At 38.5% G+C, this 288,358-nt stretch overlaps 1 protein-coding gene and 3 pseudogenes across 1 annotated transcript; 3 read left to right on the top strand and 1 right to left on the bottom strand.

The window, feature by feature from the left end:
• The first annotated feature begins 30,989 nt into the window (after positions 1–30,989).
• LOC110214788 (guanine nucleotide-binding protein G(I)/G(S)/G(O) subunit gamma-10 pseudogene) lies at positions 30,990–31,178 on the top strand (annotated as a pseudogene).
• Positions 31,179–45,402: 14,224 nt separating this feature from the next.
• LOC110214766 (F-box-like/WD repeat-containing protein TBL1XR1) lies at positions 45,403–47,836 on the bottom strand (annotated as a pseudogene).
• Positions 47,837–67,165: 19,329 nt separating this feature from the next.
• LOC110214844 (splicing factor 3B subunit 4-like) lies at positions 67,166–112,537 on the top strand (annotated as a pseudogene).
• Positions 112,538–116,821: 4,284 nt separating this feature from the next.
• DNMT3L (DNA methyltransferase 3 like) lies at positions 116,822–283,655 on the top strand. The gene is made up of 14 exons (XM_020995934.2): positions 116,822–116,826; positions 118,739–118,855; positions 242,663–242,967; positions 243,675–243,764; positions 244,113–244,157; positions 245,772–245,851; positions 245,964–246,076; positions 248,860–249,034; positions 261,460–261,547; positions 263,053–263,141; positions 274,280–274,355; positions 277,320–277,459; positions 279,239–279,324; positions 283,329–283,655. The coding sequence occupies exons 1-14, from the start codon at positions 116,822–116,824 to the stop codon at positions 283,486–283,488; spliced, it is 1,569 nt and encodes a 522-aa protein (XP_020851593.1). The 3' UTR covers positions 283,489–283,655.
• The last annotated feature ends 4,703 nt before the right edge of the window (positions 283,656–288,358 follow it).

The raw sequence follows: 288,358 nt of genomic DNA, 5'->3' as shown, positions 1-288,358 counted from the left end.
TCCAAAGATTTTCTGGTGTTTGTATTCCACAAACATGGAGCCTGATTTGGTAATGTTTTTCCTTGTGAACTTTGAAAATCTCATGCTCTTTAGTTATATCTGCTGCCATCCTGAGGGAAAAAAAAAAGACGGTTTTGTTTTTATTTTTGTCTGTGCCAGATCCAGGGTGCTTTTTTGACCCATGCAGTGCTTTCATGGTTATACAGCAACGTGATCTGTATAACTTTCTGGTACCATGTTTAAGATTAGTCTTTGACTTCTGCCATTGTCCTGTCAAACAACCAGAAGTTGAATCCTTTAGCATTATTTCCTTTCTTCCGAGCGTGTATCACTTCTCTCAGTCCTTTAGTCAGCTGTTCTCACCACTAGCCATCCGCAGGCACTTGAGACCAAAAAAAGATTGGTTCGATATAACAGGGTTGACATTTATGACTGGCATGCCATCTGGTGGAAGCCCCAAACTCTCAGCTATATTTATACTTGATTGTGGTCCACCTTCCTGAGTATCACATATAGCTTTCACGCCTGCTTTTGGTATCACTATAGCTTTTGGCATCATATGGCTTTTGGGGAAGAGTATATGCATTTACATTCGTCTTGCCTGGCCTGTTGTGTATGCTGAATTTGTTAGATGGCTAGGGCTGCTACCCATGTTTGCCAAGAAGCATCTAACTTGGTTCTAGTCAAAAGTAGGTCAAATGGATTGTTGTGAATCCATACTTGGAATTTCAGTCCATATATATTGTCTTTGTATTACTTTGTGAAAATCCATTTCAAAGCTAAGGACTCCAGTTGAATACAAGGATACTGTATATAAAGTGTGTTGCAAAGTGTATAGTTCTAGATAAATATCAGCTATTATTATTGTTGTTATAGTAAATGTAGTGAGGGCTGTCCTCGCTATCTAGCATGAGGGAAGGTGTCATTGTGTGACCCAAAGGGAGACATGGTAGACATCTCTAGCTTCTTCTCCCCTCACCTTTCTCCAAGGGAGATTAGAATTCCTGCCAGGAGAGGAAGCAGTAGGTTGAAACCAAAAGCATGACCACTCTGCTCACCTCAGAAAGAAGGATACTAGACTAGAACTATCTGCTCTCTTAAATATAATTAGTCTAGGAAATGTGGTTTTCAGGTTCAAGTTAAACTTCTGATCACTATTAATTAATGGAGAAAGGAAGACCCCAAACTTTATGTCCAAGGCTTGACTTCATTCCCACCAAATAGCAATTCAATAACAAGCATACATAGTAAGTAGCAAAGAAGCCCATTTATCTAAGTTGATAGTAAAGCAGAAATCAAAGAAAGTGTATATATGAGAATATGTACCAGGAAATACAAAGTGAAAGTGTTCTCCCGTTAGGAGCAAGGTAACAGCTTAACCAAGAGAGAGTGTCCCAGATTTTACCCAAGGAAAGCTCCTCAAACTCTCTAGAGTAGCAGGATGGATATAGAGATGTGATGGAGACTATTAGCTTTTTTTATGCCACCTTCTTCCCAGAATCTTATTTTCCCTTTAGCATGAGCCTGAAAAGAAGTTTGGCATCACCCATCTTTGCTCTCAAAGCTAGAAGCGAGAAGCATCCAAAGCCATGGCAGCTCCTGAAGGATACTTGAAGAAACTGAAGAGACTGGAACTCTCTCCCTCTCTCACCAATTCTGCCACTTCTCACACAGGTCCAGGACATTGATCTCCACCAATGAGCACAGAGTCCCATGCCAATGGGATTTGGAACTCAGGTTACAAAGAGATAGAGAATTTTAGAATTGTAGCATTTTCAGGCTACAAGAGACCTTACACATCATCTAATTCAACTTCCTTTTCTTGCAGATGACCAGCTGAGGCTCACAGAGATAGTTGGAACTTCCTTCATATATTTATGTATCATTTTGTGTGGTAGATATTTGCCTATGTATAACAACCCCTTATTAGATAGGAGATACAATTGTGAGCTCCATGTTCCTTTCCAAATGTGCCCCCTCTCCCCACTCCTTTATACAAATACTGAGAGGAAATCGAAATCACCTCATCCTTATCTAGAGACAAAACCCATTATAAAAATACAGACAAAGTTTAAAGCAAGTGAGACTCCCTGAGGGCAAGACTAGGAAGGGAGAGGAAGTAGAAAGTACATAAATTCACCAAGTTCCACCATTGACAAAGCAGGTACACTCAGGGAAAGAGTAAAATTCTGTCTAGGCCAATCATTCTTTGAGTGGGTACATCATTCTGTTCACCTTGGGATAACACAATCGTTCTACCATTCACTTGCAAATGGATTAATGCTGACACACCTCTGCATCCAGGGCCATTCTCCTCTCCAAGAAGCTCAAAAGTCCCATGTCTTCCCCTGTTCCCCCAGTGATCCTTCAGGCTTCCAGTTATGAAAACTACATTACCCATCAATTTCTTTGCTGGTAGAGAGCTTATAAACACAATTTGAGTGGGGAGGGGAGGAGATTAGGGGAAGTTGTTTGCTGCATGAAGACACATGGTTTCTGGAGGCGAGGGCAGAGGACATATACAAGGAAAACAGAGTACTGATTACCTTAAAGTCGAACTAAACCTGCTCTATAATTTTGGCATAGGGCCAGCTCTAGACACATAACACCTACCTCATAGTCACAAATGGGAATTAGAAGACAATGTCTTCCATGTCTGCTAAGACCTTCAAGGCTCCTAAATTCTAAATTCCTCAACAGCAATTACCTCTGTGACCCTGGGCAAGTCACTTCAACTGTCTGACTCAGTTTACTTATCTGTAAAGTATTTTGCACACTGCAAAGTTTTATGCAAATGCTAACTCCTTAGCTATTATATTGAAATACGGTTATCAATTTTTTTAAATTTATAAACGCCAGATTAAGAACATTAGCTGATCTTGGGGAAATCATTGGAGTAAAACCATAGTAAAAACCTTTAAAAGGCCCTAGACTTTCCCACATGGCCCAAGTCCCTGGCATTCACCTGGGCACCTGGACTTTCCCAGTTAATAATCCCTTCTGTTACCTTTAACCTAGCCACTGTTACCTCTGGATTGCCCCTAGCCACTTCCCAACCTTAATTCCACCTAGACCCCTTCTCTGACACCTTCCAGGCACCCTTGACTACTTGGCCACCTCTTAATCATATCCAGATCTTCCCATAGTCTTTCTGTATAAAAGGTCCATCTTGCCTCCATTAAATTGCTCAGATTTTTAAAATCTGCCCAATAACTTGGATTCTTAAAAACTCATCCACCTCAATGGTGTTTTAATGAACCTCATCTCTGACTGAAAGAAGGCTTGAGTCAAGTTCTTTTGAGTTAGGACCCATGTCTTTTGTCCTTGCATTTCAGGGTTCCCAGCACCCCTAGACCTCAACATATGTTTACCTGACTGAGAAAACTGCTTAATCTCAAACTCTTCTCCAGCCAAGATTGGAAGGTATGTAAGCCTCTCCTCTCTCCCTATCTCTTTCTCTCTCTGCAATTGGGGTCACTCTTCACGCACATAGGAAGGTATAGTGATGCTTTTCAGGCCTGAGGCTCTCAGGGATCCATTTAGTTCAGACAGTTACAAGGCTATCTCACAGCACTCAGCCTGACACTCTCAGGCTTTCAGTCCGGCAGTTCAATTTGAGGCCATGGACCTGAGCCCACCTTCTGCAGCATAAAGGATGAGGATGGGTTGGCTTTTATACCAGGACAAATTTAAATTTAAGATGTAAATCTTGGAAAAATTTTTCCTAAGCTGCAATTAGTGAAACATGCTGCTTGAGGTAAAAGCTCGTGGGACCATGACTGATTTTATTTTGAGTCATCTGATGGATCATAATAATCTATTCATAATCAATAGTCAATAATCCACCATCTGAGAGAAATACCATAAGCTACTCAGAGAGAATGAGGTCTGCATTGGGAAAAGCTGAGAGGATAATTTTAGATTCAGTTGAAAATAGAATCCTCTTAGCTCAGTTTCCCCATTGTGTTCTTCTGAAAATGAATGCTATCCATCTGGCTATTCCTTAGTCTGGCTATGAGGTGGAATTGATACTGCATGGTTGGAAAATGGTGAATTCGAACAGATCTAAGAATGTTTTATATTGTCATACTTAGTATGAATCTTGTCTCTGTTTTATCCTTTTATAGCAAATTTCCATAATCAGAGCAAGTGGTCAGTAGAAGATATAAGCACAATGCAAGTGTGTGAGATCTTGTTGTTTTGACCTGAATGTGCAGTCATTCCATATCCCAAATTACTGAAATTAAATCAGAAACATCTTCAATTTGGTTTGGGGAAGAAAAGAAATTGGAATCAGAGTGGAAACTTGGGGTAGTAACAAGATCAGATAATCCCACAGGTCAAATGTAAATGATTTTGCTGGGGCTCTTGCACTTTTACTTCTCCCTATATCTGGGCCCTGCAGACTTGCTTGTCAGATTTGTGTCTTCCAGACTACAAGTCATTCACCTACAGTTGGTAGCAAATAGTGGGTACTAGCCAATGTCCCCCCAATGTCCCCTGGATGCATCCTGTGCTGGGTTCCAGTCAACCTCCTCTCTGAGACCCCCTCAAAGCAGGGACAGCTCTACACCCCTTGCCAGCAGGTAGCAGTTTAAGAAGCTGAGATCTTCGCCCTTCCCCAAAAGAACTGAGGTCCCTTTTGGGAAGGGAATGATGGGGTACTAATGATGGAACCTTGAAAGTCCCTGGGCTTTCCCACATGGCCTAGGTCCCTGGTGTTCACCTGAGGCACCTTCACAGTTAATAGTTCTTTCCGTTACCTCTAACCTAGCTCAGACTTTCATTGTCTGTTACCTCTGGATCACCCCCAGCCACTTCCCAACCTTAATATCATTACTAAACATATATGCACCAAATGGCATAGCATCCAAATTCTTAGAGAAGAAGTTCAGGGAGTTACAGGAAGAAATATACAACAAAACCATACTAGTGGGGGACCTCAACCTCCCCCTCTCTGAACTAGATAAATCTAACCACAAAATAAACAAGAAAGAAGTTAAGGAGGTGAATAGAACATTAGAAAAGCTGGGTATGATAGACCTCTGGAGAAAACTGAATGGGGATAGAAAGGAATATATTTTTTTCTCGGCAGTACATGGCACACACAAAAATTGACCATGTACTAGGGCATAAAAACCTCACAATCCAATGCAGAAAGGCAGAAATATTAAATGCATCCTTTTCAGATCATGACAATAAAAATTATATGTAATAAAGGGCCATGGAAAGATAGACTAAAAAATAATTGGAAACTAAATAACCTAATCCTAAAAAATGATTGGGTCAAACAGCAAATCATAGAAACGATCAATAATTTCATTCAAGAGAATGACAATAATGAGACAACATACCAAAACTATGGGATGCAGCGAAAGCAGTTCTTAGGGGAAGTTTTATATCTCTAAATGCTTACATAAATAAAATAGAAAAAGAGGAGATTAATGAATTGGGCATACAACTAAAAAAACTAGAAAAAGAACAATTAAAAATCCTCAAACACCAAATTAGAAATATTGAAAACCAAAGGAAAAATTAATAAAATTGAAATTAAGAAAACTATTGAACTAATAAATAAAACTAAGAGCTGGTTTTATGAAAAAACAATAAAATAGATAAACCTTTGGTTAATTTAATTAAAAAAAAGAAAGAAGAAAACCAAATTACTAGTATCAAGAATGAAAAGGGTGAAGCTACCACCAAGGAAGAGGAAATTAAAACAATAATTAGGAATTATTTTGCCCAACTATATGCCAACAAATTTGACAATCTTAGTGAAATGGATACATATTTACAAAAATATAAATTGCCCAGATTAACCAAAGAGGAAGTAAAATACTTAAATAACCCCATCTCAGAAAAAGAAATTGAACAAGCCATTGATGAACTCCCTAGGAAAAAATCTCCAGGGCCAGATGGATTTACATGCGAATTCTATCAAACATTTAAAGAACAATTAATTCCAATACTATATAGACTATTTGGGAAAATAGGTGAAGAAGGAGTCTTACCAAATTCTTTTTATGATACAAATATGGTGTTGATACCTAAACCAGGAAGAGTCAAAATAGAGAAAGAAAATTATAGACCAATTTCTCTAATGAATATAGATGCAAAAATTTTAAACAAAATACTAGCAATAGATTGCAGCAACTTATCACAAGAATAATACACTATGACCAGGTAGGATTTATACCAGGAATGCAGGGTTGGTTCAATATTAGGAAAACTATCAGCATCATTGAGCATATCAACACCAAAACCAACAGAAACCACATGATCATCTCAATAGATGCAGAAAAAGCTTTTGATAAAATACAACACCCATTCCTATTAAAAACACTAGAAAGCATAGGTATAAATGGAGTCTTCCTTAAAATAATAAATAGCATATATCTAAAACCTTCAGCAAGCATTATATGTAATGGGGACAGGCTAGAAGCATTTCCAATAAGATGGGGTGAAACAAGGATGTCCATTATCACCACTGTTATTCAATATTGTACTGGAAACTTAGCTTTAGCAATAAGAGAAGAAAAAGAAATTGAAGGCATTAGAATAGGCAAAGAAGAAACAAAGCTATCACTCTTTGCAGATGACATGATGATATACTTAGAGAATCCTAGAGAATCAAGTAAAAAACTACTTGAAATAATAAACAACTTTAAAAGTTGCAGGCTATAAAATAAACCCACATAAATCATCAGCATTTCTATATATTACCAACAAAGCCCAACAGCAAGAGATAGAAAGAGAAATCCCATTTAAACTTACTGTAGACATTATAAAATATTTAGGAGTCTACCTCCCAAAATGAACCCAGGAACTCTATGAACACAATTACAAAACACTTTTCACACAAATAAAATCAGATCTAAATAATTGGAAAAACATCAGTTGCTCATGGGTAGGCCGAGCTAATATAATAAAAATGACAATCCTACCTAAGCCAATTTACTTATTCAGTGCCATACCAATCAAACTACCAAGAAATTATTTTATAAAGTTAGAAAAAATAATAACAAGATTCATTTGGAAAAACAAAAGGTCCAGAATATCAAAGGAACTAATGAAAAGAAATGCAGGGGAAGGTGGCCTAGCAATTCCAGATCTTAAATTGTATTATAAAGCAGCAATCATCAAAACTGCTTGGTACTGGCTAAGAAATAGGGAGGTGGATCAGTGGAATAGGTTAAATATGCAAGACACAGTAGTCAATGACTATAGTAATCTATTATTTGATAAACCCAAAGACCCCAGCTTCTGGGATAAGAACCCACTCTTTGAAAACTGCTGCTGGGAAAACTGGAAAAGAGTATGGCAGAAACTAGGCATAGACCCAAATCTCACACCATATACCAAAATAAAGTCAAAATGGGTTCATGACTTAGATATAAAGGCTGATACCATAAGTAAACTGGGAGAACAAGGAATAGTTTACCTATCAGATCTATGGAGAACAGAAGAATTCATGACCAAACAGGAGATAGAGAACATTATGAAAAGCAAAATGGATAATTTTGATTACATTAAATTGAAAAGTTTTTGCACAAACAAAGCCAATGCAACTAAGATTAGAAGGAAGGTAGAAAATTGGGAAAGAATTTTTACAACCAGTCTCTCTGATAAAGGCCTCATTTCTAAAATATATAGAGAATTAAGACAAATTTATAAGAACACAAGCCATTCCCCAATTGATAAATGGTCAAAGGATATGAACAGACAGTTCTCAGATGAAGAAATTAAAGCCATCTATAGTCATATGAAAAAATGCTCTAAATCGTTATTGATTAGAGAAATGCAAATCAAAACAACTCTGAGGTACCACATCACACCTATCAGATTGGCCAACATGACAAAACAGGAAAATGATAAATGTTGGAGAAGATGTGGGAAAATTGGAACACTAATACATTGTTGGTGGAGTTGTGAAATGATCCAACCATTTTGGAGAACAATTTGGAACTATGCCCAAAGGGCTACAAAAATGTGCATACCCTTTGATCCAGCAATAGCACTTCTAGGGCTATATCCCAAAGAGATCAAACAAATGGGAAAAGGACCCACATGTACAAAAATATTCATAGCAGCTCTTTTTGTGGTGGCAAAGAATTGGAAATTGAGAGGATGCCCATCAATTGGGGAATGGCTGAGCAAGTTGTGGTATATGAATGTAATGGAATACTATTGTGCTATAAAAAATGATGAACAGGCTGACTTCAGAAAAACCTGGAAAGACTTATATGGTCTGATGCTGAGTGAAGTGAGCAGAACCAAGAGGACTTTGTACACAATAACAGCCACGTTATGCAATGGCTAAGGTTGTTAAACTGAACCCTTCTCAGCAATGCAAGGATCTAAGACCTCTCCAGAGGCCTCGGGATGGAAAATGCTGTCCACATCCAAAGAAAGAACTATGGAAGTTGAATCACTATTGCTTATTTGTACCTTCTTTTGAGTTTTGTTTCATCTTTCTGATGGTTCTTCCTATTGGTTTTAATTTTTGCTTATAATTTCACTAATGCGAAAATATGTTTAATAGAAGTGTAAATGTAAAGTCTATATCAGATTGTGAGCTGTCTTGGGGGGGAGGAAGGGGGAGAAAAATTTTCAACTCAAAAGCATATGGAAGTGATTGTTGATAAATCAAAATAAATTTTAAAAAAAATCTAAATAAAATAAAATAAAATAAATCTGGTCTCTGACTGAAAGAAGGTTTGAGTCAAATTCTTGAAAGACTCAAGCCTTCCTTCAAGGCAGGACCTGCATCTTTTGCCTTTGAATTTTGGGGTTCCCAGCACCCCTAGACTGCAACACTTAGATCTCCTAACACTTACTCTGACACTCTTTGGATTTGGCCTCACCAGAAAGGCCATCTGATATGTCATCCTAGCCTTGTTTCTATGGGAATAAAAGAAGAGCATAAAGGAAAAGCTGTACATAGATTCTATTCACGAGCTGTCACAAATATTGTTATTTAGAAATCATTGCTTATTCAGCCCTCCTGTACAAAGCAGACTCAATTTGAATAAACTGAAATGTTTACTTCCAAATCATTTTTCTCCCAAAAACACTTGAACAAAATCCTGTTCTAGTATATTCTTATTGGATTAGAATCACAGAATCTCAGAGTCAGCCTTCTACTTTGATATGTAATTATAGACTAGGGATCTTTAACTTTTTGCACGTCATGGACCTCCTTGGTAGTCTGGTGAAGCCTGGAGAACTCTTTTCAGGATATTATTTTAAATGCATTAAATAAAATACACAGGATTACAAAGGAAACATATTCCCTTGAAATGGTTATCAAAATAAAAATTAATGGACCCCAGATTAAAAACCTTTGTCTCATTGACTATTGACCATTTCCACCCTTTTTTCATCTATGCCCATTTTCTGGGAATGGAAGAAAAATTCAGATATGTTTTGATTTGCATTTTTATTATTATGAAGTGTCCCTTATTATTAAGGCAGCTAGGTTCTGCAGTGAATAGTGCTGAACCTGGACTCATGAAGTTCAAATCCAGCCTCAGACACTTTTTAGCTATATGCCTCTGGGCAAGTCACTTAACCTGTTTGCTTCAATTTCCTCACTTGTAAAATGGAGATAATAATATATCCATCTCTTAAAGGTTATTATGAGGATCAAATGAGATACTATTTGAAAAGTGCTTTGCAAACCTGAAAGCATTCTATAAATTCTAGTTGTTGTTCATTTGGAGCAATTTTCAAGTAGTTGTTAATAGATTATGATTCTTCTATTGAAAACTTTTTGCTCAGTTTGGAACTATTCTCAAATGACTATAAAACTATGCATGCCCTTTGACCTAGCAATACCACTACTAGGTCTGTATCCCAAAGAAACCAAAGGAAAAGGAAAAGGACCTAAATGTACAAGAATATTTATAGCAGATCTTTTTGTGGTGTCAAAGAATTGGAAATCAATTAGGGAATAGCTGAACAAGTTGTGGTAGATGATTGTGATGGGATACTATTCTCTAAGAGATAACAAACAGAAGAGTTTCAGAAAAACCTCAGAAAACTTATATGAATTGATGCAGACAGAAGTAAGCAGAACCTGAACATTGTACGTAGTAACTGCAATATTGTAATGATGATCAAATGTGAAAGACTTTAGCTACTCTGATTAATGTAATGATTCAAAAACAATTCCAAAGTATTTGTGAGGAAAAATGGTATCTAGCTCCAGAAAAGGAACTGATAAAGTCTGAGTACATATTGAAGAATAATTTTTTCACTTTATTTTTCTTGGGGTTTTTTTTTTTTGCAACATGGCTAATTTGGAAACATGTTTTGCATGATTTCAAATATAATTGATATCACATAGTTTACCTTCTTAATGGGTAGAAGAGGAAGGAAGGAAGGAAGGAAGGAAGGAAGGAAGGAAGGAAGGAAGGAAGGAGACAATTCAAAACTAATTTTTTAAACGAATGTTAAAAAGAAGAGAAAAATGAAAAAATCTATTTGCTCATATCCTTTAATCACATCAATTAGGGGAATGTCTGGATATTATACATTCCTATTAATTCCTTATATATCTTGAATATTATACCTTTATCAAATATTTCATGTACTTTTTCCAAATCAAAAATTCTCATCTTTTTCTAGTTGTGTTTTGTTCATTCATTCACAAACTCTTCAATTCCACATAATAAAAACAGTCTATTTTATCTTTTTTATAGCCTCTATCCCTTGTTTCATTAAAAGCAGCTTTGAAAAATACCTGTTCTTGTTCTCCTCTATTTTTTTTTAATTGTGTGACTTTTTATATTCAGGTATCTTATTCATATTTGGCTTTTTGTAGTTGATATGGTATAAAAAGTTGGCCTAAGAGTAGTTTACCCCAAACTGCTTTCTAGTTTTCCCAGAAGTCCCTACCATCTTCACCAGGTAATTTATGTTCTTAGGTTTATCAAATACTGGATTCTAAATTTGATTGTTACTGATTATTCCTTATCTAGATCATTCCACTGGCCTACTTTTCTCTTTTTAAATGACATCAAATTATTTGTTATGGTTATTTATTTCTAATAGTAATCATTATTTGAAAATGCCGCTACCCCTTCATTTTGAGTTCATGTAATTATTTCCTTTGATAGTCTAAATATCTTTTCCTCTAAATGAATTTTTGTTGTTTTATTTAGCTCTACAAAGTACCCCTTTGTCAGATTGATTGGCAAAGCATTAAACCACTAAATTAATTTAGGCAAATTATCATTTTCACCATATTGTCACTAAATATCTTTTTAATTATTTGTAATTTTTTTAAAAGGATGATTTGTGATTGTGCTTTTCTAAGTTTTGAGTGTGCATTGGTAGATTGATTCCTAGATACTTGATGCACATTATAGGAATTTTAATAGGATTTCTATTTCTATCATCTGCTTCTGGGTCTTATTATTACTACCTAGATTTGTTATTGGTTTTTGTGGGTATATTTTATAACCTGAAACTTTAAGTTAATTAAATTAATTGTTTCAATTACTTTCTTTGCTGTTTCTCTGGGTTTTTCTAGAGTAAACCATCGTGTTATCAGTAAATAAAGGAAATTTTTTCTTCTATTTGCCCCTTTGCCTTTAAAGACACACACACACAAACGTGCACATGTGCACACACACACCTACATGTGTATATATATATATATATATATATATATATATACACACACACATACATATATATACATATATATACATATATATACATATATATACATATATATACATATATATACATATATATACATATATACATATATATATATACATATATATATATACATATATATATATATATACATAATCTTTTTGCTGCTGCTAGCACTCTAAAAACTATGCTAAATAATAGTAAATCAAGGTGAAATTTCTGGCTTACCCTTGTTTTTATTAAGAAAGATACAAACATACAAATATCATATATATACAATATTCATACGCATTTTACTTCTACCATATTAAAATGGTCTTTTATACTTAAGATTTTTAGCTTTTGCATAAATGAGTATTGTCCTTGATTAAAATATTTTTCTATTTCTATTGATGTAATCATGTGGTACCGGGAATTTTTATTTTTAATATGATCTATTAAATATTTTTCCCTAATATTGAACTGCCATTGAATCACTATTATAAATCTAACTTATTCTTGCTGTGGTGAATAATTATATGTATAGTTATACATTTTATATATACATATATATTTAAATATGTATGTTTATATATTCTTTTGGTAGGATTTAAATTATTTTTTTAAATTAATATCAATTATTGGTATTAGTCTATAGTTCCTTTCCCTGGTTAAGCTTTAAGATTACAAAGACAGATAGATTGTACTTTTTTTAAAAAATTAAAGAATTATTGTGTGGTATAAGCATTAATTTTTCTTTAAATGTTTGATAGAATTCACCTCCAAATCCATGTGGACCAGGATTTGGATTTTTCCCCTTCAGTAGTTCCTTTATGGTCAGTGTTCTTTAATTTTCTAAGATTGAATTAAGATTTCTATTTCACATTCTGGTAATTTTAATGTTTTATGTTTTATATGATTTCCCCTTTCTTTTTTAATTTTAAAATTTTTCTTAATATCCCTTCTTGTATCAACTTCATTTCTGAGTGTATCTCTTTCTATTCATTTTTTCTAGCATAGAATTGTTTTTAGAAGGGGTTGATAACACTTTCATTTCTTCTGTTTGTTTTAATTTAATCTTGTTCATTTTTTATTTTGGTAATTTGGTTTTCCTTCCTCTTTTTTTTATCAGGTTGATTTTGTTAGTCTTTTCAAAGAACCAATATTTTAATTTTGTTTATCCCTTCTATAGTCCTTTTGTTTTACTATTCTGGATATTCACAAAATAAAACTTTAATTAATTGCTTTAGAATTTTGCCATGAACTGAGCTACAGATCATCAGTCTACAGTCTGAAGATTCCACAGAAATATTCAAGTCCCAAGTCCATTGGTATGGGATTCTCTCTTTATAAGGTGAAGATAATGGTCCTGCCCTGCATGAAGGGCAGGGTGGAGTTAATAAAAGCCTTCATCTCCACCATACCAGTGATAACAGCTAGGTGGCACAGTGGATAGAGTGCTAGGGCCTGAAGTCAGGAAGACTCATCTTCCTAAGTTCAAATCTGTCCTTGGACACTTACTAATTGTAAGACTCAGGGCAAGTCCTTAACCATTTCCCTCAGTTTCCTCATTTATAAAATGACCTGGAGGAGGAAATGGCAAACCATTCCAGTATCTTTGCCAAGAAAACCCAAATTGGGTCACAAAGAGTTGGACACAACTAAAGAACAATAAATATAAAATGAATACAATGTAGTTATGGGAGGGAGGACACTAGCATCTAGAAGATCAAGAAAGGCTTTATGTAGAAGGTGGTATGGAGGAAGTGCATTCTAGGCAGGAGGAGAGCCAATGTAAGGTCATAGAGATGGAAGATGTAGTATCCTATGTGTAGAACAATAATGGGCTAATGTGGCTCTACCATTGAGAGCATGGAGGGTAGTAACATATCAAAGACTGAAAAAGCAAGACAAGGTAATTTGTGAAGAGAGTCAAATGCTAAAGGTTTTTGTATTTTATCTTAGAGGTAATAGGGATTGTCATATATTGAGTAAGATTGGGGGCAGGAAGGGCTGTGGAGATATATATGACATGTTTAGATCAGCACTTTAGGAAAATCACTGTGTAGAGGTTGGATTGGAGGTTCCTCTTCAGAATTATGACTTTGCTTTTCAAGCGACTCCCTTTCCCACTCTTTCTGGAGGTGGTACCTTATTTTCCAGACCAGCATGGGCTGCACCACTGGCCTTTCATCAAAATGGGAAAGCTTCCCACTCCCTTGCTTAACCACTTCTGGAATTTTTTCTTTCTTTTTTTAAATGATTTAAATCTCAAAGGAATCTGGTCTTGAGGACTGTACTCTCACTTTCTCCCTTTAATGCACTCTCATCTTAGCTAAATATGTGGCTCTCCAACTCCCAGCCAGATTGCTTTGTCAGTTCTGACTTGGATTTACAAATCCTCAGTAATTTAAATTTACTCCCTTTTGAATTTCTTCCCTTCCTTCTCAATATTCTACATTCAAGTGAGCAGAATTGGCACAGATTCAGAGAGCTATTGGGCTTTCAATACAGGGTCACATAACATAACCAAAAAGCCAAAACAATACTGCTTAAAGAGTTAACAGTTCTAAAGGGATGCTCAGTAAGGGGGAGTGGTGGTGGGAGGGGAGAAACATTCTAAATCTTAGAAGCTGGAGGGGGAGTGCAAAGAAGGAACAGCAGAACTGATCTCCTTTTTGTCCCACTCTTCATAAGAAAGACTGGTGAAGGCAGAGAGTAGATGAGGGCAAGTGTGTGGGGAATAGATCTCAGCTCCCAGAGGAAGGGGAGGAGAGGTAGGATTCTTCAAGTCAATCTTACCAACAAAAACCTATCCCTGTACATCAAATTGGAGTTGGCAGGCTCTGGACTGTCCCCTCTACATCCAATATTCCCTGCTCCTCTTCAGCACTCTTGTCCTCAGGAGCAGTGAATTACACAGTCCATCCGCAAGATCTGACAGCATGAGATGTCACCAGATGCTGGAGAAGAAATGCTTCTTGAGAAAATGAATGAGTTAGAGGCAAGCTGGAGAGAAAAAAGAAATGCCAAAGCTAAAGAAAAAGAGAAGAAAAGGGAGTGCTGAGCCCAGAGCATGTCAGATTTAGCACTCCAAGATATTTCTCCTCACCTTTACCCAGCCAATGCTGGTGCTAAGAGGAGGAAGCAAATCCCACGAGGAAGCGACAAAACCTCAATTCTCCAACATTCGTTATCAAATCTCACTATTTTCCAAGCACCCAGTGTGTATCGTTTGTCAGATGGACAATTCGTTACATTTCCCCTGTTCCCTAGCTTGCAGGACTGTGATGATTAGGTGGCATAGGAAGCTCAGAGAAATGGACTGGGTCTTGGAGACTTTTGGGGTACTTCCAATCCTAGCTCTGTGATCCAATGATTCAAATCCTTGTATGATATGAAGATGGGAAATGGGTGGTAGGAAAACCTGTTCCTTATGTCCAAAGGGCAATCAAACTGTGCATACCCTTTGATCCAGCAATACCACTACTAGGTATATATCGCAAAGAGATCACAGAAAAGGGAAAAGGACTTACATATACAAAAAATGTTAATAGCAGCTCTTATTGTGGTGGCAAAGAAATGGAAATTGAGGGAATGCCCATCAGCTGGGGAATGGCTGAAGAAGTTATGGTACGTGAATATAATGGAATACTATAATGCTATAAGAAATGATGAGTAGGCAGATTTCAAAAAAAGCTAGAAATAGTCACATGAATTGATGCTGAGTAAAGTGAGCAGAACCAGGAAAATATTATACACAGTAATAGCAACATTGTGTGATGATCAAATATGATAGACTAAGCTCTTCTCAGCAACACAATGATCCGAGATAATTCTAAAAGATTCATGATATAAAATGCTATTCACATCCAGACAAAGAACTGATAGACTCTGAACGCAGATTTAAGCATACTATTTTAACTTTTTTTTGTTTTTTCTTTCTCATGGTTTTTCCTTTTGTTCTGATTCTTCTTTTTCAACTTAACTAATGTGGAAATATGTTTAACATGATGGCATATGTATAATCTTTATCAGATTGTTTGCTATCTTGGGGAGTAGCAAAGGGAGGTAAGGAGGGAGAAAAATTTGGAACTCAAAATCTTATTTGAAAATGAATGTTGAAAACTATCTTATATCTTTAAGCAATTGGGAAAAAATATATTTAAAAAGAGGAAGCCCCTTCCTCCTTCTTTGTGACTAAGAATACCTGGCTATTTATTTTGTATTAAGTCCCTCACCTCTCTACTATATTGCATGGTTAATTCTGTCTAGATCATGGAGATCACATTGAAAATTGAGGTTAATGAGCCACAGTTTTCCATAAATGATGGGCTCAAATATATTCTAGGGACCTGGATGGCTTTTTTAAACGTGCTGTTGAGTCATTTCATTCATGTACAACTCTCCATGACCCCTTTTGAGGTTTCCTTGGCAAAGATATTGGAGTGGTTTTCCATTTCCTTCTCCAGCTAATTTCACAGATGAGGAAACAGAGGCAAACAGGGTTAAGTGACTTTCTCAGGGTCACATAGCTAGCAAGTGTCTGAGGCCAGATTTGAACTCATGAAAATGAGTCATACTGATACCAAGCCTCTATCATTGCATCACCTAGCTAGGGGCACTACAGAAGTCCCAAGGGTTCCTAGTTCCTTCTGTTTTTGAACCTCACATATTTTAAACCTCATTTCTAAATTCCAAGCCCACACAAGTAATATATATATATATTCTATAGCTATATATATTTATATATGTGTATAGTCTATAGCTACAGTAAGGCTAACTAAAACACATTGGAGCTATAGCCATAGCACTTTGTTTTAAGCTATTGAGGGGTAGCTAGATGGTGCAGTGGATAAAGTGCCAGGCCTAGAGTGAGGAAAACCTGAGTTAAAAATTGGCCTCAGACACTTATTAGCTGTGTGACCCTGGGCAGGTCACTTCATCCTGTTTGCTTCAGTTTCTTCATCTGCAAAATGAGCTGGAGAAAGAAATGGCAAAGCACTCCAGTATCTTTGCCAAGAAAACCCCAAATGGGGTCACAAAGAGTCAGACCTGACTGAAACAACTGCACAGCAATAACTTAGGTATTGAGAAATAATAATTAAGCTGCCAAGAAAAGAGAACTAATATTAACGTTTAAAAAGAAAACATATGCCATTGGTCACAAAGAAACATGGGGAAGAGAATGAGAAGGGTAAATCAGCCTACATTCTGGTTTTAGTGTGATGTTAACAGATTTCAGCCTGGCTCTGAATTCTAATTGTGCTGCTTGAGCCTGCCATGTCAACTCTGTGAGCCTCAGTTTACTCATCTGCAAAATGAGTGAACTGGACTAAACAATCCTCACAGTCCCTTCCAGCTCCAAATCTATGCTCTTACACAGAAAGCCAGAGAGTGCCCAAGGAAGGGACCATTCTGGTCTTCTAAGCAAACTTGCCCAAAGCAAGTTGATTTTTTTAACATGTAGAAAAGATTATAAATCTTTCCTCACTGTGCATTCAAATGAGAGAAGTGCATGACTTCATTTTTGTCTCTTAGGAAAAAAAAAACCAAAAAACTCATGTCGTTTGAATTATCCTTCTTAATTCCCCTAGAGGGATCATACTAGACTCAAGAGACAAGGGAGGGGGGTAATGTAGTGCTTTTCCAAACTTCCAAATGTGGGAATCGTTGATGAAGAAAGTATACTACACGAGGACTGAATGAGAAAGGGCATCAAACTATGAAAAACCACCCAGAGACAACACAGAATTGGGAAGGGAGACTCATTGGGGAGGTTCAAGGACAAGCATGTTCCTAACTTCTGGGTGACCTTGTGTCTGAAGGCCAGATCTGTGAGAACAGCAGGAAAAAAAGAATGTCAGAAACCACATTTCTCAGGTGTGACTCAGTATTTGTGAAGAGGGATAGTTGGTCTCCTGGCAAAGGAAATACTGGGCTTCTGGGAAGAGATCTATAGCAAGCATGAGCCATAGAGCCAGAAAAGATTGCAGAAAGGTCACTGCAGGTGTTTCACAGGGAGAAGTAACCAGCCACATCTGAGAATTGCTAGAGACATTACATACAGGAGAGAAGAGGCACAAAGTAGAAAGCCTGGGCAGCCATGTCGGGAATGCCACCATGGAGGAATAACTACTGGGCACCTTCTGTTGCAGTCTTATTCAGGGCAATAATTAGGATGGGGGGGGCGGGATTCATTGGAAGGTATTGGTATATATTCTAGATTCTGCTATAAATTCTACTAATTTTCATTAACGTGTGGATGAAGCCTGTCCATTTCTGGAGCCTTATGAATTTGTATGCTATAAAAGAGTAGCTGAAGCAAGTGAATATGTCCTGAGGAGAGGAGAGCACATGGAAGTAACCAGGTCATCTGGGGAGATGTAGTAAGCAAAAAGAGCTGGAGGTCTTCAAAATATAACCAGTCCCTTTGCATCAAGAAGGGGAGAGAGAGAGAACCTCTGACACAAAGGTTATTTGTGCAGATGAAATCTCCAAAGCATAACCAGTCCCTTTGCATCAGGAAAGAGAGAGCTTCTACCATAAAGGCTACTTAATGCAGATGGGGGCAGCTATGTGGCTCAGTGGAGAAAGAGCCAGGCCTGCAGGCAGGAAGACTCATCTTCCTGAGTTCAAATCTGGCCTTAGACACTTACCAGCTGTGTGACCCTGGGAAAGTCACTTATACCTGTTTGCCTTAGTTTCCCCATATGTAATATCATCTGGAGAAGGAAATGGCAAACCTCTCTAGTATCTTTGCCAAAAAACCCCAAATAATGTCACAAAGAGTCAAAATGACTGAAACATCTGAACAACAACATTGCAGATGAGGAAGCCAAGGCTTAAGAGAGAGGAAATGACTTGCCCAAGAATACATAGCTGCTCCAAGGTAAAACAAGGACTATAATCCAGCTATATTTACTTTGATCCCATTGGTATTTCTACTATGTAATTTATCACCACCATTGGAAACAGTAATGCTGAATCAGAACTATCATTTTTGTATTTAGAGGATTTCATTAACATTATCGCATATTATCCATGTCATTAGATTGTAAACTCCTTGAGGGCAAGGACTATTTTTGTATCCCCAGCATTTAGCACATTGTCTGCCATATAGTAAATAATAAATAAATGCTTGTTGACTGACTGACTATATTAATATAATATATTATTTTAATTAATTAATGTAATTGAAGTAAGGATTAGTCAATTTATTGTTTCATTTGCTTTTGCCTTAAAATACTTAATTGAAAAAAAGTTTATCCACATTGAAATGACAACATCCTGCATAAGTGTTTAAATTCTGAAACAACGTTCCTTTCTTCTTCTGAAGTAAATTTCTGGACCATCTATGAAAGCCAATATGGGAAAATGGAACGAGTGTTGGATTTATACTTGGGAAGATTAGGGTTTAAAACCTGGCTCTGGCACTTAGTCCAGGGCCATCTCCAGTCATCCTGATCTCTGTCTTGCCACTGGATCCAGATGGCTCCAGAAAAGAGAGGGAGGCTGGTGACTTTGCACAGCCTTCCCTCACTTAAATCCAATTAATTTTCAAGCCATGGCACCACCTTCCTGATGCCATGGATCCTCTTCTAGAACAAAGGACAAACAACAATGACACTTAGTAACTATGTGACCCTTAGCAAGCCATTTCACTGCTCTAACCATCAGGTTTTTTTTCATTTATAAAATGAGCAAAAGAGCACCTACTTGAAAGGGAAGTTGTGAGGATCAAATGTAGGAAAATACAGGGTTAGGGTTAAAACATATCCTACCTGGCTGTATTTATATGTGAAAGCACCAGGAATGCAGCTGGGCAAGTAGTACAATGACCTATCCCCTAGGCTTAACTGGTTTGGTGCCTTCTATTCCTCCACCCTCTCATCTACTTGGGAGAACAGAAGAGATTTAGGGTTTGAAAACTGGGGAACCTGAAACCCCAGAGCTAAACATGAATTACTGGACACATAACCATTACCAGGTTCGTAGTCTCATCTTCAGAGATTAACATTGGGAAATAGATGGAATACTTACTATAAACTAGCATGCAGCCTCTGACTGGAACTAAAAATCCAGAATCAGGAAGAGAAGTCCAAAGGAAAGATAAAATCTAAGGGTTTTAGCTAGCTGAGAGGACTCTGCTTTCTGCTCTTTGTTTGAAAGAGTTTGATTTAGAAGCCTGAGGCTCTCCTCTTATAAACAGGACAGTTCTCGGTAGCCAAGATTTAGAAGCAACAAGATAGCAGGATTTGGGGAATGGAGGGGTTAGCTTTTCACTGATTCCCAGATAAAGCTATCTGCCATTTCTAAAAGACCTAAAAAAATGTCTATGACCTTTAAATTAAAAAATCATGGCAGCTTCCATTCTTCCCTAAGGACGAATCAAAGATTTCATTGTAGCCAGAAAGTGGAGACTATAGCCAAGCAGTGTGTCTATATATGCAGTAGAGACTAGTAATACAATGGAACAAGGAGTAACTGGTGGGGTAGTGTGCAATAAAGCAGCTTCTAAGAGCAAGTATTTCAACTGGCTTAACTGACCATGTCATCATTCCTCACTCACTCAGTACACTGCACTGTCTCCCAGTTGCCTCCAGGATCAAATATAAAATCCTCTGTTTAGTGTTCAAATCCCTTCCTAACCTGCTCCACCTTTAATGTTCCAATCTTTTTATTCCTCACACCCTCCTCTCCCCATGTTCCTTCCACAAGACATTCCATAAGAAAACCTATCTCACAACTCTGGAGTTTTCACTGGCTGTGAGCTCACAGCAGGCAGTGTGGTGTAGTGGATTGAGGACTGGAGTTGGAGGGACAGCCTGAGATCAAATTTTGCCTCTGACACATACTACTTATGTGGAATGTTCTTCCTCCTCATCTCCATTTCTTGGCTTCTTTGGCTTCCTTCAAGTCCTAGCTAAAATCCTCTCTTTTACTGGAAGCCTTTCCAGATCCCCTTAATTCTAATGCCTTCTCTTTGTTGATTATCTCCAATTATCTTGTATATACCTTATTTGTACATACTTGTTTGCATATTATCTTCCCCATTAGACTGAAAGCTCATTGAGAGCAAGAACTCTTTTGCCTTTCTTTGTATGCCCAGTGCATAGCACATGCATGTAATGAGAACTTAATTAATATTTACTTACTTACTTACTGACTGACTGACTGATTGGAGGCTATAAGACCAATGGGGAGGACGCCTGGCTAAAACAACATGAGGATATCACTTGAAGACATCAGTAAAGAGGACATAAGTAAGAAAACATCAGTGAAGCATCAGAGAACCGCCTTTCCTCCCTATGTGTGTGCTCTAGTTCCATATGTTGTTGTTGAGTTGCTTCAGTGGTGTCTGACTGTGACCCCATTTGGGGTCTTCTTGGCAAAGATACTGGAGTGATTTTCCATTTCCTTCTCCAGCTCATTTTACAGATGAGAAAACTGAGGCAAACAAGGTTAAGTGGCTTGCCTAGGGTCACACAGCTTATATGTGTCAGAGGACAGATTTGAATTCAGGAAGATGAGTCTGACTAACTCCAGGCTTGGCACTCTATCCACTACACTATCTAGTTGTACCAGCTCAATATGTGTGTCACTTTTTATATGTAGCCTGATCATATGTTCCCTATTTATGTTCCTCTTCACATATATGCCCTGGCCATTCATATCCCTAATGTGTCTATCCATGTACTCCTTCCCTGTTGTCTTTTCTTAAGCAATTGCAAGGCTGCAGTTCATTGGCTAAGAAAGAGTCACATTCCTGGGAACAGTTAAGTGAGGAATTGGGGAGAAAAATATGAAGATTTCAAAGGTAGAGTTAAAGAGAGAATGTCTGTACGTATTATTCGCTAGCAAAACCTACAAACCTTGCCAGATAGTGCCACTTAGTGGTTACATGTAGAATGAGAGGGCTGACCAAGATAATCTCTAAGGCCACTCTTCTTACTTCAATGGTATTTTTGGGTAAAAAATTTAAACAAACATATTTATCATTAAACTATAGAGGAATTAATGAGAAAAACAAATATTTGAGTTTACCATATAACCCTTTTACCTTGCCCTTTCACATGCCTCTTTAATAAATCAGTAACCCTAACAAAATTCTAATAAAATATGCTAATTCCAGAAGAGCTATTAAAAGAACATTAATAAGACAGGTCTTTTGGGAAAGTGTTAGTGCTATATGTTATTTTTTGTTCCAGATCTATTATTTTGTCTGTGTAAGGATATCTTTTACCATGCAGATCGGAAGCTGCTCTTCAATTTGAAGTCTAAGAAAGTTTCCTAAGACACTAAGAGAATAAATGACTTGTCCAGGATCACATAAATAGTATGTGTCAGAGGCAAAATTTGATCTTAGGTTGTTGCTTCAGGTCCAGTCCTCAATCCATTGCACCACACTGCCTTCCACAAGCTCATACTTCTTACACTACTAAATTAACATGCATAAAGAAGATCATTTTAAAAAAATCTTGCTTCTATCTGTGATGCTTTCTAGGTATACTTGTATAAGTAAGTGAACATTTGAAGAATATTCTGTACTACTGTAAATGGTTTTTTTAAAAATCATTCAAAATGGACCTATTTAATAGGCAATATATTTGAGAGGCATTGTGGCATAGTGGGCTTGTCAGACACTAAGAAAATCTGGATTTAAATCTAGCCTCCAACACATATTGGCTGAACAATACCTATTGGTGACTCAGACAACTTTCCTAGATTGTAAACTGCAGTAGTGCCTACATATATATATATATATATATATATATTATTATATATATAATATATATATATTATATATATATATATATATATATATATTGGTTGAAGGAGTTTCATCACTTCAGTGCTCCCTCTACAGTTGAAATAGAAGGTCTGAACTTAAATCCAAAAGTAAACAAAAACAAATTTGTAACACACTTAAAAGAAAATAAATTGACTTTGCTAATTGCTCAATTTGATTTGTTTTAAAAAAAATAACAAGAAGGAAATGAAGTAATTAAAATCCTTTTCACATAAAACCACTGCAAGAAATATAGACCATTCTTTTAATCCAATACAATTCAAAAACATTGATTAAATGCATACGCAAGGCACTATGCTAGTCACTGGAAATACAGGCACAAAAGGAAAATTAGTCACTGGCTTCTGAGGAGCTTATAGTCTATATACATTCAAAGGAAAGACCTTTCTCATCATAAATGATCATCTGCACTTCTTACCACTTATGTCTGGGATAAGTTTCTTTGAAATTTCTTATCTATTATAAAATGCAAAGCCTAAATATGGGAGAAGGGAGGAAGAAAAACAACAACTGTTAAATCATCCCTGCAGTTTAAACAATAGTTTATTTATACCTTGATGGGATCATGTACTCTTAGCAATTGTGTTTCTTAACCTTTTGTGGAGATGTTAATTTTGTTTATGTGTGATACCAGGGCATTATATTTTAGGTGACATTTCCATTCATTCTCAGATCTTATTGTGGGCACTTAGAATTTTTTGTGCTTAATTTCAACCTTCTGTTAAAGTGAACTAAATAGATTTCTAAGTATCTTGAATCACTCTTTTCCTTAATCTTGTGGTATTTTGGGGAAAGTACTCAATTCATAGTGCTATTCATGTGGAAGTTGCCTTATACTTCAATAATATTGATAATTTGATATTAACAAATGGAAGAAATTAGTCACAGGAATCAAAAGTGAACAATGTCCTTGTTTAATGGGTTCCTATGATATTTTCCAACCTTTTTTTTTTTTAAGACTAACAGAGGGAGACTGCTAGGAGCCAAAATGGTGGAGTAAGCAGTAAGTTTCCATAACTTTCCCATATTCACCTCCAAAAACCATAAAATAACACCCTGAATACCACCCCAAATCTAGGATTTGGAACAGCAGAACCAGAGAAAAGGTGGGGTGAAACAATCTTTTAGCCCAAGAAAGTTGGTAGATTGACAAGAAAGATCTGTCCCACTTGAGTAAAAGGGGAGCACAGTCCAGGACAGGAAGCATCCCAGCAAGCCAGCATCAAGTCCCACCGTAGCAAACTAGTGGGTGACTCTGAGCCCCAGTGAGTCGGAGCAGGCAAAGCCAACATCACAACATCACACGTGTCTCATCATAGTCAGTGGAACTGGTATATGCCAGCTCTGAGAACCACCTCATGTTTCAGTGTAGCCTCAGGCAAATAGGCAGCCTCCAGCAGGCAGACCCCTATGGGCTCTAGAAGTGCTAGCCATCCCTTACCCTACCCTCTCAGCACAGCACCAGACATGAGGGTCCCCCTGTGGGACTCAGGGCAACATCAGTGCAGCACCAGGTAAATAGCCAGAGCCTGCAGCTCCTGGTACAAGAAGCCTGAGACAGTGCCCCTTCCACCTGGGAAACAGAACTCAAATATAAAAAAAAAGGTCAAAAAAATAATCTGACCATAGAGTGTTATTACGGTGACACAGAAGACCCAGACACAAAACTCAGAAGAAAATAACAATGTCAAAACACCTATGTACAAAACCCCAGAGGAAAACAGAAATGGTCTCAAGTCGAGAAAGAACTCATGGAAGAGCTCAAAAAGGAGCTTAAAAATCACATAAGAGAGATAAAAGAAAATTGGGAAAAGAAATAAAAATGACACAAGAGAACTATGAAAAAGAGTCAACAGCTTGGAAAAAGAAAAAAACTGCTTAAAAAGTAAAATTGACCAAATAGAAAAGCAAGTACAAAAGCTAACTGAGGAAAACAACTCCTTAAAAGTTAGAATTGGGCAAGTAGAAGCTAATGACTCTAGGAGACATCAAGAATCAACCAAACAAATTCAAATGAATGAAAAAAATAAACAAAAATGTAAAATACCTCACAGGAAAAACAACTGACCTGGAAAATAGATTCAGGGAAGAAATGTAAGAATCATTGGACTACCTGAAAGGTAGTCAAAAGGAAGACCTGAACAGCATCTTTCAAGAAATTATCAAGGAAAATTGCCCTGATATCCTGGAACCAGAGGGCAATATAGGCATTAAAAGAATCCACTGATAACCTCAGGAAAGAGATCCCAAAATGATAACCGCAAGGAACATTATAACCAAATTACAGAACTATCAGGTCAAGGAAAAAATACTGCAAGTGGCCAAAAAGAAACAATTCAAATATTGGAGAGCCTCAATCTGTATTACACAGAACTTAGCAGCTATTGGCCAATTGATAAATGGTCAAAGGATATAAACAGGCAGTTTTCAGATGAAGAAATCAAAGCTATGTATAGGTATATAAAGGAGTGCTCTAAATCACTTTTAATTAGAGAAATGCAAATAAAAACAGCTCTGAAGTACCACCTCATACCTATCAGATTGGCTAATATGACTGGAAAAAAATAGGAAATTGATAAATGTTGGAGAAGATGTGGGAAAATTAGGATACTAATGCACTGTTGGTGGAGTTGTGAACTGATCTAACCATTCTGGGAGAGTAATTTGGAACTATGCCCAAAGGGCAACCAAACTGTGCATACCCTTTGATCCAGCAATATCACTACCAGATCTATATCCCAAAGAGATCATAAAAAGCTAAAAGGACCTACACGTGCAAAAATATCTACAGCAGTCCTTTTCGTGGTGGCAAAATATTGAAATTGAGGGGATGCCCATCAATTGTGAAATGGCTAAACAAGCTGTGGTATATAAATGTAATGGAATATTATTGTGTAATAAGAAATGATAAACAGGCAGATTTCAGAAAAACCTGGAAAGACTTGTGCGAATGGTTGAAAAGTGAAATGAGCAGAACCAAGAAAATATTGTACACAGTATCAGCAACCCTGGGTGATGATCAACTATGAATGACTCAGCTCTTCTCAGGAACACAATGATGGAAGACAAGCATGAGGGACTCATGAAGGAAAATGTTATCCACATCCAGATAAACAACTGATGGACTCTGAATGCAGATCGAAGCATACTTTTTCACTTACTTTATTCTTTTCATGTTTTTCCCCCCTTTTGATCTGTTTCTTCTTTCACAACTATGACTAATATGGAAATATTTTTACATGATGGCACATGCATAACCTATATCATGCTTACCATTTTAGAAAGAGGGGAGGGAAAGGAGGGAGAAAAATTTGAAACTCAAAATCTTGTAAAAATGAATGCTAAAAATTGTCTTGACATGTAATTGGGAAAAAAATAAACTACTATTAAAAGCTTAAAAACAGACTAACAGAGGGTTGACTCATTTTAGTTACAGAAAATCTTTTACAAGAGCTTTCAAAGTACTATATAGTGAACGGGACAAGTAGGTGATAGATATGAGGATGTTTAACTGAAAAAAATCTTTGTCTCTAATTTTGGCCCACATTTCATCATGCCTATCCTATAACTCTACTTGGATGGGATTCAAAACAAGAGCATTGTAGTGTGGAAGCTCTGGTAACAATGTACAGACTGGGAATAAATCAAAGACAGTGACTTCCAACTTTATAATTTTTTTTCATTTTTCTCATAGCTTAATTATATAGAACAACTGGACTTTATTAAGCTCCTCCTGTTCCAAGCCCTAAAGGATGCAAAGATGAATAAGACACAATCCCAATCCTGAAAGAACTTAAAGTCATGTTGAGGACATTATCAAAGGAAAAATAAATCATCTTTTACCGTCACAGTGATTCAAGAAAACAGAAAATGTGTAAACCATTTTCTTCTCTAAAGCGTTATTCTATAGAACTCTGAAATGTCAGAGCTGAACAGTACTTGGCATTCAAATCAATAAACACTAATTGAGTATCTACTAATTGCAGTGCACAGTTTTAGTTGCTGGGTGAGATAGAGGGATGAATAAGACATGTCCCCTCACAAAAAAAAGTTTTTAATTTAATAGGAGGGATATGACAAATACAAGATCAACTCTAATGCCAAATGCATCATGGTGGTATAAATGAATAAGGAAAGATAAAAATACTATGAAAGATCCAAGTAGGAAGTGATTTCTAATTTGGAGGGGAGTTAGCATATGACCTGGGTCTTAAATGATGGCTAAGATTTTGACAGGTAGAGATGAGGAGGTAATTCCAGTCATAGTGAATGACAGGAGCAAAAGGTATGTAAAAAAGAAATGGTGGGATGTGTCCAGAAGAGAGAAAAAATGATCTGGTTTGCCTAAATCGTAAGCTGGAGATGGAGCCATTTGAGCTAAGCCTGGAAGAGTAAGTTGGAGCCAGACTGTGGAGGTCTAAGGAGTTTGAATTTTATTCAATAGGGAGGTATTGAAGATTTGTTAGCATTGAAATGACATAATCAGATCTATACATTGACATGATTAAGATGGTACTGAGGTGCAGGATGAAAAAGAAAGTGAGCACATTTAGCCAAGTAAACCACAGAATGTTAGAGCTAGACAAAACCTTAGAGGTACTCCAGGCCAATTCCCACATTTTACAGATGAAGATATTTCAGTATTTTCCAACGAGAGAAGAGAGAGAGAGAGAGAGAGAGAGAGAGAGAGAGAGAGAGAGAGAGAGAGAGAAACCTAATTTCTCCAGGTGAGTGAGTTAAGAGCAGATCTATATTAGATTCTCATCATAAAAAGAACCAATTACTAAAAAAAAGGAAGAGGAAGATTATCTGGTATCTTTTGAGATCATATCAAGCTTTAGACTGATGCTTAGAACTTGTGTAGAAAAAAGAGACTTGACAGTGTCATATGAGATTATTTTTTTCATTTGTATAATGTTTTCATTTATTTGTTTTTTGTCTAGAGCTGTTATTTCATTGATGTAGAAGGGATCTCTCAGTGTAGAAATTATCTCTACTGATGTAGTCTAGAAATTGTCCTGCAGCTTAGAAAGTCTTAGAAGTTGCCTTGAGTTCAGTGACTTTCCAAGAGTCCCACAGCTAGTATGTACAGAGGTAAAACTTTAACCCATGTCTTCCTGACTCCAGTATCTACAGTCTGCCTATTTCATTATGAATTCTTTCAGCACTTTTAAGCATTATGTTTCATTTTATGTATTGCCAGAAGGAGGACTTCTCTTTCCCTTCAGAAAGGGATGTGAAGAAAATCTTCCAGAACACTCTTGTCTTGGCCCACAGGGCTTGGCTTTGGGGGTTGTCTTCTCTCTGTCTACAGCCCTTATACCCTCTGTCTGCCTTCCAGAGATTAGAAGGGGTAGATGTCCCCAAACTACCTTTGTTCAAAGCTGCTGAGGATATCAGATAAACTCATAGTTTTTTAACCCAGAGTAATTGATCTACAGATTCATGAGTTCTTTTTCTCTGCTATTTTTGAAAGCTCATTAATTAAGATTATTAATAAAATAACTATGCCCTGCTAAAATAGTAACTAATAAAATAATAATAAATACTCTGAGTCTGTAGGCCACCTCTGGACACCAGACCAGAAACTGTAAAAATATGTGTAATCAAGTAGCCAGTGCTATTTCCTGATTTCTACTCTGTGCTCAAAGACAAAACAGTAAAGAACAACTGTATCTTTATGAATAGTTGTAACCAAAAGAAACACATTTAGCATTTTAAACCTTCTCTCTTCCATGTGTGACCCTGGGCAAGTCCTTTAACTTTTGTCTGCCTCTGTTTCCTCAATTGTAAGACAGGAATAATAATAGCAAGTGCTTAGCATAGGTGGGCACATAGCAGACAATTAATAAAAACTTGCTCCCTTCTAGTTGGAAAAAGAGGATGGGGGAGGAAATAGAGTGGGAAGGAGAATCCACCAGGCTGCTGTCTTATCCTCCAGGGGAAATTTCATCAACTCTCAGGCTTGTCTCACACTTTGGTCACTATTGAACTGCCTGTTGCTGGTGGATGAAGACACTGGCCAATATGCTGGAGCCTGTGTAAGCTCAACACCATTCTTCTCAGACTCTGCTGTCCGCTGGCTTGTGCATCTTCTGTCCCTCATGCGCTCCAAAGCAACCCAAAAGTTTACAATAGCTTTATCTCTCCCTGGACTGGGAAAACTATATGTCCCAGAGTCTTAAGGGACTTAGCTCCCCTCAAAAGGCAACAAGTGTCAGACTTGTCTAATTGACTGCTACTTTTTTTGGTTTTGCCTTTAGGCAATTGGGGTTAAGTGACTTGCCCAGGGTCACAGAGCTAGTAAGTGTCAAGTGTTTGGTCTGAGGCCGGATTTGAACTCAGGTCCTCCTGATTTCAGGGCTGGTGCTCTATCCGCTGCACCACCTAGCTGCCCCTTGACTGTCACTTATGTTATATATTCTCTCATTTTATTTTAAACAACCCTATAAGGTAGTTTGATTATTTTCCCCATTTTACAGGTGAGGAAATAATGGAAGAAAGAAGTAATATGACTTATCCATAGTCATATAGCTGTTTAGTAGAAGAGCTAAGACTATAGTCCAGTTCTCTGACTTCAGGTCCAATGCTTAAAGACTACATTGCCCAACACTTTTAATTTATTTATTTTTTGCCTAAAATGGTAAAAAAAAAATCTTTTAGGAAATTAATTTTTTTTTATCCTTTAATCTTATGTGGATAGCCAAGGCGACTCTAAACAAAGCATTTGACAGATCAGTACCACAAATAAAACCTTCAGAAAACCTCCTTCCAAACTTCCTTATTTCTGTCAGAGAGACTACTGTTCTTCTAGTCTCTCAAATTTATAACTCTAGTGTCAAACACAACTTCTTACTCTTTCTTATCCCACATAGCTAACCATTTGCCATACCTTCCTGGTTTTACATCCATAACATTTCCTGCTGCCAACTCTTTCTTTCTACCCCAACCACTACCACCTCTTAGTTCAGATCCTTAACACCACTTTTCTAGATTATTTCAACCTCCTAAATTATCTCCCTACCTCAAGTCTCTCTTAACTCTAGAATGAAGCAGAACCTAATATAAAACTCCATACAGCCACTACAGTGACTTACAGTACAGATCTGACCAGGTCTCTCTTCTATTCAGGAGACTCCTTAGGCTCCCTATTGCCACTAAGATCCCATATAACTTTTGTTTAGCCTGTAAAGTTCTTCATAGTCTTGTTCCTACCTATCTTTCCAGGTTCCTCCCAGATCCCTGTCTCATAGTCTCTAATCTAGCCAAATCAGCCTTTTTTTTTTTTGCGAGGCAGTCGCAGGTTAAGTGACTTGCCCAGAGTCACACAGCTAATAAGTGTTATGTGTCTGAGGCCAGATTTGAATTCAGGTCCTCCTGACTCCAGGGCCAGTGCCCTATCCACTGTGCCACCAAGCTACCCCCTAGCCTTCTTTTTTTTTTGATGATGATTTCAGATTCTTTTAATGAGCCATGCCTAAGCACTCATCACTTTTAGTAAGACTGAACTTTTGAAAAATGTATGCCTCAGCAATATTTCACAGTATTACTTAAGGTGCTCTCAAATATAATATAAAGCACTCATGATTGGAATGCTATAGTGATTAGTGCTATATCATTTCCTGACCTTTCAACAAAATCAGTAGAAACTAAACTAAGGTTCAGTTTACTTAGTTTAGAGACTTCCACTTTTATGCAAAGGTATCAGAGGAGGTTAAAGCTGGTTCTATCCTCTTATTTTAATGTGTGAGGAAACAAGCTAAAAGATGTAATGCGACTTGCTTAAGGCCACACTTATTAAGTGATAGAGTCAGGATTGGGGGCAGCTAGGTGACACCGGACTGAATAGAGTGCTGGGCCTGGAATCAGGGAGATTCATCTCCTTAAGTTCAAATCTGGCCTCAGACACTTTCTAGCTGTGTGACCCTGGGCAAGTCACTTCACCCTGTTTGACTCAGTTTCCTCATCTGTAAGATGAGTTGGAGAAGGGAATGGCAAACCACTCTAGTATCTTTGCCAAGAAAACCCCAAATGGGGTCACGAAGAGTAGGATACAACTGAAAGGACCCAACAAAAATAAGAGTCAAGCTTTGAATTCAAGTCCTCTGATTCCATGCCCTGTGCTCTTTTCACTGTGCCACGTTAGATTTGTTATTCAAAAATCCATTGATTAGGGAATGGGTGAGCAAATTATTAGCTTATGAAGTAGTACTACAAAATAATTTTTTGCTTCTGTAGTAGAAGGTTGTGAGGGGGAAATGGGAGATGGAAGAAGGACTTGAACCAAAAAAAAAAAAACAGAGAGAGTAATGTGTGTGTGTGTGTGTGTGTGTGTGTGTGTGTGTGTGTGTGTGTGTGTTTGTAAGCCAGAGAAGTTTGGACTTGTGAATAAGGCTAACTATTAAATCTGGCAAAGGGAGTTTAGAAAAATTTGAAGGTGATCATTAATTTGAAATTACCATTGGCTTATGTAAGAGAAATCTGAGGTAGTCACAGAGGGATTAATAATGATTACACAAGGCCCTGTAATATGTCTTCTAGCCTTAGCCCCATGCAACATTTGATGGAGCAGCTGAAATTGGAAGCATGGGTGGAAAGGATCAAGGTTTCTCAGGGTGCTACAGAGCTCCAACAGTATTGCACATAGGATGCTTTGCTGGGAGGAGTCCCAACAGGAAGAAACTCCTTCCAGGAACCCAGATCCTGTGCTTTACTTTGATGGGAGGGGAGAAGTTCACTGAAGATTTACTTTCAAGTGTGCAGTGATTAACAGCTGCCTCTGAGTCTTAAGAAAACATTTTTTGCCTGTGTGGCCAAACAACTTTTAGGTATTTGAATCTTTTCAACCACCAGTCCCTGCAGGCAAACTACTATAGGAATAACTGAAAGTTTCTAGAGCTATAAAGAATATGGGAGTAGATCCACTTGTAATAATTGACTTGCTTTTGGGGGGTAATACTCGTAAAACATATCATACTTTAAAACACACACCCCATTCCACCACTGACAAAATTACCATCCTTTTATAACTCAATTATAACTGTTCTATGTTTGTAACACACAGCCTATTTTTACCTAGTTGGCTACACTTTAGCAAAGGAAAAAAAATTTCTGTCTATCAAAAAATTTATTTTCATTGCAACTTCACCTAAATTAAATATTTTTTTTTAATTCTCTAGCAACTATCAATTGTTTCTTTCCCTTCAGAATTTACGGTTTCTAAAAAAAACCACACCCAAGTCCAGATTACTGGCTTTGTCATCAAGCAGTGTCTTGATTTCTCTAAATGAGAAGATAAAATATTTTATTTTAATCCCTAAACATAAGAGATATTTCTTATATATTTTGTTTTGAAAGACAAATATTTTGATTTAAATTGTTTCATTTAAATATTACTGATCTTTTATAGTCTTAAGTTTATTTCATGGTTCTATTTGTGCCTAAGAAGGCACATATTTTAAAATTTGTTTTAGGGGAAAATATGTAAAGCGTGACTAGGAGACCATGAGAAAATGGATATAAACAAGAACTAATAGAAAACAATCAAAACTTGAAAGAAGTTAGAATACTTAAGCATTTGTCTCTGCACTTATTACATAAAACTTAAATGATACAGATCAATAACAAAAAAAAATACTATATCATTCCTTCCAGAATTGTACAGAGATTGGCCCTGAAATAAAATCCCAATTCAGAAATTAAGGCAGCAAAAAACAATAAGTATGAGAAAACAACAGTGTAACATATGCATAGAAATACATATATACACCCAGACACCCACACATATATACATACAGGAGTGTTTATGTGTATATTGTGTCTCTGTCTATGTGGAATCACGGAGGATTAAGACACAAAGCCAAAAGAAGATAATAACTCCATATCATCTACAAGCAAGGCCAAAAGTAAATAGTTCTTTAAAATTAGATTGTACCAGACAGGGATCATAGTACCCAAACTGGGGAGAGGTAAAGCAGAGAAAGAAAACTTAGATTATCTCATCCAGTGGCTATCAATTCAAATATTTCTATGAATGAAATATTAGCAAAGAGGCTGCTGAAACATATTCAAAAGATTATACAATATAAGCAAGCCTTATTTATGTATTTTATGAATGCAAGTTTGGTTCTAAATTAAGAAAATTACTAATATAGTACTCTATATTAATAGAAAAATAATAAAAACATGTGATTCTATACTTACTTGCAAAAAAAGGCTATTGACATAATTCTTCAGGTTAAAATTTAAAAAAAAAACAGCATTTTACAAAAATGCTTTTACTTTTTGAATATGGTAAGCAGTATCTATTTAAAACCGAAAGCTAACACAATCCATAAGAGAGAAATGCTAGAGGCCTTTCTAATAAGACCAGGGATTAAGCAGGATGTTCATAGTTACAAATAACATTTGATATAATTCTAGAAATATTAAAGAAATAAGGCAAAAAAAGAAAATGAGGGAATTTACATAGACAAAAAGGAAACAGAATTATTGTTTTTGCATATGGTATCACAGTTTACTTAAAAATCCTAAAGATTCAATGAAAATTTACCAGAAAAATGCCAGTATATAAAATAAGCCAACAAAAATGAGTAGTTCTACATATTACCAAAAATGCCTTTTCTATAGAGATTACTAACAAATCCTGGTAGGAAGAGAGAGAGAAAAAGAAATCCTAGTCAAAATAACTACTGAAATATCTTACCCCATGGGAAAGTAGGGGGAAAGGGGATAACAGAGGGGAAGATGATGGAAGGGAGGGCAGATTGGGGGAGGGGATAATCAGAAGCAAACACTTTTGAGGAGGGACTGGGCTAAAGGAGAGAATAGAATTAACAGAGGGTGGAATAGAATGAAGGAAAATATAGTTTGTCTTTTACAACATGACTACTATAGAGATGTTTTGTATGACTAGACATGTATAACCTATAACAAATTGCTTGCCTTCTCAATGAGGGTGGGTGGGGAGGGAGGAAGGGACAGAATTTGGAACTCAACGTTTTAAAAATGAATTTCAAAAAAACTTGCAAGCATCTGGGAAATAAGATACACAGGCAATGGAGTACAGAAATCTATCTTACCCTACAGGGAACTAGAATGGAAAGGGGATAAGAGAAGGGGGTGAGGTGACAGACTGGAGGGCAGACTGGGGGAAAAGGTAATCAGAATGCACACTGTCATGGGGTGGGGGGGAAGGGAGAGATGGGGAGAAAATTCGGAACTCAAAATCCTGTGGAAGTGAATGTTGGAAACTAAAAATAAATAAATAAATGTTTTTAAAAAATTAACTACTAAAAGTATAAAATGTCTAGGGATCCAAATGCCAAAACACACCATAAGAATCATATGAGGGGCAGCTAGATGGTGCAATGGATAGAGCAGTGGCCCTGAAGTCAGGAGGACCTGAGTTCAAATCCGGTCTCAGACCAAACACTTGACACGTACTAGCTGTGTGACCCTGGGCAAGTCACTTAACTCCAATTGAAAAAAAAAGAATTATATGAATGTAAATTCATATAATAGTCTTTTGGTGTGTCTATAAAACACAGAAATAAAAACAGGAAGATATTTAGAGAAACAATAATTGCTAATGGTTGAGCTATGCCAATATGATACAAATTATAATATCACATAAATTAATTTATAGATTTGGAGCCATACAATTAAAATTACCAAAGGATTACTTTTTGAAACAAGACAAAATAATAACCAAATTCATTTAAAGGAACAAAAGATCAAGAATCTCCAAGGAAATAATGAAAATGAATTAGGAAGGAAGAGAGCCTAATAGTAGTAGATTAGAACAGCACTGCATTTGATAAATACTTAGATTGCAGCTACTTGGGTAAGGACTCATTACTTGACAAAAACTGCTCAGAAAATTGGAAAGATGATTGGCAGAAATTGGGTTTAGACCAACATCTCTGCTATATACCACAATAACTTTCTGTATCTAAACATAAAAGGCCATGCCATAAACAATTCTGATTACCTCAAAAAAATTTGGGGGGGAGAGGGGGGTGGATTATACAAATAAAATCAATGCAGTTATAACTCGAAAGGAAACAATTAAATGAGAGGAAATTTTTACAACAAATTTTTCTAATAAAGGTCTAATATTCAGGGTTCATAAGGGTATTGATACAAGCACAGAAAAGCAACAACCATTCCCCAATAAATGGTCAAAAATATATGGACAGTCAGCTTTCCAAAGGTATTAACAACTACATAGAAAACTATTCTCAAAATTACAAGTAAGAGAATTACAAAATAAAACAACTCTTTGATTCTACTTCACATTCATCATATTGATAAGGAGGTCAAAAGAGGAAGATTGCAATCATTGGAGAAGCTGTGGGTGCACTGTTGGTAGAATTTTGCATTCTGGAAAGCAATTGAGAAATATTTGCAGAAAGCTCTTTGGACCATTAATATCACTACTAGGCATATAATCCAATGAAATTAAAGAAAGGGAGAAAGGATTCATTTGTACAAAAATATTTATAGAAACATTTTTTTGTAGCAAAGTCCCCAGTTATCATTCATTAAGTACTTCCTGTATGCAAGCATCATGATAAAGGCTAAGGGACCAAAGAAAGACATCTCCTTTGAAGAAGCCCAAAGCAATAACCATAAGCAACTTTAAGGACAACATTAAGGATAACTTCAAAGACTACAGGCCTGGAGCTGTAGTAGCAGGAGGGAGGGACAAATGTGGAGGAGATAGATAGGGAAAATGCTCACTAGTAGAGGGAGAAGTGATGAGGGCCCAGGACAGAGCCTTGGGAGACAGTTACAATTAGTAGGCATGACATGAATGAAGATCCAGGAAAAGAGAGAGAGAAGGAGCAGTCAGATCAGTTGGAGGAGAATGGAGAGAAGGCAATGTTAGGAAAACCAAGAGAGAAGAGAATATCAAGGAGGACATTGCCATCATCAAAGGCTACGAAGGCTTAAGAAAGGTGAGGATTCAGAGAAGACCATTAGTTTGGCAATAAAAAATCACTAGTTACTTTGAAGAGAGTAGTTTTAGTTGAATGATGAGGTCAGAAGCAGGCTGCAAAGAGTTAAGAAGAGGTTGAGAGAAGAGGTAGTGGAGGTGCTAACTGTAGATGGCCTTCTCAAGGAGTTTAGTCACAAAAGGAAGAAAAGATGAAGGGTGATAGCTAGTAGAGATGGAGGAATCAAGTGAGGGTTTTTTTGAGGGTAGAGGAGACATCTGGATGTTTGTAGGCAATAGGAAACAGCCAGTAGACAGGAAGAAATTAAAGATTAGTGAGAGAGCAGACTTGATAGAAGAGCAATCTTCTGGAGAATATTGAATGGAATAGTATTACTCATGTGTGTAGAGAGGTTTGCCTTAGCAAAGAGGACCACCTCTTCAAGAGAAACAGGGGTAAAGGAGGAGATACTGGCAGGAAGCATCTAAGTGATAAGAGATGAGGAACATGAAATACATTGGGTTCCCATAAATTATAGGATAGTTGAACAAATTAAATTATTTGAATATAAAGGAATGTTGTTGGGCAGTTAAAAATTATGAGTGGGGAATTCATAGAAACCTGGGAGGACTTGTATGAACTTTTGCGTAGTGAAGTAGACAGATACCAGGAGAGCAATTTATAAATCACTGAAATATTATAAAGGAAAACAACTTTGAAGGATTTAAGAACTATACTCAATGCAAATGACCAATGAGGACCCCAGAAGACCAGTAATTAATCATATTTCTCACTTCCTGGCAGAGAGGTAATAGTAGAGGTACAGAATGAGATACACATTTTCAGATATGGCCGTTATGTGAATGTATTTTGTTTGAATATATTTAGTTATTACAAGGGACAACTTTAATTGGGGGAGGGGTGTTTTGGAAAAGAATAGTTATAGTGATACCAAAATGAAGAAAAGAAAAGAAAGAACATCGATTAAATATTTTTTTAAAATATAGGGAAGAAAGCAAAAGGAAGTTGAGGAGCAAACAGGGTAGTGTTAGAACTACCCTATTAAATTTAATAGACTATGAAGATTAAGGGGGCATAATGGAGAAAAAAATTAAGGGATGAGAGAAGATTATACTAGGAGAAGAAGAAAGGGAGAGGTAGAATGGGGTAAATTATGTCACAAAAAAAACAGAAAAGAAAAGGCTCTTACAGTGGAGGGGAAGTGGGGGAAGGTTAGAGGGAATGAGTGAATCTTACTCTCATAGGATTTGGCTTAAGGAGGGAATAACATACACATTCAATTGGGTATGGAAATCTGTCTTACCCTACTGGAAAATGGGGTGGGGGAAGGGGACAAGAGAGAAGGGGGATGATAGAAAGGAGGGCAGATTGGGAAAAGTGGTAATCAGAAGCAAATACTTCTGAGGGACAGGTTCAAAGAAAGAATAGAATAAATGAGGGGGCAGGATAGGATTAAGGGAAATAGAGTTGGTTTTTCACAACATGTCTACTATGGAAGTGTTTTGCATAACTGCACATGTGTAACCTATATTGAGTTGCTTGCCTTTCCAATGAGGGTGGGTGGGGAGGGAGGAAGGGAGAAAATTTGGAATCCAAAGTTTTAAAAACACATGTTTAAAAAAAATGTTTTCACATGCAACTGAGAAATAAGAAATACAGGCAATGGGGTACAGAAGTCTATCCTGCCCTACAGGAAAATAGAAGAGGAAGGGGATAAGAGAAGGGGGGGGAGATAGAAGAGAGGGAAGACTAGGGAAAGGGGTATTCAGAATGCATGCCATCTTGGGGTGGGGAGGGGCGAGATGGGGTAAAAATTTGGAACTCAAAACCTTGTGGAAGTAAATGTTGAAAACTAAAAATAAATACATTTATATTAAATTTTTTTAAATTTAATAGACTATATACTCATGTAGCATGGCACCTTTAGGCCCCATATTCTTTCTGGGCTAGGTCTGTTACTTCATTTATCAATATATATGCTAGGTGGCCTTTCCTCCTTTGTCCCCCATTCTACCCTCAATCTGTCTGTCTCTTCGTCTGTCTCTCTGTCTCTGTTTCTCTCTCTTCTCTCTCTCCTCCTCTCTGTCTAGTTGTCTTCTAGTTGTCTCTCTCTGTCTCCCTGTCTTTGTCTCTTTCTCTCTATTACCTTTGAAGGATGAGAGCATCCTTCAAAGAGTAGAGAAACCAAGGGGCAGCTAAGTGGCGCAGCGCGTACAGCACCAGCCCTGAAGTCAGGGGGAACTGAGTTCATATCTAACCACAGACCAAACACTTGACATTTACTAGCTGTGTGACCCTGGGCAAATCACTTAACCCCAACTGCCTAAAATAAAAACAAAGAGAAAGTGGAGAAACCAAGGGAAAATTCTATTTCGATTCTAACACCAAAGAGCAGGATGCCAGGGTAGAAATAATGAGTACCTTGAGCAGAAGGTATCACTCCCTCCTAGAAAAGGAGACAGAGGAGAGCAAAGCTGGGCATAGTCTGTTTTTGACTCTAGATTTTAGAAAATTGAACTTCAAAGGATTTAAAGAAAAGAAAGATAGGATCCTACGTACTAAAATTCTACAGGTAAAGTCAGCCAAGCCCTTTCCCCCTCCCTCCAGAGGGAGGAGACAGAAAATTCAAGAATGAAATTCTAATGACACAAAGAGAAAGAATTTCAGTGGGGAGGAAAAGACAATGTTGTTTCAAGAAACTGATGAGGATAGAAAAGGTACTCACGAAGAAAATTAGACTTGAACTTGCCCAGATGAAAGCAAAAATAAACAACAGAGGATAAATATAATACTGTGGAAGGGTCCTATAAAAGTAGTGCCCAGATTGCTAAAGCTCTTTAAGCTGAGGCTGGCCAAGGAAGTTAACTAAGGACAACAAAAAGGATTTTGATATTTTTATTTAAAGCTACATTGGGAAAAAGGAAAAGAAAAAGAAGGAGTAAGACCAAGATCATGAAAAGTGACAACAGAAAATTGCAGAACTGCTCATTTATTTGCTTATTTTGCTCCTATTTTCTCATTTGAGGAATATGAACCTTACACTAGAAGTGTCAGAACAAAACTAGATAACAGGAAGTTGATACCTGAGCTAAGTGAGGAGACAATACTAGTTGCCTTTGATGAATTCAACGCACCTGTCTTAAGTGAATCAGTTAAGTGATTCACTTGGGTCCTGAAAACTGGCAGCTGCAGTTACTGAGGGCTGACAGTGACTCCTAAAGCTCATGGAAAACATGAGAGGTTGAAGAGGACAGGCACCTGTTGCGGCAATTTTCAAAAAAAAGAAAAGAAAGAGAGGTCAGCTAGGTGGCGCAGTGGATAGAGGGCCTGCCCTGGATTCTGGAGGACCGGAGTTCAAATGTGACCACAGACCAAACACTTGACACTAGCTGTGTGACCCTGGGCAAGTCACTTAACCCCATTGCCTAACCAAAAAAAACCAAAAAGAAATAGGTAGTGAACATCTGGGGAGAAAAGTGGTTAATAGAAAGAGCCAGCATGGCTTCATCAAGAACAAGTCATGTCAGACTAACTTTATTTCTTTTTAGACTGGATTAACACATTAAAATGATTATTGCAATCATAGCTATTATAATTAAATTATTGTTTAATTTTCATTAAAATTAAATGATGTAGATATAATTTACCTACATTTTAGGAAAACATTTAATAAAGTTTCATACATTCTTAACGGAAAATTGAGAAAAATAGATGAAATGATCATATAGATACAGTAATTGTTGATGTTTTATTTTCAACATGACATAAGGTGTCCAGTGAAGGGTCCCAGGAATCTACTTTTTTCAGTGATTTGGATGAAGAAATAGATGGCATGCTCATGAAATTTGCAGATGAAGCAAACTGAGGTGGGTAACTATGACACTCAATGACAGAATCCAAAAAAGATCTTTACAGGCTAGATCAGTGGCATCAGGACCTCTTCACACTCTTAAAAATCATTGAAAATCCCCCCAAAGAGCTTTTACTTATGTGGATTACACAGCATTCAAAATTGAAATATATTAGTAGTGTTATCAAAATAGTTTTTAGCACAAGGGTCCCCTGAAAGGGTCTTGGGGATCACCCACAGTCCCCAGGTCAAGAATCACTGGGCTTTAGCATTGGGCTGAATTAAAAATTCAGAGACATGTCTTACACTTGAATTTAAAGAATCAATTTTTTAAATGCAGGATAGGGAAGCCATGGTCAAAGTGCAGTTATTCTGGAAGAGACTGGGGATGTTATTGCTCTACAAGATCCATGTGAGCTAGCCCTGTGATGCGATAACCAAAAAAAAAAAAGTGATCTTAGACTGCATTAAACAAAGTATAGCTTTAAGGAAGAAGAATGTGGTCATCCTACTGTACTCTGACCTGGTCAGACCATATCTAGAGTATTTTATTCACTTCCGTACCAGTTTTTAAAGGACACTGATGAGCTGGAATATGTGCAAAGAGGAGCAATCAGGATGGTGAAAGCCAAGTCACATGAAGATAAGTTGAAGGAACTGGGAATGTTTAGTCTGGAAAAGAGAAGACTGAGGGGAGGGGGATGGGAACCTTGCTCAAGTATTCAGGGGGTTATAATGTCAAAGAGCAATTGGGCCCCAGAAGGCAAAAGATAAAAGAATGTTTAGAAGTTGCAGAAAGGAAAATTTAGGCTTGATGTTAAAAAAAAAACAAAACTTCCTAACAATTAGATCTATCCAAAAGTGGAATGGACTGCCCTAAGAGGTAATAGATTCCCATTCATTGGAGGCCTCAAAGCCCAAGCTAGATGAACACCTATTTCTGTGACTCTGTAAATATACATAATGATTATCATATTTGAAAATCATACTTTATTGTTGTTGTTCAGTCATTCAGTTGTGTCTAACTCTTCATGACTCTATTCTCCACTGTCTCTCAAAGTCTGTACAAGTTCATGTTCTTTGTTTCCATGACATCATCTACCTATCTCATCCTCTGCCATCCCCTTCTCCTTTTGCCTTCAATCTTCCCCAACATCACAGTCTTTTCCAGTGACTCCTATCTTCTCATTATGTGGCCAAAGTATTTAAGCTTCAGCTTCAGTATTTGACCTTCCAGTGAATCGCCTGAATTAATTTAAGTATTGACTCTCCTTGCTGTTCAAAGGACCCTCAAAAGTCTTTTGTATACATTGTATAATATATGATCATATTATATGTGAAATAACATTTGATATATAATGTTTTTAAAAGTCACCAAACTGATGAATTCCTTTAATTTTTTTTAATATCAAAATATATTTTATTTCGGACCTCTTTCAGATCTGATTCAAATTACAGTTGCCAAAGCAATACAATGAAAACGGAAAGTATAATAGGGACATTTGCCTTGGACAGATGGGGACGTTGTGATGTAGAACTCAGTGTAACTCACATGGTCCAGGACAGCCTAGAACATCTCTCTATCAGTCTTCCTTTGACAATAATCATGAAAACTGAATAAAAGTCTTTAAAGAAGTAAAACAACTGTCATGGGCTGTTTTACACTTTGACAAACAGTTGTAAGTTAACTGGATAACTAAAGAAATGATGCAGACATTTGAATCCAGTGCTATGGGTAGACTCAACAGAATTAGACCCAAAGGATTTATAAAATTAAAATTAAGCCATTACAATTACAATGTCAAAGTCAGAAGAGGAAAAAAAAATTTCTTCTATATTGAAGGATTATACAAGCACAGAATGCAGCCTTCAAAAAAGAAAAGAAAAATAAAGAAGTGGATAAGTACCCTGGACTAGATACAACATGCAGAATGTTTTCCTGAACTTATCCATAAATTCCAAAAAACATTATGAAATAGTTTACTAGGAAAAAAATGCAGGCCCCAAGTCGTCACCCTGCATCAACACTGTAAACTTGGAGGCAGAAACAGAATGCTACATCGCCTCACACTACTGATCTAAGATGCTCTATCTCTAAATCAGTGTATGAAAAAAAACCCACAAAAAACCAACATAACTTGAAGTTCTCACTTTAAAAAATTCTTTTTTCTACCTTTAACCAGATTTATGTTTAAGAAAGAAACTCTTGATACTAAATTGTGATACTTCAGAGCTATCACTGGAAGAACAGGTCATTCCTAACTCCCCTCCCCACCTTCTACCTCTTTTGACCCAAGAGAAAGCTTTCAGGGTCTCTCATTGATTTACTGCTGTTTCTTAAATATGGACATGTATTGTCATGCCACAGTGTTGGTCTGCCAAAGAAAGGTTTCCTGGGAACTTTCAGATGTGAATTCCTATTAGTATGCATGTATCTGTCACCTAAATACTGTCTGCAACGTTCTAGAGCAGAACATAGGATACACAGAGAAACATGACATGCCGTAAGCTGAATAAATGGCACTGAACAATATTTGAGACATCATTTCAGCTCATCTAGTGAAACCCCAATTCCCCTCTGCCCACATCAGCTCCATGTAATTCACATAGAATCCCTCTGCAGGGCCCTGGACTCATATTGCCCTTTAGGTCTGTCTATTCCACAATTATAATTATACCCTCAACCAAACCATTCTACCTAAACAAAGGTAGCTCCCTAAAAACAGTCATTTCTCATTAAATAATCTATTTTTAAATAAAGCAGAGAAAGGGAAAAAAAGGAGTGCTTTAAAATTGCAGTTAGATTAGCACAAATCTTTGGCCTTTCTCTTGACATTTGTACATGTCAAAAAGCAAGAAACTTTCCTGTACTCCTTCCATCTGGTGATTCCTGCATTTTGCACCATAATTACTTGTTAAACCACAAAGAGAAACTCTTTTAGCATTTGTAAAAGTTGTTTCATCCTAAACCACATCTAACTCTAGAGAATTGGTCATCACAACTGGATTATCAACAATAACCTAAGACCTACGTAAAATTTATCATGGTCTAAAATACATCAGAAAGTCAAAGATGGGACCTGATCCACATTAATAGAAAAGGGAACGAAAGCAAAAACGTGGCTTCCTTCTCATACGGATATGAACAATGAGATTCCTGCATAAGCTTTAGGAATGAATGGGAAACATGACAGCCCCTCTTACTTTACTTTCTCCTTTAACCAATCAGTCCCCCAAGCTTTCAGCTCCTTCCCAATGATAACAAATTCATCATTGTAGTCTATATTAAAGTGTAATCCTGCTCCGATTGTAGTGTGGTCATATTCTCCTAGAAGAACTACTAACATTTCAGTTATAACCCTTGGGGAAGATATGGGGGGGGGTGGAGCGAACAAACAAACAAACCAAGAACTCCATAAATACAGTACCTTCACTTAGTCTCTGGCCAGTACATTTATTCTGCAGACTTTTTTTTTTAAACAGCTTAGGAGTAGCATCGCGGAGTATAAGCAAGCAATGATGATATTGAGAACTGCAGCAAAAATAAATAAATAATCCACTATTCATTAAGAGCCCGGGCCTACTGCTGGATATCTCCTGGTGAGACGGTACTGCAGAGTGATAGAACTATGTATTTATAACTGTGTAGGCTTCTTATTAGGGATGCTTTTTGTAAGGAAAATAGCCAAAGATCAAAAAAGGAAAAGTGACAATAGCATAAAAATGTAGCTGTCTATTCTGGCAGCCATATTGCAGAGTTCCCTGCCTATCTTTTTATAATCAGCTAAAAAAAACAGTCAATAACTGTAAGCAAATGAATAAATTGTCCACACCAAAATACAAAAGTACTATCAATAATCGCTTCTGACTTTCAGGATTTAAATTCAGTGCAGTTGACATATGCACTGCTAAAGGAAAACACAACATAAACATACTCAAAACATTTGTGTTTATTCCTAGAAGCACATTTAAAAAATTATTGCACAGATTTTTTTTTGCTTTTTTTTTTTTAATAACAACAGAGGTCAGTCATAGAAAAATATCTCCATCAATAAAAACAGGATGTTCCAATGCTAGATAGTCTATGAGACTTCCTGCACAACTCACAAGGTAATTATTCTAAAGAGCTGGCATACAACCATCATGAATGACTATGTTTCTGGACAGGAACTTTTAAAAATGCTGGTATTCAGAATAGATTCCCCACTAATAATGGGGTACATAGAACAATAAATGTGGAATTAAGTGTATTCTCTTTACCAAAGGCCAATGCTACGCTACCTCAGCAAAATGAAGATTTGCTTCAAGTCACATTAGTTTGTAAAAATAGCAGAAAATCAAGGGCAAAAAGCTGCATTATTTGGATTAAACCAATTTATGCCTAAACTAAGAACAAAGTAGATTAACTTTTTTTAAAGTAATAATAATCACAAAATTATTAGTGATTGAAATAATGTTATAAAGTGGTTAACTTTGCAAAGTTCTACGATAGAAGCCCTTTCTTAATTAAAACATCTGTTACATAAATTTAATAACTATACTTTTTGAAATTTATAGCCTTGGAATCTGGCATGAAACATGAAGTGACTCCCTTCAACAGAACACACAAACAAGATGTGCTGAATTTACAAAAGAAATTTTGGTATACCCTAGTCATGTGAGCAGAACAAAAGTTTGCTCTCTGTTAAAAAAAATACTTGATACTGTGAACAGACTAAAGGACAATATAGTAATGATTAATAAAAAAATGGCTTACAACTACTCATACTTGAAAATACATAGCCAAAGTTAAAATAAACTGCAGAATCAAAGCAGCAGAGACATTAGTGCAAGTGTTTTATTTAAGAAGCTGAATCACTGCTATTTAAATACACCTTAAAGCAAGTCTTCTGTTCTAAAGATTTCTTTTGAAACTAAGGTAGTAAACATTTTGCCACATAATAGCAGTATCATAAAATATATGCTAAAGGTATTTTGATTTATATTAAGAAAATTGACATGAGAGATTTTTTTTAATACTAGAATTTGGTTACATTATAAATCAGAGCTCCTACACATACAATGGATACTCCTGGTAGAAGCTAATAAACTTTGTTTAGAAAGATTTCATCTCTTAACAAACAGACAAAAGAAACCCCAGAATGCTACTTTGCTCCTTTTCACAATGGTGCACAACTAAATCGTAATTAGCTGTGGTCTTGAAGCAACAATATTTTTTAATGCAACTTTTGTATTTATAATTTTTAAATTTTGAAATATGATAAATAGTAACTAAAAAATTTGTGTCCTTTGATTCTTGTTTGGCAAAAATATGTCCCAAATAAGAAACTTCTGCATTTCAGCCACACTACCAGAAAAAACCAGAGCAGAATACCCTTTGCAAATAATGTACTTTCTTGTTTAACACGACCAATGTAACATTTTAGATTTTTTTTTAAATCACTCCTTACCCCAATACGCAACCAATGTGCTCTGAGAGCCGCAGAATGGACCAACCATCACTTGGCCTCTTCAGAAGAATGCATGAATATATTTTTCAAAGAATTTTTAATGTTTGAAAGGTGAAAAATAAAAACAAACAATAAAAAAGAGTTATTCCTTTACTTCTTGCATCTGTAAAAACCAAAAAGAATATTTGAAAAGCAAGAAACAACCCATGGCTGTATATTTACATACATCCGTTTTCCCTGTATACATAAACTGTTCAACCATTGAGGGAAATTTTTTAAAAAAAAGAATATGATCCATCATATTGATTAGATCCGGGGAGGGGGAGGGGGAGGGGGAGAGAAAGCTGCCGTTTGCCTCTTGATTTGGTGCATGTATAATCTGCTTTTGCACAGTCTCCTTCCTTTCCTCTTCTGCTTTTCATACCCCAAGCTTCTAAATAATATTTGGGAGCATAGCACATAAGATGCCAACACTTGGTGAAGGGGATTCACAAGCAGTGACAAAACTCCATCATCCTCTTCAGGGTATAATTTTGCTTTGTTTCTATACAACAGAGGTAGGGGGTTTCTTCTAGGTTTGGCTGTGGTGGACTGGCCGTGGTTCTAGTGGGACCAGAGCAGGGACTGTCATTCTGTCTATGTACACATTCATAGTGGGTCCATGGCTTCCAATTAGTAGCACTATTTCCATAAGTCTAGTGCACAAACTGAATCATATGATGCTGGCTCCAACTTTGTCTCCTGCTACCTTCCAGCAAACCTCAAATATTCCACCTGTTCCTCTATAGTTATGAACTAGGGAGCCAGTCTGCCTGTTCCAGATGTGCACACATTTGTCGAAGGAGCTGCTCACCAAGTGCCTGCCATCAGGACTGAAAGCCCCACTGTACACAGGCTCTTGGTATTTTGTCAAAGTGTGGACGCGTATGCCCAGGCCCACATCCCATAATGAACAGTAAAATCAAAGGATGCAGTGGTTAACATGAGGTTGGCATTTGGATTGTTTGTTCCTGGTCCTGTTGGTAGTTTAAATGTCTTTATTATGCGCTTGCAAATCAGGGACACAACTCTATTGTTTCATACTCCGTATCTTTAAAGTCATGTCATCAGAACAAGAAGCCAGAAGGTCAACAGTTGGGTCTCATTTGATAGCATTTACTTCATTTATGTGTCCCTGGAATGTTCAATAGGCTTGTCTTGTCCTAATTTACAGACATGAATGCACACATCAGTGCTGCAAGAGACAAAGGTGTTGCTGCTCTGTCAATCCACGTCCAGCGCTAGTGCTAAGTGAAAAGGGAACTGCCACTTGGCCACTTCTATCCCAGATAATTGTGGTCTTGTCCACTCCTGCACTCGGGAGGAAATTTCCTTTCTTGTTCTATTTTAATGCAAAAAATAGGACCTATATGTTGCCCCAAGGTGCTAGCAATATTCTCATCTTTAGTCCATATTCTGGCAAATCCATCATGACCCAGTGGTAAGAAGTGTGCCTTCACTACTCCAATCGAGGGAGGTCATATCGTTGTTGCTGGCCACATCCTACCCACCTTCCTTTATACAATGGCCAAGGTCTAACTAGGTCAAGCCACTTGTGCTGTTCTCACTCAGATTCCATATTCTTGCTGTTAAGTCACCAGATCTTAAGGCTAAAAGGTCACTAACAGGATTCCAAGTGCAGATGACCCCGTAACACCACAGCTTTGTTTGGGGGGATTTCAACATCTCCATACACCTCCACCATATCTGTATAATTATTTGCTATACTATGGGCTCCATTTTCTTCTCCATTTGCAGTGATTTTCTACTGATTTTCCACTGAACCCTGCTGATCGGCTGTGGTGGCAGTGCGTCGTTGGACAAGTTTATCTCTCTACGCTTGCTGTCTGCTTGTACCCCACCAGGCATCACAGCACTGATCAGTGACAAAGACTCTATAGGTCCTCCACTGAACGAGGTACCAGCCTTATTAATACTGACTTATGTCTCTACATACTGCAGGCCTGTCTGGCTGATAGATATCAGAGCAGCGGGTGGAACCAGACCACCTTTGATATTAGACTGGCTGATATGGCTTTCTTTACCGAAGTTATGTGCTGAATGAGAAAACCCTGACATTGATGTGGGGAAGCTCAACTTATTTGGGACTTCTAACAGTATGGAGTTGATACTGGCACTGCTCCAGGCTGGGCCAGCCATCCAAGCCTACAGTGGAGGTTCAGCAAGTGACCCCCTGGGCCGGCTGGCCTCAGGAGCCTTGTGGGACCACGCAGCCCTGGTGGAGTGGCCTGGGCTCAGGGCTGGGCTGTGGGCAGGCAGGGGAATGAAGAGCCCTCCCAGCTGCCCCCGCCTCTGGACTATGTGCTGGGGCATCCAGGGGCAGGGGTGGCTAGGGCTGGCTTAGCCCAGTGCCTAGCACATAGTAGGACTGATTGACATAGCCTCCCTACCAAGCAAACAGTTAATCAATCAGCTAATAAACATTTATTAAGTGCCTACTATGTGCCAGGCACTGTGCTAATGGCTGGAGATACAAAAGGAAGCAAAAAAATAGTTCCTGCCTTCAAGAAGCTCACAATCTAATGGGAAAGGCAGCTGGGGGGGGGGGAATCCCAACCAAATAAATACATACAAACAAGCTATATACAGGAAAAACAGGAAATAATTAACAGAGAGAGAAGAATTAAGAGGTTGAACAAGGCTTGCTTTAGAAGATGGGAATTTTAGCTGAGACTTAAAAGACACCGGGGGAGCCAGTAGGCAGAGTGAAGAGATAGAACACTGCAGGGCATGCAGGACAGCCAGAGAAAATGGCCACAACTGAGAGATGAATAGTCTTGTTTGTGGAACAGTCAGGAGGCCACTGTCATTGGCTTGAAGAGTATGGGGCAGGGAGTAAGGTATAATAAGACTAGAAAAGTAGGAAAGGACTAGGTTATGGAGAGCTTTGAATGCCAAGCAAAGAATTTTGTATTTGATCCTGAAGGGGATAGCAAGTCACTGAAGTTGCAGTAGGAGAATGACATGGTCAGACCTTCAGTGGGGGATGGATTCGAGCAGGGAGAGACGTGAGGAAGGCAGACCCACTAGCAGGCTTTTGCAATAATACAGGCATGAGGTGATTGAGGGCCTGCAGTAGAGCTGTAGTGTTGTCATGGAAAAGAAGGGGCATATTCAAGAGATGTTGCAAAGGTGAAACCAATGGGGCAGCTAGGTGGCGCAGTGGATAGAGCACAGGCCTTGGATTCAGGAGGAGCTGAGTTCAAATGTGGCCTCAGACACATAACACTCACTGTATGACCCTGGCCAAGTCACTTAACCCCATTGCTTACCCACACCCCCCCACAATAAAAGAGGTGAAACCAACAGGCCTTGGGAATAGATTAGATATGGTGGTGTGAGAGATAGTGAGGACTCCAGGATGACACCTAACTTGTGAGCCTCAGGGAAGACGAGGACAGTGTGACCCTCAATAGTAATAGAGAAATTAGGAGGAGAGGAGGGCTTAGGGGGGAAAGATAGTGAGTTCCATTTTGGGTATGTTGAATTTAAGATGTCTGCTGGACATCCAGTTCAAGATGTCCAAAAGGCAATTGGAGATGCAAGTTTAGAAGTTGGCAGAGAAATTGCAGTGGGATAGGTAGAGTGGAGAATCATCAGCAAAGAGATAATAATTAAACCCGTGGGAACCAATGGGATCAACAAGTAAGTAGTACAGAGGGAGAAGAGTTGAAGGTCCAGGACAGAATCTTATGGTTAGAGGACATGATCTGGATGAGGACACAGCAAAAGAGACAGAAAAGGAGCAGGCAGATGGGTAGGAGGAGAGCCAGGAGACAGTAAGAGGCACCCCAAAAGCCTAAAACAAAGGGTATCAAGGAGGAGAGAGTGATGATCGACAGTGTCAAAGGCTGCAGAGAGGCCAAGGAGAATGAGGATTGAGAAAAGGCCATTGGATTTGGCAGCTAAGAGATCATTGGCAGTTCTGGAATGAGCAGTTTCAGTGAAATAATAAAGCTAGGAGCCAAAGTGTAAGGGGTTAAGAAGATCGTGAGAAGAGAGAAAGTAGAGGCCTCTACTGTAGATAGCCTTTTCAAGGAGTTTAGCCACAAAGGGCAGAAGAGCTATAATGTGTGTGTATACACATATATGTGATATATGTGTGTATCTATCTCTCCATGAGATATAATTTTGAAAAGTCAGGCAAAACACTCCCAGTTTAGACTAGCCTTCTATTAAAAATAATTATCTAGCTTGGGGTTAAGACAATCTGACACACTCCCAAGATCCTTTCTAACTTAGCTGCAAATGAATTTGGGCCAAAACAAAAAGAAGGCTAAAGAGCCAAGATCAGTGTTCTCCACTCAGCTCAAATTGGGTCTTTCTCATACCCATCTCTATGTAGCAAAGCCCAAGTGCTTTGGGGCTATATTTTGTTCTGTGAAAACCCCAGGCTCTCCAAAGATGCATGTCTATTATCCTAAACTTCTGGTATTTACTTCATGAGTATAGAAATATTAACTACAGAGTTGAAAGGCACTTTAAAATCCCTTTCATGCTGCCCAATCCCTTCCCAACACATAGATCTTCCCTACAACATCTCTGCCGAGGAATTGTCATCCCTTCACTTTGAGACCTCTAATGATATAGGAATCACTCCTGGAGAGGGTCAATATCATTTTTAAGTAGGGAAGGAAAGAACACATATATCGCATGTGCTAAATGCTTTCCAGATATGATCTCATTTGATCCTCACAACAGCTCTATAAGGTTGGTGCTATTATTATCTACATTTTACAGCTGAGGACACTGAAGCAAACAGAGGTGGAGTGATTTGTCCAGGGTCATACAACTAGAAAGTATCTGAGGCCAGATTTGAACTCTAGTCTTTCTGTTTCCCAACCCAGCTCTCTAACCTCCTAGAGCCTAATAGCTTTTATTGTTAGGAAGTTCTTCCTTTTTTTAGAAAAAAAGAATCTAAGTTTATAATTTCATTATCATAGGGTACTCTTGGTTAGCAAATTCTTTCTACCAAAGCAGAACTGCATCTGCTCTACAACTCATGATTGGGACATAGAGAGAAGTAATCTGCCGAGTGTCACATGGACAGTATGCATTCGAAGCACGATCTTTCCTGCTTCTGAGATCCCCATCCACTGCTACAGGCTGCATTTCTTCTTCCTTCCACTGAGCCTAAATGTGGCTCCCTGTAATTTCCACCCATTGAAACTAGTTCTACTTTCCAGGACCAAACAAAAAAAGTGAAGTCTCTTTGCCATGTGACATCTCAAATGTTTGTTGAGAGCCTTAACTTTCTTCCTCTAAGTCTTTTCTCTGAGTTAAACATCCTCGGTTCTTTCAATTGAACTTCATATGTCAAGATTTCCCATTCTTACCATCCATTATGGTTACTGCAATAGCTATGAACGAAAAATACTGAAAGTCCTGCTCAAATGTGCTCCTAAACTGAGAAAATGATCTAATGAACAAAAAGGGATCATCTTTATCTTGCACTAAAAACCATTTCATCACCAAGAATGATAGGGAACTGAGTGGGTGGATGGAACACACTATGTCAACTATTCACCTCTAAGTATACAGCCATTATATGAACATCATGGCTACAATTACACAGCAAGCTGGTTGGGTGAGGCTGGGATTAGGAAGAAAAAGACTATTCTCAGGCTCTTCATGAGCTCTGATCCCTCCGGGGCTTAATCCTAGGTGTGCCAATGGAAGCAGAACTCTGAGTTGGCCTGTCACTTAATCATCCCTTCATTCTTTAATGCAACCAAAACAATTATTGAATAGCTACTGTGTGCATGACATTATACTAGCCAGTAATGGTGGTGGGGAATAAAAGAAGTATCATATGTGGTATCTGCTTTAAAAGAATTGACATTCTATCTGAGGAAACAAAAGATACATTCACAAAATATGAGAAAGGTGTTAAAACTCCAGGAAACAGGTTCATGATGATGTAGTATAAACTGTATGTATAAATTGCAAGAGGGCACAAGGAAGGCTTCTTGGAGGAAATGATCAGAGGCCTTGCAGATACCAAAGCAGGAGGGAGTTGGATATTTGACGTAAGTTTGGGACCATGATTATTTCAATCAGGTCTACTTCAGTTTAGACCTGTACCTCCCAAGCAGCCTTATGTGCTGATGACCTATTAAGGAGATCAACCTGCCAAGAAATCCAGGTATAATTTACTAGAAAACACTGTGTTTAGCTAACTTTAGACCTTGGCCTAGTAATGCATGTTGATGTTACTACAGTTCTATGTGATGTTTCCTGGTAGTTAAACCCAGCTCCTTTCTTGGGTTAGTGTTGTTGATGGTGATATAGTTCACATCCTTCTTCTTGTTCAGTTGTTTTCAGTTGTGTCCAAATCTTGGGGTTTTCTTTGCAAAGATGCTGGGATGGCTTGCCATTTCCTTCTCCAGCTCATTTTCCAGATGAGGAAATTGAGGCAAACAGGGTCAAGTGACATGGCAACTAGTGTCTGAGGCCAGATTTGAACTTAGGAAAGTAAGTTTTCCTGATTCCAGGCCCAGTATTCTATCCACTGTGCCACCTAGCTCACATGTCAGTTTACATTTTGAGGTTGTACAGTATGTGTTATGGGACTTGAAAGTGAATGTTGGAAAGTTGCTGGACTGGAAAGGAAATACTTAATAATACATATTAAGTAATTAATTTAATTTCTATTAAAAACTGTGCTGATAAATGGACAAACAAAAACCAATCCAGGTATTTGGAAATCAGTGAATGTATTCCTCCAACGCACAAGTGAAGAAGCAAACTGTCTTTTTCAACCCTGAAGCTTATAAAGGCAAAGACAGAAGTCTTTTTGAAAAGAATGCTGACCCAATGTTGTATTTATCTGGCACAAATATTACTGTACTCAAGACAGATTATGGAGATCAAGCCAAGAAGCTGCTAAGTTTACTGGAAAACTTTTCAGACCATGCTCTGGGAGGCCACCCTGTGAGAAACAGGTAGACTTAACTAGGCAGGTAGCTATATATATAATGTTTATACAGTATAGAGTGTATCTCATATTTGCCTTAATTTTTAAAAATATCATTTTATCATGTATATCTCATCTATGTGATTAGATTGTAAGTTGTATCAAGGGCAGAGGACATATCTCCTTCTTCCTTTGAATTCTCTCCGGTCTCTAAATCTGAGTATACATTTAATGAGCGTTTGTTGAATTAAATGCAATTGGCTTGAATTTAACTGATTCTGACCATTTCGTTATAAGTACTTGCAAACTGAATTCACAGAATCATAAAATTTGAGAGTGGAAGGGGACTTAGTGGCCAGTGGTCAATTCCCACACAGATGGAATCCCCACTATAACATCTGCAAAGAGCATTTTAGCAATATAGAAAAATTAGGTTTTATGGGCCTGTCAGTTACAGTCCTTCTTTAATTCAACAGTAAATTTACTCTTTTCCAGTTTTCAAACCTCCCCAGTCCTCAGTTATATGTATTTTATTGGTTGAATTTCGTATTTCATGCTACCTATTCCTGATTGCGTGGTTCCCTACCTTTTTTTTTTTTGAAATGAGATGTCCATTTCAGTCAGCACACTATTAACATGTTAGATAAAGACCTAGTGGAAAAATTTTTAAATCTCCCTTATTTTGATGTCAAGAATTAACAGCTTTTCATTACAATCTGTGTAAGGACAGAATATTCTTCCTTTTTCCCCTTTGGTTTTGATACACTGAGATTTTTTTTTTAATTCTTTTTGTATCTTTGGAAAATCACACATCAATTCCTGTTTTTGTTTTTCTGATTTTCTGCCTGAAAGCTCCCACTATTTCTTTGAACCCTTCTTTGTTGATTTGGCTTGCCTTTCTCTGATTTGGCTTTCTTATTTGTTTCAGTTCTTCCAAAAGCTCTTATTTGAATAAATGAGTCTTTTCCCTTCCCTTTCTACAGAATGTTTCTCCCACATACGGTTAGGTTTTTTTTTAAATTTGTTTGTTTATATAATTTCCATATATTCCTTGGGTTCTTTTTCTTAACCAGTTAAACAAAATTTAAAAACTCTTTTTCATTTAAAAAAACTACTATGTGCAAGGTACAAGGCTAAGTGCAAGGGATAAAAAGATACTCCCCCCCATCCCTCAAAAAAAACCCAAAACAAAAAATAAAACAGACAAAAAACTCACAGTACCTTTCTCCTGTTTCCCTGTCCTATTCATTTTGGAGGAGGGTAGGTTTAAATCCTTTTTTTAAAAATTCTGGGCAAACCCACAACCAGAGAGCCCATCAACACAACCAGTTCATAGGTTTTCAGCCAAATAAATAATATTTAAAGTTAAAAAAATTCTGGTCAATTTTTGATAGTTCATGTGAGCTTCTGAGACAGTGATGTAGTAAGATCAAAATTAAAAGTTAAAACTGGATTACAAGGGGCTTTGAGCCTGACAATGTAAGACAACTGGATTGTCTTTATTATGCAAGTTTTATTATTATTATTATTATTATTAACAACAACGAATCTAGCTTGATCAAATATCAGCTTGCAGCTCCCTTATAAAGGTTGTCTCAAAAGTTTTAATATTCAATAGCTTTGCCTTATTGTGCTTTCATTCATTTAAAAATTAATAACCAAATTTTATATCGCCTTTATTTCCTTCTGCCCTTCCCTAATTAAAAAACTATCCCTTGTAATAGAGAACAAAAAAGGGAAAAGACCATTCAGTAATACTAACCAATATATATCATCCAAATCTGACAATAGATGTAACATTCTACCTCCAAAATCCCCCAATACTGTAAAGAAGGGAAAGAAGCACATTTTATCATCTCCTCTTTAGGAGGAAGTGTGGCTATCATAATTACATAATATTGAGTATCTATTTTCTTGTTCTTTCTATGTAGTTGCAGTCAGTTCATATATCTTCCTGTGATTCTCTGAATTCCTCATAATTGCCATTTCTTATATATCTTGTATGTACAAAGTCATTTGTTGTCTGTACTATTAGATCGTAAGCTCCTTGACAGCAGGGACAGTTTTTGTCATTCTTTACATCCTCAGAACTTAGTAAAGTGCTTGGCACTTAAGTAATGCTCATCTCCATTGCTCTTAACCTTTTTTTGTATGTGTGTCACAGACCTTTATGGCAGTCTGATGAAGCCTGTGGAAACTTTCCCAGAATTAATGTTTTTAAATGCATAAAATAAAATACCTAAAATACAAAGAAGCCCAATTATATTGAAATAGTTATCAAGATATCTTTAAAAAAAAAAAAAAGCCCAAATGCATGAACTTCAGGTTAAGAACCCCTGCCTTAAAGGAACAGAAAAAAAGTCCCATTTTTGTGCAAGAGTATTGAGTATGCCACCCTTTTCACTGACAATGGCTTTGACCTTCCCTCTGCTCTTGTTGGCACTTTCTCTCCCTCTCTCCCAAATTCTCTTTTATGTCCCTAACCTATGCTAATCCAACTTTCTATTGTAAAAGAGATTAGCACAGGGAAAACTTGCTGGTGAAATCCTGATTTGAGGTTGCTTAAGGTTGGCCCCTAGTTGTGCTGGTAATTGATTTGATGAGAATATAGCATGGAGCAAGCCTCATTCCTTTTGCATGAAGCACCAAACTTGTCCAGAGATGTTTTGAATTGTCTCCAGACCATACATACTCAGATCAGTTAGGGCACGATTTGTACCTGTGCTTCCAAGTTAACACCAGGACAGTCTCCTATCTGATGTCTATCTATGCTGCCTAGAGAATTTGGAGCTCTTTAGGTGCTATGCATGAAGAGGGATTGGCACGGACTTGCAAGCAGATTTACCGACAACTACAAGAAGTTAACTTTTTTAGGGACCAAAAAGGCATCTAAGAATGAAATGTGCAGCTCCCTAAGAGGAAAAGAAAGATGACTAACCTTTAACTCACATTTAATTCACAATGTAGTAATATGTCAATTAACAAATTCTTTAAAAACAAAGCTTTAAAAAGCTTGTATCTCCTCCTAAAATATAAGGATTGTATCTTAATGATATGTGTGTCTCCCTTTAGAACCTGACACAACCTTTATTTGCAGTAGAAACTTAATAAATGCTTGTTGAATTGGAAGCTCTATTCTCTTTACTTTTGAGTTGGAGATAGCAAAATCTGAAGAGAAGAATGTAGTGTAGGCATATGTAGAACCGAGATCTGAGACAGGCTAAAGGAAGGGCAATATTTTCATAGGATCGTAGATGTAGAAAAGGACCTTAGAAACCACTGATTCCAATTCATTCACTTATGAAGAAACTGAGGCACTAAGAGGTTTAATGACTTGTCCAGGGTCACACAGTCAGTAAATGATTGAGGCAAGATATGAACCCAGGTATTCCTGTCTATTCCTCGTTTTCACATAATAGAAGTAGGAAAGACAAACAAATGTAGTGCAGCCCTTGTCCCTGGCAGTGTTACTGTCCTGAGAGCTTTGGGAATATTTTCCAGTGGACTTTACAGGAATAATAAGACGTAAAACATGTCACTAGAAAGAAGGAGAAAAAAGAGTCTTCTCCCAAGGTATGGTGGGAAGAGAATTCATACACATTCCAATGCCTACTACCATATTCCTCTCTTTCCATCGCTAGTAATTAAGGTTCTGCCAATGAAATACACACTTTGAATGCGTTCTTGTTGTAAATAGCGTTATTGATATGTTTAATAACTAAACTCTCCCTCCCATCCCCCCCCAAAAAGGTTTAGGTATTTTTATGCAATGTCATGTTTCTCAATTTACTATTTTTTCTGTTCATGGTTAAGAAATTAGGTTCATTGCTTCAATCAATTACTGTTTATTGAGAGAGATGATTTGGGAGAACCAATGATGAAATATTCCTGCCTCTTCTCAGCATTGATGGGGGAGACTCATGGAACAATGACACATATGCTGTCACATTCAGTCACAGGTTGTCTTTTGTTTTCTTATTTTTGCTCTCTTACAGATGAAGGCATATTCAGAAATGACTCTTTCTGTTAAACAAAAGGTTTCAATCAACTTACTTTTTAAAAATGCTTCCTTTGATACAGTAATACCTCTGCTAGGTTTGTATCCCAAAGAGATTTTTAAAAACAGGCAAAAGGACCTATTTGTACAAAAATATTTATAGCAGCTCTTTTTGTGGTTGCTAAGAATTGGAAATCGAAGGGATGTTCATCTATTGGAGAATGGCTGAACAGGCTATTGCATATGATTGTGATGGAGTGTTATTGTGTTCTAAGAAATGACAAGCAGGATAATTCCAGAAAAACCTGGAAAGACTTACATGAACGGATGCAAAGTGAAATCAGTAGAACCAGAAGAATGTTGTACACAGAAACAGCAGTATTGTGTGATGAAGAACTGTGAATGACTTAGATATTGTCAGCAATATAATCCAAAACAATCCCAAAGGACTCATGATGAAGCATGCTATCTGCCTACAGAGAAAGAACTGATACTGTCTGAATACATACTGAAGTATGCTGTTTTTCACTTTCTTTCATTCTTTTTGTTGTTGTTGTTCAAGTCTTCTTGTACAAAATGATAAATATGGAATGCTTTACATGATTGCATATGTACAATATATATTGGATTGCTTACCATCTCAGGGAGGGCGGAGGTGATCAAGGGAGGGATAGAATTTGGAACTCAAAACTTTAAAAAAAAAAGTTTAAAAAATTGTTTTTAACATGTAATTGGGGGAAGAGTAAAGTATTACTTAAAAATATACTGAGTAAGGGCTTACTATGTTTGATACCATTTCTTTGCCCCATGTTTCTGGCTCCTTTTCTCTCTGGTTTATTGTTGTTGTTGAGTCATTTTTCTGTTGTGCCTGACTCTTCCTGACCCCATTCTTGGCAAAGATACTGGAATGGTTTTCCATTTCCTTCTCCAGCTCATTTTACAGAAGAAGAAACTGAGGCAAATAGTATAAAGTGACGCCCAGAGTCACATACTTAATAAGCGTCTGAGGCCAGAACTGAACTCCTGAAGAGGAGTCTTCCTGACTTCAGGTCTGGCACTCTATCCACTTCACACCTAGCTTCCCTTTCCTTTCCCCTCATATATTTTGCATTATGTCTGGTAGAGCTTATAGCTGCACTGCACACGGGGACAAGGTACCATCAAAGGATGACATCGCAATAAACCACCTATTATAAATACGACAGGGGTAACTAATGGTGAATTCTATCAGACATAAACACGAGCTGATAGACTCTGTCACACTGCTTCGGAGGTGGTGGTGGTGGTGGTGGTGGTGATGTCTTTTTCAGGACAGATCTGGGCAGATAACACTGAAATGATGTTCTGTTCCTGTCCATAGTAGCTCCTTCAGAAGACATTCAGGGGCCCCTGAAGAGCCAGAGGTCACAGCGATGGGGAAATTGATTGCAGAATTAGCTTAAGACAAGGGCAGAAATCAGTAAATCAACAGGAAATAGAGGACAGAGCAAGGTGGTCTATCAGGAGTCTAGACAAACAGTATGGGCAGTGGACGTAGGACACCGTCAATGACAAGGAAATCTGAATACTAATGTAATGTTTGGCAACTGCCCAGGACACCTCCAATGGTACCATGCACAAGGGAGACACTTGGGACCTGCTCCTAGGAGCCGGGAGAACTGGATCATGGGTGGACATTACGCCCTGTTTTACCATCATTGGTACCTTTTTCCATTGGCTGTGCAGCTGGTTAAATCTATTTAACTAAGCACAGTTGCTGTTTTTCCCAGCATTAACCTTCAGTCTAGATTTGAGGGACTCATTCACTCACAGGAGGTGATGCCGTGTAATAAAGAAGGTTTAAGTGCCAACTTCACCCCTTAACCCCTAAGGCCATGTGGCAAGTCACTTAATCTTGTTTGCCTCAGTTTCCTCATCTGTAAAATGAGCTGGAGAAGGAAAGGGCAAACCATTCCAGTATCTGCCAAGAATGGGGTCAGGAAGAGTCAGACACAACAGAAAAATGACTCCAAGACAACAACAAACCAGAGAGAAAAGGAGCCAGAAGCATGGGGCAAAGAAATCGTGCCAATGAGAAACGGGCTTAGGATTTTGGTCTTGTTTCATTTCTCCTTGTCAGTTCTAAATGCAGGGAATGGAGTCCTTGGCCCAAAACCTCAAGCTGAAAACAGAGCAGATGTTGCAGCCAGCCCAGCAGGGAAGACCCGAGAAGCCAGGGGAATGAGATGCTAGCCCAAGGTAACCTTGAATGTGAACTTGGTGGGACTAGTATTATGTAGTATAGGAAATGAGCTAAGCTAAGACCCTAATACCCCCTCTTCCTCAGAGACTTCGATGTGAGAGGGATTATTCTCCCAAGGTGTTGGTGGGGAAATGTTTATGTTTGTTCTTGCTATACATTTGAAGTAAATATTCCTTTGTAAAGCTAATCTGATAATAAGTGGTTAAAAGGAACTGGGCTGCTAATCACCAAGCCCCTTTAAAAGGGAAAATACAATTGTTGGGAGCTCTTGCTAATGGCAAAGAAGAGAGACTCCTTAGGGTTCTGGAGCATCTTGAGGGAGGGGTGAAATATAAGAGTCCTCAGACCAGGTAGCTGGATGGTACAGTGGATAGAGTGCTGGGCCTGGAGTCAGGAAAACCAGAGTTCAAATCCAGCCTCAGACACTTACTAGCTATGTGAATATAGGCAAGTCACTTAGCCTCTTATCTCCCTCAGTTTCCTCAGCTGTAAAATTGGGATAATAATAGCACCTACTATGAAAGGTTGTTGTGAAGATCAAATGAGATAATATATGTAAAAGCACTCAGCAACAAATAATCTTAATAGAGTCTACCGGTGTTATCCCAAGTTAACCTTTGATAATCAAGATAATTTCTTATATTCTCCCTGTTTAAAAAACAAAAACAACAACAAAAAATAACCAAACAAAAAAACCCAGAAAACCAAGATCTGATTATCTAAGGCAAAGTCTACCACAAAGCCTTTAAGAAGCCAAGGAACTGTCAGAAAGTTGATTTGTCCAAAGCGGATACTGTAAAGAGAGAAAGAAGAGAAGGTCCTGTTCTAGGTAAAATAATCCACCTCTCTTTCTAGGGCTTTCCCCAAACTAGGTAAATTTGAATTTAGTCTAGTCTATCTAAGATTAGGCCCACCCAGGCCCTCTTCCCTAGAGCTGCCCTGGGAAGTAACTTCCCCCCTGAGTTCCGTGAGAAGACTTGCACCATATATTACATAGCCTACCATTGGCTCTAGAGCATGGACTCTATTGCCCCATTGCAGGAGATGGGTTGTTGTCCAGTCACTCCTACTGTGACATTTTTGTTGTATTCTGAAAGATATCGATTTTGATGACTAGTTCCTTTTCACGTCCTTATCATGATGTCAACCACAACCCTTTACCCAGTCAGAAAAAATATCATGCCTTGCACATACAGCAAATTCTCTGCAAATATATTTTGGCTTTATGACAGTTTTATCAAAAGATGATGTTTCAGTGAAATACTGTAGTCAGGTATTGTCTTTTTGAGTCACAAATTGCTTCTGCGGTAGATAAAAATATGTGTTGGCATCCCTTCTACCTGGCAGAGTGACAGAGGGCTGCAACACACAACTCCTTAACAAGCTGGCAACCAAGGAGAGAAAGGAAGGAGGGAATGTTTGGGGGGAGAAATAAACATAATAACTTACTTCAGTTATTCAAGATCTAAGATTTTTGCCTGTGAGGATACTCCTTCCACAGAACAAATCTTGTCCCTGAATTAGCAGAAAGTCTGTATGAGTTATTATGGATGAAAACCGCATCACCCTAAAGTCAACCCAACCCAACCTGGTGTTGAGTTAGGCTGATCTCAGACGAAAGACATACAACTCAACCTCTAATCAAAGCCTTTCCAGCTTGATGGGACCTTTTCATTCATTCCTTCAACAAGCTTTTAATTAAATACCTGTTATGTGACAAGCACTGTACTAGATGCTGAAGACATAAAGATAAAAGTGAAAAGTGCTTTATCCTCACATTATCCCTGCTAAGTAGGTAGTGTAGGTATGAGTATTTTATAGGTCTATTAGGAAATGATAAGCAAGAGTAGTTAAATGATTTACTGAAGGTCATAAATGTGGGTCTCAGTTTTCTTATCTGTAAAATGAAGAGGTTGGACAACATGGTCTTAGAAGCCCTTATCAGCTCCATACACTATGATCTATTGACTTGGACTCAAGTTTTGGCTCTGATAATTACTGGCTGTGTGACTTAGAACAAGGCATTTAACTTCTCTGACCTTCAATTTCCTTTTCAGTAAAATGGAAATAATAATACTTGAATTAGCTACCTCATAAGGCTGTTGTAAGATAAATACTTTAAACATATTAAATTCATGCGTCCAACTTTAGTGGGTCTGTATGATCTCAGTGATGCCGGTTTTCTCACCAATGGTACACATCACAGCCCATCAACACCTTCTCGTTCGCAGTGATTCTTATCTGTGTGCAAGTACACCTCGTTTTATTGTTCTTTGCTTTATTGCACTTTGCAGACATTGCATTTTTTTTTTACAAATTGAAGGTTTGTGGCAACCCTGTGTTGAGCAAGTCTGTCAGCACCATTTTTCCAACAGCATGTGCTTGTATTATATCTCTGTGTCACATTTCGGTAGTTCTTGCAATATTGCTAACATTTTCATTATTATTATATCTGTAATGATGATCAGTGATCAATAATTTTTTATGCTGCTATTGTAATTGTTTGGGGTGCCACAAACCACACCAATATAAAACAGCAAACTTAACTGATAAATGTTGCATGTGTTCTGACTGCTTCACCCTCTAGTAGTTCCCCATCTCACCCTTCTCCTTGGGCCTCCCTATTCCCAACTCCCTATAGTTGAGACATAACTATATTGAAATTAGGCCAATGAATAACCCTACAATGGCCTCTAAGTGTTCAAGTAAAAGGAAGAGTCAATTAGTGTGACAAACTTTATTGTTGTTTTATTGTAAGAAATTTCTATAGCCACCCCAACCTTCAGCAACCACCACCCTAATCAGTCAGCAGCCATCAACAGTGAGGCAAGACCTTCCACCAGCAAAAAGATTATGACATTGTAAGCTCAGATGATAGCATTTTTTAGCAACAAAGTATTTTTAATTAAGGTATACACATTTGTGGTTTTTAGACATGATACTATTTCACACTTAATAGACCACAGTAGAGTGTAAATATAACTTCTATATGCACTGGGAAATCAAAAAAATTGTGTGACTTGCTTTATTGTGGTTGTCTGGAACCAAATTCACAATCTCTCCAAGGTGCTTATACTCCCAGAGAAGCTCCATAGGCTCATTCCCTACATAACTTGTTGGGGTCCTGTAGGACTTTCTGCATTTTATGGGTACCAGTACTCAGGCTACACATCTCTCATGTCTCAATCCCACCTCCCTTTCTGATAATACATGTCTATGGTGATGTCCTTTATGCTTCTGCATCCTTTATACGCATAGGTCATCATTGGGAGCATGCTACAAAGACTACTTACATGCACTGTGCATCTAACCATTGCCTTTTAGTTACCTGGAACAGCTTGTAGATTACGATGTTTCAGGATTTAGAACCACATAGCATAGAGATGAGTACATCTGTATTAAAATGATGGCATTTTCTATTGAGGAGTAGATTAGCTTCATTGAGGTCCAACTTTATCACTCAACCACCCTCTCCAAAGTTCCCTGTGATCCTATAGCTTCCAAATCTGTTGGCTTATTCTCTATGCTGGCCCTTCTTGACCTACCTATGGCATTTGACAGATACTTTTAACCACCATATCCTCTTGGATGCTATCTCCTTCCTGAGTTTTCATTGCACTGCTCACTCTTCGTTTTCCTCCTAACACTCTGCCTGATCTTTCTTAGTTTCCTTTGAGGATCGTCATCCATAGCATGTCTCCTCACTTTGAGTGGACACCAACGTTCTGTTTTGGGCCCTTTTTTAAAAAAAATATTCATTTATATGAGGCAATTGGGGTTAAGTGACTTGCCCAGGGTCACACAGCTGATAAGTGTCTAAGTGTCAAGTGTCTGGTCTGAGACTGGATTTGAACTCAGGTCCTCCTGACTCCAGGGCCACTGCTCTATCCACCTAGCTGCCCATGGGCCCTTTCTTTATTCTCTCTCTCTCTCTCTCTCTCTCTCTCTCTCTCTCTCTCTCTCTCTCTCTCTCTCTCTCTCTCCTCTCTCCTCCCTCTCTGACTTTATCTGCTTCCATAGGTTTAATTAATTTTTACTACTATACTACATTTTATTCATTTATTTATTTTATTCTGAACTTAAGAAATAAACATTTCCATAACAAAGTAAAATAGGAAAAAATGTGACTGCTCATGAAACTGTAAATCTATTACATACAACTTGCTATTCCTTTTTAAATATATTATAAAGTTATCATGTAACTTTCTTTTTTCTCCCCCAACCTAGAGGTGGCTACCATTAGACAGACATATGTATATATTTGTGAAATCTTCCTATATATACTTCTATCTATCAGTTCTTTCTCTGAATGCAAATAGTGTCTTCCTTCATAGGTCCTTTGTAGTAATTTGGGTATTTATAATAGTCAAAATGACTTAGTTGCTCAAAGTTAATTGACTCCCAGGTCTATTTTTTTGGCCTTCCCTACATTTTATCCTGAGTCTCAGTTTAGCATCTGCAGCTACACAGTGGACATTTATTTTTTGGCAAGGCAATGGGGTGAAGTGACTTGCCCAGGGTCACACAGCTGGTAAGGGTCAAGTGTCTGAGGCCAGATTTGAACTCAGGTCTTCCTGAATCCAGGGCTGGTGCTCCATCCACTGCACCATCTAGCTGCCCCAACAGTGGACATTTTAAACTGGATCATTCATATGCACCCCAGATTCAGCATGTCCAAGATACACCTCATTTCCTTTCTTCTCAAACCTACTCCACTTCCAAAGTTCCTTATTTCTGTTGACAGAACCTCTATCCTGACAGCCACTAAGGTTCACATCCTCTGCTATGTTCTTGACTCTTTACTGTCACTCACTTCACATGTTCCCATAGAAGACAAACCTTGTTATTTCTGGCTCTTCATCTCTAATATACTTACCCCACTTTCTACTCATACATCCAAGTACAGGACCTCATCATCTCTGACTTGGACTATTGAAATAGCCTCCTAATCATCTCTCTTTCTCTACCCACTCCACATACCTGCCAAAGTGATTTTCCTATAGCACAAGTCTGACCCTGGTGCTCTTCTACTCAATAAATTCCACTGGTTCTACATTGCCTTTAGGAGCAAATATAAATTCCTCTATTTGGCTTTTAAAGCTCTTTACAACTGGCTTCAACTATTTTTTCCTGCCTTATTGTACGCTACTCCCTTTACTACACACAATGCTGTTTCTTACATACAATGCTACATACTCTACCTCCGTGTGTTTTCATTGGCTGTTCTTCATGCCCTCCCCCTCATTAACTCTCTCACAGAATCCCTGGTGTTCTCCAAGGCTTAGCTCAAACATCATCTTCTACATGAAGCCATTTCTGATAATGTCTTCCTTCTAAATATCCCCTTCTATCTATTTTGAATATGGATCCCTTCTCTCCCGCCACACACAGAGCATATATCAGTATTCTCTGCCCACTTCTGGTGGACCATGTGGGAACTCTGGGCGGCCAGCCCCTAGGCACATAGGACAGATTGAATTCTCTGATAGGTTCCATGGATACACTAAAAGAGTCACCTGCCCCTGGAAGCCTCTTACAGCTATAAAGTATGAGGATGACTGAGTTGTCTAGTGGATTAAGTGGGGGAAGGGCAACTAGCTAACCTCCCAACCAGGTGTAAGCTGTGAACATGTCCTGCCTAGGCAAGCCAAGTCCTAGGGATGGGCTGCCTAATTTTTGTGTCTTGTTTGCTTGGATACAGGACCTTGTGAAAACTTGAAAGGCCTGGAGACCTGTTGTTGCAATGGCATGCCCTAAAGCAGCAGTGCCTGATGGCAAGGGGATGCACTTTCATTAGACAATTCAACCACAACCAGGAGAGAGTACCTAAACATAGGCATGAGTGCCAAGGGAGGAGTTGGAATTGGAGAGGATTCATCAGAAAGATCAAGCCTGGCTGATTGATCAAACAATACCAATAAAGATGAAATGAAATATTGTTAATTAGCAGTTTTACAAAAATGGTTCATGTCCCAAAAAGACTTGAATATTGGCCTCCCAGCTTTTGGTGCTAATTATCATAAGTAGACTGCCAAACTCAGTTTTGTTTATTATGTAATACATGCTATGATCCTCTAGTGCTTTTCAAGGCTTTCTTTGAGTAGGAATAAATAGTTTGTTCTCTACCTGATTCATGATTGTCCATTGAATACCTCTGTTACTTTCTCATATTTCATCAAGGACATTTTCAATGTGTGTGTAGAGCTTTCTTAAAAATAAAAAAGTAGGTATTATTGGTGGTAGGTAGATAGTTCTTGATGTCACAATTACCTTTGGGAGGTAATAATATTATCCCTAAGTTTTTCCATTCTTTTGTTGTTTTCTCTAGTATAAGATATCTTATAAAATGATCCCTTGATGTTTTTTAAATTGTGTCTTTTCAAGCATGGATTTCTTGTGTGTATTTTCTCTGTGTTAGTGGCTTTTTCTAACCTCGTTTCTTTAAATACCATTTGTACTTCTTCATCAAGGATCGTTGAGTCTCTTGTGTCTAAATGTGGTGATTCTACTGCCATGAATAATGAAAATGGATAATTATATAAATAATGACAACTCTGTTCTATTTACTACGTGTTGCTCATCTGCCAGTTTTATCTGTGAATGCCCTTGAAATGATATGGCTCAGTTGCCAAGCTTTCTTTGGAGCTGATATTTCTCATAATCCTCAACCATCCTTCTCCATAGTGTTTTCTAAAGGAGTTTTGTATTCTAATCTAATCTTGGCTGACTGATAACTCTTCTTGGCAAGGAGATGAAATGTTTACTAAACACAGCAAACACATATAGCAGTTCTGGATTCTTTTGACCTCCTGATTGTAGCAACTGCTTCACGGTCATTAAACTTCTGCAGGAAATGATAAAGTCAAAGTCAATATCTTAGCCTTTCCCCATTTCCTGTTTTTTATTCATCAATAACTCATTTGAATAGGTCAGGTTAAAGCTGTGCAATTGTAGACAGTGTCTTCTTATTTCAATACTTTCTTCTCATCTGATATTGATTTTGTCCAATTAGTCGATGGTCAGACTGCACGGAGACAGCTGCTTTTAATAACACTTCCATTACAGTATAAGAAATCATCTCCTTTTTTTTCCATGTTTTGAGATATTAAATAGTGCTCAACATATCCTCTGCCTCCTGACTTTCTTCTGGAAGCAAGTATTCATGACACATTGGTGTAAGGCTTTTGAATACCCTACAAGCCTTTGGTCTCTTTCATTTCCAAAATATGAGCCAGATTTTCCAAGACATTTTACGATCTTTCAAGCCTACCTTCACTATGAAGTGACTAAATATAAAAAAAAATGTAGAATTTCTTTGTAGGATCTTGTTAAATTCTTTGTCGAGTTTCTTTACATTGAATGCTATAATAATCCTAGGTCTTCTTTGCTTCTGTTAATCATAAGAATTGTAAAACAAATTTCTTATTTTCCATGAAATGATGTTTCTTTACAGCCTTTGGGCACATAATGAAGCTAACTGATAATTTCTTTGTTGATTTCTCCAAAGACAATCCATAAGTTATCCTTCCATTTAGGGTTTATCCTTCTATCCTTTTTGTCTTCTGATTTTCTTTATTATGAGACTATCAACATAAATGTGGCTCAGTTCCTCCAGTAATATTCCAACAGTTACCAGTCATTGCACAAAGATCTCACAGTTAGAATAACAATAGTTATGTTAATGTTTATAAATAGTACTAAAACAGTGATAAGGTACGTTTGCCTACTTTTCCACCACTCCACCATTATTACTGGTGTTACAGAATGGAGCCACACAGGGCTGAGACCCATTTAAAAAACATGTTTCATTGGCTGTCAAAGACAAAGAATTCATCACCAAATAGCTAACCTGCTGGTGATGGGACTAAACCTGCTTAGCTATGAGGTCCTCATACACTACACTGTCTGTTGTACTATGTAAATCTGAACCACTTTAATCATCTACACACTCAAGCATAAAAGATTTCATACAATCTTTACAGTCACTTCTAGGTCTAAATTCTATGATACTCTTTCCCCACAAGTGAATTACCTGAATTTCCTGGAAATTTTAGTGTCATGTATTCCTATTGTTTTTCCTGATTCTTATTGCTTGTTCATTCACCATCTGCAAGCCATAGTTTAGTCTATTTAATTCTCAACTCTGCTTGGTAGCAATGAATAAAATCCAATAGATTCCAAGTCCATTTCCAGGCTGGGGATGGGAGTGGTAGGGTTTAGATGAGGGAAGGGAAGACATGCTTTTCTAATTTGTAGTCAGTAAGAAAATGAAGGTTGAAATGACTTTCAATATCACTCAAAGTGTAGATTTGATTATATTATTTGCACATAGACATTCCATTGAAAGTATCTGGTCACACAATATTTGACCAAATTAGCCTAGAATGGTTCTCTGCAACCTGAAAGAACAGTTCTAAAACTAGTCACTAAGTAGGAATAGTGTAATACAGAAACACGTGTTTTAGATTAGGCATCAGAGGACCTGGACTTTAATACAGGCTCTGCCATCTCTTTCCTTTCTTACCTTGAACAAGTCATTTAACATCCCTGGGGCCTGGCTGTATTCCCTTTTCTATAAAATTAAGGGATTGGGTTAGATCAGCTTCAAAGTTTCTTCTAGCTCTAAAACTATGATTATAATGCTATAGTGGGAAAAGTGCTGAACTTAGCATCCAGGCAAATAACTTTTTAATGCCAGTTCTGACCTCTTTCCAAGAACATGACCCTAAGCATCCATTTCTTTATCTAGAAAATGGTGTTAATCATACTTGCATAGCAGTTCTTTGAGTACAAAGGCTCTTTAATTTTTTGCCTTTGTATCCCCAGTGCCTAGGACAGTGTTTTGGATTTTTATTTTTTAAACTAGACATGTGATTTCATTGACATAGGGAACTGTTTTTATCAATGCACATCAGCACTTGCTCTGAATGTAGAGTCAGAGAGAGTTGCCTGGGGCACTAAGAGGTTAAGTGACTTGCCCAGAGTCACTTAGCAAGTGAATGTCAGAAGCAAGTATTCTTCCAGACTCCCCAGATCTGTATCCACTGTTGCCATCTGTATCTGCCATGTTGCCTCACAGTCTCTCACATGGTAGGCACTGTTTACTGTTTGTTGAATTGTTGGTAAAAGATAAATTCTTGGCTCAAATATGTTTCCTTCTTTGAGCATCTTGTATGGAGAAAATTAAAGATTTCAGTGTTCTTTGGTCTCCAGAGAATTTTAAGGCAGAATGGTTAAGAAAAGAATCACTCCTCTCAAGACTAAAAGCAAAGAAAACACATTTGTAGGAGGACACTTTGTAGTCTGGAAGCTACCTAGTGAACCTGAACCTCAAAGTGTTTATGAAACCTACAGGCCCATAGGTGAGTTGGATCAATTCAATTCAATCCAACACACTTTTAATAGTGCCCACCATGTTCAGGTTTCTGTAATTGACTAATGTTTGACATAGGAGAAACAAACAAAAAACAAAAACTCACATTGGAATAACCTATCCTTCAACTCTTCACCCTCCCATCTCCTGTCCTTATTCTTCACATTTCCATGCCAGGCCAACCCTGGAGAGGAGAGGACAAGAAGAGCAAAAAAACACAGAAAAGAACCTCATTTTTCCTTGCCCTTTTACCCACTGCACCCTCAAATTCTGGTCTGAATCCTGTACACAAGGAACATCACATTTGCCTCTTAAGTTGCTTGTTTTCTTGGTGAATGTTTTTGGCATAGTCTTTGCCTGGGCTTTTAGAAAGGCACTGATCCTTTGTCCTCATCCCAAGGAAACCTCTGTAGCAACTGAACTTGGACATTGCAAGCCCTGGGCCTCAAACAGGGGCGGCTAAGCAGGAAATGTTAAATGAATAACTATTGTATTAGATCATACTCTCATTTCGCAATGCCATGATAATAAGACATATATAGCCGAAAGACATGGGAAGTTAACTAGAGGTGAAAATTGCTCCAAGTCCAGTATCATTTCACTCTGCTCAGTACTGACTCAAGCTTCATCAGGAGAAAGGGTCAAAGAAACAACTTTAGACATTTCAGGGTTCCCTTTCAATGAGATCTGGGGCATCAAATGGCATTTATGAAATATTTTTAATGATTCATGAGTAAATGAGTCAGAAACAGATGGACCCGATTTCTCTGTTTTTATAGTCATACTTTTTTTTTGCTTTAAGAGAAAAAGGCATTTAAGACAAAACCATAGATTCTATTTAAAAAATTAGGAGCTGGAGGGTACACTAGAGGTGATCTAGCTAAACCTCTTCAATTTAGAGATGAGGAAATAGAAGCCAGAGAAGATAAATAGCTCACCAAGATCACACATGGTTTTAGCTACAGAGCCAAGGCTTTAAACTCAGATTTTCCTGACTCTTAAGCAGATGCTCCTTCCATGACCCCTCTTGGTTTCCTCTTTCAAACCCCTAGATGCCTGAAGATTAGATTATTATGTCATAGGACCCAGAATATATTCCCCAGTTTAATTTTGTCTTTTTTTAAAATTTTTTAGGTGAGGCAATTAGGGTTAAGCGACTTGCCTGGAGTCACACAGCTAGTGAGTGTTACTTGTCTGAGGCTGGATATGAACTCAGGTCCTCCTGACTCCAGGGTCAGTGCTCTATCCACTTTGCCATCTAGCTGCCCCTTATTTATCTTTTTAAACTAACATCTTGAATGCTAGACAATCATTAACTAAATTTCCTCTATTTAAATAAATTTGCCTTAATCATAACACTGAGCTGTAGATTTAAGAAAACTCCTTGTGGAACCCTTCATTCTGTTTGTCCCATGTAGACTGTGGTACAAGGGAAAGAGTATTGGATTTGAAATCAAAGGATCTTGGTTCAAACCCCAACTCTTGCTACTTGTGTGACTTTGGAAAAGTGACTTAATTTCCCTGGGTCTAAGTTTCTTAATCTGTAAAATGAAAGGTTTAGAGATGATCTCTGACATCCATTCTAGTCCTAAATCTGTGGTCCTTTGATCCATTATCCCACTGCAAATGTCAAGTACATGTTATTTCATGTGGAGTGTGTAGTTATTGTGGAAGTCAAACAAAGACACTGGCCGGGTAAGTCGGGTCACAGAACAGGTAAGTGAATGTCTGTACAGTATTAGAATGAGAAGGAACCTTACAGCACATGTGCATTATAAATGCAACTTCTGCAGGAACTGTGATCATCAAAGTTAGTATCTTTGACTTTTCCTGTTCCCCATCTTTCTGTACAGAGAGCTGGTCAGATTAAGACAGTTGCGATAGATATCTAGTTTCTTCACTGATAATAATGACTCAAATTAATATGCTTCCCTAACAACCCTACTGGGTAAATTTTGTTATTATTGATTTGTTGTGTCTGACTCTTAGTGAAGGTTTTTGGGGTTTTCCTGGCAGAGATGCTGGAGTGGTTTGCCATTTCTTTCTCTAGCTCGTTTTACATACGAGGAAACTGAGGCAAACTTAAGTGACTTGCCTAGGGTCATACACAGCTAATAAGTATCTGAGGTCTTTCTGACTCCAGTTTCAGCAGTCTATCCACTGCATTGCCAATCACAGATTTAGAACTACAAGTAAACTTGAGCCTTATCTAATGCAACCCTTAGGGGCAGCTAGGTGGTGCAGTGAATAGAGCACTAGGCTTGGAGTCAGGAAGACTCATATTCATGAGTTCCAATCTGGCTTTGGATACTAATTAGTTGTGTGACCCTAGGCAAGTCACTTAGTTGTTTGCCTCAGTTTCTTCATATGTAAAATGAGTTAGAGAAGGAAATGGCAAACCACTCCAGTATTTTTGCCAAGAAAACCCTGAATGGTTTCACCAAGAGTCAGACACAATTGAAACTACCGAACAATGCAACCCTTGTAGAGAGGTTAAGTGACTTGTCTAAGGTAAGACAGGCAATAAATGTCAGAGCCAAGATTTAAACTCTAGTCCTCTGACTCTTGTCTTTATGACACTCTTTTTGTTGTTAAGTCTTTTCAACTCTTCATAACCTCATTTGGGGTTTTCTTGGCAAAGATACTGGAGTGGTTTGCCATTTACTTCTCCAGCTCATTTTACAGATGAGGAACTGAGGCAAACAGGGTTAAATGGCTTGCCTAGAGTCATACAGCTAGTAAGTGGCTAAGGCCAGATTTGAACTCACGAAGATGAGTCTTCGTGATTCCAAGCCTGGTGCTCTATCCACTGCACCACCTGGTTGCCCATGACCACCTTAGCATTGTTCTTTTGGGTTGCAGAGAATCATTCTGGGCTGATTTGGTCAAACGCTGTGATCAGGTGCTGTCAATGGAATGTCTGTGTACAAATAGCAACCAGCTCCAGGTTTTGAGGGTGCTGAAAGTCATTTCATACTTCATTTTCTTACTAACTACATACAACGAAACTCATCCTTGCCTCCTCTAAAATCTCTCTGGGACATAATTTATATTAAAAAATATGCTTGAAAAATGTAGAAGCTTTTTTTCACCCCTTCCACAGAATAGTTCAACTTTTAGGTTACAGATCTAAGGAGTTTAACATTCACAAAGACTTTTTGAATACACAAAAGTATAGTTGACTGAACATCCATCTGTGTTTTCAGTTGAAAACTTTGCTGCCACACCCTAAGAGAGCAATTTTTTAAACTATCTGCATTCCTTTACCTGGGAGGGGAAGGAAATGGTGTAAAAAGTAAATAAAAGAAAGAGTTGGAAAGGTTTTCCTCCTCATGCTTTACTTTTGTGCCCTGGGGCAATGAGAGGAGAGATCAGCTAGCTTTCCAAGTGTTTCTTGTTAGGAAAAACTATAAAGGGACCCAATCCTGAGATTAACCTATCTAACAAAGAGGACTGCAGCTAGCTAGGCTCATGGGGCTGTGACATTGTGCCCATATGCTCTCACCTCTGGACCCATAGGAGCTCAGACTAGGTTTAGTCTCCAAGGAGCCTGGCATATCAGGATGGGGGTTAAACTGCTTTTTCTCATACTTTTTGGCTCATTATGTCTCTACCTGACGTGAATATTGGGGGAAGGATGCATGGTAAACTGCTTAAATCTTTGAGTTCCTGTCTAGTGGTTTTCCCAAAAGGAGGACAGGTATTTATTTTCTACATACAAAAAAATTCTGAATGCTCACAAATGCGTATTGACAGAAAGAATTAATAACAGCTTAGAACAGTCCTACTCCTTCTGGGAGGCTGATCATTAAACCTCATCAGAAAACACAACAATTTGGGGGACTGTTGAATAGGCATTGTTACATTTCATTTTGACTCTGCACTGTCTCCTCAAATCTGTCTATTGGCTGGGCTCCTCTTATTTATGGCCAACAAAGAGTCACTTGCTTGGCCCATATTCTAAGTTTTCTTGTTTATTAGGACCTGTCAGTTTAAATTCCTTGGTATGGTCTTTGAAAACCTGTGGTTATATACAGCTAATATAAGTTACCAGAGCTGTTGTTGTTGTTTGTCCTTCATTCTCAGAGGGCCATGACATCAGGAGGGACTTCAACAAAGGTATATAGAGAGCTGGCCTCAAAATCAAGAAGACTAGATTCAAGGCCAGCCTCTTGCCACATTCTCACATTATGACCCTGGACATATCACTTAAACTCTCAGTGCTTCCAGGCAAATAAGATTTCAAGTTTCAGAGAAAACGTTAACCAGCATTGGTCAGCATTGCCTGCCTGCCTGCCTGCCTTCTTTCCTTCCTTCCTTCCTTCCTTCCTTCCTTCCTTCCTTCCTTCCTTCCTTCCTTCCTTCTGTCTACACAGGATTATCATATACTTACCTGCAGATGCTGTACTGAAAGAAATGTAAATTTTGATTGCTGAAACCTTTTTTTTATCCCTTAAGGAACACACTTTAAACCCAAATCATTCTGGTTCTCATTGATTGGCCAACAATAGGTCCCAGCCCAACTCCCCCCACCCCCTTGGTTATTATTTGGGTCTGAGTGAATATAAATAGCAATTGTTTCTCTTTTGCCCAGAAACCCTGATTAATATTTTTACCTTCCCAGATTGATTTTTTTTGACTAGGTAAAGAAGACATTCTCTGCCTCATTTCTTACCTAACCTTTATCACCAAATGGACATTACCTCAGTCAAGCTGAGACCTGTTAAAGACCTTAGCTTAAAAAGGCCAAGGTCTCCCACTACATCCAGGGCTATCTCCAGTTGTCTTGATCTATTCATATAGCCACTGGACAGAGGCTGGTAATTTTGCACAGCCCTCCCTCACTCAAATCCAATTCACTTGCATGTCATGGCACCACCTCCCAGATATCAAGGTCCTCTTTGAGAATGAAGGACAAACAACAACAATAACCAGCATTGGTAGAAGTTTCCTTCCCTAATAAAATCACAGATCAGAAATGAGTAAATACATATTAAGAAATTTGTTCAATAAATTGATGAGAAAAAAAAGAACTCTCCAATGTTTCCCTTTATCTAAACTTTGAGTCCTCATTCTTTTCAGGAAAACAAAAGCATTTCCTTCTCCTTTGAGATTCTTGAGTTATCACTTCTGTTAAATCTCTTAGTAAGATAGCTAATAATGCCTCTGAGAAATGCAGCAGGAGGTATGCTTAGATATCTGCTGCCTCCTAGAATCAACTGTTGTTAGAGATGATGAAAAAAATCAATGGGGACAGGAACTATCCAGTGGCAAGAAATTTAGACGAAGCTAGAGGATAGGACCTCATAGAACAAAGTCAGGATTTAAAACTTCCATGCAACCTTAAAATGGCATTATTCCTCACCATCTTTGTGACTTCCCCTCACCCCTCCCAACTATACCTGTGACAATAATAACCAGGCAACACTAACAGTCAGATATGCCAATCATTTCTTCTATGATTCTTCTCACTTCCATGCTCAATACGTTTCTCCCTAGCTACCACTCCCCTATCTATGTTGTCTTCCTCTACTAGAATTTAAGTTCCTTGAGGTGAGAGACTGTCTTGCTTGTTTGTAAGCAAGGTGGCTTAGTGACGTATGGAGTGCTGGGCTTTGCGTCAGGAAGATATGAGTTCCAATCTAGCCTTTAAATACTTCCTAGCTATGTAACTCTAAAGTTCTCTTAGTCTCAGTTTATTCAACTATAAAATGGGGACTACCTCCCAGGATTGTTGTGAGGATCAAATGATTTGATCTTGATATTTAAAATAATTAATAAAACCCATTGTTATAGTTATCTACAGGGTCTATTTATTTTGGAAGACTTAATAAAACCAAATAAAAATAATGGCTCTTTTTTCTCACATTTACGAGCAAAAAGGAGGTGAAACACTCTATAATCAGGCAATTATCAAATGCTTTTTGAGCTCTTCTATGTACAAGGAATTATGGGAGATATAAAGATACATAAGTATTTAGCATTAAGTAGGTGTGTAAAATACTCTGAAAATAGTGGCTACATTTATATTAATAAATGGAAAAGAGACAGATAAGGTTTAACTCTACCACCAATTACACTTATTTACCCTTAATTTTCTAAGTCCTATAGAAAGAAATATCTAGCAATACCTCTTGTCTCTTTATCTGGTAGTAGGTCTGGGATTTCAAGGAACAGAAGCACAGCCCCACGCTCTGTTGATCAAACTTCTGTAGTTTATTGCTAGCATTTTGTTGATGCTCACACAGTGGTTACAATGAGATATGTGCTCACTTGTTTCTTGCCACCCTAAGTTTCAGTTTTGTGTTAGTTCTGAGAGACACAAAATCACATGTATCAGTTCCACGAAACCAAGCTTAGCCAGACCTGTTAGATACTTTCAAATGGCTCTAGGTCAGGATGAACACTGCCTTATAATTCAAAAGGACAGCAGAAGCTACAGTTTTATACAAGTATACAAATCTAGGGTAAATATATTTTGGGTGTCTTTGAATATACTACTCATTATTAAACGAGTTATCTAGTTTAGTAGATAACCCTTATGATGAACATTAAAAAGTTAGCAAAATTCCTTCAACGTCCCAGTTTTTGCACCTATAGACATCAATTATTCTAGATGTTTTTGCTTCCAGAGAGGCATCTAGGAGCCCTGAACCAGGAGTCAGGAATATTTGAGTTCAAATTAAGCCTCAGACACTTACTAGCTGTGTGATGATGGACATTTCACTTAACCTCTATCTGCCTCAGTTTCCTCAACTGTAAAGGGGGGTTAAGAGCACCTACCTTCCAAGATTATTATGAGGACCAAATGAACTATTTGTGAAGTGTTTAGCACAGTGTCTGGATCACAGTAGTGTTTTATTATTACTAGCTATTATTATATTGTATCCCTAATATTTAGCACACTACATAGTATATAATAAGCACTTAATAAATGTTTTTTCATTCATTCATTTTTTGATTCAGTATCCTATTGCTTACATAATACTGAATCCTTGATTCCCAAATCCTGGACCTCATCTTCTAACCCCTTTGAATTTGGTTACATTCCTGGTTTTGTCCCACTTTTTCCAGTAAGACACCTCTATACTTTTTTTGGGGGGTTGAGGGGGGTGGGGTGAGGCCTTCAATTCACAAGTATGCAGTCCCTGTTACCAACCCTGGATACCTTTCCAAATATGGAAAGCCCATGATCATTTCACTCCCAAGATTGTTATCTTTAGTCACCACCCTTTTGCTCACTCATCCTATGGTGCTTCCCAATTCCTTTGGTTGTCTTTCTATCCTACTACCTTGCTACTCCTGAAATCTATCTGTCATGATCAATGATCACCCCACAGCTGCAAAACCCTGGGACACTTAGAAATCCATGAAGATGCAGCTCCAGCTAAGAGGACCATCATATTGACATACAAAGTTTGGTCAACATTTTTAGCTTTATTTTATCATTCCCAGATTTCCATGTGAAATCTGTAGTTTTAAATTAATACCGAAAAGGCTCGTGTTCTGTGTGATAGAGACAGCAGATGCTGGGCTTGTAGTCAGGATATCCTGGTTTCAGATCCTGCTTCTGAGACTTACTAGCTGTGGGATCCTCAGAGCTATAACTCAGAACTTTTTCACCTGGAGCAAATAACAAGTACCACAAGCCGTATCTGTGGTAAATATTGGAAGACTGTGTATGGGACAATGGGGAGGAGCAGGAAATGGCAAGAGGAAACCTCACAACAAACTGGTATTTTTTTTTCCATTTTGAATAATTGTGCTGGGATCTACTGGTTCAATGATGTGTAAATAATAGAAGTACCATCAATGCCGTCTAAATTTGTCTCCTTGAGTACAAAGGCCTTGTTGCCCAGTCCTGGTTGTGGCTCTAGCTTCAGGCAACTCTGAGGCTTATCAGCTAGTTGAGAGCTACAGCCATAGATGGGCTATGATGTGAATTGATGGGAGATCCTACATCTCCACGCGGCTTTCCAGAGTTGTATCTCCAATGTAATTAGTCATGGCAAGGTGCAAGTTGACAATGATTTGCAGAATAAGTGACTGTATGACCAAATTTGTGAAAAATTCTCCTTGTGTGTGTCCTAGTCTCATCTCCCCAAGCCTGGTAAAAGCTGTTTCTGGACCAGAATTTATAATTGCCTAATAGTTTTTCTTTTAGGTGGACATGCAGCAAGGCCTCACTTTTCATGCCAATCATGTAGTATTAAAAGTCACTGGAATTTATTCCAGTGGGAGTTTTTGTTCATTTGGTGAAGCTGGGGTTTGAATACGTCAACTTTTTTTCAGGATTTTGTTTTTAGTCTAGGTTGATCATGCAGCTAGGTGGTTTAGTGCTAGACCCAGAGTCAGGAACACCTGAGTTCAAACATGACCTCAGACACTTACCAGCTGTGTGACCCTGGGCAAGTCATTTAACCTCTGCCTCAGTTTGCCCATCTGTAAAATAATAATAATGACAGGGTTGTCAGGATAACCTTGTAGGGTTTCCATAAAGTCAAAATTAGATCATGTTTATAATGGTGATGATGATGATTATGCCTGTAGGGTTCTTCTTGGAATTTCTATATGTAAAAATAAAGTAGAACCTTAATAAGTGTACTTCATACCCCAAATTCAGGCAGCCAGTTAAAAATTGATTTAGTGTTCTGTATAGGAAGAATAAGCCGACTACATGGCCTGATTTAAGGGGATTAGGAAGAGGCCTCTGTCCAAAAAAAAAGTCTCTCCCTGATTACACACATTGCCTGAAATTTTATGTACTTAAATATTTATTCATTGAAGATTTATAATCTGCCTATGGAGTGTTAGAACAAGAATGACCTTAGAAATCATTTAATCCAACCCAATCATTTTATATATGAGGAAATTAAGTGATTTCCCCAGGAACACAGTACTTACCACCTAGGTCTTCTGATCCTCGGTCCCATTTGGAGACTCAAAGGTTAAAATGTAAGCCCTCTGACATTCCTTCCCATGCCTTTCATTCCACACTGAGAGATAAGACTTAAGAGGTAACCACCAACAGGAAAGGTATACAGAGACAAATCTATATGAAGGTATAAATGACTAATAAATGTCAGGACCCTTCTGGAAGGTGAGCTTTGCATAGGAGAAGCATTAAGGAAAAAGCAGACAGACATTGCCAAGGCAGGTGGGTGAAAGGTGGGATGAAAATAAATGCCAAACAACAACTTTGCCTGCTTTACAATTTTGCTGTAGGCAAGAATCAGTTACCTAGTGTTCTCCTGGAAAAATTGCTGAATGAAGAAGAAAAAAATGATAGTAAATCCCTGACTCCATGAAGTATTTTGCAACAAATCAGTCTCTGTAACTAATAACAACACAGGGCTGCCACGCAAGAATGTCTTTGGGTGCTCCAGGTCCCTGCAAATTCATTTTGCTTCCAGGGAAAACTACTCTGATTTGCATTGATTTATAATGAGTTACTGCTGGCATGTACCTAGAGGCAATCCTGCCTGTTTTCAGGCAGAAATATGCCTATTTGCTGAGCTTGTCCTTCATCTGAGGCTGTCAAAGGTAGCCATTCTTCCCTTCTGTGTCTCATTTTAGTCTTCTCTGCTGTGAACCTACTGGTCTTCTTCTGAGTATTAGTCGTAATTCCCATGGTCTGTATTACTTGGGGTTTAATGCAGCAATTCTCGGCAGGACGAAACTGAACCAAAGATGATCCACAACCATAGACTAGGTGCCAAGAAGGTCACAGTGACCTCAAGCCTGATGAATTGATCATCACACTACTTGGCTTCTCTCCAAGTCCTCACCAAGGATATCTCTGGGAGGAGTCACATGATTAATTTTTGATAGAGGAAGGACCCTCCAAACTAAAGAGAAGTGAATCAAGTTAAGTAAAATTCATGAGAAGTAGATAATTGGTCTTCTTTGGTTAACTGAGTCCTTGAGGTGGCCAAATTTACCACATAAGATGTATTCCTTGTTACCTAGGCTCTAGTTCTGTTACCTAGCCTTCTGCCCTGTCAGTTCTTTCGCTAGAACTACCAAGTTCTTTTACATCAAAACCAATGATATGTATGTGTATATGTACATGTACATGTATATGTATATGTGTATATGTACATGTATATGTATGTATATGTATATGTGTATATGTACATGTATATGTATGTGAATGTATATGTACATGTATATGTATATGTATGCGAATGTATATGTATATTTATGTGTATGTATAATCAAATACAAACTTACACCAAGCTTTCTTTTCTAGGAAAAGAATGAGTTTATTCCTTTGAAATTACCTTGAGGCAAATACATTTCTGAGCCTTTTATTCCATCTGTCAATATCTATCTATCTACCTATCTATCTATCTTTCTGTATTTTATAGCGTGAGCAAAGAACCTTAGCCAAGGTAATGTGTAAATTGCAAGGCTAGAATCAATCATTAGCCAAAGCTTAACCAGTATTAGGAGGATCATGGAAATGTGCAGACTGAAAAAGAGAATCACTTTAGGTAGTATAAAATTCAAACACATTTCTGAATTACCTACCCAAAGTAAATCTTTAGGGTTTTTAGAGAGAAGAGTATATAACTCTTGGATCAAACCACTAGAAAAACTTGACTTACTGGACTTGTTTACACAGTAAGAATCAGCTACAAAGTAGTTATATGGAGGTACCTTCCAGTTTTTCTGCATTTCCCAGAATCACAAAATTTCAGAGTTGGAATGACCTTAGAGGCCATTTGACTAACACATGCGTGAGCAAGAATTCTCCATATAGCATAACCAACAAGTGGTCATCCCAGCTTTTGATTTAAGATCTTTAATGAGGGGGAACCTACAACCTCCTGCAGCAACCCATTCCATTTTTGAACAGCCCTAATTATTAGTAAGTTTTCCGTGACATCAAACTTAGATCTTCCTTTCTGCACCTTCTACCTATTGCTACTCATTAGCCTCTCTGAAGCCAAAAGAATTGAATCTTTTTTCTCCAATACTCAAATACTTAAGAACAACTCTTATGTCCCATGAATCTTCTCTTCTCCATGCTAACTCTCCCTAGTTCCTTCAACCGATTCTCTTATGGTATGAGCTTTCCATCCTGGCTTTCATCCTCTAGGCCAAAGCTTCTTAACCTAATTTGCTGAATGCCTTTGGCACTTAGATAAAATCTATGAACACCTTCTCTGAATAATATTTTAAATACATAAAATACACAAAATTACAAAGAAAATCACTTCTATTTAAAGGCAATTTTCATTTTTTTAAAAAGATGAATTATAGGTTAAGAACCCCTGCTCTCTCTTTTATCTTTAGGGTAAATTCTCCAATTTACTAAAACATATCGACTAGAATAGAACATAATACTCCTGATGTCATCTGACAAGAACAAAGTACAGTGGGACTATCACTGCCTGCTGTCTCTCAACAATACTGAAAATGGTTTCAGAACACTAAAGAATTACCCAATTACTTCCATTCACCAGAACATGCTGGGCCCTTTTATATTAAAGGAAGCAATGGAGTGAGACCTTTAAGCAAAAGCTGTGATTGAACACGAAATATGGTCATCTTTCTCCACCTCCAACTGTTTTATGAGGAAACTATCCTCAATTCCAGAAAAAGTTGAACATATGTTTTGGCATTCATCCTATTCAAGAAACTTCATGGCATCTCACTTGGTATTCAGTGAATCCTAGAACAATGACTTTTTAAAAAATTTCTGCCCAAAGGCAAGAAAAGCTATGAAAACTTTGAAGAGAAAATCCTGACAAAATACTACCTCAGCACTTCTAAAGTTTGAAACTTCACTCCCAATCCATGATATCATTGGTCACCAATAGATATTTGTTATACATGAAAGATAATGCTTCATAAATCAGTCATCACTTGAGCTGGTTTATGACTGAATCAAACTCAAGTTTCTTATTAAACTGATTCCAGCCATTTTAACAAAAAGCAACTTCTTATTAAAACGGGAGTAATAAGGGGAGTTATCAGTTAATTTGAAGAGTTCATCCCATCAATCTGATGAGATAACAGGGTATGGGCCATTGATTGAAGGACCATAGCTAATGGGATGTGAGCATGTCCACTAACACCATACTGATTGGATTTCTGAGACTAGAGCAGCTTCCTGATGATTGGATAACAGAGAATCAGGAGACACTCCCTCCTCTTGGTCAATAATAATGAGCTAATTGTTTTTTATTGATTTCTAAATGACTTCCTGTAAGGCTGGAGGGAGAGGAGGATGTGACAAAAGAGAAATTTTACCTTCCATATTCCCAGGAATAGCTAATGCCGATCTGTGGCATAATCATATGATAGGACATTTCAAGGACACTGTTCCAGATCCCCAGTCTCTTCTACAGAGGAAAGGCAATTTTGAATTCCCTAGGCAGCATGATTCCAGAATCTCTGGCCTTCTAGCCACAGAAAGATTTTTCAGGCAGCACAAGCTTTGGAATTTGCTTTGTGGGTAATACCAAGTTTGAGATTTCCTGAGCTGAAGAGTTTAGTCACTAAATCGCCTAAAGATGACAGATTTCCTGATCCATCATGCTTCTTGGAGGAAGAAGAGAATAGTCCATACAGTTCTGGTACAACATCCTACTTCTAGAGCAAAGCCAATGAATTAGTCAGTGTGGGCTTGAAAGAAAAGTCGTTGCTTATTCAGGAGCAACTTCCTTCCCTCCTCCCCCCTCCCAATGAATCAACAAATATTTATTAAGCACCTACTATGTGCCAGGGGCTAGCTATACAAGTACAAAGAATAAAACAATCCCTACTGACAAAGAACTTGAATTCTGATGGGGAAGTATATTTATCTCCATGGGTCTATCTAATAATTTAAGGTAGCATGATAAATTTGAAGTGATGGTGTATGATCCCTTGAGAGAGGGATTTCATTGGTAGTTCTAGTATCACCCCATTAGGAACCCCACCTTTAGTTAACTTAGGGGTGGGGTGGGGCTAGCTAATGGGATAGTTAAGTGTTCTATGTGTTCTCCTGTATGCTGATGAGATACTATAAGGCCTTTGTATCTTGTGCATTTTTTTTTGTGGGCAATAAAAGCCACCTTATACTTGCTATGCATTTACTGTCTTATGTTCCTATTAAGGCAAAAAAGGTAGGAACCTTTTCTCCACATCTGAGGAAATCCAAACATGAGCCATACTTTGAGTATATTAAAATCTCTGGGAAGAAGTCATTGAATCAAGAGGTCAGGATTTCTCTCACTAAGTCCACAGAACCCAGGCCTCTGTATCCCTTGACTAATGATCTTAGACCATTCATTCAATTATAAGGAAGGTCAGAATGTTTGATCTAATCTTAAATGCACCCTACATTACGTATTTCATTTAGATTGTACATTCTTAGGCACTATGTCTAAAATTTCCTTTTCCCCCACTCATAGCAAGTGAATGGGCAGTACTAAAATAATTAATAGAACCAAGTAAAGCATACAGCACCATGAATGCCTTTGCCTAGTTCACAGAGCCACAGTTTAGGAAGTGAACCATTCTCTGGCATGTAGCTCTAGCTGATATCATCTATTCTGCATTAAGGCTCTAACCCATGAACAAGCAACTTTTTGATGAAGAAATCAAAATTATATATAGTCATATAAAAATGCTCTAAATCATTATTGATTAGAGAAATACAAATTAAAACAACTTTGAGATATCATCTCATACCTGACAGATTGGCTAAAATGACAGATGCCCTTCAATTGGGGAATGGCTAAGCAAGTTGTGGAGTCCAACTGTGATTTAAGAAATGATGAGCTGATGGGTTTTAGAAAAACATGGAAACACTTGGACCTATGAAAGAAGATGCTATCCTCCTCCAAAGAAAGAACTGACAAATTGAAACATGTATAATATGGTCTTACATATATATATATATATATATATATATATATATATATATGTGCACATATGTATATATGTGTATATATGTTGTGTGTATGTGCATTTAATTGTAGCCTTCTCTAGCACAGGAAGAAATAAATAAAATAAAAAGTGCACAGCAGAAAACAAAAGAAAACTTAGAAGGAAGCACAGAAAATCTGGGTAGCTTTGAAACCAATGTGTAGTATTTATTACATAGTCTTTTTAAAAAAGTAAACAATTTGAAATGGGAATTTATTGTTTTATATTGAATCCTCTGTTTTATGTCCTGCTGTGCACATGGAATTTTTTTTTCTCATTTTGTGTTTAAGTTTAAAATGAATAAAAAACTTTAAAGAAAAGACCCTAGCCCTGACTTTAGCTACAAAGTCCAGAGGCTTGCCATCATATCCCACATAGGCTCAAACACTCAGGGGCATAGAGACAGGGACAGTTCACCTTGGTGGCCAACCCTGTGTCTCACCTAATCTGCTTTGTGTGTCACAAACCTTTCCATTCATGATAATGGCCTTAGCATGAAGGGAGATAAGTAATGAGAAGAAAATGGTTTGAAGAGAAAGCCGGTGTGGACCAGCAGTTAGAGAGCCTCAGAGTCAGAAAGGCCTGGGTTCTTGGCCTTCCTCCATCCTATCCTGACCATATGATCCTAGACAACTCACCTGTCCTCTTGGTTCCCCAGACAACTCTCTAAGACTACAAAGTTACATTAACAGGTTTATATTTGAATTGGTAGGGGGAATTTCCTTACTGTTGTTATTGTTGTTCAGTCGTGTCTGACTCTTTGTGACTCCATTTGGGGTTTTCTTGGCAAAGATACTGGAGTGGTTTGCCATTCCCTTCTCCAGCTCATTTTACAGATGAGGAAACTGAGGCAGACAGGGTTAAGTGACTTGGCCAGGGTCACACAGCTACTAAGTGCCTGAGGCTAAATTTGAACTCAGGAAGAGGAGTCTCCCTGACTCCAGGCCCAACATTTCCAACATGGCACACTGTGCCACCTAGCTACCACAATTCCCTTACTAGGAATTCCCTACGCCAATGAAATCTCAAGTCCACTTAAAAAAAAAAGACAATTGAGATATGGCTGGCTGTGGAGAATACTATTTTCTTTAGCACTACAAGGATGCATTTTCAATATATGGCTCAGATGTTCAATCTGCTCTTGGACATAAGGAAGCCTCCTCCCTTCACCATCCTGCATAGAACATAGGAGGCAGCCTAATTATAGGGTTTCTTGCTACAGTCAGTTCCCCAGCAGAAGAGTCACATCCATCACTTCTCAGTTCTATTGAAATAGTCATGTGAGAAAAACATCTCTTTTCCTCCCTCACCCTTTTCAAAAGCACCTGGGTACCATGGTGACCAGCACAATAATCATAGGTAACTGGGAAGACCCGTGAACATGGAAGCACATGCTGTTCCACAAACAGAAGACAGGTCGTTTGCATACAAGTCACTCAAAAAGAATGATTCAAGGACATAGTGAAGTGGAATTTGGATCAAGGCAATATTGGTATCAATAGCAGGGTCACAGCTGCAGTTACAAGCAGCTTCTGGTTGGCACAAAACAATCAGACAGAGCATTTAGTTGAAGTAATAACGTAGGTGTGTGTGTGTGTGTGTGTGTGTGTGTGTGTGTGTGTGTGTGTGAGCACTCGCACATGCACTGGAGCTAAGTTACCCTTTACCTATAATTTGGGCAACATTGTAGTGCAAATAATCCCCTACTAATGTAAGGAATGGACAGTGCAAGGTCATATTCCAGACGTTTTTGATGTGTGTGATTGAATTCCATTCAACAAACAGTCAATAAATGCCAAATGATTATATGGTCCTACGAGCTTTAAAGCCCCTTCCAGCTTTAATCAAGGGAATATTTTCACTACCCACTTCATGGAACATTTGAAAGGAAAATGCTTTGTAAGCCTTGCAGTGCTATAGAAATGTCAGCTGTTATCATGACTATATGATGGGAAAAGCATGCCGTGGCCAGTAGCTTAATCTAATTCAGTAGTAACGACTAAATACTGTCCACTCCAGTGTTTATAGGCACTGCCCAACAGTAGGAAAGAGCTTTAGGGGTGACTTCCATGAGCACTCTCTGACTCTGAGTGCTGGCTGCCTCCCTGCCCTTAACTTTATTCTTTTTGCGGGTGGCAACATTCCTCTCTCTTACAGTTTGGCATAAGGACATACCCAATCAGATCATGGGACAGTTCCTATTCTACTACACTAAACACCTCCTTAATACCTTCCCTGCTGCATTTCGAATGAGGTCTTTTCATTTACAAAAATATAATGGGATATAATTATTTAGTCATAACATTAGAAATAATTTTTTTTAATTTAAAAATAAAATTTATCAATGCACCCAAAATAGATACTGCTCACCACTTGGTTATATAATTCTTGGAATAAATGAAACCTCACTTTTGGTAAATAAGCCAAAACTCCAGAAACTTAGTTTTGCCTCATAGCTGCTTCCACAGGAAGCCAGTAAGACATCCGCCTTGGAGATTTCTCATTCATGGCAATACCTACCACAAACTCAGCGTCTACCAGTGGAGGTGGTTAAGGCATTCAATGTTCTTTTGTTCTGTCTTTTCAAGGCAGGGAGCTCAGGCTCCCTGCCAACCTCATGCCAAAACACATCTCCTTCCATAGATCCCAGCTCTTTTATCATGCTTCATTTAGCTGCATCTATCCCCTTTCATACCCTCAAGTATGAGGGGAAGAGACCTGCTCCCATAAATGAAGGATGTATAGCCTCTTTAATCATGTGTCATTTCCCCAAATCTCTCTCACACATTCAGTTCAGCCCCTCTTAAATAACTCACCTTCCAGCTTTATTTCATCGAAACTCCAGTTCTGAAACTTTATTGGTGGGGTCCATGGGCAAAATCCCTGCCTAGGTAGATTCTATCATTATTATCTCCCTATCTTTACCCACTCATCCAATAGGTGAGGAGAGAAAATAGGGCTCAGAAACATTATGGAAGTTTCATCAGCTATTTCAGCATATATAGGAAATCGCTGTGTCATCAGGTAAACCTATGGAAACACTGAAAGATGATGCTATAAATGGAACAACATGGCTGGAAGAATTGTGAGAACTGTGAATGATCATCCATTTCACAATAGGAAATTTAAAAAATCACCAATTAGCAAATAAACTTTATTTGTGGGTGTTCGCCTATTCTTTAAATTACTCTATTTGTAGTGCTAAGAAAGGGATAGTTTTGATGCCCCAACTCTCATCTGTAAGTACACTGGCAATGTGCTCCTTAAGATGCAGAAAAGAGAGGACAAAATCCCTTCTAGGATGCTCTAAGTGGCCAAACTTCCCCCCTTCCACAACCTCATTTGTTGATGTCCTCAGCAAAGTGTTCCAAAGCTGGTTTTCCTAAACTAATCTGTAACATTTTGGGACTTCAAGTGACATATATTGGTAGAATCTACAAATAGCAGTTGCCAGTGTCTTGGGATTATGAACTACTCCTAGGATAAAGGTGGGGTCCATACCATTGCGAAGCAAAATAAAGGAGATTAGCAGGGGTATGCTAGAACCAACTCAAGCCACCTTGGGAGAGCCTATTCAGAATTAGCAAACACCATGAATCAGGACTTGATTTATTGATTTGTTAATTGTCTAGATCTAGGTCTGTCACCTGTGTAACTCTAGGCAAGTTTCTGGGTCTCAGTTTCTCAACTGATAGAAATGATGGGGTTAAACTAGATGATCTTTAGATAATCTTTCATGTTCTAAAATTCCATAAGCCTATAATGTAACATTTTAAAGGGGAATATTGTTGATGCTGAATTTTTTTCACAGAACCCTTTTTACCTTACGCAAAACACTAGGGTTTCACAGAACAATTTGGGTTCTAATAGGACTCTAATAGAGGAGGGAAGGGAAGGAGAAGGGGAAGGAGAAGGGGAAGGGGAAGGGGAAGGGGAAGGGAAGGGAAGGGGAAGGGGAAGGGGAAGGGAAGTTGATTAAGATAGTATTATCATGTGTGAAGAAGTGTTGGAAGGCTGGGAACATTGTAGGTTTGCGGTGAGAGAATCAGAAATATGTGAAGAGTGGGGAAGTAGTTTGTACTAGAGAACTGGGGATTGATGTGTTCAAAATTATAGTGCCTCCACCTGCATTCGATGAGACTAGAACTAGGAAGATGTAATGAATAAGCTAGTCAGATTCTATGTGAAATAGTATATCCGAATGGTAATATTCTGGTAAAACCCATGGACTTCTGGTCAGAAAACATTTTTAAATATACATAACAAAATATGCAGTATTATAAAGGAAACCAACTATATTGCAATACAATTATCAAAGAAAAAAATTAAACCCAGGTTAAGAACCCCTCATGTAGATTCTATTTTAGGAAGAAAGTGCCTAGGAGCAGGCCAGGGACTTGTGTCCACAAAGGCTTAGAGCTCAGGTCTCCAGTGGTAGCTTGTTACAGGTTTCTAAAACCATTGAATCACATGAAAACTTGGCAAATGATCCTTCTTGCAGTTAGCTAATTGGAGATAAGAAAAAATGAATGTGATGATGAAGAGTTTTTAATAGATGACAGGATATAATAAATGCCTCACTAATTGAGACCCCATTGTCCATTCAGCTTTGAATTTTGATGCTGAAAAAGGCACCAAGAGACATATTGTGATAAGGCATAGTTGTCTCAGCTGACTCCAACCTCAAAGGCTAGGTTTTCAGTTGCAAAGGTGCTTAGATTCACTTAAAAGTCAGCTATGAATCTGTCATTTATGAATCTTCCTAAAGAATTTTTAAGCAATTTGTATTTTCTACCTTAGAATAATAAATAGAAACATGGGGTATGTGGAAAGAATATTGGGTTTAGAGTCAGAAGATTTTGGTTCAAGTTCTGGTTCTGATGCTTAGTAGGCAGGGGTGCACTGGAGCCAACTCTTACAGGCTTAAGAGAGATGATTGTTAAATTTTCGGTGTGAGCATTTATACCTCAGAAAATGGCAAATATTAAAAATCAGGGCTTAATTTATTGCTTTGTTGATTGCCTAGACTTAAGAAAATAACAGAGAAAATGTTAGTAATGCCTATTAAACTTAGAGGCCTACTATTGGTACCTTTTTTTTTTCAGAGGGTCACTTGTTAAACATTTACCAATGTACCCCTATGGATAGCTATGAGTCCTTGGGCAATAGCTTTTTGGTTCTCAGTTTCTTCATCTATAAAGTAAGGAGATAGGACTAAGTGATTTCTAAGTTCCCTTTCAGCTCTAATATTCTGTGATTTATGAGAGTTGTAAATACAGGAGAGAAGAGACAAAGATTAGAACATGAGTTGTCTTCTAGGTTTTCTCAATGACTTTCATCTAAATAGTCAAGCAAGTTAAGTTCTTGAGCACAGGGATGGAGAACTTGGACCACTGTCATCAAAATTTGTGGGAGCAATTTAAGGAAAAAGAGCTTCTGGGTTCAGCACCAAGGATGCCATTCATAGGATCTTAGATTTAAATCTTGGAGTACAACTCCCTAGTTTTTCAGATGAGGAAACTGAGGCTAAGTGAGGTTGTGATTTGCCCGAGGTCACACAGCTAGTCATTAACCAAGGTGGAATTAGAACTCAAGTCTACCTGACTCCAAGTCTAGCATTTGATATGCTAACAACATATTGCTTCTCAAGGAGATCCTTCCCCCTAACTCCCATCCTATTTCCCCTACCTCAGCTTATACTTTAACATAACCTTGGAAGCTTGGTTATAACAAGAAGGTCATCAAGTAAGTCCATCAAGTAATAGGACTTTGGGCTAGAAGGGACTCCATGGATCATCTAATGCAACTTCAGAAACAGCTGGGTGGTACAGTGATCACTGGACCGAGAGTCAGGAAGACCTTGAATTCAAATCCAGTCTCAGACACACTTGCTAGCTGTGTGGCCCTGGGCAAGTCACCTAACTTCTTGCCTGCCTCAGTTTTCTAATCTGGAAAATGGACATAACAGCACCTAATTCCCAGGGCTATTGCCCTGGATCAAATGGCATAATATTTGAAAAGTGCTTTGCAAACTATAAAGCCCTCTATAAATGCTGACTATTATTGTTGTTTGATGATGATGATTCATTTTTATAGATGAGGAAACAGAAGTTTTAGGTTCAAACTCCAGATGTGCTCATTAATATCTCTGTTACTTAATTCCTCCAGACCTCAGGCTCTGTATACAGTATTCCTTTCCAATACCCTACAATTTGGTTATGCTTCTGATCTATTCCCAACCTTCTTGCTTGCCTTCAGACCTTAGGCATCTAATGTTGACCATAGTCAAACTCTGAGATACCTGAAATAGCAACTCTTGTCCTTGAAACATTAGAGACTACACTTCCCTCAGGACAGAGGAAGTCTATTCTCCTGTGACTCAGAAGGAGGTGAAGATCACTTTTCCACAGATTTTCTCTCCTTGGTAGATAAATATTAGAAAATTTATCTTCCTTATAGGGAGATTTCCATAATCTCCAAAATGAATTCTATAAAATGACAAGCCGTTTATTAACATGGCATTTGAATCACATACATGCTTGGAAGAGAAAATTTGGGCCTGCAACTGAGACACAGAAAACTCTGAGATTTTTGTAGTGAGCAGAGTCCGTGTCTCTGATGAGATTATGCTTGCTCGTACATATTCATTAGAAACTTTTATAAATCATCATTACATCCTCTCAAGTCTAGCAACATCCAGGATACATGGCATTTTGAAGACTTTAAGTGGGAGGTAAAGCTCTTCTATCTCTTTCCCCTTCCCCCATCTGAAACACTTCCTCTATGGCAAGAGTTTTAATATTTTCTATGTGGAGAGAGTGGGAGGAAAAAGGATGAGAAAAGAAAGCTGTCTATAGAAACAAAAGAATGCAATGAAAGCATTGCTTATTATCCATTAAGACTAAAATAGTGTGGCACACACCCAAAAAAGAAAATAGACTTTTGTCTGGGATATGCTTTTGTAGGTAACATCAGGTAGGAATGTTCAAGCTGGATGAATGGGCTTTGGCTAGTCAGTGGCAAAGCCAAAATGAAACCCATATTTCCTGGTACCCAATACATCCAAAGTTAAATGGCCTTCCTGATACTCATTTTCTCCAACTCTGAAATAGTGATGCTACAATTTGCTATTTATCTACATCATAAAAATGTCGTAAAAATCATAGAATGGTTAGAGGGGACAAAGAATCATGAAGGAAAGTCTTCCAGATACTCTGAGATGGCAGAGGAAGGGATGTGGCTGCTAAATGTACGTATCATCCTATTTTTGAGAATAGAGGATTTAACCCTTTTGCCTCTAAAACTCCTGCTCTGGGCACTTTCTTCCAGTATTGATTGGTAAGTGCCTCAAATAGCCCACTAAATCTAGGAGGTCCTAGCCATGTTTCATTTTACTCCTCAAGCCATCTATGTACGCTCTTTCTCTCTCTCTCTCTCTCTCTCTCTCTCTCTCTCTCTCTCCTCTCTCTCTCTCTCTCTCTTTCTCTCTCTCTCTCGTGCACACACACACACACACACACACACACACACACACACACACACACGCTTTCTATTATCAGAAGCATAATTGAATCAATTCTGCCATTGCTACTGGAAAAGTTTAGTCAATCTACTCTCCTATGACTTCAGTCACCAGCCCTGTAACTTTCTAAATCAAAATACCTAGCCCTGGCTACCCATTCCTTTATATATGCTACGTCCTTCATTAGACTCTAAGCTCTTTGAGGGGAAATACTGTCTTCTATTTCTTGATGCAGTCCCTAGCACTTAATAAGCACTTTTTCATTCATTCTGTTATTTTATTCATTTATTCGTTTACACAAGAACAAGCTTGTAAGTTGGATGCTTCTGAGGTATAGATGAGCATTAGGATTTCCTGGAATGACCAGGGAGTGGCATATTCCCTACAAAGGCCAAGAGACTCATATGTAGGGCACTCAGCAGGCCCTTCTTAGGAAAAAAGGGATAGAGTCTAAATTCAAGCAAAAGCACAAACCAAAAGCCAGACCTCTTCAAAGACTGACTTTGAGGCTGAGACCCTATTCACTCCATCATGCCCAGTCCCCAAAATATAGGAAAAGATTTGAGAGTTAGGTCCGCTGAGAAATCTGAAGTCAAACAGCCACCACAAAAAATGTTCCAATGCTTTGATTTTCTTGGAGATGTGGTAATACAAGATGTCCAAAACATCTTAGTGCAGTTTTAAGCTTTAATAACTTCATAATCATAAGTGCTACAAATTTATAAAAATGACATTTGAAAAATTAATTCTTTTTCATTTAGAAATATTAGTGTGGCTTTTTTTTAGATTGAAATTCAACATAACCAGTGTCTCAGGCTTGCTTTAGTCAGTTTTCAAACTTTGCAAAAACTTCCATCAGCTACGAATCAGTGACTCAAAGATTGGTTCTGTGATCCAAACTTAAGATCACACAAAGAATGAGGTTTTGATGCACATGTGGCAGTTTTCATGTAACCCCCAAAAAAAAAGTCTAATAGAGACAAACTCAGGGGCCTGAGGTTGCCAAACAGGATAAAATCTTCTACCAATTCACAGATCTAAGACAATGTTATAAAATGTTTATCACATTTTATCCTCACAACCCTAGGAGATAGATGCTATTATTAACCCTATTCTACAGATAAGGAAACTGAGGCAAATAGAGGTTAAGTGACTTGCCCAGAGTCATACAACTAGTGAGTGTTTGAGGCAGGATTTGCACTCTTTCTGACTCAAGTCCAGAGCTCAATATACTGCACTACACAGTGGGTTCTCCATCCGAAGTTGGTGATATTCAAACAAGAGTTAAGTGATCACTGGAAAATTTTGTAAAGGATATCCATGCTCCAAGTAGGGCTCTGATTAGATAACTTCTGAGGTTCCATCCAGTACTGAGATTCTATGCTTTTATGTGTTGACTTGAACTGAATGTATATGTGTGTATGTGTGTGTGGAGAGGGGAAAAGGGGAGTCAGGATGCCAGACTGCAGAGGGACAGATGGTCAACTACAACTTAGTAGTGAGAGCCCGTCTCATCTATATATCTAAATGTCATGCCTATAGGACATGCAGACTATTGATAGGATATGTCAGCAGTGCATCAGAGTAGCAGACAGAGGATCAGGGTGGGTATACCCCTAAAGAGAAATAAAGCATTTTTGTGCTATACTCTGTAGGGTAACCTTTACTTTGTACCATATGGAGAATGAGTAGCAGCGAGCTCCACCTTTGTAAAATCTCCCCATTGGACAAGAACTATGAGAATTTGCCAAGCTTCCTCAGTGGAAGCTTCTAGTCCCAAGGAATAAATAACAAAATCTAAGAAAACAAGAGGATGGTGGAGAATAATAAGGCTACAGGGCTAAGGTATGGATAGTGACTAAACCAGAGTTAAAGAAAACAATTTCAAATAGTGTACTCTGGAATGACCAGAAAGGAGCTGTCACATAGATTATGGAACCATTTGCCTTTGTGTCTGTTCTATTAATAGATCTGTGATGATTAATGAGCAAGCAGCATGAAAGAATAGGAAAAATGCTGGGCTGGAGGCAGAAGACCTGGGTTTGAGTCTAGACTCCTTTATTTGGTCAGTATTTATTTATGGATCAGCCACCTTACTCCACCGAAGCTCAGTCTATTCCCCTGTAAAGTGGGAATCCTGGTACTTGTACTGCTTATCTCACAGAATCATTGTGAGAAAATTGCTTAATGAACTTCAAGGTACCACGTAAATGTGAACTATTATTATATTTTTCTAATTGACAGACCTGTAATGTAGTTGTTACAATTATAAACTGTATTTTACTATTAGTAATTTACTATAAATAGTAATACTATGTATTATTATAATAGTTACTATAATAGTAACAACTGTTAATATATAACTATACTACTAACTACATTATTACTATTGCGATTTTTAACTATGTAACTATAAACTCCATAGCAACAAGAGACATTCAAATATTTGTTGATTGACTTGTTATGAGGCATGTACCTTCCTATGTTTTAATAAACTCATTTCTATTACCTCCAGATCAAACATAAAAGCCTCTATTTGGCTTTTAAAAAACATCATAACCTAGCCCTTTCCTACCTTTGAATCTTCTTAAATTTTACTCCCCTCCGAATTCTCATAGATCCAGTGGTATTGGCCTTCTTGCTGTTCCTGGCACAGGAAGCTCTTGTCTCCTGACTCTGGGCATTTTTATTGGCTCTCTGGGCTTCCCCAACCCCCAACTCCCTCCCCATGCCTGAAACTGTCTCCTTCCACATCTCTGCCTAAAAGCTCCCCTGGTTTCTTTCAAGTCTCAGCTAAAGTTCAACCTTTTGAAAGGATTCTTCCCCAGTTCTCTTTAATCTTCGTGTGTGTGTGTGTGTGTGTGTGTGTGTGTGTGTGTATACATATATATATATATATATGTATACATATATATATATATACATATATATATATATACATATATACATATATATACACATATTGTATACACACACACACACATAATTTGGCTTGTATATACAAGTATACTTCAGCGATATTGAGGATTTGGTTCCAGATCACCATAATAAAGTGAGCCATATGAATCTTTTGGTTTCTCAGTACATATAAAATTTATATTTACACTATACTGTAGTCTATTAAGTATGCAATAGTATTATATCTTTAAAAACAATGTATATACCTTAATCACAAATACTTTATTGCTAAAAAAAATGCTAACTTCATCTGAGCCTTCAGTAAGTCATAACCTTTTTTGCGGATAGAAGGTCTTGCCTCGATGTTGATGGCTGCTGATTCATCGGGGTGATGTCTGCTAAAGGCTGAGGTGGCTGTGGCAATTTCTTAACATAAGACAACAATGAAGTTGGCCATATCAGTTGGCTCTTCCTTTCACTTGAGCACTTGGAGGCCATTGTAGGGGTATTAATTGGCCTAATTTCAATATTGTTCTGTCTCAGGGAATAGGGAAGCCCAAGGAGGGATACAGATAGACAGACAGACAGATGTGGAACTGCTGGTGGGAGGAGCAATCAGAACATACGACATTTATTGGATAAGTTCACTGTCTTACATGGACGTAGTTCATGGCACACCAAAACAATAAAGTAGCTGACCACAGATCACCATAACAGGCACGATAATAATGAAAAAGTCTGAAATATTGCAAGAATTACCAAACTGTGATGCAGAGACACATTATGAACATATGCTGTTGGAAAAATGGTGCCAATAGACTTACTCAATGCAGGGTTGCCCACAAACCTTCCATCTGAAAACAAACAAACAAAAACCCTGCAATATCTGCAAAGCACAGTAAAGTACAAGGTGTGACTGTACTTGTTCACATGGTGTCTCTCCCATTAGATTATGAGCTTGTTGATAGCAGGGAATGGTTTTTCTTTTGTTTCGGTTTTTTGGCCTTGTTTCCCCAGCACTTGGCACAATACTTGGCACATAGTAGGTTCTTAATGAATGCTTGTTTAATTGGCTTGACTACCTAACTTTACCATAAGGTGAAAAAACAAATGGGTCTAAGAAGGCTAGTAAAATGTAGTGTAGGAAAACTCCTTTCTTGAGTGAATGCAGGGGAAAGATACTATTTTTTTCCCTCCACACCAAAGTGGATAATTTTAAAAATTAAACATGTATAACTAGAACAGATGGACAAGGAGCTGGGCCCAAGGTTGAAAAGGAAGAGGAGGAAGAGAGTGGGCTTGAATTGCTTTGGGGAAATTGCAAAGCTCTTTTATCGACCTCAAGTTTCCTATGAAAGTGGAGGCCCATCTTGTCAACACCAACATTTTACTACTGCTGCTTCTGCATAGCAACAAAACATGGAACACCCCTGCCTGCAAAGAACTAAAAATGAATGTCACACAGAGGTAATGAAAAAGATCATGGTGGGTGTAAGTAGGCTGCCACACATGACCAATGAGGAACAGGAGTAAATAAGGCCAACAAGGAATTGTGTGATGGAAAAGGGATATGGACAGGCCACATGGCAAGAGCAAGGGATAATAACAGTAACAATAACAACAACATTAAATAGCACTTACTAATGCCACAGACTGTGCTAAGCACTTTATAGATGTTATCACATTTGAAACTCACAACAATCCTGGGAGGTAGGTGCTGTTATTATCCACATTGTACAAGTGAGGAAATTAAGGCAAATAGAGGCTAAGTGACTTGCCCAGGATCACTAGCTAGTAAGTATCTGAGATGGGATTTGTATTCAGGTCTTCCTGACTCTCTACCAAGAACTCATCATGTCACCTAGCAGCCTAAATGACAGATGGAATGTTCTAGTGGCTACCTGATAAGTTCAAGGGAACCGAGGAAAGATTTCAGAATGTTGTGCAGACCCTTTGCAAAGAATCTTGGGGAGATGATGAACAATAATCACACAGAATGTACAGGTATGGATAAGTTGCAAACTGTGTCAATTGGAGGAAACTCCCAAATCAATGAGATCACAGGTTCATTTAAATAATTTGAGCATAGAGGGAACCAAAATCTTCATCTTCAGGCAAGACTCTCTTTCTCAGTTTAGGCACCCAGCATAGCGGTTAGGAGCCACTATCTCTGAACCTCTCCCATCTCCTCCTCCATTGTTTTAGAGATCTATCAAGAAGATAAGAAATATAAAGACAAATTTAAAAAATAGCAATCCTTCCCACACTCCAGTATTCCAAGATATATAGGCAGGAAGAATATGGTTTTTCCCAGGTTTTGGGGTGGGGAGAGAAGGCAAATGAGAAAAACTGTGAGCAGACCTGGAATGGAAAACAAAGAATCCTTCATGTGGTCCCAGATAGATGAATTTCTTTTTTTTTAACTTCTGAGTTTTTTTTTTAATTTGTGGAATAAAGAAATCATTTCTATAACATAGTACAGTAAAAAAAAAATGATTGCCCATGAAACTGCAAATCTACTATGCACAACTTGCTATTCCTTTTAAATATAAAACAGTTATCATGTAAATTTCTTTTTTTCTTCTTTTTTCCCTTCCTCCCCCCCACCCTAGAGATAGCCACCATTACGCACATACACAGACACACACACACACATATGTAAAATTATTCTATAGATGAATTTCTGCAGCCTCCAGAAGAGAACCTTAATAAAGAAGGGGAGATTATTAGAACTCAGTACAAATAATAGGAATAAGACTGATATTTGGAAAGACCAACAGTAATCTTGCTTGGTAGATATGAAAGAACTGTTACATTGTAAGGCTTTTTCCACAGCACAAGCATGATCTGTGGTAGGAATAACTATAGGGAGTGACAGTAGTTATGGGAGCACCTACAACAATAGCTGTTAGTGTAGGATAACAATGATGATAAAGACTTATGGCACCAATTTGGAGTGGAGGCTCAATTAATCAAACAATAAACATCTATTAAGTACAGTGGAAAACCAATGGGGAATGGTAGCTGAAGGAGACCTGCCCAGAAAAAAAAAACGTAGTATAGATAAATAAACTTCAGGTGAAGGGAGATGAATACAGAGGGATGATTCCTGACCTCCACCTTTCCCATGCCTTGTGAGGGCCCCACTCATGGCAGTATGGTAAGTCACAGAGACTGCATAGGTCTCTGGAAGGCAGGAGGACGGTCCCTACTAGTGGTTGAAGAATTTAGTCACTTCTAGGTTCAGTTCCAAGTTCTTTTTGTATCCTTTTACTATGTTAATCAAACTGTTCTATGTTGTAAAGCCCTACGATATAGAATGCTTATCTTTAGGGGATCTGGAGACTAGCCTTAGTGGAGGTAGTGGGCAGGTAGAGAAATTTTCAGGTACCATCTTGATGGGAGCAATAAGCTAGAGATATGAGAGATATACAAAGTACACATGAACCCTTCATATCAGGAGGAACCTTTGGAGTAAGAGTTAAACATATAAATGCTAATTCCTTATTAAGTAAAGTCAACAAATAAGAAGGGGGTGAAGCAAATAGGTATATGAAGAACAACCAGTCAAGGTCATTTTAGTGCAAGGATTCTTAACCTGGAGTACAAGGAGTCTATGAATAGAATTTAGTGATTCCATGAACTTGGATGGAGAAAAATCTTTACTTGCAATCCTATGTGTTTTATTTTATGCAAACATAAATGTTTTCTAAGATGAAGTCTACAGGCTTCATCAGGCTGCCAAAGAGGTTCATGACACAAAAGGTTAAGAACCTCCACCTTATGTAAGTGCAAGAAAGAAAAAAAAATAGGCACTAACCACTATTTGTTGTTTATTTAGCCTTTTATTTTGATGAGGAAGAGCAGTCTCTCTGGAACGCATCAGGGCTAGACCCAAGAATTGGAGAGGCCCTAGAATGCCAGAGCCAGCCTCAACAAGCCAATTGTTAAAGTTTAGTGTTAGCATTTACACTTCAGAAAACAGCAAACTACCATTCTTGATTTATTATTTTGTTGTTTGGCTAGGCTAAGAAAGTAATGGAGAAAATGTTATTAATGCAGACTAAATTAAAAAATTTGTTTGCATTCATTTCCCCCCACCCCTCCCAGAGAGCTGGTTGTTAAACATTTACCAATACATATCTGTGAGGCTGCTTTCTCAGCATTCTCTGAAAATGATCTCTGATAGTGGTCCAAAAAATTGGTTGGGGTTACCCTTTCCCTGGAAGCCTCCGGTAATTCAGGAAAAAGGCCATTTGCCTGACAAGATAGGGAACGAAAAAAGCGATTGTGGTATGGTGCTTTTCCTTGGGCATGCTGAACTGACAGTGATGGACACAGATAAGTATCTATAAGCTGCTCCGAAATATGAGTCAGAGAGAAAATTAAGTAGCAGCAGCAGCAGCAGCAGCAGCAACAGTTCTGACACCCCTGCTGAAGAGGGAGGAAGTAGGAGGGAAAGATTGCCTTGAGATCTGCATTTGTGGTTTTAAAGCCTTCAGCTGCTCCACAAGCCCACACTTCATGCTGGAGTAATTATGCGGGTGTAAATTGTGGGGCTGGGGTGGGAACAGGGAAACTAGATTGAGAGAGGTCTGACAGTGGGGAAACTATACACAAAGGATTTTAGGAAAGGAATTGGTCATTTGAATTCTCCTGAGGGCTTAGCCTTAGCAACAAACTCACAGATGGTGGAGTTTTGACTACAGGTTCAGAGAAATCAACATTTCAAGCTTTCCAGTCCAAAGTGATGAAGAGCAGACCTTAAGGAGGGTGGAAATTTGAGAATTTTGATGATGTTGACACAGAATAGCACAGTACCTATTTCTCCATGACAGTAAAAACATTTTTATAAACCATGATACTCCCGTCCCTTAGGGTTGTGTTTTGTTTCATTTCATTTTGGTTTTGAGAAAGGGTCCCCTGACTCTTCCTTAGCAAAGTGTCCTCTCGTAACTCCTTACGGGTTTCCTAAGTTATACAGTAGAAAATTCCCTACCATTGCTAATTTACAAATTCAGGCACACGGGGCAAGTGGTAACAGCCTCAAATTCCTCTTCATGCACCCTTGACACTACACCCTCTGTCCTGAAATGGTCACATGGGAGAATTGAGTCCAAAGAACTATCTTGAGTATATAATAACTTCCCAACTATGCATATTGAACTAACATAAAATATTATATTAATAGCTGATTATAGCTTAATTTCTTTTCCCTATTTAATAACATTTGATTTTCAATAGTAGCCTTAAGTACTTCTACAAAAAAGGTAGGAATTGTGTAGAAATTCCAATCAATTTCAGTTGGTTAGAAGGCCATTTCAAGTTCTCCTCAAATGCAGTATGAAGGCATACTACTCTATGTGTAAAACCACCTTAACTGAAAAAAATGAGTAACAAGATACTCTCAAGTGCCCTTTTCACATTGAGAAACAGCATGGTATAGAGTAAAGATGGGAAGGAAGGGAGGAAGGAAGGAAGGAAAGAAGGAAGGGAGGAAGGAAGGAAGGAAGGGAGGGAGGAAGGAAGGAAGGAAGGAAGGAAGGAAGGAAGGAAGGAAGGAAGGAAGGAAGGAAGGAAGGAAGGAAAGGAAGAAGAAAGGAAGGGAAGGAGGAAGGAAGGAAGGAAGGAAGGAAATAAGTCTTTAAGTGCCTACTATGTTCTAGGCACTATGCTAAGTACTTTATAAATGTTATCTCACTTGATCCTCAGGACAACTCTGTAAGGTAAGTGCTGTTATTGTCCCCATTTTAACTATGAAGAAACTGAGGCACACAGAGATAAGTGACTTGCTCAGGGTCACACAGCTAGTACATGCCTAATGTCACATTTGAACTCTGGTCTTTCTGACTCCAGGCCCACAGCTCCCTCTACTTGTATTACCTAACTAAACTGTGCCAGTCATTAAATTGGGAAAACATAGTGTCTAGTTCCACTTCTAGTCTTTTTATTTAAATTTTTTATTCATTAAATTCAAAAGGACAAAAAAAGAGAACATTTCCATGTGCACAGCACAACAACAAAAAAGGATTCAATATAAAATCATGGATTTCCATTTCACACCATTTACTTGTTTTGAAAAACTATGTAATAAATACTACACATCATTTTCAAAGCTACCCTGCTTTTCTATGCTTCCTTTTAAGTTTTCTTTTGTTCTTTGCTGTTCACTTTTTATTTTATTTTCTCCCTCCCTCCCTCCCCACCCCATCCTAGAGAAGACTACCATTAGACACAAATATGCATATATATATATATATATATATATATATATGTATATATATGTGTATATATATATGTATATATATATATATAATCATACTATACATACTTCTATTTATTAGTTCTTTCTCAGGAGGTGGATAGCATCTTCCTTCATGTATCCTTTGTAGTTGATTCAAATATTTATAATACTGAAAATGACTTAGTCATTCAAAGTTGTTCTTAGAACAACATTGCTGTTACTGCATATAGCATTCTACGGGTTCTGCTCATTTCACTCCATTAGTTCATGTAAGTCTTTCCATGTTTTCTTCTAAAATCCACCATCTCATCATTTCTTATAGTACAGTAGTATCCCATCACAATCATATACTACGGTTTATTTAGCCATTCCCCAAATGACGGCATCCCCTCAATTTCCAGTTCTTTGTCACCATAAAGAGAGCTGCTATCAACATTTTTGAACATATAAGATCTTTTCCTTTTTCCATAATCAGCTTGGAAAATAGACCTAGTAGTGGCATTGATGGGTCAAAGGGTATACACAGTTTTATAACTTTTGGGGCATAATTCTGGATTGTTTTCTAAAATGGTTGAATCAGTTCACAATTCTACCAACAGTGAATTAATGTCCCACTTTTTCCACATCCCCTCCAACATTTGTCATTTGTCTTTCTATCAGTTCTAGTCTTAAAAAGCCATGGGGCTTTGGGGAAATTCTTTAACCTCCCTAGGCTTCAGAGAAACAGATGTAGCTCTACTGTATGCCTTTTCTTTTCTCCGGCTGCCATTTTGTCCAGGAACTCATCTATTTCTCTGTCATTGCCATGCTATTGATGACAGTTTGCATTCCTGTTGCTCTCAGTTGGGTCCCAGAATGTCTTGTGTCTCTCCTACTGACATTTCTGTGTCCACATGACCATTCATCTTCTCAGACCACATAGTTCTCGGAGGGGGGGGCTTCACATCTATGTGGGTTTTCTCATCAATTAGAGTCTCTGTGTGTAGGCCCTTCCTGCTCCTTCTCTTCAGCTCTCTCTCTCATTTTGTCTTCTCTCTCCTTTTTACAGGACACTTGTAAGCATGTGAACCAGCATGAATTTGCTGTGATACAATCATCTTTAATGGTGGGAGCTGCATTTTAGATCAGGGGAGTTCTGGTCAATTTTAATGAGTTCCCCTATCAATATAATGCTGTTAGAGGGAGTACATTTTTGGTGGGTTCTAAGGGGGTACCTCTCCATTGAGAGCATGGGGATCCCAATAACACATTGCTGAGAGAATGCCTGCTTAGTTCCCAGTGATTCAGGCTATTTTCAAAGTGATGAACTGGCTTCAACTCAGGGAGAGGGACTCTTTTTGGAGGAGTTTCCCCTTTCTATGTTTTTTTAAAAAGTGAGCTGATAAACCACTGTCTCTTTGACTACCCATTTCACCTTCTTCTATTGGAAAAACATACCAACAAGCAGTGTAATGTGCCCAAGCAGTCTTCTTCCTGCCAGGTAGGTGTTGCACTGGAGCACCACATAGGAGACAAATGAGAGAAGAGATTCTGAAAATGGGTGCTCTGAATTCAAACGATAGCAACAACTCTATTAGGATACTAAGAAACTTGTTGCAGAAGGACATAGCAGAGGGAAACACAAGAATGCCCGCATTGTCTGGGAGGCTAGTTTATAGATAATATGCATGATCCTCCAAACTCTTTTCTAGAGAAGTCCCTCCTTTCTTTCTCTCCATCCCCACCTCTGCAAACCCCCTGAATGTTCTTAAAGTTAGCCTTCCATCCAGAGAAGAAAGATTTCCAGGACCTTCCTGGTAGCCTTAGGGGTTGCCATTCATGGGTAGCCCTAAGTTCAGGAGTTTCCAAGTCTGAGAGCTCTAATTTCAAGTCTTTAGAGAGAGGGGGGATTTCCTGCTGCAATGTGCTTCATAGCAGAAAACAAACGGATAAATAAATGAAAATCACTCAGATCTCCTGAGCAATATTCTAATTGAAGAGCAAAGTCAGTAGTTAGCATCTAATGGGAATGGGATTTGCTAAAACTGCAGGGTGATACTTTGAGTGCAAAATTTCCTTTGGGGGTCTGTTGAGTGCCTTGTTTATTCTTTGTTTTGGGGGTGGGGTGAAGGGGTAAAATAATTGCTATCCTACCTATATGTGAGTTATGTGAGTGCATCTAGGTGGTACAGTGGCTAGAGCACTGGGCCTGGGGTCAGGAAGATCTGAGTTCAAATTTGATTTCATGCACTTAACAGCTGTGGGACCCTAGGCAAATCACTTAACCCCTACTTGCCTCAATTCCTCATCTGTAAAATGGGGACACAGGAGGAAAAAAATAGCAAATCACTCCAGTATCTTTGCCAAGAAAATCCCATGGACAAAGGTCTATGCCATAGGGGTGGGGAACTTGCAGCCTCAAGGCTGCATCCCTTTAATAAAAAGATTTGTTCTGTAAAACTTGGATTCTGTCAAAAGGCCACACCCAAGGACCTAGAAGGCCACATGTGGCCTCGAGGCCACGGGTTCCTCACCCCTGGCTATGTGGCAGGCCTACACAACATATGGCTTGTGACCCACCAAAGGATTTTGGGCAGCCCTTGAAAAATGTAGAAGGTGAAAAGAAAGTAAAGATGTAATGAGTGCTTTGTCTGTTCCCCACTTAACCCACCTTCCACTAGTCACTACTGTGCCCATCATGTAAGGTGGGGAGTAGGTTTCCACTGCTCACTCTCTCCTGTTTGTCATGTGACCCACAGCAACCAACCATTGTTAGTCTGTCTCTAGTGACTAGAGTATCTGCAGCCCAAAGAAGTTTAGTCTATTTTAATTTTCTCCCCTACCTACTGCCAAGTTGTACAGGTCCGCTCTATGGCGTAATGTAGTGTCGAACAGAACTGAATAACTCAACAACAACAACACCTAAATGCGTTGCTACCTTGGGTGCCTATATAGGAGATGGGACTTTGTTATCTACATTTGGAAAACTCTAGGCATGAGTCAAGTATAAGTTACACATGGAGATGTTTCTGGATTCATTCTAGGTAAAAGCAAGGAGCCAAAGAAAAACAATGACCCTTTCTGGAATCAGCACCTATGATTGAACCCTGTCTCTGTGAGCTTAGAGGCTTTTGTGGGGGGGTCCTGACCATGGATTACAATAGTGTCATATTAAAGGGGCAAAGAAAATACTCAAGGTAGGTGAGTTAACACTTTATCAAAAAGATAATCTTGTTAAGGGATTATTAACATATATTAAGGAAATATAAGAGGAATTAAGGAGGGGTTTCTCAGGCTCTTCTCAAATACACTTGCTATATATATACACATATATATGTGTATGTGTGTATGTATGTACAGTGTGTGGGGGTATATATATACATATACACACACACACATATTTTAAAGTTTTAACTTTCTAATTGTGATTTACTTAAGCTAATATTAAAGAGAGCTCTCATGCCTGGCAGACCTATCTCTTGGGGTGGGGAGGGGGAGGAGGAATAACTTGCATTGAAAATTCCATCACCAATAATCCATTCAATCAGCAGCTCCTTTATGTCCTTGACAGCTCTCTTGCCTACCTTGAGTGGGATGCTATATTTCAACATTTTCATCTGTAATTGTTTTCTGAAAAAATAAGAAAAAAACCATCCTTTAGCTCTGTCTGGAATTTATTGTACATGCTTATTCTGCTGACTCCCAGACTGGGGGGTATAAGTTCCTTCTCCCTCTCTCTGTTCTTTCTTTCTCAAGGAATTCTTGAGCTCACTTTGAGTTCAATCTCAAAACCAAAAGATTTACATCTGGTGAAAAAAGCAGTTCAGGGATTCTGCCTAAGTTCTGCCTAAGCTTTCAACAAATTAAGGAGATCCAATGAATGGCCCAGTGCTCTCTGGGGAGGAAGTTCTCAGTTAGAAAAGTCACCATCCTGTAGGCAGAAGAGTGAGGCTTGGATTTATTGACTCAGGCTTCATCCACTTTTCCTGTACAGTGTCAGTGAAATGTGATAGCTATTAGTCACCTTTAGGAGACAATGAAAGTATGTTATTCCTTTATTTCTCATATTCAGTTCATGTCAGTGTATAATGATGTCATTAACAACTCCATCCTCAGCTTTTTATCCTTCCAATTTAAATTCTGCTGGGGTAGTTCCTAAAAAAGTCCTTGCATAACTTAACCATCTTATATAACATTTTAACAAATGGTTAAGACTTCCACTTCCTAAGATCACTGTTAATTTGAAATAACCTTCTAGGTTCAAAATATTTTTGTAAATATAACACACACACACACCCCACACACACCCCTATGTATTTATTTATAAGTTACCATGACAAAAGCAGACTCATGTTGGATTCTTTCTCTTCAAGGTGGATGAGTGGAGAGGACTTAAGAAATGTCCTTGTAAGCCGTTGACCAGGTATTCTTCCTCCTTCAGGTTTTTCCCTGACAATAAAACAAAAAGCCTGTTATCAGGGTCAGAAGAAAAAGTTAATGATGGACAGTTCCTCTTTTTAAATAAGAAGATTCAATCAATTTATCAACAAGCAGTCATTAAGTGTTTACTAGTTCTAACCACTTGTCTAGGTACTGGGAATGAAATGTAACTGTGTGCCCCTTTTAGAATTTGGCAAATTTGCAGGTTACAAGAGACAATTAATAGAGACAATGAGATGTGCATTCCATTCAGAATGCATTTGCATTTGTACCTTATAAAGAATAAACCCTTTTCGATTCTGAGCAGACAATTTTGAACCTTATAAAAGATATAAGACCTTGAATAGCGTCATTTACACCATGTAAATGATATGAGACTTTAAGTAGCTAATTTTCTTATAAAAGTACAAGAAAGCAGTTGAGTAGACAGTTGAGACAACCCTTAACTCCAGCTTATAGATTACCCTTTACCATTTTTCTACCCATTCATTTGCATAGACCAACAGGAAGGACTTAGATTATTTAAAACTGCCTAATTCTGAGCTCTAGGGGAAGTTTGATGATTATTAGGCAAATGGTCATTGCGTAGTTATGGCCTAGCATGCAAAGACGAAGTTATGGAAAAATATGTTCAATGGCTACCATAAACTAGAGTGAGGTCCTTCATCAAGAGCACTTAGTCCTGGACCACAAAGAATTGTTGCTTAAAAACTGGGAGAGCAAGGAATAGTTAACCTGCCAGATTTTTGGAGAACAGAAGAATTCACGACCAAACAGGAGATAAAGAACATTACAAAATGCAAAATGGATAATTTTGATTACATTAAATTAAAAAGGTTTTGCACAAACAAAGCCAATGCAACCAAGGTTAGAAGGAAAGTAGAAAATTGGGAAAGAATTTTTACAAGCTGTATCTCTGATAACGGCCTCATTTCTGAAATATATAGAGAATTAAGTCAAATTTATAAGAATACAGGTCATTCCCCATTTGATAAATGGTCAAAGGATATGAACAGGCAGTTCTCAGATGAAGAAATTAAAGCCATCTATAGTCATGTGAAAAAATGTTCTAAATCACTACTGATTAGAGAAATGCATTGCATAATGTTCTCTATCTCTTTTTGATCATAAATTCTTCTGTTCTCCATAAATCTTGCAGGTAAACTATTCCTTGCTCTCCCAGTTTGCTTGTCTGCTCTTCATATCTTACAGCACAATAGTCTTCCATCAAAATCATATTCAACAACTTATTCAGCTATTCTCCAATTGAGGGACATTTCCTCAATTTTCAATTCTTTGCCACCACTAAAATACAAATATTTTTGTACGTATAGTCCTTTTCCTTTTTGTTTTTTATCTCTTTGGGATAGAGACCTAGCCATGGTATTGCTTGGTGAAAGGGTATCCCTGGTTCTATAGCCCTTTAGTCACAGTTCCAAATTGCTCTCCAGAATGGCTGGATCACTTCACAACACCACCAACAATGCATTAGTGTTCCAATTTTCCCACTTCTTCTCCAACATTTGTCATTTTCCTATTTTGTCATGTTGGCCAATCTGATAGGTGTGATATGGTACCCAGAGTTCTTTTGAACCCAAGAAGAGTCATGAAGAGTCAGACACAGCTGAACAACAAAAAAGTAGATGCTTTGGGGCTAATATCTCAGCTCTCACTCTTATTGAGGAGTCAGGTCCCCAGGACTCAGGTAGCTACTTGTCTCCTTAAGACTCTAGGGTTAGGGGAAGCTAGGTGGCACAGTAGATATAGCAGTGGCCCTGAAGTCAGAAGAACCTGAGTTCAAATCCAGCCTCAGACCAAACACTTGACACTTACTACCTGTGTGAGCCTGGGCAGGTCATTTAATCCCAATTGCCTAAAAAAAAAGACTCTATGGTAACCCTAAAAGACTGGAGGATACTTTTCTAATACGACATTCAAGAACCTGCACCAGTGTGCTTCCTCCTATAGTTATCAATTGGTATCAGTTAGCCATATTTAATCAGTTTTTAGAAAAGAGAATTTTACCAAGCTAATATAAAACATCTACCCCAAATCTGTGACACTCTCCCACACATCCAGATTTCAGGGAAAGGAGGCTCAGCCTTGGAGAGCACATGTGGCGAAAGGGTCTTTTTTCCCCTTGGTGGGGGGCTGCTCAGCTTTTTTGCTAAGTGCCTTGTGGTTTTCCCCAGTGTGTTTATTTTATTCTTGGCTCCTGATACAAACTATATCACATCAGCTAATGAAGGGGTGTTGCTAGAATAAGGGCACAGATGTTAAGTTCAAAATCTTTTGAACTTCTAAGATTCACAGAGTCCTTCTCCGGTCAAGGAGTTCAGTGGATGAGAGGGCTGAAGGACTATTCCCAACCCCCCACTTTTGTCCAAATTTTAAAAAATCTAAAAAAGCAATTCCTTCTTGGATGCTGGGCTGGAAGCTTCCATGACTAACCTGTCTGATTCCCACCTAGCTTCCAGGTTTTATACAAACTCCATAGAGTGTGACCGGGTCCTTCAAATAATGGAAACAGACCTCCTCTCCCACTTAGTTGAAATGTTTTTGATTGATTGACTGTTTAATTCAACTGAGATGGCCAGGCCTTGTTCAATCCTCTGATTGATTCAATCTAGGTATGTTTTCAACTGATAAAGATATCAGCACTAAGTGGGGTGGGGTGTGTGATTGACTGGCTCAAATGACCCATCCTCACCCCCAACCCCTTACAGGTAGAATAGAGTTAATTCAAGAAGTTCAGTCATGATAGCTACTGCCATTTTGTTTTTCTCTAGCTTCTTCTAATTTTCTGTTTTCAACCTGCTATACCTCTGGGAGTGATGTGGAAGGAGCATCTAAACCATCTGTACCTTCAAGTTGAAATCCTTATCCCTATGGCTGCTCCTCTCTTCCTAAAGCCAACTGTTCTTCCCTCACAAATTCTCCAAACCTAAATACACATGGAATTACTTAGTCTTTCTAATGCCACAACACACGGAAACAGGGCTAGATAGGGTCTAGAGGTGGGTGAGCAGTTCCAAATTCAAACTTTCCTTTATTTCAGGCTCTGGTTTTAATATAAAATAGAATGTAAGATCACACCCTGTCTTTATAGCTATAGGCATATTGAAAATACAGCTGTCCAAAACATTTAGTGAAAAAGGACAACACTGGGGCAGCTTAAAGATGCCTCTCTGTTCAGGCCTAAGGAGATGGCTATTTGAGCCTTCAAAACTCACTAAAAAGAACTTTATTACAACACCAGTTGTGGTCATCTTTCTCTTCCTATCAGAATCACACCACACTTATGCTATAAGATTTAATAACTAAGTAATGTACATATTTAGGGGAGTTAATGTACATATTTAAGGGCAGTTAAGTGGCTTAGTGGATAGGGTACCTGATTTGAAGTCAGAAAGGACTCATCTTCTGGGGTTCAAAATGACCTCAGACATTTACTAGCTGTGTGACCCTAGCCAAGTCACTTAATCCTGTTTGCCTCAGTTTCCTCACCTGTAAAAAAAATGAGCTGGAGTAGGAAATGGCAAACCACTCTGGTGTCTTTGCAAAAAAAAAAAAGACCCTAAATGGGATTACAAAGAGTCAGAAACGACTTAACAACAACAGTGAACATATTTGTTAGAGAAGATACAAGGTATTCAAAAGTATTAGTTAATCTTAGTATTTTCATAATATACATATGTCAACCAAGTCATATTAGGCCTATAAATTGTTTATTAATATGATATTATTACTGTTTAAAGAACATCCTGGTGAATTGCTCTGTATTCACCAAATCATATCAATTCGGAAGACCAAAAACAATGCAGGAAGGTTATATATTATGCAGGTGAATTTTTTCAATGTTGTTTATTCAAAGATAAATAATTCATGTGTCAGTATGTCTAACATGAAAATGACATGTAGGCTGTCTATAGTCCTCATGACAATCTTCATGCTGTAACGGAAAGAATATTTTACAAGTAATTAGGACACCTGCATTCTACTCTTGCCAGTTAACGAGCTGTGTGTTCTCAGGAAATCACTTCTCCCAGCCTTCAGTTTCCTCTGTAAGATGGACTAGGTCAACTCTTTAGTTCCTCCCTTTTCTATGATTCTAAAATAATTAGTAGATTCTATTTGCCACAGTCCAATTGAATGACTCCAATGATTGTGGTGTCAGACTAAAACAATAAGAGTGAAACTTATATTTGGGTTTTATTTCACAATATCTTTAGTCCAGTATGAGACAGGCCACTGAAAATAGTACAACTCACTATCGATTAATTGGGGACCAATGGACTATTTCAAAGATCCTCTTCTTGCTCTTGCTTGCTGGATTGTTCAGTGCATTAAATGTTTCTTGACTTCATAGATTCATTAATTCATGAAATATTTGTACCCATGGTATAGAAGGTCAGGAAGATCAGTTAAAATTATATACTGCTACTCTTTGTATCTTTGGATATGCAGCTGCTATTTGTCCTTTGTTCTCAAAGAGGACCATGACATCAGGGAGATGATGACATGACTTGCAACTGAATTGGATTTGAGTGAGGGAGGGCTGTGAAGAGTCATCAGCCTCACTTTCTCCTCCAGAGTCATCTGGGTCCAGTGGCAAGATATAGATCAGGAGGACTGGATGCAGTGGGAGACCATCTTTGGATAAAAATATTGACAGAGCTATAACAAGGGTGGGGTGATCAGGGCTTTTTCCCAGCATACCAAAGTTTAGTGGGCTTTAACAGAGCTTTCAATATTTAAGCACTATAGAAAAAAAAATTATCTTGGTATCTATTTGCAAAGACAATTAATTAAAATAGGAAGATGGCAACCAGTAACTTCAATCAACGTGATCACTTCCTCAGCAATATTTGAGAACCAATTTCATGTCAGTAGTCCCTGTCATGTTACTTGACAGTTGGCTCCAGCCACAAACATGTCTTATCATCTAGTTAATTCTATGATTGATGGAGCAGGAAGTATAGTCTGGTAAAAGATATAAAAAGAATCTACTAAGTTTTTCTTCATCTCCAACTTAAATCTTCTCCACACTCTTAATGGTCACTTTGGAAGAAAGAAGGAACTGGGAAGAGGGAAATAGGGATAAGAAAAAAGGAGATGAGAGGAAGAAGTAACTTGAAGCAAGAGCATGAAGGACAAGTAGGAGGAGACATCTGAAGCAATGTGTATGTACCTGCTCCAAAGCAGAATCAAACTATTTGTTATGTGGAAAGATTATTGCTCTTCCACTAACCCCACCTCAAGCACTGGCAGAAGCTGGAAATAAGTGTCTTAGATGGGGTTTTAGATACTCCGTTCAGTTGCCAAAGTGATTTTCCTAAAGCACATGTCTGACTGTGTCACTCCTCACTACCTTGTTCAACAAATTTCGCTGGCTCCCCATTACCTCCATGATCAAATATAAAAGCCTCTGTTTGACCTTTAAAATCCTTTGCAACCTACACTTTTCTTTCCTCTGCTCACTCTGCAATCCAGCTATATTGGACTACTTTCTGTTCCTCTCATATGACACTCCAGACCCATTGCTTTTTCACTGTCTCTAACAGCACAAATGAAGCAGCTAGGTGGCACAATGGAATAAAACCCTAACCCTAACCCTAACCCTAATTGTGCTCTAACCCTAACCCTATGTTACGAAAATATTTGTTTTATTTCTTAAGTTCAGAATAAAATCAAGAAAATTTAAAAAAAAAAGAAAAGATGTGGCAATTGCTTGAATATGTGGGTTGAATGCATCAAGGATTTTGTCCAGTTTGCAAACTTGGATGACTTAAAGGATGGGATGAGTTTGACAGATATAAAAAAATTGGGGGGGAAAGGTGGGTGTTGGGAGTATATGAAAAGAGAGATGAGATGTAGATTTCAACCCATTCACCCTGCTTATCCTATGCAACTCACTTCATCCTGTTCATAACATAAACAGGGTTCACCCTCACTGGTCGCTGGCCCATGTACAAAGCCTTCCCCTTGAGAGGCACCTGTCTGGTGGGCACACTACAAAGGAGTGGATTTTTTCAATGGTACCTGCACAGTTGTTGCTGTGAGAGCCTAGATATTGGTTAGGCTACAGCTTCCCTAGGGGGCTGATACTTGACATGAACTCAGGAAGACCTGAGTTCAAATCTGACCTCAGACACTTCCTAGCTGTGTGATCCTAGGCAAGTCACTTAACTCTGTTTGCCTCAGTTTCTGTAAAATGAGCTAGAGAAGGAAATGGCAAAGCATTCCAGTATCTCTGCCAAGAAAACCCCAAAAAGGAGTCATGAAGAGTTGGACACAATTGAAATGACTGAATAAAAGCAAAATATCCAGAATGCTCTTCTCTCCTGTGCCTTTGTCATTTAGCGGGCTTAACATGGAGATTTCAATGATCAGTACTTAATGTATAGCACAATAGGACTTAATGATAGCAGAAGTAAATTACTAACATTCTTCCTTTCCTGGTTTGTCTCCTACTCCTCTCCTTGAGATATTCTAACTTCCAGTCAGGGTGCTCTAGGAGGAATAACTCACCGTTCCCTGAATGTAAGCAGAATATTTTCCTACTTGCATGCTTCACCTCTATTCACAATGCTCCCTGTCTCAGAAAGGTTGTTTACCTTATCTCTCCATCTCCATCTATTGAAAGCTTACTTATCCTTCTAGGACCAGATAAAATCTGACATTCCTCATAAATTCTTCCCTCATCCCAACAAGCTGAACATAATCTCTTCTCCCTCTTCTAACCCCTATAGCACCTGGTTTGTACCTTTCTTATGGCACTTATCATGCTCAACATTGTTTTGAAGTTAGTCCTTTAAATCAGCTGTCTCCTAACTGGGGCCATGGAATGACCCCATGGAGTATGCAATCAACCATATAGGGGGTGGAGAGATGGAGGACATGCTATTTTCTCTACTATGGCTTATTGTGGGGCTTATCTCCAACATAACCTCCAACACTACCTTTCATCCATTTTAGCCCCACACTCCCTCACTCCTAAGTAAGCTTCCATCCTTGCCCTTTTCATGTCAAGTATCAGCCCCCTAGGGTAGCTGTAGCTAACCAATATCTAGGCTCTCACAGCAACAACTGTGCAGGTACCATTGAAAAAATCCACTCCTTTGTAGTGCGCCCACCGGACAGGTGCCTCTCAAAGGGAAGGCTTTGTACATGGGCCAGCGACCAGTGAGGGTGAACCCTGTTTATGTTATGAACAGGATGAAGTGAGTTGCATAGGATAAGCAGGGTGAATGGGTTGAAATCTACATCTCATCTCTCTTTTCATATACTCCCAACACCCACCTTTCCCCCCCAATTTTTTTATATCTGTCAAACTCATCCCATCCTTTAAGTCATCCAAGTTTGCAAACTGGACAAAATCCTTGATGCATTCAACCCACATATTCAAGCAATTGCCACATCTTTTCTTTTTTTTTTTAAATTTTCTTGATTTTATTCTGAACTTAAGAAATAAAACAAATATTTTCATAACATAGTAGAATAAAAGAAAAGATGACTGTACATGAAACTGCAAATCTATTATGTACAACTTGCTATTCCTTTTAAAAAATTACAAAGTTACCATATAACTTTTTTCTTCCTTGTCCGCTGCGCTAGAGATGGCAAGCATTACGCACAAGTATGTATGTATGTATGTATGTATGTATGTATATATATTTATACGTAAAATCATTCTATAGATACTTCTATATATCAGTTCTTTCTCTGGATGCAGATAGCATCTTCCTTCACATGTTCTTTGTAGTTAATTTAAGTATTTTATGAATTACTTGTTCACTCAAAATGGTCTTAAAACAATATCATCATTACTGTAGGCAATGTTCTCTTGGTTCTGTTCATTTTGCTCTTCATTATTTTGTGCAAGCCTATCCATGTTTTTCTAAGATCATTGAGCTCATCATTCCTCATAGCACAGTATTCTATCACAATCACAAACCACAATTTTTTCAGCCATTCCCCAATTGACAGATATTCTTGTAATTTACAATTCTTTGCCACCACAAAGAGAACTACTATAAATATTTTAGAACATATAGATTCTTTTCCTTTTTCTCTAATCATTTTGGGAAGCAGACCTAGTAATGGTATTGCTGGACCAAAGGGTATAGGTAATTTAATAACTCTTTGGGCAAAATTCCAGATTGTTCTCCAAAATAGTTGGATAGTTCACAATCCGCCAACAATCAATTAGTGATCCCAATTTTCCCACATCCCCTCTAACATTTGTTGCTTTCCCCTTCTGTCATTTTAGCCAATCTGATAGGTGTAAAATGTTCTTTCAAGGTTCCTTTAATTTGCGTTTCTCTAATCAGTAATGATTTAGAGCACTTTTTTTCACGTGACTATATATTGTTTTGATTCCTTTTAAAAAGAAAAATAGTATCCTATTCAGGCTTTCTTGCTTCAGCTTCTAGGAGGCAAATAGTTTTCTATCTTTAGACTTCTCCAAGGCAATGATAGAATGTACTCTTTTTCTTCATCCTAACATTGCTCCCACATAGAATCAACTAAGTGAGTCTTGTGCCCAGATGCCTTTTTCATTTTGTGTTTCCTTTCTTGAATAGGTGATCAAGTGGGCATTTTGAGATACCTTGAAGTAGATTCCAGGATTGGAGTTCAGCTCCTAAGTTTGAGAGATCCAGAGTTCCTGGGTCCCATGAGTGCATCACCTGAGGTGAAATGTCTAATGAGCAATATCACAAACTGCTTTATGTTCTTAGGAGGTTTAAGTATCAGTTTCTCAGAAGATTTTAACAATGGGGGGGAGGAGTGGGGAGATGAAACAAGCATTTATATAGCACTTACAATAAGCCAGTGTGGGAGAAAAGCGGTATTAGGCTGCCTACCAAACTGAAGGTCGATAGAGCTGTTGTTGCTGACCTCATTCTATGCCTTTGAAACCTGGAGAGTCTACCAGTGTCATGCCAAAAAACTGAATCATTTCCATTTGAATTGTCTTAGGAAGATTCTGAAGATCACCTGGAACAAAATGGCAGGAGTGCATTCAGTATAGCCGCAGACCTCATCTCCAAACAGATCAGGATATCACTTTTTACATCAGGGGCCTGGATGGTCAGTGAGTCAATCCGATGGGAGCTCTTTCTTCAGGCTGGGCCTGTGGTCAGCACCTACATACCCAAGGACAGAGTCATAGGTCAGCATCAAGGTTGCAAATTTGTGGAATTCCTGAGTGAAGAAGATGCTGACTATGCCACTAAGATTATGAACATGAGATCAAACTGTATGGGAATGCAAGTGAACAAAACATCAGCTCACAACAAGAGCCTAGATTTGAGGGCAATATTTTCATAGGAAACATAGATCCTGAGATTGATGAGAAGCTGCTCTATGATACCTATAGAACCTTTCAGTAATCTTGCAGAATCCCAAGATTATGTGGGACCCTGACACAAACAACTCCAAGGGCTATGCCTTTATTAATTTTACCTCATTCGATGTCTCTGATGGAGCAATTGAAACCACAAATGGGCAAAACCTGTATAATTGACCTATTACAGTATCTTATGCCTTCAAGAAGAACTCTAACACTATAGTTCTGCAGCTGAGCATTCTGGCAGCACAGAACCCGTTGTCTCAGGCAGATTGGCCACATCAGCTATTTTCCGATGTACTACCTCCCCTTTCTGCCCCTAATCCTGTTGTGCCTTCCTTGGGATCTGGGCTTCCTCCACCAGGAATGCCCCTGTCAGGCTCATTCCCACCTCCAGTGCCACCTCCTGGAGCCCTTCCTCTAGGAATACCCCCAGCCACACCTCCCCCACCTAGCCTCTTGTGGTTAGAGCCCATGGCCCTCCATCAGCAGGAACCCCTGGAGCTGGACGTCTTGGACATGGACACTCACATCCGCATCCATTCCCACCAGGTAGAATGCCTTGTCCTGGTATGTCTCAGATGCAGTTCACTCACCATGGTCTCCATGGCTTGGGACATCCTTGTGCAAGGCCTTCAGACCCAACAGGACAGCCTCCTTCACAATCAACACCAGGAATGCCTCATCCTGGCCCCCCTCCTGTGAGAATGCCACCCTGAAGACCCCCTTTTGGATCTCCCATGGGTCACCTAGGTCCCATGCCTCCCTAAGGTGTGAGAGGACATCCTTTCATGCACACAGCTCCCTCATGCATACAGCTGTCCCCCTTGACTTCCACTCTATGGCTACCAAAGAGGACCCTTTCCCTGACTTCAACCCTTCCCCTGTTCCCCCAGAACTCCCTAATAGTCCACTTTAGGGTCCTCTTCATCAGTAGAACCAAATTTCTCTACAACCTACTGCACTCCTCTGAGACTCTCCTTGTGTCCTGGACCAATCAGAGGAACTGTTGCTCCCTAAGCCTAAGGCATTCCTTTCCTCTTCAAATTTGTCCTTTTTGCCTGTGTGATTTTTCACCCACTGGAATTTTTTTCTATATTGGGCTTCACTTCTCCAAATACAGAAAAGCTGGGATCAATCAGGTTTCATGGGGAGCAGGGGAAAGAGGAAGCTTCACTAAGGAAACCTCTAGGGAACCTGGGACCAAAGGAAGTTGGGGGTGAGGGGAGAAAGCTATACCAGGGTGAATGAAGATGCATCAGGAAACTACTATCCCACCACAAACTCTATCACTTAGCAACCTTTGAAGTCCACTCAATCAAAATTCCCTCCTGCCCCAATGCAAATCATGGGGCTCTTGTGTACTGGCCCCTAAGTCATTCTCCTTCCTTACCCAAAGAGTTCAGCACTGGATCATCATCCTTCCTCAATTCCCCAGTGCATAACCCTATATTAGGTGACTGCAACATTAGGGGACTCATTCCCTAACCTCTCACTTCCTCAGCCTTTTTAAATCTCAGAATGACTGCTACACTCTACTTGAGTCACACATATGGATGGTCGTGCACTTGATCTCACTATTAACCACAAGTGTTCTCTTTCCTTAATTAGACATCCTGACATTCTTCTATCTAACCATAACCTCCTATCATTCAACCTTATTGCCCTCCCAATAGATTATAATAGCAGTCATAAGTTCAATTACTGAATCCTGTTTCAAGTTTATTTTTGTCAAATGTACTCTTATCCCTCCATACTTTCTCAGGCCATTATCCCCAGTCTGATTTAATTTTCCTCCTTTTCCAATCTCAATTATAAGGTTAGCGTTTTCAACTCTCTACTATCTTCTATTCTCAAATCCCTCATCCTCTTGTCCTATTGCCTCAAATATTTTGCAAAATCTCAGCCCTATCTTATTCTAACCATCTGTTTCTTCTTCTCCTATTTAGAGGCAGATGAAAAAAATGAAGCAAGTCTTTCTATTGTGTTAAATGGATACATTATAAATTAAAATTATCCAACTTTAACTGGGCCCTCACTGTAGCACAGGCCTCTTATTCCTCTATAATTGACTCCCTAATTCCTTTCTTACAGAAGCTCTTCCAAAACTTCTCTTCCTTCCTCAAGCTCCCACTGTGCCCCACACACACACACACACACACACACACACACACACACACACACACATTTTCCTCTACTCCACTCTCAGCCAAGGACCTTGCCTTTCATTTTGCTGAGAGAAGCTAGACCATTCAATGTGAACTCTCTTTTCTCACTTTTTCGTCATCTCAAAACCCCTTTGATATCAATCCCCAATCTCTCCTCCTTTCCCCCAGCCCAGTCTTTAGCAAAGAGTTGTTCCACCTTGTCAAGGCCAACCCTTCTACACACACGTTTAATTCCATCTCCTCCCATCCTCCCAAGAAGATTTCAATCTCAATCATCTCAATCATCACAAATTCAACACGCCCAACCAGAACTCATCTGTTCCCTCAAATCTCCCCTCTTCCAAGGTTTCCTATTTCTGTTAAAAGCACCATCACCTTTCAAATCTTCTGGATTTGTAACGTCAGTATTATCTTGCACTCCTCATTCTCCCATATGCCACATCCAATCATTTACCAAATTTTGCTATTTCTATCTCCACAGTATCTCTTACATTTATTCCCTCCTTCCTTTTTTTCTACTTAACATAATTACCATGTTAATTTGGGCCCTCATCATCACCTCTTATCTTTATTTTTATTTATTTGTTTGTTTGTTTCTTTATTTTTACCTCTTATCTTTGTTATTGTAAAAGGTTCCTAATTGATCTCCCTGTCCCAAATCTCACTTTCCTTAGGCATATATCTTACCATGTCACTCCCCTACTCAATCAACTCCTATGCCTCCCTAGTGCTTCTAGGGGAAAATATAAACTCTACCTTCACAACCTACTCCTAAACTTTCTTTATAGTCTCATTGTATTCATATTCCTTATTGTCTCATACTCCTCCTATGCTTTTTGATCCAGCCAACCTGGCTTTTTCTCTGTTCTTCACTCATGATGCTACATCTCCCATCTCCAAACCTTTGTACTGGGTCATACCCCATGCCAGAAAAGAAGTCTTTCCTGAACTCCACATGATAGAATGTTTCTTTTCCTTAAAAACAAAATGTGTATACAATCTTCTTCATGAAGCCTTTCCTGATTCCCCCAACTACTGGTGCTCTCCCTTCAAAACTATCTTATATTTAACTACTTTGTATTTATTTGTATTTATTCTCTATATTTTAAATTATGTATAATATAAAATATGTATAATTATCTATAATATGCAATTATAGTCCATTATATAATTGTATCTAATGTACAATTATATATAATATACAATATATTACATATAATTATATATGGCAATTGTATAGTATATATAATTTCTAATTGCATATAATTGTGCACATCCTTCTTGTCTTCCCCATTAGAATGGAGGCACCTTTCAAGATCAGATTAATTCATTCTTTGTACTACTCTATCCAGCACCTACCTCAGTGTTTGGCACAAAGTAGGCACGTAATACACTCCTGTTGACTGTCGATTGAGAAAAAAATATGAAATGAATACGAAGTCTTTAAGGAGGAAGGAAGGGTATCATCAGTTGTGGGCCCAGGCCACACTTTGTGTCAAGGGCGATACTGGAGCTAAGGGATTCTTCCAGATTGAGGTGAGGAGAGAGTACATTCTAGCAATTAAGAATGGCCTGTGTCAAAGCACAGAGAAGGGCAATGGAGAGTATGTGTGAGGGATGAAAGGAAGGACCATTGTCTGGGCTGTAAAGCTTGGGAACGAGTAAAGTGTAATGAGTCTGGAAAGGGTGGGGCCAGGTTTTGAAGACCTTTAAAAGCCAAACAAAAGAATATATATTTTATTCTAAATCTAATAAGGAAGCATTGGAGTTAACTGAGTTGAGGAGTGACATGATTAGATCTGTGCTTAAAGAAAATCATTTTGGCAGCTGAGTGGAAGATAATTTGGAATGGAGAGAACAAATAATTTGAATCCAAAAAGCAAAGGATTTCCTGCTAGAATGGGAGGGAGGTCTTAAGCCCATGCCTGATCTAGTACTTTGTCAATGCCTCAGTTTCCTCATCTGTAAAATGGACTAGAGAAGGAAATGGCAAAGCACTCCAGTATCTTTGCCAAGAAAACCCCAAGTGGGGTCATAAAATCAGAAATGACTGAACAACAACACAATTTATATTTTAAAACTTTGTCAATGAGCCCTTAGAAAGATCTATATCTATAAGGATAGCTATATATACATATAAATTATATATATATATATATAATATATATTTATATTATAGGTCTATATATGTATATAACATTATATATGCATATATTCTATATTCTATATATATCATATATGCACACTCTATTACACATGCATTTTGTATATATTATACACATATAAATATCTCAATCCATTTTGTATGTAAACACACACACACACATACACAGTAGCCTCTGTGATATTGATGTCCGTAGTTAATATTAGTGCCAAAAAGCAGCATCCCATGAGCTCTTATTCCAGTTGCCTTTTAAGGCATTTGCTGAGGTTGCCAAGTGAGCTCAGGGCATCTCAGCACTTCCACTGTACTCAGAGTTGAAATTGAAACTAAAGCATCTTAGCTCTGAGAATACCATGGAGTTAATTTTCCATTTACCTTTAATTCTCACAGCACTTAAAATGAGTGTTATTGATTCATTTGAAAAAACTGGAGGTGGCAGTGCTCCTGATAATGAGATTAATTAGGATATCAAATCAAGAATGCCAACTGCTAAAGAACGTGTTCTAAATCAAAAATGTGGAAAGAGCTGGTTAACTTTAAATGCCTTTGGAGGGGGAGAGGAGAAAAGAAGGAAAGAAAGCTATAGTAAAACAGAAACAAGAAAACAGGACCAGAAACTATGGTGACGGCCAATAATCCCAGGGCTCCGCCTATCCTAATACAGCGAAGAGTGGCTATTTGATAGAGTTTAAGAGGAGTGATTCCACCTTCTGGAGCTCTCCCTTCCCTTCTACTAAGTATATGGGAGTTTTGTGAGCCACTCATTTGCATTTCTTAGGGTAGGATTCCTCTTCGCTCCAGAACTGTGACATCTGCTCGCACATGGCGTAACACACATGTGCTGTCTGGGTGAGCCCAAACCTGGATCTCAAGGCCCTCTCTACCTCTTCTGCCTTGTGTTTTTTTCCAAAGTATAAGTGACCAAATGGTAGTCTTGAAGTGGAGATTTTCTAGCCATGGAATCAAGACTTCTAAGCACTGAGAGGTTCAGGTTACTATGATGCTCTTTGAGTTGAATATTTCTACTGCCAGGAGAATGGGCCCAGGTCATGCCATGGCTTGCCAGAAGATATGGACTTTGAGGGAATTGTTCCAACAGTGGGCCACCAAGATTAAGGTTACATTACTATTCATTCATCCCACAAAATATTTCATGATTTAAAGTTTTAAGCACCAACCTTCCAGGAGAATAGGATAGGAGTTGTGGGATACTATTTATGTTTTAGGGGCAGTTAGGCGGCATAGTGGATAGAATGCCTGGAGTCAGGAAGATTTATATTCATGAGTTCAAATCTAGACTCAGACACGTACTAGCTGTAGGACCCTGGGCAAGTTACTTAATCCCATTTGCCTCAGTTTTCTCATCTGTAAAATGGACTAGAGAAGGAAATGGCAAAGCACTCCAGTATCTTTACCAAGAAAACCCCAAGTGGGGTCATAAAATCAGAAATGACTAAACAACAACACAATTTATGTTTTAAAACTTTGTCAATGAGCCCTTAGAAATCTTTTGTGTAGAGGAAATAGTTGTGTTTTATTTGACACTCTCCTGCCCTTTGCACATTGAGTGCCTTTTTTACATTTATTTATTTTTAATTTATGGAGTAAAACAAGTATTTCCATGCTTCTATCGCACAGCACAATAAAAAAGATGATTGCACATGAACCTGCAAATCTATTATGTACAACTTGCCTATTCCTTTTAAATATATAATAAAGTTATCATATAAATTTCTTTTTTTCTTCCCTGCTCCCTCTCCCACCCTAGAGATGTCTACCATTAGATACAAATATGTATGTAGATATGTATATGTGTGTATATATATGTATATGTGTGTATATATACATACATGCATATAATTATTCTATAATACTTTTATTAGTTCTTCCTCTGGATGCAGATAACATCTTTCTTCATATCTTTTTTTTTTCGCAGTCACTGCTGCATTTTAATCATAGATGGTAAGAAATTTCATGCAAATCTGCATTGGAGACATCTGAACAAAGCAATTAAAGTTTCACACAAGCTTTGAGTTAAGATTAGTGTTTAATGGTCTTGCCAAGTATGTTTCTACATGTAATCATTCACATCTTTATGTTCCTAGGTACCTGAGCTATATCCTAGGAAAATGATTTACTTAGCAACCCCAATTATTTCACAGGCTAGGCAAGGTCCAGCATTTCCCATCTTTTCACTCTCTACATTTCCCCCTTTGCCCAAGTCATCAGATTTCTCATGGACCACCATAGTATGGCCAATGATAGATATTGGTCCTGCAAGTTCAATTGGATGATCTTTGATAGACACTTTTGCCACACCATATTTGTCAGCAGTCACATTGCCAAGTTCTCCAACATGTCTTTCATCATCATTGTAGTTATTCATTATCATTTATAGTTAATTTGGATGTCTATAATAGTTAAAATTACTTATTCAAATTCATTCTTAAAATAATATTGCCGCTACTATATACAATGTTCTCTTGGTTCTGCTCTTTTCACTCTTCATTATAGCAGCTCTCTTCATGGTGACAAAGAACTAGAAATGCCCATCAAGTGGGAAATGGTATGTGATTGTGATGGAATACTACTGTGCTATAAGAAATGATGAGCTCAATGAGCATAGAAAAAAATGGAAAGACTTGCACAAAATATTGAGTATCTTTCTAATCTCTACTGGGAGAAACCCTAGACTTGATCCAGAATTAAGATTTGAGTGATTTGTCCCTGGGATTCCAGAGTGGGAGCCATAAAGAACAGGAGACAAAGAAAAAAGCTTTACCGCCTCTTTAAAGGCCAAGTTCCCCTGGTCCCGAACCTGCCGGGTGTGCTGCAGCCAAGAGCTGAGGCCCTTTGGTGAGAGAGGTATCCCTGCCTCTGGGCTAGCACTGGTCTGTCCTTACATTATTTTGTAACAAGGTAATATGGGGGAAGCTAGTTGGCACAATGGATAGAGCACTGGCCCTGAAGTCAGGAGGACCTGAGTTCAAATCCTGACCTCAGACCAAATACTTGATACTTACTAGCTGTGTGACCCTGGGCAAGTCACTTAACCCCAATTGTCTAAAAAACAACAACAACAAGATAGTATGGATGGCATGCTGGCTGTGGAGTCAGAGGACCTGGGTTTAAATCCCACTTCTGACGCTTCCTCCCTTGAGAAAATCACATAGGGGGTTGGACTGGATGGTCTCTGAAATTTCTTCTAAATCCAGATCTATGGGTCTTAGGAAGGTTGGTGGGGAATTGTTAGCAATGTAAGAAAAAGCATCAAGAGTTTCTAAATTCAGACTTAAAGTTAATATCTGTATAAGTCAGCCTTGAAGGTAGCTAATAGAGTGGACTAATTAATTTTTTTCTTTCCTTTCCTTTTTCTTTCTTCCTTTCTTTCTTTCCTTCTTTCTTTTCTCATTCTCTTTCTTTCTTTCTTTCTTTCTTTCTTTCTTTCTTTCTTTCTTTCTTTTTTCTTCTTCTCCTCCTCCTCCTCCTTCTAGAAATTTGGTTCTTAGGAAGAGGAACTTGGACAATTTGGGAACTAATTCGTAAAATTTACTTGAACAAATTGTCAGGGATGCTCTCATTTCCAAGCTGTGGGCTTTAGGAGTTCTCCTCCAGTCTGGGGGTTGACAAAGAAATGATGATGTGGTAGCATTCACTGAGTGCATCCTGCTTTTCTTTGTAAAAGAACCTTCTGGGAGACATTGGGAAAGTGCGTTCTGTGCTTAGTTATTATGTCAACACTTCAAAGATCTGTGATTTCATCAGTGTTGGTATTTCTTCCACTCACACAATTCATAAACCCTCCATTAAGCCACTAGGTGGCACAGTAGATTTAGAAAGACCTGAGTTCAAATCCAACCTCAAGATGCTATCTGTGTAATACCTCATTTTCTTCATCTGTAACATGAAGATAATAGCACCTGTGGGATTCTCTGAGAATGAAATAAGATAACATTTGTAGATTGCTTTGCAAAACTTAGAGCACTCTAAAAGTGTTAGCCATTTTTGTTATGGATTAGTGGATGTTTTCAGGAGATGCTGTGGCCCAAAAGAGTCATCCCCTGGTGGGTAAGCTTCTTGTGGTGAGCCTCCAGGAACTTAACGAGACTGGCCTTGATACAATTGACACACAGACCCATCCACAGAATCTATTTAAAGCTTTTCCTGTTCCATAAGACCTTCCATAATTTTCTCTCCACTAGCATATCATTAAAAAGAACTCATGGCCACCTCCATACCATAATGAGGTACCAGCAGAGAACTTGAGGGAAAGCCTTAATTGTTACTAGCAGGCAATAATTCATATTAACAGTTGATTTTAACTAGTTCCCCAAATAAAGTCATCTCTGTGCACCTTGGGGACTGCCTCCAGAATTCAGTCTTCAAAGCTTGATTTTCATCTCTTTTCCAGAGCATTTGTCCAAAAATGTCTTTGAGTTCAATTTGCTAGCAAATGACTGTAGATTAAAGGCTCTACTTGCTATAATAAGAAATTCATTCGTAGTATATGTAACATAATACAAAACGATCTAACAAATTTTCTTTAGCATTTATGGTGAGTCAGAAGACTTGGGTTCAAATTCTATCACTTACCAGCTTTGTGACATTGGGTCAATCACTAAACATTCCAGAATTTCACTTTCCCCATATATAAGATGAGAGAGTTGTCCTAGATAACCTCAGAGGTCTTTTTCAGCTGAAAAATCTATGAAAGTACTGAGCTGCTATCTGGAGGAGACACAGTCTGGATACAATAATATCTCTGCCCTCACAGAGCCTGCGGTCTGCTCAGAAGGTAAAGTATCAACAAAGAAACTTCAATATTTCATAATAAGTAAAGGTGTGTTAGTAAATCACTAACAATCATCTCTCTGGAAAAATGCAGAATAACATTTGAAGCTTAATATGAATTATTAACATTTTCTTCATTACTTCTTTACATCTAAACAACCAACAAAATAATAAATTAAGTCTTGATTTGTGATATTTGCCAATTTTTTGAGGTGGCAGTTGGTGGCACAGTGAATAGAATGTGGTTCTGAAGTCAAGAGGACTAGTCTCAGATACTACCTGTGTGACCCTGGGTTTGTCACTTAATCCTATTTGTCTCAGTTTCCTCATCTGTAAAATGAACTGGAGGAGGAAATGGCAAACCATTCCAGCATCTTTGCCAAGAAAACTCCAAATGGGGTTACAAAGAGTCGGACACAACTGAAAAATGTTGAGACATCAACAATGAGGTATAAATGCTCACAGTAAAAAATTTAACAATGGACTTTCACTAGCTAGTTTGAGCTGCTGCAGCACACTGCTGAGATAAATGCATTAGAGAGTTAGAAAAGAAAGTGCTCAGTGAGATTTGAGAATAAGATGTTGAATATTGCTATGAAATTTTTTCTGGTCTAGTTTTGAGCTCAGTGTCACAAACATTCAACAAACACACTTCTCCAAACAGAAAAGTTCACAAGAATGTTGACTAAATCAACAATCTGGTGAAAAACTAAACATAGTTACAAGTGATTTTGCAATACCATCAACTGACAAAGATTTATGTCAATAGAGGAAATTTAGGAATACAGATTATCACCAACACCAGTGTATGGATCATGGTATAGTCAACATAGTATAGTCAACATCTAGAAATAGTTCATGCATTGGATAGATAAGCCATTCTTAACATTGTTTTTGTTTTCTTTTGTTTTAATTCACTGAATGATATTTTTAGCTGCAGATTTACCTTTCTGGCTTGGGAAGGAGTCCTCGTCTCAGTTGAAATAGCCACAGAATGTCCCGAATATAATCATTACGTATGGAGGAGGTGTTAGGGATTTTTCTTTTGCTACTGCAATGTGTGAATAGCTTCCTTTAATCACCTTGAGAAGATTATAGGTCTTGGTCACAGGATGAAAGCAACTGACACCACAGAGGAAACATCTAATGATTGACTAAGAAAATCAGTCACACTTGTTGAGTCCTTATATAAAGAAATTAGCCACTCAGCCATTGAGTTTGAATTTGGATTTGAGAGTTTGAGGAAGCTGTAGGAGGAAATGCACGTGCCAGTGCCAGAGGACAAAAAGGAGGAGATGGGATTTTATTTCCTCCCTCCCTCATTGTATCTACTGGAATTGTAGGGAACACTGCAACTGACCCATTTATACACTCCAGACAGATGCAGGTACAAAGAGACAGTCACACCGAGTAAGAAACAGCTGCTAATCAACAGTTAAATATAAGGAGGAACATACCCCAAGAACCCAGGTGAGCAATATCCCAGGAGAAATAGTGTCCCCAAGGGGTCCTGAATGAGAGCTGTGAAGTGGGAAAGGCTTTTCAAGCTCCGCATTCCTAGAAATTATGAGGTGCTTTTACTACATGTGTATCCCACATTTCTACCTTCACCATCATTGCACTCTAACTTTGAACTCATTCTTCTTATGGACTTTGTCTGTATTCATGGGAGAATGAGCTCTACAGTTATAAGAGGAATGGTTTATGCCTACTGTCCTTACTGTAGCGTCTTAACAAATGCCTTTACTAAAGCTTACAAAACCTACTAACTGATTTTAAATAGGAAGCATATTGTCAGTGGGGGCTCATAAACTGCAGTAGTAGGGGTTATCACCTACAGGATTACCCCTAGAATGCAGGATAGTAGGCCCCTTCTGGGGACCCAACCTGTGAGTGTGAGTTCAGTTTAAAGGAATAGTCCAGAGCAGGTGTTAATACTGAAATAGGATTGCATTTCCAGAACCTATACTAATATACAGTAAGGGGGGAGGGGGGCACTTGAGAATGCTTAGGTTAGATAAAAACTAAAGATGAAATTAAAAAATAGTTTTGGATAAGCCACATTCACAAAGAATACTTTTTTTCAGTCATCTTCTAGAGTACGCTCATATCTAACAGCATTGGCATGGTAGAAAGAGCATTGTCTCTGATGTTTACCACCTCTGTACCCTTGGACTTCAGTTTTTCCATCTGTGAAATGGGGATGGAAGTTTGTTTTAGATTGACTCTGAGGTCTCTTCCAACGTTATCATTCCTTTCTACTCTGAAAGTTCCATGATTCTGTGATTTGAAAAAGACATATATGGTACTGCCCAGTAGTTCATCGTATGAGCAGTAGAACAGGTGATAGTGGTTTGTCCAGAAAAAGATCTGTGGATTTTAGTGAACTACAAGAAATCATCAGTGTGCTGGGGTAGTCAAAAATGCTCATGCAGTCTTGGGCCTAAGTAAGAGAGATATTGCTTCTGGTATTAAAAATATTCAGGGATGCATTGATAAGCACAGCTGCTAATCATAGTTAGCAACACACAGAGACATTTTAATAACTGGTTTATTATATGCTCAGTTTAGGCTCATGATATCCAAATAATCAATGGGACCCAGTAGGATTTCCAAAACTCTTATAGTCTTCAATTATATCATCAAGAAGGTTATGGTTAGGATTTTATAGTAGATAAATGGGAAGATAAAAGTTTGTACATCAAAGAACCGATAACAAAAGGGGAAGATGTACATATCAGGAAATACTTGAGCTACAGCTCATTATCTCAAGATGGAATGCTGCAAACAGCCAACAAGAAAAGACCAGATAGCAATAGAACTAAAGTTAGATGATTCAGCTAAGTTCAAAATGCTTCCACTAATTATTGACCTGCTGTCTCAGACAAAATGGTGGGTGTACTAAAATTCTCTTATGCCACGGCTTTCCTTCTCCAGTAAATCAAAGCAAACAGAAGTTAAGTGACTTGCCCAAGATCACATAGCTGAGGCTGGATTTGAACCTGGGCTTCCGGACACCTGTGTGGCACAGTAGATAGAGTATTTGGCCTGGAATCAGGAAGACCTGAGTTCAAATCTGGCCTCAGACCCTCACTAGCTGTGTGACCCTGGGCAAGTTCCTTAACTTCTGTTTTGTTTGCCAAGAAAACCCAGTGGATGGCACTGGTATGTGTGCTACGGTCCACAGGATGACAAAGAGTCAGATGCAACTGAAATGACTGAACATACTCAAAAGTTGCCTTTTATGTTGGGAGACAACAGTCCCTCTATACTCCACCCTAATCAAATTTCATCAAATGTCTTGTGTTCTAGGTGCCACAGCTTAAGGGAGACATTGATAAACTCCACTTCAATCCTAGATTACTCCTACCATCTACCTCTTCCTACTCCTATTCATGTGCAAAGCTGATTATTTAACCTTACCTGAGTCCTTTACCAAAAAAAGGCAATTCTTTAAATAAGAACCCCTTTCCCACTCCTCAGGGACTTCTCTAAACCTAGCACCATACCCTGGGATTAGGGATTGTATGTGTGGTACAATGTACTTGAGATACCCCTCTTTGATATCCATGGACCTCAGAGAGTAGAGACACAAAGAGAGAGGGTGGAGATGATAGAAGCTGAACTGTCCTAAATAAAATCTAATTACATGAAAGTGAAAAAAAGAGTCTTGAGTCATGACCTTCCCAACACATCTTCCTAGGATAGCAAAAGCAATTTGAAGCAGTTTTCCTGCCCTTTTATTTTCTTGCTATGCTTACAAACTTCTAAACAGGTATGACATATATTTGGAAGGGAAAGGGGTATTGTGTCCCACTGACCAAAATTGCTGTGGGGAAAAGGATAGGAATTTGGTCTTTGGAAAGAATTCCCTTGGCCATGGTAGTGCAGAGTGATGAGAAGGGGGAGAGAAAAGCACCCCTGTGTGCAATCTTACCCCAGAACCAGGACAACATGGATAGATATAAAGTAGAAACACAGACACCTGAGCTGGAGAAGCTTCTGTGTTTATTTACATCAGAATTAGAGCTAAAGCACCTAGCAAAGTGTATTTGCCACTTCAGAATCTATTAATCTTCTTTAGTTTAGGGATAGAGGTATTATTATTAGGTCACATAGGGTTGAAACAGAAAGAGAAGCAAGTCATAGCATCTCCACCTGGAAGGGACCTGTCCAAAGTACCCAGTGCCATTTTACAGATGAAGAAGTTTGACCTTTAAAAAAATGTTGCGTGTGAATGACGATGCAAAAATCAAAGAACACCATCTGCTGGTGTCCTTTAGCCAGAAGAAGCCTAAGAAAAGCCAGTCTGCTGCTCAGTAGCAATATACTGCAAATGAACATATGCTTGCAGCCTAACTTTTAAAAACTGCAAAGTGATAAGAAGAAAGTATCCACTTTATCACATGGTGTTATTCATAGACATGAGAGCTGTTATGTAGAAATACAAAAACAAACTCGTGCTCCTAATTTGCTGATGAAAAAAATACCCTCTTCTTGAGGCTTCATAATTTCTGTCCCTTTACCTATTTCTGGGCAAATGACTGAAAAGCTTGCGTTTGCTTCCCAGTTGGCTAGTTCACACATACATTGTTGAGAGAGGGTTGTTCAATTTAATTTTCAAGTGTTCCACAACAGTAACAATAATAATCAACCCTTTGTCCATGTCATAGAGGTGGGTGGGAACAGCCAAGTAAGGAAATACTGGTTGAGATGGGGACTTTGTGCCCCCTGAGGCTGCTCTAGTAGCCGGAAAGGCTTGGTAGGAGCACAAAAACGTGAGCCAATTGGTCCATGGCAATACCACTGATTAGGTCAGCACCTCGGCCAATGTGATTAACTATTATTCCTAAGAATCTAAGGAATAGAAGGGTTAGCATAGGACTGCAGGCTGGCCCTTCTCAGAATTGTCACGATAATCATTTTGACAAAAGGGGGCATTGAAGCAAGCAGCACTCTTTTGTGCTCTGGTAACACAGAAAGGCAAGATAATAGTGGGACAAATAAGAAATAACCCACCTGCTGGAAATGCTTCAGTGCAGATGGCCCTGACCACCAAAGCAGGTATAGCCTTGAGGCACCATTGCAGAGTCACCACAAGGTCTGAGATTATCATACCCACTCCCTGTTCTGTACCCACACATGAAACTTGACTGGGTTCATTCCTTGGGGAACCTGCCTCTATGAGAAAGGAATGATCTTTGGGAGCTAGGCTACTGGAAGCTGAAACAAGGACTCAATTGCTGATCATGCCACATGTGGACATGAACATTAAATCTTCTGTAACTAACATGAATGAGCACATTCTCCCACAACGTTTGGCAAAAAGTACTTTAAAACAGGTTTTTATGACAACAACAACAAAAAAGAAACATGAGGAATAAAATCAGATTAAAAAAAAGTGGAACAGAAATGCTTGATACCCTTAATCAGCTTTTGAAAGTAAAAGCCAAAAGTTTAAGGTGACATAAAGAGTAAAAACAGCATAACCACCTCCCCCCAAAAAATCCATATCAATCAAAAGATCCATAGTCAAAAGATTATAGATCAGGGGTTCTTAACCTGGGGTCCACAGATCATTGTGAATTTTGATGAGAAAAAAACCTGTATTTGTATATTCATAAAATAAATGAATTATGCATTTCCTTCAATTATGAATTTAAAAAAAATAAGCATGATTCTGAGAAAGGGTCCTTGGGTTTCACCAGATGCCAAGGGGGTCCACAAAACAAGAAAAAAGTTTAAAAACTCTGATATAGAGGCTTGAAAAGAAAAAAATAGAGAAGAGATAACCCTTAAAAAAGGACAATGGAAAATTTCTATATGCCTAAAGGAGTCTAACACAATGAAAATGCCAGTTGGATCAAATGAGGAAAAAAATGTACATACCATTAAGATAATGGACAACAGAATAGTTACATCAAAGTTGCTGAAATTTTAGCCTATCTGCAAAACTGTAAAATAGCAAGTTTAGTTAAGGATTTACAATTTTTGCTTAAGCACTTTAGTCATGCATAAATTACTAGCAAAACACTTTAAAAACTGCCTCTCCAATACAATCCTTCTCCCATTCTCTTAATAGAAGGCATCACATATTTATTACCAAAAGACAATACCAGAGGCCCCTCAATAGGTCAGTTAGTTGTTTGCATACTTTATACAAAGCATTTTCACTTGTTTCACTCAAATATGTACATGTATTTAAAAGAAAAAATGTATTGGTCAAAAAGGGTATGCCAAAATGTCCTAAGAATAAAGAACAATTATCAATTTAGTGGTTATTGAATAAGCCATCCCAAAAGGCTCTTCACCTTTGTTGACTTAGCATCAAGCCTTTGACTCAGTTCTGCACTTAAGGATGAGACATTGGTATGTGGGAGGAGAGAAGGAAGAAACCAGACCTATGATGTCATTAGTATATGGAGCTACCAGTGAGGATCTTCTTCTGCCAACACAGATTGGCACCTACTTTGCAACTTACAGTCTTAGAGAATTGTCTGCTTAGTCATGTACTGAAAAAAATATAAAAATAAATAAAACAGATCCCAGCCTAGTTAAAATGCTAGAGTATTTGATGTCCAAAAGGAAGATGATTCTCTATTTAAAACACATCACCAACGCAATAAAGTCAAGAACAATTGATATAATATATGACATCTTCCAGGGAAACAATATTATCAATGCTATATTTTTGCTTAATACCAAATCCATTATATCACTTTAAAAGAAAAATGAGTATGGCTTTCAGGTCAAAAGGAAAATCATATGACAACATCATTTTAATTATAAGGTATGTTTGTGTACATACAGCTAATGTGTATATCCACATAGGTTTGTCTAAATGTGGCTCATAGGGAGGTATGAATAGATATCTCTGGAATTTTGTCTTCTCCCCTGCCCCCCCCACCACACACACACACCTTCAAGTGGCAGGTAGGTGGTGCAATGGATAGAGCACTGGGCTTGGATCAGGAAGACTCATCTTCATGAGTTCAAATCCAGCCTCACACTAGCTCTGTGATCATGTACAAGTCACTTAATCCTGTTTGCCTCCATTCCTCATCTGTAAAATGAGCTGGAGAAGGAAATGGCAAACCACTCCAATACTTTTGCCAAGAAAACTCCAAATGTGGTCATGAAGAGTCAGATATGACAAACCCCTATCATCTTCGAAGAAGACTTTGACTCTGGGCTAAAGTGTGACAGAAGATTGGGATCACAAGGTCAACCACTCTATTCCCCTCAGAAAAAGAGTTACTGGACTAGAATTATATCTACTCTATAACCCCCAATACTGCTAGTCTAGGGAGAATGGTTTTATTCTTAGTTTCAAGATGCTCTCTTGGCTGTTATCCCTTTAAAGGGAAGGAGTGCGCTAAGCTTATAATTAAAGACTTTTCCCTTTTCACCAAATGTTAGTTACCCAAAAGACCACCTCAAATAATGAATAGCAAATAAATTTCATAATCAAAGCAGATAGCAAACAGAATTCAGAGACATTATATAGATTAGAATATTCCAGGCAATATGCAGATTGAATGAGCTCCCCCAGTGGGAATTACACATATCAGTCGAACTGAGAGAAAGACCCCACCATCATCCAAGGAAAATTCCCAAAGTCTCTAGGGAGGAAAGCTGGCAATCAGGGAAAGTCATGGTGCCAGCCCCTCTACATGTGTGCTGCTTCCTAAAGTTTTTTTTTTTCTCCCTCTCTACAGTGATCTCTCCCTGAAGGGAGCCTGGAATCATGTATTCTCCCTCAAAGCTGGAAGCAAGATAAAATTTTCTCCTCTTCCAAACTCTCACCAACTTTGTCCCTCATACAGATAGGTAGAGTTAAGTAATTATTCTCTCCATCAGTTAGGAGAGTATTATGTAAATATTCCAAGCTTGAGCCCTGAATTACATCTGCACTTGACTACATATATGACATGACATCAAGTTATATTTCTCCATAGAACATACTAAACAGTTATTTCACCTTGTGGAAACTTTCTCCAGTGATATAAAAATGTCATTTGAATCTAATAAGTTTAAAATTAGTAATTTGTAATAAGAAAGAAGAGAGATTGAAGGCTTTCTGCTTGAACCCAAAAGTCAAATTGACTTTATCTCCTTTAGGAAAGATAGATTGAACACAAAGCCAACAAGGAGAAGTTTGAGGGTTAGTATTTTCAGAGATTGACTGGCATCCTAAAGTCAAGGCATAATGGAAATGATACATATAAAGCAATTAACACTTACACAGTAACATTCGTAATATATACTCTGAACATAGTAAAATGGACAATGAATCAAGAAAGTGTCCAAATAAAATACCATAAAATGTTAACAAAACCTAAGCCTCAATATGGCTATAGAAACAGTAATACTTTTTCATCAAAAAGAAGAAAGGATTGATAGATGTTCACAGAGAACAGGATAAACAGGTTAAAAGTTTGTAGAAATATTTTGAGAACAAACAGACTTCACTTCACAAGCAATAGTAAAAGTTGAGAGCAGATATATGGCACTGGTTCATATGGCACAAGACGCGCCAAATGTGACCAAAAATAGTTTATCTCCAGATGGAGCTTGTGAAACAGTTAGGACCTAAGAGTGAAATCAAAAGGTACTCCAAGGGGAACATCTACATGAACCTAACAATACGTCAACAAAGAAGCATTAAACACATTGCTGTTGTACAGATTTTATTGTGGAAACATAAGAGTTTGTAATGGCAATTCAGGATCAGGTGATCACCAGGCTGAATGTATTTATTGATGAATACTAGATAATAATAAAGTGGTAGAAACTGTACAAAATATCACTGCAGGTTGCAAAAATTTAGCATCTACCAGATGCCTAGAAAAACACCATCAAATGGTTAGAATTATACATGAGAAGCTTTTCTTTAAAAATAAATAACAATAACAGTCAACAAATTCAAACCCCAAAATACAACAAATACAAATACAAACCCCAAAACCACTTTGGAAATACAACAAATAAAATGTAATGGATCTGGAGCATCATGACAGAATTATTACCCACAATTTCTTGATATTAATCTAGAAAATTTTAAAAAAACCAATATTTTAGATAGAGGTCTTCATGATTATAACCCCCAAACCACTTGGAATGGAAAGTATTCAAAATATGGAATCTTAGTAGAAAAAAAAATCAAGCCAGGTGAGAACATGGCATTCCTATCATTCTGTATGATGCTGGGGTTATTCAAATGGTGCTTTTAGTGAGTCTATAGAAGATGAACTTACATCTCTATATTCTTATTTCATTATAAAATGCATTTTACTCACCTTTGCAATAGTCTGCAAGATAATATATGAAAATATTGGCAGAAAAGGGATTTGCTCTTCAGTCATTTCTATCTGAATCCCATCATAAAAATGAGAAAAAGACAAGGATAATGACACTAATGATAGGAAAAGTAAATAAGTAGATAACATGTACACTCCATTGCACTTATCTAACATAACTGAAAGCAGTTTACCTCTGAATGGAAGCTATGAAATAGCTAGGGTCCAAGAATGGAATCAAAAGCCCCATCTGAGCGACATTCACATGAACTCATACAACAACATATCAGCGACAAAGTATACAACAAATGACTGAGTTGTGAATATTTGCATATGGAAAATAATAAAACTTCAGCTTAGTAAGCAAAGCCAAAAAAAGCTTCAATTTAGCAACCAATGCAGATTATGAAAAGAAGCAATAGAAATTGTGTAACGTATCATGCAGGCTACAGAATTTAGCACTTATCAAATATCTAGCAAGACATGACATAGTGATTAGAATTATACTTTTAAAAGTTGCTGTCTTTCAGAGGCTGACAGATGATAAATCCACATGTTACAAATATAGACTTCAAAAAATCCTTGAGAATTCTACCAATTAAGTGTACTGGAACTGGAATGTTATTAGGGACCAAACTATTGCCCACAATTACCTTGGAGGTACCATCATCTATAAAAACTTAAGAATAATATTTGTAATAGATATTGTCGTACCAAATACTCATAACTTCCATGCTCCCTGATGCAAAAAGATTTCAAAATATAAAGACTTAGCAGAAAAAAGTCAAATTTATGTGAGAATGGTGTGAGTACTTATCATCCCCATCATCTCATCTGTTAAGGGAGTTGTACCAAGAATGCTTTCAGTGAGCCTGCAGGGAATGAATTTACATCCTAATACTTCCTAAAATGACTACAAAAATAGTTATTTTATCTAACTATGTATTCATCCACAGAACACTAAATATAAAAGAAAAATAAAGAGTATAGTGACTTGTACCAGGACGATTTCTATCTGAACTCCATTGAACAAGATGAGAACAATGATCTTTCCATAAAAACACTTTTTTTGCACATTAGATCTAGCAAAACACTTTACATATTTTTTTTCCATTTGATTATCAACAACTTTGAAGTCAGTGCTATAGGTACAATTCTTCCCATTTTACAGAAAAGAAAATAAAAAGCTTAATAAAGGTTAAATGTATTGCTAGAATCGTTCAGCTAATCTAAGTGTCTCAGGTAGGATTTGAACTCATCTTGTCTTAACTTCTAGTTTAGCACCATATTCACCATAACACACTATAAAAAGCAGCTAGGTTTAGCCAGTGAGGCTCAAGGGAGAAAATTCAAACTTTTCTGATCCAATATGAGTGACTACCAATATGAAAAAATAAAAAATAATCATTGCTAACCCAATTGAAAAAGCTAAAATTAGGTGGAAAAATTTGTGTTTGCGCATGCATCTTGGCAGTTTTCTAACTCTGATGAGGACCCAAATGTTTTACATCATTCAAGTAGACAAAGCCTGATACAACTTTGAAAGATTTTATGAATCATGATTCATATCATATGATTATGAAACTGATCTTGCTAGGAGTTACCCACTGCTGGAATTCTAATGTGCATCAGTTTTGAAGGCTGAGCCAAACATCTGTTAAGGCATACCATAGTAGAGTGCCGCCATGCCAGGCCCTTTCCAGAACCTTTTTCCCCCATCATCCGCTACTTCTAGTTTCAGTGTCTCTAGCCTTACTCACTAGGGCTTCCCACTTCCTCCATCCAATCTGAATGCAAATCTGAAAAAGCATGACTTTGTGGGAGCAATCATAGTAGCAGTACACATTTATACAGTCTTTAAGGTTCGCAAATCACCTTACATACATTAGTACATTTGATCCTTACAACAACTCTGTGATGTAGGTGCTATTATTATTCCCATTTGAGAAAAAGGGGAGTTGGACCAAGCCAATAATTTCCGTCCATGTAGGCTACACCTAGTGAGGAAAGTGCCACTACTAGACAGGTTACTACCTCCTCTGCAACCTAATTTTAGAGAGTTCTCAGGGTTACATAGCCACATGCCAGAGGAAAGACTTGAACTCAGGACTTTATGATTTTGAGACTAGCTTTCTATCCACAATACTATAGTGCCTCCAGATGGCTCAGAAACATTAAGTGGTTCATCCCAGGTCTCACAGCTAGAATGTGTCTGAAATGTGATTCAAACCCAAGTTTTCCTAATAGACACACTTGCCTAATAGATACAAATCTATGCCTCTACAGGCCATGGGTTCTTAATCTGTCTTGCATCATGGACCTCTTTGGCAATCTGGTGAAATCTATGGACTCCTCAGAACAACGTTTTTAAATAGCTGAAAAAACTGTTAAATTTCAGTTAGCAATTGGTAAAAATAAAGATAAATTTTTTTCCTAAGTCCACTATCTATGCCTGAAATCTATCCACAGACCACATCCATGGACTGAAGACTAAGAATCATTGCAACAGACAAATGATACTTTTGGACTATAGCCTGTAAAAAAAAAAAGTCACTTGATCACAAATTATAATTGCCTACAGACATATTTTTTTTAATGCAGAAAAAATTCCATGGTTTTATTTTTATATTTGCAAGACAACATTCATTTCTTCCCAACATTTGCCTGTGGTTCAAATGGTTAAAATTCCACCTCCTGGAATTTTCCTTTCCGTGGGTGGAATGAAAAGCAGCTCAGGTTGCAGAACATTCTTTAGCTTTTGAATTCGTTTTGATCTCCCCGCCTTCAGGCCAGGGAAAGTACCTACTGCAATGTGCACTGTTGTTTTTGTTTTGTTTTGTTTTGTTTTGTTTTTGACTCTCTTGGATTAGATACTAGTCAATAAAAGGGTGAAGGCAATGAGAAAGGAAGACTCCCTAGTTGCAGTCCATCTTTCAAATTATCATTTGATAGGGAAGAAAGGTTGTCATGTTAAAGCAGAAACACCATAATGTGCAATAAAATATAAATAATAGGTGATAATAATAAGCTAAATAATAGAAAGGGGGAAGGGAACAAGTATTTATTAAGCACCTACTATATGCCAGGCTTTACAAACACTATATAATTTGATCTTCACAACAGTCTTGTGATGAAATGTGCTAGTATGATCCCTATTTTACAGTTGAGGAAACTGAGCCAAGGCTGAGTTTGAGATTTACCCAGAATCACATAGCTGGTAAATATCTGAAACAGGATTTGAACTCAGGTGTTCCTGACTCCAGGTCCAACTAATTATCTATTGCATTACCCAATATTAGGTATTGGACATTAGATATGAAAATACTAACCTCTGTAGGACTTCTTTACCCTATCCCCTCCATGAATTTAGTTCAAGTTTGTCTGACTGCAACTGAACAGCTCTGACTCCTACTCCTTTTCAACAGCAAGAAATTATAGGAGAGAGCCTCAATTTTGTCACAAAAGTGTCAAGCTTTGACTTTAAAAAAAAAAGGCAAAAAGATGGGGAAGTTTAGGATTTAAAATGCAGGTTTTCCTGATAGCTTACTTGAGATATCAACAGCAGCAACTGAGCTTGCCTTCCTAAAACCTTTTGTCAAAAAACTAGAGTCAGAGCAAAAGTCTCTGTCAGACATGATAATACCATTTGGAGATATATTTTCCCAGTATTAGAACAAAAGAAGCTATTCATTTTCCTTCTGCCCCATTGAAGTCATTGATTTATCGCATGGGTGAGTTCAGGTAGACATGTTGCCTCCTCTGCAGGGATGTAGTTAACCCTTTAATTCTCAGTTGATATGAGTCAGACCATGTACATTCCTGCATATATAATTAATCATCATAATAATAGCTATTATATATAATTAGAATATTTTTTACACTTATATGGACTTTTCTGCCTAATCAGTATTTAGACTCATAAGATGATAGACTTAGAGCTGGAAGTCATTCAGTCATTTAACGTAGTCCAGTTCCTACATTTTACAAAGAAAGAGACCGAAGCCTAGAGAAGTTAAGAGACCTTTCTAAGATCATACTGGTAGTTAATAGCAGAGCCACAATTCAAACCCAAGTCATAGGCTCATAGATTTGGAGTTGGAATAGATCTTAGAGGTCATCTAGTGTCATCCCATCATTTTACAGATGAGGAAAGTGAAGCTCAAAAATATGAGTGGGTTGTCCAAGGTCCCATAAGTAGTAAGTTTCGGAGTTAGATTCGAACTCAGATCCTTTGATTTCAAATCTAGCGCTCTTTCATTTCCACCATAAAAAGATTAGATGCCCCCTCACATGCAACAGTTATTGGAATGTGAGTGCAATATTATCGCCATTATCTTTCATGCCATTGATCACAAGGGCTGATTTGATTTATTTGGCTATATAGGTCCATGTTCCCTTACACTCTCTACTTCATAGGCATACCTTCTAAAGGTTGAAGAGAGATGAGGATCTTTGGTAAAAGATATATGAATAGTTGGACTCTCCAAGTGCTCAGAAGGGAGGGAGGACAAAAGAGAAACTCTTGCCCAAGGGATGAGGGGGACGGGATCCACCATAGACTCATAGGTTGTTATAGCTGGAGGCGACATTTCAGATCATCTAGTTCAACCTCCACATTTTAAAGGTGAAAAAACTAAGGCACAGAGAAGGGAATTTACTTGCCCAATAGACTGGGTATTATCAGTGGAATGGTTACTGGGTAGCAGATTTTACTGTGTCTTGAAAGACATCTAGGATACACCAAGCAAAACTGTAGTGGGGATTGCTTACAATCAGAGGGTGTGAATAGGTCTCAGTTATCAGTTTCTAAATTTTCTCCAAGACAGTAATGGAGCAATTGCCTCCACTCCTATAAAAAATAGTAGCAGTTTACCATAATCAATCATATCAAAGGTCACTAAGAGACCCTTAACGAATTAGTGTGGGCTCCTATGCAGTAAAAGGAAACTATTTGCCAAAAAGATCCATGTAGAACTAAGGTTGGGTAAAGAATGAAATGAGACAAAAGATAACATCTCTCAGATATAAAATATACAAAAGCATTTGCCCCTACAAAATTTCCCCCACAATTATTCTGGGAGGTAAGTAATGACAATATTATTTATTATCTCCATTCTACAGGTGAGAAAAGTGAGATCCAGAGAGGCTAAGTGCTAAGCACAGGGCTACCTAGATATTAAGTGTCAGTGTCTGGCCTCTAACTTGTGTTTATCGGCTCCAGGGACAGTTTTATTTCCACTATTTCATCATGACCACATGATAATAGCTCACATTTATGTAACTCTTTAAGATTCACAAAGTGCTTCTCTCACAACAATTCTGGTATAAATATTGTCATTTTGTAAATGAGGAGGCAAAAGCTCAAAGAGGTGAAGATGTCTTTTCCAAGTTCATGAAACAAGTGGAAGAACTATAAAATCTAAGACCTCTAGTTCTGAGACAAATGTGCTTTCCACAATACTACTCTAATCTCCAAAAAGAAGAAAAGAAACTAGAAATTTCTAAGGGGAACCACACTCTTACCATAAGCATCTCCATTAAGACACCCAATAAAATGAAATTTTGAGGGAAGACATATTTGGACACTATTCTCAAGAGATCACAGAATCACAGGATTTTTGAGTTGTGGAAGGTATCTCAGCAGCCACCTAGAGGCCAATCCATACCCCATTAGAATATTAGCACCTACCTCCTGAGGTTGTGGTAAGGATAAAATGAGATCATATTTGTGAACCACTTTGCAAACCTTAAAGTGCTATATAAAGGTTAACTATCCTCATCACCACCACCACCACCATCATAATCACCACCACCATCATCATCATCATCACCACCATCATCATCATCATCACCACCACCATCATCACCACCACAATCATCATCACCACCACCACCATTATCATCATCACCAGCACCATTATTACCACCACCACCACCATCATTACCACCACCACCACCATAATCAACATACCTGACAAGTCATCATCCAGCTTCTACCTAAAGATCTCTAGGGAGGAGAAACCCTCATTGAGGCAGCCCATTCTACTTTTGGACACCTCTAGTTGCTAGGAAGTTTTTTCCTAACATCGAGTCTATACTTGTCTCATCACAACTTCTACTCACTGGAGCTGTGTAATGAGAAAGGGAGACTGAAGCAGTGTAGTGGGATACAGCAGGAAAACCTGTGTGAATCCTGCCCAAGATGCTTACCAGTCCCCTTAACCTCTCCTTTTCAGTCTCTTCACCTGAAAAATGGGGATAATAATGGCTTGCAGGGTAAGTTAGAAGGGTCAACTGTGATAACCTACATAAAAGTGCTTTGCAAAATTTAAAGCACTATAAAATGGTAACTATTGTTATTAATTGATGTCAGGAGAAAAAAACTTCCAAATAATTGGAGCTGTCCAAAAGAGGATTGTATGATGGTTTTGGTTTTGCTGCTGCTTCTTGGAGCCAAGTGCTGAGATAAAAACTTGCCCAAAGGTCTCCAAAGGCTCTTCTTGGATTTCACAATTTCTAACTTCCTGCTAATACCATTCCTCAAGAGACCATGAATTTCTTTTCTTTCTAGACTATGACCTTGGGATCAATCTTTTTTTTATCCAGTATCCTTCCTCAGCTATTGGTTGCTCATGTGACACATGCCAGTTACTAGGCAAGGCTCCTTTACTGAAGATAATAATGATTGCTAATATTTATATAACATTTTAAGGTTTTTAAAGCATTTTACAGATATTCTCATTTGATCCTCACAACAGCCATGGGAGGTAGGTGCTAGGCAAGCAGAGATGAAGTTATTTAGTATCTGAAGCTAGGTTTGAACTCAGGTCTTCCTGACTTAAAGCCCCGGTAAATACTGAACTACCTCCCTAGTTTTCTGTAGGTTGCAATTTTTTTTTGGTCACACTGAAGAGATAAAATCTCCTGGGTTAAATGACATGTGTATGACATGTGTATAACCTGTCTTTAAGTCTAATTTAACTTAGTTTAACACAATGTTGAAACTTACAGTTCTTTCTCTGCATCAGTTCTAAGTCCCACTCTTACTTTTATCCATACTGTAGGATAGAACCCTCAATCAATCACAGTGCTCATCCCATACCAAGTGCTCAATAAATGTTTTTTTCATTTATTCACCCATTCCATAGTGTAATCCCACTCCTGCCTCAAGCATGGGGAAGTTCCCTGAAGAACAGGCCCTGAAGGATGTTATAGAAGCATTTATCAAGTATTTGCTGTATGCCACCACTGCTCTGAGCACTAGGGATATAAAAAAAAGTTGCTGCCCTCAAGGGGCTTACAATCTAAGGGAGAGACATTTTTCTGAACATATACATTCAAGACACACACAGAATAGTTATGGTAACCTTAGAAAGGATGGTACTAGCAGCTGGAGGAGAGAGGAGGCAGGGACCATGGGAAAGGCCTCTTGAAGAAGGCAGTTTTTGAGCTGAATCTTCAAGGAAGCTGTGACTTCTAAGAATCAGAGATGAGGGGTTAGGAATATTCAAAGCATGGAGGATAGGCCAGTGCAAAGTGAAAAGACATGACTTAAAGTCAGATTTTGATTATTTTCCCAGCTCTGCTTCAAACCAGTTGTGACTTTAAAACAATCATTTCTTTCCTGGGCTCTGCTTTTCATCATCTGGCCCCCAATGCCGAGCTCTGTTTTCACTTCACCACACCCCAACTAAAAAAATATTTGTTAAGTTGGCTCTCTCACATCACATTGTAAAGTAACACCAGGGCCATAGCTACGGGTGGAGTGACTGGTTTTGCCCCATGATGCTAAACTGAGAGGGTATTGACAGCAGTGAAGCAACAGAGATTAGCCACTAGTTAGCAAGAATCATGAGTGAAAATAAGAAGCTACCAGATGACGGACTAGGCTGAGCTCCACAACTGCTCTCCCTCTCCATCCCCCTCTCCCAAAGAGTGGCCTCCCTAGCTCAGCCTCATACTGAGCAACAAGAAGATCTTTCTCCTCCATCTCTTAAGTGAAGGAATACTGTGTTCCACTTGCACTGGAAAAGGTTTGTGGCATTTGCCAAATATTCCCATTTATGATTCAACTAGCATAGTGGCAAAGTCAGCTATTGAAGTGCAATACTGTTCCCACTGCCCTATGCTACCACATGATCTGCCATGAGTTTGGGTCAGAAGGCTATGGCAGCTAAGTGGTGCAGTGGATAGAGAGTTGGGCCTAGAGAAAGGAAGATCTGAATTTAAAAACAGACTTAGACACTCACTAACTGTGTTACTCTGGAAAAAAAGTCATCTAACCTCACTCTGCCTCAGTTTTCTCAACTGTAAAATAAAGATCATAAAAGCAACCAGTTCTCAGGGTTGTTGTGAAGATCAAATGAGATAACATTTGTTAAGTGCTTAGCATAATGCCTAGCACATTGTGGGTGCTTAATAAAAGCTTTTTCCTTCCCTTTCTCAGTGATTTGTATCACAAATGGGAAATAGTTGGGAGGCCCTGATTGGCTCTTCTAATACAGGAGTCAGTTTTTAGGTCAATGATGAGTGATTCTTGGGCCAACAAAAGACTATATTTTTAGTCTTCCCTTAGTCCTAATTACATTTTAACCAAGGTCACATAGTCCTGTTCTTCCCTCACCCTGCTAAACCCTCTGTACACTCCATTATTCTACTTGCCAGCTATGAATGACCAAACATTCCATTCGTGTCCTATACATCTCAGTATATGCCATGTCTCCAAGACCTCCCCAGGACTAAATAATTGAAATGTATTTAAAGAAAATAATAAGCTTTAAACTCCTTGATATAAATCCTCCGCTACCATGGTGACAGTCAATTTTATCCAGGTCTCGGCAATTTTAGCTATAAGTAAGTAGAATAAGCCCATTCCATTTACAAGATGAAAAACACCAAACAAATGCAAAATCAGTTTTGCAAATTACATGTACTCCCAAATTTGAGACCTCTATTTTTTTTTTTAGAAACAATCTATCATTTCCTCCACTAAATTCCTCCTGTGATGTCTTATCAATCCATGGAGATGATCCTGGGTTCCCAGAAGCTATGCTGGTACAAAACAAGTTCTGCCAGGTCCTATCAAGATAGAGAACCTCTAAGTACAGGCCCATGACTGCTATTGTTGGGCCAACCTAGCTAAGTGTCCAGAAGAGTTTTATCACCAGAATGTTGCCAAAAATATGGTGATTTGTATGTGTCAATCAGTCAGACAATAAATATTTATTAATTGCCTATGTGCCAGGCACTGTCCACAGTGCTGGGGATTCTGTGGTGGGTGAAAGATGAAATGACCAAGGATACAAAGGTTTGAGCTTCTGAACATACCAATTTATTAAGCAAAGCATGCCAATTACCTAACAAATCAGGACCAGTTGCCTTCCTCAACTTTGGGACTGGATCTTAAATATGGGGGGAGACAGACTTTTATACCTTAAAAACAAATAAGACCAATTAATTAAAAGAAAACAATAACCAGGATACAACATTAGGTAATCTGCTTTCTAATTGGAGGGAAGATTAGGGACTTTCCATGTTGGGAGGGGGAGAGAGAACAGGTACAATTCCCTGAAATCAGAAAAGAAGGCATCCCACTCCCCATAAATATCTGTAAACAATCAAAGGAACATGGAAACAATAACTAATTGATCAGTATGAGAGCAGTTTTCAGATAAGACATATGGGTTACTTGAGATGTATAGCTGTGAGAAAACTTGCATCAGTTTTTAGCTTTAACTGGTCAGCATACTGTAGGTCCTTAGTTAAAGGTCTCTAAACAGCAGGTAGAGATAGTCTACCTTCCCAGCCACACAGGGCCTGGTTCAAATAATACAATGAGATTTTCTCCCAATTCCCACAATTGAATAAAGTTTTCTCACAAGACAGAATTTGGACTAGACTTATAATTGAATAGAAAGGGAACTGAGCTAGCTCCAGAACTTAGTCACAAGATAGAGTCACTGTGGTTCACTTAATTCCCACAATTAATTGCTTGCTGTCCTAATCCCCTCAATACAAAGAAAGGCAGTGGGGCAGCTAGGTGGCACAGTGGATAGAGCACTGGCCCTGAAGTCAGGAGCACCTGAGTTCAAATCATAACACTAGCTGTGTGACACTGGTCAAGTCACTTAACTCCTATTGCCTCACCAAAAAAAAAAAAAAGAAAAAAGAATACAAAGAAAGGCAAAAGACAATCTCTGGCCTCCGGGAGTTCATACTGTAAGGGGAAGACAACACATAAAAAAGCTTAAAAGTGGAGGAACAGGGAGAGATAGGGTACAAAGGGCAACAGGGCATGATGAATCCCTGCAGTGCTGGGAAATGATGAGATGGTTGCTCAGAGCCCTCTCCTTAAATGGAAGGTTGGTAAGGAACTCTGATGCCCACCCACCACCTTCTCCAAACAGAGACAGGAAGGGACCCCTGGGATATAGGGGTGCTGAGGAGTCATGAGTTTCAACTTGATGTGATCTTGCAGAAAGAGGAATTTCTGGAAACAATGATGAAGTTGAGAAGGTCAGCTCTGTTGGAAACGGTAAATGTGAGAATGTGTGTGTGTGTGTGTGTGTGTGTGTGTGTGTGTGTGTGTGTGTGTGTGTAGAAACTGTGAACTGTGTCAGATACTCCCGCCCTTGTAGCAGATTTCAATTCCTCTATGCCTTCTTCTTGTTGTTATTTGTCTTTCATTCTCCAAGGCGACATCAGGAGGGTGATGTCTTGACTTGCAAGTGAATTGGATTTAAGTGAGATCAAGCAGTGTAAAGGTTGATGATTATGATGACTCATAATCCAGTGGCAAGACATAGGTTAAGATGACTAGTGATGGCCCTAGATGCAGTGAGAGACATTGGTCTTTTTAAGCTAAGGTCTTTCTATGCCTTAGTTTATAATCTTATGAGCCTCCAAACTCAGCTATGCTTGTCCTCAGAAGATAAACATACATTTCATCACCATTTTCTGACTTGCTGGAACCTACCACAGCTTGGGCTCTGCTGGGATGGACTTTGCAACCAGGCTCAGCTGCATACTAGTATGAAGCTAACTTGCATAGCACAGATGAATATTCACAAAATCAGCTTTTATTTATACTGGAATGGAATGCTTCATCAAGAAGGTGGGATATGCACTTGACTGTGAGGGCTAGGTATAGTTTGAATAAATTAAAAACAGAGACAGGGGCAAATTGTGATCATAAAGCATGGAATTCTATATTATCCTTCTTTTCCCCATCTAAATACCTTTTTCTTTCTTCTGTTCCAAAGTACCCTTCCTTCTCCATTACAAGGTCAATCCTTCCACCTATGCTGGTAATCCTATCTCCTTTTGGTTCCTTTGGGACCTTATTCTCTGATAATTCTAGATTCCTTTCTTAAGCACCATGCCTCAAACCCAAATCACTCTGGCTCTCATTGATTTGCCAACAGTAGGTCCCAGGCCAAGCCCCTCTTGGTCATTGTTTGGGCCCTGATTGACTCAGAGTGAAGTAAATAGCAATCATTTCCATTTTGGCCAGAAACTTTGATTTTTTTTTTTAGGTAAAAGAGACCATTCTCTGCCTCATTTCTTACCGAGCCTTAATCATTGAATGGGTGTTGCCTCAGTCAAACTGAGACCTATTAAAGACCTTAGCTTAAAAAGACCAAGGTCTCCCAAGGTCTCACACTGACTGCATCCAGAGCCATCTCTAGTAGTCCTGATCTGTATCTCACCACTGGACCCAGGTGGCTCCAGAGGAAAAACTGAGGCTAATGACTTTGCACAGCTCACCCTTCCTTAAATCCAATTCACTGGCATGTCATGGTATCACCTCCCTGTTTTCATGGTCCTCTTTGATTACAAAGGACAAACAACAACAACAATGACTACACCCTCCAGTATCTTCCCTTACCCCTGGCTTTTCCCCCTTTGTCTTCAAGAGTGCTAGGGGATCTACTACCTTCAAAAAATCTTCTCTTGACTTGTATCTGTTTGTTTTCTTTTCCTTTTCACTTCCAATCTCCTGTGATGAGTGGTCTATACCCAGTGCCGCCACATATTCCTTACTATTTGACTGAGCCACATGGAGTGGTGACTGTAACTCACCCTCACAGTTTGCCAAAGTTCAGGTTGGGGAGCCCAACCTTTCATGTGGTTAAGGAAGCTCCCCATTCTCTTAATTATTGGACCCTGGGCATTCCAAGGGCAGTTTATTTTTGCCTCTGGTCTAAGTGTTCTCTCCAGCAAGTGGAAAAGAGGGAAGACTTAAAAAAGATGCCCAGAATACAAACATGAATCAGATGTGGAACTGATACTTCTTTGTCCCAAACAGAAAAGGGATGCTAAGTAATAAAGAAGCATGGAATGATTAGGACAGAATCTAGTACTTATTACTACAGTATAATGTTTTGAGAGGTCTCATTCAAGTTTCATTTGGACATTTGCAAAAGGTTCCTTTGGACGAGCTACTAAATTACCATTTTACATTTTTGCCTACACTACATATTCCATTTAATGCCAAGGGTTCTTGTGTTCTGGTGGTTTTTCTTTCTTCAGGCAACACTTGGTCAGTCTTCTGCAGATGTTGCCACCTCAACTGCCATTACTTTGTTGCTTGGATGCCCAGGAAGGGCATTTTGAGATGTTCCAAGGCCCTATGTTAAACAAAAGAAGACACAAACAAGAGGAACAGGTTTGTCTAGAAAGCAATGCTCTTATGGGCCAGCCGTAATACCTCCTACATGACCCCTCAGAACAACACAAGAGCTGTCCCCACTTTTCAAAACCAGAAGGAAGAGGATATCTAAAGAGTAGAGGCTGCTCCTTTAGTATATCTCCTGAATTCCATCTCAACTGTAACTCCAACACAAAGTCATTAGTATGGAACTCTCTCCTTATTGGTAGAAATCAATGTCCCACACCTGAGTGAAGGGCAGGATGAAATTGGTAAGAGCAGGAAAGAGGAGAGCTGTTTTCAGTCTTGTTTGATTTTTCTTGGAGTCACTGAGTCTCTACAGACTTTGGGTACTTCTGGCTTCAAGCTTTGAGAGAGAAGAAGAAAGATGCCAACCCCACTGCAAGTTGCTAAAGGAAAAGACTCTTGCAAGAAATCAACACAAGAGGAGGGCAGTCTCCATCATGCCCCTATTCCCAGCTTGTTAGACTAGAGGCTAGAAACTTACTCCTTGGGTGAGATCTAGAACCCTCTCTCTCTTGGTTGACGGGCTTTATCTAGTTCCCAATGGGAGAACTCCTTCACTCTGTATTGTGTGGCCCTGTAAGTCCTCAAGTGTGGCGCTTTGACTGAATCCAAACTTCACACAACAAATCCCCTTAATAAAAGTATTTGTTCTGTGAAGTTTGATTCAGTCAAAGGGCTGAACTTGAGGGCCACATGTGGCCTCAAGGCTGCAGGTTCTTTATCCCTGGCTCTGGTATATATTCTTGTATGTATACTTTCTCTGATTTCCTGTTTTGCCACTGATTTGGAGAAATCAGTTTTCTTTGATAACTGCTATATGTGTTCATTTTGAAAGTTCTATTTGGTAGGAAAGGGATCATGCATCGGATAGAGAACTTGGGCTTCCCTGTCAAAAATGGAACAGTGATCAGTAGTTTAGGCTGAACTTGAAAACCTCATCCCATAGATTAACAGCATTTAAGGGAGCAAATAGATATAATTCTATGTTGATACCCCCTCTCTCTAATTAGAATAGAGTGGTACTCTGGTCCCAAACTCTTGCTTTCCCTCCTGGCAGTAATTAAAATCTCTTTTGGAGAAGAGTGGAAGAAAAAAAGCTAGAGATGTCTATTCTGCCTTCCTTTAGTCCACACAAGGATACTTCCATGCTACATGTGAGGAATAGCCCCTCACTACATGTGGGAGCCCTCATAATACAACCAAACTAAACAGTTGTGTTTATTTATTTTTCTCTCCATATAGTAGGTACTACCAAATCATCCTCAGTAAATAGTTAAGAGGGTAGCTGTACATGCTCTGAAGTTGGAATGAAAGGCCTTCACACTTGCCTGAAATGCCAGCTGTGCATCCTAAAGGGCAGCCTAAGGTAATGCTTCAATTTAAATGCTGATCTCCTAGGAGCCCTGCAGGAGAGAGATTTAGAGCTGAAATAGATTACAGAAATGATCTATAGTCCAACCTCCCCATTTTACAGGTGAGAAAAATAAGGCCTTAAAATGTTATGATGTGACCAAGATCATTGTGAGTAAGAAGTAGAGCTCAAATTTGAACCCAGTTTCTCTGACTACAAATGTAGTGCTTTCCCCACTATACCATGCTCCCTCTAAACACCTTCTCCACTTCTTTCCCTCCTCTCCAAAATGGCTCCCCATATAATTCCTGTAGTATTATAAATTCTTCTGTTCACTCAGGATTGAAATATGGGGGTGATCTTTGGCTCAACCCTCTGCTTCTCTCTCCAATAACCAACCGGTCACCAACTATTGCAAATTCTTTTATTTCAAAAAGTCTCTCCTAGCCATCAGTCTCTTTATTTCCATTCTCATTATCATCAGTGTAGTTCAGACTTTTGTCCTGAGCTTCTGAAATAACCTTTGAACTGAATGAATGAATGAATGAATGAATGAATGAATGAATGAATGAATAACTGATTGAGTGAGTGAATGAAAGCTTGGAATGCTCTCCCTTTTCTCTACTTCCTAGCTTCAGCTTCCAAACTCAGCTCAAGTCTTATCTTCTGCAAAAAACCTTTCCAGGCTGCCCTCCTCCTTTTATCCCCCAAGTCAGTGCCTTCCTCCAACATTATCTCTAATTTATACTGTAAACATCTGTATGTACATAGTTGGTTGCATATGCTTTGTCCCATTAGAAGCTCCTTGAGAACACAGACTGTTTTTGCCTTTCTCTGTGTCCCTGGTGTGAAGTACAGTATCTAGTACATAGCAGGCATTTAATAAATGCCTGTTTACTTGAATGAATGAACAAATGAATGAATAAAGAAATGCTTACTACATGTGCTTCGTCTGTCACTTATTTTTCCTCTCTTTAATCTATCCCACACACTAATGCCAGGCTGATCTTCCTAAACCATTGCTCTGATCAGTTAATGTCACTACCACTACAACTACATCATCAAAAACCATCAATGGCTCCCTATTGTCCACAAAAGAAAGTTCAAATTTCTTAGCCTGGCATAGAAATCCTTCCATTGTCCTGCCCCAGCCTGTATTTCCAGCCTTATGAATCTTCCTATCACTGACAAACTTTTCAAGTTGGTGGTCTGGTATAAACCACTTCCTTATCAATCCTTTTTTTCTTATCTTTAGCAATCTGGTTTGTGATCCCTCCATGCCACTAAAACAGCTTACCAATGTCTTCCCCGATAGCCAAATCACACCCTTATGAACTCTTTCCTTCTATCAAATTGATCTCATTTCTGCTGCCTAACATGTTTTGTAAGCTCCTGTTTCTGGGTCTTTGTTCTTGTCAACTATTTCTCAGAAATGTTCTCCCTCTTGGTCTCCATTATTACATCTTTCAGCTCTGCTCAAATCTGTTCCATGAAACCTCTGTAGATCCCTTGAGCCCACTCTAGTCTTCTGAGATTGTTACTGATTATCCATTCTATATACCTGGAAATTGATCGTGCACTGCCTTGTGGTATCTCACATTACTATTCTAAGGTATCATTTAAATATTTCACTTTTCAAATATTTATATCTTATTTCTCCCTTGATAATTTTAAAATCTACTTCAGAATAGGTGCCATGTCTTCATATTTCTGTGTATCCCCCACAGCGCTTTGCTCAAGATTAGGTACCTATATACTCACTTAATAAATTGTTACTTTTACTCATGTTCAAGGTGAGTGGAAGACCATGAGGCATGGAGGAAGGAACTAAGTATGATATGTGTGTCTGTTCTGAGTTTGGTGAGGAATAGGCATCACCGGCACAGAGGTTCCTTGATTCAGATTAATGAGAATAAGGCTTGATTGGTAGCATCAAGCTAAATTGTAAAAGGATTTGAATGCCAGGCAGAAAGTGAAGAATTAATGTGGTGGGCAAATTCTTGAGTAGAGGAGAGTGATGTTAAAAGAAGTAGTGCTTTTTATTCTGGAAGCAAAAAGATATATGGAAAGCCTCTCCTGACACTTCTAATTGTTCATTCTCTTTTTCTCCTCAAAATATCATGCATATACTTATCTTTTTATATGATAGGTAAGATACTTGAGGACGGGTATCATTTCTTTCATTTTGTCTTTTTTACCTAAGAAAGGAGAAGAAAAGAAAAGATAGGAGGAGAGGAGGGGAGGGGAGGAGAGGGGAAGGGAAAGGAGGATGGGCAGGAATGAGGGAGGAGATAGGAAGGGAAGGGGAAGGGGAAAGGAGTGGAGGGGAGAGAGAAAGAGAGAGAGAACCTAATAGAGCCAAAATGGTGGAGTAGCAAAATGCATTACAATAAACTCATCCCCTACCCCACCCCCCAAAAAAACACCCAACACATTTCTCTAAACAGATTTAGAAAATGCACTGGACCAAGCCTGAAAGAGAAATCCAAGAAAAAGTCATAATTAGTCATTTGTCCAGCCCAGGGGCAATGTCGGGAGACAGATAGAAAGATATTCAGACATGGGACAGAGTCAACTCAGGAGCCCAGAGCACTCCCACCCAGGGAAATACTGTGCACCCGAGCAAAAGGAGACCCTAGATCCATATCAGGACACCACCAGATTCATGCCAGAGCATGATAGAGACAGGTGCCAACTTGTAACTTTGTCACTCAATACCTAGTTCCAGGTCACAGATTCAAGGTGGAATAAGAAGGGGACTTGCACCAGGGGTGGCAATAAGGAGGCTCTGAACAGTGCTGAGAAGAAAACTTTAGAAGCAAGCAGCAGCAGTGTGTCTCAGTTCATGCCTTCAGACCAGGGTGAAGCCTGAAGAGGAATAAAATAACCAAAACAGGAATCATAGGCCAAAGGGGAGTCTGTAGTTCTGTCACTGAATAAACAGAGCTTTCCAGCTGGTTAATAGAGGCAGAGTCCCCCAGCAGTCTACCGTTGCTGAGACCCAAATGCAAATCAGGAATTTGAGGAGCTCAGACCAGGGGTAGAAATCAGACTTTGCCCTCTATCAGACTACTTTGGGGGAAGTGAAAATCTTGCCGTTCCTGAGAAACTTTAGTAATACTGTACTCAGTATTCCAAACGAAGCAGCAAAAAGACCAGCAAAGGCTGAGAGGAAAAGAATGACTCCAAAACCTCTACAAACAGAGCTTCAGAGAAAAACATAGCTTGGACACAAACTAAACTAGAATTCATGGAAGAGAAAAAGTAAGATTTTTTTTAAGCTTAAAATGTTTTTACAAATGGTAAGAGTGCACTTGAGGGAAAAATTGGAAAAGAAATTGACAGCTATGGAAGAAAAAAACTGGAAAAGAAATGGAAAAGAGCTGAATAACAGCTTGCCACAAGAGTTGCAAAGCCTTCCCCAAGCAACAAACTCCTTGAAAATTCAAGCAGACAAAAGAGAATCCAGCGTCTCCATGAGACTAATGAAACAAATCATCAGGAGAGGGAGGGGAAAAGCATTTATTGAGCACCTCCAATGTGCCAGATGGCACACTAAGTGCTTTACAATGATTATCTCATTTGAGGCTCATAATAGTCCTGGGAGGTAGGTGCTATTACTATCCCATTTTACAGATGAGGAAACTGAGGCAAGCAGCAGTTAAGTGAACTTGCCCAGGGTCACACAGCTAGTAAGTATCTGAGACCAAATTTGAAACTCAAGTGTTCCTGATTGCAGACCCAGAGCTCTATTCATTATATCATCTAGCTGCCCTATGATGGAGATGATTTCAAAGAAACCTAGGAAGATTTATATGAATGAATACAGAATGGAGTGAGCACCACCAGCAGAACAATTTATACAATGATTGCGATAGGGTAAAGGCAAACAACATTGAAAGAATTAGGGACTCTGATCAGTGTAATGATCAATTAGATTCTAAAAGACTAAGGAAGAAACCTTCCACCCACCTTCTAAGAGAGGACTCAAAACTCAGAGAGTAGAATGAGAGAAATTATTTCTGGACCCCACTAGTGCTGAAATTTGTTTTGCACAACTATGTGTGTTCGTAATAGGAGGGAAAAAGTTTGTTGGATTGGATTAGCCAGGGTGGAGAGACCAGGGTCAGGGAGACAAGGGAGGAAACCAATGTCAAATGTTGGACTTCAAAGTTTTGAATAATCTAGTTGTAGAACCAGTGAAAACCAAGTCAGTTGCCATATCTAGCTTGGAAGACTAATAATCACTTGGATTAAAAGAAGGCTGTTCCCCATTGCCAACTTGCCTGTTGTTGTTTATTCTTAATTCCCAAAGAGGACCATGACATCAGGGAGGTGATGCCAAGGCATGTGAATTGGATTTAAGTGAGGGAGGGCTGTGCAAAGTCACTGGCCTCACTTTCTCCTCTGGAGCCATCTAGGTCCAGTGGTCAGATGTAGGTCAGGACAACTGGAGATGGCCATGGATATAGTGGTTGTAAAATGGGGAAAGACAATTTCTTGTGGCCTTTTTTTCTCTAAAATGGTATAGAGTTTGACTCTGCCTTTGCAAGAGTACTATAGGAATTCTCTCTTCAATCAAGGTTTTCAAAGAAATAGTAAAAGAAGACCCTTTTCTGAATAACAGGAGTGTCCCCTCTTTGAGGATGAGGCCATATCACACACTTCTATACCCTTTGGTGCACATGCTTGATAAGTACTAACAGAATTAAAATTAATATGTGTCTAGTATGAGTTTGCCCCAGCTGGGTTTTGTTGCTGCATACTTGAAGTTAGTGTTCTGTCTTTGCTCACCACATGGGCATATCTAAGAATAAATAAAAACTATCAATTCCTTTAAAAAATTTCTTTAAAAACCTGGCTAGAGCCACACCTGTCACTAATCACAGGCTTACCAGTGACCTAGTGCACTGTTTTCTAAAGTGTACTGAGTTGTAACTCCCTTATCGAGAAATGTATTTACATAGAATCCCTTGTGGCAATAGATCAAAGAAATGTTTTTATTGACCTGTAACTGGATTTAATTGTATAGCAAATTAATGCAAACATACACCTACAGACTGTGCTCTGTTTCCGCAGCTTAGCCAGCTTCTTAAAGAGAAACCATTTTCTTGACTAAAAAAATGAGCTTTGGAGAGAGAAAGTTGGGGGAAATGTATTGTCAGCATCGTGGCCAGTACTTATGGGGGTTGATTTTTGGGAAACTGAAAGTTTGCTCCACTGGGGAAAAGAAAACACCTGGTATAACCAATGGCCATAGTTACATGGAGAAGAAAAATGACTCTTTGGAGAGGACAATTTACAAACACAGTGTTGTGTGTATTCATGCCTGTATGTATTAATGTACTTTAAAAAAAATTTGGTCCAGACCTATGATTTCATAAGAAAAATGAACTCCCATTGTGGAAACTCGTTCTACCAGTAAAGATCAGTACTTCAAAGGTTAAGTAACTTGCCCACAAACAGTTAGTTACTATGTATCAGACTTAAATCCAGATCTAATTCTGGCAGGAGGCTATATTCTCTACAACATATATGTGATGCCCTCCCCCCCCATCCCTCCTTCCCACTAAATCATTGTACTATTGTAATTTAGAAATTTCTGGATTTTTTATTCAATAAATCAATGTGGAGGTAGCAAAAATAATAAGCAGAAAATGTACTTGTTCAGTGGGAAGATAGAGCGTGTTCGGTGTCTACTTTGAAGCGCCAAGTTCAAGAGTTTCAAAGGCCACACGGGAAACACTCTGAAAGATAAACCTGTAACCCTGTTTTCATTCTTGGGAACTTTCAGCCCTGGGGAGGTGCTGTCTTATCTCTTCTTACAATTCCTTAACTTCAGATCCATGGCACCCACAAGAAAAATGACTTCGGGATAAAGTTAAATTACTAACTTCCCTGACAGTGAGAAAAAGCATATGTTCTGATAAGAGGTCGGGTCTACAAATACTGGTGTGAGAGATACAAAGGTTACAGGGAGAGATTCCAAGCTGCAGAGGGACTTCAGTTCCCCTAAGTTCGAGAGCATCAATATTCTTCTGATCCTTTTTTTCCCTTGAGTTCATTTTATTGATTAACATCCAATGTCTAGTCATTTTATAGCTACTGTTGAGTAAAAAGGAGGGAAAAAAACTTAAAAGTCAGAATCAGTCCTATCAGAAACTCCAACTATTCCCTGGTGAGGGGTGTGCTGGAGCCGGTCGGAGCCAGCTTGAATTAGTCTAGAGCCAATTGTTAAATTTGCCATGTGATCATTGACACCTCAGAATTAGCAAGCTACAGTTTGAAATTCCATCTGTTTTGTTGAATGTCTAGCCTTTAGAAAATGATGGAGAAAAATGTCAATAATGTTGATTAATCTTAAAAGTGTGTCTTGCTAACATTTTATTTTTTGGAGAGCTAGTAATTAAATGCTTACCATTCTACACATGTCCTGCCTGCCAAACGATATCCATGTGGACTTTCTGATCCCTCAGCACACACACCTGTGTGAAAGGGAAGAGGAGTGCTTTCAGAAGAGGCTCTGATCATATGAGGAGTTCCCTAGTGAACTTGACAAGAGTGTTGGTGGTCCTTGGAAGTATCTAAAGCAAATTTCTCCCTAGAAGGTATGTATACCCACTGGTGCTTACATGTGTGTTTTCATGTGGCCTGAGAGGTGTGTTCACAGATAATGTACTTGAACCCCAACCTTCTGTGTTAAGAAGTGGGGGGCAGGATTTTTTAAATTCTAATTCTTTAGGTAGAATGAGCCTAGAACCAAGCTATACAGCCAAAGAAATGCGATTCCCTGGGCAACACCAGCTTTGGGAGTTGCTTCGTGTCTATAAATGAACGATTAAAAAATTATTTTTTTCTGTGTGCTGAGAACTGTGCTAAGTGCTGAGGATACAAATGGCAATATTAAAAAGGCAATGCTGTCCACTGCCCAAAAGGAACTTACTAATAAGGGGAGAGAACACGTAAGGAACTGTAGCCAGTGTTTTAGACAAGAAAGTCATTGGAATGGTGAGTGGAACAACAGGTCATTCCATAGACATCTCCTTGGCAATGGTGGCTCTGATTTGATTAGAGTTCCACGAACAAGAAGTAGAAGGGGGTGGAGGGTGAAATGATACTGTAATGTGAGTCTGATCCAAGTCTGATCCTGATAATTTTATTAGAATGAGACACCTGTAGGTCACTTGATGGTTGACAAAAAGAGGTTTACTTAGCCATGGCATAGAAAGGACCCTCAACAAGAAAGCAGCAACTCAGTTCAGTTTGAGCTGAGACTCTCCAATTGGCTGCTCGCTCCCAGAACCTTTGTTCCTTCAGGCCAGCCTCATTCTCCTCCAGGCAGCATTCTGCCCATTGTCACTGTACGAAATGTGTCTGGTAGGAGGGTAAGGCATGGTGACTTACACATCCTTGGGACATTCCCCAAGTCAGAAGGGCCCCAACTCCATGTGGGCAAGCCTTTTAATGCCCTTTGGTGACCAGAAAGCAGTTTCAATAACAATGTGGTTATAGCCTTAACCCCCTAGGTCAATCAGGTTTTAGGGACAGCATCCTTGCCTCTTAGGGAAAGAACTAGGGTAACCTACATGATGGGGAGGACATAGATATTGATCCTATGTATGTATGAGGTGTGTGAACTGAGGCAATGCCCATTCAGTAATTAAGGCTAGGTCTTCTACCACATCTGGGGCCATCTCCAGTTGTCTAGATGTGTATCTGGCTACTGGACCCAGATGGCTCTGGAGGACAAAGTGAGACTGGTGACTTTGCCCAGCCCTCCCTCACTTAAATCCAATTCACTTGCAAGTCATGGCATCACCTCCCTGATGTCATGGTCCTCTTGGAGAACAAATGACGAACAACAACAATATGGTCATGGTGAGTGGATGCACAGGGTCAGGGAAGAATCATGTGTGTGTTCATAGGGCGGAAAATAGCTAGGATGAAGATGATGATGCATGGTCCCAAGGACTGTAGAACTGGGTAGCTTAGGTTCTCTCCCAGGCATGGTCTCTGAGGGGAAACCTGACTTGGAGGTTTAGCAACAGCAGCAGGCTGAAAAAATGTTCAGGGTGAAGATAGTGGCTTATGGGTCCAGAGTAACTCTAAATTTAAGAGGTCTCAAGTTGAAGAGTTTGAGCGTCTAGTGAGAGAAGACTTACTGATGCAACCTGCTCCTTGAAGAAAGAAGACAATTATCTAAAAAAATTCCAGCCCAGCATCCTCCTTGGAGAGCAGAGCCAGGGAGCTACTTGACCAGTCCAAGTGCAAAGGGATGGAGATTCCTTATTCAGGGGTGTTCAGAGTTTCCTTCAAGGGGGAGTCTAAACTATAGAGTGGTATTAGGAATCTTGGAGAGAGACAGATTCCACTAGTGACAGGATGCAAACTCCCAACTCATTTCCTTTCCTCCCTTGATGAATTAATGAGCCATTAGAGGCTATTTTTATTTACTTTGGAGAAAACCTTCACACAAACTATACCATGAATATACTAGGAGATTTTTCTGATGTAATTCCAGCCGGTTAGTTAGAGACATATTTTTTAGGGTCAGGCCTCAAGATCAAAGCCAGGAGCCTCCTCACTCTGCAATAGACTTCTCGAACTGGAAGTTCACGGTGCCCCTGCAGCTCCTTTCTCTGATTGGCTGGTTCCTCCTAGAACCCCCATTTTAAAGAAACATCCTAGGTCATCCTCATTTCTTTCCAGGCTCTACTCTTAACCCCAGACTTTCTCTACCATTACCCAGAATATATATTCTCCCCGCATATCCTTACTCTCTACTTTTCAGCTTTCTTTTACATTACCTTCTCCCATTACAATGTAAACTCCTTGAGGACAAGGACTATTTTTGCTTGTATTTGTATTCTCAGTGATTAGTGCAGTGATGGACATTTAGCAAATGATTCATAAATGCTTGTTTATTTAATTTGGCCTAGGGAGTATAGGAAACAGGGAATTTATGTAAAACTTCATAAAGAAAAACAGGGTCCCTCTATGATCTAGCTATGATAGTGACAACTGCCTGGGGCAGTAGAATTAAATGCCTCACTTGCTTTGCCCTTTCAGATCCCTTAAGTACAACTGCTTGAAGTCTTGAGGGATGAAATTTCTATCCAGATCAAGTTAGTGATGCAGAGCAAGAACCATGAGTTTATTCATTCATTCATTAAAAGTTATTTTTGCTACCACTTTGTGCTTTTTGCTGTCCTGGTGTTGCCATGATTTGAACCCAGTTTCTTGTTGGTGATGGTAGGGAGGATGGAGTATATGGTTTGGGTCATGGGTTACACTAATAAATAAATGCTAGGCAGAATATCCATTATTTTGTCACCAAGATTTTTGATGGAAAAAAGACCCCCCAAAAAAGAAAGTTTGCAGAGAACCACCTGATGGAAATTGAAAATTAGCATTAAGGAAAAGCAACGTTCTATCCTCTCTTCTGCCACTACCTTTATTTGTCATTATATTGATAATTGGAGCCTATGAGGAGGTGCATAGATTATGCATTTCTTGTAAAATGCTGAGGGAGTTAGTACTTGAATCCATTCTCAATGGGAGAATAAAATATTGGTTCTGATACAGAACCATGAGACCAACACCCACAGTGGCCTTGAGAATGTGAAGGAAAACAGCACCCAAAGAGATTAATAGATAAATTCATGAATGTAATGACCAATATTGACTCTGGAGAACTCATGATAGTTATACTTCCCTCCTTTCAATAAGAGAGGTGGTAGACTGCAGGTGTAGAATGAGGTATATACTTTCAGATATTATCAAAATCTCAGTTTGGGGTTTTTTTTAATTATACTTGTTGTTAAGGACAGTTTTTGATGGAGGTATTGGAAAATAGCAAAACTGTAGAAAAACATCAGCATTTTAAACAGAACTTAAGGATCAAGTACAGTGTGCTGAATTTTAGGATTCTTCCAACAATCCTTTTGTTGCATGCCAAAGTTTTAGAACATTTCTGCTTCACAAATAGTCAAGAATAAATCAAGGCAGATTTCATAGGTTCTGCACAGGGTGTAAACTATTGTCACAACTGGAGTATTTTCATAAATGATTGAAAGAGAAAGCATCTATTAAGCACTTACTGAGATCCAACAGGGAATGAAGAATAAAAGATTGTATTCAGAATCAGGAAGAGGAGTTCAAATACAGTATTGTCCTGGAAAGGTCACTTAACCTTTCTCGCCTGCCTTCCTCATCTATAAAATGAAAGGATTGAACTTGAGACTCTGAGGTCCCCCTCCAGCTCTATAACTATTATCTTTTAATCTTCCAATCCAAGTATTGTGCTAATCACTGAAGATACAAATACAAAAGTGAGAGATGTCATATGGGAGGGTTCAGATACAGAGCGTGTAAGAAGCAAGGCTCAAGGGGTCAAGAGCAAAGTGCCAGGGAAGCGGGTAAGACCCAGTGGTCTAAATTTGTAAGAAGTGGGTTAGATGGCAAGACCAGGGTTTGGCTGTGGGAGAAGTGTGCAAGAAGGCTCCCTGTACCTGTTCTTCAAATTCCTGTTTGGTGACAGAGCCAAACACACTTTTGCTTTTCCTCATCCCAAATGCAGGTCCTTGTTATGTAGTGATTATAAAATTATAAAATACCATACGTGATAGGACCAGCACTTCATTGATGCTGTTTCTTTCCTTCCACCCATGACACGAGGAAGCTTTACCTAAAAGAAGACAGAATTGTCCTCAGGACCAGATTGACACCAGCCTTCCCTGACATGGCTTCCTGCTCACATAAGGCATAAGAAGTTGCAGCCATGTAGAGTCTATGCTCCTCAAACTTGGTGAATTTCTAAAAACCATGTGAGTTGCTGTATCCTTCACTGTATCTTGCTCTGATGACCAAACATGTTTCCATATGGAGGTGAGGAAGTCTTTGTAATATAGCCTTGCTGCATCAGGGCATAAAAAACATCAAGAATGTCTCATTTTGTCCTAACATTGAACCTAAGTTAAAAGAGTCCTGGCATTAGAACCATCTTCAATACCATATGAAAATGTGTTTAATAATAATAATGATGATAATAATGATAATAATAGTAATAGCTAGCATATAGCATTTACAATGTGCCAGACACTGTGCTAAGTGCTTTGCAATTATCATTACGTTTGATCTTCACAACAGCCTTGGGAGGTAGATGTTATTATCCCCATTTTATAAATTGGGAAAGTGGGGGAAAACAGAAGTTAAATGACTTGCCCAGGGTCACACCACTAGTAAGTATCTGAGGCCAGATTTGAACTGAGGACTTCCTGATTCCAGGCCCAGTGCTCCATCCACTTTGCCAGCTAGCTGCCTCTAAGTCATCAAATAATTGGAAACCTTAAAAGACGTATGATGTAACTTCTGTATCCAACAGGATACTCAGAATATGATGGAACTGTGTCCCAAGAGGTATTTCCACCTTCCTCTTCTCTTTCTGAAGGCCTCAAATATTTCTTTATCAATGCAAAAATATACTTTTTTGCTAAAGTTTATATGAATGTCAAACATTGTGAATGCAAAACCAGTTCCATCCTATTGATAGGTAACATACTTGTTTTAATTTTAAAAAACCTGGGGTTTTTGGCTTAGTATTTCTTTGACCAATGTTTATCCATTTATTCCTTCGTCTTCTCCCTTCCTACTACATGATGACCCCTGTGTTCTGCCCTGTCCCTTCTCTGGGATTCCCCTGTCCCCCATATCTGGAAAATGTCTATACTTAGAATATTTCAGGCTAGAAACTCATAGTTTTCTACCTGCTTTAGTGTCACCCTGCCTATGATCTAAGGAATGACAGATCAGACCAGATCAAACAGGACCCCTTTCCTACCTATAAAAACACCTGAGAATTCTGATCCTAGAGAGGTGGTAGATTGACTCAGTCATGACAAGGAAGCTGAACCAGGAGCGGCCATGACTCCCAGGGCTGTCCTGACCCCTGAGCTGCCTCAGATGTCTTGGAGCATGCCCCTAATTGTCCCAGACCATCTCACTCTGCCTCTTCCTGTCATGGCCTAAAGGTAGTCTGATGATGTCCCTGGTAGCACATCTTCTTTGTTGGCTACCCTAGTCTGAAGGTGTTAATCCCCAGCCCCATTTGAGGAGGCTTGAGGTGCTATCCTAGTTTAAAGGTATTGGTCCTAGCCCCAATAAAAAGGGGTTAATTAGGCTACCCTAGTGCCCTTCCCTTGTCCCTATGTTTTTGCCTGTCTTAGTATCCTTAGCACTTAATACAGTTCCTGGTATATAAAAAGTGCTTAATAAATGTTTTTTGATTTGCTGAATTGAAATCAATTCCAAAATAAGATTCATATAACAATAATTAATACTTTACATACATCATTCAAGCCTTACAGCACCCCTTAAGGGTCAGTGCTACTATTAGTATTGTTATCCCCATTTGACAGATGGAGAAAATGAGGGTCAGAGAATTTAACTGTGCTCAAAATCCAATAGAAGATTTCAATCTGGGTCTTCCTCACTCTATGTCCAGCATTCTATCTACTATGTCATGCTCCTGTATACTTCTCTGAAAGTGATAAGTACAGCTAATAAATGTTTACTTATTAATTGATTATTCTTGATGTGTGATTATATGAAGAAGGAACGACATGAGTACAGTCTCTTGAAATATCAGGCTTCTTTAGTCATACATTAGTAGCAGGTATCATGGCCAAAGGAAGACTTAAAAGTGAACGTGGACAGGACTCACGTAGGAGGAGGAGGATTTTGTTCTACACAGTTGGAAAAGTACCAAATTAATGGAACTGTATACTCACCAAAGTATTATTAGCAATATATAATTGAATTTGGGATTTTATTTTTCTCTTACTTGTTATGACTATTTCTCTAGCTAATTGAATTTCACCAATCCAAACAAGCCTGGGTATGTGTAGGGAGGGGAGAGGCTAGGAATCACTCAGTCAAGTTCATCAATAAACATTAAGTATCTACTAAGTGCCAGGCACTGTAGGGGAGATGACATGGATAAATTAGAAATAATCAACAGACAGAAGGCACTAGAATGAAAAGGAATCAGGGAAGACTTCCCAAGGAAAGTGAGATTTTAGCTGAGTCTTGAAGGAAGTCAGGGAAGCCAGGAGGCAGACAGGAGGAGGGAGAGCATTTCAGGCATTTTCCACAACAATACAGATTTCTGAATACAGTAATATTTCTTTTGGGGCTCTGTCTTATTCCTCCTTTATGCATGTAGTATGTATTATTTTTTATTATCATCTGCCTATACATCTTATTCCCCAACTAGACTATTAGCTCCATGAGAGTATGTCTATGTCTTATCCAAATCTTGTGCCTTCCCCAGCACCTAGTTCAGAGGGAACCTTATAATTATTAGTTGAATTGAATTTTGTTGTATTAGGTAGGCTTCCCAAAGTTTCTACTTGATGATTCCATCGTTGTAGATCTTTGAGTCTAGAAAGGATTATCAATGGTAATTTTGCAGCAGGACCATAGAAAAACAGGATTTAGAATGGGAAGTCACTTATGCCTGGGGCAGTTAGGTGGCACAATGGATAGAGCATCAGCCCTGGAGTCAGGAGGACCTGAGTTCAAATATGTCCTCAGAACAAACATTTGACACTAGCTGTGTGACCCTGGGCAAGTCACTTAATCCCAATTGCCAAAAAAGAAAAAAATCATTTATTCCTGAGTGAATGTGGAAACTGAGGACCAAAATGAGAAAGTGACTTGGCCAAGAACACATACCATGACTTCTGACCTGGGTTCATATTCACTTAGCTCTTTATGGTTACGAAGTTCTTTTATCAGTATAGTCCATATTTAGTTTATTTTACCAGTATAGCTCATAACAGAGGCTCCTCTCAATTACATACCTCCTGACATGATCTTTGGTCAGTATCCTCTTTAGATCAGTATCCATTAAAAACTATAGCTCACAACCCTCTGTCTATATTTCTTTTACCATTTTCAGTTGTTGTTCAGTCATGTATGACTCTTCATGACCCGATTTGGGACTGGAGTAGTTTGCCATTTCTTTCTCCACTCATTTTACAGATGAGGAAAATGAGGTAAACAAGATTAAGTGACTTGCCCAGGGTCACACAGTTATTAAGTGTCTGAGGCCAGATTTGAACTCAGGAAGATGAGTCTTCCTGACTCCAGACCCAGACCTCTATTCACTGTACCACCTAGTTTCCCTTCTTTTTACCATACCATCCAGAAAATATACTAGTTAAAAGCAAAAGACACAACTAAGCACGGCAAAATAAATGCCAAGAGAAATTCTTCTCATCCCATTCCCATAGGAATATATGCTTCCACAGGTGGCAGAAGCAGGAGATTAGGGACTATTCCTGACCAAGGGACTCACATAGAGAAGACAGACGTTTGGGGAATATGAATGGCCGAAGAACATGCAGAACTGGGGCATCCTTTTCTAGGGTAGCAGCCTTGCTGGAATTCCTCTCTATGTCCAATGCAGTGCATGCTTCCATTCAGAGTTCTCAATACCATCTGTTGATCTCGGGGTGTCACTGGGTTATAAATTTTGTTTTGTGTGCTTAATAAAAACGAGCATATGCTTGGACTGCTCTTTTGTCCAGTTCTTCTACTATACTGCCATCTGCTGGTATCTAGCTTGGACCAAAGGAATAGTTATTTAATGATTCTATGTCCATTTGAAAGGAGTCCCAGAATGCATTGGAGATCTATACTTGCATTGCTTGGCTTCTTTCTTTATCAATGACATATTTATTTACCAAATTTTCTGATAGAATAAAGCTAGAAAGGGATGAGCAACTGTAACCCACCTTCCAAGACAAAGCAATATTACGATAGGCAGCAACACATATTGGGAGAGGAGGTACTTTGGAAGCTACGTATATGGGATGTGACTGGGATTCGTGAGTGGAGAGTTCTAGGAATAAGACGGGGGGATGTTTGAGAGGAGCAGAAATGTTCTCCATCTTAAGGAAGATGCACATTTAGAGGTACTTGTTTCTTCCTCAGCACCTGCACTCAGAGGGATTGGGAGGACAAATGAGCAGAGGCATCGCTCATAGAGTAGATGGGATATCATAGACAGTCTACAGCTGGGTGAAGAGTCAACTCATCATTGATGCTTGCCACAGGAAGTACAAAACCTTGTCCAAACAATAAACTCTCAGAAAAATAAAATAGACAAAACAGAAAACAACAAGGAATATTTAAATAAAGTCAAATGACTGAAAAAAAATAGAAGTAGAAGGTATCTCATAGCAAAGCCATGACTAGAAAAAAAAAAACCTAGATATTTCAAAAACCATAGAAGAAAATTGCCCAGATTTCTTAGAACTGGAGGGCAAAGTATAAATAGAATCTGTCACCACTTGAAACAAACCTCAAAATGAAAATTCTCAAAAATGTTATAGTCACAATCTAGAGTTTCTAGGTCAAAGGAAAAATATTGCAAATAGTCGGAAAGGAAAAAAAATCAAGCAAGGAGGAGTTATATTCAGGATCATACAAGATTGAACAGCCACCACCATAAAGTAGAGGAAAGAATGAAATATGATACTGGAAAGTAAGGAATATGAGCTTACAAGCAAAAATAACTCACCCCTCCCCCCCCAAAACAAACCAAGTATAAACCTATAGGGGTGAAATAGACCTTTACTGAAGTAGAAGATATCTAAGAATTCCTGATAAAAAAAAAATCAGAGCTGCAAAGAAACTTTGAAGCATAAACACAGTTGTCAGTCAAGAGGAACATAAAAAAAAACCATGATAAAACGATCATGGGGAAAAAACAAGGATGAACTGTTTACTTTCTAATATGAAGAGATGATGCATGTATGTCCTCTGAACCCTATCTCCATCAGAGGCTAAAGAGAGATGCTAATTAGAAAGAAAGCCTAGAAGTGGTTTAGTTATATCTTGATGATCTTAAAAAGAATGAAAAGAGAAAGGAAGAAGAATGCACTTAGTGGGGGAAAGGAAGAAGGTTAGGGAAAATTATCCCACATAATCTGGGTGTACAAGTAGAAGTCTATACAAACAAGGAGGAAATAGGGGAAGTTGCTAACACTGGAACCTCAACTCTAAAATGGTCAAAGAAAGAATACACACACAACACACACCACAACACACACACACACACACACACACACACACACACACACACATATACACACACAAAGTTGAATACAGAAATACATTTCCCTAAGCAGGTAAAGAGGAGAAAGAAGAGGGAGAGAATAAGATATTCATGAACCATAAAATGCCACTAATAGTAAGAGATTAAAATAATACAATTTCTATAATCTAAAACTCAGGTAAAACTTTTCTCCACCTCCACAGTCACCACAGCAACCAGCCACACTAGGTCAGGAAGGTATATTCTCTGTAGGCTATCAGGTGCTCTGGTAAAACTTCTAGCCTCAGCTTCCTCTAGGCTAGGCCTTTTATGTAGCAGGAGGTAAGGAACCAAATGGCCTCCCCATCCTCTTAAAGGACCATCCCAACCTCTACTAAACCAATATCATTATTCCTTCCACATTTCATCCTTTAGTAGATATCATTGTATATCTGCTACTAGTCTTGCTCCCTAGTGTTCTCTGCTGGATTCTGCTCTTGCAGAGACTGATTTTCAAATGCTGCTCTGGGGGAAAATGTCCAGCTACACACTGAGTACTGATTTGCTGGGGTCTCTGCTGGGCACGGCCCTACCCTGCCCAGCAGGTAGTTGCTGCTCAAAGCGGCTCTATTGAACACTGCTTTGTTGAATGAGTTGTCTCTACATTCTCTAGCATGTGTTTCTCTCAAATACCTGACCCTAGCTTCTAGTAAGCATTCTTTTTACCACCTAATTTTCATCTCTGAATCTTAGACTATGCCGGTGTCATCATCCGTGTAAGAACTATTTACCCAATAAAAAGCAAATCGTTTTGGTATTTGGAGTTACCCAGTTTTCCAACTCCAAACTTTTCTCCACCATTCTTCCACGTTGATGACTAGGAAGGAGAAGGCTCAAGGAGATAGGTCCAAGGATTAAGGATACCTCCACAAGCCTAACCTCATTCTTGGCCTTTCTTGTACTGATGTGGTCAGTAAAGCCTGAAGAAAATTCTGATCTCATTTTAACGCGAAGAAAGGCCTACAGTAGAAAGAAGATACTTAAAGAAAGAGAGAGCAAGGTGTCCTGTATACCATTTAAAGAATTTTGGCATAAAAAACTGGAGAGAAAATAATGTGTGGTAGGGGCACAAGATTTTGCTATGGACAGAGATTTCTAAGAGGAGGAAACAATTTAAAAGGAAGGTATAGTGTCTGATTCAGTTTTAGATTCTCACTTAGATAAGAATAGGGACCGGGTGGGGTATGGCCACAGTAATAGCAAAAAAAAAAAAAAAACAACAAACCTCTGTTACAGGCTACCAAGCTAGAGAAATATAACAAATACTCTATGCTTCTAGTTCATAGCATGTAATAAGCACCTTAAATACTCTGAAGGACCCAGAGTCTACAGTCACAGAAAAATTCTCTAAGTCCCTTCCCCCGTACATCCCCACCAGTTTAACAGGTGGCCCAAACCACAAGAATTCAGACACCTTTTGCAGGAGGCTTTTTTTCTCATTTCAAAGGCAATTTACTCTTCCAAGCCCATGCCCTTTCCCAGGCTTGCAACTTGCAGGTTACAGGATGTCTGGGAGTGCTGCACTTTCAACCAATGAGGTAGGCTGGGTTTCTATGAGGCTGGTGCAAACTCTGGAGCTCTATCAGCACACAATGATCAGTGACATTCCCAGCATTCCTGACATAGCTGCTGAACCAAAACTTTGTGAGAACAGATGCCAATGATCTGTTGTTCTATCAGTTCCCTGCATTTACCATTTATTTCCAAGCCAAATGGTAGGATCTTTTAAAGTAAAATTTCAGCCTTAGGCAAAGTAATCTTAATGTCCCGGTTTCAAAGCTTAAAAAGCTTTATTGAGTGAAAAGTGCTTTGGTCAATAAGAGTTTAGTTGGAGGGAGGGAAGGGGAGACAGACAGACAGACAGACAGACAGACAGTTCTGTAGGATTTTCTGGAGCTTTCAGAGGAGACCCAGCTTAAAATAAAAACAGCAGTGACCTAATGCACCTGAGTACTTATTTAACATATTAATAGAAAAATATGTTTTTAATCAATGGCATGCTCATCTAAGAAGTGTCTTGGAAAATAGAAACCTTTTTTTTTCTTTCAAGTTATAGCAAAGGGTAGGTCCTGAAGGATGAAATGTATCCACATTCAACATTCTTTTCTGCTTAAATTATTTAGTATCAGATTCTTGATCCTCAGCATCAAGCCAGTGCAGGACAGGATTGTTTTTCTCTCCTTTTGCACATGCCTTCTATTTCTCTCAGATTCCCACAGATGTGATGGACATCTTGCTGACCCATTCACAATGCTTCTGACACCTCTAAATTCCTTTGGATACAACTTTAATACCACTGGATTTTCCATCGAGTTTACATCTTCATGTGAGAAGAATGAAAGAGATCATCTGGACTAGAGGTTCTCAAACCCTTTGGTCTTGGGACCTTTTTACAGCTCTTAATAAGACTGAGAATCCCAAAGAGCATTCATTTGTGTGGGCAATATCAACTGATATTTACTGTATTAGAAATTAAAATGGATAAAATTATAAAATAACTGTTCATTAATTCATTTAAAATAATAACAGTAAACCCATTTCATGTTAACATACATGGCATTTTTATGAAAAATAACTTTTCCAAAGTGAAAAAAAAATTAGTGAGGAGAGTGGCATTGTTTTACATATTTTTGAAAAACTCTTTAGTGTAAGACTTGATGAAATTCTCATCTCTGGATTCTCATATCTTCTTATGTATTTAATCCCTAGTAATCTGTTGTTTTGTTTAAAGTAGATGAAGACAATCTGCAGTTGGAAAAGGGAGTAATACTTTAATAGGCAAATAATGTCAGTATTATTATGAAAATAGTTTTGATTTTGTGAACCTCCTAAAAGTGTTTTGGGGACCCTTAATGGGTCCACAATTTGAGAACCACTGATCTAGACCCTTACCTTGTATCCAAACAATTGTTTACCTGGACATCTTGGACAAAGGCAGTCCTTGACCAAATTGTGAGGTTGAAGTTTATTTTTGATAACCTCCCCTGACTGAAGTCCCATATTCCATTTTCCTATCCCTCATTATTTAAGTTACTCACCCTCCTCAGGCGCCCAATGTATTCACGAAGGTCACTGACTGAATGGTCCTATAAATGCTGTCTTGGGGACTGTGTACCCCTAGAAACTGCTAGGACAAGATAACTCATTGTTTGGGCCTTTGGAGATGACAAACTTCCTAGCTCTCCCAGGTCATACAATGGCCCAGTGTTGCCAGAACCTGGAATTGTAGAATGATTTGATAGATCATCATTGTCCTGCCCCTCTAGAAGAAGCAGCTTTTAGCTGGTACCCTCTTGGCCGTAGATCTCCAGATGACAAGATATCACTCCTGTAACCGGTCAAGCAAGACAGTCCTCTGTTTCAATACCATTGTAATTCCCCCCACAAATGGCAGTGAGTAAGGGAAGGGGGAGGGCAAGGGACTACATCAGGTGAGTCTGCAACCAGGTTTCCTGGCTGCCTTTGCCATTCTTTTGTGTTTATTTATTTATTTTTTTATTAATTAATTCATTTTTAGTTTTTCACATTCACTTCCGTAAGATTTTGAGTTCCAAATTTTCTCCCCATCTCTCCCCTCCCCCCACTCCAAGGTGGCATGTAAACTGATATAGGCCCAACATATACATTCATACTAAACCTATTTTCACTTTAGTCATGTGGTAAAGAAGAATTAGAGCCAATGGGAGAAACCACGAGAAAAAGAAAAAAAAAGAGAGAGAGAGAGAGAGAGAGAGAGAGAGCGCAAATAATATGCTTTGATCTGCATTCAGACTTCATACATCTTTCTCTGGATGTGGATAACATTTTCCATCATGAGTCTTTTGGAGTTGTCTTAGATCCTTGCATTGCTAAGAAAAGAAATGTATCTCAAAGTTAGTCATCACACAATATGGTTGTTACCGTGTACAATGTTCTCCTGGTTCTGCTCATTTCAGTCGTCATCAGTTCCTATAAGTCTTTCCAAGTTTCAACATTTGTTCATTTCCATTTTTTAAAAAATTAATATTGAAATGAATGATGGCAAATGTTATATTTGTAAACATTTTCTTTCATTTTAATTTTATTTTCAATATAAGGCTAAAATCCTTTATACCACTTCTAACAAGTAACTCTCTTTTTAAAAAACTTATTTTTTTAATATTCATTTAAATTTTTGTTACCAAAATGACTTTCCCCTTTCTTTAATCTCTATAATCTCTTATTCAGCTTCCAGTGGTGGGGGGGGGTGTCTAGGCAACCTTGCACCTTCTATATTCCAATGGGTATGGTAGATCTCATAAGGTCATAGAATTTCAGGCTGGGAGGAACTATAGAGATCATTTAGATCATCTCCTTATTTTCCAGGTGAGGCAACAGAAGGATATAGAGGAGAAGTGCCTAGGGTCACACAGTTCATCAACAGCATAGTCAAATTCTAACCTATATCCATTGACTCCAAATTCAGTATTCTTTTCCATTCTACCAAGCTGCTCGTTCTCACTAAATTTTCAAAAAATGTCATTTTAAGTATATTAAGGTATACTTAAAGTATATTCTTTTTAAGGACTAAACCACTTTCAAATCAAATATGTCCTACCTGTTAGCACCAGAAAGGGATCTCTTCAAAGTAGCCACATGGCCAATCCATCATTATTCCCTTTTGTAAGACCCATTATTCTAGTTATACCTTGGCCCCACCAACTCCAATATACGATTAAAAGAATGATCTGTTAGTCAACAGGAAACCTAAGCAGGCAGGCTCCCAAGAGTGCTTAATTATATAGGAAAAGAAAACTTCCTAACAATTAGAGTGCTCCATAAGTGAAATGAGTTGCTTTGAGAGGCACTGAGTTCTCCATCACTTGAGTTACACAGGCAGAATCTAGATGGATATTATCAAGAAGGTCATGAGGAGTTTGTTATTTAAATTAAATTTTGAGGTTTCTTTTAAACCTGAGATTTTATAATTCTATGAATTAAACTGAATTGAATGAACTTACTCTTTGGAATATTAATAAGTAACACTCAAGCCAAGACAATGTTGACCATATGATCAAAACGAAACATCCTACTTCAAAATGTTGATTTGTTTTTCATTTTTTCTGACGTGGATATTTCATTCATGGATCCTAGGAAGTTGGTGGCCTTTCAACATACTAAAGTTCTTGGAGAAGATGCAAATGTCACAATAAATGAACAAATTTAGGAATGGAAATAAAAACAGGAAAAAAGTCATCATGGCTACAAGACCTGGATCTTGTGGAAGACTTGAGGATCCCATGAAATTGGCCAAGCAAAGCTTTCATACTTCCTTGTCCTTGTTCCTTCATAGCCAAGGTTTCCCTTCTCCTTGATAAGGGAAATGGCATAAAATTATCTCACTAGTCAAAATGCTAATCCTTCTTATAAAAATGTAATATCAAACTGTACTGCTCAAAGTTTCCTGTGCATGAAACTCTATCTTTCACCTCAGTGATTTTTCCTCATCATCTTGGAATATGCTCCTTCCTCATCTCTGCTTCTTAGAATCCCTAACAATCTTTAAAGCATAGCTTAGGTACCAATATATTTCCTCAGCTCTCCCTAGTCATAGTGCTTTCACTCACTTGAAATTACTTTGTGTATATATATATATACACACATATATGCACACATATATATATATATATACACACATATATGTATATCTATGTACATACATATATATACTATATATGTACATGCTGTGATTTGTATTTATTTATCTGTGCATAAACACTACTCCCTACAAATAGAATGTAAACTCTAATAGAAATGGATCCATGTGCAATGCATTTTGACTTAGAAAGCTAAAAATTAAGATTATCTATGTTGTGTTATATTTTTATTTATTTTGTTAAATATTTCCCAATTAAATTTTAATTTGATACCATTGATATCTCGGATATATATCTGATATAAACTTCTTGAGGCTAGGGATTGTTTCATTTTTTTGTCTTTTTATTCCCATTGCCTAACACAGTTAATTGAAAGTGATTAATAAATATTTATATAGTGAGACAGAAAGTTTTCCTTGTTCAAAATATAGCACAAAAGTCACAGGTTTTTGCCAATTTTTTTTTTGGTTCTGAGTTTGGGGGGGAGGGGTTTGGTGTGTATAGAGATGTGTGCATGCATACAAACATGTAGGTGTCTGTTGGAAATACATAATGAAGGCAGAAATGTGGGCTAGGAGGATAGGTGAAGGACAAAAACCTTTCTCTGTCTCTTAGCTTTTGTTTAGGTTCAAATTCATTGGCATGAAAATCTGGAAACCCTGAGAGAAAAGTAGGCTTTATTTCTCCAGCCTCTAACAGCTGGGAAGTTTCTTTAATCCTCCAAAATGAGTTGTGGATGAACAGGATATCTGTAAAGTGGTTTTATGAGAGATTTCTAACCCTAAATTAAATAGCTGTGTTAGACAACAGACTTTGATTCAGCACCAGACAGAGGCAGTTAAAATAAAAGATAATGGGGCATTCTAACTTGTTCATGTTTAACTACTCCTTAGGTGGGTGTGATGGCTCATAGACCAATTATGTCAGGCTATTAGATTATAGAAAACCTTTCTCATCGCTATCCTCTAGCCTGTGGGAACTGAGATGACCTACAGGTGACCCTGAAGAGATGAAGCCCAGTTACTAGAAGTGGACAAAAACCTAATGGCTACAAAAATCAGAAGAGCATCACCCCAGCAGTATTCTACAAGACCTGCAGAGCAAAGTTAAGAAGAGACAGCACACAGCAGATAATCAGTCAGTAAACATTTATTAAATGCCTTTTATGTACCAGGCACTGTGCTAAGCACTGAGGATACAAAAAGAGGCAAAAGACAGTCCCTACCGTCAAGAGCTCACAATGTAATGGAGGAGACAACAAGCAAGCAAATATGTACAAACAAGCTGCATGCAGGATAAAAAGAAAATAATAAAAGAGGGAAGGCATTAGAATTAAGAGAGACTGAGAAAAACCTCTGGTACAAAATAGAATTTTAGTTTGGATTTAGGGAAAGCCAGAATGCAGAGATGTGGAAGAAGAACATTCCAAGCATGGGGAACAGCCAGAGAAAGTGTCGGGAGCCAAGAGGCGGAGTGTCTTGTTTATGGAACAGCAAAGAGGCCAGTGTCACTGGATTGAAGAGGGCATACAAAAGAGTAAGATATATAGATAGGGCAGGATAGGTAGATTTGAGAACTATTAGTTCAGAAATGGTAATTAAATCCTTAGGAGTTGATGAGATCACCAAGTGAAATTGTATAGAGGGATATCAGCCCTGGAGTCAGGAGGACTTGAGTTCAAATCTGGCCTCAGACACTTACTAGCTGTGTGACCCTGGGCAAGTCACTCAATCCCAATTGCCTTTTAAAAAAATAGCATGGAGGGAGAATAGAAAAGGACAGACTCCTATCTGAGACAACTGAGAGAAGGGATAATTAATTAAATCCTTAATTAGTAATCAAATAATTACTTAATTAATGAATTAATGAATCAAATTAACAGAACAATGTACCAGGACTTTCTGGTCCTGCAATACCAGATATGTAAGCTTCTGTGTACAAGTCCTTTATGTCTCTCTAAATGTGTTTACCTCTTCCACTGTTGGTAGAATAACCTTTAAGAGACTGTAACCCATTGGGGAGGAATCTTCTCTTGTCACTGTTTTTTTTTTCCTGCAGTTTGAATACATATTTTATTTGAAACGATGTGTTATCTGGTCAGCTGGTAAAGGAAAATACACCAATGGGGGCCCAAGAACTACAGTTTTGAGTAGGCACTGATCCACAGAGTGCCTCAAATGTTTAGTAAGTGTGAAAGGCAGCTACATTGGTTTCATTGAATGTAACAAAAGAAAAACTGAGGTATTCCTTTTCTTTATGGTTGTAAGGATGAGCCGATTAGTGTTTCCAGGAGGTGAACAGATTTCTTCTCTGGTTGTAACTCACTAATCCTACATTTTCAGTTGTAGAGATATAATTCCTCCTGTCTCTCCCAGGAAGCTCTTCTCTATCTTAATTTGCTATTTTGTTACAGACACTCTAATTCCATTCCCAAGGGAACTCAATTTCAAACCATATCCTACTCTAACTTCTGTCTTTTTTCTTTATTCATTCAAGTCTTTCTTGTCAACCTAAAAGTTTGGCCACATAATAAGACTTTTGTTTATGACTTACCAAAACAATAGAGATTCCTTCCCACTCCCACCCCTGCCTCCTTGAAAAAGAGAAAAAAAAATACTGTTTGTTCTCCTGAATTCTGATAACCACAAGATTGGTTTCACTACATAAGTCTATTATGGATTTACCTACTGTTGACTGAAACTCCCCTTGTTGACCAGGAAAACCACTTTACATTATTGTCAGTAGTTGTGGTCAATAGAGAACTCTGTTTTAATGCACTGGGTCAGGTTCCTAGTGTTTCACAGGGAGAAAAGCCAGCGGCTAAGATAGTTAAGCAAACATGCAAATTCATACCCAGCAATTTTAAACCTGCAAGTTAGTTCTACAGATGTTTTGTTTTAACTAGAATGGAATACACAGTGAGAACACATTGACATTAGTGTAAATTGTGATATCAAGGAAATAGCAATAAACTTACAATTCAGAGACAGAGTTCTGCCACTGGCTACTCTATGACCTTGACTTCTATGACCTTCTTAGGCCTCAGTTTCCTTATCTGGAAAATAGGGGGTTTGACTTCTAAAGTCCCTTGTCTTGCTAACAAACAAGTTAAAACAAGTCAGCAAGTCAACAAGTATTACTGTCTACTGTGTCTACTAAATACCAGGCACTGTGCTAAGCAGTGAGGATACATAGAAAGGCAAAAAAAATATTCCTTGCTTTCAAAGAGGTCACAATCTAAAGGGAGATGTAATATACAAACATCTATGTACAATCAAGATATATACAGGATAAAGTGGAGATAATGTTAGAGGGATGGAAAGTCATAAAAGAAATACCCAAAGGGTGGAAGAAGGTGGTATTTTAGCTGGGACCTGAAGGAAGTCAGGGAAGCCAGGAGACAGAAAGGGAAGGAGAGAATTCCAGGTATAGAGAACAGCCAGCGAAAAGCATGGAGTCAAAAGATGGAGTATCTTTTGTGAGGAACAGCAAGGAGGCAATGTTATTGGATCACAGAGAACGTAGAAGGAAATACAGTATAAGAAAATTGGCTTTTAAAAACCAAATAAGGGATTTTACATTTGATTCTAGAGGTAATAGGGAGACACTGGAGTTCATTGAATATAGGAGTGTCATGCTTAGAGCAGTGTTTTAGAAAGGTCAATTTGTCAGATCAGTGGAGGATGGACTTGCGTCCAGCTTGAGTCCTAGTCTTGCAGAAGAGAGACTAATTGTTGTTCTTGAGTCATTTCAGTCGTGTCCAACTCTTCTTGACCCATTTGGGATTTTCTTGGCAAAGATACTGGAGTGGTTTGCCATTTGTTTTTCCATTTCATTTTACAGATGAGGAAACTGAGACAAACTTACTTAAGTTGACCAGGATCACATTGCTAGTAAGTGTCTGAGGCTAAATTTGAACTTGTGAAGATAAGTCTTCCTGATTCCAGGCCCTGTGCTCTATCCATTGCACAACCTAGCTGCCCAGAGAGACCAAGGCGCAGACCATTACATCAATAGAGGTATGAAGTTATAAGGGATTTCACCAGGGTGTTTATGGTGTTAGGAGAAGAGAGATTTATCTGAGAAACACTACAAATGTAGAATTGACAGGAGTTAGTGACTGATTAGATATGGGGAATGAGACAGAGAGAGCATGAGGAGTCAAGGATGCAAGTCTGGGTGACTGGGTAACATTATAGTCCCTCTGTCTAGATGATAATGGACCAATCTTCAAATTTTTCTGTTCTCATAAGCACATCAACCTGATTGTTAATTTCAGTAGAGGGCATGTGATGTTTCTGGTGGGCATTAAACATATCCCACCAGAGGCTGAGAGCTCTAATCCTAGCCAACCTTTGCTACGATGTAGGCATGTGAGCTTAATGGCTAGCATTTGAGAGAGCCTCAAGGAATGGGATGGATAGGATTTTTATCTAAAAAGATTCCTAACCAGTGACAATGGGTGTTGCTGAGTAGTCTGGAGCCTGAAGAGAAAAGCACTGGTCAAACAATGGCTCTCCTCTTTGGGATCATGACCAATGGAAGAAATCTGCTGATGACTCCCACCACAATCTACTCATGAAGGTCACTCACATCTGAGGAATATGGGAAACTATCATCTTGAGTATCATTGCTATTTAGCAGTGGAAGCTTCTTTTTTCCTGCAAATATTGTTTCAGTGTCCAACTCCATCAGCATCACCATGCAGTGAGCTACACCAATCAGGTATCTACTCTAAGTCCAGCATCAGTATGGTGAATCTCATGAGAGCAGGTGCCACTATTTGCTTAAGTAGGGATGAATCAGCTCAGGTCAGAAACAGAACAAGTCAAAGCTCCCGTACCAAACAGCAGTGGGACCAAGTCTGTGAGTATCCATTGCACTTCCAGCTTGAGTGACATAAAGACTGAGTCTTGAAATACATATAAATATATATATTTAAATAAAAGAGAGTCAGTTAACAAAAAAAAACCATTTTTCTCTTCCACTTATCCATCCCATTTCTGGTAAAGAAAAAGAAAACCTTTGCAACAAATATACATAGTCAAGTCAAACAAATTCCCACATTGTTAATGTCCAAAAATCATGTGCCTCTTTCTGCACTCTGAATCCATCACCTCTGTGTAAGGAGGTGGGTAGTATTCTTCATCATTGGTGCTCTGGAATCATAGTTGGTCACGGCAGTGACTAGAGTTCTTAACACTTTCAAAGGTGTTTTTTTTAAAAGTGTTTAATAAATTGTTTTCTTTGTTCTGCTTGCCTCACTTCATCAGTTCCCAGGTTTCACTGAAACTATCCCTTTCATAATTTCTTATAGTGCAATAGAAAACCATTACATTCATATGCTATATCTTAATAGCCAGCCAACGGGCACTGCTTTGGTTTCTTGTTCTTTGCTACTTTAGAAAGCTAGACCTATTTTCCTAGACGGTTACTAATGATGCTACAAATTCCTGCTCAGTCTTCATTAGTCAACCTGCCCATGGCTGTATGGAGGTCTGTCGAGGAAGGCTCATGACTAAAGACTGATGAACTCAGGTAGGTCTCTGTCCAAAAGTTTGTATCCAATTGTACCTGAAGCAGTCTGGTCATAAGGAATATGTGTAAGGAGGGGGTAGTGAAAAGGAGGGGGGAGGGAGCATGAATCTAGTCTATCAAACCAATCTCTTTTAAAAATTTCACTCTTTCCCTTGCATTCTCAATTGGGGAATGAGAGAAATGGCTGTAGAGGGAATTATCTGTATGGAACCAAGTATGCAGAACTCCCCATTTCATATAACTTAAAAGAGACAAGGGGAATTCCCATTTGAAGGATCAATTGATTCAACTGACTGCAAGAGCAAATCCTCTGCAGACTCTTTCATAATTGTAGAGACAACTGATGAGATCTCTGAATTAACCCCATTAAACTATACTTTCATTAGCCACTCTTCTGATGATTCATTACTTTACCAATTAAACCTCATCTGAAATGCATTCACCATGAAATGTAGAATCTTGGTGGTAAAAGCCTCTCTACCCTCTGACCATTTTCAATGTAATGTTGGGGGGAAGGGTTAAAAGGAGTTTCCCATTTTTCATCATCACTCATGGTCCTATTATCTTATCCTAGAGCTCTAATATTGGCAGTGTTAAATATCCTCCTGTAAAACCTCTGTGTCTAAGACCTCTCACCTGTAGCCTGTCAATCTACCAGCCCCCCTCTCCATTGCCCTTTTCATCTGTACTGTTCCTAGGTCCAAAAGTCACCCCCTAAGTCTTCAAGGCACAGTCCTTAAAGATCAAAAGCTCATTCACCTTTGCCTCTCATTAATTAATAGACAAGATAAATAAACTTCATTTTCCTTAGTTGGCAATCTAGCCTTTGTAAAGTTGTTGACAAGAGAGAAGGAATATTTAGTTTTGTTATTTTCTTACTTCTACTGTCAAGCATAGTTTTTAAGTATCCTTCCAGTTAACCCTACCTTGTTAATGAGATTTTCTCACTTTTCTTATTCCATCAGATAATTCCCCATATTCCCCAAAGAACAATGCAACCAAGGATTCCTGAATCCTGAATGTGACTATCTAATCACCAGAGACACCTTTTTTTTTTCTCCCAGAGAAAGTTTCTCCCACTTCAACAATGAATTTAACAATGAAGTCATTGCAAATAACCTTTACGTATCATACCAAATATTCTTGGCTTGGCTAACTCAGGACAATCCAATAATTCAGGTTTGATGTTAAAATGCAACGAGACACTCGTGGTCCATACACTGCAATAAAAATACCCTTACTTAAAATGATCATGAAGGATACAATTCCTAAAGTTAAAGAGGAGACCAACTCAGATAAAATCCTATTTCCCAGTGTTGTTACTGCCAAAATCGGCGGTCCTGGGTAAGAAAAATGTTCCTGAATTAAATTTTCTATTAAAATTTCTAAGACTGACTTCTTATATACCAGGCCTTTTTGCCTCAGGTGGCAAGGAAGTCAGATAACATCCCTACATCTTTAAGGATTAATCCTGTCTGCATGAAATAGGTGCCACTTCTACCACAAAGTTTGGTTAGATGATCTTCAAGATGCTTTCCAGCCCTAAATCATATAGATTTAGAAAAGGAAAATTAGTGACCAAGATCTGTCGGTGAAAGATTTCTCCAACTAGCAAGCCCATTGTCTTCTAAGAGATTTAAAATAGAATTTCTTTCTCTAAGCTTCCCATCTGGGATGGGAGGAACAGTATAAGTGCAACTCTTAGGGAATTCTTGACAGCACTTTGGGAACTTGCATATTTTTTTCCAATGTTAAGATTTTGTAATTCTAAGAATTGAATAAAATTGAGTGAAGCTTCTCTCACTGTTCTCTTCTCCAGCTCATTGACTTGACCCATATAACTGATAAATTCTGGATTGCCCACTCTCCAGGGTAGTCAGCAGATCCCCTAATGAGCTCATAAGCTCACAAAGTTCAAAACATGAGTAGTCTTATTTATGTTAATGAAATAGCTATATCTTACATCAGGGAACAACCTTTCCCGATAGAATGGTATGTTTTTTGTGACTAAAAGTACTAACCAGATAAGGATTCGAGAAGGCGGTCAGGATTGGTTTCTTTGCATCAGTGGTTATATCCATTCTTCCTCTGCCTATGGAACATTACTTGCTTCCAGAAGCCCCCACCTCCTGCTGCTTTTAACAGATGTTCTCTAAGGCCATTCTCTATCATTGTTCCTGTTTTCTACCTCCCCTCATCAGATTTAGAAGGCATCTCAGAGGCCATCCAATTCAACCTACCCTTTGTTCCTTCCCTGCCCCTGAAAAATAATGCAGAACACTACTCTGAGACTTTGGCAGACCATCATGGAAATACTTAAAACCCAATGACTAAAAAAAGAATAATTTAATTAGCCTTCAAAACCTTAGCATCATAGAACATCAGAACCAGAAAGAACCTTGGAGATCAACTAGTCAATCCTTTTATATTACAGAGAAAGAAACTGATGACCAGGGACAAATGATTTGCCCCAAACCACATCTAAAGATTTTGAAAAGTGTGTCTAATTTGATGGAGGATATTTGCATCATGTAAATATTCCACTGTACCCCCTCATCATTCTCACAGGTGTTGCCATGGAAATGTGAGATACTAGAAGTAACCATGGCAGCTGAGCAGATGCTTTTACCCAGAAGCCCAATTACCATTGGAGGAGAATTCTGGAAAAGAGGTAGCGTATGGAGATCCATTCCAGCAGACCATTTGGAATGGGTGAAACAAAAGGGAAACCATGGAAGCCATGACAGTGGTGTCTGGTGAGCTTCTCACATGAGGCACTTGACGCAGTTTATTATCCCTACTTAGTCGCTGGAGGGCAAACTGTTCTCCCACTAACTGTTCAAACTGTTCACTTCCTTTTTTTTACAGTCTTTATAAGAGGGAAAGTATAAAAAGGGAGAGAGCTGTTCTTTTCCCTATCAGCCAAAGTGTGCCAGTATTCCAAACTCACTCTTCCCTGATTGTTGACTACCATTTAATTGATTATTGAATTGAAACAGCTATATCTCACATAATATTTCCCCTGAGGCAATTGGGGTTGAGTGACTTGCCCAAGGTCACATAGTTAGTAAGTGTCTGAGGCCAGGTTCAAACTCAGATCCTCCTAACTCCAGTGCCTGTGCTTCATCTGCTGTAGTGCCCAGCTGCCCTCCCTCCTTTTTGCAATGTGAAACAAAAACCTTTATTAGCATTTGTCGCAAGCTATTGCTGAACCTGGTAATCTCAAAACTTGATATCAAGACTTTAAAGAACCAATAAATGCAAAAAAATTGTATAATTGGCAATTTATGCTTTCATAATAAACCCTACCCAATAGAATAGTACGATTTTTGTGACTAAAAGTGCTGACCTGGATAGGGTTCCAACCAATAACTCTATTTATTGCATTGATATTTAATGGTGTTTAATTTAATTGATATTTAATAAATTAATGGGGTGGAGTCAGGAAGACCTAAGTTTAATTTTTTAATTTTCTTTTAATTTTTTAATTTTTTTAGAGGAAGACCTAAGTTTAAATCCAGCCTCAGGCACTTACTACCTGTGTTACCCTAAGAAAATCATAACCTCTGCCTCAGTTCCCAGAACAATAAAATACGAATAATAGCATCACCTACCTAGTAAGGTTGTTGTGAGGATAAAACAAGACAATATTTGTAAAAGCACTTAGTGCAGTCCCTGGCACATAGTAGGTGCTATATAAATTCTTATTATTTTCTCTTCCCCTCGCAATGCTACAAAATGCCTCAGCAAAAGATACCAAAATCTTAAATGAGCAAAGAACAACACTAGTGTATGAGTAGTTCAATTGGCCCAGATGAGAAGAATCATGGTAGAGGGGCAAAAGAACTGTCTCTGGAGTAGGAGGACCTGGGTTCAAATTAATTGAAACATCATTAATTATTATTCCATTAACAATCCAAACTCAATTAATTAAATTAAGCCCAGGATAATGTGGTTATTGGCTAGCATGGAGTCAGATTAAGAGGGAGAAGCTATTTCATTGAAGAAAATGGGAACATTTTCCCCCTTTAGCAGAAGTTGACTTAGAAGAGAGAGGTTCCTGAAACCCATGGAAAGAGGGTAAAAGGAGGGAGAAACAGAGAGACAGAGACAGAGATACACAGAGACAGAATGACTGAGAAAGAGAGAGAGAGAGAGAGAGAGAGAGAGAGAGAGAGAGAATATGAGTTCTGTTTCTTCCCCTAGACCTCATATGAGAAACCTTTAAGAAAAAGAAAGCCAAAGAAGAAAAGCTCATGCAGCATGAGGACTGAGAAATGATGCTGGAGCTGGTGAACGGCACTGAGGCCACTGGAGTTTAGTATTACTTCAGTTGGCCAATTAACTTGGAGTTCCCTTAGCGTTATACCCAGACCTTATCAGATCCTATATTATTACACTAGATTTTTACTGAACACATGCACTCTCATTTCAAGTCAGAGCTCTTTATGCAAACATAGATTGCTATACATAAATATGCTACTCAAAAGAGTCTTCTTTTTTCAACAGATTGACTGTTAAATAGAGAGTGATTTGCGAACTCTTCTGTTACAGAACTCATTCATTCCTAGTAACAATGAACTGTTAGAATGGACTGGAATATATAACCTAACTACAATAAATGAGAGATTATTAATGCTATTTATAAAAGCAGAAATGTAACAGTTCCCTTCCACTCTCCCAGAGGTTCCATCATACTAATCCCCAGTGAGTGAGAAAGACCATAGGTTTTAGACTTGCAACCTTTTCCCTCCTCACCACGTGAGCACAGTAAATGATAAAACTCAAAAGCTCGCATTCTGGGTGGTAAGCAATTGGTCCAATGCTATGTGATGAGGTTCAAAGTAATCATCACCCACTTGAGTACTGTGGTTGGAGCGACCTTTGCTTAGTGTTTTGGTCTCCAATATCTGAAATGAGAAAGTGATTGTATTCATTGTTTTGGGTTTTTGTAGATGCATGGCAGGATGTGGAAAAGGAGGAAATGGATGGTGTGATGCGAAACAGCAAGGGTAAGAAGATACTATTACAGAAATGCAGTCCTTAGACCTCTAACTTTTTCTTCTCCAGTAGCCCTAATTCTACTGAAAGGGTTTTGTTGGAGTGGATGCCACTGTCCAGTTTTCTCTTTCTCTTTTCCAGAGGGGAACAATTTTTAGAGGGTTAAAGTTCCTTGTGGTCCTACACCCAGAGTAATGGAGATGAATGTATACAGGGTTTACCCAGATATAAGACTGTACAGTTAATTGGATCTCTTGGAATGACGGAGAGGAAGGGGGAAGGTAGGAGCCAGAGGAAAGGAAAGGCAAAAATGAGAATCAACTTAAGTCTTTACATTTTCTTCTACAAAGGAAACAAAGAAAGTATTTGCAGTTCCTGCAATTTGTGGAAGGCATTTCTGCTGAACAGGATTACAATAGAGAAGGAACAATCATTCTGAAGACTAATAATAATGAATCACATTTCCATAGCATTTTAAGATTTGCAAAAACACTTTCCATACATTATCTCATTTGGCTGTTTAACAATGGTGGAGAGCCCCATAAAATGTCATATACATCTATGTCACTACTGGTTTTTATAGTTTGTCTTTTTGGAAAAAACATGCATACGAGTTCTGGTGTCTGAAGTCCTACTTACAACACAGGGCAGAAAAGGCAACTCAGTACAACATAGCCGTAGTTCCCTAAAGATCAAGCCAGGCCCCTTCTTGGAAAAAGCCTCATGGATGGCACTTGTAGGCACCTAAATGCTGGGAAGAAAGAAGGATTTTTAGTACCTGTAACGTATTTTCCTAGTGTGCTACAACTCAAATAAGCCGCTAAAGTTCATCAATCAAAAGATTATACCCCCTTCAGGAGTCTTCATCTAAAAAGTTCCTTTCTTTTCCTGTTTCAAGGGACCCCAGGGCTGACACTTAAAAAGATTTCACTCATGGCCAGTGGTCAAGAAGAACAAGAAGCAAAAAAAGACAAAAAAGAGAGCCTCTAGCTTGACCTCTGAGGCATATCATTTGGGCATGAACGGTATGAGAAAGGGGTGAGATCTTCAAAGATTTTGGATCAAAAGATCATAGACTTAAAACTTAAAGACAGAAGGTCTTAGATGATGCCTAGTCTAACCCTCTCTTTTTACAGATGAGGAAACTGAAGCCTGAGAGGTTAAATGACTTGCCGAAAGTCGTAATGAGAGAGAGGTGGGGGCAGGAGCCAAGATTCGAATCCTGGTCTTCCTATTCCAAATATAGCCATTTTGCCCCTCTACCATGATTCTTCTCAGCTGAGTCAATTGAACTACTCATACACTAGTGTTGTTTTTTTGCCCATTTAAGCTTTTGATATCTTTTGCTCCTGAGATGTTTTGTAACATTAGAAGGCAAAAGGGAAGAAACAAGAATTCATATAGTGCTTGTTATGTCTCAGGCACTGTGCTAAGTGCTTTTACAAATATTTTCTTATTTAATCTTCACAATAACCCTGTGAGGTAGGTGCTATTATTATCCCTACTTTATAGTTGAGGGAACTAAGGCAGAGGTTGTGATTTGCCCAGGGTTACACAGCTAATAAGTATCTATGGCTGGACTTGAACTTGGGTCTTCCTGACTCTACTGCTAGCACTCTATACACTGTACCAAGAGCTGCCCCTTAAATTGAAGTCAACTCTAAAATATACAAGAAGTTGAATAATCAACAAGGAAACATGATCAAATAATATATTGTTGTTGACATTCCTGCTACCACTAGGAGGGGCAGAGGAGTGTTCCAACTCCCACCCTCAGAGGAAGCCCAAGGAGGGAGAGAGAGAGAGAGAGTCACTCCTTTCTTAAATGTAAATTGAGTCAACAGCTGGTCTTGCTCAGTGCTCAATAAGGGGATTGCTTTACCATCTCAAAGTATAAGTCCTTTAGTCCTGAGACGTACATGTCCCCAGAAGATTCCAGGGAAACTTGGGGCACACTCCATGTGTAATATAGGTCAGGGTCCCCATAAAACCATATATCTTAGGCTAATTATTTTCCTAAAAGTCAAGAAAATAGTCTTCAATACTTGGTTGTTCCAGGGGACTCAAGTCTCTGAGTTATTGAGGCAGCTTCATGCCTCAGGCCATGTTGGCATGGCTTCCAATTCACTTAAAGACTTTAAAAGGTCTACCCACATGTAGTCAAGGATGTTTAGACTTGGGGGGATGTCCCAAGGGTTTGCTAGTCACCACAGCTTGCCTTGTTGATGACATTCCCATAGGTAATGGGATCACATTGACTGAGCTGAGTACTATATTCTTATTGAGTATCCTATAGCTTTGCTATATATAGCTAAATAAAAGTTTCTTTTTACTAACTGTTGAGTAACCTATGAGAGTATCCATTCATTCCAATATTGGACCTAAACTATCATTGGGACCTTCCTGAGTCAGGCCTTTGTAGGCACATTCTGATTCATGCTCTATGGGGTGCAATTCCCATTATGCAACACTCAAGAAAACTGGACAATAAGCAGAAATTAGGTTTGGACTAACATCTTATAATATATACTATCATAAATTCAAAATGAATATGTGAACTGAATCTTAAAGATTGTATCATAAAAAAATTAGAAGAGAAAGAGATCAGGTACCTTTCTTAGCTATAGGCAAAGGGAGAATTCTTAATCAAATAAGGGATAGGGGTAGTTATTAAAGATAAAATGTGTAATTTCAATTACATGAAATTGAAAAGCTTTTGCATGAAGAATATTAAAATTAAATAAAAAGAAAACCATCAACCACTTTAAAATTATGTTAAATATCTTCTCATAAGATTTAATATCTAAGCTATATAGACAACTAACAACTATATGTGACCATAACCATTACCAATGACATAAACAATTCCAAAAAAAAAACAAAAAAAACCCCTGAAAACTATTAACAACTATGTGAAAGAATGCTCCAATTCACTAATGAAAGATACAAATCAAAATAATTCTGAGGTTCCACTTCACACTCAGTCAACATTGGAGGAGTAGAAAAAGACAAGCACACTAAAACATTGTTGGTAGAATTGGTACAACCATTTTGGAAATGTTTTGGAATTATGTGAAGTGACAAAAATGTCCAGAAATTCCATTGCTAGGCCTATATACCAACGAAATTAGTGACAAAGAGAAAGGCCTCATAGACATAAAATACTAGTAGCAGCATTTCTGTAATAACAAAAAACTAGAAGCAAAGCAGATGACCATCAATGGCTAAACAAACTGTGGTATATGAAAGTTAAGTAACAAATATTGTTGCACTGTAAGAAATAATGAATATTTTGAATCTGAGACTTACAAACTTATGTAAAATGAAGTAACCATGACTAGGAAATACACCAAATAACTACAACAATGTAAACGGAAAGGACAACACCATCTGATGGAAACTTATTTATTTAGGGAATCGGGCCTGAAGCAGAGGTGCCAAACAGTCCCCAGCCTGAAACAATTAAAATGTCATTGGGAAACATTTAATAAAATAAATAGAAATACGATAAAACATGCATAGTATTACATTTTCACACTTAATCAATATGTGACCTGCACAGATGCTTGTGTATGGATTAATGGTCACCCATTTCTGTTTGAGTTTGACACCACTGACCTAAAGGATCTTTCTAAATCTACCATCTTATGATCATTCCCTCAATACCTAATGGTAGGGAATAGGGCTGGAGAAGAGGAGAAGAAAAGATTGGAAGGCAGGGGATGAGCTGGAGAGCTGGAGGAATAGGTTGTTCTAATTGTGGTAATGCATCCCCTTCCCACCTCAAATGCTTCCTGTGTGTTTATGACCCTGCCTAGGCCACCAGTTTCCAAATAAAAACTCTACGGTAACATTCTACAGTAATGTTCATATTAATTGGAGGAATTTTTTTTTAAAGAAATGCAGCTTTATTACCATCTTTAGCAGCCCAAAATAGGTGTTGCCTATCTAGTAAAGGTCTTCAATTCACATTTCAATGGATAGATAAGAATAGTTTGTAATTTGTATTTGAGCAGTGCTCTTGAGTAAGTAAAAAAATTGTTCTCTTTCTTCCACCGCCTGGTCTTGTTTGCACTCTCAATTTGCTTGAAAGAACCTTTCTTCACAAAGCAAAGATGTTTTTTCAGCCTAGCTCCTGCTCCAAATTCAAATGAATGGATTTTCAATGAAAGAAAATTTACTCTTTTTGTATGAGTCACACACTTCTCTACTTTTCAGTTTCTTCCGTGTATTAGCTAATTGACCACCTGAGTTTTAAAATGATGTGTTATTCAAATTTTGCAGCTCCACACTAGCAAATCCATGTTGATCTGCAGACATATAGTTCCATAAGGATTAATAGGTCTTATCCAAGTGAATGGCAAACGGTAATGATTCACTGCTTCCATTACCTCCCTCAGAAGCTCTGACTCCTTCTCATGCACTGCTAGGTTTGCTAGACTCTCTCATACCCTAAATAGTCCCCTTGTCATTTTCCCATGGAGTCCAGGACATGGATGAAGGTGAAAGTGTTAAAACTCCTTTCGTGTCAGTGAAAGACTCATTTTCCAGACAGAATGGGGAGGGGGGGAGGGAGGGCAAGGAGAGGTTATTTATTGGCTGGTGACTGTTCTTATTGTGTGTGGGCTCTTAACTAGGAGCTGGAATCTCTCATACCAACCTTGCACTGTTTTAGTTCATGGAAAAGCATCATTTATAGTACTTCCTGTGCTGAGAGGAGACCTCTTTGAAGCCCTGGAATAATAGGCAAAATAAATAGTCCTTGAAAAGCATGTTAAAAAGGGGGGAGGAGGGGGAAAGTCATCTCTGTGTTTAAACAAAACGTGCTTAATGTAGTCCTGGGGAAGACATAAATACAGGGCAGACTGACTGTCCTAGAAGAATGAGTCAGAAGCATAGAGGGTTTGTTGACCTTGTGCCTCTGAAACCAATGTAAGCCAAATTCTCTTTTACCTTCTAATGCCTGCAGAGAAGCTAGGTGGTGCCATGGTGCACAGAGTGCCAAACCTGGAGTCAGGAAAATTCAACTTCATGAGTTCAAGTCCAGCCTCAGATATTCACTAGCCGTGCAACTCTGGACAAGTCATTTAACCCTGTTGGCCTCAGTTTCCTCATCTGTAAAATGAGCTGGTGAAGGAAATGACAAACCACTCCAGTATCTTTGTCAAGAAAACCCCAAATGGGGTCACAAAGTTAGAGATAACTGAACAACTAATGCCAACTTCATCTTTTCTCCCATGATCCTTTTTAGAATACAGAATATATTTTAGAGTTTTCAAATAAATTTCTGGCAGCATGTTTCTGATCTAAGTGTTTCTCCATCCCAGTCTGACACTCTGCCTTCTGCTTAATTATCCTTCAAGGCCCAGGTCTGGCCCCAACACCACAGCCTTCACTGATGATATTGTCTCTGAGATTTGTGATTCCACTTACTAGCTGTGTGACCCTGGGCAAGTCACTTAACCATATTGCCTAGCCAAAAAAAATGAATTGTGACTCCATCAGTTAAGAACTCTTCATGCAGAAACTTCCTCTACTAATGCAGGTGAGTAGCTTTCTGTCATTTATAGCTTACAAAGTGGCCTGGAGACACTGAGAAATCCAGTGACATCCATAATTCCACATCTAGTATGTGTCACAGGCAGGACTAAAGTCAGTCTTCCTGACTTTAAGGCCAGCCCTCCAATCACTACACTTTTACCCTGTGTGTAATGTACACATACTTTACTCCTCTACCCTATGTGATGCAAAGAAATACAAGAAATGCTTGTGATCTCAAGAAGCTTACAATTCAGTGATGCCTAGAAGACATTTAAATGTGAAAACTTCCATAATTTTTAATTAATTAAAGGAGACAAAAGAGAATTAACAGCTCAATACAAATAGAAGAGATGTCTCTGGACAATACAAACTAAACAAAAGGGAGGGAAAGAAGAGGACAGCAAGAGGACTTTGAGTTGGGTCTGAAGAGATCCTATTTGAACAAAAGAAGATATGGTGACACAAAAGAACCAAAAGGCCATGTGCAAGACACATTTCAGGGGTTAGCAAGAAAACCAGTCTTCACATTTCCAGAATAACCTGGCCTCGTGTTTTATGTGTAACATTACCGAAGGCCAAGTGTGTCACATCTGCACCTTCCCCCCCAGGTTCTCTAGTACTATGAAGGGGAGCTGAGAGTAGCTGATCTTTCTACCATTGGCTCAAACCTCTACTGATGCTATTCCTCCAATGTTAGGCATCTCTTATGCCCCAGGTCCATTTAAACAACTTTATAGTCAGATTTGTTTCTACAAAGGAACATTTACTTGAAAGGTTTGCAAGAACAAACATACAAATATCCTCTCCCCCTCAATTAGGGGGCATAATCTCCCTTTATACCATCTCAATCTCTAGGGAGGAAGGAAGGATAGGTTTACAGATTAACTCAGTTCCCATATAACACAGTCCAACCAAGTTCCGAGTCCAAAGTTCCTCCTGGGCTTGTATCCCAGCACCTCCAAATGTTTCTATGTCTGGAGTTTCCGGGTCCAGGGATCTGTACCTGACAAAAAACAAAATCCCAAACCCATTTCTTAGGGCCCCAGGGCCTAAAGGGGGGAGGAGTGCAGTAACTCGAAGCTCAGTCCATGGTTCCCATGGATACTCATGGAAAGAAAGACTGTCCGCATCTATTAGTTTTAAAGATGATATTATGGTATATGATTGTGATGGAATACTACTGTGCTATAAGAAATTCTGAACTTGATGATCTTAGAAAAACATAAATAGACTTGCAAAAAATAATGAAGAACAAAATGAGCAGAACCAAGAGAACATTGTATATTGTAACAGCAATATTGTTTCAAGAACAACTTTGAGTGAATAAATCATTTTGACTATTATAAATACCCAAATTAAGTACAAAAGACATATGAAGGAAGACGCCATCTGCATTCAGAGAAAGAACTAATAAATAGAAGTATGTATAGAATGATTTTACATATATATGCGTATTTGTGTCTAATGGTAGCCATCTCTTAGATGGAGGGGAGGAGGGAAGAAAAAAAGGGAAAAAAAAGAAATTTACATAACTTTATTATATATTTAAAAGGAATAGCAAGTTATACATAATAGACTTGCAGTTTCGTGTATAATCATCTTTTTTATTATACTATGTTATGGAAATACTTGTTTTATTTGTGGAATAAACAAATTAAAAATAAAATTAATAAACATTGTAAAAATAAATAAAAATGAAGCCAATTCTGACTGTGCAGGCAATGGAAAGAGACTGTTGCCACCCATGTGGTAGGGGATCACAGACTGTCTTTCCCCAGGAGCAAGTCCCAGCCATCTCCCACATGGCTGCTTCTATCTTAGATGATCTGGGTATGTGCAAAGCCTGGTTATATCTGCATAATAGGAGCTCAGACTTAGAGAGCAGAAGATGTGGAGCCATGTAACCTGACCTATCACAGAAGTCAAATGTCTGCTACAGCTACAGTTCAGGGTTTGCTTGAAGGACTTTAGTGTGGGAAGCACTATCATCAGAGACAGCTCCTTTAACTTTGGTAGGATCAATCAAAATAAGTCTAATACCTCTTCCTCATGAAGTCCTTCAAATCAAGGTGTCCCAAAAGTCTTAGTGGTATAGTTTTAAGCTACTAAAACTTAAAGTACACCTTGTACTTGAAGGTAGTAATCATTGAACTCTTTTTCCTTTAAGTTAAATACCCCAGAGAGGCAGCTTGGTAGGGTAGATAGAGTACTAACACTAGAGTCAAAGGATTGGGGTTCTAATCTTGCCTTTGTCATTTACTATGTATGTGTGACCTTGGACAAGTCATTAACTTTCCTAGACTTCAGTTTCTTCATCTTCAAAATGAGGGAACTGGAGTAAATGGCTTCTGTAATTCCTTCCACCTCTAGATCTTTGATTCTATAAACAGTTCCTTCAATCAATCCTCACATGGTATGACCATGAAATGTTTCATCAACTTGGTGACCCTATTCTGTTTGCTTTTGAGCTTATCAATGGTACTCAGACCTGAGCTCAGCATTCTACATGTGATCTGATCAGAACAAAGTTTAGCAGCATTATTACCTTCATCATCAGGGACATTACCCCTTCAAAAAGATACACTTGGGCAGGTGGAAGGAGAAAGTGGGCTCCCTGCCAAGTGAAGAGGATAGAGGGTGATGATACCCTTTCACATGAGAAACTTTGGGTGAGACTCCTGAAATATGGTGTTGATAAGGAGCCAACCAATTGCCAGTGCTAATAAAGCTGGATCATCCAACCACAGGGTAATAGGAGCCCTTTCGCTCTGTCCAAGTCTAAGGCATAAAGCCCCCTCCTCACTCACATGCCAATAGTCATGTTACTATCACACCAATAGACACTGAAATAATCTATTAGGAAACCAGTTTTCATGTGGAGAGGGGGTTTGACTATTATAATTACTAGTCAAACACTACTGTGTTTCGAAGGCACACCAGCAAGGAAAAAAAGCACCATTAGTTTTTGAAGTCACTATTTGTACAAATGTTTATGGCAATCATTACGCTGGTATTGGGGGCAGGGCCAAACCCTTGACGTTGCCTGAACCATCCTAAGCAGTGAACACCAAATAATACCAGGTCCTGGATCGGTGAAAGCTGTCTCCTCCCTAGTGATGGAGATGAAGGAGGCTGCACTAATTAGCTATGCCGGTTCATCTTATAATGACCCTCCATATCTGGTAAGCAAGGCAGATGGCAAGTGGCAGCTTGGTGGACTTCAGAAACTTGAATGAAATTGTCACACCAATTTCTAAGGTAATTCCTAATCTTGACAATATAGTAGATCAGGTAGTCCAGGCCCCCAATAGGGGTGAGAAGGGATTGTCAACCTTGCTAATGCCTTTTTGTCTATTCCTATGACCTAGACTAGTCAGAATCAACTCTCTTTCACCTAGGAATGATTCCAATATATTTTGAACATGCTTGTCCAGAGCTACTTGAATTTCCCCTCGTACCACCAGCAGTCTGGTGGGCAGAAACCTAAAAAAGCCAATCCCTCCATTTCATGAGATACACTGATAACCAGACAGAGCCACAGAGGTGGATGGTGGCCTACATGAGATCAAAGGGATAGGAGGTGAAGGCTAAGAAAATCCAAAGTCCAGGTTCCTTTTTCAAGTTTTTGCAATGGAGAGAACATAAGTAATCCTCGACATTCTGCCTGCTTCAAGACAAGCATATGTTTTTGCATTTATCTCTACTAAATTTTTTCTTATTAGATTTTGTCTAATGTTCTAGTACATCAAGCTATTCTTAGATCCTGTCTCTGTCATCTGAAAGGTTGACTATTCCCTCTTAACTTTGTTTCATCTGAAAATTTGAGAAGCACACCAGCTATTCTTTTGGCTAAGCCATTAAAAAAAACCTCAAGCAAACATACAATTATCTTTCACAGTATAGTCAAAAATATTAATAGTAAGCAAAAGTCATACCTTCTTGAGAACCGTCATTCTCTAAAAATATGCAGAATGCATCCCTACTAAGGAAATATACTTATTTATATTTCACATATAATCATCAAATTCAAGCCTTTAAATTCGTTAGCTTTTTCTAATATGCAGAAACAATTATAGCAACAAAAAAGGAAGATGAGTTAAACACTCAAATGATAGAAATTAAAATACAAGTATAGAAACTATTCATGTTAATTGTCTAATAGTTATTTACTTTTTATATCACCGTGTGTTAAAACATCAGTATTTAACCATAACTTACACATGTATACAAAGACAGATTTTTTTTTAACTTGCTAAAATATAAGAAAGGAACTAATAAAAAAAGCAAGAATGTGGACCAGGCCGGTATAGGAAAATGACTTTGCCCTCTCACTTTGGCCTTGAATGGCAAGTCAGAGAGGAGCTTTGGAAATTTCTAAATCCTCAGTGCCAGAGTTGTCTGGGACAGAGGACTGTAACACAGTCTTAGACACAGGGACTTGAAACAAACAATGTAATCTTTGTGTAGGGGGACTCTGATATCTGACTAAAAAGCTGCCTGCCTACCCTTATCAGTGATAGGATTTCTATTGACTATGCCCTAGTAGACAAGGAGCTGAGATAGTTGCCAGTTGGCCCTGAACATATGAAGTCCAGATGAAACTTGTGCTAACAGAAAACAAAGACCAGCAGAGAACCATGTGTAAGAGATTGCAGAGGAGCCTGGACTGGGAGTGGGTGGGAGGAGGGAGGGAGAGAGAGAGAGAGAGAGAGAGAGAGAGAGAGAGAGAGAGAGAGAGAGAGAGAGAGAGAGAGAAGAGAGAAAAGAGAGAGAGAGAGAGAGAGAGAGAGAGAGAGAGAGAGAGGAGAGAGAGAAGAAGAGAAGAGAGAAGAAGAGAAGAAGAAGAAGAAGAAGAAGAAGAAGAAGAAGAAGAAGAAGAAGGAGGAGGAGGAGGAGGAGGAGGAGGAGGAGGAGGAGGAGGAGGAGGAGAGAGGAGGAGGAGGAGGAGGAGGAAGAGGAGGAGGAGGAGGAGAGAGGAGGAGGAGGAAGAGGAGGGGGAGGAAGAGGAGGGGGAGGAGAAGGAAGGGGGGAGGAGGGGGAGGAGAGGGAAGGGGGGAGGAGGGGGAGGAGAAGGAGGAGAAGAAGAAGAAGGAGAAGGAGAAGAAGAAGGAGAAGGAGAAGGAGGAGGATGAGGAGGAAGAGGAGGAAGAGAAGGAGGAACGGGAAGCAGCAAAAATATGCTGTGATTTCCAGGAGGAGGTCCAACACAGAGAAAAATCTAGCAAAGAGTAAGGCCGCAGAGAACAATATGACATCATTGCCAGAAGATGTCTGTAACTTTAAAGTTTCAGAGGTGTGAATTGACTCTCCGCTTATGTACCCTCCCCATTCGTATTCCTGAGATCTTTGTCCCCATGCATGATGCCTAATTGGATCCATTCTTCCTACTGATAATATATGCCCCAGGCTTATAAGTTGAATGTTTTATGCTATTTTTCTTTATTATATAATTCCAGCAAATGTCTTTGCTTTAAATTAATTGTGTTCTCTGGGTCGCTAGAAAAAGTAACCATTTCAGTGAAGACTTGTAAGCTAAGGTTCTGGGTGGTGTAGACCCACAAAGCACCTCTGAGTTAGCTTTTCTGGGAAACTCTACATAGGAATATGTTCTATGCATGGCACATGCAATAATTTTTGGAGTATCATGCAAGACCTTTAATGCCTTTAAAAACCCCTTATTCCAAATAAGTGATCTTATCTTCCTTTGGAAAATGCCTCTAGAGGGGCAGCTAGGGGCCATGGTAGATAGAGCACTGGCTGTGGAGTCAGGAGGACCTGAGTTCAAATTCAGCCTCAGACACTTGACACTTACCAGCTGTGTGACCCTGTGCAAGTCACCTAACCCTGATTACCTTGCCAAAAAAAAAAATAGAAAAAAAGAAAAAAGAAAATGCCTCTAGAGATTTGAATAAGATTATTCTATGGGTTGATTATGCATATAAATTGCCAACTCATGTCTGTAAGATTGTTTAATAATCTTCTTTTTTCCTGTGTTCATGCCCCTTATGTACATAATTAATTGTCATAAATATAATTTCTGAGGATTCAAATAATTAAAATCTATTTTCTTCCTTAGCACAGTTGTCGCTTGTCTCTTGAATCATTGTAACATCTTCTAGTGCCCTCTAGGGTATTAATTGGTGAGTATCTCATGTGACTCAATACATCAAGCCAGTCCCTAACATAGTTCACTTTATTCCCTGATCATTTTCTTGCCAACTGCTTTGCCCCAGGGAAATGTACATCTTCCACACCTCCTACCCTCTTCTGGTTCTGGAACAATACTTAAATCAATACTATGATTGCTACTGGAAAGGATGAGTCAATAAAGAAAGGGATTTCATCTTAGCTTTTGTATTTAATGAATCAATAAGCATTTATTAGGTACTTACTATGTGCCAGGCTCTGTGCTGAGTACTGAGAATACAAAAAGAGAGGCAAAAAACAAGTCCCTATCCTCAAAGATCTTACAATCTAATGGGGGTGACAACAAGCAAAAAAAAAATAGATATGAAGCAAGCGATATACAGGATGAATAGGAAATAGTTACCAAAGAGAAGGCATTAGAATTAAGAAGGTTGAGAAAGGATTCCAGTAAAAGATGGAATTTTAGTTGGGATTTAAAGGAAGGCAAGGAGATCAGTAGGAAGAGCAGATGAGGGATGGCATTTCAGACATGGAGGATAGCCAGAGGAAATTCCTGAAGCCAAGAGTTGGAGCATCTTGTTTATGAAACAGAAGGGAGGTCAGCATCACTGGATTGAAGAGTACATCTCAGGGAGTAAGATGTAAGAAAGCTGGAAAGGTAGCAGGGGGCTATGTATGAAGGCTTTGAACACCAAACTGAGCGTTTTGTATTTGATTCTAGAGGCAATAGGAAGCCACTAGAGTTTATTGAGTAGAGGGGCGACATGATCAGTCCTGTGCTTTAGGAACATCACTTTAGTGGCTGAATGGAGAATGGATTGGAATAAGGAAAGACTTGAGGCAGACAGACCCACCAGTAGGCTGTGGCGATAATCCAGGCATGAGATAATGAGGACCTACACCAGAGTGGTGACAGTGTCAAAGGAGTGAAGGGGGCATATTGAAGAGATGTCAGAAAGGTGAAATCAATAGGCCTTGGCAACAGCCTGAGTGAGAGATAGTGAAAAATCTAGGATGACTCCTAACCTGAGGGAGTAGAAGAATGGTGCTGCCCTTAACAATACTAGGGAAATTAGGAGATGGGGAAGGTTTATGAGGGGAAAAAATGAGTTCTATTTTGGATACATTGAGTTTAAGATCTCTACTATACACCCAGTTTGAGATATTTGAAAGACAATTGTAGATACAAGATTGGAAGTCAGCCGAGTTTAGGGGAGGATGGGTAGATTTGAGAATCATCAGCTTAGAGATGGTAATTAAATCCATGGGAGCTAATGAGATCACCGAATGATGTAGGTTAGAGAAGAGAAGAGAACCCTGAGGGTCACCTAACTTAGAGGGTATGATCTAGAAGAGGATCCAATAAAGAAGACAGAGAAGGGGCAGTTACTAGAAAGAGAACCAGGAGAGAGTGGTGTCCTGAAAACCTAGAAAGAAGACAGCATCAAGAAGGAGAGAGTGATCAACAGTTGCAAAGGCTGTAAAGAAGTCAAGGACAAGGACAGCTGGGTGGCACAGGGGATAGAGCCCCAGCCCTGAAGTCAGGAGGACCTGAGTTCAAATCTGGCCTCAGACCAAACACAAGACACTTACTAGTCGTGTGGCCCTGGGCAAGTCACTTAACCCCAATCGCCAAAAAAAAAAAAAGTCAAGGAGAATGCGGATTGAAAAAAAGAACATTGAATTTGCCAGCTAAGATATCATCAGTAAACTATGCCCAACCTGTGTTAGAGCTTTTCAAGACCATATTGTTCTGATCAGCCACAGTTGTACACACTGTACCTTGACCCCAACAAAATGATGTGATTTTGGTCTTCTTCAAGCATGATGGACAACAACCGATGAAGTAACTGTGGAGAGAAAAGTTTTAGTAGAATGAAAAAGTCAGAAGCCAGATTATAAGGGGTTAAGAAGAGAATGAGAGGAGAGAAAGTGGAGGCACCTACTGTAGATGATCTTTTCAAGGAATTTAGCTACAGAGGGCAGAAGAGATGTCGGGCAATAGTTAGTGGGGCTGGAAGGATCAAGTGAGGGTTTATTCAGGACAGGGGAGACATGGTCATGTCTGTAGCCAGTCATTTTAGAGAAATCGATTTCTTTACTCCTGAGATCAGTTTTCAGTAAGATTTGCTAGCGAGGCACTTACCATATAGCACTTCTAGAATTCATGATAGATTTGAGTATTAAATCAAATAGGTTGAAAATGAATTATTCCTTACAGAGAGTGAGAAAACACATTCTCACATATTAGAGCAAAGGAACAGAAGTGTGTTGCTGAGTTAAACATAGCCTTAAGTAATTTCATACTAAGGCCCCAAGAAAAGTAAAGAGTTTTCATTAGAGCTAATATTCTCAAATAATACTCAGGGAAGAGGAAAAAAGTGCAACTGACATCAAGATGGAAGAGAAAATTAACTAAGTAGAATTACCACAGTAGACCAGCTAATAAAGGTCTAAGAACTCAGTCGTGAAAAAATAATGTAAAATCATGCCAGAGCTGAACAGGCCTTATTTAACACAAGCCAGAATTAGCACAGATTCATCTTTCTGCTCTTAGCTGTACAGATGTGCAAAAATGTGAAGGGTGTGCTAAAAGTCTTTTAGAAACTTACAGATAGACAGCATTCCAAGTTTACAAATTTCCTTCTTACAAGCCTACATTACTCAAGCAGACAGTGTAATCAAGGTAAGTTTGGCATAAAACATGTAAACAAATTTCTAGCCTGGGAATCTACCTTAGGACATGAAGCACCTCCCCTATCTCCATGTTATGAAGAAAGCAAGTTTTCTTTTCCTGTGAGTTCTGAAAAGGTAGTAAGAGAGAGCATATTCAACACATTGAAATTCAACGCCTGTCAGTATCTTTGGCTTCACCACTTGTGGAATTAGGATTGTTTTTAAATTGGAGGCACAATTAAGACTTCAAAATCCTTTACAAAAAAACATTTCACCTCACACAAATCTGATTCAGCCTTCAAAATCTGCAGTGGCCCCATCCACAATTTCCAAGGTCACATTCCATCTGCCTACTTCCTGTCCTCATCTCATATCACTGAACAAAGAGCATTTAAGCACCTGCCCATAGCAAATATACACAGTCTACCCCCTCTAGAAACACGCATTCCCATGGAAACCAAACAGTAATAACTTACATTTATACAGTACTTTAAAGGCTAGAAAACATGTTTATGCACATCATTTTATTTGGTCTATATAGCAACCTTAAACCAAGAATAGATTTTTTTTAACTCTTATCTTACAGAATGAAGAAAATTAGACTTGTAGAGGTTTAATTGACTTGCTCAAAGTCACACAAACAGTTAACAATGAATGCAAAAATATTCCCAGTCCACTGCTATTTCTCCTATATTATATAGCCTTCCTAATGACATAAGAAAGGAAAAGATATTTTTTAAAATTATACTTAAGTGCCCACCCTCCACACTATTATTTGATATGGTTCTGAAAATGTTAGCAACAACTATAAGGCTAAAGCAATAGCAGCATAAAGTTAGGTATAGAGGAGATAAAACTACCCCCTATGTGCTGATGATATATGATGGCATACTTGGAAAATCCTAAAGAATCAGCAAAGATACTAACTGAAACAGTTAATTGTTTCATTGAGGTTACAGGCTACAAAACAAACCCTTGAAAATCAATAGCATAAGAACAAAGCAAAGATGGTGGAGTAGAGCGAGCGTTCTACCTGAGATCTCCCAACATTTTCCCCCAAACAACTTTAAAATGACACAACAAATCAAATTCTGGAACAGTATAGCCAATAAAAGATTGGGGTGAGATTCTTTTCCAGTCCAGGACAACTTAGGAGATCTAAAGAAAAGATCTGTGGCCCTGGAGTCGGGGCCAGCAGAGAATGGAGGGTGGAGGCAATGCCAGCTGTAGGTTTTGGAGGTTGTAATGGCAACAGAAGCAGCAGCAACAACAGCCTTCCCAGGAGCTTACCCCAAAGAGGGTAAGGGGATTGAATACCTGGTCAGAAAGAGATTCTAGGGGACTTCTGTGCAGGTACTAGGCACAGGACTGGGTGCCATTGACAATTCCATTACCCATTACCTAGTTTCGGGTTGCATGCAGTTCAAGGGTAAAGAGAGAGCAGGAACCCTAGCTCCTGGTCACAGTTCCAGGGCAGAGAGTAACACTAGTGTTTGCAGGCATAAGTGAGCAGAGAACTTTCCTGGGTAAGGACCAGAATACAGACCAGGAAAGCAGTGACAAACCACCTAGGAAGCACTGAAAACTTACAGACTCACAGAACTAGTTGTGAAAACAGCAGTGCAAAAATGCCTGAATCTTGGGACATGAGCCCCACATCCCCAGGGGTGAGCAGAGTACAACCCTAATATAAAGTTCAAAGTCAAGATGAAAGACTGGAAAAATGAGCAAATAACAACAAAAGAGCCTGATGATATAAAGCTACTATAGTGACAGGGAAGTTTAATACATAAGCTTAGAAAAAGATAATGACATGAAAACATCTTTATGGATGTTTTTTTAAAAAATGCAGATTGGACACAAGTCCAACAAAAATTCTTAGAACTAAAGAAAAAGACCAAGGAGAGAGAGAAAGACATAGAGACAGAGAGACAGAGAGACAGAGAGAAGAATATTAAAATTCAAATAAGAACAGTAGAGAAAAATTGGGAAAAGAAATGAGAGTCATGCAAGAAAATTATGAAAAGGGAATTAACAGCTTGACAAAAGAGGCACAAAAAATACTTAAATTAATTCCTTAAAAAACAGAATTGGTCCAATGGGAAAAGAGGCACAAAATGTAACTGACAATATAACTCCTTAAATGGAAGAATTGGCCAAATTAAAAAAGAGGTATAAAACTTCACTGAAGAAAATAATTCTTTAAAAATTAGAATTGAATAAGTGCAAGTTAATGACTCCATGAGACATTAAGAAACAGTAAAAAAAAAGTCAAAAGACTGAAAAAAATAGAAGAAAATGTGAAATATCTCATCAGAAAAATGGTAGAACTGGGAAACAGATCAAAGGGAGATAATTTAAGAATCATTGGCGACCTGAAAGCCATGATTTTAAAAAGAGTCTAAATATCATATTTCAAAAAATTATAAAGGAAAATGACTCCGATATTATAGAACCAGAGAGCAAAATAGAAATTGAAAGACTCCACTAATCACATTCTAAAACACATTCCAAAATGAAAATTCTCAGGAATATTGTAGCCAAATACCAGAGCTCCCAGGTCAAGAAGAAAATATTGCAGGCAGCCAGAAAGAAACCATTCAAAAACCATGGAGCTGCAATCAAGATCACACAATATTTAGCAGCTACTGTGATAAAGGAGTAGAAGGATTGAACTATATTCCAGAAGGCAAAGAAACTAGGATTACAACCAAGAATAACCTACCCAGCAAAACTGAAAGTAATCCTACTGGGGGAAAATGGACATTTAATGAAATGGAGGAATTCCAGGCATTCCCGATAAAAATTACAGAGCTAAATAGAAAATCTGACAATCAAACACAAGACTTGAGAAGTATAAAAAAGCAAACATGATTGAGAAATAATGAGGAATTTAATAAGGATAAACTGTTTATATTCCCAAATGGAAAAATAACCCCCAAGAACATTATCATCTTTAGAACAGTTAGAAGGTATACATTTAGAAGGCATAGGGTGAGTCTGTTATTTTGCGATCTCAAAAGAAAAGTGGAAGACTGAGAAAGAGGGATTTACTGGTAGAAGTGGGTAAGAAGAGAAGGAATGAGGGAAATTATCTCACATAAAAGAAAATGCAAGGAAGAGTTTTTGCAATGGAATAGTAAATGGGAGGGGATGGGCAACATTTGAACCTCAGTCTCATCTGAACTGGTTCAAAGACAGAAGAAAATATATACACATTCAGTTGGGTATAAAAATTCACCTTACCCAGTAGGGAAGTTAGAGGTGAAAAGGCTAAGAAAAAAGCAGGGGCTAAGAGAAAGGGGGGGGGGGAGAGAAGGAAAGTGGATTGAGGGAGGAAGAGGTCAGAAGCAAGACTCAAAAACAGACTTTTGAGGAAGGACAGGAGAGAAGGGGAGAAAGAGGAGGAAGAGAGAGAGAAAGAGGGAGAGAGAGTCTTAGAAAGAGAGGGAGTCAGAGAGAGAGAGAGAGAGAGAGAGAGAGAGAGAGAGAGAGAGAGAGAGAGAGAGAGAGAGAGAGAAACAGGAGAAAATAGGATAGAGGAAAATAGAGTTGGTAAGCATAATTGTGAATATGAATGGGATGAATTCACCCATAAAAAAGCAGCAACAGAAAGGATTAGAAACCAGAATCCAAAAATGTGTTGCTTACAAGAAACACACTCAAAACCAAACGACATACACAGAGTTATAATAAGAATCTATCAAACACTTACTAGCTGTGTGACCCTGGGTAAGTCACTTAACCTTTGCATTTGTTTTCTAAAATGGGAATAATAAAAATAGCACATACCTCTCAGTTTATTGTTAAGAGCAAATGGGACAATATTTGTAATAGTGTTTAGCAGAGTACCTAGTATATAGTATGTGCTATATAAATGCTTTTCCCTTCAACATTTAAAGTTTTTAAAAAATTTACAAATTTGCCATCAGCTATAGGTCTTATGGTGTACAATTAAGAATTACTGATATTGAAAATGCTAGAAGCTTGGAATTTGGATGACAAAAATGACAACAAGGTTTGTTATTTTTTTTAAAAAAAGCAGACAACCAACAAATTGATGACCCCAAATTTGTAAAAATTTCCATCTGCAAATTCTCATTTAATAGCTCAAGGAGACCTAAAATGACCACATGATTTTACCACCCTAAAGTTAAGCTGAAATTTTGGCTTTTAGAATAAAAATTTGGGATATCTTGACAGAGAAGACCAAAATATGATCAAAACCAAAAACTTCTCTGGAGAAATAATAAATACAATAATTATTTCTCTGATATCTGTGGTGATTTTTAAAGTGATTGATCTTTTAGCACAGAGATATTTATTATTTATTTCTGATTAGGACAACAGAGTTTGGGGATAAAAAATACTGGCATCAAAAGAACTGATTCTATGAAAAAAATAGTAATCAACTACTGTTCAGTTTGGGAAAAAATAAATCTCATGACTGCCGTACATTAAACCTTAATTAATTTTTAATTGTTAGAATTAAAAATAATTTGATTAAAAATAAAATAATGGGCTAGAATAAAATCTATTATATTTCAGCTGTAATTTAAAAAAATACAGAGGTAGCAATAATGATCTCAAAGAAAACAGAAGTAAAAATAGACCTAATTAAAAGAGATAAACAGGGAAACTAAATTTTGCTAAAAGGTACCATAGACAATGAATTAACACCAATGCTGAAAATAGATTAACAAATGACATAGCATCCAAATTCTTAAAGAAAAAGTTAAATGAATTACAAGAGGAAATAGACAATAAAACCATATCAATGGAGAACCTCAATTTACCTCTCTCAGAACTAGACAAATCTAGTCATAAAATAAATAAGAAAGAAATTAAAGAGATGAATAGAATTTTAGAAAACTTATATAGAATAGATATATGGAGAAAATTTAATGGGAATAGAAAGGAGTATACTCTTATCCCCTTCACAAAAACTGACCACTTATTGGGGTATAAAATCTCATAAACAAATGAAGAAAAGCAGAAATATTAAATGTACCCTTTTTAGAGTATAATGCAATAAAAATTAAATTCAACGAAGAGCCTTGGAAACATAGATTAAAAATTAATTGGTAACTAAACAATCTAATCCTAAAGAATGAGTAGGTCAAATAATAATCATAGAAACAAACAATAATTTTATTAAAGATAGAAAAATAGAAACAATAAAACAACATACCAAAATTTATAGGATGCAGTCAAAGCAGTATTTAGGGGAAAATTTTATATCTCTAAACACATCAATAAAAGAGAGAAAGAGTAGGCCAATGAATTGGGCATGCAACTAAAAAAATAACTTGAAAAAGAATGAATTAACCAATTAAACACCAAAATAGAGGTCCTGACTACCAAAGGAGAGATTGATAAAATTGAAAATTTTAAAAGAAATGAACTAAAAATAAAACTAGGACCTGGTTTTATGGGGAAGAAACAATAAAATAGATAAATTATTGGCTAATTTGATTTTTTTAAAAAAGAAATCTGTTACTGGCTAAGAAATAGAGCAGTAGATCAGTAGAATAAATTAGGTACACAATACACAGTAGTAAATGACCATAATTATTTAGTGTTTGATGAACCCAAACATCCCAGCTTTGGGGACAAGAATTCACCATTTGACAAAAATTGCTAGGAAAAGTGCAGAGCAATTTGGCAGAAAACTAGACATAGACCAACATATAACATCATATACCAAGATAAACTAAAAATGGATCTGTAATTAAGACTTAAAGGGTAATATCATAAGCAAATTACAGGAGGATGGAAATTTTATCTGTCAAATCTATGGATAAGTTGAAGTTTATGACCAAACAAGAGATAGAGGTGATCACAGGAAGTAAAATGGATAATTTTGATTGAGCAGAACCAGGAGAATATTGTACACAGTAACAGAAATATTATAGGGATTATCAACTCCAAAAGATTTGGTTACTCTGATCAAGACAATAATCTAAGACAATTCCCCAAAAAAACCCCCAAAATTATGAAATTCCAAAAAACAATTAAAAATGTTATTCTACTCCAGAGAGAGAATAAATGAACTCTGAAAGCAAATTGAAGCATATTTTTCCCTTCTTTATTGTTATTGCTTGGGATGGGGGGGAAGCAGATAACATGGCTAATATGGAAATGCTTTGCCTGACTTCATATGTAAAATGGGCATCATATTTCTTGCCTTCTCAATGAGTAGGGCAGAGACAAGAGGGAGGGAGAAGAATTAGAACTGAAAATAAAAATAAGACTTAAAAATTGCTGTGAACTTTCTCTTCTGTATCACTCAGATGCCTTCTGCTACTCTCTACTCCTTCACTTCTGTTTCACATGGTGAAGAGGTCTTAATCGTTACCAAGGCTAAGCCCTCCATTTGTTCAAGTGATCCCATTCCATCCTGTCTCTTCCAATAGGTTACCCCCCTGTCATCCCCACTCTCTCACTTATTTTTATTCTCTCTCTCTCTCTCTCTCTCTCTCTCTCATCTCCAAAGGTGCCTCCACTTTCTCTCCTCTCACTCTCTTCTTAACCCCTTATATTTTGGCTTCCAATTTTATCATTCCACTGAAATTGCTCTCTCAAAAGTTACTAATGATCTCTTACTTGGCAAGTCCAATGGGCTTTTCTCAATATTCATTCTCTTCAACACCTCTGCAAACTTTGACAGTATTTACCATCCTTTCCTCCTTGATACACTCTTGTCTCTAGGTTTTTAGGACATCTTTCTATCTTGGTTTTCCTCCTACTGACTACTCCTTCTCTAAGTCCTTTGCTGGATCTTCTTCTAGATTATACTCTCTAAGTTAGGTATCTCTTGGGGTTCCACCCTGGGCCCTCTTCTCTTCTCCCTCTATGTTCCTTCACTTGGTGATCTCATCAGCTCCCATGGATTTAATTATCATCTTAAATCTAATTATCCTATCCTAACTTCTCTACTGACCTCCAATCTGGCATTGACAAGTATCTTTCAGACATCTTGAACTAGAAATCCAGTAGACATCTGAGATTCAATGTGTCCAAAACATAACTTATTTTCTTTCCCCCTAAACATTCCACATACAGACACACACAGACACACAGACACAGACACACACATCACACACACACACACACACACACACACACACACACACACACACTCCTTCTCTATTACTCCTGAGGCAATACCCTCTTCCTAGTCCTCAGGTTTGCAACCTAGGAGTCATCCTGTATTCCTCACTATCTCTCACCTTCCCTATCTGTTGCCAAGGCCTACCAATTCCACCTTTGCAACATTTCTCATATATACTCCCTTTTTCCCTCTGACACTGTCACCACTCTAGCACAGGCCCTCATTACTTCATGCCTGGAATAGGTAGGCAGATTAGAATACCTTGCTGGTGCATCTGCCTGCCTCAAGGCTCTCTCCACTCCAATGTATCTTCCATTCAGCTACTAAAGTGATTTTTCCAACAAAGCATATCCTGTTCCCCCCATCCACCCTGAGCATCTCGCCACACTCAATAAACTCCAGTGGAACCCTATTGCCTCCAGAAGCAAATACACAATGCTCTCTTTGGCATTCAAAGCCCTTCATAACCTAGCTCCCTCCTACCTTTCCAGTCTTCTTACGCATCTTATGTGACACCCTTTGATCCAGTGACACTGGCCTCCTGGCTATTCCACAAACCAGACACGCCATCTCTTGACTCCAGACATTCTTTCAGGCTATCCCCCATGCTTGAAATGTTCTCCCTCCTCTGCATTGACTATTGACTTCTCTGGCTTCTTTTAAGTTCCACTAAAATCCCACCTTCTACAGAAAGCCTTCCCAACCCCTTTTAATTCCAGTGCTTTTCTTGTTAATTATTTCCTATTTATTCTGAATATAGCTTGCTTTGTAGGATCAGTTTTATACCCTCTTAGATTATGAGCTCCTTGAGGGCAGGGAACAGCTTTTGCCTCTTTTTGTATCCATAGTGTTTAGCATAGTACTGGACACATAGAAGGTACTTAATAAATGTTTACTGATTGACTGAATGTGTCATCTGTTAGTTTGATGAGCATACCAACTTATGTCTTTATCCAAAGCATTCATAAACATTTTTTACAGTTGGGGAAACTGTGGCACAGGTGAAATGACTTGCCTAATATCATGCAGCTAGTAGTTTCTGCTGTTAAATTTGAACTCAGATCTTTCTGATTCCATTTCCAACAATCTGTCCACTGTGCCCCTAACTATCCCTAGACCCATGGGAAGGGTGCTCTGACTAATCCCAGTCAGTCTTGAGGAGCAGCAAGCACTGTACTTGAGTTACAGAGGAGAAAATCCTTTCTTGTCCTTTACTGGATGTCAGGAGCACCTACAAGTGTTAAGGTCTATACAGTACAATGTCGTCAATGCTAACTCCTCATCCTCAGGTTAGGGAGCAGAGACCCAGGACAATGCTTGGGTATACACTATAAATCTGATTGGTCTGTCCAAATAACAGAGTAATGAGTGACGGAAGAATATGGCAGGCATATTGGCCAGTCTAGTCGTCAGGCTTCTTATTGTATCATAATGAGGCAGAGGTAGATCAGATAAAAAAAAAAAATCTTTTGTAAATTGTGGTGGCTCCTGAGATCAAATATTCATCTTCTGAGTAAGAAGGGTGCTATGCCATAGCTTTGCACACTTACCCTAAAGTGTTCAATTACCAAAAGATTTAAATAATTGAGTTAACATAACCCATTCATATCTATCAGATCTTTTCACTAGTGAAAATACAAGGGTTTTATGATAAAAATTGCTACATTCAGAATCTCTTCCACACCAAGACCCTTCATGAATATGAAGCTGCTGTTTCATAGCTTTAACCTGTCCCTTCCTCACATCCTAAAAGGAGATCCCAACCTGGACAGATCACGCAGTGAAGTACAGTGGAAACAACATTGCACATAGAATCAAAGGAATGAGTCTACTACTTACTTCAAGAGGAGTGGCTAGGTGTCCAGTGGCTAGAGCACCAGGCTTGGCATCAGGAAGAGTTGAGTTCAAATTCTGCCTTAAACATTTACTAGCCATGTGACCCCGAGCAACTCATATAAACCTGTTTACCTCAGTTTCCTCACCTGTAAAATGAGCTGGAGAAGGAAATGGCAAACCACTCTAATATCTTTGCTAAGAAAACCATTTCCTAGTAAATTTCTGAGGCCAGATTTGAACGCAGGTCTTCCTGACTCCAGGCCCAATGCTCTATCCACTAGCTTTCCCAGCCCTGATTTGTACCATTTGCTTATTTCCAAGGTGTAAATGCTCACACTGAAAATCTGACAATCGACTCTTGGGAGCTGGCTCCAGCCCTCCTAAAAATAGACCTATATATGCAAAAATATTTATGTCAGCTCTCATAGTAACCCCACACTGAAAACTAAGGGTGTACCTGACCATTTGGAAATGGTGAAACAAATTATAGTATATGAATATAATTGAATATTATTGTTCCATAAGAAATAATTAAATGGACAGTTTTAGAGGAAACTAAGAAGACTTCTATGAACTGATGCAGCGTGAAATAAGCAGAACCAGGCATCTAGTTTATACAATAACAACAACAATATAAAGAAAAACAATATTGAAAGATTTTAGGAGTTTGATCGACGCAAAGAGAAACAAAGATCCCAAAGAACCAAAGGTTAAGCACTCTACCCACTTAACGGCAAAGAAGTAATGGATTTGAAATGTAACATACAATTTTGGACATGTCCAGTGAGGGAATTTGTTTGATTTTACTATGTATAGTACGCATATTTGTTTAGGAGCATTTTCTATTTATTTTTCTTATTCAAATTGGAGGGGGGGAGAAAATGAATGCTTTTTAATTACAAAAAAAAAAGTCTCTTTGACTGGGAAGCAAGAATAAATCTCAGTTCCCAAAGAAGAGAATGATCTAACCCAAGAAGCTAATTTTTTTTCTTAGAAGTCTCTGGGGGTGTAGGCACTGAGAATCAAGAGATGTGGTTTCAGGCCAGTCGCATGCCTCCATAAGTATGCAGCGAGAGTCCCAGGCTTATCTATTCTTCCAGGAACCGCTTATGGCCAGGGTATTACATTCTTCCAATAGTTACAAGCATAAAACAAATGGGAGGTAATAGAAATTCACACAGTAGAAGGAAAAGTGCTTGCATTTTCTTTATGTTCTTTAGCAATTCCACCACAATCATTCCTCTAACTTTTGCTTTTGTTTTTTTGTGTTTTTTAAGACTAGATCTTGCCACCTGGCTCAGGCTGAAAGTACCGGTATTAACGTCATGGTCCCATTCTCATTATTCATCTTTGTAGGACCTTTGACCTGCTCTGTTTCAGCCAGTTAGTCCCTCCTTTGGCAATCTGGTGCCCCTTCCCAAAGGCTCACTATACTGATACCAAACTTAGTGCCAACACAAATCAGCATAGCGCACTGCTGTTCAGAAGACCCAGCCTCAAGAGAGCTAGCAGCCTCTGCCTCCCCTGAATTTTAGATTACAGGCCTGTGCCATCATCTCTAGCAATCATGTACCCATTTTAAAATTTTATTTATTTATTTTATTTTTAATTTATGGAATAAATTTTATTTTATTTATTTTATTTTTAATTTATGGAATAAAGCAGGCATTGATTTTATTTTTTTAATTTTTATATTATTTATTTTATTTTTAATTTATGGAATAAAGCAAGCATTTCCACAACATAGTATAATAAAAAAAAAAATGATTGCTAATGAAACACCCAAATAGTGAGCATATTTTAAAGTAAAATGTATTACCTTCTCTTCTGAAGATCTTAAACTCTAAACAAAGGGAAAAAACATGTAGCTAGAGATCATTACAGCAAAGTTCAAGGCTGGTCTTCAGAGGTTAAAAGGCAGCAACATTTAATAAGATACTCTAATCACTTAAATTTAGGTCATTTTCCATTAGTTTTCACAAGACTGTCTGAAAAAACATTTCACAAAGTCAAGTATACCAACTAGAAAAAAAACAGAAGTAAACCTTGACTCTCTCCTCAAATTCTTCATTGAGCTAGAAATCACCCCCTGAGCCACATTCTCCTAGGTCCCAAGATATTCACCTTTCACAAACAGAACACCATTGGAAGCCAAGAGAAACTCTTCAGCTCCTGAGGTACCTCTTGCTTAGCCAGTTGGTGTTTGGTGTGTACCAAACAGCATTCTGGTGTCTTCTTTGAGTTTCTACAGATCTTGGAGCTGCCTGCCTAACTTGCAATGAGAGAGCAGCTCAGGCCCAGAGACAATTGAATTCATGGAATCATGGAGTTTCCTTCTGGGTTGCCTGATTATGAATCGGCACCTGCTTAGCACATGGTACACAGCAATCATTATTCATATTAGGACACCAAACACTGGGGAAATAATGATCAACTTGGAAGCCATAAACATGATTACAATTTACTGTGCCGTCATAAAGTCATAATGATATGTAATAACACCTTGTATTTAGAGTACTCCCTTCTCCCAAAGAGCACACAGTGCTTTATGGACATATTACTGTGCTCAGTTCTGCCCCTCTTTCCCACCAACCCCTCATTTCAGTGTGTAATTGAGCTTTCTTATCTCAGTAGGCTTAAAAGCTACAGGAAATTCCATCTTCTCCCTTTCTCTCTTTTTCCTATATCCAAACTGCCTGTAGGAGCTAAAGAAGTCCTCTTTCTCTTCTTCCTCTTCCTCCTTCCCCTTCTCTTCTTCCTTCTTCTTTTCCTCCTCTTCCTCTTCCTTTTTACCCTGCTTCTGCTCCTCCTCCTACTACTACTATTCACCATCCTCATCATCTTGTCTTCTATTGGAGTTATCCCAAGGGTGTTTTCAATGAGCCTGTAGAATATGACCTTACATTGCAATATTTTTATTCAGTAATAAAAAGCATTCATTTTATCTACCACCTTAATAGCCTGAAAAACACGAAAAATAAAACAACAATCCTGACTTTCTATCTGATCACCTTTGGATACGATGGAAAGAATGAAGTAATAACAGCAACGACTTATATTTATACAGCTCTTCTAAGGTTTGCAAAGTACTATGTGCATATACAGTCCGATCCTCACAACCTCTATGTGAAGTAGATACTCTTTTTAAAAAAATAATCTTTTACTGATATCTTTTGCTTTTTCATCACTTACATTTCCTCCTGTATCATTCTCATCCCATCCCAGAGAACCATCCTTATAATAATTTATTTTAAAGGGAAAGAAAGATTTTTTTAAAAGCTCCATTAAACTGACCAACTTATTTTAAAAAAGTCTAATGTTATAGGCAGTGTTCCATATCAATGGTTGCCCACTTCCAAAACAAGTAGAGGGAAGTGTCTTCTCATATGTCTTCTTTGGGGCTGTTTGGTCATTATAATTTTGTAGCATTAAGTTTTGACAATTTGTTGTTGTTGTTGTTCCCATTTACATTGCTGTAGTTATGGTGCATTATGTTTTCTGCATCCAGATGTATTTCTTGCCATGCTTCCTCATATCCATCCTGTTCATCATTTCTTACATCACAGTGATATTCCATTATATCCATGTCCCACAATATTTTTAGCTATTACCCAATTAATAGATATCCTCTTTGTTTCCAGTTCTTCGCTACCACAAAAAAAAAGTTGCAGCTATAAATATTTTGGTGTACATAGGGCTTTCCTTTTTGCCATTGATTTCCTTGGAGTATATATCTAGCAGTGAAACTCTGGGTCAAACGGCATAAACATTTTAGTCACTTTTCTCACCTAATTCCATAGTACTTTCCAGAAAAAATTTACTAATTCGTAGCTCTGCCAATAATGTATTAGTGTGTCCATCTTTCCACAGCTTCTCCAATATTGACTATTCCCATATTTTGTCACTTTGACAATTTGCTAGCTGTTAAGTGAGATTTGGGGTTATTTGTATTTCACCTGTTATTTGGGATTTGGAGCTTTCTTTCATATAGCTGTTAATAGTTTGGAATTGTTCTTTTGAGAATTGTTTGCTAATATCCTTTGACCACTTATCTATTGAGGAAAGGTTTGAGGTCTTATATATTTCTATTATTTCTATATTTTGGATATCAAACCCTTACGGGAGATATTTGATTTGAAAATTATTTCTCCCTGATCAACTACTTCCCCTTTTATCCCGGTAGCATAAATTTTGTTTTTGCAAAAGCCTTTTAACTTCGTGTTATCAAAATTATCTGTTATCTTGTATAATCGTTTCTATCTCTTTTTAGTTAATAATTCATACCCTTCTACCTGTGTCTTTGAAAAGATATAAGATCTGTTTATTTTGAAAATATTTTTTAATTGTATAATCTTTAATATTTGAGTCATCTATTTATTTGGAATTCATTGTGGAATAAGGTGTTACAACATTTGTCTAAGCCTAATTTCTGTCAGACTGTTTTTTGGTTTCCTCAGAATTTCATGGCAAATACAGAATTATTTCCTAGGTAATTTATGTTTTGGAAGTTTATTGAACACTGGCTTATTAAGTTCAGTTATTTCTGATTCTTCCTTGTTTAGTCTGTTCTATAAATGGTAAGTGCTATTATTACCCTCGTTTTATAAAGGAGATAATTCAGCTCTGGAGAAGTTAAATGACCTGCCCAGGATCTCACAGTTAGTATCACGAAATGTTATGCAGAGCTGGTAGGAACCTTAGAGATTTCTAGCTGGAGTTCATCATTTGCAGAGAAGGAAATAGGCCCAGAGGTTGGCCAGGTTAATTAACTCAAGGCCCCACCATTCCATATCTTTTGGTCATTTGTCCTTTCGTTGTAACATCTCATTCCTTTCCAAACTTCAGCCCTGGATTATTCTCACCACCTGCCTTCTCCTCTCCTACATTCATCACCAGTAAATCAAATCATTAAAATGATTCTGATGGGTTCTGCCAGAAATTTATTCTATGTAATAGAGGTCTGGCTCATGCAGAATGCTTCACATAGAATTTCTCTGTGCAGAGCAAGCTAGGGAGTTTGTTTCTTGGAGAGTCCCAAAGACATGGAATAGAAAGAGCCTGGAGACCATTCATGGATATTGCATAATTGGCTCTGATTGATTAACCATGTGTTGGGGAGCAGGTTCTTTGATTTGCTACTAAGGCATCAAAAAAGCCTGTCAACTTCCCTTGGCTTCATTGGGTGAATCTATCATTCACTGAATCTGGTAAAAGACAATACTGTAAGGGGAGAAGTGGTAGAGCTTTCTCCCCCTTTGAGGCCATACGGCCTGATGAAAGGGCCTCCATCATTCCACTCTGCATTTGTTCTTTTCTGCCCTAAGTGAAGGTAGCAGAGTTCCACAAACATGTGAGTTTGACAAGTCTAGAGGGTTCTAGAACTCCAGAGTGTGTGTTCTAGAGCTAGTGCAATACTGATGCCTTTAGGAGCAAGGAGTGAGTTACTATCAGGAGTGATCTTTGGGAACTTAGGCCAGCAGAAGTTAAGATATGAATTCATCTTGTGGTCATGCTACGCCTGGTCATGAGTTTAATGGGACCAATGCTAGGTAAAACTGAGTCAAGTTAGAGACCCTGCTCCCACCAAAGACCAAGATGATGTAGGGGAGAGTATTGTCATACTGTCGTATGAGAGTTGGGGGAACTGTTTTTATATCTGTTATTTCTCTATCTTTGAAGTAAATATCCTTTGTAAAATATAATAAAGGGGATAAATGAAACCGAGGTGCTATCTACTTCTAACAATGGAGGGAACAGGGCCAATGGGGGCTTCAGATAATGGTGGTAGAGAAAAGATCACCCCACCTACTCAGGGTTCTAAAAAAGAGGCCCAGGGAACACTCACTACATATATATTGACCTCAGTTAGACCCTCATTGTCCATGCCAATCATTTTGCTCTTCCTTGATCAGCTTTCTATACTATTCCCTTAAGTGTCTGTTCCAAACCTTTTCTTCCCTAGGCAGCACGAGGGACAGAGTACTGGGCCTAGAGTCAGGAAGACCTGAGTTCAAATCCCCACCTCAGATACTTACTAGAAATGTGACCCTGGGCAAGTCAGTTAACCTCTTTCTGCCTCAGTTTCTTTAACTGTAAATTGAGGATAATTATACTCCCTCATGTCCCAAGGAAGCATTTTTCAAAATCCTCTTCTGAGAGGGAATTGTTATACAAATAGCTTCAGCAGAGGAAGGAAATAAGCATTTATTAAGTGCCTACTATGTTCCAGGAACTGTGCCAGGTGCTTTATAGATACTATCTCATTTGGTCTTTATAACAACCCTGGGGGGGCATTTTTACCCCCATTTTACAGTTGAGGAAACTGAAACAGATAGAGATTAAGTGACTTGCCCAGGGTCACATAAGCATTACCAGCAATGCTTGCATATTCAATTAGATTGAATGAATTTTCCAAAGCCACATAGGTATTAAGTGGTAAAGCAGGGTTGGTTCAAACCCAGCCCTATCTGATTCCAAACCTAGCGTTATTTCCACTTAACCAAGCTGCATCATTTTGGTGTGCTAATTCAGGAAAAGTAGAAGGAAAATTACTTTAAATGAAATTCAATAATTATAGCTAACATTTATTGAGTGCCTACTATATGCAAAGAACAGTTCTAGGTGCCAAAGGAGAGATAAATCCAACAAAGCCCCTGCCCTCAGAACTTACTGTAACTTATTTCAAGTTTAAAAAAAAAACCTATAGAAGCTCTTGCCAAAATAATCTGGGATGTTTAAAAATAAATTGCAATCTTTCCCCAGGTAATTTGACACGGGGGGGAGGGGAAGGGGGGAAGCTATTTTAATTGGAAAATTCTGATTTTATACATAAATACCTATCATCTCACCACATATATAACTAAACCCTCTTCCTAATGTTACTTCCTCTTTTTAAGTCCCAAACCATGGAGGAATAAGTAAAGTAACCTAATGAAAAATCAAGTAGGTTAGTTATGGACTTGGTAACATTTGTAAAAATCTAGAGGAAAGCACATCTCGTTGGACAACTCACTGAAAAACAACGGAGGTCAAAGGCATTCTTGTTTCCCCTGTTTCAATTAACCTTTCTGACAGTTCAGCAGAGAAAGGAAAATAAAATCCTTCGTGAATGTATTCCTACTTATGCTTGATTCAGCTCCAACAATGGCACGTTGCCTTTTTCTTGGGGGGTGAAGGGGATGTAGACCTGGCATTTAACATGTATAACGATCTCCTGGTGAGGAAACTCTGTCTACCAATGACATCTAATATTTTTCTGTAAATTATACCCTTAGAGATTTGCTTCAGGCACTCAGAGGTCGAGCAACTTACCCAGAATCACACAGGAGACATGGCAGAGGCAGGGATTTGTGTATTTTTTAAAGCTCAGAAATATTGTTTTCCTTCCTTTCTGTTTAATAGGGAGAAGCATACAAATAGTCTTAGCTTTATGCACTGACGAAAACTGACCTCAGACCCTCCCCAGTGTGACCTGACTAACATTACCAGTGACAGCTTCATTATAAATATCCAAGAATCATGAGGCTGTCACTTTCCCACTGTCACAGGTAATTAAATTCCAGAAACAAACTATGGGAACTCATTTACTCCACCAACCCAGACTGGTACTGAACTTGTCTTTGTGCCTGCCTGCATCCTTTTAAATTTTCTGGGGAATGAAACAAAACAAAACAAAAAAAAAACCACTTTCCCCTTACTCACTCCTATTCACATGTACAAGACTGCACATTTGCAATGTACCTTTTCTAAGCCTTGCATAGTCAGAGTGCACCCAGTATATCATCCTGATCTTTCACAAAGGTTTAGATTGACTAGAGATCTCTGAAACCTAGAGGGTTTGTCATTAGGATCATAGCATCTATTCAAGAGGTGGTGGGGCCATTAAAAATAATCTGGTTCAACTTCTAATCTTACAGATGTGGAAACGGAGGCCCAGAAAAAGTGCGCCTTCCCCAAGTCCAAATAGGTAATTAAATTACTGATTGCTCAAGTAACCAAATAAATCTGTGATCTCATGGTCTTTTGTTTTTTCTTCCAGTATCCATTCTTTTATACCCTTCTGCTATGTTTGAAACAATTAGGCATGCTCTACTACCCTGTACTCTTTCCAAATTTTTTGACATTGTTCTCTGCTGATTCTCCTCTTTCCTGTGTAATTAACTACTCCTTCTTAGTTTTCTTTGCTGGTTTATCATCCAGACCACACTCCCTAACTATGAGCATTCCCCTAAGGCTCTGACATAGACAGAGAAATAGAGAGAATACTATACTATATGTAGTACAGTATACTATGCTATATGTTTGTGTGCATGTTTATATATACATATATATGATACTTATCTACCCCAGATCTATATACCTAGCCCTGATCTCTCTCCAGAGCTTCAGTTCCTAATTACAAATTGCTTTTTGGATGTTTCAAACTGTAAGTTTTGGAGATATCTCAACTTCAACATGTCCAAAATAGAACTCATTAGCTTTCGCTCAAATCCTACCTGTCTTCTAAACTTCCCTATTTCTCTAGAAGGAACCATCATTCTTCCTGTCTCCTGGATTGTAACTTAGGTATTACCCTTCAATCCTAACTATTCCTCACCCCACATATTCAATCAATTTCCAAATCTTGTCATTTCTACCTCTATAACATTTCTAGCATCCAACAGCTATCACTTTAGTTCAAGTTTTCATCACCTCTTGCCTTAATTATTGCAACAATCTCCTAATTGATCTCCCTGACTCAAATTTCACACCATTCCAATCCATCCTTCACACTGCTGCCAAAGTGATTTTCCTCAAACATAGATCTAACTATGTTATTCCCTTAATCAATAAATTCATGTGGCTCCCCATTATTTCTATAATCAAATATAAACTCCTCTGTTTAGCTTTTGAAACCCTTTACACCTGTGGCCCAACCTATCTTACTAGCTTTATTGGACGTTATCTACCTCCAACCTGCAGCCCCCACCTCCAGCATTCTGTGATCTAAACCAGTGGTTATCAAAGTATGGTCTGTGGATCCCTGGAGGGCTCTGAGAGTAGGGGGTCCACAAGGCCAAAACTATTTTTGTAATAATACTGAGATGTTTGTATTCCTAATACAGTAAATATCAATAGAAATGACTCACATAAATAGAAGCTATATAATTTTTAAGTGTAAAGAGGTCTGAGACCAAACCACTGCTCTAGACAAACTCTCTGTTCTTCACATACCACAGTCCATCTTTTGTCCCCATGCCTTTGGCTATTTCCCTCACCAAGAATGCATTCCTTCATCACCTCTACTTCATGGATTCCCTCTCTTCTTTCAAGAGGCAACAACTTCTAGATGATGCCTTTCTTGATTCCTCTAACTGATAATGCCCTCTCTCTTTCAAGCTACCTTGATTTGAACTATCTTGTAATTGTTCACATTTACTTTCTTTATATTTATTCCATATCTATTGTATATAGGCTATTGTTGTCACCTCAATTTGGAATGTAAGCTTCTTGAGAATAGGGTTTATTTCATTCACTGTATTTGTTTCCCTAGTACCTAACACAGGCCCTGACATACAGTAGGTGCTTAATAAATGCCTACTGATTAAATCATTGAGCTCATCAGTGTGAGTATTGCCCCCAATGACTGCAGATCACTAATACCCATTCACCTGTCCCGTGTCTTTACACAAGTTCACCACAGGGTAACATTTCGCCCAGTGCTAGGGCTTTCTTCATTTTCCCTTGTTATCTAGAGAATACCAGTGGAGCATTCAGGCTACTCTCACTACCTGATCAGCCCATCGTCTTTTTCAATCCTACATATCTTTAATGATACTCTTTACTCTGGTCCTTCTTTATTACGCCTTGTAACCTTCTCATACCAACATCACCCCTCTCCATTGCCCTCTTGGTGATATTCATTTTTAATTCTTCTCCATGGTGTTCATCACAGTGACACTACTATGTGGGTAGAATTTAGGTATTAAAAATATGGGACTTTGTTTGGGGGAGAAATCTGTGGTCATCAGAGGAGTTCCAATTTCCTGAAAGCAACCTTATCTTCTCTCCTACTCCTCCTGATAATTAATTCTTGGCTTAATGAATTGTCTAACTGCCATTACAGTTTGAGATTTCTAATAATGCCCCTAAGATATGTTTTAGATTTCATTGGGAGAAAAAGAGGCAAAATTCTCTGAGCAAATACTCCTGAGAGTTATGCATTCTATGGATTCATTTTTGGAAATGGCAGTTATGCCATGATAGAAGTGACTACAAGTAGATTATGAGGATGCCTAGGTCAAGAACTTCCAGCCAGATTTGAATCATTTTGTTGTTGAAGTATTCTCAGAGGAAAAAAAAAAACCATGTCAGTCTTTCAAAAAGAATGACCCCTCAGGCACCAAACAGTCCCCACATCTCTCAATTTTAGAAAAGACTCTTTCTGTCAAAGATCCTTTCTAAGAGTTCTTACAATTGTCCTACAAGGCAGGGGTCTAAGGATTTCAAAAACAGGAAATATGGGAGATTTCCTTTAAAATGTATATCTACTAAGCCATTCCACCATCCCTCACATTCCCAAGAAAATCAAGTTGGAGGTGCTTACATTAATCTAAACCATGACTGCTGCTACCACTCTTTATTCTCTCAGAAACTTGATGCCAATACTAGGTTTCTGAGGTAGCTTAAGTCACTTGCAGGACTTTTACATTTACTGGTCAGTTGATACCCATCTGTTTCTGTGAGGTTTGGTTTTGTCTTTAATGTCCAACCCAAAGCCCAAAGAATATTTAGCAAATGTGACCAAACAATGAAGATGATAACTCCATTCCTTAGGCTGAGTGGAATGAGGAGCAGCACACAGCTATGCCACAGACAGAAAAAAACCTAATCTGGTGAAAAGGTCCCTTCTGCATTTCCTTCACATATTGCTACCAATTAAAGGAGGATTTTCTGTAAAGAAAGCCACAAATGCCAACTCCCTCCACCTCTAAATAAAAGACTCATTGCCTGAAGACATCTATAGTAACCATCTTTCACTGAAGAGTCCCCTCCGATAGACAGACCTTGAACTTCTCCAGACTATTCAAAAGGAGGCACCAAACAAAACAGATTCTTACCCCAGTGATTTTGTCATAAATAACAATTTCTTGGCAATTGACAGCTAGAATGTCAGGGTGAAATGATTAAAAACAGTATTGGCAGGGTTGGCTTGGGTAAGGAGATGCCAATAGGAGAAACGTGGGGGGGGGGGAAGAGTGTATTGAAATCAGAAGAGGAAAAAAATGTTACCTATGCAGAAATGATTTCACTTTTTTTAAAAAACTGAATAATAGCTAGGCACAGGAGAAATAGTTTGGGATCAGAAACCAATCTATTTTCTACCAGATCATAAATTCCAGGAAATGCCAAGTATTTCAGTTATAATTGCTCATATGCCTGCATTTATTAACATAGCCCTAGTCACATCACAGAAAACACAGATTAATGGAATGAGCACCAGACGATATCTCAGGAGATGGTGTTTGAGTTTCAGATTTGGTCAATTCATTTCAACTCTTGGTATTCTAATCCTTCAGGGTGATGGAGAGAATATTGGTTGTGGCCTCAGGAAACCTGACTGCCACTGGCTTAGCTACATGACCTTGGTCAAGTGGCTTCACCTCTCTAAGTTTTAGGGTTTCCATCTGTAAAACAGTGATAATAACTATTGTGCTACCTACTTCAAATCTCTGGCGTGAAAATCAAATGAGAAAAAGTACGTAAAGATCTTTGTAAAGCATGAAGCACCATATAAATGTCATCCATAACAATAATAACAACAATAGCTAGCATTCATATAGCATTTTAAGGTTTGCAAATTACTTTACAAATATTATCTAATATTCTCCCCAAAATGAGGAGAATAGATGAGGAAAGTGGAGCCAAGAGCAGTGAAGTGACTTGCCCTGGGTCAGACCACTAGTAAGTGTCTTGAGGAGGAATTCCAACTCTGTTCTTCCTGATTCCAAGTCCAACACTCTATCCACTCCACCGCTCATTACTTTCTCTAATACTTTGGATCCATGATTTCATCAATATAGATCTTCCCTTCACGATGTTCATTGCCATCCCTCTCTGCCTTCATGAATCATTTCCATGATCTGTAACTAGAAAAACTTGATCACTTTGCGATGAGCCTCTAGGCACCTACCTAGTTTTGTCCTAGTTTTTGGATAGCACGGGCAGCTAGCCGGTGCAGTGGATAGAGTGCTGGGCCTGGAGTCAGGAAGACTCATCTTCTTGAGTTCAAATCTGGCCTCAGACACTTAACAGCTGGGTGACCCTGGACAAGTCATTTAACCCTGTTGGCCTCAGTTTCTTCATCTGTAAAATGAGCTAGAGAAGGAAACAGCAATCCAAGAAAACTCCAAATGGGGTCACGAAGAGTTGAACACAACTGAAATAACTCAACAACAATTGGATAACATATTCAGTACCTCACAGAGCCCACATTCAAAGCTTTTCCAGCACCTTGCTGGAGCCTCATTTCCCTCAGAGTGGGAAATGTGCTGGATTTGGATCCAGATGACCTTGATTTGAATCCTGGCTGTACCACTTGCTGTTTGTGTGTCATTAAAGCCTCTCTGAACCTCAGTTTCCTTCTCTGTAAAAGCAGAGGTTTGGGCCCCATAAATTCTGAAGTTCCTTCCAGTTCTAAATATAGGATTCTTAGACTAGATCATCTCAAAGGTTCCTTCCATCTCTAAATACTATGAAAATTTGGCAAGAACTGCCTGAGCCTGAGTTCTGCTGTCGTAGCCTGAGAACTCAGGGTCATTTCCATGTACCAGTGAGATGTATGAATAAGACTGTAGTGTAGAATTATTACTGTTATCTGAAAAAACTAATTAACAGAAAAAAAGTAGAGAGAAATAGACATAGATGGAGGTAGGAATATAAATAGATAAAAGATAGATAGATAGATAGATAGATAGATAGATAGATAGATAGATAGATAGATAAAGATGATTCTACTATCCAGGGTTATTTTGAAGACAAATGATATAATGTCTGTAAAGAATTCTGGGCCTCCTGGAAGAAAATCCCATTCATTCCACTGGTATTATTCTCCATGAAGTAATACATCCAAGAGTTAGGTGCCTGTCTATAGTACAGACTTTGTCTACATTTTGCCCATGAGACTGGCTATCCTCCTCCCAGGTGCCAAGAGTGGTTTGAATTGCTAATACATGCTCACATTCTTTCTCAGGAGGTCTCATTTTGAATTTATAATACGTTGGTACTATCAGACATTTCTAGCAAAGGAGTTAGGAATTAACTGCTTATTTACCCAAAAAGAAGCTGACCAAACCAAGCAAGGCAGGGAATCAACGAATTTGGCCTGAAACACAAGAGAGAAGTGAGGCTTCCCATAAACTAGTAAATGGAGGGGAATACTTAGAATGAAAACGTGCTCGCCTATGGAGGTATCAGTAAAGGGGTCTCTGGTGCCTGTAACTATCCTGGGACTGTGGAGGAGGTCTGCAGTAGCAACAACAGGTTTCTGACCCTCCTCAAATCCACCCTGTTGCCCATCTCTTTCACAACTCCATTTCTAATTCCCATTGATTTCCAGGAAAATATATCTACACTGAGCTAAGTGAGTCAAAGTTAGCATAGTCGAATCTATTTGCCTAAATATTTGTTTGGTTTTCTTTTTAATGAACCAAGAAAAACCAAAAGGCTTCCATTTAACTAAGGAGAAATGACACATAAGCATGTAAAGCAAGTAAAATAGGTGTATCTCAGGTTGCTCCCCACATGAAACATAGAGGTATTGTTGTGTGATTCAAAGGAGGCAGAATAGGTACCTCTAACCTCTTGTCTTCCTAACCTTCTCCAAGAAAGACTTAAATTTCTGCCACTAGGGAAAACAGGAGGTTGGAGCCAAAAGCACTCTGATCTCAAAAAGAGGAAGTACTGGGTCAGAAATATATCTATCTACTCCCTGAAATATTATTAATGCAGAGGATGTAGTTTTCAACTTAAAATTAACTTCTGATCACTGTTTCATTAATAGGGGAAGCAAAATTCCAGCTTTATATCCAAGGCTTGACTCTCTTCCCACTAAATACTAATCCCACAATCAACACACATAGCAATTATCAAAGAAACACATTTCTCCAATTAGATAGCAAAACAAAATTCAGAGAAGTTATACATAAGAGAATACATACCAGGCAATACAGAAAGAAGGAACTCTCCCATTGGGAATGAGGTCTCTCAGCTCAATCGAGGGAAAAGTCCTAGATTTCATCCAAAGGGAATTCCCCCAAGTTTCTAGTGTAGCAAACTGGGGATAGGGACAGGATGGAGACTGCCAGCTCCTCTCATGTTGATTTTTTCCCCCAGAGTCTTTTCCTTCAGCAACTTAAAGTAGGGTTGGCATCTTCCACCTCTTGAAGCTAGGAGCCAAAAGAAGCTGAAGTCCAAAAAGACTCAGCAGCCAGAAGAAAACTGAAGAGCTCTCCTTCTCTTCCACTCTTGCTTGTCATACAGGTGTAGGACATAGATCTCTACTAATGAGCAGAGTTCCATACCAACAGTCTTTGAGACTCAGGCTACATAGGAAATGGTAGTATTGTGTTCTCCACCTCATGGCACAATACCTTTATAATTTTATCATGTTACAAATGTCTTTATGATTAAATCAATGGAAATATTCTAGATGACAGATGATGAAACATAACCCTTCTCAACATAAAAGAATCTACAGATATCAAATAGTGCATACATTAACATAGTGGTTCAGTCAGTTGGTTCGATTTACTTATTTTTTTTGACAAGGATGGGGTCTATAGAGCAGAGGAGAAAATAAAAGAATGCCTGTTGCATAAAAAGCAAAAGGCATCAAAAAAAAAAGGCATCCATTTGAGATGACTGGGTTATAGTTCTGAGTACAATGGGATTCTAACCATAGGATCTTGTGGGAGATATAGCATGATGCTTTAGGAAATAGTTCTGGATTTGGAGGAAGAAGCCCAGGGTTCAGACCGCAAATCTCCTATTTACTTAACTGTGTGATCTTGGGAAATAAAACATCATGTATTTATTAAGTACCTATATTCAGTGCTAGAAATATTTAGAAGTGTGTCCATGTTTTCAAGGTGCTGACTATACCTTTCTATGAGGCAAATTGCTTAATTTCTTTGGACTTTAGTTTCTTCATCTATAAAATGAGGGTATTGGATTAGGTAACTACTGAAGTCCTTTCTAGCTCCAAATAAATGCCCTTATAGAATATGTGTTCCTTTCCAATTCAACTAGTTTTTTCAGATCCAAGAGACTGACCTCAAAAATTTCTGAGACTACTGATTTGAGAAGGAAAATAATTAAATTTTCCCCTAGACACCTAATTAGCATGTTGTTGATATTTTAAAGGGATTTTTCTCCCCTCTTTTTCTCCCCTCTCTGTGAAGCTACAAAGTCTGAAGGAAGACCTTTTTCAGATAATGACCGTCCCTTTCCCCAACTACCTGACTTCTAGCTCAGGCTAAAACTGAGATATGTTAAAGTGTCTGCTGCCCCCATGTGGTCTCAGTTAACCTATTGTATTTAATTTTCCCAGTGAAGTCAGTAATGCAGAGAAAGAATCATAGAGTGCAGCCTAGAAAAATTAGAACAGAATTCCGCAAATTAACCTATAACTACAGTTATAGTAGTCTAAGGGGCTCATATTTAAGCCTCATCATTATGCAGAGCAGTTTGCAAGGTTGCTAATTAGCCATTTTACATTTCATCTCAGCTCGGCATCACCCCATTGATGGCTAGTAAAAAGGGCCAGGTTCGCGTGCGCTCTCTCTCTCTCTCTCTCTCTCTCTCTCTCTCTCTCTCTCTCTCTCTCTCTCTCTCTCTTTCTCTCTCTCTCTCTCTCTCTCTCTCTGTCTGTCTGTCTCTGTGTCTCTGTCTCTCTCTCTCTCTTCGCAGTGGTGGAACTTTGAACGCTCACGTAGAAGCTTCTCCTGCTGCTGAACCAGAGACCACACAGAGCCATAGACTTGCAGGACTTTCAGAGCACACAAGGTCTTCATCTGGTCACATCCATTAGGAGGTTGCTGCTCAGTGATCTACTCAGAGAAGAAACCTCAAAAAAGGAGCCCAAACATAGATTCAGGCTTATCTTTTCAAGACGTGAGCTCTTAGCTAAAAGGAGGCCAAGTGAAGGAATTGGGGCAGCTGCCTTCTCCTATAAAATCCTTGGGAAACAGTTTAAAGAGGCCCTCCAAGCAAAGGAGGAGACGAAGGAGGATGAGGAGGAGAAAGAGGAGGAGGAGGAGGAGGAAGAAAAGAGGAGAAGGAGGAGGAGGAGAAAAAGGAGAAATGGAAGGGCAGATTGTTCCTTTTGTATATCCATTGGTTTAGAAGCCAATGAGGGAATTCTTTGTGTCTCCTCTCCCATTGCAGCCTCTGACTTATATGTTGTCACGGAGGAAACAGACATCTCCTACACTAGGTATGCACTTCTTTTTCCTGTCACACATGTTTTTATGCATTTTTCATGTGTATTTGGTCTTTATTTCCCCCACACCAATTCGATTATGTTCCTTAAAGGTAAGATCAATTTTTTTTCCTTTGTATCTCCTTACCCTGGTTACTACTGTGCCCTTTGAGGGATGACTATCCCTCATGGGACAAACCAAGGTTCAGCAGGTTGGGCATGAAAGGAAAGGGAGAACACTGGTGTCTTTAAAACCAGATACCATGATTTGGCCTTACTGACTCCTTGAAATAAATGTAAACGACCAGGAAGGGCAGCCCTGAATTAAGATAAACATCTCAGGTTCCTTTCCTGCCAATCTATCACTGCCTCTTTATGATAAAACTGTAACTCTCTTTATAGTGCTTACCCAGTTCTACATTTCTAGTCTGTGTTTATATTTAGTATTCTCTTTCCTTTAAGTAGCAAGCTTTCTGTGGTATGTCAGTGACTTTACTGTATACAAGATCATGAAAAAAATAAAAAGCTTTCACAGATTCTCAGGAGAGATCAAAGATACAAGGCTGGACTCTAAGCAGCCTAATACCCCCAAATAATCACTGAAACCAAGTTCAGAAATGGCCTTTGTCAAAGCAGGTGGGAAGAAATATGCATTAAGCAGAGGCTATTAATGGTAGTCCTTGAAAAAACAAAGAATTTGTTTAAAACTGGCAGAAATGGAAGATTCCTTTTCTCTCAGGAAAAAAAATGAAGCCTTGTTTAGATATATGATGATAAGTTACTAACTCATAGCTCAGTATCATTCCTAAGGACATCTTTAGGTAAGGGAAGGTATAAGGAGGGAGGTAGTAAGAGAACTTACCTGCTCTCAATGAGTTGAGTCTCCAATCCCAGAAGAACCACGTTCCAGGATTCTGAAAGAACTGACAGATATGATTGCTGTGGCTTTGTCAATGATTTTTGAAACAGTATGGAGAAATAAAGAGATTCCAGAGGACTGCAGAAAAGCAAATGTCCTGATTTTCCAAAAAAAAGGGAGAAGAGTAGATTGGACAAAGCATAGGCCAGTGAATTTGACCTCAACTTCTGGCAAAATTCTGGAATATAATTTTAAAAGATGGTCAACTAGGCATGGTGGTACATGCCTTTAATCCTGGCTACTGGGGAGACTGAGGCTGGAGGATTTCTTGAACTTGGGAGTTCTGAGCTTCAGTCAGGTCAAGTCAGGCTTCAATCAGGTGTCTGTACTAAGTTAGCATTAATATGGATAACCCCTAGAAGTAGAGAGGAATGGGGCAGCAGGTTGCCTAAGTAGAGACCAGGTCAGAAACAGAGCAGGCTAAAGATCCCAAATCAATCAAGAGTGGGACCTGGTCAAGAGTAACCCCGTATTTCCAGCCTTGGTGAGAAAGGGAGACTTGGTCTTAAAAAAAAATGATTACTGAAAGGGAGAAGTGAGAATAGTGACAGTAGAGAGTCCCTGAGAACAGGTTTTATGACTTGTCCAGACCATTTTTAAAAATAAAATTATTGAACAGGGAGAGCAAGAGATTGCTCTTTTTAAGTTTTTTAAAGTTTTTTTTATTGAAAGTTTTATTGAAGATTTTGTTTTTTATACTATAGTCATTTCCCTCCCAAGAACCCACTCCCCATAGTCCCCTCCCTTAGAATATTCCCCTGCATGGTCTGTAGTGGACTGACTGATACTTTCAAGGGTCACTCCTATAATTCAGAATCAGACACTGCCACCTCTTCCAGAGCCTGAGGGCAATCTTCAGGCTTCAGAGTATATAAGCCACAGGCAGCCCAGCATTGTCCTGTCTGACACAAGGCGTCCTGGTTCTCCTCTTCACTGACTCAATTAAAGTCAGTTCCTCCCCTTAAGAATTCACCATCTTTCCCAGTTTGCAGGGGTAAATCAGTTGGTGGGAAAAAGAAGGAAGGAAGGAAGGAAGGAAGGAAGGAAGGAAGGAAGGAAGGAAGGAAGGAAGGAAGGAAGGAAGGAAGGAAGGAAGGAAGGACGGACCTATAATTTCACCAGTGGATACAAGATGAATAGGACCCATGCCTGAAATGCTCTCCTTCCTCTATGCTAAAATCTTACCTTCTATAGGAAACCTACCCCAACCCCTCTTAATCCCAATGCTTTCCTTCTGTTAATTATTTCCTATTCATCTCATATCTAGTCTGCTTTGTAAATATTTGTTTATGTGTTGTCTTTCCCACTAGACTGTAAGCTTCTCCAGGGAAGGGACTTCTTTTGCCTCTTTTTGTATCTCCAGCATTTATGAATGACTGATTGGGAATATGAAGAAGTTAAATGACTTGCCCATGATCATACAACACATATGTGTTGAAGATGGAACCTGAACCCAGTTTGTCCTGATTCTCAGCCTAGCCTCCTAGTCGCTATGTCATGTTCCTTTTTATTACTATAGTATTTTGGTGCCTTTGTGGTTGTTGAGTCATTCATTCATGTCTGATTCGTTGTGACCCTGTGGACCATATCACACCAATACTGACCATTGGGTTTTCTTGGCAAAGATACTGGAGTGGTTTGTCATTTCCTTCTCCAGTGGATTAAGGCAAACAAATTAAGTGACTTGCCCAGGGTGTGAGGCCAGATTTGAAATCAAGTCTTCCTGACTCCAGACCCAGCACTCTGTCTTCTGAGTCAGCTAGCTGCCTCCTAATTTTGGTGCATATGGGGTATTTATTTCTGTCATTGACCTCCTTGGGTTGAGATATAGGAACAGAATCAATGGGTCAAAGGATATGAACAGTATAGTAAGCTTGCTCACATGATTCCAAATTTTTTTTCCAGAAGATTAAACCAATTCACATTTTTACCAACAGTTAAATAGATTAGTGTGTCTTGACTTGTCATGCCTTTCTGAGAGGCCTATGTTCCTTAAGTTGTCACTATGTATCCTTGAGAGCACAAAAGGAATGTGTTTTACTTACAAAGAGATTACGTGTTGTTTTAACATTCTTGCCTTTTTCTTCTCTTCTTCCAGATTGCCTTTTATTTCTGCATATTTGCATTCCCAATCAGTTATTCTCTCTTTAATTCCATGGAGAGACTCATCGCCATGGATTCAAGTTATTTTTACTCTGCCAATTATTTTTGCTGTACAAGCTATAAATTATTCTTTCAGGATTCTAATTTCTGCCTTGAATAATTTGGGAACATCCTACTGTGGTTTTATACTTTCTTGCCTCTACTTCATCACATGTTGATTCATTTTCATTTGTCTTATAATATTTATTGAAAGACATTTAGACTGGTTTGGAGTCATGAAGGTCATCTCCCCTGACATTTTAATCTTTTCCCTATAGGTTATCTGCTTGTGCTCAGATTTTTTCTGATTCCTTTTTCTTTGATGGCAAGTCCCTCAAAGGTTGGACCTCAGAACTGTGTCAGCCTTCTCTCATTTTGAGGAACTCACTTTTCACTAGCCTCAGTCCCTGACCCAAGTGATTTCCCAGGGTAGGAGAGTGGGGCAAAGAACTGGCCCCAAATGGATGACAGTCCCCTTTCCTTCAGGCCTGGTATATGAATATGCTCTTCCTTTTTAAGAATGTGTTCTTAGAAAAACAGTTATTTTTGCTATGGTTCTGTTGGATAAAGAATATTGAACACCCATGTGAAAATCTCTTTGTTTTCTATGTAATGACCACACTCCATTGAAAAGAGATAAATCCCAAGAAATATGTACTGAATCATGAGGATTATAGCAAAATCCCTTTGTCAAAAAAATATTCCAAAGCCACCTTGATTCCAGTAGATTGCACAAGGGTCTTGAAAGATTTACAACATCGTCCTTAAAGACTGCATTTCGACATCAAGGGTATGATTCAAATGCCCCAACGTTGCATTTGCCTCAATGTAAATGAATGAGAGTTCAGTATCTTGCTTTCCTCTAAAGCTAGTCAAGTAATATACAGAGAAAATGTTTCCTTAAAAATGAAAACCATTCCAAATTAAGAGAGAAAATCTGCTGTCATTCAGGCATTTATTTGACTTCTTAAATCCTCACTCCTATGCATCAGTTTCATTAAGGTTTCATTAGGGTTTCTTTGCCCAAGAAAGGGTTCTTCTCTTTCAGAAAATGTTCTACAAAAGGAAATCCTTCCTGCCAATTAAAGAAAAGAGAAAAATTTTAACTAGACCCCAAATACTTAAAACTTGGAATAGTCTAGGACTATTGTAACATATTGAATTCAATGAAAGAAAACAAATGTTGATGAAATCCAATCTTGCCAGCAAATGGCTTATCACATACCTTAAGGTTTCCCCTTCTATCAACAATAGCTATTAATCAATTAGGATAAATTGAAAAGGTACTTTAATAGGACAGGGAGAGGCCTGCCCGGCTTTCTTCTTAGCGCTAGTCTTTTCAATTGAGTTGATATTCCTTATTCCAATCAAAAGGAAACATTGAGAATCCACATTCAGGCTGGTGGCCTTCCCCAGTTCCTTCTGTTCCTTAGTTCTCTGGTTTCAACCCAAGATGCTGCTGCCTCAGACAGATCATTTTTTCCTTTCCTATACCTCCACCTTCTCTGAACAGGGATTGAGGGTAAGCAGAGTTAAGCTCTGCTTTGTGTTCTTTTTCTTTTTTTTTAGGAAATTGGGGTTAAGTGACTTGCCCAGAGTCACACAGCTAGTAAGCATTATATGTCTGAAACTGGATTTGAACTCAGGTCTCCTGACTCCAGGGCTGTTGCTCTATCCACTAAGCCATGTAGTTGCCCCCTGCTTTGTGTTCTTACAGAATGATGTAGTTATGTCAGGGAGGCAGGATATGTTGGCAGAATCTGTAAATACAATCCCATAGCACAAAACAGTGGGCCACATTGTGCCATTTTTTTCTGCTATTATTAGACTTCTTGGTGTCTTGATCTTCAGAGACAACTGCAATTATTTTAACTCTTGTGTATAATTCTTACATTGGGGAATTTTAAGAATTCATGAGGATTGGAGAAAATGTCTAGCCTTCTATCTTGTTGGTCTCATAACCCACTTGTTTTTCTCTCTCTTTCTCTGTCTCTGTCTATCTCATCCTCTGTCTTTCTCTTTGTTTCTGTCTCTCTCACTCACTTCCTCTCTCTCTCTCTCTCTCTCTTTCTCTTCTTTTAATAGTCACAAAGTGATATATTTTATTACTTGTACTTTCCCTGGTAGTTATACTTTTTTGCCTGTCTTGTGCTTCTATTGTTTGAAGTATTTGCAAATTGAGTAACCTGCTCACATTTTTTGGTAGTAATGCTTTAAATACCTCTATTTTATAGACTGTCCTTTTTTCATTGATGATTAGTTTCAGGTTTGCAGGTTATGTCACTTTAAGTTGCATCTTGAGTGCTCTTTGCAACACATTATTCAATTTCCTCCTTCAGTTTCTTTTGGGTAGAGAATAGTCTTATTAGATGATTTTCCTTCCCTTTATATGTGAAGGTCTTTCTCCTGGTCACTTGTAAAATTTGTTATTTGTCACTGGAATTGTTCAATTTAACCACTGTGTGTCTTGGTGTTTGTAGCATAGGCTTTTCCCTTTTTTGTAGGCTATCTGTGGATTCTTTTGATTGCTATGAGCTTTATTTTCTGTGTTGTCTGTGTTTACAAGCTCTGAATAGTTTTCCTGTATTGATTCTGGCATTATAGCATTCAAGTTTTTTTACTTGTCATGTTCTTCTTGCAGGTCTGTGGTACTTAAGTTGTCTCCTTATATTTGATCTTCAAAATCATTGTGTTTTGTTTGTACAGACATCGTGTCAGGGGTGTCCTGATAAATGTTTATGCACAAATTTTTTTTTAATTAGGAAGGAGTTGATCAGATACCACTAATCAATTCATTTTCCTCTGGTCCAGTAGATGAAATCATAAAAAGTAAGGTAAAAGAAAAAAACTAAGGTGTTAGGTAAAAGAAAGGAAAACTAAGGTGTTAGGGTCTTAAAGTACAAAGAACTGTCTACACTTTGTTGTCTCTTTATTTGAAAAAGTCAGGTGTGATGCTGGCCCTTCAGAAAACAAGAAAAAACTTTATGGAGTGAATTAAAGCAGGGGATAGCTCTGAAGAAGGTGTTCTCTGTCAGTAGAAAAGAGACTCAGCTATGAAAGAAGAAACCAGATCTGATTGATTTAAGTCATAAACGTGGGGGAGCTGGAGTCCATGTTATACATAGTTTGAGGCCGGCCGGTTTGTATCTTTTGAATGCACACTAGTTCTAGTTCAATGGCCAGTCAAAAGTCCATCACTTTACAACATAGTTAGAAGATTTGAACTAGTTACAGAACATCTGCATCTGCTCTGATTTAGGAAGGAAGGTTTTCCATGACATATCATAAATCATTTCCAAAAGCAAGCTGCCTAGCAGCTTACACACGGGATGGCATCAGAAAGAACATTGCACATGTGCAGAGGATAGGGCTCCACTGGCCAGGCTGTGTTATCTTTAGAATTAGGATGACTTGTAGCATACTTTATTGATCCTCTGAACAACTTGAATTCTTATTGATTATGGCTGCCATGGAATAGGAAAAAAAGAGGGTCCATTTCTCATTAAGAACTTTTAGTTTAAACAATGAGTGAATTGAAGTCCTGGGATGTAAGAGAAATCTAGGAAACTTGTCATCCCTTAATGACATCCTTATACTTGGTCAAGTGTAAATAGAATGTTGATTTTGAATTGGGGAAAATTTATGAAAAGTCACTTGTGGCTTTAAGGAACATGAAAAGGGATGGTACCTGACTAATACTATGTAAGTTCTCTTTACAGGAACTGAGACTTTGGAATAGATTCAGATTCAGAAAAAAAAACTGGTTCTATTATCCAGTGTTAGATGTGAATGTGTATATATGTAGTGCTCTTCTGTGTGTCTGTACTTCAAATGTGTGTGCAACATATGAATCAGGGATTAATTTGGATGTAAAGTGTTCTCTCTTTAGGGTTAGAGTGAAAATCTTGCATAACACTATCCATAGTTTGAATTAAATGTTCTTTAGCCCCCTAAATTTGACAGTTAAGAAGTGGGGTTTTAGGTGCAGCTAGGTGGCACAGTGGATAGAACACCAGCCTTGGAGTCAGGAGGATGCGAGTTCAAATCTGGCATCAGACACATAATATTCACTAGCTGTGTGACTAGGGCAAGTCACTTAAACCCAATTGCCTCACAAAAAAAAAGTGGGGTTTTGAATTACAAGGCTTCAGCTCACAGATTCTGATACCTGATCAGAACAAGACTATAAATGTCAACTCCTAAATTAATTATGGTTGAAGTCCTACATAATTTTTATAAATGAATCAAGATATCAGTTTATCTCTGTAAATAATTTCTCTTTACACAGAAGGCTAAAGGCTATTTTAATGGTCTTTTTCTATAAGAGAATGACTCAGCAAACATTATCACGCCATTTTGGTTTTGTTAAGTGGAATTCTTTTAAAACAATTTCATGCAACGTGAGGGTTTTGATGTGATCCAATGTGGATTTATTTCATTAACAGATATTAAATTGGGTATTGATTGCCAATGACATACTATAGTTCTAAGAGAAAGAAGTACCATTTATATAGAAGTGGCATATATTGAACTTTGCATTATTATCTGTGGTGCTTTTTTGGCTGTACTACCATAGTCTCAAACTGAGAGAAAAAGAATAGCTATTGTATTTGAATAACTTAGACACTTGCATCAAGGATGCAGTATAGTTATAGGGAATTGATTGATACCCTCTGGATCTGGGAAGTGACAAAGGACAGATAGAGTTTTTAAGGGTAGTGGGAACCCTCAGAGGAACTTATATGAGAGGTGAAATTTAAAATATTTTGTGTGCTATTCAAGTGTCAAGCAAAACTTCCCTTTACAGGAGATCTTTCTTAGTTCTCCCTCCCCCATTCCCCTTCTTCCCTCCAACTGCCTTCCTCTTATATTTTATAAGTACCAGTTACATGTTGTCTACCCTATTAGAATGTATACTCCTATGAGAGTTGGGGTCTGTTTTTGTTTGCCTTTATTTAAATTCCCAGTTCCTGGCATATAGTAAACACTTAAATACTTGTTAACTGGCTGAATAGCCCAGACCTGAAATAACATTCTCAAGAATTGTAAATATTGTAAGAGCATCAAGTATGGAAAATAGGTAGATATAGTAGGATGAAATTAGGGGGGAAGTTATAGTAATAGATAGGGATTCTTCCCAAAGGCAATCCCCAAGGTATGGGAGAGTCAGCATGGGCTGCCAATGGATTAGAAGCTAACCTAAGGGTAAATGGGGAGCGCTAGAGATCTCGTGTCTACAACTAAGATATAATATCACATGGGATAAAGATTGATGACATTGACCCATTAGACTGAATATCTCGGACTGGAGTAGACTGATGATGGGAGGAGAATGAAATTAGGAAAAGATGAAAACAAACCAAAAAAAAAAATCCCTACTTCTGAGAAATAAAAGGAGCTTCGGATCCAGAGAGAAAGGAAAAAGGTAACAGTTTATTTTAATAAAATTTTGTGAAATATTAAAATTAAGGTTGGGACCTTTTCAACACAAAGTATTTTCAGAAAGATTAGATTCTGATTTTATGGGGAGTAGGATCTTCAATGGAAAGTATTGCAAACAAAGGCAGCAGATAAACAGCATGCTCTTATTGATGCTTTTACCAGGAAGCTTAACCTTTCATTATTGCCTTTTGATTTTTAGGAAAGACATTTCTTAACACATCTCACTTTCCTGCCCCTTCCCCCCAAATTTGACAAAGCAATCAGAAGTTAAATGGAAACTGTTCAGTCACATCCCCTAGACAAACAATATTCATTAGATTGAGATATCTCTAGCCTGGTACCCCCTCTCTCCAAAGAGAGAATAGTGCTTCTACCTCCAACTTCCCACTTCTTCTCCTGGAAGGAATGAAGGTCTCCCTAGGAGAAGGGTAGGAGGAAAAGAGGCTAGAGATGTCTATTCTGCCTCCCCCTGAGGCACACAAGGACAGCATCCTCACAACACATAGTGCCTCACTATACATGTGGGGTCCACTCCTCTTCCTTGCTTATAAGGATGAAGCAAAGAGAGAAATTTAGGGATGTCCTGGAGCAGAGATGAGATCTTATCTCGTCTGGGCTAGATTCCAGAACGTCCTCCTCCCTCATGGGGTTTTGATGCTAGGCAAAGCCTGGTGTGGATTCAACTCCCAAATGCCTAGATTCTTGTCTCATTCTTCTGACTTTTCAAAACTCAAAAGGTAGAGTCTCTAATCCCTTCATCTAAAGAGAAAGAACAATATCAAAGCAGACAAAGAGCTGAGATCTATATTCACAGGGTTGTATATCACCCTCAGAGAGAAAAAGAGTCTAAGACCTTTTCCCTTTAGATGTTGTCTCTTCTCTCACCAAAACACCAAGTGCAGGAATTAGGCAGCCAAAGAGAATGGCTAAAGCAAAAAAGAGAAGACTAGGCCTGTCTGAATGCCCCCATGTTCCTGTTCTACCACTGCAGCCAATCCAAGTGTCTGACTTCCATCAATAGTTAGCAGACCAGAAATGGTTATTGCATTTCCACATACTCTAAAGTCTTTCCAATCACCTCCATGGATAATTAAACCCTGTAAACATAACATGGGTTTCCTGGAACCCCTGAAATCACACCTATTCAAAAGCCCAGCTCTGAAGGAGCCAGCTCTTTTGCAGGTGAAGAAAGAAATATCCAGTGTCTCCAAGAGTAGTTTCTGCAGACCCAGATTAGGTAGGATTATACTGGCCCACAGAAAACTTTTGAATGATTTAGGAGACAGTTGAGAGAAATGGAGCTGGAGATTAGAACTAAAGCAGGGAAAAACCATTGCATGGCAATACTATGGTGACTGGGTCTGTGGACTGAACATGGGGGCTAAGTTTAGCAGCTCAGCCTCCATTTTATGGGAAAAGAAAAATAGACAGCTTTTTGCTGGAAGGTGATCAAATTCCTTTTTAAGAACTGCAAGAAAGTTCTGGAAACCCCTCTCCAGGCCTATTTGTTTCTAAGTTCAAATCTATGATTTATCTCCTCGTATTTCCCTAAATTATGACTTTATCCCACTTGTTGCTCTTCACACAATTTCTAGGGTTGACCATGAAAGTTGTATAGTGTAACATGTTTGTATATTGGTTGAATACAATGGAGTTGAAGGGAAACACTAGTGTCTATTGAAATTTAAGCAGGAATTTTTTAAAAAGTCAGTAAATTCAATACTCTACTAATGATCAGATCTCAATTCCAGTCTGGAAATATTATAACATTTTTTAAAATATTAATAATTCTGTAACATTCCCAATAGGCGGAATTTGAACTGGATTTGAGGATTTTCTTTAGTCCCCTGGTTAATAAGCTTGTTGAACTTGTTGTGGTAACAAAATGTGATCAAAAGAGAGAAAGAAGAGGTCAGATAAGGAAAGGGGAGGAAGCCTCTACCAAGATCTCTTGCCATCACAGGGAGACAAGGCAGGGACAGAGAGAGAAAATGATAACCAAAAAGAAGGAATCTTCAAAGTGAAACTCCATAAGTGAAGACAAGAGTGGTCTGTCATGATTCAGATCTACCCTTTTCCAGAAAGGAAGATGGACTAAGGAACAAGTAGCATCTGGCCAACTTTGCCTTCCACAATGACACGTACTTATCATATACAAAAGAGAAGAGAGTCTGCAGACTTGGTAAGGGGTAGAGGAATGTGTGGGAACCATCCATATGTATTTATAGACATGCATACCTACAAAGTTGAGTTGGGTGTGGAGTATTTACCAGCTTCAGCTGTTCAAACACTGAAGGTTGAGCTACCCAAATACAGGTGTAAATTTGTGTCTCAACACTCAAGACTCTGGGCTTATAGGAGAGATCTTGGGCCTAATCTTGGATCCCTAAAACTCATATTTCCTTGCCTCATTTTTCCCCCATGCAGAGTTGCCTCTCATAAATCTCAGAATATAGAAGAAATGTAGCTCACATCCACATCTCCAAAGACATGAGCAAAACAGTATCCTGTTCCCATATGGACACTTAAAGTATTAATGTATATTTGGTAGAGAACAGTCTTTTTAAAACCTTGCTGAAATTGTAGAAAATGCATAAAAGACTTACAGTAGATCAAAAGTAATGGATCCAATTTTCTTCTTTTTCTGCTGAGTTCTACCTTTCCTCAGGTCCCTTAGTCACCAAGACTTAAAGTATGATCCTACAATTTAGAATTCTCTTAAAAGAGAAATGCACTTTGTATTTCTAGAGAGAAAACGCCAGAATATTCCAGTGACTCCTACTTTCATCCTAGAGTTTTATATCTGCTTTTAGTCTTACGAAACTACTCTCAGGATTTAGGTTGAAGAAAAATTAGCTTGTATTGCAAAAGAGGCAACCCTCTTCCCATCAGACCTGCCATAACCAAGTAACTCATTGTGACTTAAAACACTGAGGCTCCTCCAACTATGTGGTCACATGCATGATTCTCTTCTCAGCAAGATGATCAAAGTGCATGGGAAATCTTACTTCTGTTGCTTTAAGACTGGATTCTAGAATTGACTCCATTCCAAGAGGAAACTACTATCCAGGAATTCCCTTTTCTTCCTATAACATTGGATTCTGGACCTTGAAGCCCAGAAATTCCTTTCTGGGTCATCATTGGCTGATACCACATGCAACTTCCTTAGTGGGGTGGCAGGCTATGTGTATTGATAGACCTTCCCCACTCCAGACCCAGCTTAACACTTAGCTCTGCTATTCTTTGGTCTATCACCCAAAAAGGAGAGAAGAGCAAAAAATATCCATCTCTGCAACTGACCATAAGCCCACCGCAAAGAGAGGACTCTGACTTACAAAGTCTGACCCAGTCAATTCACCTCCTAATCTATGAGATGCACAGTACAAGTCCCAAACAAAATCTTAACACCCTGTGAATTTATCAAGTTTTAGTTTTTATCAAGAATTTATCAAGGGGCTTAGATTCTTAAAATCTAGCCACTGGTCAGATTCTTATAATCTAGCCAATAGCTTACTAATGTTCAGACTCCTTAAGAGTCTGCCCAATATGACGGATGTCCTAATAAACCTTGTCTTTGGCTGAAAAAAAAAGAATTTATGAAGGGAGTTCCCCTGATCAACCCCACACCATGTAGATCATAAGTTACTCCCTGTCCCCTGCACCACAACAGCAAATAGAGAGACGTGTCAGAGAACTAAAAACACATATAAAAAAGAACTGGAATAGACATTGGAGTTAATGTCATCCACCCCTCCCACATTTTGCAGATGAGGAAGTTGAAGCCCCCATAGAGTAAATGATTTTCCCAAGACCACAAAGTGACAAAGACTCAAGTCTTCCAATTCCAAAGCCATCATTCTTTCCATGATACCATACTGTCATTCCCTGCTCCCCACCTCAGCATTCAAGTCATGAATAGTGACATTGGACATCCATTGTACAACTAAAGCACAGTTAAGGTGCTTCATGACATCCCGATGTAAAGAAAATGTTTTCCAAGTCTAATTTGCAAAGATGTCGGACTTAAATCTAATTAAACTCAAAATCTAATAATACTCCATTCAACATACCCTATACCCATCTGTTTCTGAAAATTTTTTCTACATTTAGGACCACTCTTTTAAGTAAGAATGTGAGCCTCATCATTGATGGCTGCTCTCAAATCTACGTCACAGATTATATTTTTTTCTAATGTTACCTTCTGCAAAAATAAATAGGTTGTCTTTGCTGTACCTGATTAAGCTTGGTGTTCCCTCTTAATTAAGCATCCTTAGTGTACTAATTCTGCAAAGATAGCATGTGATAACACTACTCTTCATCTGCATTCTTACCCTCTAGGATTTTACTTCCTAACAAAAGGAACTGTCAATAATAATTGCTTTGGCTCCACTGGTTCCAATTTTTCTCCTCTCTACTTTTGTGCCATTACCAGGAAATGTTTTCCAGAAAGCAACTGCCATGCTCTCTCTCCCTTTTATCATATTCTTGAATATGGAGCTGCTCTTGCTGCTATGACAGTATCTGGCTCTCTACTAGTGCTTATAATTTATAAAGCTTTGGCTTGGGAAACATATTACTGATATTTTGAAATAATACGCTGAAGGGTTGGGAGGGGATTGTAATATTTCAGTGATCTATGTTATTGACTGAGTGGAATAAGCCAATGGAAGGACATGTCAAAATTTTAATGGGCACAACCTTCGATCTCTAAAATTTGAACAAATACAAAGCTAAAATGCAACACATAACCTTTCATGAATGTGATTACCCAGGAAACCATAGGATGGTTTAAACAATGTTAGTTTATCAAGTAACTTTCACCTGAACTTCTCTTAGTTCTTTATCCAACAACACACCCATCCATATGCCTGAGTAGCAAAAAAATTTTATATTATGCTCTTTGAATCCAGTAAGGCTATTTCACCTGCAACTTTATAAAGTCCACAATTAAAATGGAGTGTTATTGTACAGTTATTCTGAGCTTTTCTAAACAAGTGTTAACTTTGGCAGGTTTCCATCACAAACTTTGGCAGGTTTTATGGTGATTCACTCATGACTCATGAACTCCCCCTCCCACTCCATTCCCTCCACCTCCACTCCCACCTCATCATTTATACAAGCAGAAGTCTCCTTCTTGAAATGTATTTTACAAATATGTAGAGCTAAGCTAGAATTTTGCTTAACACAATCAGAGTCTTCTTATTCATTTGGGTTTTTTTTTCAATTTTATTGACAACTTTTGTTTTACATCACTTTTCTTTCCAAATCCATGTCTTTCTTCCCACGCAAAGAATTACCCTTTGTACAGAAGCATGAAAAGAAAGAACCAGCACGTCAACTGAACCCAACAGTATATGCAACGTTCACTACCTATAATCCCTTGTACTCTGTACAAACAAGGGAGAAATGTAAGTAACATATGTCATTGCTATATAATATAAAGATGGGTCTGTTCAAGAGCATCATGGATACATATCTTCTTTTTTTAATTAATTAATTTATTTTTAGTGTTCAACATTCACTTCCACAAGATTTTCAGTTCGAAATTTTCTCCCCATCTCTCCCCTCCACCCACCCCAAGACAGCGTGGAATCTGAGTACCCCTTCCTCCAATCTGCCCTCCCTTCTATCACCTCCCCCCTTATCTTATCCCCTTCCCCTTCCCCTTCTATTTTCCTGAGGACAGTATAGATTTCTATACCCCATTGCCTATATATACTATTTCCTAGTAGCATGTAAAAACAATTTTCAACATTCATTTTTAAAACTTTGAGTTCCAAATTCTCTCTCTTCCTTCCTCCCCACCCACCCTCATTGAGAAGGCAAGCAATTCAATATAGGTTATACATGTGTAATCATGCAAAACACTTCCATAATAGTCATGTTGTGAAAGACTAACTATAATTCCCTCCATCTTATCCTGCTCTCCCATCTATTCTATTCTTTCCTTTCACCCTGTCTCTCCTCAAAAGTGTTCGCTTCTGATTGCCCCTTCCCCAATCTTCCCTCCTTTCTATCATTCCCCCCCATCCCCTTTCCCCCTATTTTCCTCTAGGGTAATGTAGATTTCCATACGCAATTGAGTGTGTATGTTATTCTCTCCTTAAGCCGAATCCAATGAGAGTAAGATTCATTCATTCCCTCTCACCTCCATGCTCTTCCCTCCACTGTAAAAGCTTTTACTTGCCTCTTTTATGTGAGATAATTTATCCCATTCTACCTCTCCCTTTCTCCTCCTCCAAGTACAATTCTCTCTCACTCCTTAATTTTATTTTTTACATATCATCCCTTCAAATCTTTTGTTATCCTGATTGTGTTTCCACACTATTTGAATTGTTTCTTTCTGGCTGCTTGCAATATTTTCTTCTTGACCTGAGAACTCTGGAATTTGGCTATTATATTCCTAGGAGTTTTCCATTTAGGATCTTTTTCAGGAGGTGATCAGTGGATTCTTTCCATTTCTATTTTACCCTCTGCTTCTAGAAGAATATCAGAGCAGTTTTCCTTAATAATTTCTTGAAAGATGATCTCTAGGCTCTTTTTTTAATCATGGCTTTCAGGTAACTCAATAATTTTTAAATGATCTCTCCTGGATCTGTTTCCCAGGTCAGTTTTTTCTTTCCAATGAAATATTTTACATTGTCTTCTATTTTTCATTCTTTTGGTTTGGTTTTGTAATTTCTTAAATTCTCATAGAGTCAGGAATTATTTTCTTCAATGAGCTTTTGGACCTCCTTTTCCATTTGGCCAATTCTGCTTTTTAAAGCATTCTTCTCCTCATTGGCTTTTTGGACCTCTTTTGCCATTTGGGTTAGGCTATTTTTTTAAGGTGTTATTTTCTTCAGTATTTTTTGGGTCTCCTTTAGCAAGCTGTTGATTGATTTTTCATGATTTTCTTGCATCGCTCTTATTTCTCTTCCCAGTTTTTCCTCTACATCTCTTACTTGCTTTTCAAAACCCTTTTGAGCTCTTCCATGGCCTGGGACTGATTCATATTTTTCTTGGAGGATTTGGATGTAGGAGCTTTGACTTTGTTATCTTCTTCTGGTTGTATGTTTCGATCTTCTTTGTCACCAAAGTAAGATTTTATAGTCTGAGTTTTTTATGCTGTTTGCTCATGTTGCCAGCCAATTACATGACTTTTAAACTCTTTGTTAAGATAGGGCTATGCCTCCAGTGTGGAGGGTGTACTGTACCAGGCTTTGGGGGTTTTATGCAGCTGTTTTCAGAGGTACTTCTAGGAACCTGTAAATTTTCAGTTCTTCCAATCTTCAGTTCAGCTTCTTGAAAACAAGGTGTTTACTGTTTTCTTGGCCTGGGCCCTGGTCTATGAGTGCCCACAAGCACTCTTTTCTGCATTGGAACTGTGAATTGTAAAGAGGATTCCTTCTTCACTACTGCCACAAGCTCTACCATGCCAGCACTCCTCCTCACCCCAGGATTACCATTCAGGACTGCGACCCAGATCCAAACACAGGTGAAACAAGAGAATCCTGCCTCAGCACCAGCAAAGCAATCCCTGCAATCCCCCTCTGATCATCTGCGCAATACTCCCACCCTCTGTGGCCCGAGAGCTCCTGAAGCAGCTGCCGCCACTGACACCCTGGGGCTGCGCCAAGGCTGGGACTAGACCACGTTCCTCTCTCACCCAAGTCTGACAGATCTTTCCCACTGACCTTCTAAGTTGTCTTTGGCATTTGTGGGTTGAGAATTCTGGAAACCACCACAGCTACCCCGTGATTCAGTACCCTGAGACCTGCTCCAGGTTTGCTGGGGGCTGGTCTTTGTCTGTGCTGCCCATAATAAAGTGCACTCCTCTCCCAGCCCAGTGCAACAGACCTTTCCTGTTGACTTTCCAGGTTGTCCTGGTCTGGAAATTTGTTTCACTCTGTCTTTTTGTGAGTTCTGCTGCTCTAGAATTTGTTTAGAGTCATTTTTATAGGTATTTGGAGGGGTTTGGAGGAGAGCTTAAGCAAGTCACTGCTTTTACTCTGCCATGTTGGCTCTGCCCACCTGCCCCCCTCCCTTACATATCTTCTGATCTAGGTCCTAGTCTACTCAATTTACAAAGGATTTACAAAGGCTGTGATTTAAGCCTCCATGGCTGAATGCTTGCTCCTTTCTTTGCATTGGGCTATATAGCTTTCTACCACACCTTAAATATTGGTAGTATAGGGGTATGATACTTTGAGGCTCAGGATAAATATCACTTCCCTTGATTATTCTCGAGGGGAAGGTGATACTTAACTTAGTGTTACCAGCTTAGTTCCTTCCCACCAGTCAGCCAGTCAAGAAGCATTGTTAAGTGCCTACTATATTCCAGGTACTACATAAGTGCTAGAGATAAAAAAGAGGCAACAAAAATAGTCTCTGCCCACAAGAAACTCATAACATAATAGGAGATAGTAAGCAAACAAATATGGACAAACAAGCTATATACAGGACAAACAGGAAACAACAGAGGAAAGGCACTAGAACTAAGGGGAGTTGGGAAAGGCTTCCTGCAGAAGGTGGGATTTTAATTGGAACTTGAAGGAAGCCAGTTACATTAAAAAAAACATCTTAAAGAGTTAGTAAACCTCATTATAAAAGTAAATAGTAAACAGAAATTGGAGATATACCAATTAGGATAGTAAATAGAATACAACAGAGTAAATGTGCTCTTTGGCTGGGAGATATTAGCTCAATCATAAAAAAATCTCACAAGGATGACGGTCTACTGTTATCAGTCTCTGGGGTTACAAACACTGGAAGTCAGGCATATGGTGGGGGATCCGGTTTCCCCATATGTGTGTGACTCCAAGAAAAGCTCCAATCTTCTTGCTTTTCTCAGTTGCCTCTCTTTAAGTGCTCAAACAATCTGAAGAAATTCCTTCTCCACTCCAGCAGGTATTCAGTACTGTGGTCCACCATCCACTCAACCACTCAATACTCATATTTCCCTCTTTGTATGCAGCACATAGTTCACAGGACTATCCCTCTGGGAAAATGCCCCAGGCTTGGGTAGAAGAGGGTTATAAGTGCATTTCCTCATCTCTTCTTTGGTGATAATATTGATCGTTATTATTTTTTGAATTATCAGTTCTGATATGAATCAGAATCCAGTATTTTTCAGAAACAAGGATTTAGTTTTGTTATTATTTTCGTTTATATCATTGTAGTCATTGAACGTGTTGTTTTCCTGGCTATTTCACTTTGCATCACTTCATGTAATTTTCCTTTATTTCTTCATTTTCTTTCATCTTTCATAGTTTGGGGCAGCTAGGTGGTGCAGTGGATAGAGCACCAGCCCTGGATTCAGGAGGACCTGATTTCAAATCCAGCCTCAGACACATAACACTTACTAGTTATGTGACCCTGGACAAGTCACTTAACCCCACTGCCTAGCCAAAAAACAAAAAACAACAACAACAACAAAAAACATCTTTCATTCTTTGTCTTCTTTTTTCTTATGGCCTTCATTTGTAACTAAGGACCTTATCTCAGCAGATTAGTTTCTTTCTCTTGTATTTGTTTCCAAAGAGCTTTATTACATCCTCCCTGCTAGATCAATTTTTTAAATGAGTAAGCTTGTTCCAAAGGTGTACTGGTATTTGCTCAAAAGATAAAACCCAAATTGTGGAATCAAGCCTAAGAATAGCCTGGCTGTTTTATCTAAGTATCTTCAACAAGGTTTTCCTGTGTGGAGTCAGGCAGGACATATTATATTTTTAGGGGCAATTAATTAGTTGAATACTATTATTTATCTTTTTAAAGTAGTTATACATGAGCACTTATGATAAATAATTAATAGAAGAAAAACATTTATTATTGTAGCATCAAGGGTTAGCTCAGGTGCCATCTCCTACCTGACAACACTCTTGATCTCTGACCGATTTTTACTGGGCAAACTACTAAATTGGGGAAAATCTCTGAGGAAGAGACCTTTAAGATTGAGGACTAGGAAAGGCTTCTTACACAAAGGCAATACTTTAGCTGAGATTTGAAGGTAGCCAGGGAAACCAAGAAAGCCATGAGGTGGAGATGAGGACAAAGAACATTCCAGGCATGGGGGATTGCCAGTGAAAGCACTCAGATGGGGTGTCATGTTTGAGGAATGGCAAGGAGGTCAAGGTTACTGGATCACAGAATACATGAAGGGGAATAAGACGTAAGAAAACTGGAAAGGTAGGTTGAAGATAGGTTGTGAAAGGATTTGGATGTCAAACAAAAAGAGGATTTTATATTTGATCCTGGAGGGGATAGGGAGCTACTAGAGTTCAATGAACAGAAGAATGAGTAAAGGGTTTATAGGAGAGATGTTATGAAAGTGAAAATTACAGGATTTGATCATTGATTGGGTGGGAGGGGATGAGAGAATAAAGAGTTGAGGATGAAACTAATATTGAGTCTGGTTGATGGAGAGGATGGAGGTAACTTCAACAATAATAGAGAAGTTAGAAAGAGGGGAGAATTGAAGGTATTAATTTCAGTTGCAGACACTGTGTAAGGTTTTAAGATGTCTATGAGAAATCCAGTTCAAGATAATCTAAAAGGAAGTTTTAGAGTAGAAGACTGAAGGTTGGGAGACAGGTTAGGGTTAGACAAATAGATGTGAAAATCATCTGCATGGAGATAATTGAAACCATGGGAGTTGATGAGATCACCAAGTAAAATAGTATAGAGGGAGAAGAAAAAGGAGCACAGGACAGAGGCTATTAGTAGGTTGTGGTTGGTGATCCAGTGAAAGACGCAGAGAAGGAGTAATCAGATGGCTAGAACAAAGAGAGAGCAGGTTCACAAAAAACCTAGAGAAAAGAGAGTATCGGGGAAAGAGGGTAATTGATGGTGTCAAAGGTCAAGAAGGATGAGAATTGAGAAAATGCCATTAAATTTGGAAATCAGGGTATCTTTAATAACTTTGGACAGAGAAGTTTCAGTTAAATAATGAGTTTGGAAGCCAGATTGAAAAGAGGTAAGAAGAGAGTGAGAGGAAAGGAAATGAAAGCACCTACTATTAATGGCCTTCTCAAGGAATTTATCCACAAAAGGGAGGAAAAATATAAAACTAGCTAGAAAGGATGGATCAGTCAAGGATCCCCTTTCTTTCCTCTGACACTGCCATCACCCTGGTCCGGGCACTCATCACCTATCAACTGAACTATATCTTGCTGATTGATCTCCCTCCCTCAGCTCTCTGCCCATCCTCCACTCAAATATCAGATTGATCTTCCTTAAACTCACATCCTACCATGTGATCCCCCTATTCCAGGGGTGGGGAACCTTCGGCCTTGAGGTCACATGTGGCCTTCTAGGTCCTTGGGGACAGCCTTTTGACTGAGTCCAAGTTTTACAGAACAAATCCTGGGCCATCTCCAGTTGTCTTGATTTCTGTCTCATCACTGGACTTCAAGAATTCTGGAAGAAAGAATGAGGCTGATAACTTTAAACAACTCTGCTTCACTTTTAAATCCAATTCATGTGCAAGTCAAGACATCACCCCATGATGTCATTGGTCCTCTTTGGAAACAAAGGACAAATAACGACAAACCACAGTGGCTCCCTATAACTTCTGAGATCAAATATAAAATCCTCCCTCCCTCCCTTTTTTTAAGCCCTTCATGATTTGGTCTTTTTCTGCCTTTCTAGTCTTCTCATACCTTATTTCTCTTCATGTGCCCCGGGAACTGGTAACACTAGCCTCCTTGCTCTTCCTGGCCTCCATATCCCAAGTTTGGACCTTTTTCATTATCTGTTCCTCATGCCTGGAAGACTTTCCCTCCTTATCTCTGCCTCCAGGCTTCCCTGGCTTCCCCCAGTACTCAGCTAAAGTCCCACCTTCTACAAGAAGCCTTTCCCAATACTCCTTAACCTTAATGCCTTCACTCTAGGATTGTCTCCAATCTAACCTGTTTTTATCTTGTTTGCACTTAACTGCTTACATATCATCTCTCTACAATGGACCACGAGTTCCTTGAAAGCAGGGACTGTTTTGTGGGGGGTTTTTTTAGTGTTGTTTATTTGTGTTTTGCCTTTCTTGTACCCTCAGTACTTCACATGGTATGTGGCACGTAGTAGGTACTTAATAAATGCTTGTTCACTTAATAATGCTTGTACAGGCTGCTTGGATGAATAAAGTGTTTATAGATTGAGTCCCAGCTTGTTGCTTGAAGTGTCCTGCTAATGTTTTGTCTAGGTTCTAATCAGTTCCGATTAATGATGAAATTCCAGTGATAGCTGGAAATCACAAGTACAAAGAATAAAGCAATCTATACACACAATGAGCTTATATGCTATTGGGAGAGACAAGTATGTATAAAAATATAAAGTTCCTACATAGGCCAAGTAATGAAATACCAGATGACTTAGGCAGAAGGGCATTAGCAGCTGGGGGGATTAATGTAGAAGATGGTGCCTAAGCCACATCTTAGAGGAACAGAGGGACTCTGTGAGATGATGCTAGACCCATTCATCTGATCTCCCAGAGATGCTGGTGCTACAGGAGATGCCAGCTCACCTCCTTAACTCCTAGAATAGAAGGTACCCTCCTTAAAAAGTGATGGATGAAATAGCCTTTCTCTGTCTGAGCTCCAAGTTCATCCCTAGGCTTCAGTTTAAGCCTGTCCTCCATGCAAATCCCTGAACTAAAGCTTGTCAATCCCCAATATTGTTATTTTTTAAATTAAATTTTTAAAATTTAAAATTTGATTTTAAAAATTGCCAAAATGAATTTCTCTGTTCTTGGTTTTAATTCTTTTTAAGTGGCTTGACTGTTTCTTTCCCCTCTAAGTTCATCTTGACTTCTTTTCCTAGTTCCATATTCTCCCCTTCTTTCAAATTCTTAAACTTTACAACTCCTTATGCAATATCACCAGCCTTCCTTGATGGCACAAAACTTGCATCTTCTAGGCAAGCACTAGCAAGTTCTTCATTTGTTCCAAACATCCTGACCTGATATTACTTTTCTTTTTGCAATATTTACATCCTAAAACCCTTATATTTATATTGTATCACACTTATCACAGATACTCTTGAAACCTCCATCAGTCAATACACAGAGATTATGGGAATAGGATTTTTCCTACATTTTTCCATTGGTATTTTCATTTTAACAGTTTTACATGATTGCACATATATAACCTATATCTGATCACAGGGAGAGGGGAAAGAAAGAGGGATAGAATTTGGAGCTCAAAGCTTTAAAAAAATGTTTTAAAATTATTTTAATGTGTAATTGGGGAAAAATAAAATACTATCTATTAAAATGAAAAAAAAACAGTGGAGTCTTGGCAGGCAGTTTAATGCTTTAATCTGAAGGAAAGAAACTCCAACAATCGAAACTCAGGTGCTGGAGTTGTCTGACTTTACAATGCTACTCCAACTATTTGTAAAGCCAACCTTCCCTTTCATTCAACAAATGGTAAGGCAGCAAAGGAGAGATATTATTCATTCACAGTCTTTTAACAAAGGTGTTAACCTCAAGTTTCTCTTCTTTGGCTTTTTCCATTTAATGCTAAAAGTTAGACTATATAGCAAGAAGAGAAGCAAATGACATATACCACCTAACAAAACTCTTAACCCCTAGGAGAAAATACATTTCCCTCAGCTACAGAGAAACATTTTGGAAAATATTTCTAAGACCTTGAAAATAATGTTGCCATATCAACTTCATTCAGCCCTTTTTGCATGAATGCCACTTTAAATGCAAGGTTATTATTCCATCTAGTTTTCTGAAAAGAAAAGAGGAAAACAAAAAGGAATAAAATGAAAAGAGAAATGTGCAGGGAAAGTGACCAGCTCTACCTAAGGGACTGAGCATTCTCAATGTGAAAAATCTTTTTTTATTTTTTTAATCTTTTTTTTTGGGGGGGGGCTAAGCAATGGGGTTAAGTGACTCGCCCTGGGTCACACAGCTATGTCAAGTGTCTGAGGCCAGATTTGAAGTCAGGTCCTCCTGACTCCAGGTCCAGTGCTCTATCCACTGTGCCACCCAGCTGCCCCTCAATGTGAAAACTCTTGCTCATAATCTCCCAATATATTCTAAATCAGTGGTTCTGAACCTGGGCTCCATGACCCCCCAAGGGACTCTAGATAGATTTCAGGGAATACATGAACTTGGAAGGTGAAAAAAATTACATCTTTCTTTTCACTAACCTCTAAAAGTTAGCACTTCCCTTTTATTGTGAATGTAGTCAATAAACATTATTCTGAGAAGAGGTGCAGGCTGGCTTCACCTGCCTGGCAAAGGGATCCATGACCCACAAATAAGGTCAAGAACTTAGTGATTTATACCAAGAAAGGGAGCAGAAAAGAGACATGAAAAGTTCAAATTGGAGGATAATATCAAAAAAGCATTTGTATTTAGCTTCAGAATGTTTTTGTATTACTATTAAAATATGAAAGTGTCTGATATTCTGGGAATCTACATTAAACTAGGAAGACAGAGTACAGAAGTCTGCCGAGCAGGGTCTCAAAGACTGTCTGGTGACTCTACCCAATCCTTCATATTGACTTCTCAGCTCAGACTACTAGAGATAGAGAATCCCAGAGATGGAAGAGAAATTAAAGTTTATCAAACTCACAATGTCTAAGCAACTGTCCTTTTTCAACATCACCAAGAAGTAGTTATCCAAACAGCTAAGTGGTGAAGTAGAGTGACTGACCTGCAAATTGGGAAGACCTGAGTTCAAATCCTGCTTCACACACTTGCTTACTGGCTAATGTTACTTTGGGCAAATCACTTAAACTCTCTCAAACCTCAGTTTCCTCAACTGTAAAAATGGGCATAATAACAACATCTATTTCATAGGAATGTTGTAAGAATCAGCTGAGATAATACATGTAAAATGCTTTGTATACCTTAAAGTGCTATATAGATTAGTTATTTATTGTTATTATCATCATCTTCCACTTGAACTCAGAATTACAAAATTTTAGAATGGGAAAGGACCTCGAAGACCAAATAGTTCAATTTCTACATAAATGGGAATACTTTCTGCATCATTGTCAATCTAGCAGGTAGTATAGGTGGGGGGTAGAGGGTCATGGTATTAGAATGGTGAAGAGGGGATGAGCTGTTTCCTCTTTGGCTTCACTCTCCTCTCCTTTGCTTTATTCCTAACCTCATTCTCTCCTTAGAGAGAGAAAAATTAGCTTTTACCAATCTTTGCCTCTTAAGAGCTTATATTACTTTCTGTTTCATTGTTTCTTTATATCTATAGCTATCTCTCTAGGCCACCCATGGCCTCTCCAACTGTATTGGGGCAACAGAACACATAAAACAACCATACAACAACAGTACAATAACAATGATTAACTAATTTGTCTCAAAACAAGGAAAAGAAAGTAACCTTGCTATCTCAGGCTTCTTTTAAGTTTGCTTTAATATCTATGCCATGATTATAATATCTTTACATTATAAATATACAATCTATAATATTTAGATCATGAATAAATGTTAAAATATGTATATATCAGCTGCATTCTGTGTTGAGAAAGGGGTGATTGAGAACAACTCAAGAAGGAAAGAGATTGAAAATTGCTATATGTACCAGAGCAAGATTTGTGGCTGGGGGGTCAAAGTCAAAGGCAGGAAATTTATATTTTAAAATGCCCAAAGCAGAAAGATTACATTCATTGGAGTTTCTCTCTCTCTCTCTCTCTCTCTCTCTCTCTCTCTCTCTCTCTCTCTCTCTCTCTCTCTCCGTATTATAACATGATATGTATGTATGTATATTTAAAATCAAGTACTCTGTTAAAAACTTACTGGCAAGGTGAGTCGGATATCAATCATTACCCATGGCCTTAAGAAAAACCACTCCCTAGATGGGTGTAGCTGAAGGTGGCTAGAAAGTGACACCCCAAGGGAGAAGTAGTTTGACCTACATTTACATGTGTACACATGGTGGAGGGTAGAGTGGTTGTAACAGTGACCAGCAGCTCTGCCTGACTATTCATTATTCCCTTATGCCAAAAAAAAAAGCAAGAAAAATACTTTTAAATAAAATTCCCAGATCTTTTAGGTGAGAAATATATCAAAAGGGTCCTTTTACTCAGTAACATTTCTATTACTTATGCCTAGGATGCTAGGTCCCCTTGAGTTCTCTTGTTGAGATTTCAAGGAGCTCAGAAACTTCCCAGTTCCCAGCAAGTGGTATTACTTGTCCTTTATGCTGGGGGGTGGGGGAGAATAGCTCTCTTAGGAAACCTGTTTTGTATTCCTTCTGTAGGGAAGGCTTTTGAATAACTGAAGACAACTATCATGTCCCCCTAAATCTTTTCTTCTCCAGTCCTGAGCCTGAGTGAGTCACTGGACTGGTCTATGGCAGGCCTTGATCAGAACATATAGTGTTGAGAATCACCTATATAAAAAAGAAAATGGAAGTTATGGGATCATAGGCTCTTATATTTGCCCTATTTCAATCAAGTTCATGTGGCTTAACCAGAGACCAAAAAGAACATGAGGCAGGAAGGATATAAAGAAGGAAGAGTTCCAGGGACAGCTCCATTCCTTCTCAAAAAAAATTGTGATATTTCCAAGCTTGATGCCTTCCCTTCCACCCCAAGTTAGGACCAGGATAGACAACCCTAGAACAGAATGGGGAAAGTCAGTGATGTCACCAAGAAGACTGAAGCATAATTACCATTTGGCCATGGAAGGAGTCGTATAAGAAGCACTCCCAGGACATCATTAAACCAAGCTCTTGCCAGAACTACCTCCATTCCCTTAAACTCTAGATGTGTTATAGGGAGGGATGGGATTCTACACAGAGTCAGAGGCTCCGATTATTTCCTCACCTCTGAAGTCTCAGGTAAGGGGATTGCTAGTGTTGGGGAATAACCTTGACTAACAAGAATGGGACCTCTTGGGAGAGGGATATCCAATGACTGTGGGTCAAAGATAGGAGGCCTAACTGAAAGCAAAGAAATGTATCAATACGCTAAGAAAATTGCTGGTAGCAACTTCAACTTTTTAGGGTACAGACTTCCATGACTTTTTAGTTCTGCTTATAATACACAGCTAATTAGCAGCATTCTGCAGCAACTTAGCATAGATAAGTAGTATCTTTCATAGGACAGGGAGGGATAGAGAAAAGAGGAAGCAACCAAAGGGTGAGCACTTGCCATGCAGCTGACAGGAATTTGTTGATCAGAATGAGAAGACATGCCCTATTCATAAGTATGGCATAAGGGGAAGTGACCAAAGACTTTTACAATTGTGAAAGAAGTCCTTTTAGACAAAGCTGTAATGGTTCATCTCCAAAGACAAGTAGTTGTTACAGCAGTGGAGGGATTGCCTCTTTTGCCGTGTCCTTGCATGGTTTGTTAGGTTTTATTTCTCTTCATTTTCTATATATTAGGCCACCAAGTGGTTGGGGGTATTTCTAGTTGTTAGTCCTTTAAGATGTTGTGAAATGATTAAGGTTCCTACTATTCTCCCCATACCAATTAGCAAGGAAACTCGGAATTTCTATCCTGGAAGGTTTCAGACATGTAATATTTTAGAATCTAGAGAAAGTGTGGGGGCGAGTAAGAAAAGGGACAAAGCTAGGGTTTATATAGGGCTCACGGACAGAGAAAAGCCAGTCTCAAAAAAACATATTACAGTACAACATAATTAGATTTTTGAGTCCACATTTCTCCACTGTTCACTTGGGGTGGAGCTGGGGGAGATAGAAAGTGGGAGGGAAAGAAGGGGATGAAGAACAAAAGAAAGAAAGAAACGAAGGGGAGGGAGGGAGTGGGGAAAGGAAGCAGAAATAAAAAGGTGGGGGAAAAGGGAAGGGGGAGGAAAGAATGGGATGAGGGAGAGGAAGAAAAAAGGGTGATGGAAAGACAGAGAGAAATTCAAGCAACAAAGTGTGCTCCTGTTTCCATTCTATTCTCTCCTCCTACCCCCCACCCCGGTTAAAATCACTGCATAAACCAATAAAGTAAGCCTCGAGCTATAAACTCTGAGTTCCAATTCCTTCCAGGATTGCAGTACGCTTCTCAGCAGCCGCCCACACCCCTTTCCACATAGGTCCGGCACTTTTTTTTTTAACTCACTTCACCCCATTAAACCGTTGTCATCACTCCCCGTACCGCTCTTTTATCTCGTTATTACAAGGGGATAGCCACTGCCCTCCCAATACTTTAGGGTTGCAAAGAGTTGAAAGAAGCATCCTTGAAAGCATGGCCCACCCTCTCCTAGAAATTCTGAGTGATGTATTCCTAGGGGAGTCAGAGACAGTGGAGCTCTCGGAGGAGGAGGAAGGGCAACAGCGTTCCAGTGAAATAGGTAAGAAAATGAAAGGGGGAATGCCTCTTGTTTCTGCAGCCTTCAGTATCAGAATTGTGAAGGAAACTTGGTTGAGTCCCATTAAGACAAATGGCAGGGTGATTTAGAGAAGGGAGCAGGCAGAAGCTTCACGGAATTGTAATTACTATTCATGCAAATAGCGCATATTTATATATCCCTTTAATATTTACTAAGTACTTTCTTTGCAATGATCCTAATGAGGAAAATGAGACTCAAGAGAATTTAGGGGACTTTTCCAGATGTTATGAAATGCCTTGCATCCTCCACCTTGGTTACAGGAAGGGTATGTGGATTTCTTGTTTCTGCCATTATGGAAAGACATGCAGAAAAAGTGTCACAAAATACGGCGATAATAATTCCTGTAATATTGCTTGCACTAAGCTTTTTTCTTCCTGCCAAGGAGTTCAAACTGCTTTCAGATTCACTGTCTCCTTTTGCTGCCACCATCCATCCCTGTGATGTAGGAGGGACAGCTAGAGCACCCCGTCTCAGATGGACAAATGAGATTAACAGAAGAGGCTAAATCGTTTGTCCAAGGCAATAATGATGGAAAGAGAACCAAAACTCACACCTTTGACTTACTAGATTTAGAAAAAAGAATTTCTAGGAGAAAAAAAGAAGTTACTAGGTAACGACTCTTATTGTGAATTTGTATTTTCTGGGTTCATTTCCATTTCTTGTCACAGTCGTGGTACTTGAAGAAGAAAGAAGCACTGAGGTGATATCTGTGGACTCTAGTGAACAGTCGCTTTGCTCATCACCAAGGCCCAGTAAAGGTTTGACTTCGAAGTGTTTTTTATAGAGAAATTCTTTGAAAACCTTTAATCCTAGCAACTGGGTCATGTGAACATCACCAAGCATTTAAAACCATTGTATAACTGCATAAAACAAGGTCAAAATGTACAAATGCTTGATATAAGTCAGAATTGAGTATTTAATACACTAAAACTGTATAAGAGGAAATGGTTGAACATGAATATATGTATATACATATATAATACACACACACGCACACACACATTGTCTTCAGAGACATAAGCAACTTTAAAGTAGATTTCTTTGTAGACTTTAAAGAAACTTAATGTGGGGAGGGACAGAGCTCCATTACCTGTGTTTTCTTCCAGATCTTATTGCATATGAAGTCATGGTTAACCAGAGAAATATAGAAGGTAAGTTTTCCCAAATCTTCTCTACAATCAAAGGAATATCCTAAGCCTCAGCTATGACAACTCACCATCCACTTTCTGTGTAACATGACAGAAGTATTGTAGCACAGTGCAAAAAGAGCTGCATTAGAAATAAAAAGACCTGGGTTCACATCCTGATTCTGTCACTCTCTGTGTGACCAAGTCATTTAACCTCATCTTGATTTCCTCATCTGCAAAATGAGGGGGTTAGATTATATGAAATTTTTATAAAAGATATCTTTCAACTGTATGATTCTATGGTACCACATTAGATACTATGAAGTTAAGCAAATATATATAAATAAATTATATATATGCATGTGTATAGATACAAATATATCTCCATCTGTCTCTAGGTATATCTGGAGATAGATAAGAGATATAAAATAGGGGCAGTTAGGTGGTACGATGGGTAGAGTGTTTGGAGTCAGGAAGACTCCTTTTCCTTAGTCCAAATCCAGCCTCATTCACTTACTGCTGCATCACCCTGGGCAAGTCCCTTAACCCTATTTACCTCAGTTTCTCATCAGTAAAATTAGCTGGAGAAAGAAATGGCAAACCATTTTAGTTTCTTTGCCAAGAAAACCCCAAATGAGGTCACAAAGAGTCAAAGTGGAAATAACTGATCCACAACAACAAATACATTACATTATATATTTTACTTAATTTTATTTTTATTTTCAGTTCTAAGTTTTCTCTCTCCTTCCACGTCCTTGAGAAGGCGGGAAATACAATACCTATTATACACACGAAGTCATGCAAAATATTTTTCCTCATTAGCCCTGTTTTTAAAAAAGCAATGAAAATAAAGTTTAAAAAATCGCTTCAATATGCACTCTGACACTATCAGTTCTCTGTCTGAAAGTATATGTAGCATTTTACATCATGAGTCCTTTGGAATAATGGTAGCTCATTGTATTGATCAGAATTACTATGTCTTTCACAATTGCTTACTTTTACAGTCTTGCTGTTACAGTGTAGATTGTCCTAGTTCTGCTCATTTGCCTTTGAATCAGTTCATATGGGACTTCTAAGGATTTTCAAGCATGTATATTTTAACATTATATTTTGATTACCTGGGCAAAAGTAACAGTTCTTAATGAAAACAGCACACAATTTGCTGGAGCACTTTCAAAAAGTAGATGTTCTAGGAGACAAGAATAAAGCAGAGAATCATAGGTCTTTAGAGCACAAAGGGAATTTAGAGGTCAACCCCTTCATTTTATAGGGAAGGAAACTGAGGGAAATTGGGGAAGGAAGTGGAATCCAACAGGTCAGCAGCAGAGCAAGGACTGGTGCCTATGTTTCTAGACCTCTAACCAAGCATTCTTTCCACTGTATCACACTGCTGCTCTTTGGATTGCAAGATCAATTGAGTATATAATTAAAATAAGTGGTTACAAACTAAGGCTATTTTTCTTTTTTTAGTACTGAATATTCAATTATAAAGCCATTATGGAACAATACTACCAGGTTTTAACCTCTACAAAAGTATATGCTTTGCTGGTGTGCAAATGAATACTGCATCGCATAAGGATAGCAGAGGAGTGTCATTGTATGTAAACATATCTTAAACACATCAACTGTCTATTTTAGATCTCTGCATATGTTGTGGCAGTTTCCAGATTCATACACAACATCCCTTATTTGATGGAGGAATGTGTATTCCATGTAAGGTAAGCAAACATAACTCTGACAAGGGGAAGCACGAATTTTATAGAGTTTGCATGGATTACATTTTAAAGAAGCAAAGATAATTTCATAACTGACCTGTTGCTATTTCCCGAGGACAACTTCTTGGAGGCATTCTTCTTATATGATGAAGATGGGTATCAGTCTCTTTGTACAATCTGCTGCTCAGGGGAGATAGTGCTAACGTGTGAAAACCCCAATTGTAACAGGTAAGATGGCACAAGTAATATAGAAACACACTTTAAAAGCCCAGACCCAGCTTCGTTCTCATATAACTTGAAATGGACCCAAGCTAAGAGGTACTTGCTGGTGTAAGAAAATTGCCCATCTTGCTTAGAAGCTCAACCTGGATAGAATTCTCTTTTCTCCTTTCTGTGCTCCCCCAGATCCTTTCCTTGGAAGCTCTCAATTTTAACCTCAAACACTTAGAAACTTTCTAAGTAAATATTAGTGTACAGCATTCTTGTATTTTGGCCCCCAAAAAAATCCATGTCTACCTAATATAGTGGGAAGAGTGTTGAATGTGGAGTCAGATGCTGGGTTTGAATCAGCTTTTCTGTTTTGTGACCTTGGGCAAGTCACATGGCCTGTTTCCTCATCTGCAAAATGGGGATGATAGAATGGGGATAGACTCTATGATAATTATTTTTATTAGATGACCTATGTGATCCCTTCCATCTCTAAATTTTTGATCCTATGAGTAATGAGGAGAAGCCAACTTAGGAACTCCACAGCAATTTGCAGAATAAGGCATACTATGAGTGGTACAACAGAAAATCTCCCCACCTCCATTGTGCTCCCCTGCACACATCACTGCTATATTAATGTTCTTTTTTTGTGTGTGTGAGGCAACTGGGTTTAAGTGACTTGCCCAGAGTCACGCAGTTAGGTAATGTTATGTGTCTGAGGCTGGATTTGAACTCAGGTCCTCCTGCCTCCAGGGCCAGTGCTCTATCCACTGCCCCACCTAGCTGCCCCTGACATTAACTTCTTGAAATATCTCTTTGATCTTGTCATATCCCTGCTTAAAAGCCCTCAAAGGCTCCCCATTGCCTGCAGAATAAAAGCCAGTCTTCTTAACCTGGCACTCAGTACTTTCCATAATCTATCTTCTACTAACCTTTCAAGACTTATCTCCCATTACCCCCTACATCATTCTCATTTCTCTCTCCATTACCCTCTACTTGGTCTTATTCTGTTCCATCAAAACTATTCTTATTGTGCTTAGAATGTACCTTACATTTGACAATGCCCATGCTTTTCTTAATTAGGCTCCATAGGTTTTACTCCCATCAGAACACCCAATACACACAGGGTGTCCCAAAAGTCTTAGTGCAACTTTCTTTCAGTAGAAAGCTTAACATTGTGCTAAGATTGGTGGGGAGGTATACCATATTTATCCAAAGCCAACAGCTGCTTCAAATCCAGCTCAGTATCCTCTTCCACTTTAAAGCTTTCCTTGACTGCTCTAGCTATAAGAGTTCTCTTCTTTCTCTTAACTCTTATGACAAGAGTCTGCATATTTCGTGTGGAAGTTAATCACCCTGACTCATGATATGTCTTCCACTGTTGCCTTGAACTATTGTTTGCAAATTTTGTAATTTAACTGTTCCAGAATTAAGTTTCTTGTCTCCCCAGATAGTTTACGATAGGGACAGAAATGGATTATTATCCCCTGTAGCCCTGCCCAAGCATAGCACCTAGTTCACTGCTGAACAAATAGTAAGTACACAATCAATATGTGTTGATTTTATTTGAAATATAAGATACAATCCCTCACCCTAATGTTAAAAATAACAGGTATGAGAATTATAAATTGGGGCTGCCCAAAAAAAATTCAGATTGGACACAATTCCTTAGTGTGTTTCTAGCAAGCAAAAGGACATGAAAGTCTCTCATTAGACATTCACAGGTGCTTCTATACTAAGAAGCCCTTCCAAAAAAAAAAAGAATTGGAACTCAAAAATTTTTTTAAATGAATGTTAAAATTGTTTTTACATGTAATTGGGGGAAATAAAATATTAAATTAAAATTTAAAAAGTGAAAACAAAGAATGATTTAATTTTTAATTAGAGGAACATCTCTTTTCCATTTCTCAAATGGGAAGAGAATTTATGTACTTGAGTTGCTAACAAAGATTGGTGGTGGAAAAAAAGACACTTTTCTCCCCTTGAGCCTTCCCTACATCATCCTGGCCTGACATCATTTTTGTTTGGTTTTGTCCATATTCAAAATTTCATCAATGTAGACAGTTCCCGGTGTGAAAATTTCCTCTATTGATATAGATCGCTAACACCTCTAACTTAAAGAATTGCCAGGGTCACTGAGAGCTTGTGACTTGCCTAGGGCAGTCAGTATGTGTCAGAGGTCAAATCTTGATGTCAAGACCTGCCTTCTATCCACTATACCATGTTGCCTTTTGGATGTACTAAATAAAGATAAACAGAGCCTTTAAACATCAATGACTTGGCCATGGCACGCTAAGCACTGAGCATCTAACTTTATTCTCTATACTCACCTCTCATATCCTTAGGAGCCATTTATTGAAGAGTTTCCCTGCCCTGTCCTTTTTTCCTCATTGTGTTTACTTTCTCCTTTGAATTTTGCCATTTCTTAGCTAAAAATTCTCTGCTCAGACCCTGAGCTCTTTGGCAGACAGGTAATTGAGAAGTCTAATTGAGAAATCACATATATACCTTCTAACAAAACAATTCCCTTTTAGTCCTGTGTCCTGATATTACCTATAAATTATTTTGGTTTCTCCTCATTGCCTTCCACAGCTTCACATCTACTTCTGATACCTCAACTCCAATAACTTTTAATTAAAAAACAAGTCGTTCAAAATTCATTTTTTTAAATGAGTCTTTCATATGCCATTCTGCATGTGATTTTTGTCATGCAGAGAAAAAGCAAGTCAATCAGTCATGGGGATATTTCTGAGTTGTCAATGGAAGAACTCAATGAATATTTTTGTTTGTTTGGTTGGTTGTAGATGCTACTGTTTTGAGTGTGTTGACTCCCTTGTAAATCCTGGAAGTTCAGCAAAATTTCAAGCAATGAGTAACTGGAAATGCTTCTTGTGTCTACCCTTGATATCAGAAAATGGACTACTGAAGAAAAGGAGGAAATGGCGGGAGAACCTAAAGGATTTCTATGATCGAGAGTCTGTAAGGAACATTACGACTTTAAAAATTAACAAATGAATACAAGGGATTTTGTTAAGATTAATAGACCTGAAATGTGGCTTACTTACTTCTTCCTGCTATCTATATGTACTATCTATGACCACTTATTTAGTAAATGTTATATTTTTAGTCTTTTAAATGCATTTTCTATCTTTTTTCCCTTCCCACTTTCTTCTTTTCTGCTCCTTGTTAGTGAAGTTCCATTTTATGAAGTTCCATTTTGTGTCCTTTTGCTTGCTAGAAACACACCAAGGAATTGTGCCCAATCTGAGTTTTTATTGGGAAGCCCCAATTTATAATGCTTATATCTGTTACTTTTAACATTGGGGTGAAGGGTTATATCTTATATGTCAAACAAAATCAATAAATATTGATTGGGTACTTTTTTGTTCAGCAGTGAACTGGGTGCTATTTTTCATTAAAAAAAAATCTAAAAGGAAATTTTAACAGTAACATTCCTGCAATTTTTTCCCCTTACAATCTTGATGACTAGGCACTTCCAACAAGTGGGAAAAGGTACTTGTTGGAGAAACAGAAATTTATCTTCAGTTGTTCTTAAATTCCAGCAGGTGGAAGCAAAGACTAATCCACTGGGCTTTTAAAGGGCATCATCGTCATTGTAGTCGGCTTCATTCCTGATCCAAGCAGGTTCTCAGAAAACAGACTTTTCCAAGAGCTAGGAGGAAAACCCTTCACATGCCACTAAATTTAGTCTTACATTGACTCAGAGAAAGGGCGGAAATAACTGACAAATGATAGGAAGTTAAACTTTCGTGGGTGATTAACAGGGTCTTAATGCAGAACTATCAGGAAGTTTTGTCTGACTTTAATTATTACATTTTTCCCATTCATTGGGACTTCTAATTAAATACAATATCACGAAGAGTAACTGCTTCAAATTCTTTAAGTTAACCTTTTAAAGGGAATATCAGGTTATGTCTAGTTACATCCTCCATTGCATGGAAAATCAGCTTCATCAGAATGATGAAGTAGAGGCATGGCTAGACAATATTTCCTCTGAAAATATCTAGGGGTTCCAGTAGATTACATAGTCAATATGAACCAGGAGTGTTATTTTTATGTATTTATTCCTCCATCCATTTGTTTGTTTGTTTACTTATTTATGCATAGAGCTATGGTTTCATTAGGGTAGGTAACTTCAGGGATGGGCAGCTTGGTGATACAGTGGATAAAGCACCAGGCCTGCAGTCAGGGAGACCTGAGTTCAAACCCAGCCTCAGATACTTACTAGCTTTGTGACCCTGGGCAAGTCATTTCACCCTGTTGGCCTCAGTTTCTGCATCTGTAAAATGAGCTGGAGAAGGAAATGGCAAACCACTCCAGTATATTTGCCAGGAAAACTCCAAATGGGGTCACAAAGAGTCAGACACGACTGAACAGCAACGACAACAACTCTTCCTCAGTGCAGATCAGCACCGTATAATGTTTCAGAGCTGCCTGGAGCCCTTACAGTTTGGGGGGGGGGGGGCGGGTCTCTGAACGTAGGTCTTCCTGACTCCAAGGCCAGCCCTCTATCCCTTTCACCATGTTGCTCCTCAATAATGGGAAGCAGCAGCCAGAAAAGTTAATGCACTCTCAAGCTACATTAAGAGAAAGTTCAGTGGCCAAGACTAGGGAGATTGTAATCCTGATGTGCTTTGGTCCAGTCAGACCACATCTGATCTATTGTGTTCAATTCTGGGTGCCACATTGTCAAAAAGACACTGATAAACTGGAGAACATCCAGGGAAGGACAACCAAGATGGTGAAGAGCCTTGACATCTTGCCCTATGAAGACTGGTTAAAGGAACTAGACGTGTTTATAAAATCTGGAAAAGAGAAGACTTGGAAGGAATACTAGCTATCTGAGTAGTTAAAGGGTCTCTAAGTAGAAAAGGGAGGACACACATATTTAATCAGCAGCTACTATGTTCCAGGTACCATGCAAGTGCTTTACAAATATTATCTCATCTGATCCTCGCAACAATCCTGAGAGCCATGTGCTATTATTATCCTCATTTCCTGGTAAACTGAGATAGACTTGACTGGAGTCACACAGTCTAAGAGTATCTGAAGCAAGATTTGAACTCAGGTCTCCAAGACTCCAGGTCCAGTCCTCTCTCTATCTACTTCACCACTTAGTTGCCTCAGTTCTACTCTACTTTTCTCAGAGATAAAAATTAGGAGTAATGTAAGGAAGATTTTCCTTGCCTCAAACCTAAATCTAACACTATGAAACTTCCAAGCAATTAGAGCTGTACAAAAATAAAATAAGCTACCTCAGGAAGTAGCTGGCCTCCTCTTAGTAGTGGTTCAAGGAAAATGTTACTAAGAATTTTATTTGTAAGGGATGTGTTGAATTAGATGGCTGAAATTCTGAGATTAGTAGCATGGTAGGAACCAATTGGACTGAGAAGAGTTGGGGCTAGGGATTAGATGAATAATTACACTGATATAAATAGCCCCCTGTAAAGGATACTGCCTTTACCAATACAGATCACTACCTTCTCTGCAACTTACAGATTTAAAGAGTAGCCTAGAGAATGCAGAAGTTGAGCAACTTGTCCAGGGTCACACAGTCACTATGCGTTAGAGCCAGAATTTGAACCAGAATCATCTTAGCTTCAAGGCCAGCTCTCTGACCTTGGATTTCCGGTAGTAGCCACTGAATCCTAGCAGCCTTCAGCTCTCAAGAATTCTTTAGCTGCAGCCACGTGACTGGTGTTCTTCCTTTCTCAATATCAGCGCTCACTCCCAGCTGAGATAGTATGTAACTCAAGTATTTGGTAAAAACTCTACAGACCCAGCACTTGCTGCCTGACAGCTTTGGGTCAATGGCTTCTAACTCATCTAATATCTTCAGTGGTCTTTCCTCATGCTCTTCCAACTGTTTCCCAAATAAGGTTAGAATATCCAGATGCACTGATATTCCCAAGAACTTCATTTCAACAAGCAGAGTTCTTTAAAGAGGCAATTAAAGAATCATGGTCACTGTAAAATTATTAGGGAAGCATAACGGTTTCTAAGACAGTGAAAAGTGGCAGAAGCCCCATAAGGTCTTTGGAGAATGTGCTGGTATTGGTAGAATTCCACTGGACAGATGAAGGCATCTTCTTCTTATCTTCTTCTGCCACGGGAATCTGGTAGTATCCACTTACAGGTCCAACACTAAAAAAAAAAAAATTGACTACCCAACAAGCAGTCCAACATACTTGTCTCTTGTCACACAACACAACTCTTGTCATGGTGTATTGATCCACCTTACTTCCTTTATTCAAAATCTGGAAGTTCACACATACCCAGATCTTCCCTCTTTCTCTTTTTTTTTTTTAGGCAATTGGGATTAAATGACTTGCCCAGGGTCACACAGCTAGTAAGTGTCAAGTGTTTGGTCAGAGGCCAGATTTGAACTCAGGTCCTCCTGACTTCAGGGCTGGTGTTCTATCCACTGCACCACCTAGATGCCCCTTCCCTCTCTTTTTCTAAATCTTTACTCTGAGCAAGGCACCCAGGCTAACAAGATTCTGTGATGATTCCTTCATGGTGTTCCTGAGTTGCTCCGTCTCTGAGAGAGCAGTTTTCTGAGATTATTCTCAAAAAAAGGCAAGAGTTAGTGAAGCAGGTTGTATGTGGTTCTCTTTGGATAGATCCTACTTATGGAGTGAGATTATACCAGTTTATGTGCTGAGTCTCTTCCTCAGATAATCCTCCTGCTCCTCAGCCATGAGTCTCCAAAGTTGAACTTCTCACAATTTACTCTTTGATCTGAAAGGTCCAATGTTTCTTTGCTGCCCCAAGACAGTACTGTCCTTTATCTCTTTGTAAGCTTCCTCAAAAGAAGCACGGTTGTCAGGGTGTTTAAGTATTACTGCCTGCTGTTAAAACTCTTCCAGTTGGTTCCAATCAACACTGAAATTCCAGAGATATTTTCTGAGGCTAGACTTATTGAGGCCACGATATTCATCTTCTCACTGACACCCATGCCTTCCCAGAAGGAACTCCAAACTCACTATAACAAAGCCCTAAAAGGAGTAGTTTCCTTCTCAGTACAGAAAGGCTTACTCCTGGCATTTACCATAGTTCCATATGGTGCAAGGCCCCTTCATAAAATAATTGGAATATAACTATCCATTATGATCAACAGTCTGGTATAACAATGTACTTTACATCTTCAACTTGTACTGTTAATGCTCCACAAAATTCTATGGGTCCAGGTGGAAAGGATCCATGAAAGTTTGGTAAGTCAAGGATTAAGTGATTTGAGGTCTAGTGCAGTCCTCATTCTGAACTCCATTTCCACATCTGGATGACAGGCTAATGTCCTTCAGTATCTGCCAAATCAGTGCTGAATTTGCCTCTTGAGGGTTCCCAGCAGTTGTGATCCCATCATGTCCATGACTATAACACTACAAAGCTCAGTCTCTCATGGTACTTGCTATTGGCTTACTCCATGAAAGCAATCGGCCTCCAGTTCCCATTTCAAGCCCCTTTTCTCTTTCCCCAAAATGGCTCTGTGCATTTGTGTCTTCAACAGACTTGATCTGACATTTGATGACATCTGAATGATTTGAGAAGTTCACTCTTTGGTTTTTATGGTCCACACCTGAGAAAAAAGCCAAAAAAAAATGCAGAACAGCCCTTGCCTGCACCCACTCTCTTTGTCCTTTATTATTTATTTTCTTTATCAACTATATCAAATCTAAGTAAGTGATAGACTGTGTGCACACACAGATGGATGCAACTAGTGACATCCATCACTTTCTTTTTTTGTTTTGTGAGGCAATTGGGGGTTAAGTGACTTGCCCAGAGTCACACAGCTAGTGAGTATTATATGTCTGAGACCAGATTTAAACTAGAGTCCTCCTGACTCCAGGGCCAGTGCTCTATACACTGTGCTACCTAGCTGCCCCTCATTCCTAACTTTCCTTCCCTGTATCAGTCTAGTACAATCCATGCTCTCCATGGATCCTGCTCCTTTGATCACTGCTCTATGAAACAGTTCTTCAGCATTGAACAGTGAGACACTTTTCCCCTTCCTGTTGAAGATAATCAAGAGATTTCACATAGCAATCACATTTATTCTCAAACTTGCCATCTAGCATCTGCAAACATTCATGATTTTTGTGTTGCATCTTCTTTTCTTTTCTTTTTCTTTTTTTTTCTTTTGAGGCAAGTGGGGTTAAATGACTTGCCCAGGGTCATATAGCTAGGAAATTTCTGAGGACAGATTTGAACTCAGGTGCTCCAGGACCGGTTATTCATCCCTTATGCCACCTAGCTGTCCCTGTGTCCTCAAATAAGAAATTAAAGCTCAATTCTCTGAGGCTGCTCCTCTTCCTCCTCCTCCTCCTCCTCTTCCTCCTGCTCCTTCACCTCCTATATCACCTCAAAGGTATATCCTAGCCAAGACTAAAGGGTTTCCTTTCTTGAGGGTCTGAAGCATTCCTCTGAAAAATTCCCTGGCCCTCAGTACATTGTAACTCTTGGATTGGCTAATAGCCAGCCCCCTGTGACTAGACCCTGCCATGGTTAGCACTTGGTCATTTACTTCTAAGGGAGGTGTCCTTCCCTTGAATAGGTTTCTTACATTGTCCATTCTGCTTTCCCAAGAAAGTTCTTAATCTCGTTCACCAATTTATTTTCAGCAATGGGGGAAGAGAAGGTGGTAGTGGAAGTAAGGGGTAGAAATTAATTTTCAATGATTTTGTAAAAAGGAAAGAGAACAGAGTCTGCAAACTGTAGGCCAATGGGTTTGAATTAGATTCCTAGGAAAAATTTTAGAGTGGATCATTAAAGAAATAGTGAATCTCTTTGGGAAATGGTGATTACCAAGATCCAACTTGTCTTCATCAAGAACAGGTCATGCCTTACTAACTTCATTTCCCTCTTTCACAGGATTACTAAACTAGTAGAGTATGAGAATGCCATGGATATTGTTTACTTGGATTTTAACAAAGATTTTGACAAATTATCTCATACAGGTTTTGTGGAGAAGACAGAGAGAGCCAGATAGGTTTAGATTTAGAGCTGGTTGGATGGTCAGACTCTGAGCAGTTCATGGTCAATGTGGTAGGATGTTTCTAGTGAAGCACCTCAGGGATCTGTGATTGGCCCCTTGATGTTTAACATTTTAATCATTGACCGGGATAAAGGCATAGATGGCATCCACATCTGCAAATGATGCAGGTCTGGGAGGGATAAATGAGGCTGTGAATGAGAGTCAGGATCCAAAAGGATATTGACAAGCATTGGGTTGAATTTAATATGATGAAATTCAATAGAGGTAAATACACTTGGGGTTATTCTTGGGTACAAAATAAATGAACTTAACTATATACACATATATTATCATTATTATTATTATATTAGAGGGGCCTATGTAGTTAGCAGCTGTTCTAAAAATTACCTGGGGATTTTAGTATACCACAAGCTTGATATGAGTCAGCATACTGATATGACCAGCAAATACGCTAGTTCAGTCTTGGGCTATACTGAGAGGGCCATATCTTACAGCATTAGAGAGGAGATGGTCTGACTGTAATCTGCCCTTTTCAGACCTCATTTGGGGTGTTGTGTTCAGTTCTGGACACCACAGTTTAAGAAATACATTGGAGGCAGCTAGGTGGCACAGTGGATAGAGCACCAGCCCTGGAGTCAGGGGGACCTGGGTTCAAATGTGGCTTTGGGCACTCACTAGCTGTGTGACCCTGGGCAAGTCATTCAACCCTGTTTGCCTTAAAAAAAGACAATGATAATGGAGCAGCTAGGTGGCACAGTGGATAGAGCTGAGTTCAAATCCGGCCTCAGACACATTATACTTACTAGCTGTGTGACCATGGGCAAGTCACTTAACCCCATTGCCTAGCCAAAAACAAAACAAACAAAAAGACATTGATAAACTGGATAGTGTCCAGAGAAGGACAACCAGGATGGGATAATAATAGCAACAATAATAATGACTGGCATTTATGTTAAGTGTTACATGTATATCATACCATTTTATCTTCACAGTAACCTTGGAGGGAGTTGCTATTATTACTCCCATTTTACAGATGAGTAAACTGGGGCAAACAGGATGAGTGATATACTCAGGGTTACATAACCTGTAGGTATCTCAGTTGGGGTTTGAACTCAGATCTCCCTAACTCCAGGTCCAGCATTCTATCCATTGCACCACCTAGCTGCCTTTGTGGGAGGATTTAATGCTGATATAGGGATAAGGAGTGGAAGTATATCCATAAATGACTTTGTTGTCAAAACAAAAGTCATCAATAAAACTTTAAAAAAAAACCCTTTGGTAGAGCAAAATATAGGCTTAAAGGATATTGTTCAATAAGATTTCTGCATATATTAAGACCATGCAAAAATCATTGAGAAACACAACAGAAAAGATAATACAACCAAAGAGGCAACATAGGTAGCGTGTTGGACTTGTAGTTAGTAAGACCTGGGTTCAAATCCTGCCTCAAGCATTTACTAGCTACATGACTTCAGGCAAGGCACTTAACCTTTAAAATGAGAGGATAGGACTAGAAGACATATAAGGTTCTTTCCAGCTCTAAATCTATAACCTTATTAACTTTGTTCAGTGACACAATGATCATTAATGTCAATGATATTATCCAGCATAGAGCCCAAATGAAGAATTCCCTATAGACCATGAGGTTTTCCAGGTGTTCCTCTTTGCAGATTACATTGGTTTGACTCTATCTAGGCATGGACCATGACAGAGCTTCCTGAATGAGATCCATTAGTCATTCAATAGAGTTGGGCCTAACAATTCACACAGGAAATATCAATTGATGTGGTTTCACCTCACTCCTTGCAAATTGTCAATGCTCAAAAACAGGAAGAGTCATTACTGAGGGGGTGTAGGAAGGCAGGCACACTGATGCTCTACTGATGAAGCTGCAATATGATCCAATAATTCTGGATTTCAAGTGGAAAAATTATGCAATATAAATGTGACTAAACCATTTATGCTTGTTGATCCAGCAATTTCACTACAGGGTATGTAACCCAAGGAAGCAAAGGTCTTGTGTGCACCCCAATATTTGTAGCCACATACTTTGTTGTAACAAAGAACTGAAAACAAAGTGGTTGCCTATGATTGGGGAATGGCTTTTTTTTTTTGATGGCACATGAATAGAATAAAATATTATTTTGCTGTAAAAAATGACAAATTCTAGGAATTCAGAGGAATGTGAGAAGATTAATGTGAACACAGATTAGCAAAATATGCAGAACCAAGAAAACAATATATACAATGACTGCAGCAAAGTAAACTAATCGATTCTTAAAAAGTCATTATACTCTTGAATAATGGGAAAACCAATGAAGATCCTAGAGAAGAGAATAAAAAACTATCTCCTCTCTTGTGGTAGAACTATTAGAAAAGATGATAGGCAGGCATTGTTAGGATAGGTTTCTGTATCAAATGTTTTTGCTTAATTGTATTTCTTTGTCACAAAGGAAGGTTAAATATGGTAATGGACTGAAAAATGACTACGATGTAAAGACAAAGAGCATAAAGAAAATATTCTTCAATTAAAAAATCAACCGATAAAGAATATCTACAGTTCAGACTACTCAGCTGGATGGACTGATCCATCAGAACATATCTGGGACAAATACTGAAGATGTAAAATGAACTAGGCCCAAAATTGAATAAGAATAGATGGACCTGGCTTACATTTGGGAAGCTCTAGAGCACTTTCAGTGACACCTCCCCCAAGCTTCTCACTAAAATAAAATCCTAATACCAATGTTCTTCCACTGGTACTCTGTGGCTAGGAACCATGGAATACACAGTCTCCAAAAACATCTCAATTGCAGTTTATCTAAAGGATAGTAGCTATCCTACTAACATATGCTGAGAGTGTAAATATGTTGTATGAATTGTGCACAAATGATGTTAAAAATCGGTATAGAAATTTGTGGTTAGGAGGGTTGGCCAGTCATGTAGTGAGAGGTAAGGATGATAGAAGGATAATTCATGTTTTGCACTGGTATTCATGTAATGTTAAGAGATTTAGAGAAAGGCTTTACTCATATTGAAGATTTGAGGGAGGATATGTGTATATTGTTGCATGGGATGAAAAGGCTTGGATGGGTTATGATCTGAAAAACTGGAAGGAGTTGACAATCCTCATTTTACAGATAAAAAAACTGAGGAAGACAGAGGTTTTTTATTTCTTGGGGGTCACAAAGTTAGGAAGTTGAGGCAGGATTTGAGCTCAGGTTTTTGTGACTTTAGTCCAGTGTGCTACCCACTGAGTCATCTGGTTGTTTATCAGGACAATAATGAAACTGTTGTTTGAGTCAACACCATTCTACTTCAAGATTCAACTGTAATATGTGTACTCAGAGTCAGGGCCAATCTGGAACTTCATATAATGTATTTAGAAGTTGGTCAAAGGAACTAATTACATTGGCACTCACTGACTGCACATCTGTTGCATCTGGTTTCGATTATCATGGGAACGCACAAACAACTGTGACAAGGAACTGTATGAGCTGCTTTTAGATCCTCTCTCAGTAGCCCCTGAAAGTTGTGGAACTTGCCTGCATGTCTCAGAGAGTAGGGTCTGAATTCTCTCCATATATGATGAAATCAGAACAGCTGGTACCTGGACTATGTGTATCAGAGTTACAACATTTTTCAGATTTCCTAAACATGTTGGATTTATTTCTTAGACAGCATAAATAACTTATCCCATAGATGACAGCTAGGTGGCACATTGGATAGAGGTCCTGGCCTGGAGTCAGGAAGACCTGAGTTCAGATCTGGCTTCAGACACTTACTTGCTATGACTCTGAACAAGTCATTTGTCTCTTCTCTCTCTGCTTCAGTTTTCCTCATCTGTAAAATGGGGATACTAATAGCATTTCTCAGGGTTGTTGTGAGATCAAATGAGATAATATTTGTAAAATGCTTAGCACATAGTACGTACTTAATGCCTGTTTCTCCTCCTTCCTCTCTCCCTGACCCCCTCCCTCACCAACTGGTGTTAGAAATAGACATAACACTAAGATAACAGATCTTGAACTGGAAGAGAACTCAGCAGCTACCTAATCTGACCCTGTCATTTTATAGAGGAAGAAACTGAAGTCCAGTGAGGGAACCATCAGAGAGATAGCAAGAGCTCTGAAGGGGGTGGTTTAAATGGATCTTAGGTCTTCTAGCTCTTGGGTCAACATTCTTTCCAGTATTTAGCACTGCTCTGGGGAAAAAATTGGGACAACCAACAGGCATTCATGAAACACATAATTACTATGTGTCAGGCCCAATGGTAAGCATTGAGGAATCAAAGACAATGGTGAAACAGCCCCGGCCCTCAAGGAGCGTATATTCTATCAAGGAGACAACATACAACATATAGATGTTTGCAAAATAAACACAAGGCAGGGATTTTTTTTTTCTGAGGCTAGGAAGTCATTCTTTTTTCTTTTTTGTGAGGAATTTGGGGTTAAGAAAATTACTCAAGGTCACATAGGTCCTCCTGACTCCAGGGCTAGTGCTGTATTCACTGTGCCACCTAGCTGCCCTTTAGGGAGTGATCCTTGAAGGAAATCAGGGATTTCAAAAGGAAAAGGGGAGGAGAGAGAACATTCAGGCATAGGGTGGGTGGGAGGCTAACAGCACAAAAGCATAAAGATGAGAGATGGAGCAATATATGTGAGGAAGACCATGTAGGTCAGTATGGCTGGGTTATAGAGTCCAGGAAGTAGAGCGATAAAGTAAGAAGATGAGAAAGTTAGAAAGGGTTTTAAATGCCAAACAGAAGCATTTATATCTGATCCTAGAGGTAATGTGGAGTCACTGTGACCACTAGTCAATAAGATAGGGAGTATAGTGAGCAGCTGGGTGAGGGGGTCAAACCTGTGCTTTAGGAAAATCACTGTGGCAATACTCCCTACTCCTTGGAGATGAAGAGACATGATGCAGAGACCTAAAGTCCAGGCAAAAGATAATGGGGACTTGAACTAGTGTGGTGGCTGTGTGACTGGAGAGAGGCAGAATATGCCAGAGATGTCAGTCAATAATAAGTAAGTGATTAAACATTTATTAAACACAACTATGTGCCAAGCACTCTGTTAATCACAGATGTTGTAGCGAAAAAAAAAACAAAAAAGATAGATTTGGCAAGTTGCTGGACATGTGGGAAAAGCAAGTGAAGAATGAATCTAAGGTTGGGAATTTGGGTGACCAGACAATGGTGATACTCCCAATTGTGATAAGGAAATTCAGAAGAAGAGTGAGTTTGGGGGAGGGGGGTTATAATTAGCTCTAGCTTGGAGATAGTAAGTTTGAGATGTCAATAGGACGTCCATTGAAATATCCAAAAGGTAATCCATAGTGTTGAAACTGGAACTCGAGAGAGACTAGGGCTGGATTTATAGCTCTCGGAGTCAACTGCTTAGAGATGAAAATTCAACCCACTGGAGCTGATGAAGTCACCAAGTGACAGCACATAGTGAGAAAAAAGAAAGTAGCCTGGAACATAGACTTAGAGTATCCCTGCGGTTAGTGGGTATGACATGGATGATGAATCAGTAAGAGACAGAGGAAGGGTGGTCGGTCAGCTGCCTATGAATCAATTGCTCTTTCCACTACTCCATGAAATGCTTTCCTCACAATTGTATATTTTTTGAGGGAGATAATATATGTGTGTGTGTGTGTGTGTATATATTCATCCTAGTTTTACAGCTGAGGAAATTGAGGCTTAGATAAGTTAAATGACACACAACTAGTACATGCTGGAGTCAGTATTCAAATTCTGTGTCCCCTGATTCCAAGTCCAATATTCTTTCCATTATACTTCAGTGTAGCCAAATATGTCCTCACACTCTTCAGGTAGCAGCCACTTTGTGAAATCTTAGGTGATGAAAGTGAAACACTTATGCCCTGATCTCAGATCACTTTTTTTTTTAACCTGAAATCACAAAAATAGTCTAAGTTTACTACTATGAATTAAAATAACTGGATGTATTGGAAGGAAGAAGAATTGCATGTTGTTATTGAGTTATTTCAGTCAAGTTTGACTCTTTGTGACCTCATTTGGGGTTTTCTTGGCATAGATACTGGAGTGGTTTGCCATTTCCTTTTCCAGATGAGGAACTGAGGCAAACAGGGTTAAGTGACCTGCCCAGGGTCACACAGTAGTAAGTGTCTGAGCCTGAATTTGAACCCAGGAAGATGAGTCTTTCTGACTCCATGGGTGGCACTCCATCCACTGTACCCCCTAGCTGCCCTGATTGCACAGGAGGAATTGTATGGCATGTGATCAAATAGACTGCAAACCTTTCTAAAGTTATTTCTCTACTTATTTCTTTGTTTATGTTGTTGTTCATTCTTCATTTTCTAAGAGGACCCAAAACAAATGTTTGTTTATATATTAATACAGCAGAGACCTCTGGAAACGGATAAAACTGTGCCTGCATGGAAGCGAAAACCAATCCAAGTTCTATCTCTTTTTGGTGATATTGAGGAAGGTAAATGTATTTACAATCTTATCCAAAGTTGTTATCTCTTTTAAAATAAAAAAAAAAGACCTTCATGTTCATTTAATAAGCGTTTCATGAGTACTGATTAACTCAAAGGGTCTGGGGAGATACCAATAAAAGAAAATTTGTTGTCTATCTAATAGACACTCAACAATATGCTAGTTAGAAAAGGAACAGAAGACATATTTCTTGCCCTCAAGGCACTTACATTCCATATAAAGATTAAAGAGGAATATATATTATATCAAATTGTAAATGCTCCAGTCCTAAATTACAATCAGAGCTTACAGAGCTGTTAATGTATTGTAGGAATAATAATGGCTCATTTCCATGCATTGACTAATGCCTATTCTTCATAAGAAGCCTAAAAGGTAGCACAAGTATTATGTTCATTTTACAGATGAGGAAACGGAGCCTCAGAAAGGGATCATAGGATGATTGAATTTGAGCTAGAAAGGATGTCAAATCTAACAATTCTAAAAGTGTGGTCTGTGGACCTCTGGCAGCTCTGTTGGTGGATAGATCAAAGAGGGGAGAGACTGGATGCAGCAACAATAATTCGGGGCCTATTTTGATAGTCCAGGCAAGGGGTAATAAGGGTCTGGATTAGGGTGGATTCAGTCTAAATAGACAGAAGCAATGCAGAGATGTTGAGAAGGTAGAATCAGTAAGACTCAGTAACAGTAAGATTAGATCTAAGTAAAGAATGAAGGCTAATTGCTGGATAGTGAACTTTGGCTGTGCTCTTAATAGAAGTAAAGAACTTCAGAGGAGGAACGGATTGAGGAGAAAAATAATGACATCTGTTCTGGCTGTGTTGATTTTGAGATGCTTCTGGATCATCCAGGTTAATCCAGACTGCTGAAGGGAATATCCATAGGTTTCTAGCAGTCAGTTGGAGGTGTATATGTCCAGTAGTAGAATTGTTGAGTCAAAGGTTATGAACAGTTTGACCAATTTTCTTCCAGAATTATAAATAACTATCCAGAAGGCTTAGACCATGTTATAACTCCACCAAGAGCATAGTCATGTGTTTACTTTCCCTCAATCCTTCCAACATTGACCATTCCTGTTTTTTGTCATTGCAGGGTATGAGGTGAAACTTCAGAATTATTTTAATTTGTATTTCTCTTACTATTAGTCATTTAGAACATGTTTTTGAAATGACTTTATAATTTTAATTTTAAAAAAACAATAAAAAACTGAAACTTAAAATGGTTTTAAAATTTAATATATTTCTTGGGCTTATATGTTTGTGTCATGACTCTGTCCAGCCACAACAAATCATTAGAACTATTGACTAGAGCAGGGAAGGATTATAATCTAGATTGATCAAGGGAACACCAACCACAATGAAATTAAACAACCTTGGTGGACTGAACTCTAGTGGTAGGTCTGCTATTAAAAATTAGTAATTAGACTTCTCTATTATTGCCTTATGGAATCAAAAATGTGTATTAATACATAATATGTTCCTTCTTTACCCCATACAGAGCTAATCGAGTTTGGATTTTTAGAAAACAGTTCTGGTAATGGAAAGCTGAAACATCTAGATGATGTAACAGATGTACTCAGGAAGGATGTAAGTAAAATAAAGCAGAATGTGTTTGACTAATTTTAGAATTTTGGTAGCCCTAAAATCTAATTTCTACTGAAGCGGAAATTATGTACATATATGAGATGTTGCATAATAAAGGAGGAAACCACTATGTTCTGCTAATGTACATAATGCTTTGTCTGAAATACATGGACACCAGTTACCTCATTATTTCCCCTGAAAGCCGAAATTAAATGATGAAACTTTAGCATTGCATTCTTTTAGGCATTCAGAATCATGTGAACACTGAAATGAAATCCCAGCTATTCTTGTATATCTCTGACTTCTGCTTCCCTAAATTTCCAAGGCCCCATATGATAGTACTGTGATACAAAATACCCATTCATGGGATCATAAGATTTAGAGCAGAAAGGTACTTCAGATTATCTAATCCAATCCCCTTCTTTTTTTAATTTTTTTTTTATTTTTAGGCAGTTGGGGTTAAGGGACTTGCCCAGGATCACACAGCTAAAAAGTGTCAAGTGTTTGGTCTGAGGCCAGATTTGAACTCAGGTCCTCCTGACTCCAAGTCCGGTGCTGTATCCACTGTACCACCTAGCTGCTCCCCCAATCCCCTTCTTTTGCAGAGGTCCAGAGAGACTAGTCCAGGATCACACAGCTAGGAAGCATCTGAGGCTGGATTTGAACTCAAGGCTTCCTAACTCTAGGCCCAGTGTTCTATCCACTGCACCACTTAGCTGCCTTGAGAACAAAGTCTGTGATATATACATGTGTGTGTGTGAGTGTGTGTGTATATATTCCTTTAATATGTACTGAGCAAACAACAGATTTGCATATTAATGTATATTACCTTGTACCAGAGCCAGTTTCAAGATTAGCGAACCAAACTGCTATTAGTCATAGCCATGTATTTGTGGCATATTAGAATGAGCCTCAGACAATGTGGTTTAAGTTATGGCTCTACCCCTTAGTAGTGTGCAGCCTTGGGCAAATCACTTCTACCTCTCTGATCTTCAGGTTCCTCCTCTATAAAAATAGGAATAATAATGCTGCCCTCGCAGGGATATTAGGAGAAAATACTAAGGTAGCTGGGTGGCACAGCGGATAGAGAGCTGGGCCTGCAGTTAGGAAGACGGGAGTTCAAATCTGTCCTCAGACATGTACTAACAGTATGACTCTGTCTGAGCAAGTCACTTAATTAGGTGCCTGCCTCAGTTTCTCCAGCTGTAAAATGGAGATAGTAACAGTACTTGTAGGGTTGCCATCAGGATCAAATGAGATATTTGAAAAGTGCTTAGCACAGTGCCTGGCATATGATTGGTACTATATAAATGCTTATTCTCTTCCCCTCCTTTGTATACCATAAATGACATTAGAAACGTGTCCTATTTTTAATAGTAGTAATAGATTATTAACAGTAACTGTCATACTTTCTTCACAGTGGCCTTGTTCATGTTAGTTAATGCTAATGTTGTTATTCGTATTTATCGAGATGAAGGGTGGCTTGCCCATGGTCTCACTGGCAGCAGGTGTCAGAGGAAGGCTTTGAATTAGTGTTTTCTAACTTCTATTCCAGGTATCTTTGAACTACTAAGACTGGTTATTATCGCCACCAGGATTGTTATTTTATAAGCAGCCAAATTGTTTTGGTGTGTAGTTATTACACTGACATTGTAAGTCATTGATTCATTCACTCATTCAACAATTATTCATTAAGCACTTACAATAGAACACTCTGTTAAGCACTGAAAAAACAAGGAAAAAGGAAAAAGAACTTTTGCCCTAAAGGAATGTGTGTGTGTGTATGTGTGTGTGTGTGTGTGTGTGTGTGCATGTGTGTATACACATATACATGTACACATATATACATATATATGTAAATATATATGTATGTATATGTACACAAACACATACATATATTTTTTTTGAGGCAATCAGGATTAAGCGACTTGCCCAGGGTCACACAGCTTGTATGTTCCTGAGGCTAAATTTTTAACTCAGGTCCTCCTGACTCTAGGATCAGTGCTCTAGCCACTTCACTACCTCACTGACTGAAGGAACTTGTATTCTAAGGAGCAACATCTGAAGCATCATTTAATCCTTTCATTATTCACTATATCAGATTGCAGAATGAGCCCTTAAGTAGATGGGTTTAGAGAGAGAGAGGAGAATGGCCTGTGCCTATCATTTCTTCATTGAGTGTAATTCCTGGTATAGAAATTTCCTCTGCCAAGGTGGATCAACAACACCTCTATATACAATATAGTCTTAGAGAATTTCCAGGCAAATGGTGAGTTTAAGTGACTTGTCCATCACCACACAGCTAGTATATGTCCTTAAACATAAATATGTAGACATTGCCTACCTGTCTTGATTTCAAAGGCATTGAAATTATCACTCTCCACATTCCCCCTGAAAAAAATACTTCTGTTGCTCACTGTCTAGGACCTACAATTCTTGATTTAAAGATTCACTTACAAATTAGAAAAATGGTTAAAATAATTAGGCATAATGAAAGAGATGGCTGAGAGGGTGCCAAAAGGTAAAAAAAAAAAAATTGTGATGGAAGCCAAGTAGAAAAGTATCAAAGAAAACTTTTGACTAGGCCTACCCCCATCCTGAGGAGGTAGGGTTGGGGAAATGATGTACTTTGGATAGCCGAGGGCAATCTGACTAAATGTGCCAAATAGTAGAACAGCAGTGCAGAAAATGACATCCAATTTGATGATTTTACAGGGGACCCAGCTGGCAAATATTCCACCAATTTCTGTGACAGTTTTCCATTCTTCCAACTCTAGACATATGCCTACATATCTTTTATGAAAAAATATTGCTATATGAATCACTGTTCCTCAAATTTGAATAACCCTAGAGTCTAACTGTACCATGATTATAAAATATGTATTATAAGACAAATGATAATAATGCATTTATATAGTTCTTTGACTTTTTGCAAAGTGACTTCATCACAAGAACCCTTTCAGGTAGATATGACAAGAATTATATCCCTATTTTACAAATTAAGAAATTGGGATTTTGACGGGGAAACGACTTGTTAAAGGTATTGCAATTAGCAAGTGTCCAAGATGGAATTCAAACCCAGGCTTTTCCAGTTAGTCTATACCATGGTGAATTCTCAGATTGTAGACTCCCTACATCTTACTAGACAAAGAGGAGAAGGTGCAGAATGGTCAAGGGATGGTACTCTTGGTGTCAGCTTCCAATGTCATGGAAACTGCCATCTTGAAGAGATCTGTTGGGGAGGGGGCCAGTCTTCAGACTACAGACCTTCTCTCAGCTCTGGAAGGAAAGGGACAGTCTTTTTTTCCATTATTATTCTCTTAGTAACTACTCCAAGTTAGTGAGTTTGGAAGATCCTCAGTCTAGAAATCCTGCCCCAACCCAGGGTCTCCTTCTTTTTATTTATTTGTCCTTTTTCATTTCATGAGAAGATTTGCTAAGGCATACTTACTGGTCACCAAATTAACATGTGCAATGAATCCAATCATTAGGAAATGCTGCACAAGTTTTTCATTTCCAGTTCCACACCCCTTTCCAGGAAGAGTAAGGGAATGGAAGTTGACTCATGCCAGAAACAGGAAGTACTTAGATCTCAAGGGAAAGAAAGATGGAAGTAGGGGAGGGGGCAGGAAATCATAATCCAAATCACAATCCAGGCAGCTGCACAGAAAGCTGGGCTGAGGCATGCAGCTTTGGGGCAGCCAGCCAGCCCTGCTGGGTAGGAACAATAAATATTTGCTAAATTGAATGGAATCACCAACACCTAAGGGCTCCCTGGGTGTGCACTCTCAATTGAACTGCCATTTATATTTAGTTTGGGGATTTTACGGGTAAACTCATGCAGGTTCCAACTCCTTCTGACATAAACAGTGGGAACAGTGGGAAGTATATGAGGTAATTGAGGAGGACCATGATAGGATTGAATAGTTTGGAAATGGCAGAATGGCCTAACCTAAAAGGTCTGATTCCATGTCATCTTGGAATGCAGTCTCTAGCAGAGTTCCCCAGGGATCTGTGCTTGGCCCCAGGCTGTTTAATATTTTGAGAAATGATTTGGATAAAAGCTCAGATGGAATGATTATCCAGTTGCATATGTCACAAACATGGGTGGCATAACTAGCACTGGATGATAGAGTTAATATCCGGAAAGCTCTCAATAGACTAGTCACCTGGACTGAATCTAGGTAGATGAAATGTAATGAAATTAATGGGAATGAATTAAAATATTAAAGTTGGTGGAAAATGTGTAACTAGTTAAGGTTCTTTTAGAAGTTCCTTTGAGGGAAATAATCGAGGAGCAGGAGGGAGTAGGGTAATGAATGAATGAAATGTTTATGAAGCACTGTACTAAACACTAGGGATGCGGACAGGAAAGCCAGACAGTCTCTGCTGTCAGGGAGCTCGCATTCCACCACATTTGGAAGGCTTCAGCTGCAAGTGAGATTGAAAGGTCCCATGGTTCTTAGGGAACAGCAGCAAAGCAGATGGTAATTCTTCTTCTTTGCTATCGTTTTCAATGATAAAATCCAACTAGCTTCTGATTTTGAATTATTTGACAGTGTCAAGGACTCTGGTAGCAAGAACTTCCTTTTCCTGGTCTTCAAGAGATGTATCTGGGGGTTGCCTGGCTGCCTCTCCATCAGAGTTGCTTCCCAGGATGGTGGCTATGGACAATGGGCTGGAAGCATTGTTATTCCCAAGGCTCTTGGGTTCAGAATGAGGTAGAGCCACACAAAGTAGTTATCCTCACTTTCTACTCCAGAGTTATCGAAGTCCAGTGGCTGATCATGGCCGGGGAAGCTAGTTAATAGTGAAGCTGGGACAAGTGCCAATAAGGGCTTTACTAAATTCTCTCCCTATCATTTTCTAGTGCCCCATCCCACATTGATTATTTCCAGTTTATGATGGAAATAGCTTGTTTGTATGTATTTATTGGCTTCTTGTCTCCTCTACAGACTGAAAAAGAAAAAACAAAAGTCCAGATTCTTACAGTCAATGTGAATAATGATGGAATAAGGAGATCCCCTACAAGGATCTCTCCCTACCCCAAACATAGAGCAACTAGCCCTTTCTCTCATTTAGTATAATTGTTTTGTTTTCTTTTATTTTGTTTCCCCCTCTCTCTACTGAGGTCAGTTTATAGAAGAAGTACATGCAGATTTGTGTTGTGCGGGAGGGAAGCACAGAGTGTGAAAGGCTGGTCCTAACCATCTATTATTAAATAGAGTTTTAATTTTTAATTTAATTTGATATGATTATTCATGAGGGTCCAGGTAGGTCAAGATGTTGCTTGGGTTATTAAATGCATCTCCTACCCTTAATGTCCAGTGGAAAGTGTTAACAAGTGTGTAAGAGGTATTGTCAGGACAAGAAAGTTAAAAGATAGCTACCAAGAGTACAATGGAAAGTACAATGGATTTAGGGTTAGAGGAGCAGAATCAAATCCCTGCTCTGGTGCTTTCTATCTGTGTGACTTTAAGCATATCACTAAATCTTGCTGTTCCTCAGTCTGCTCCTCTGTAAAATGAGGGGATTGAATTTAAGAACTTCTGAAGTCCCTTACAGCTCTAATCCTATACTCTTCAGATCTTGTTAAAGCACCACAGGGATTTCATGGATTGGAGGATTTCCCTGTAACATGGATTTCATTTTACTGGCTTTCATTGATAATGCCCCTCAGCCTACTATGTACTATAATATGTCTATCTCCTAGAATTGGCACTACTCTGACTTAATAGATACATGGTATTATCATAGGTACTGAAGAAAACTCAGGACAATTTATAGAATTGGTGAGGTCTCACACTACAGGGGAAAAAATGTTTTTACCAGACCTTTGATTTCATTGGTATAAGAAACTCCTGGTGAGAAACTATGTCTACCAATGTTGATCAGGACCTTCCCTGTAACATATAAGCCTCAGATGATTGCCAGGGCCACTTAATGGTTAAATGACTTATTCAGGATCACACAGCCAGTTTGTGTCAGAGACAAAATTTGAGGGAAGGTCATCCCATCGCCAAAGTCAGCTGTCTATACACAACTCCACAAATCCTAACCCTAATCCTAATCCTAACCATGATACTATTCCACAATGAAGATTTCATCAAGATAAGCCAACACCCCATTGTGGCATTTAAAAAGGTTCAAAAGACATAATTTCTGGGTAATTCAATCATTTTATTAATAATTACAGCATTTTAGTAAGAGGATGGTCTTTTGGCTGTCTCTCTCTTAGACCAAAGACAATCATGGGGCGGGCTCACAGTTTATATGTCCTTCCAAGAGTAGATGTTTCTGAGGGTGACAATCAACTCTGATTGGTTGACAATTAATAAGAGAATGAATATTATAATAAGGGGCTGGACCTGAACTTTGATTATGTCATTTACTTTTTAAATTACCCCCAGCTTTAAGCAATCAGTTAAGAGAATTTATCCCCACCCAAACCTGAGCAGACACAATGGTTGCCCCACCTGGGTGGAGTTCGGATACAGAAGAAGGTTAGTTCAACCTGCAGAGACTGAGGTCTTGAAATGAGGATAAAAGAAAAAGAGGGAAATCTGAATCTCCTTATATCATTGGTTATTAGTAATCATTTCTCTCACATAGCTCATGAGGTCTTTAAAAAATTATATTCATAAACTCCCCTAAAATTGATGCAGTTGGACGAATTGCACAAGATAAGTGGCATAACTATCATCAGATCATAACATGTCTAGAAAATCTTTTTGCATTCATCACTTTTCTAAATTTGGGTTCCATTCAGTTCATTTTAACAAACATGCATTAAGCATTTACTATGCCAGGTACCATGTTTAGTTCTGAGGATACAATGTCACAAGCAAAAGTTGGGAAGCAAGCCAATGGACCCAACTGGAAAGTGAATGGAGCAGAGAAGTAATTTAAGCTGAATAATTCAAAATACCTTTTCACCCAAACACACAAGAGTTACAGGTCTGCATATTAGTACATGTTTGTCAGTCATCTCAGTTGGAAGGCCTATGAAAGAGTGCAGTTATTTGCTTTTGTTCTGGAATAATACAAGAATGTCAGATGTCTCCTCCCCCCTTCAAGGAAATGATGTAGATTATTGGAATTTAACAGACTCAGAGGATCAAGTAAGGGAATAAGGGAATGCTGGTGAATGGCTTGGTTCAAAAGGAGATCTGTAGGAGTAAAAGGGAAGTTGAACTAAGGTTTGCAAGTGCAGAAGGCTTAGACAGGAAGTCATGAATTGTGTCTGAGAGCATTAAGGGTTCAGTTGTGTATGGATGTGTGCCAAGGATGTGTGGATCACATGGAACATGATCAGGAAAACACTCCAAGGGGTCCATTGTCAAGGATTAATAGTCTCTCACTCAAGAGTCATTCCACAAAACTATCCTTGGATGATTGTAACCACACCCATCTTCAGCTGTATCTGTGCATCTTGTGGGTGAGGATACTTGGATACAGGGCCAACTTAAGGCAAAGTTGTTTAGTAAAGAACATGCATATTTATTCCCACTTCCCTGACTCCCTTTACTGTACATAAATTCACTTGATACTACCTCTTTTGTGTTTTAAAGGATACTTTATTTGTATTATTTTTTAATGTGATAATTTTCTTTCTCTTTTTTTTTTTAGTTTTCAACATTCACTTTCATAAGATTTTGAGTTCTAATTTTTTTTCTTCCTCCCTCCCTCCCCTCTCCCCTTCCTAAGATGGCAAGCAATCTGATACAGGTTATACATGTACAATCATATGAAACATATTTCCACATTAGTCATGTTGTGAAAGAAGAATCAGAACAAAAGAGGAAAAACCATGAGAAAGAAAAAAGAAAAAAAAAGAAAAGAGAAAATGCTTTGATCTGCATTCAGTTCTTTCTCTGGATGTGGATAGCATTTTCTATCATGAGTCTTTTGGAATTGTCTGAGATCATTGCATTGATGAGAAGAGCTAAGTCTATCAAAGTTACACAATGTGGCTGTTACTGCGTACTGTGTCCCGGTTCTGTTCCCTTTACGCAGAATCAGTTCATGTAAGTCTTAAAGGATATTTTAGCTAGATGTGAAGCAAGTCAACGTGAGGTCACTAGAAACAAGATATGTGAGACTAATCTGATACAATATGACACATGTAAAGCATTTTGCCAACCTTAAAGCACTTTATAAATGCCAGCTATTGTCATGTTATATTATTATCATTATGATTTTTATTTTTGATGAAGTTACTGGACTGGAATGTTATACTGTAGACAGATCATTTATAGTTTTCAGAAAGTAAAATTTAAATCATTTTTAATCAATTCAATATAAATAAATTTCTATAAAATAAATAATTTAAATAAAATTTAAATAAAAATTTTAAAGTAAAATTTCAGTTCAGTAAAATTTAAATCAATTTAACAAAAAAAATTACTCCGTACCTACTACTTAAGGCATTGTGCTAGGTTCTGGCACTACAGATACTAAAAGAGAGCATTCCTTCTGTCAAAGAGTTTAAGTTCTATGGGGAGAAACATATTTAGACCTTAGGTAATTTGGGGAGGCTCAGAGCATTAACAGCTAGAGGGAATCAGGATAATTCATGCAGGCAGGTGACTTGAGCCTTTATGGAAGGTAAATATTCTGAGAGGTGGAGATGAAGATGGAGAGGATTCCAGGCATGGTAGAATACCTGTGTGAAAGAGATGAAAAATAGAAACCAAGCTCAGAAAACATCTAGGAGGCCAATTTGGCTTGAATGTAGAGTGTGTGAAGAGGACTCATGTAATGCAAGGCTGGAAAAGTTAGTTGAAGCAAGATTATGAACCATCTTGGAGAAAGCAGAAAATAGAATACTGTGCCTAGAGTCAGGAAGGCCTGAGATCAGATGTGGCCAGAAATACTTACTAGCCATGTGGTAACCTCTGTTTACCTCAGTTTCCTCATCTGTAAAGTGGGGATAATAATAACACCTACCTCTCAGGGTTATTGTGATGATCAAATGAGATATTAATTATAAAGTATTTAGCATAGTACCTAGTGAATAGTAAGCAACTATGTAAATGTTAGCTATTATTACTACTCTTATTAACCTCTTTCTGCCTCATTTCCTCAATGGGGATAATAATAGCACCTTGCCTCCCAGAGTTGTTGTGAGGATCAAGTGAGATAATATTTGTAAAAGTACTTAGCACAATGCTTGGCGCATAGTAGTAGATGCTTATGAAATTGCATATTCTGTCCCCCACCATCACCTTAAATGACAAATTAAGACATTATGTATTGACAACAGGAAGCTACCGGAAACTGTTATGCTGTACAGTGGCATGGTCAGACCTGTGCAGATCTTTAACTAGAAACTCAGATGCCAGATGAAAAGTATTTGGGGAAGGAGAGGGGGGATGGTTCACCTGGTATGCAAGAAGGCCTTAGTGTCCCCTTCAGTTAGCAGAAAGCCACAACACTGATGATATTGAAATACCTGGTGAAAAATCTAAAATGGGTCCTTAAGTCTGGATTGCCACCCGTGATGAGGCCCCCATGGGCTACTGCCACATTGGGAGGGGTGCTGGTTCATCCCCTGGAGAGTCTGGCCCATGTCTCTAAGGCACTTAACCCTCCTAACTGAAAAAGGATAGTGGACAAGTGGTGTGATGATGGAGGAAGGAGGGTCTCAGTTGGAGAGTTGCAACCACAATTCTCTGGGAGTAAGGCTAGGCAAGGGACAGGAGGGTGAAAAGAGAATATATGAAGTGCTGCAGAACACAGCCCCACTCGCCCTGCCTTACTTATGGTTCTTAACATGTACTTTAGGAAGTTCATGTTGACAGTTTCCCAAGCAGAAGATGGGAGAGAGTGACCAGCCATAGGAAAAACAACTAAGGGGTTTTAGTTGACCTCAAGTCCATTATGAGTCAATGTGATGAGATTATTATCCAGAAAATGGTCAGATCTCCACTTCAGTGGTGTGAGCATTGTCTCCTGGGATGCCCTTCTATGACTTAGTAACTTGCCTTTGAGAACTGCAGGTGATAAAAAGTTCAACCATCAGCAGACAGATTTGTGGTGAACCCCTCTCACTTACCAGGTTGGCTCTGGGATGACAGACATATAGCTCATCTCTGGGCTCCAACTTAAAATCTTTCCAGCTGAGAAGAGCCTGTCAGAGTTTGAATAGCGGGGAGTCACCTCCATGTCACAAGGAAGCTTCAGAAAAAGACTTTGGTAGAGAAATGCAGCTTTGGACTACGTTAACCAAAGCAGGGTTCATAGTCAGGAAGGCAGAAGTTCATCCATGTGCTGCCATCATCATAGATGACTATGTTCTATTCTAGGTGTCTCATTTGAAGAGGAATGTTGACAAAAGAGTCTGGTGGGAGAGTGAAAGGATCTAGAAACCTTGCCCTATGAAGTTTAAGGAATTGGGCATGTTTAGACTAGAGAAGAGAAGGCTACATGATAGCTGTTTATATATATGTGTGTGTTTGTGTGTGTGTGTGTGTATACATGCACACACATACACACACATACATATATCATTTTTTGGTGAGGCAATTGGCATTAAGTGAGTTGCCCAGGGTCACACAGCTAGTGTCAAGGGTCTGAGGTCAAATTTGAACTCAGGTCTTCCTGACTCCAGGGCCAGTGCTCTATCCACTGTGCCACCTAGCTGTCCCAGCTTTTTATATTTTTGAAGGACTCTCATGGGGAAATGGGACTAGACATGTTCTGTGTAGTTCCAGAAGACAGAACTAACAGAAGCACGTAGAGATAGAGTTCAGCTCAACATAGGAAAGGGCTTCTTGAAAATTGAAAATGTTCTACCGTGGAAAGGAAAGGCTTTCTCATGAGACATCCAATGAATTTATCACTAGAGGTTTGCAAACAAAGACTGGAAACAACTTGAAAGGGATGCTGGGGAGAGGATCTAGGTAGAAGTTGGACTTAAATGATCTCTAAATCCTAAAGGTCCTCATTCTAGAATTCTATAATTCAATAACCTATGCTACATTTGTTGTTACTAACATGATGCTATAAGAGAAAGACAGAGAGGTCCTATCACTTATCACAAATGTGTTAGAGATTAATATATACCTTTTTAGAAATCTTGAATCACATGTTAGAATAAAGAAATTATAACAAAAGTTCTGAAATGTTTGTTTAATTAGGTAGAAGAATGGGGACCATTTGATCTAATATATGGTTCCACTCCTCCAATCGGTCAAATCTCCGAACATCCACCTGGTAAGAGACTCTTTGAGACATTAAATGACTATCTCCTGAAATTCTCTTTATGTGCATTGTCCCCTTACCCTACCTACCATTGCTTCCTTATTTAGAAGATCACTGCATGTGGTGGCATGGGCCTATTATCTCAGCTGAGGTTGGTACATCGCTTGAGTTTGGAGGTTTTGTGCTCCAGGGGGCTCAGCCCACAGAGTGTTCCCACTAAGGCTGCATTAATATAATGAGTGTTCAGGCTGGGACACCAGGTTGCCTCAGGAGAAGCCAACTAACTCAGCTCAGAAACAGCAAGCCAAAGCTCCCCTGAGGATGATTAGAATTGGATCTGCTTATTGAGCAGCCCCTACACTTCTAGCTTGGGTGAGGTAGGGAAACCCAGTCCTAAAAAATAAATACAACTTTAAAAGGAAGAAGGAAAATGAAATACATGAATAGATCTAAAATTTTTGTTATTCTTAGCTTTTTGACATCTTGTTGCTGCTGTTCTTAAAAATCAAGTAAACAGTTAGAATATGAGGTCTAGGGACTGTCCAGAGCTTCATAAAGAAAACCAGGCAAATCAGGCAATGCTGAGAGCAATAGATTTTTTTTTTAATTAGTTTAAGAGGCCCATACAGGAAGGTCCCATGGCTAAACTGGAGATAATGAAAGAACAACAAGAAGAGTCATGAAAAGAAGTGGAAAGGATGCCCAGTGGGTGCTGGACTGCTATGTCCTGATGTTAACATTAGTTCATCCCACACACATTGACTAAAACATTCAAAGCATGAGGGGAAGAGAAAGGGTTAACTAGGACCATATTCGAGGATCCTCAGCCATGGTGGTCTTCAGGCCACAAAAGAGGAGGGAGGGAGAAGACAGTTGTCTTGGATTTCTGGACAATGGTCCATTCTATGGTTCTGGGTAGCTTGCTTGGCTTGGGGGTTTGGAAGTAGAGATAAGTGTGCCCCCCCTGGGATTAGAGATGCTCAGATTTTTATAAGCTAGGGAGGGACTGGTATCCCAACCTTGATATCATATATAGAAAGCCATCAATCAACTAAGTAATTGGGTGTTTCCAGCTTGGAACAGAAGATTCTAGATATGAGGGGTTTCAGAGAAGAGGCAGGGGAGAAATGAAGGTTATAAAGTAGAAAAAGTTATCCTGTGCCCATAGGTAGAGATGGCTAGGGAATATGCAGCCCGTTGGAGAAAAAAAGAGCAGGTCAGAGTAAAGAGAGGTTTTGTCCCTACTACAATAGGAATATGTAAATAACTTTATAACCAGCATTAAGCTAGGTTCTTCCCCTCTCAGACAGATACAAGTGACTAAGAGTAGAAAATTCTCCTCTCATCCATTTCCCAAATTCTCTGTCTCAACACGGCTTAAGTGTGATTTGAGTGGAGAATCACCAGCACAGGGTTTCTTTTACTTGTTTTTGTAAAAACATTTGATAACTATGTTTTGGTGCAATTGGTTCCCATTATATTTCCTTTGTATTTCTAAGTATTTTATTCTATGCATTTAAAACATTATTGTGAGAAGGGGTCCATAGTCTTCATCAGACTACCAAAGAAATCCGTGGCACAAAAAAAGGTTAAAAATCTCTGACATAGTAAAAGCTGCTCTCCTTGACGGTCAGCATTTCTATGTTCCTTGTTCTATTCTTCAAGTGGTATAAGGAACTTTCAGGAGGGGAGGGAGAATATGCCATGGTGGCAGGCAACAAATGCCCAAACTCTGATGACCAATTTCATCCAAACAGCAACCTCCCCTCAGCTTATCCCCATCCCATCTAAAAGTATCTTCTTCATCAAATTTCTTACATTTTCTCTGGATCTCTCCTTTTCCCTTACTATATGCCATCTTGTATCATATTGATTTGTGCTGATGAAATACCCCTTCAGTGTACTCCACAAAAGTGAGGACACTGGTGTTTTTCATCTGTGTATCTCCGGAAGACTAATATATTGTCTTGCCTAGGGAAGGCATTTTGTAAAAGTTTGTTAAATTGAATTAAATTGAATTTTCCTTTTTTTACACAGCAAAGCTAGCCCTCAGAAGAGTGACAGCAACACCAAACTCAAGCAGTTAGGGATGGACAGAGTCCTCAATTTCTAGAAAGCCTCAGAGAACATTCCATTATGGTTTAGAAGTATCTATTTTCTTTCTTCCAGGCCAAAGAATCAGGCATGCTATGGTAGGGGCCTTCCCTTCCTCTCTCCCATTTCATTCTACAGAGAGAGCTCCTGCACTATAATGAAATGGTCCCCAAACCATAAAACTATCCTGGCAGAGGAGACTCACAGAATAAATGCCTTCTGTTTTTGGGAACTAATCTGGCTTCATTCCCTGTAGAAGGAGAGTAGTTATGTGTTACCAAACCTAAATCATGCCCTTGGTGTTTCAGTTGTACAAATCATAAGGAAAATAACCCATATGACTTCCTTCACTTGGTGGAGACATATGTGATGAACAATGGATGCAGAATTCTGCACTGTCAAAAATAGTCAATGTTTTGGTTTTATTTATCTGGAGGTTTTTCTGTTACGAAGGACAGTTCTATGCAAGATGGATTGGAAAATTAAAATGATATAAAGTCATAAAGCATCAATAAATAAAATGTTTTTTTAAATAATTCAAAATAGATACAAACTCAACAAAAACCAAGCGGAGCCTATTTTCTCTGATACTTCCCTTGAACAGATTTTACCCATTACTTTTATAATGGAAAGACTAGATGTAAGGAAAGAAATGAAACGAGAAACTAAAATATAACTAAATGAAAACAAGATCATAAATCTGTATCCAGTATCAAATAATTCTCTTTTCCATTCTGCTCTGGCATGCTCACCCTCATTTTTAATTCATCGTTTATTTTCAGGGTCCATGTTGCCACTTTCTAGAGGAAGACATTCTAGGATTATGTCCTTTTTTTCTTTTCTGAATAATAATTCTCTTTCCTTATTTTCTGCTATTTCTAGTATGGTACTTCCTTCAGTATTACCGAGTCTTACAATATGGGAAGCCTAAGATGGACAGTGAAAAGCCATTTTTCTGGATGTTTGTGGATAATTTGGTCCTGACCGAAGATGATAGAGAAATTGCTTCTCGGTTCCTTGAGGTATAAAGCTGTTTGTGTTTCAAGGTCAACTCACCACAACAAACAGGATCTTTTTTTTCTAGAGTCCCCTCAAATCGTTTCCTCATTTAGTAACACAAAGTTTGCCTTGTGTTCTTGGAAGCATGCACCCTTAAGTGCTGACATTTATTGAGCAGACCTAATGGTTTAAGTTAGATACCACAAGCTAAAGGCTAAAGCCTCATTATCTTTGACATGCAAATGCTGCAGAAATATAATCTCTTTTTCTAACAGTGGGATATTGACCTAGGGGACCATCAATTTAGTTTCTTAATTTTTAAATCTTGCCATAATCATAGGTGTTGGCCTATAAGAAAGAGGTGGGAATCATAACCATATGTGGATATGGAATATAGTCCAAAATTACTTTTGTAGAAATAATGTTATTTTGCTTTTGAAGAGACAATATTATGTTGTTTCTTCTTCTCCTCCTTCCTCTTGTTCTTCTTGTTTCTCTTCTTCTTCTTCTTCTTCTTTGTTTTCCTCCTCCCTCTCTTTCTTTCCCTTTTGCTTTCTTGTCCTCCTTTGTTTGTCGGCACACTTTTCCTCACCAAGTACCTCAAAATCAATGACAATGGCATTTCTTTTTTACTTTGATTCATACTAAGTCATGGATGAGTCTTCATTACTGGCTCACGATTCCAATCTCTGTCAGTCTTATCTTTCTTTGACATTAGTTCAGACTATAAAGATAATTCTTTCGGTCTCAGTGATTTTTCAGTTCAGGTTATGAGTCATAATCGTGTATGAACGTTTTTACTCATTCCGTCTTAGACCTCTTCCTTCCTCTCTCAAGAGCTTTCCTCTAATTTCTCTTTAAACTGTTTCTCTTCCTGATTGTAATTTTACTTTAAATAGTTTAAAAAATAAAATATAACAAAAGGATGCTGTTCATAGCTACAAATACCCTGCAGGAGATAAGGAATTTTTGCCTTAATTTGTATCCCGTGAAAAGGAAAACTTTTAATTTCAATTCTTTTTCATGATTAGAAAAATAGAAAGCAAACTGTTTCAGTTTTAGGTATTGAGATGCAGAACAGGGTTTACAGCACATTGGGAAAATTCTATGTGAAGAATTTATGGAAGGATATGGGCAAGAATGGTACAGAATGAGCGGGCATTGGTGGGGCACAATCTGCACTAGTGAAAGTAATATCCACATAGAGATCATGATGCATAGTTGTTCCTAAATCTTGCTCCAGCATTTGTCCTTTTTAAAAATATGTATACCAATATCACCAAGACTTGTAATAATTGCGATGTTTTATACCGTATAAAACTCATTTAAAGTTATACAAACTGACATAATGCCATCGTTAAACCTGGATCAGATTTTCATGTGATTTTATTCAAGTCACATACTTAGAGTAGCACTGTGGTTCCTATTAGGGATCACAGTTTCACAATACTGAGGACAGAAGGGTTGGCAGCTCACTAAGCTGCTTATGCAAAAGATTGCATCCACGTCAGAATAATTTCCAAGAAAACTCAAAGGAAGTAACTTTCAAATGTTGTACTTCTCCTCATGGAGTTATCTGCATAAGAAAAGTTTCAAATATAAATGAATATTTTATTAATCTATCAGTTTTATTCAATGTAGACAACCTGGTAAACACATTTTGAATATCAGAAATGATTCTGCTGTTAACTGCTCTCTGTACTCATTCAGATCATAATATGGAGTGAGGGGGGCAGTGGGGAAAGGTTGCTACTTAGCATCCAGCACATACTCATCCATAGTGATATTTTCTATTTGTTAAGACTGATCCAGTGACCATATATGAGATGTGTGATGAGATGATCAAGAATGCAGTCCTTGTATGGAGCAATATACCATCCATGAAAAGGTGACGTAAAATTTTGTATTTGATGTTCAGTCAAATAACCGAAAACCCATTTAATCAGGAACGGTTTTGAAGATACAGGACACAATGACAATGTAGAGTCAAGAAACAGTGCTGAGGAAATGAAGAGATCCTTTCTAATAACTAAAACCATAGATCTCACCTCAGGGCCATTGGCCTGGCTAATGTTTTTCCTTTGGAAGTACCTCTTCTCAGTATTACCCTGAAATGACCATACCATTTTCAAGTATCCCAATCTCAAAAGGTAGCATCAGAAGATGTAGCCTACATAATTTCAGTGTCCATCTCCTTGACACCCTGAAACCAAGAATCTTCAGTGAAGCCTCTTGTTTAGAAAAGAGTTGTGGCAACCATTCATCACATAGGCACCACCAATTGCATTTGAAGTGGGGTAGAGCAATGTAGAACACTATTTCAGGACTCTTTTTTTTTTTTTAGAGGTTATTAAATTTATCATTTTTACTGGAGCCTCCATTACAGGCAATATGTCACAGTGAATACAATGTTGGTCTTGGAGTTAAGAATATAGGGCTTTAAACCCTGCCCTCAAACATACTAATTGTATGACCCTTAACCTCACTAAACCTCAATTTCCTTATTTGTAAAATGGGGATAATAGCAGCACCTATCTCAGAGGGTTGTTTTGAGAGTCAAATACAAAAAATATGTATTGGGCACTTTGCTAATCTTAAAGTACAATATAAATGGTAGGGGTGATTTTGATGATGATGATGATGGTGATTATGGTGGTAGTGATGATCATGATGATAGTGATAATGATGGTGGTGGTGATGATGATGGTGGTGGTGGTGGTGGTTGTAATGATGATGACTATGACAGCAATGATCACCATCATGGTGGTGAAGATGATGATGATTATTCTATCCTAATTCCTCATCATGGTATGACAGTAACCCTAAATTCTTCCAGTTTCAAAGACTGTGCGTCTTTGAGGTGACAAAACACAGAAACTCTCAGTCTGTCCATTAAGTGAGAGAAGTGTTGTGATTTGCATTGGCAAAGGAAATACCTAACCTGACAAAATAATGGATCCTTGATATATTGAAATATTTCTCTAAACAGATGAAAACTGCCCACCAAAATATGCCTTTGATCTCTTTATCTTCTCTTCTAATCCACTCTTTCTTGATGAAAGATTGGATTTAATTAGATTTGGTGGGGAAAGAAACAGTTATAGGTAGAGTGGAGAAGATAAAGAAAACAGCCATCCCAACTCTTCCCCCAGGTACTATGACAAACCAACATATTCCATATGATCCTGGTTATTGGTTGTAAAGTATTCCACCTTGGACTGCACAAGAATCCTACTCCTCTATATTGGGGCTAGATAGCCAGTGTGTTTTTTAGGATTATTGTGTTTGGAATTTGGGAGATGGGGGTGGAAATGACTAATTTTAAGCAAAATATTTTAATTGGGTTTATAACCAAGATTACTAGTCTAAGACATGGAAAGTTATTATTTCCCAGGAAAAAAAGTTCTTTGGGAAATTTCCCTCTTTTTAAGGATGTATTTTCTTTGATGCTCAGAGCTTTTTTTGATATTTGGTGAAGACAAAACAAATCCATTAAAATAAAAAACCATTTCCATTTCTGATAGCAGTCACATGTGAAATCTTTCTAAAAGCAGCAAAAGACCAGAGAGGATGTTCACATTGTCAGCCATTTCCAAACTGAACATGCCAAAGTGGTTTTTATTAAGATGTTCAAGGTCCTTATTCCCACAATGGGACTTTCCACCAAGCCTAAATAGATAAAATGTAGGTGAAAAGTATGGAAAGAGTAAAAAGAATTAAAGTGAAGTTGAAAGCTCCAATACAACATTCATGTCCTTGGCCCACATCGACAAGTACAGAAATTGCTCATTTATACCAAACAATCTGAACTAAATAAAAGTAAGAAATATTCACTAAATGAAAACATAGTACTAGGAAGATGATACCCAATTGTATGGTTCTTTAAAGTGACTGACCCCCAATACACTCAAATATCCCCCCAAATACTTTTATGTATTCTATCAAATACTATTAATTTTATACACCTGTCCTAATGTAAAGTATCTCAAACACTAGAATTATTTTTTAGTTTATGAGTATATGGAAAAAGAGTTCTGAACCAGTAATTTTACTGTTATAAAAAACTCCCAGTGAGGAAACCCCCTTTTCTACTGTAGATCACTATACAACTTTAAAGTATTAAGAAAGTTGCCTGGGTTTCTAAGCAGTTAAAGGTCTTTCCCAGGGTCATACGGCAAGTATTTGTCAGAAGAGGGTGGGTCTTGCTCCCACATCTTCCCAACTGGTAAGCCAGTTCTCTATTACTCATGTTTACTCTTATGGACCCCCAAACAGGAAGAAAATGTAGATGACTATGTAGGGGAAAGGCTAGGATAGTTACAAAACATACACTTACACTAAACTCTGGAGACTGTAGCTGCATAGGTATGGAATTGTATACCAAGAAATGTCAAAGGACTAACCTTATGTTGTTAACCTGCTGAGATTTCATTATATCTGATGTTTCCCCAATAAATGTTTCCCCAATAAGCTGTAGCTTAGAAATCTATCGGTTACACAAAGAATTGTGTGATGCATGGAATTCCACAGAATGCTAGATCTAGACTAGACCATTTAACAGAGGAAGAAACTGAGGCTGAGTGAGGTGAAACAGCGCATCGAAGTCTGCATAAACAGTTAAATGTCACTAAACCCCTGGACTTCTGACTATAGTTTCAGTACTCTTTCTATTACATTAATTTCATATCAAAGCTATTTACTTCATTTGTTACTGGATGAGGATTACCCATGATCTTTTATTTGCCCTAGTTTTTTTCCCCTCTTATTATTTGTTTATCCCATGACTGATTTCAGGAATTTTCTTGTGAAAATAGGGTTAAAAACTGCTTGCAAGGCGTGAGAGCCTGATTAAGTCAGTCAATCAACAAGCATTTATTAAATGCTTGCTGTGTGCCAGCAATGTGCTAAGTGGTGTGGATGCAAAAGCCAGAAACATAGACCCTACTCTCAAGGAGATCACATTCCAATGGAGAGGAAAACATTCCAACAGTTAGATATTAGTTGGTTGGTTGGTTGGTTTTTGTCCCTTGTTCTTGAAGAGGACCAAAATGACATCACTATGTGAGGGTCAAGCTAAAGTGTGACAGACTGGCTGATCGACCTATACGAGCTTGGAAGGCTTTAGCACAGGTCAGGTCCAAATAGTCCATATGAACATTTGGAGAGATGTCCCTAAATTTGTGCATCTCGTGTTTCTTTTGAGCTACTGCAATTCTGCTTTGCTCGTAGAGCACAGACACTTCTTCAATGTAGGCACGTCATGCTGAGCAGTCCTGTCCCAGTGTCTTCCACGTCTCACAATCAATTTCCAAGTTCTTCAGAGAGACCTTGAGAGTGTCCTTGTATTTTTTCTTCTGAATGTTATGGATGCAAAGGGGGCCAAAAACACAGTCCCTGTTCTCAAGGAGCTCACATTTTAATGTGGGAAAAAACATTCCAACGATACAGAGAGTGGATAGAAGTGGATAGAAGAGCTCACATTCTAATGTAGGAAAGAACATTCCAGTGATACAGAGAGTGGATAGAAGTTGATATCAGAGGGAAGGCATGAAGGCCAGTTCCACCGGAGGTGAAGCCCAAAACTTTCCTGTGGCATCACACGCTTAAAGATAATTTCTGACTTCATAATATAGAAAACATGTATATGCTTCTACTATCGAGTTTTTAGTTACCACAGAAAATTGCAACCTATACATATTGCATCTTAATGTCTTTCAAGTTCTTTGTGCCATTTTTACTACCACCATCTTCTTCTAACTTTCATTCCCATCTCTTCTTCATTCTAACTCCTCCCCACTCCAGTCCTTAGTTCCTTCCTGCTTGGAGGTGGGGGTGGGGATGGCATTTGTTTTAAGGCACTATAACCTTTCCATTTTGTTTTTTGTTTTGTAGCAATAATTCAACTTTGGCTTCAGACTGGGATTTGTCTCTGCTAGCACAGGACATACAGAGCTTGAATGATTTTTCTCTGTGGCCAGCCAGGCTTGTGAATAAATGCTTTCTCCCTCTGAAAGAATATTTTAAATGCTTTCCCAAAGACCACACTTCTTAATTTCAAGTGAGTCATTTACCATAATCAAAAATATTATTATTTTAAATGTTTCCTAACATTCTGCTCTTTTGTATATGTTTTATGGTTATTTTCTCATATGATTTTTATGATTTGTGTAGTTATTGCTATATTTTGTCATATCTATGTTTGTTGCTTTGTTTTACTTATGAAAAGGATATCCTAAGCCCCAAGTTGCTTATCCACACTACTTAATTTAATGTTAAAAAGCCTAAAAGTATGACTTTTCCATTTGCTTTTTAAAATATTTGTTATACGGGGTATATATTGAAAAGTTCCTGAAACTATTTATGTGCCATAACTCAAACATCTTAACAGATTTATTAAAAGGCATTTATTTCATCAGCTTTCATGTTCTTTATTTGCAATTGCAGTATAGCTAATATTATTATGTAAAAGCACACAATTCACATTAGCAAAGGTCAGGAAAAGAAATGATGAAGTTCCATAGAAACAATGTTGGGTCTGAATTAAAGGACCTGGATTCAAATTCTGTCTGATTACCTATCACCTGTTTGATACTGAGCAATTAATCACTTCATTTCTCTGGGCATCCATTTCTTCATCTATAAAATGAGGAAGTTAGGGCAGCTAGGGTGGTACAGTGGATAGAGCACTGGCCCTGGAGTCAGAAGGACCTGAGTTCAAATCTGGCCTCAGACACATAACACTTACTAACTGTGTGACCCTGGGCAAGTCACTTAACCCCATTGCCTAGCTAAAAAAACCAAAAAATTAAAAAAAAAAACAAATAAAATGAGGAAGTTAGGACAGCTAGGGTGGTACGGTAGATAGAGAACCAGCCCTAGAGTCAGGAGGACCTGAGTTCAAATCCGGCCTCAGACACATAACACTTACTAGCTGGGCAAGTCACTCAACCTTATTGCCTAGTCAAAAAAACAAAAAAACAAAACACAAATAAAATAAGGAAGTTAGACTAGATGACCTCTAAAATTATTTCTAACTCTGAGTCTATGATTATAAAGTGTGATGTTACAAAGGACTGTGCTTTGGCACTAAAGTTCAGTATCTAATGGAGAATATAAAGTCCCAACCCTTATCTACATGTGCTCCTGGGAGCCCTGGGACTGTGATTTTACCATGAAAGAAAAATATATATGCACATATACACACACACACACACACACACACATCTATCTGTATGTATATATACATATATGTATATATACATATGTGTGTATATATACATATGTGTGTATATATACATATGTGTGTATATGTATGTATATGTGTATACGATTATACCACTATACCATGACCATGGGGATGGAGGGGGCATACAGGAGGAGAAGGGGAGCTGAAATCTCACTAGAGGCAAGAAGTGTCAACCAGGGCAGTCAAGGGCCAGTGGGTGCAGAGACAGACCTATCTGGATCCACTGCAGAAAAAGTTGTGGCTGTCTTCTTTGGCTAGGAACTAGTAAATGGGGCAGCTAGGTGGCTCAGTGGATAGAACACTAGGCCTGGAGTCAGAAGGATTTGAGTTCAAATTCGGCATCAGATACTTACTAGCTGTGTGCCACTGGGCAAGTCACTTAACCCTGTTTGCCTCAGTTTCCTCATCTGTAAAGTGAGCTGGAGAAGGAAATGGCAAACCATTCCAGTATCTCTGCCAAGAAAACCTCAGATGGGGTCCCAAACGGTCAGACAGTCCTGAAATAGCTGAACAACAAGTGGTAGTTTCCTTCTCTCTTGTTCCTTCACAATATTCAGGGAGGGGAAATGTGCATCCATTCCAAAGCTTACATCAGTTTTCATTTTTCAGGCTGGATCTCTGTATCTTATCCAGGCTGGAAGTGCAGTGGCCACTCATGAGTAGATTCCATTGGTCATTGGCTTGGGAGCTTTGACCTGTTCCTTTAGATAGCCTCATGTTCCCCTGTTCTCAGGGGATCATCATGTTTATGCCAGATTTACCACAACCACCTGATTAGCTTAGCATATTCCAGCTCAATATTCTACAATTCAAATTCTCTGTTTATTACATTTTCTCCCACATTAGATTGTGAGCTTCTTAAGGACGGGGCTGTTTTTTTGCCTCTTTTTGTAATCCTCTGCTCTTAGCCCAGTGGCTAGAACATGATAGGCACTTAATAAATGTTTTTTGATTGATCGAATCCACTAGTCTCAGCTTTCCTAGAAGAAGGAATTTCAGGTGTGTGCCACCTCAGCTGGCTATGTCTTTCTTTACGTTGTTCTTCATAAAAGCTAGAATTAGGATAAAACTACAATTAACCTAATGTATTATTGATTTTATATATATGTGTGTGTGTGCTAATATATATATATATATGTGTGTGAGTGTATACGTATATACATGTATACACACACACATATACATAGATATATATATATATGTATATATATATACATATATATATATGTATATATATATACATAGATATATATACATATATATATATAAACTCAAGGGCAGTTAAGAAGGAGGTTATAGCCAAATACACAGAGAAAATGAAACTTTCGTTGTGAAACACTGGGGTTTTCCCAGACGAAGGCTCAAAAAATGAACCAAAAAAATTTTTTTGCAATAAATATCAGTGTAACTCCACTAAGGTAGGGAAAAGATTAAACCCTATGAATTCTGGCCTTCATGAATCCCACTAGGCATAAATGAGTTAGCAGCGTTAGGAAGAAGGAAGCTTGAGAAAGAGACACTTTCTCTCCAAACACCTCTAAAGCAAGTACCCACAGCAACTTTGCTTTCCTCTCACTGGGCAAAGGCAAGCATATGACTAAGCAGAGAATCATGCCTGAAGGAGAGTTGAGAAAGAGCAAATCTACCCACATGAAGTTTGGGTGCCAGATGGAGGGAGCAGCTATTACTCCTCTTCAGCCAAACGCCTCTAACCATCCACCACTGTTAATGAAAGTGTGATCTCATTCACATTTGCAGCCTTACTCTCATTTGCTTTCTATTAAAAATCACACATATTAGCCACAACCAGATAAAGCAATTCCAATATAAATTATGTCCAAACTGAAAAATTGTGAATGTGAATTCAGAAATGTGACACGAAAGCAAGGGGGGAAATGAATACAGCACCATCGATGCCCAGCAATTGGGCTATTTGTTCATCAGACAGATTTAAGTCTTGAGAAAGTCTACAGAAATAAAAAGAATCCACATCACACCATTTGCAGATATACAAAACTTGATCAAGATTAAAGAAAGAAGGTATTAAGTAAAATTAGCATTAAATCACAACCATTTTAAAGCCGTCTTTAGTACCAGGAGAGAATTTTGTCAGCTTGTTCTCCCAGTGGCAAATTCTTTCATGTAAAGCCTGTTCCAACGTATGCCCTATACTTTCCCAGACTTATTATACATTATTCCCCTTCACATATTCTACCATATAGCCATACTGTCCTACTTGCTGTTTTTTAACATGACATCTTGTCTCCATGGCTTTGCTTTAAATGTATTCACTCCTCACCTTCACCTCTTAGCATCCCTTGTTCTAACTCAAGCACTTCTAGGTGCTGGGCATTGAGGGCCCATTTTCACACAGGGGAAAGGAACGCTATAATAACATTAGTGCTCCTGTTGGTGGGGTTGTAAACTGAGTCCACAGAGCAATTTGAAACTATGCCCAAAGGGCTATAAAACCATGGATATTCTTTGACCTAGCAATACCACTACTAGATCTGTATTCCAAAAGAGATAAAGAACAAAAAGAGGACTTACATGTACGTGTGTGCATGTGTGTGCGTGTGTGTGTGTGTGTGTGTGTGTGTGTGTGTGTGTGTAGCAGCTCTTTTCTGGTGGAAAAAAATTGGAAATTAAGGGGATGTCCATCAATTGGAGAATGGCTGAACTAACTGTGGTATGTGGTTGTGATGGAATACTATTGTGTTCTAAGAAATGATGAGCAGGATGCTCTCAGAAAAACCTGGAAAGACTTACATGGCCTGATGTAAAGTGAAATGTACTGCGTACAGAATAACAGCAATATTGTAAGATGATCATCTGTGAATGACTTAGCTATTCTCAGCAATGCAATGATCCGGGACAGCTCTGAAGGACTTATGATGAAAAGTGCTATCCATCCCCAGAGAAAGAACTAGTGGTGTGTGAATATACATTGAAGCATACTTTTTTATTTCTTTGTTTTTCTTGAGGGTTTTATTTTTTGTCTGTGTTGTCTTTCACAACATGACTATTATGGAAATGTTAAAAAATAATATTAGAACACCAGTTTATCTTCATTACGGGGAAAATGGGGTTTGTAGACTAGCTGGAAAACTATACTAATAATGTTATTTCTATGTAAGAAGGAAGGAAATAAGCATTTATTAAATGCCTAATGGATGCCTTGCCCTTAGCTAGTGCCTTATAAATATTGCTTGATCCTCACAACAACAATCAAAGATAGATGCTATTATTATCTCCATTTTACAGTTGAGGAAACTGAGGCAAACAGAGATTAAGTGACTTTCCCAGGGTCACACTTCAAGTAAATAATGAGGCTGGATTTGAACTCAGGTCATCCTGACTCCAGACTGAGTGCTCAATGCACGTCAAAACTATTTGAGTTTCTCCCTGAAGGAGTAGGAAAGGGGAGCTAGTGCCCTTCCCACTCCCTGGACACATGAGGTACGTCTATAAAAAGCTAAAGCACATTCCCTGCCTGAGTGAACCTGAGATTGTATCTCAGATCCCTAGCTGCAGGAATGGGCTAGTAAATGTGTAACAACTAGCTCTCCAAACAATGCAGAACAAGCTTGTAAATTTAATCTAGGGCTATTAATATTTTCTCCATCACTTTTTTAAGTCTAGAAAATCAACATAGTAAATCAAGCCCCAATTTGCA

Source organism: Phascolarctos cinereus, unplaced genomic scaffold (genome assembly GCF_003287225.1).
Source record: "Phascolarctos cinereus isolate Bilbo 61053 unplaced genomic scaffold, phaCin_HiC Scaffold_726;HRSCAF=1367, whole genome shotgun sequence".
Classification (NCBI taxonomy): domain Eukaryota; kingdom Metazoa; phylum Chordata; class Mammalia; order Diprotodontia; family Phascolarctidae; genus Phascolarctos; species Phascolarctos cinereus.
This window is presented reverse-complemented; position numbering and strand designations above follow the sequence as displayed.

What these genes read in the sequence shown, in the direction of transcription:
- DNMT3L (XM_020995934.2), top strand. An exon ending in GAATGTGTATTCCATGTAAG is followed by an intron (nt 245,852 to 245,963) that starts GTAAGCAAACAT and finishes CTATTTCCCGAG; the next exon opens with GACAACTTCTTGGAGGCATT. An exon ending in CAGATGTACTCAGGAAGGAT is followed by an intron (nt 263,142 to 274,279) that starts GTAAGTAAAATA and finishes TTGTTTAATTAG; the next exon opens with GTAGAAGAATGGGGACCATT.